A 286,738-nucleotide genomic window follows, 5' to 3' on the forward strand; every position below is an offset into this window, starting at 1 on the left:
ACTGGGATATTTTTGATTTTGAGGCAGGTGGCTGAGGCAAGATAATCCCTAAAATTAGAGAAATGTGTAAGATATATTCTTTAGACTCTGGAGGAAGACTTCCTGCCCGAGACAGGCACATCCCTGCATCCCTCAGCCCGCAGCCAGCCTGGAAACGCCCCCCCACTCCCGCCCCAGGGCGTCCTAACGAGTTCCAGGGCAGCAAATACCCATCTTTTGTAGGTGGTTCAAAAGCTAGGATAATGCAAAGACCCCTTCAGGTTCAAAAGGGGTTGAATGACAGGTCCAACCCGTATAGGAAGGGACCAGAAGATCCAGAGAAAGGCTGTCACAACCCAGAGAGGGGAGGGATGAAATCAGAGAAAAAATGGCTGTATTTGTTAAGAAGCACTGATCAAAATTAAAGTGAGAAAACTGGTTACAGAAAATACGGGGAGAGGGAAATAAGTTAAAGACACCATAAGGAAGCAGCCGGACAAATCCAGCTGGTGGGTGTGTCTGCAGGGGGCCTGACCTGGTGTCCTCCACAAGTCTGTCCCTTAATGGGGACTTGACTGAGGTAATAGGGACCCAGGGACATAGCAATATTCCCTGGGTGGTCCTCCATCAAGTTCTGCTTTGAACGAGCCAGCTCCAGAGAACACTGTTGGGTCAATCCGGGAAATGAGAATAAGGTCTGGGGACTAGATGGTATAAGAAATGTTCCCAAGCCAACAGCAAAGTAGAGATTAGTTACTGAAAACAATTGGATTATAAAACACGACGTGCAGAATGATCTCATTTGGGTGAAGTAAAAAAGGAAGGGTATGTACTGAGGTGTTAGGGGTGGAAAGCTCTGTGTGGTAGGAATGTGATAACTTTTCATTTTTACTTTTGCTTGACTGCATTTCCCCTTTTCCATTATGCACATGCAGGGATCCTGGCCCAGTCTCTCCAACAAGTCTGTTACTTTGCTAAGTAACAGGGACCTAGAGACAAAATGATATGCCCCGAGTGGTCCTGCAAAACTTCTGAAACAATGAAAGATTCGTTTAGAAGCCAAACGGTTTGGGCAGTATTTCTAAGCATGGCAGACAAAGGGTTAATGACCCCTTGGACTGGTTAGAATATACCACAGGGAAAATGGAGACTGGGGGCCCAGGACACAAATAGAAAATCCACAAACAAGGAAATGTAAATGACAGAGCATTTGAAAAGGTTCAGCCTTGGGGCGCCTGGGTGGCTCAGTAGGCTTGACTCAGGTCATGATCTCACGGTCCTTGAGTTTGAGCCCCGCATCGGGTTCTGTGCTGACAGCTCAGAGCCTGGAGCCTGTTCGGATTCTGTGTCTCCTTCGCTCTCTGCCCCTCCCCCGCTCGCGCTCTGCCTCTCTCTCTCTCTCTCTCTCTCTCTCTCTCTCTCTCTCAAAAATAAATAAACATTAAAAAAAAAGAAAATGTTCAGCCTCATTAGTAATCAAGGAAATGCAAACTAGAGCCATGAACCAAATCTCTCTCCATCACATTACTAAGAAAAATAGAAAGAAAAAGAATAACCCAGTTGAGGCTCTGAGAGAAGAGGGGCTGGTGTGCGCGCCCCCTTGTTGCCTCCATCATGAGAGTAATTTGACCGTAAACTTCAGGATCCTTGAAGTTGTCTGCGTTAATGAACTCCATGGGTAAGGAGATTTCTTTGAAAAAGAATCATAATATGAAAAAACGGGATGCTTGTTACATCTGAATAATTAAAACTCCCATCGTCTGGCGTGTGAAGGATGCTCAGGTGGACAATGACAATTCAATCGACAACCCGAGGACGTTGATATGTGAGACAGTCGTTAGAATATCAAGTAAAAAGGGCAATTGACTACTTCATTCTCATCAAGAAAATCGAAAGAGCAACAAGACGCCTAGGAAAGGCTGATGAAGAAATGCCCAGGAACGTTTCCATCTCTGCCTGGAGGAGGGAGGTGTGTGGTCAGCTCTTTCCTTATTTCCAAATGTGGATGTATGCCTCTTCCTTCCATCGTGAGGAGCTAGAGAAAAAGAAAAAAGTCAATCGTGAAGGTTTGTTGTTTGTTTGGTTTTTTTCCAGTAAAGTTGAGAAAGCTCTCACTGTAGGAAAATCAACCCAACCAGAGGCACGGATGACAGCTGCCAACCTGCTGGTCAGCTCTTCAGATGCCTGGGAGCCTCGGGGGCCTCCACATCCAGGATGGGCTCCTGTGCAACCAAGGGAAAGGACATGGGGTCAAGGGGCTCCCGTGCAACCAAGGGAAAGGACATGGGGTCAAGGGAAGCCCAGGACATGGATGTCCCGCAGAGGCATAGGAGCAGGCCTTGCGGAGGTGACTGTGGTCAGCCCCATGCCAGAGCAAAGCCACCGTGGGCAGAGGGGTGCCGAGGAGATTCCACCCCCTTGTCCACAGGACACCAGGGCTTCCAGAGCACCCGCCATGGTGGCCTGGAAGGCAGGACCGAATCGCATGGTTGCATCCCCTGTGGCCTGCTCCAGGCTCTGAGTACCGGCCCCAGCCCCCCTCACATGCTGCTGCCTCTGTCACCTTCTGGTGGGTGGCACTGGGCAAGGCGTGTTTTCTCCTCTATAAAGTGGTGCATTCACTCCTTAGGACTATCCTAACCAATCACCAGGCATTTATTCTCTCACAGGTCCGGAGGCCAGAAATTTAAATTCAAGGCCAGAAACGTTGATAGGGCTGTGCTACCTCCAGAGGTTCAGATTCAGATCCCTCCTTGTCTCCTCCAGCTTCTGATAGTCTCCTGTGGTCCTTGGTGTCCTTGGCTTGTGGCAGCATCACTGCAAACCTGTGCTTGTATTTCTACATGGCTGTCTTTCCTCCATGTCTGTGCGTCTGTGCCCCAGACTTCCTTCTTCTTATGAGGATAGCAGACATTAGATTGGGGGCTCACCCTAATCCAGTATGACCTCATCTTGACTGATTAGCCCTGCCAAGGCCCTATTTCCAGATAAGGTCACAGTCTGAGGTGCAGGGTGGGCATGAATTTGAGGGGGGGGAAACTCTATTCAACCCTGTGTGGGTGGAGACACTAGTCACACCTACCTTATGCAGTTGTTTGAGCTTTAAATGAGTTAGTACAGATAAAAGTGCTTAGAACAATGCCTGACATGTAGAACGCACCATCTAAGCGATGATTATGCTTCAGCTGAAGTCTGAAGCTGCCTTCTGGAAGTTTCCCTTCTCATAGGGACATATTCAAAGACGCAAAACAGCAGGATGGGGTGCATGGTGGCTACCCAGGAGCCTCTGTAGTCCTCGGGTCTGCACTGGGCCACCCACACCTCTGTGGGGGTGTGGCCCAGCTTCTTGGGTCACCCTTATTGCTTTTTTGTAAGGTTTATTTATTTATTTCGAGAAAGAGAGAGAGAATGCGTGCACACAAGTGGGGGAAGGAACAGAGAGAGGGAAAGAGAGAGAGAGTCCCAAGCAGGCTCCATGCCATCAGTGCAGAGCCTGATGCAGGGCTCGAACTCATGAACTGTGAGATCATAACCTGAGCTGCGATCAAGAGTCAGACGCTTAACCAGCTGTGCCACCCAGGCGCCCCATCACCTTTCTTGCTTCTCAAAATGCTGTCACTCCCTGTTGGCAGCCACACCCTGCCTGTACAGGTTGAGGGGCTCAACCACACCAGGTGTCCACAAAAAAAACCAGGGTCACACTGTTACACCTCCTGCTCCCTTCAAAAGGGAAACTTAGTGCCCTCTTCATCCTGCCATGGCCATGCCCCACAGGCTGCAGTGGACCCCATTGGAAAACCACCTCGGACTGATCTGCTTTCAGCTAAACTGGGGGCAAATGTATTTGACACTCTGGAATTTGCTCTCAGCTCCCAGAAGAACTCTCATTGGTCATCTTGTCCTCCTCACAAGTATGCAGCTCAAAGACGACAACTGATGGGCACTGCTTTCTGACTTACAGCTAATCTGTCTTCTCCAACAGCATTCCTGACATAAGACGGTGGTGCTCACAGCTCGGGCGTGAGTGCCAGACCCAGCTGGGCCATTCAGGGCCCTTCCCTTGGATTTGTTCATGCCCAACGGCCAGAAAGGACTGGGTTCCCTTGGGAGGTAGTGGATGACATGTGAGGCTTATAGCTCTTCACTCATCACATTGTCTACCAGACAAATGAAACCAGCACAGAGAAAAGAGCTGACATGGAGAGAGGCAGGGGGCAGATGGAGACAGAAGGCGGAGGATGGTGCAGGGTTCCCGGGGTTGCTTACAGGGGTCTGTGAGGTGCAGATACTCCCCAAACCGAGGTTAGGTGGCACCCCAGTTTCTTTCCAATAAATCTCTTCTTTTGCCAAACGAGTTCACATCAGGTTCCTGTCCATGAAAACACAACACTTTTCCTAAAATAACCAGCTATATGCTTGGGACTTGGGGTGTAGTGCCTGTTCTCTTGGGACAGATTTTTTTTTTGAGGAAAAAGAGAAAATTGAATAAATGATTCCATCTGTGACCAGAACTATGAAAAAGAAACTTCAGGGACCGTGAGGTTTGATGCTACTGCCTTGGGTTTTAATGTAGGCTCTCCTGTTGCTACGGGAAAGAAAACAAAGAAAGAAGCATGTGTGTGTGTGTGTGTGTGTGTGTGTGTGTGTGTGTATGATCAAACACAAACAAAGACAGCATCCTGTCAGCCCTTGCTGAACGTTCAGAAATAGCCAAACAATCTTCAAGAACAACAATGTGCTAAGTCGTCCAGGGTTTTGTTTCTCAGGTGTTGATGGTGACAGGTGTTTGCTAAATTCAGCCCTCGTCAGCTCTTCAGGGCGTATCGAACTGTATTTCACACAAAGACTGGTATGATGAACAAAAATAGAAGCCCTCCCAGCTAGGGATGGGGAGAGGCGAGGGGGTCCTCTTCTGATCAGAGGGGGCACTGCCACATGACCCATTGCCCACACACCCGAACCTTGTGTCGACAGGTGGCCTCATTCCAACAGGATCAGTATCTACTGGGGCCGTCTGTGTGTGGCTACTGGCATCCAGCACCTTAACTCTGAGGCAAGGCTGAAGAGTAACAAGTGTGGTCTTTCCACCTGAGATACTGCAGACTCCCCACAGCTGCAGGTGCTCTCACAGTGCATGTGCATAAACTGTGCCTTCCACCTTAGCAGGCACCTACTATGGGCACATATCAGCCTCGAGGGCCAGGATTATAGCACCTTTATCTCATGCCTTCAGTGAGGTCAAGGGACCCTCTGTACTGTGCCGAAGGGAAGAATGAACGCACCCTTGCCACATGGGAAAGTGAATGGAATTGCTTTATAATGACTTCTTAGAATTAGCTTATGAACACAGAGCTGATGCCCTAAATAATCAATGAAAACTGTGAACTTCTCAAGAGACAAACAAACACTCTTACAGGGCAAGACTTTCTATAGGATTAATCCCAAAGCCCCACACCCTGAGGAACCCCACCCCAGCCTACTTGTATGAGCTCAATCCCTTCCACAAGAAAAGAATCTCTTGATTTCCCAATGGATTCGTACAGTAAGCCTTATCAAAAACCCAACCAAACTTGGGGAGCCAGGGCCCTGGGTCTTGACCCAAGTACCGTGTGACTCAACGTTAGGGCTTTGGCCCTGCTGGGTTCCCATAGTTGGAAGCTGCAGTGATAGGGTAGGAGACAGCCCAGGGCAGTTTTGCAGGATTTCAGGACCATCAGACTGGCCTGCAATTCTGTTGTGGGCAGCGTACCCACTGATGGAGAGGATGCAATATCTGAAACCACTGCCAAGTCCACCTGGACACAACTGACCTGAGCCTGGGTAGAGCGAGTGGAAAGCTTCTGGAAGTTGTGGGAGGAACTGGCCAGCGGCCGTGAGCCTGCTCTCCTGAATTCACAGCTGACTGTTCCCGTTCCCTCTTTTAGTCGACAAAAGAGGTGGCCCAGCCTAGAGGCCACTTGGCAAAGGATATGGGCTTTGGAGCTAAATAGACCCCGGTCCTAATGTTGGACCTGCCAATTCTTATTGCAGAACTTGGACCAGTTCTCCCAAACTCCATCTGTGAAATGGGGATAATAATGTGCTGTGAAGTAGAATGACAAAATAGCATGGAATCACCTAGTATGGGAGTTGGGGAATCTGGGTGCTGGGCGTGTAACAGATGGGAAGGAGAGAGGGTCTTGCAAGGGACAGAAGGAGGTTGGTATCCACAAGAAGCCAGGAACTTGTCTCAAGGCCAATTTTCCTGGGCTGCAGCCAGATGAGCTCTTCTCAGGGCCTGGGACCATCTCAGCCAGGACAATATCACTTCCTGATTGCCTCCAGGGTCCCATTGAGGGACCAGGCCCTTCTGGCCTGTGTCCACAGACACATGGTCCATTCCTAAAAGAGTCCTTCATTGCTGCTAATACACCCTGAAGCAAACCACCCAGGAGGACAGGGACTCAAAAGGAAGAGAAGACTCACCTGGAGCCCAAGTGCTTTCTGGCCAACCTTCTCCCTCTTCATCCATCAGTGTTGGCCCCTGATGGTCCCTGTTTGTGAGACTTCTCATTGGCAGCTGCTTTGATGCATATCTCACTATCTCAGCATTACTAAGGGTGTTCTTTTTGAAGGCAAGTAAGTTACACTCTCTTCATGGGAAATGTAGCTCTTAACCCGAATCTCTCAGGAGCTATGGGACTAGGATAGGGGGATCAATTCACTTCATGTCTTGTCTTTTCTTTTATAAAATGGAAGTAAAAAGAGAGCCATTGATGCCGGGGGGTGGGGGTGGGGAGACTAGATTCTACGTCCCAGTGCAACCCTCACTAGTCTCATAATTTCCATCTGTAAAATTTGGAGGCTGCTGTAGATTATTCTCAGGGTCATATTAGCTTTCTATGGCCATGGCTCTCACGATATGGGCTTGCCTCATGAAGGACTTAGCTTTGAGTCACCTGAAGGGGAGGAGGCCGGAGATGCCTCGGGGCACCAGATCATTCAAAATCCAGACTTCACCTCCCCAGCAATTTGGGCATGGAACTATGAGACCATGCGCTCAAGGAAAGACCGTGGGTTGCCAACAATAACCAGAAGGCTCTTGCTACACGCAACCCCAACAAAAGTGTTTTGCTAAAAAAACAAACAAAAAAAGGTTTTATTGACAAAATAGAAAGCTTCAGTTGGAGCTTTGTGCTGGCTTGGCCAGAACAATCAGTGTTTCCAAAGGCATGCAAGTCTTCTCTCAAAGCGTGGAAGGGCTTTGCCAAGAACCCTGCTCTTTCCTGAGGCCCACTTCTCCGTGAGGCTCCCCGCTCCAAACCTGGCCAATACATTGCATTCTCCTAGGTCAGCTGTTGCTGGTGGTACATTAGATCAAACCCTCTCAGGGGATGATGCTGACAGGGTGGGAAGAGCAGATAAAGGTTCAAATCCCAGCTCATCTGTAAAATGGGGATAATAATACCAACCTGTCTTTTGCTAGGCAATCAAGGTGAAAGCAATGCTTGCCAATGGGATTAGTAATACTTAATTTAATAAGATCCCTAATCTTATTAGAGAATGCAAGCACTAGAAGGTCAGTATGTGGCAAGTCTTCTGAGTGTGATGTAGGAGGAATCCCTGAGAGCCTGTGTGTGGCCCACTTGCCTCTTTACCCAGCAGGTGAGCTTAGTCCTGAGCCTTTCTTCTGGGGTCCAGGAGCTGCTTAGCAATACGAAGTCCAAATTATCTCAGCCTGGCATGAAGGATGCTTGTCCCTGGCTGCTGTGTTTGGCCCCCAAGCTCTTCTCTTTCATGCTTGATTTTATACTATTATGGTGGTCCTCTCTGGTCAGTGCAGCCTGGCTCCCTTACACTGTGGCGTCAGGCGTGGGGACAGACAACTTTCTGTCACCAGTTTTCATAGAGGGCTTGGCCTGGCAATGAAGTGTGTGTGGTGAGGTGGACCAGCATTTCCCAACCACAAGTTCTAGGAAGACTCTAACCTTGCTGCTTTCTTCCCTACTGCCTCTCCCATCTAGGCTGCCTCTCTCCAACATTCTCATGGATCACTGGGAGGGGCTCATGAAATGACATTTGCAAAGCACCTGAAACATCTTCTTTCTATTAAACAAATTGAATCCACACTTTAAAACCTTCCAACAAAAAAACAAATAAGTAATACTAAGTCTATGCAATATCTTTCAGAAATTAGAAGAGAAGGAGCACTTCCCAACTGATTTTCCTTTTTTTAGTGTTTATTTATTTTGAAAGAGAGAGAGAAGGCGCATGTGTGTGAGTGGGGTAAGGGCAGACAGAGGGAGAAAGAATGCCAAGCAGGCTCCAAGAGATCAGCACAGAGCCTGACACGGAGCTGGATCTCAGGAACTATGAGATCATAACCTGAGCCGAAATCAAGAGTCAGCTGCTCAACTGACGGAGCCACCCAGGTGTCCCCACAACTGATTTTTCTGAGGCTAGTATTACCCTGATATCAAAACTGGGCAAAGATATTACAAGGGAAAAAAAGTAGACTAATGTCCTTCATGAATATAGATGTAAAAATCCCCAACAAAATACAAGCAAAAGGAATTCAGCAATATATGAGGAATAGCATATCAAGACCAAATATTTTTCCCTAGTAAAGTAAGGCTGATTCAACATTTAAAATCAATGTAATTCACTATATTGAGATTAAAAGAAAAAAAATATATGATCATCTCCATAGATGCAAGATAAGACTTGACAAAATTCAACATCCATTCATGATCCATACCACTGGTAAATTAGAAACATAAAGGAACCCTCTTAGCCTGAGATAGGGCATCTACAAATCACTTACAGGTAAACACAATGGATGGTGAAAGACTAAATGTTTCCACCTCAGACTGGGAACAAGGTGAGTGTGCTCACTCCAAACCAGTGAGATATGACAACCAAAAAGAAATAAAAAGAATGCATGTTATGGACGGTAAGAGTGCTTACATAGGAGGAAATGCCATGGAATCTGCAGAAAATCTTCTGGAAACCATAAAGGAACTTAGGAAGTTCTCAAAGTCAACATACAAAATCAATTCTATCATCTATCTATTTACCCATCTATCTACCTATCTAGCCTATCCATCTAAAAGCAAGGAACAATATGAAATTAACATAGCAACGTGGCATAACTTAAATAGTGTCAAAATATGAACTCACGCATAAATGAATTTAGGTATAAATATAACAAAATATTTTCGGGACCTGTATCTGGAAACTCGATAGCATTAATGAAGGAAATCAGAGAAAATCTAAGTAGAGAGATATATTGTGTTTATGGATTAGAAACCTCCATGTTGATAAGATATTTATTCTTCTTGAATGTTCTACAAATTCAACACATTCCCAATCAAATCTGAATATGATTGTTTTGTAGATATCAACAAGCGAATTCCAAAATCTGTATGGGAAGAAGCAAACAGATTAGTCTAAATAATCTTGAGAAGCAAGAACAGCAAAGCGGAGTCACAATAGTTTATTTCAAGACTTATGATAGGAATTGAGATGTGATATTAGTGAAAGCGTACGTGTATCAGTGAAATAAAATAGGGCATCCAAAATAAGACCCACAAATCAATGAAAATATATTGAATCGCAAAGACAATTCAACGAAGAAAGGATGGTGTTCTGAACATGTGGGTGCTTGGGCAATTGGATATACATATGCAAAAGAATGAATCTTGACTTAGCCCTCACACCTCATAAAAAATCAAACTGACTGGGTGGCTCAGTCAGTTAAGTATCTGACTTCGGCTCAGGTCATGATCTCACGGTTCATGAGTTTGAGCCCCATGTCAGACTCTGCACTCACGCAGCGAAGCATGCTTGGGATTCTCTCTCTCCCTCTCTCTCTGCCCCACCCTGCTCATTTTCTCTCTCTCTCTCAAAATAAATAAATAAACATGAAAAAAAGTTTACAACTTTACAACATGTGAGAAAAATCTCTGTGACTCGGGATTAGACAAAGAGTTCTTAGAACAACAAATGTACTATCCATAAAAGAAAAAAAAATGAGAAATTGTACTTTATCAAAGTTAAATATGTTTGCTCTGTGAAATACATTGCTAAAAGACAAGCCACAGATCCTGAGAAAATACTTGTAAGTCACATATCTAGCAAGGAACTTGTATGTGGAATTTACAAAATAGTCTCAAAACTCAACAATCCGAAGACAAAACATCCAATTTAAAAAGAGTGAAATCTGAACACACACTTTACCAAAGGTAAATAAGGAATGAAAAGATGGTCAATATAATTACTCAATGTAGAAATGCAAATTAAAACCACAGTGAGATGCCTCTCTATACACTACTAGATTGGATACTTTTTGAAACCAACCATACCCAGGGCTCAGAAGCATGCAGGGAAACTCGAGCTCTCATATATTTTAGATGACAATGTAAAAATGTCATAACCACTTTGAAAAACAGTATGACAGCTTTTTATAAAGGGAGCATTTCACAAGTCTTTCCATGGGGAAGCACAACCCTGATAACAAAACCAGACAAAGCCAGCAGAGGAAAATAAAACTGTTGGCTAATATTCCTCAAAAACATAGATGCAAAAAACTTTGAAATCTTAGGAAAAAGAAAGGCCAACTGGGAATACAGAGGTGGTTTATCGTTAGAAAGTTAATTTTTTTCACTAGATTAACATTATGAAGGAGAAAATACAGAAGGTGACATTCTTCCCAAACTAATCTTTGGTTTCACTGCCATCCCCATCAAAGTCCAGCATGTTTAAAAAAAAAATTGGCAAACAAATTCTAAAATTTTTATGTCATCAAAGGACACCATTATGAAAAGGAATAGACAACCTGCAGATGAGGAGAGTCACTGCAATAGATAAGTCTAATAAGTGTCTTATATCCAAAATAGATTTTAGAACTCCTACGACTCAATAAGAAAAAGACAAATAGCCTATTTTAATGTTGGTTGTTGCACTGCAAAATTGTACAGACACTTTGCCAAACTGTTTGGCACTTTCTCATAAAAGTTAAATATAAATGTAGGTATTTACTAAAGAGAACTAAAACATATGTATACTAAAAAAAAAGCAACAGACCCCCCCCCCAAAACTAGTACAGGAATGTCCATAGTAGTTTTATTGAGAATATTCCCCCAATTGTATATAAAACAAATGCCCATTGATAGGACCATGTCTAGACAAACTGTTATACATTCATATAATCCATTTCTACCCAACAACAGAAAGGAATGAACTACTTAAATACACGACAGCATGGGTCAACCTAAAAAATAGTATACTGAATGAAATGAGACAAAATAAGACAAGAAGATTGATATAAAAGAGCACAACATATGGTTTCATGCAGACGAAGTTCTAACTCTTTGAAAAAGTAATCTATTATGATAGAAAGCAGGGCAGGAGTTAGCTGGGGTCAGGGGAGGATTGGAAAGGGGCATGAAGGAACTTTCTAAGGCAATAGAAACATTCTGAATTTAGTGTGTGGATTTCATGGATGATGCGTTTATCAGAACTCATCAGTAGTATGATTTGTATCCTTCACTATGTAGATAAAATCTTGGTCAGAAAAAAAAAAGAATCTACACAGGAACAAAGAAGCTTCCAAAATCAGAGTCACAGCACATGAGCAGAATGACTCCAGCAATCTGCTTGGCTACAGAGCTGCCTCACCAATGCAGGAGGCTGAAGAGGGGGCAAAGCCTTCCACTCCCATCTGGGTTGGCCAGGCCAGTATGACACCTTTTGGTAGGATCCCTAAGTGCCAAAACTATGACATCTGGTTGGGAGAGTGACTTCTGGTGCTAACAAGTGGTAATTGAGAGGGTATGATCAGCCTTGGGTGTGAGAGAGGCACATTCCTTTCTGTAACATCCCCTTCCCTATTTCTCCACCAGGAGCAAATGGTTTGGTTTCCCATGAAGTGCCCTTCAGTAACCACGCAAAATAAATAATGTTTTTCCTGATTTCTAAATCTTGCTAAGCCCCCAAAAGAGTTGAGTCATTTAAGAAGAGATTTATGCTTGCCTCAGTTTCCCTTGTTCTCAAACCATAAGAAAAGATTATTTTCACGTCTTTAGCCAGTCTGACTCATTCTCTCTCTCTCTCCAACTCCCTCTCTCTCTTTCTCTCCCTCCTTCCCTCTCTCTCTGTCTCACCCCCCTCCCCGCTATCCCCACCAACACACACACACACAGCCTTTGTCCCACTCACAGGGAGGCTCTCTTCCTGAACCATATACAGAACAGCACCTGATATGCATACACAGTCCCCTTAGGTGTGGTGAGGGCAGAGAGATGAGCCCCGTGATTGTTCTGACCAGTGCACAGTCAAAGGGGAGTGAATCTTCCTCCCCACACCCGCCCACACAGACCTCTTAAACTAAAGTGGTGCATGGGCTTCTGATGCCACTGCAGGGGAAGAGATTGAATTCCAGCCAGGTGGGGAAGGAAAGCCCCACGATGCCTGTCTCTGCACCCCCTTCTCTGCTCCTTCTCCCCTTATTAAATCCCTGGTGTGGCATCTTCAAGCAGCCTAAATTCACAAGTGAGATTGCCTCATCCACCCACTCCATTTCACAGATGGGGAATCTGAGCCACAGGAGGCGAAAGAACTGCCCAACGGCATATGGTCAGTTAGGGCAGTGACTAGACTAGAATCCTGAACTCCTGTCTTCCAGTGCAAGGTACTGTCTGCTGTATGATACTGTCAGCCCAAGGTCTTTTTTCCATCAGAGAGATGGGCTCATTCCCACTGGGAATTACTGGAAAGTGGTACTTAGACCAGGGTTTCCTGCCATGGTTTGCTGAGGGTATCATGCAACTGTGGCCCCAGACTTGGGGTAGGCACAATCCTGGAAGGCCTTCAGAATCACCAGTAAAGGATGTCTCCCTTTCAGGCCACAGGGAACATACCCACAGAGGTACAGGTCATGGGAACAGCCCTCAGGAAACCTGGTGGAGTCAGATCAAATCAGGCCACACATAGGACAGGGAGCAGTCTGGTATGTGTTCAGGGTTGTATATGTTACAGGAGCTGCTGATGGGCAGAGAAAGCGGAAGACATGGTTTCCAAACAGACCACCTTCCAAAATGATAGAGCAGTATAGTTCAGTGATTAAAAGCATGAGCTTTGGAATCCAACAGGCTGAAATGTTGCCTCTCACGAAATGTGTGGCCATAGCCTCGGTTTCTGAGTCTACTAAGTGGAAGAAAATAGCCTAGAATCTGCTCTGCTCAACAAATGGTAGTTGAATACGTCTTGTTTTAAAGACCTGGTATTGGAACTCAAAAGACACAGCACCAGGAGGCCAGCTCTGGGTTTCCACCGCCAGTGTTTCTTGAAAGGGATCAGACAGCAGGAGAGGAGCTGTCCACTGTCTCAGTGCTGATCGGTCCAGAACTCAATGCTGGGCAAGAGCCCAGAGCCTTCCAACCGCTCAGGACCCCTGGTAAACCTCCAGTCAGCAATTGTGGGGGAGTAAGGACAGAAGTGGGACAAGAAACTGGGAGAAATAGCTCTTGCTGAATATTCTAGTCCTGGGGATATAAGACAAGCTCCACTGCTCCACTGCAGCTCAGAGACAGGAAATGAACAGAAGCCAGACATCCTTAGAAGTCAGTCCAAACTCCAAGAAGCCATTGTTCATGGACCGGTTCAATGCCTCACAGTCTAACACTCAGGAAGATCAATCACACACTTCTGTCCTCCTGGAGCCAGTATGGGTTGCAAATAAAGAAGTTGCTGCTGCCATGGGCAGGTTTCATGGATTTTCAAGGCAAAGTGCAAACCTCACAGGCTGGCTGTGTAGGCACAGTGAGTTCAGAGGAGAGGAAAGGCTCCATATTTTGGATGGGCAGACTAGCTAGCTGGACTATGGCTGTTTCTATCTTCCCAGGTGTGGGGGCAACTGTGATGTAGATAGCAGAGCCCTGGGCTGGGGTGGGGGCGGGGATTGGCGCTGCAATCTCAGATCTACTGCGGCTATCTGGGAGACCTCGGGTAAGCTACTTAGCTGCAAGACTGTGTCATCTCATGCACAAGTGGGATGACGATTATTTCTGTCCTATGAGCTGTTAGGTTGGGAAATGAACATAAAGTGCTCAGCAGAGCTCCTGACCCACAAGGAGCTCTCAAGTTTACTTGTTTCACACACTGACTTTCTACGCCACCCAGCTGACATTCACCCCAAGGGTCCAGCTTGGGAAGGAAAGGTAGAGGAGGGAAGAATGGGAGGGATGGTTGATGAACATCATTGGAAGAGACCAAATCTGGGCAGCAGAACAGAATCGCAGTGATTACATACAAAGGGCCTACTTCCCTTCCCTCATTAACTGACACCTGGGGCACACTGCTTAACTTTTTAAACCTCGATTTCCTCATCTGTATTATGGCAGTAACTATAGCCTCTCATACAGGGTCGCTGTGAAGATCAAATGAGATTAGGTAGGCAGAGGGTCTGGATCATCGCCAACCTCTGATACATGTTTTATCATCATGAGTCCCCTCAGACAGAGGTCAACTCATCTCTCCCTGGAGATCACCAGCTAAGACTGCCAGGCAGCAGCCTTCCTCTTCTCTCTGCTGGGCCCACATCCTTTTATACCTGGCCTGTGGGGCCTGGGACACCCATGGAGATTCATGAGTGGCAAAAACTCTGTCCAGACAGCCAATTCCTGTCTTCCCTACTAATAGGAAAGTAAGCCAGAGGCCTGATGGTGTTGTTGGAAAAACTTGGTTCGGTTGCTTCTGCTTGCCCAGCTTGGAGGCTGGGCCATGGGGTATGCATAAACATCCTTCCAGGAGAGGTACCACCACAGAGGTAGTACCCGCTCTGGGAGTGGGCAGAGGTCAGCAGCAGAGAGGCTGGAATTAGCAGCGTGTAAGTGCTTTGAAAATGGAGACCTGCTGGTGGGCTCAGCTGGTGGAGAGCTGGCAGAGATGTATATCCAGGATGGCTGGATGCTCCAGGTCCTAGAAGTCATCATCTGAAAGGGACTGACCTTTCTGTCCTCAGCCTGGCAGTTACGACTTGCCACGCCCTTTCTTTCTGTCCCACCTTCTCTTCACAACCACAAACATGCACCAGACGTTGGCCTCTAGGCATTTGCTAATGGGCCTCCCTCCCCCCAGCTCCTAGGCCCTCCTCTGCTTGCAAAAATCCAGAATCCTCCAATTCCCTGAAGGGACGTGCTGTCTGTGGCTATGGCGCTTCAGCGAGACCCCTCTCAGGGCATTGGTGATGTTCCAGGTTCTGTGCAGCTTATATAAATCTTTCACATCTTTTTAAAGATAGCTATGGAAAGGACCACCTCTCATTGTGAATATGTGTGTTGTACGTGCGTGTCACCTGTGTGACAAATTGTGTGTGATAAATATAGTGTCCCAGTGAAAAGAACATGAGTTTTAATGTCCGATAGATAAGGATTCTAATCATGGTTCTGCCATCTTAATTCATTCTGCCCTATCTATTGATGCCTACCTGGAGTGACCTTGAACAAATTGTGGGTCTTTCTGGGTCTTGGATCCTTCACTAGTTGAGATGAAATCATGATATTTACGTTGAACGGTTTTGGCAACAATTCCCAACCACGTGTGCAGGTGTTTGCCTCTACGTAGAACTGTATTCAACCATCTAAAGGGATGAGACTCAGTTCTGTTTTTGAGCATGCCCTCCGGGCCCAGTTACACTATTTAATGGCTCACGTTAATGTTGTCACAAACATCCCGTCACTTCTGTCCAGCTCAGAGAAGCATGCAGACACACAAACCTGGCCACAGTGTGGCCCCCAGAGGACATACTCCAAGCCCTGACACCTCGTGTCCCCTGATCAGATGTGCCAGATGCTTGAGTCCCCTCACAAGGGGCAAGGGGGATCCAGCATCCAGGCCTGGAGAGGGACAGGCCTCTCCCTTCCTTGGTGACTATGACCATACTGTTGGTGTCTGGGGCTATGTCACGCCCTGTGTCTGGTGAGGTCCAGCCTGGATGAAGCCACGGGGGCTGGGGACTTGGTCACCATGGAGGTCAGCCCTCCCTGAGCCCCACTAGAAGCAGGAAATATTGTTCACATCCAGAAGAAAATCAACTCTGTTCTTCAGGAAATAGAGTTAAAATATCCAGAGTATCTTTCTGGCATTTTAACCTTTCAATGTTGCCTTTAAGAATTCAGAAAGCAAATGATCTTCAAAATGATGTGTGTGTGTGTGTGTGCACATGTGTGTACATATATGTGCACGTTCACTGACTTATTGCTCTTAGACCGGGTTACCTGGTCACTGACATCATTTGAATGTTAAGTTCTTTCAAGTTCCAGACCAAGGACACCTGCTTAGGAAGGTGACTGAGAAACTTTTGGAGTATGCAGAAGGAGCAAATCTATGAAGCTAATGGTGCTGGTTTCTGTCCGTACCAACTCTCTCACTTCTTTTAGCTTCAGTGTCCTTTTCTTGTCATTGTTGGAGGGATGAAATACAGTGTGATAATGTACAGATGTGTTCTGTAAATGCCAACGTGCTATGAGGGTATTCGTTAACACCTGACATTGTGCTTCCTGCACATACTGATGACCCTTCAGCGAGCGCCTCCAGGCCAGAATATCAGGCCTTTGTTGGAGGATGTGCCCAGAGGATGTGCAGACATCCAGCTGGCCCGCTGGCCCAGTCCTCAGAGAACGTGCCCCTAAGCATACTCATAGACCACCCTCACCGGAGTTACTTAAGGAGCCCGCTAACACTGCAGAGCCCCAGACCTGCTGATTCGGAAACCCCGAGCATGACCCAGGGATATCAATCTATAACCAGCACCCCAAGTTTAGCAGGTGAGTCTGATAAACACCAAAGTGTGAGAATCGTGGACCCAATGGTGCCCCCAGAAACATATTCCTTGGTTCATTTACTCTACAGCAGTACATGGGCACCTGTCTCACGCCACGGGCTATTTACGGGGACAGTCTTTGGGAGCAGGGGAGCTGCACAGGTGAACCCCTCACTCTGATGTCACCCACCAAGTATGTAACGAACACACGTATCCAACTCTGGATTCGGTGGGCCACGCGAGGGGGCCAAGCGATGAGGGGGCTGCTGGCATTTGGTTCTGTTTCTCCCTCTGGAAGGCCGAGCTCTGCACACATCGTGCGTGGTTACTGCTCACCAGAGCTCTGAAAGGTAAAGAAGGAAACTGAGGCTCAGCCGGCTTCCGTGACTTGCCCAGTGTCCTAGGACGGCAGTGGTGTGTCGGTAAGTGTTCAAGCAGGCTCTCAGGGTGGGGGAAGGAAGCCCTGACCCCCACACCTTCCCCACAGGGTCTTGGTAAAAGGAGGCAAGGCTATCATCTCTGTGCACTTTCCTGAGGGTGGGCTTAGACCCCTGCGCGCCCAGAGTCCCCCAGGCTGCCACCATACCACGCCACCCACCATCCTCCCCTTTCTCTGAAGAGCTCTGGCACGTTGTGCTGTCCAGGTCCTTCGCAAACTGGAACTTGCTGTCTCACCAGACCCAGGGCAGACGGTGTGTGGTTGACAGACGGCAGCAGCTGGAACTCGGGCAGGGAATGCTGAGCCACACCGTGGCTCTGCTGAGGCTGGCTGTGGACAGACAGGCCGGCCCAGTTGTGAGCGCTCAGGGTCAAATAAAGCGCTCATCCTGGCTGAGGGGACGCCCAGAGGATGTCACAGTGAGTCTCAGCCTCCCTGCAGCAGACTTGAGAAGCTCTGGCTGCAAGGTGATAGAAAGAGGCCCCGGCAAACCGAGCGCCCCCAGGAGTTTAGCAGCTGCCCTGGAGCTGGGCCCTTGGTCATGCAGGCCGGAGGAACACGGGTTCCTTCCGCCCCCAGCAAAGGAGCCTACCCCTACCGAGTCCCCCCAGCACAGCCTGGAGAGGGAGGGCCTCAGCCCTGGGAAGCTCAGCCGGCGCAGGGAGGTGGGACCTCCACGTCAAGGTCTGGCTGGGCCGGTGCCCAGGCCGGGGCAGGTGGCACTGAGGCGTGAAGGTGCCCAGGCATCCGTCCCTTTTCTCAGACAGACTTCCTTGACTCAGCCTGTCTTCGAGACACACACACACACACACACACACACACACACACGCCAGAGGGCTGGAGGGGCGGGGGGGGGGGGGGGGGGAGCCACGAGGAGGAGCCAATCACCCTGCACCGGAGCCTTCAGGGCCGGTTCCCTCGGCGGCGCGGCGTGTGAGAGAGTGTGTGCGCATCAGCGGGGATTTCTGTGATAGAGGCAGCCAGGTTCCAGAGAGGGAGAGCAGAGGAGGGGGAAGAACGAGAGGGGAGGAGAAAATTGGGGGTGGGAGAGACAGACGGAGAGAACAGCAGTGGGAGAGAGGGAAGAGAAGCGCCGCCAGGAGAGAGGGGGAGAGGGCGGGAGGGAGAGAGCCGGCGGAGGGGAGAGAAGAAAGGGAGAGCGAGCAGGGAGAGCGCAGGACGCGAGAGCCGCGGAGCCGGCGGGGCGCGCGCGGAGAGGGATGGGGTGAGGGCCGGGGGGCGCCTGCCGGCCAGCTCGGGGCGCGGGCGCGGGGGGGAGGGCATGGGGGCGGGGGCCGGGGGGGCGCGGGGCGGGGGCGGCGCCGCGGGGCCGAGCGGCGGCGGGGGCGCCATGGCGGCGCCGGGTTGCGGGCCCTGAGCGCCGCGGCGGCGGGGCGCGCACCATGAACTCGTGGGACGCGGGCCTGGCGGGGCTGCTGGTGGGCACGATGGGCGTCTCGCTGCTGGCCAACGCGCTGGTGCTGCTCTGCCTCCTGCACAGCGCCGACATCCGGCGCCAGGCGCCCGCGCTCTTCACCCTGAACCTCACGTGCGGCAACCTGCTGTGCACCGTGCTCAACATGCCGCTCACGCTGGCCGGCGTCGTGGCGCAGCGGCAGCCGGCCGGCGACCGCCTGTGCCGCCTGGCCGCCTTCCTCGACACCTTCCTGGCCACCAACTCCATGCTCAGCATGGCCGCGCTCAGCATCGACCGCTGGGTGGCCGTGGTCTTCCCCCTGAGCTACCGCGCCAAGATGCGCCTCCGCGACGCCGCGCTCATGGTGGCCTACACGTGGCTGCACGCGCTCGCCTTCCCCGCCGCCGCGCTCGCCCTGTCCTGGCTCGGCTTCCACCAGCTGTACGCGTCGTGCACGCTGTGCAGCCGGCGGCCGGACGAGCGCCTGCGCTTCGCCGTCTTCACGGGCGCCTTCCACGCGCTCAGCTTCCTGCTGTCCTTCGTCGTGCTCTGCTGCACGTACCTCAAGGTGCTCAAGGTGGCTCGCTTCCACTGCAAGCGCATCGACGTGATCACCATGCAGACGCTCGTGCTGCTCGTGGACATCCACCCCAGGTGAGGGGGGGGGCGGGGAGGGCCGTGGGGAGGGCCGTGGGGAACTCGGTTCCGGGAGGGCTCGTGGCAGGAGGAAAGGGGGTCCCTGTGTTTCCCAGCACCCCCCCCCCGCCATGCCCCAGGGTGCGACCTCGCGCAGGCCCCCTTGCCACGGTGCCTCCCTTCTTTCTTGGAAAAACTGAGGTGGGGGGAGGGCCCAATGCTGCCAGTCTTGAGACAGGTGCCTAGAACGTCCACCAAGCAGGGCCACCAAAAGCAGGGGTGGCACAGTGTGTGCAGTTTTTGAAGCATCGGGGTAGAAAGCACAGAGTCAGCACTTCGGCGGGCTTCGGAGAGTCCTGCGTGTGTTTGTCGTTTTCACTTTAGAAAGCCTGCGGAGAGGGCAGTGATCTCTATTCACTGCTTGAATAGGTTCTAATCAGGCCCCAAGAGTGTGGCCTAGTCGCTTGAGGAGCCCCTCTAGAGCTCTTCCAGCAAGGAAGTGCTGCTCTTCTGGGTCTTTCTTCTCCCTGGGGTCGGGGGCGGCCGCTGTCTCCAGATCCCCTGTTGTGTGAGTCCTCAGGCTGCACCTTCCTCTGTGGGACCTTAAAGGAGCATCTGAAGGGCTCTAAGGGGACTGGAGGGGGGATCTTGCTCTTCCCGGACAGCACTGTCCCGTGTCTCCCAGACTTGGAGCCCGGAGGTCCCTGCAGAGGGAGAGCGTCACCCACGAGGCTCCTGAGACAAAACCTGTCCACACCGCCTCCACCGTCACCTGCCGCTGTCTCAGAAAGGCAGATCAGGGTGGGTGGCTCAGGTGCGGCTACGCCCTGGGAGCTCCTGCCATCCTTGGGAGCATCTCAGGGAGGGAAGGAGGAGACTCTCAGCTGAGGTGTCCTGAGCTCACCTTGGTTTTTATTATGAGAGTAGGAAACCAAGGAAGGAAACGGCTGGTGGTGTCTCTGATTTCTCTGCTGTTTTAGATCCCATCGTCCCAGGGAAGGGCGGGCGCCCCCTCTGTCGCCCGGGTCCTAAGTAAGGGGGCTGTGGCTTCCAGATGGTGCAGAAAGTGAGGTAGACAGAGAGCTCCTAAGGGGGAGGGTTGCTGGGGGCAGTGAGGGAGCTCCGTCCTCAGGGTGTGAATGCCCCTCCCCATCCAAGGGGAAGCAGGCTCGTGACTGAGAGGGGCCAGACTGGAAGTGTCAGTCTAAGCGAGGGTTCCTTCAGTGTGAGTTGTTTCTGCCCGTTGAGCCATAGAAAGAAAAGTCCTTAAACTTCACTGTGTCCGCACATACACAGGCATGCGTGTATGTATCCATTGCTCCCCCCCCCCCCCAGAATGGCCCTTCCGCATTACACGCTGGGCCAAAGCTTCTAGCCACAGAATCTTCCTTATGGAATCATTCACAGTATGTACATGTGAATGACCAATAGCACAGACACCAGGGCATATGAACCCATGTGTGCAAATGTGTGAGCTTCACTTACCCAATCGCATGTGGTCATGTGTAAACCGCGTGTCGAGCAGACAGGTCACCACATGTGCACATGTCCCAGGGGACATACGTGCACACTGACCTGGGCTGACTCACTGCCTGTGTCTATTCATGGTTCAGTGTCGCTTAAGGAAATATTCTGCAGCCATAATTGCAGAGCTGTTCCCGTTCTGATCTCCTGGGGTGTGAGGACCTTGCTGTGGAAGGTGCCTCTCTAGGGGACGCCTGGGTGACTCAGTCGGTGAAGCATCTGACTCTTGATTTGGGCTCAGGTCATGATCTCAGGGTCTGTGGGATTGAGCCCTGTGTCGGGCTCTGCATGGAGCCTGCTTCGGATTCTCTCTCCCTCTCTCTCTGCCCTTCCCCATGTCTCTTAAATAAATAAAGAAAGAAATAAATCTTAATAAATAAAACTTAATTAAAAAAAAAAAAAACAGGTGCATCCTTAGGACTTGACCAGGGCTGTTTTAGATTCTGTAGGCAATGTTGTTGAACAATATAGATTCCCATAGCAGGGTCCCTAACCATGAGTCTAAGTAGAGGAGGGTTTGAGCCAGGAGAGGAATCTGTCCTTATTCAGACCAGTACAAATCCCATCCCTCCTGTCCCTCCATGTTCCAGAACAGGAGGGGCTGTGGCTCCTTTTTAGCCCTTGTAGGATATAGGGCCATCTCCACTCTTGCAAACATTGCAAATCTGTCACTGACTCCAGGCTGCTGCTCTGCTCGCCTCCGGTCCCCTATGCTCTCTCTGATCACCTCAAGGAGAACCTTGAACTCTTCTAAGCTCCAGGATGCTTTCAGAAGCTCCTACTTCTGATGCCATGGGGCCTGCAGGGCCAGCATTAATCCGCACTGGGGAAAGGAAGGGCTTCTGGGACAGGAATTGCCTTTGGCCAGTTCAGACAGGCCCCACTGGCTGAGGGCTGGCAAGAGGTTATGGCAGAGTGGGCAGATATGATGGCACTGTCCCTTCAATGAACCCAGTCTGCCTTCTGTTCCCAGGTTCCCAGAGCAAGAGGGTAGGCAATGGGCCACAGAGGAGGGCAACAGCTTCCTGACAGCTTATCCACAGCCTTCTTTCTTGGCATCTCCAAACTCTTCCTCGCCACAAATGAGAAACTGTGCAGCTAGCGTGGTCTGATGGAGAAGGCTGCATCTAGAACCTCCAGGTCCTAGGCGCAAAGCCTCCAGAAATATCAGCCAAGCCTCCTGGGCTGGTTTAGTGCTGACAGCCAGGACACCTGGGGATCAGCAGAACCCGGGTTTCCTTATCTGGACGGCCAGGGCGGCAGGTGGAGGCTCCGCTCGCTGGAGGTTTTACTTAACAGCCACCACACTAATGGCCTCCTGGGACTTAATTAGAAGGGACCCATTTTCAATTCCCTGAGGCCCGGGTGACGTTTGTCAGGAAGCTCCCCAGGGGTGCCTGTTCTTCCCACAGAGTGTTTAACGTAGCAGCAAGTGGCAGTCCGGACTCCTTTGTTTCGATACCGTCAAAAGATCGGGGACCCTCTGTCTTAAATTAAATCTGTCCCAAGAGACATTTCCCACTCCTGTCTTTCTACCGTGGTGTCTCAAGTTGTGACATTCATAAAGCAATTAGGAATTCCTAATATTTATTACCTACCTGGTCCCCTGATTGCTCAGTCTGTGTGGTTCTGTTCTCCCAGACCATAGCTCTGGACTAGTTGTAGCCGGTCCTGTCCCCCGTGCTGCCAGAGCCTTGGGCTGTCCTCTGACGTGGGACATAGGTGGGGGCTGGGGCACCGAGGCTGGATCCCTGCATCTCCCTGTGCAGCTGAGGGCTGCCACTCGGTTGGCACAGGTCAGTGATTTCACAGAGCAGAATGTTGGTGAAGCATACTTATCCTCGTGGTCAGGGTGGGCCAATGGTCGGCTAAGTGCCAACCCTGGAGGGCGTCGGAGCTGGGGCATAAGACTGGCAAGGGCCTGCAGAGATAACCCCCACTGTGCCCTTGATTTTATAGGTGAGGAAATTGGGAGACCCAGGGAAGGAAGGTAGGGCACTTCCTAATCGAACAGATCTAGAACGTGGCTCAAGTCCAAACTTGTGCCCAGTTCTGCCCCTGAGATTTATGGGTGGGACAAAGGTGCCCACAGAGGCTCACAAACCATCTATATAAATATTTAGAGGTTCTAAATTAAGCTTACAAACTGTTAAATGAAATATGTTCTATCCTCCTACCTTGACAAGTGTACATTTATAACACTTTGCAAGCCTGGGTTCAAATTTAGAATTCTCGAGCTCCTTGGAGTTCAGCCTCGTACATGGCGGGGAGAGCTGGGCGGGCTCCGAGCACACAGCCCCTGCCTCTCCTCCCCACCCCTAGCCAGTACCGCAGGGAGCCTCCACTCCTCAGGCCCCGAGCCGGGCACGCATCTGGCATCGTCCACCGTCCACGCATGAATGGGCCTGGGGAGGAATGCTGGCACACATTCTGGACGCAGGATCAGGGCATCTGGGCAGGGAGTTCTGTGTTCCAGGTACGTGGGGTCCGGGTTCCAGGTACTTGGTCTAGAATGGATGCTGTGGGCTCTGGGTGGGCACATGAAGTCTTCATTTCATGAGAGGGGCGTCGTCCCTTCAATGTCCAGGACCCAGGAGAGCCCCTTCGTGTGAGGTCTGAGGACACGACTTTTCGCACTAGTGTGCTGACCCCAGCCTCAAGGTCTGCTCCACCGTGGCTCAGCCTGTCCCCTTGCCTATTTTTTATTCTGAAAGCCCAGAAAACAAATCTGGATCACCCCGGGAGTACTCGGAGCGTGTGCTCAGGACCGACTCCAGTCATCTGGGGACCACCGAAGGCCCAGACCATTGTGCTGGGCATGGAGGTGTCTGGGACTGGAAGATTTCGGCCGTGACTTCCTCATTTACTCACTTTTCAGACATTACCTGGCTTCTCCATTCCCTTTGCCGTTTATTGAAGCCTCCTGGGAAGCAGCTCCCCGGCTCCACATGTCACAATGCTGGAGAGCCCATCTCTCTGTCACAAGGAAGCCCTGTGTCCTGTCGCAGCCCTCAGGAACCCCCACACTGATGTACATGCTCGGACTCTGGGTGAATGCTCCTGGCCAGGGGAATCTGGGGCCCCTCAGAATCTGGAGATTCTGCCCACGAGTCTGAGGACTCCAGCCACTACCCCCGTGCCCAGGAATATCCGGAGAAGGCGTTAGTGTGGCGAGACACAGCTTGCTTCTTGCTCTGTGATCCGGTGGGGGTGCAGTGGGATCTGGGGGAGACACCCCAGGTCCTGGAGTCAGGAGGGCTGGAATGAGTCCCCATTATTTCTGTCCCAAACTCGCTGTGGGATCCTGGGCAGGGCATAAACCCTTCTGGCCCTCCGTGTCCTCATCTGCAAATAAATAAAACAATAGCTCACAGGGCTATGAGATTTCAGGGCACCCAGTTTTGCAAAGCTATGGTGGGGAAAAAAATGAGAGGGAGAGAAGAATGATCTTATTATGTTGTTCTGGGTGGGCTGCTCTCCTACTGCGCTTAACGGTAATGATAAGCAAGAGGGTTGCCCTGCTGCCCTGCCCTCCTTCTCCTGCGATCCCCCGTCCTTCCCCAGAAATCGGGGAGCTCCGAGCAGGGAGGATGGGTCTGTCCCCTTGCAGGGGCTCAGGGAAGCAGCCGTGTGGTTCCTGGCCAGGAGCGCCAGATTTTACAGTGAACGGGAGTGACATTGATCATTCTAGCCTGTACAGTGTCCATTTTATTCCTCTGGGTCACTGCGATGCGTCCGTTTGTCCTTCTGAAGGCCTCCAAAGCTTTGCCAACATCTGCTTTTAAGTGTTCCTCATGGGGTTAAGGCAGGATTATCTGGTGCCGCAGGGAGAGGGGAGACCGTCGTCGGGGTCCTCAGCCCTGCAGCAGCGACCTCGTTTCCTCTGGGGGAGTACTGGAGGAAGCGCCTCACTCCTCCAGGGCTTGGTAGCTGGTGAGTCATTTCCGTCCCTGATCAATGGTGGCTCTGCTTACAGCTATTATGAGATTCCCCTTGGATAAATGAGGAACCAGGTTCAGAGAGATCGAGTGACTTCCCCAAGGCCACACAGCAGTGAGGGCGGAGCTGGGACTAGGACATCCAACCCACAGCTCTTTCGTTCACTGGGGTTATTCCAAAGCATCTGCGAAATGGACAGCATCGTCAGGGCCACAGATGGGCGGAGGGCCCAGCCCCGGTGCCACCCTCATTTATATGAACTTGGCGCTCGTTTTTTAGGGGATGCCCAGAATGCTCTGCTTCTCTCGTGGGGCGAGTATACCATGATGGCTCAGGACATCCGGCTCAGGTCTCAAATCTCCAACGGTTCTCGAGTCAATTACGTGAACGTCTGGAGGGCAATACCTTAATATTGAAACAAACAGGCCTGTGTTATGGAGACTGGGCCAAGCACATTGTTCCCTAGGGCCACCCTTGTCCCGGTTTGCCGAGTACTGACCGGGCTCTCCTAGGATGCAGGGCTTTGGGTGTTAGAATCAGGACATCCCAGACAGACCAAGATGAGTCGGTTACCTCATTGCACCCAGGCCTCCTGGATAGGGACCTACGCTTTCTCTCCACACCCACCCGTATCACGCACGTGTCACAGGAGCCAGAGGACATTGGTAGGGGAATCTGCAGAGACCCACGTATAAATGGAAAGCGAGGTGATTAAGACTGACTGTTGCTCCGTGGCCTCAGGCAAAGTCCCCCCAGTCTTCCTGCCCCATGAGCTGTATTCTTCAGATTTTTCTGGATGAGATGATGCCCTGGGGCCTCCCTAGGGGTATGTGATGACCCTAACTACTTGGGAGGTGACACTCAAGGCTCCAGAGTCAGATGGCCTGAGCTCAGATCCTGCCATCCCCTAGGACGACCGACTGTCCTGGTTTGTCCTAGATGGTGTTGCGGGGGGGGGGGGGGGGGTCCTCAGACATGGTACTTTCCGTCTTAAAACTAGGACAGTCCAGGGGCACCCGGGTGGCTCAGTCGGTTGAGCATCTGACTCCGGATTTCAGCTCAGGTCATAATCCTGGGGTCGTGGGATCGAGCCCTGTGTCAGGCTCTGTGCTGAGTGTGGAGCCTGCTTGGGATTCTCTCTCCCTCTGCCCCTCCCCCACACTCATGCCCATGATTGCACGCTCTCTCTCTCTCTCTCTCTCCAATTTAATCAATCAATCAATCAATTTAAAAAAACTGGGACAGTCCCGATTACCCAGGACAAGCTGGTCACCCTACCACCACTACTCACCAGCTGTATGATGTTGAGCAAGTTACTTATCTTCTCTGTGCCTCATTTCCTTATCCGACAAGAAGGCTACCATTGTACTAGTCCTCCATTTCTAGAGACATCGTGAGCATCAAACACACTCAAGCACCTGAGCCTCCCTCACAGTGTCTGCAAAGGGCACGAATTAAAGACGCAAGGAACGTGGGTTGTTACTAACGTTGGTTGTTAGAAATGAGTAACGTGACTTAACAGTAATCATTTTTCAGCCAGTGTGAAACCTGTACGTACCAAGCCAAACTCCAGTTCCCAGCTCCACATTCTGAGCCGAGGGGAAACAATCCTGCAAGAATTTCAAGGGCCTTCAATCCAGTCTAATGTGGAATTGCCCACCTGTGATCAGAAACAGGGCGAACAAGGGTTTTGATTCCGTGTTAAAATGATAGTCCTGGGGGGGAGGGTGCAGGGGAGGGTGCCCCGGCGTTAATGCTGCTGGGAACCTGGCTCGTGCACCTTCTCTCCGCACCTTGCTTTCCTTGAACACACTTGGCCTCGTTGTGGAGCCAGGTCACTGCAGCACGGGCCTGGATTTGCCAGGTTATCTCCACTTCCTGGGCAACTCTGTCCACGGTCTTCCTCCTTGCTCATTTTTGGAGTGATGTGATTTATTTCAAAAAGAAACGGTAGGAACACGTGCCCACGTGGAGTGCCAGGGGATGGGGCTGGGAAACCCTGTGGCTGGCCTTGCCTTTCTGGCTCTCTGACGGCGGTAATGGACAGCTCGCTGTTGCTCATGAATTACCCCGTGGCGGCAGGAAAGGGGTTACGCAAACCACTTCTCTCAGCTGGCGTGAGGTGTCAGTTCTCGAAAGGTCCTAGCGCAAGTGGAGTCAGGACCAGGGTGTGGTTGGAAGCATAGACAGCAGGCTCCTGATTCCATCCTCAACGCCGTGTCCCTTGCAGGGACAGTCTCTTGGCTTCACTGAAGGAATCAAGTGACTTCTCCTTCAGTGACCCCAGAACGTAGTGTCTGTGGCTCCAGGCAAGGCTGAGGCTCTTGATGGAAGACGCAGGGCTGAAGACATGGCAGAAAGGAAGCCCCATGCCACACTGCATGCCCAGAGTCCAGGCCACCCCGGGGCGAAAGGACCAGCTTTGAGAAACATGGGCGAGGGTTCAAGTCACGTCTCCACTTACCAGCTGAGCAAATCGTTGGGCTTCTCTGCTCTTCCTTGTAAAACAGGGCAGGTAAAACACATCTGGAAGGATCTATGTTGGTAAAGACAAGAGTTAGAGATATTAATGGGGCGCCTGGGAGGCTCGGTCAGTTAAGCATCTGACTTCGGCTCAGGTCACGATCTCTCGGCTTGTGGGTTGGGGCCCCGCATCGGGCTCTGTGCTGACAGCTCGGAGCCTGGAGCCTGCTTCGGGTTCTGTGTCTCCCTCTCTCTTTGCCCCTCCCCCAGTTGCTCTCCCTCTCTCTCTCTCTCTCTCTCTCTCTCTCTCTCTCTCTCTCTCTCAAAAATAAATAAACATTAAAAAATTTTAAAAAAAGAATTAAGGATATAACTTAGAGAATACGGACGCTGGTGCTGGCATATTGCAGGTGATCGGTGAAATTTCATGAGGAATAAGGATGAGTTTATTTGCACGTGGGCACTGTGCTAATTGCTTTCTGTGCTTTCTGTGTTGAACGCCTTCATGCATCTGTGTGCTTTTTTGCATTCAAGTCTCAAAAGAGCCCTTGGTGGCATTCTATTATATTACTATGCACATTTTACAGACGATGACCCTGAAGGCTTGGCAAGGTCACGCCCGTGTCCAAGGTCACGCGCCTAGGGCCAGGACTTGACCTCGGGTCTGTCTGGCTCCTGTCTGAGTCCCTGCACGCAGCGCCCGGCCTGTGTTCGCTAACGGCAGGTCCTCTCGCCCCCTCTCGCGTGCAGTGTGCGGGAACGCTGTCTGGAGGAGCAGAAGAGGCGACGGCAGCGCGCCACCAAGAAGATCAGCACCTTCATAGGGACCTTCCTCGTGTGCTTTGCGCCCTACGTGATTACCAGGTGAGCCTGACCTGCGGGCCTCTCGCTTTGGAGGGCAAAGCAGCATCCGCGCGACCTGGAGCAGGCACCCGCCTCTCTCGGACTCGCGTTTCCAGAGAGTGTGTTGGGGGCGACACACGGGACGGGTTTGGTGAAAAGGAGGGCACGCGCTTTGCCTCTTCAGCCTCCAGTTGGGGACGGTGACTCAGAACCAAAGGGGATGGTGAAAGAGTCTCCCCCTGATTCCCAGCTCACATCATCTAACCCTTTGGCCTCGGCTCCGGCCCCAAGAGGCAGGAAAGGAAAGGAGAGGAGAGGACAGGGGAGGGGAGGGGAGGGGAGGGGAGGGGAGGGGAGAATGGAAGGAGGAAAACACCCTGCCCGGGTTGGGTTCCCGCTGCCCACTGAGCACAGTGCGGCCCAGCCCCCAGGCATCCTCAGCCAGGACACCCTGGTCAACAGCAGGGGCCACATGCCGTCTGCTCTGCCACACCGGGGGTGTCCTGCTTCTGGTAAGGGTGTTGTGAGCTGGTGACCTTCTCTTCCATTCACCGACCCCCCCCCCCCCCCCATCCCACTGCTGCCGGGGCGCGACACGCTGGCCTCAGGGCTGTGTGTACCTAAAGCCAGCCTGCTCTAGCTGCAGAATTTCCTTCCCGTGGTCTGGCCAGGGGGAGGAAAAAAAAAAAAAAGTATCATCCAATCAATTTTGCACACTGGAGGGGGGAAAAAAAAGCCCCAGGACTCTGTATCCAAAATGTCTTAACTATTTGAGAAGCTGACAATAAAAAAAGGGATTTTGATGTTTGAGTAGGAAGCGGATGTTGAGCCTGGGAAGTAGGATCTGTGCAGGTGTGTATGTGGGTGTGTGTGTGTGTGTGTGCGCGAGAGAGATTGGAAGAGAACACGGGCTAGCATCCCGGCATCCCCAGCTGGCAGGGACCTGAAAGGGACTCCCGGCCTCGCTGGCCCCCAGAGTGGGCTTGCCCACAATAGCCAGGTCTCCCCATTTCTCCTGTCCATACTTATACTGAGCTGATATCTGGTTCCCTGTGGTGCTGTCCGCTTTCTTTGGCCCAGGGGAGCATCTGTCCCCTCCTCTTAGGGGTCTTGCCGCCCCCCCCCCCTCCCGACCACGGCAGCCCCACCCTGTCTTCTCTTGGAGCGTCTTTCACTGCCTTTTCACAGATGCTTCCTCTGGGCGAAATCTCACTTTGAACGAAGGACCTAGGACCGTCTGCAGGTCTCTGGATAGGTCTGATCTAGGCAGAGCAGAGCCATCAATTCTTCCTTCTAGAACCGTCCACTAGACCGCAAGACTACTGACATCTTGTGTGGAGCTCCCTTTGTGGGGGGGCCGCTCTGTGCATCGTAGGGTGTTAAGGGCACCATGTCCCCTACTCACCCACTACTTCCCTCCTGCTCCCCAGTTTTAACAACTAGAAATGTCTTCAGACACGGCCCCGGGGATCAGCCTCCACCTGGTGGAGAACCCTTGGTCTAGACACTCCACATCCAGCCAGGACGCCAGAGCTTGCGTAGATCAGGTTTTCCAGGGGACACGAAACCCAGGCTGAAACAGAGGTGAGAAGGTTTCTGTTGCTGTCCAAGGGCGGGGCCACAGCACGGTTCCCAGCATGGGCTCTGGAACGTGCCCACTGGGTTCAAACCATAGCTCCCCTCTTTCCTGCTGTGTGACCTTGGGCCAGTGATATCGCCTCTCTTTGCCTCCAGTCCCATCCAAGTGAGCAGTGCCTGCCTCTTAGGGTTGTTTTGAGGACTGATGGGATTTGAGCGTGAGCAGCACAGACCTGGCACGGTTGGTTGGCGCTCCCTCCCTCGTCCTTGGAGCCCCCCGCCCAACCCCCGGGCCGACCTGGGAGTGGCTGGTGCGTGCAGTGAGGGCATCAAACCCACTGTGGAGAGAGGCACCGGGAGGGGAGGGCAGGCAGGCGCCCCTCCTCTTAGATCCCACAGGAAAGGGGACCTGTGGGCTAATGACGGGAACTTGAACCCTCAGAGGAGAATAGGTAATGCGGCTCCAACTTTAAACTATTGGATTTTTCTCTGGCTTAATCTCATTTCCCAACAAAATTTTCCTTTTTTCTGATTATAGCTCGGTTGCTCTAATGGTGCCCAGAAAATAACGTTTCAGTAAAATTAATGGTAGGTTCGCAATGCAATATGCTCCCTCCAAATGGATTTGATGCATTTGGGATTTTTAAAAATACTCACAGAACCGTTCATCCTTGATGGGGATGAATGGCAACGTACGAAGGAGAAAAAGCTATGCCAAGAAAACCTCACAGATACAAAATAGGGCTCTGGTGAAACTACCCTCGGCCCCACTACCACCATCTCCCCAGCTGTTGCCTTTCTTTCTTTTTTGGGGAGGTGGCCAATTTTGAATTTTATTTGTTTGTTGAGTTATAAGTAACATACCGTGCTGTGTTAGTTTCACGTGTATAATGATTCAACAATTGCGTACATTACTCAGTACTCATCACGACAAGTGAACTCTTTTTTTTTTAAATTTTTTTTAATGTTTTTACTTATTTTTGAGACAGAGACAGACAGAGCGTGAGCGGGGGAGGGGCAGAGAGAGAGGGAGACACAGCATCCGAAGCAGGCTCCGGGCTCCGAGCGGTCGGCACAGAGCCCGACGCGGGGCTCAAACCCACAGACTGTGAGATCATGACCTGAGCGGAAGTCGGACGCTTCACCGACTGAGCCACCCAGGCGCCCCACGACAAATGAACTCTTGATCCCCTTTATCTGTTTCATCCGTCCCCCCACCTGCCTTCCCTCTGGCCACCACCACTTTGTTCTCTGTACCTACGAGTTGTTTTTTTTTGGTCTGTCTCTTTTTCCCTTGGTTTCTCCTTTTGTTTCTTAAATTCCACACATCAGTGAAATCGTGTAGTACTTTTCTCTCACTGACTTATTTCACCTAGCACAATGCCCTCTAGATCCATCCACGTTGTTGCTAATGGCAAGATTTCATTCTGTTTTATGCCTCAGTGATATTCCATTGTGCGTATATATCGCCTCTTTCTCCATTCGTCGATCGGTGGACACTTGGGCTGCTTCCTTATCTTGACTGTGGAACCTATAACGCTGCTGTGAACAGGTATTCATATACCTTTTCCAATTAGTGTTCTCATTTTCTTTGGGTAAATACCCAGTGGTGAGATAACTTGATCAAATGGTACTTCTCTTTTCATATTTTGAGGAACCTCCACGGTGGCTGCACCAGTTCAGTGCACGAGGGTTCCTTTTTCTCCACATCCTCGCCAACACTTGTTGTTTCTGGTCACTTTGAGTTTAGCCATTCCGACAGGGGTGGGGTGATTCCTCATTGTGGGTTTGATTTGCATTTCCCTGATGATGGGTGATGTTGCGCATTTTCTCACGTGTCTATTGGCCATCCGTGTATCTTCTTTGAAAAAAAAAAAATGTCAAGTCAGGTCCTCCGCTCGTCTTTTTATTAGGTTAATTGTTCTTTGTGTGTTGAGCTATAGAAGTTCTTTATATACTTTGAATGTTACCCCTTTTCAGATATGCCATTTCCAGACATCTTCTCCCGTTCCCTAGTTGCCTTGTCATTTTGTTGATGGTTTCCTTTGCCGTGCAGAAGCTTTTTATTTTGGTGTGGCTCCAAGAGCTTAATTTTCCTTTGGTTTCCCTTGCCAGAGGAGACAGATGTAGAAAAGCGTTTCCGTGGCTGATGTCAGAGACATTACTGCCCGTGTTTTCTTTTAGAAGTTTTATGGTTTGAGGTCTGACATTTAGGTCTTTAATCCATTTTGAGTTTATTTTGGGGTATGGTGTAAGGAAGTGGTCCGGGTTCATTCTTTTGCACGTGGCTGCCCAACTTTCCCAGGACTGTTCGTTGCAGGCACTATCTTTCCCCCGCTGTCACCACCCTATCCGGCTCCTGTCTTGGCTTTCTTATAGGCACAAAGGAGCCATCCTAAGCAAACCTCATCCAATATGCAAACATAGCCTCATTTCATTTTGACACACATTTTTTCCGGCACCTTCTCTGTGCGCAGCGTATAAAAGGCCCTGCAGAGGAGGCATGGGTTGGTGCGGTCCTGCAAGAGATGTCCTCTGAGGGGACATTGACCCTGTAGACATGGCCCTCATACCCAAACAGAACACCGTGTCATGTCATCTGATAGGGACAGGGTCCAGTGGCTCTCCTGGAGGGAGCTTCCTGGACCAGGCTTGTGAAGTGGGCTCGGCTATGCAGGAGGGACAATCCAAGCAGAAGGGACAGCATGAGGCAGTTAGAGCCCTGTGTAGGGTCCACCGGTCACAGGTCCTTTTAGAGCACTTGAATGTGGCCTGTCTGAATTGAGATGTACCGTAGGTGTAAATGCATATTGAGTTTCGTGGCTTGGCATGAGCATACATATGCTTTTTTGTACTGATTCCATAGTGAAATGGTGATATCTGGGATAAAATATACAGTTAAAATTAATTTTACCTGCGTCTTTTCCCACCTGTGGCTTGCCTTCTCTTCCTATTGAACAGCACTGGTCTGTATTCAGGGAGGTCTGGGGTATGAGGTGTGTCGATGACCTTCCTCCCAGCACCCTCTTTCCCTTGACCTCTGGCTGCTCTTATCATTCATCCTTCACTGACCAGGAACCCCCTGGGATCTCCATTCCTGATGCCCTGCAAGAGTGCTCAGAACTCCCTGCCTCCCTTCCCTCCACGGTCAATGTCCTTCTCAATATCAGAGTTTATCTAGGAGCATATACAGAGTGGCCACATCACTGTGACCCTCCACCAGGACAGGTGCACTGAGGCAGGGGCTCTTGGAGGGCCTGAATGAGGGGACATATATGACCCCAACCAGGGGTGTCAGGGGAGTTTGTGGCTGGCAGATCCTCATGGTTAGTCCCCCTGAAGTTACACCCCTCTTGGAACCACCTACCCCCTCCTCACCCCTCCCCTACATCCCTTCTGTGACTGAGGGGAGAAGAGATTCTGATGAGATGCATTGTGTTGATGGTCCCTGGAGGTCCCAGGCACACCCCAGGGGGATGGACATATGCCAATGTGCTCATCACACGTAGGGAGCTCTCTGGGCTCTAGGCATGTGCCGGGCATGGCCAGGGTCCCATCAGAACTACATTTCCACTGTCAGATGTCCACACGACCACACGGGGTGCGGTGGGGTCGGAGTGGGGCAGGATTCACTCTCATGCTCACTCCCAGAGAACCTGCCCCAAAGTGTCCCATGTTACTGAGGGTCTGGGCTGAGAACCACACGTGGATTGCCTGCAGAACTCAATCGCTGGTAGGGAATACGTCAGATAACCCATGCAGGGAACGCAGCACGGGTCTATCCCCACCAACACTGGCATGGAGATTTGCTAGCGCTTCTGGGGGCGATTGATTCTTCTGTTCTTCGCAAGCTGGTTTCCAAGTGTAGACTCGAGCCCCCGTCTCAGAAGAAGCTGAAGACGGGCCCTGCTCTGGAAATGTAGTTGAGAATTTAACTTCTCGCAGGAAATGATTCCTTACGGAGAACCTAGAGCCGTGGGTACTGGAAGTGGAAGGTCCCTTCGTGGGCGTCTCATCCAGGGAGCGTAAGCCGGTGGCACCTTGCAGGCCAGCTGGGACCAAGCGTCGGTGGCCAGCCTGAGCATGTGTTGAGAGGCACCGTGAAGCCGGGCTGGGAGTGGCGGGGGCGCGCAGTGAAGGAAGGTCTCCCCTGCCTGAGGAGGTGAGACACAGGCTGTGCCGTCTTCAGTTCCTAATCTGGCACGGTGGTTTGCCAACTTGGAGATTAGAATCGCCAGGTGTGGCTCCTGGCATTGGTGGTTTCAAAATCTCCTAGAAGATTCCAGTCATGAGTGGTATTGAGAACCACAGCTCCAGTTCTCTCTCTCTCTCTCTCTCTCTCTCTCTCTCATTCACACACACACACACACACACACACACACACACACATTTCACCCAGGAGGAAACCGAGGACAGGTTTGCAGGGGGGCAGTTGCATTGCCTAGAGTCTCACACTGAGTCAGTGGTGGGGCCGGGCTTCCAACCTCAGTGGGCTGTCTACCAGCTCTTCAAGCTCTCAGAAAGGTCCTCCCCTGCTTCTCACTCACGTCTGTGGCTGTGGCAGAGAAGTGCCTGGCACGCAGACATGGCTCCGTGAGCCCCTGCCCCAGAACCCTCTTACCCACCAGGGGTAGATTACCAAGGCTTGTCAATGACTGTGTTGTATAAGGACCCTCCAGACAAACAGACAAGTAGAATAGATGATAGATAGGTAGATAGATAGATAGATAGATAGATAATAAGATAATAGCTAAATAATAGATAGATAGATAGATAGATAGATAGATAATGATAGATAGATAATAGATAAATAATATATATAGATAGATAGATAGATAATAGATAATAGGTAGATAGATAATAGATGATAGATAGATAGATAGATAGATCATAGATAGATAGATAGATAAGAGAGAGAGAGAGAGAGAGAGAGAGAGAGGGACAGAGACAGAGACAGAGAAAGAAAGAGTCTGAGAAGTCCCACAATCTGCCCTCTGTAAGCCGGAAACTCGGGAAAGCTGGTGTGTGTAGCTCAGCTTGAATCTGAAGGCCCAGCCAACTGGGAAAGCTGATGGTATAAGTCCTGGTCCAAGGGCTGGACCAGGTCCAAGGGCTGGAGAAGCTGAGCTAAGACATCTCAAGTCAACCCGTGGGGCAGGGGGAAACAAGGGGCGAATTCCTCTTCCCTCTGATGCTGGCTCTATTCAAGTCGTCAACGGAATGGCTGACGACCACCCAGTTGGGGAGGGCAATCTGCTTAGATGTCTCCTGGATTATGCTCTGCGTCCCTCCTGTGCATGGAAAGAACAGTCAAAACCACTGAGGCAGTAACTGGCTGACCGTGTGGAATCCAGAGGAAAAGAACCAGCCCCGTGTCTCTGAGAATAATCCCGTTAAGTCCCTGCTCTGTGCCTGGGGCTGTGCCATCCTTTGTGCCTTGATAACCTCCTCATTTCAAGATGAGGCTACTGAGGCTCAGACGGGAACTAGCCTTGCCTGGCAATGGACCCGGCCAGGGTTCCAGCTGGGGTCTGCCTGAAACCAAAGCCTGTGCAAAGCCTCTCGCCGCACTGATCTGCTTCTCTTCTGGGAACATGGTGGGTCCCACTCTGCTCCCATAAGGCTGTAGGAAGGCACTCTGTGCCTTGACCCACTCAGAACCATAATGGTGCAGTTTTGGAGATGACTGGGAGCAAGCTGTTCGAGTGTCACTTAAACCCGACGTTGAGCTGCTAGCTGAGACACTAATATTTCCCACCACTGCAGTGACTGTCCCGGTGGCCTGTCTTGCTACTTTCACCCATTCCAGCCTTACAAGTGAGGACACGGGCAAGAGTTCAGGTCAACATCAGGACCCCTGTGGTGAACCCCGGAAGCTGGCAGAATTGGAACACTGGAGAAGAGAGGGGACTTCTGCTGTGACCTCTGCCACCTTTTTGAGCTGATCAAGATCTGGTGGGCTGGGAGGGGGTCCTTCTCTTTGTCCCCAGTTAGTCACACCCGCCTGATAACTTTCTCAGGTAAGAAAGCGTCAGTCTCGAGTCAAGAACCATTCGGGTCTTCAAATAGGTTCTCAGGCTTCCCTTCTTGGAGAACACAAAGTCTTTATAACTGCACCTGTCACCTGTCATTGGACACCTGTAATGCACCTAGGAGGTACCAATGCCTACCTGGTTGCACCTAGTACAGCTCTCCTGCAAGGTAAGCACTAGAATCCTTACCTTGCAGAGGTTCAGAGAGGTGAGATGAGTTATCTATGGTCACAAGAGTAGCCACTGGCAGAATCAAGGGTTAAAGGTCAGTGTCGAGCCTATTGGCAATAATTTAGCCTCTCAGCCATGCTACATGTCCAGAGCCTGGGGACCAGGCAACTGGAAATACAGAGATGCCCATTTGCAGGGTGGATACCCATCTAACTTCCTGTGCCCAAGCACTTCGGTGTGAACCCAGCGTAGCACCTACAGCACCCATAGGTGAAGACAGGTAGGCATGTGAGGCCTTTCACTAGAAGAAGTGGTGGGTTTGCATGGAGTCACCTCTGACCTCCCACACGGCTGACGGCAGCTTGGGTAGACCTAGACTAGGACCCAGAGGCCATCAGCTCTGGCAGCTGGAGCCATCAGTAGACTTGGTTGGCACAGTGCCGGCTGTGCAGCAAATACCTTTCAGAAAGACAGGTCCCTGAACTGTACCAACCGAAGAGCCACTTGCACCTGTACCTTGGGGCATGTCGGATGACCGTGGAAAACACTTGGAAATCTCCACCTTCACTCTAAATAAGAGTCACTACCTTCTTTTTTCTTTTTAATTTTTTTTAACGTTTATTTATTTTTGAGACAGAGAGAGACAGAGCATGAATGGGTGATGGTTAGAGAGAGAGGGAGACACAGAATCTGAAACAGGCTGTCAGCACAGAGCCCGACGCGGGGCTTGAACTCACGGACCAAGAGATCATGACCTGAGCCGAAGTCGGACGCCCAACCGACTGAGCCACCCAAGTGGCCCCACTACCTTCTATTACAGACACTGGCTCTTGTGTCCCTCGAAGCCCTGCTAGGTCACATTTGACTTTTTCCAAGTGTTTGAGCAGAGTCTGAAGATCTGCAACAGATTCTCGTCCAAAAGCTCTAATTAAATTTTTCTGAATTAAAATTCACATGTCTAGAAGCATTTGTAAGGCTATTATCTTTGCAGCAACATGTGCTTAGAAACAATTACGGTTGTCCCAAATCACCAGAGTGGGGCTTTGAAGCATTAGTGGATCTGACAGCACCATTGTTGTGGCTTTTCAAAGTCATGGAATTATGTAGATGGCAGAGGGGTTTAATATGCAGTTGGTTGTCCAGTGTTAATACTCTTTTAATAAAATGCCTTCCGTTCTCATGTCTCACGAAAATGTAAAGTGTCAGCTTATTACTTACAGGTCTTCAAGTACACAAACCAAGTTCTCCAGACCTGAGGCTGGCTTCCCAAAGAATGTTCTGAGGCCCGTGTTGCTTTTGGTGCCCAGTGTGCCTGTGTGTGTATACACGTGTGCGTGTGCACACAGCAGTGGGGGCAGGAGAGAGAGGGTGCCAATTTACCACTTCTTTCATTTTTTATGTCCAATGATATTTTATTTCTGTTTTTGTTTTTTAATTTTATTTAAATCCAAGTTAGTTAGCGTATAGCAGAATAATGGTTTCAGGAATAGAATTTAGTGATCCATCACTTACATACAACACTCAGTGCTCGTCCCAACCAGTGCCCTCCTTAATGCCCATCACCCATTTAGCCCATCCCCTCAACCACCTGCCCTCGGGAACCCCCAGCTAGTTCTCTGTATTTAAGAAACTGGTAGAACTGATACGTGAATTCAACAAAGTCTCAGGATATAAAATCAACATACAGAAATCAGTTGCATTTCTACACACCAACAACGAAGCAGCAGCAGAAGAAATCAAAGAATGGGTCCCATGTACAATTGCACCCAAACCCATAAAACACCTAAGAGTAAACCTAACCAAAGAGGTGCAAGATCTATATGCTTAAAACTGTAGAAAGCTTATGAGAGAAATTGAAGAAGCCACAAAGAAATGGAAAAACATTCCATGCTTATGGATTGGAAGAGAAAATGTCTGTACTACCCAAAGCAATCTAGCAACACCAGCATTCTTCACAGAGCTATAACAAACAATTCTAAAATTTGTATGGAACAGAAAAGACCCCGAATGGCCAAAGCCAAGTTGAAAAAGAAAACCAGCGCCAGAGGCGTCACCATTCCGGACTTCAAGCTGCATGGCAAAGCTGTCATCATCAAGACAGTATGGTGCTGGCACAAAAACAGACACTTAGATCAGTGGAACAGAATAGAGAACCCAGAAATGGGCCCCCAAATGTATGGTCAGCCAATCTCTGACAAAGCAGGAAAGAATATTCAGTGGAATAAAGACGGTCTCTTCAGCAAGTGGTGCTGGGAAAACTGGACAGCGACAGGCAGAGGAATGAACCTGGACCACTTTCTTACACCCTACACAAAATAAGCTCAAAATGGACGAAAGAGCCAAGTTACCACGTGAAGCGTGAGAGTTGAAGGTAAAGGTCTTTGACGGTACCCTGGAACGGGGTCCAGGGGGTGGGAGGGGCAGCCTGGCACCAGGCAGGCACCTGGTCCCTGCCGCCCACAGCCCCGGCTTCAAATCCTGGTGTTTCCACGTCCAGGCCATGCGGACTGGCGCATCACTTTGCCGTGGCTCCTCCTCTGTACCGTAGGGGGAGCACTCTCAAGGGCTTGAGGCAGTGTTTGTGAAGTGGCTATCGAAGCACTGAGCCCCGGGGGACCCAGAAGTGTTGCCGGGCCTACAGCTGCCCGTATTACTACTGTTCCTATCCTCACCCCAGAACTTGGTTTCTTTGGGGACTCTCATTGATGAGCAGAATTGAGACATTGGTCTCTCTGGGCGTCCGGAGAATGGAGTTCTGGCAAATGTACCCCCCTCCTCCTTCCAGAGGCGGGGACTGGCCCGGACGCTGGGTGGGGGTGGGGCCTGCAGGGGAGGGATGAGAGGGGAGGGCTTCCAGCCCTCGGCTGCGACAGCCAGGACAGAGACCTGCCTGATCTGTGACCCAGATCAGAGGGTTTGTTGCCAAGAGAGAAGAGCGTGGCTCCCAGGAAGAATCCCTCACCCCCTGCAACAAATGCAGAACAAAGGGCTGTAGGAGGGGGACCGGGCACATTGGACCGGTGGAGGGGGGGGATCTGCGGGCATCTGCTCTGCAGCGCCCTGAGTCAGAAAAATACACATCTCTGTGCTGTGCTTCCGCGTTGTGAACGGCCCACACCCTGTAGCATTTCACACCTCCCACCATCCTGGCAGTGCTGGGACGCCCCCAGGGGCTCACAGAGCAACTCTGACCCGACCTGCCTCAGAGTCGCCTGGAACCCTTGGAAAAGCAGCTTCCTGGCCCCCTTCCCCTCTCCTCCCCCCGCCCTGCTGATGAGAGTGTGGGCTCTCACCCCAGGGGACATGCACAAGGAACTGTGGGGGGGGGGGGGGCGGGGGGCTCTGGGAGCAGGCCTGGGTGCATTTGGAGCAGAGAAGCATAATTGTCTCCCCCTGCACAGGGCCTGCTGGCAGAGGTCTTTCTGGTTCACATCCCAGACAGTAAGTACGTGGAGAGTCACTTCGGTGCTTAACGGAAGGTCAGGGGCTGGGGGCAGGAGGCTCAGAGAAGAGGCAGTACCCTCACGGTTCTGTAACCCCGGCGTCCACCTTGCTGCACACGGGGCTCTAGGACCGGGGTGGGGGCTCGGTGCCACGTTGTGCTGTTAAAGGCAACAACAACCGGTCCTGCCTAACAGCCTCCTACATACCCATGGGCTTCCTCAGGCTACCGTTAACCGAGTGGCTTAAACGATAGAAGTGCATCGTGTCAGCTCCAGAGGTTAGAAGTTCAAGATCGAGGTGATGGCAAGGTTGGCGCCTTCTGAGGCCAGGGATGAGGGGGAGTTTGTTCCAGGGCTCTCCCCTGGCTTCTGGGGGTCTGCTGTCAGTCTCTGGCGTTCCTTGGCCTGGAGAAGCATCACACAATCTCTGCCATCGTCCTCACATGGCCTTCTCGCCGTGTGCATCTGTGTCCAAATTTCCCCCTTTTATAGGGACACCAGGCGCACTGGGTTAGGGGCCTACCTGACTCCAGTCTGACCGCATCTCAACTGATTACATCTGCAACAACCCCATTTCCAAATAAGGTCACATTCTGAGGTATTGGGGGTTAGGACTTCAACATATGAATTTGGGGGAGATAATTCAACCCAGGAGGTGATATAACAAAGGAAAACAAAGGACTGCTTTGCCCCTAAGCCCAATAACCCCTAAACTCAGGGCTCGTGGGTCAGAGCTGTCGGTAGGGGCAGGAGAGGGAGTTCGGTAATCCACCACGTGGATTTTTCTTTCACTAAAGAGAGAAGAGGCAGAGCATGGCAGGAACCTTCTAGCACGCAGTGACCTTGCCCACGAGGAGAATACGACTGATCAGAACTGGCAATCTCCCTCTCCTGGAGGGGAGGGCGCTCGGAGGGGGTGAGCAGAGCTAAACTTGGTGTAAGATGGGCTGGAGGATTCCCTCTGTAAAAGGTCAGCTGGAGGGAACCACGTGCTATCTCTGCCCAGATCTAGAATTAGAAAGAAGCAGTTGTGGCAATGTGGAAATCCTTGCCCCTTCTCGGTCCCCTCAAACAAACGGAGACTTGGAACTGTCAGAGCTAGGTCCGAGCAAAGCTAGCCACAGCAGGTGCACAGCGTGGGGCGGGGGGTCCCATGTGCATAGGAAAGGCAGGAAGTGGGTCAGCCAGCCACGCCCGAATACGGAAGGGGTATCCCCACGTCAGGCTGGCCCAGCAGCCACACCAGTGTCCAGGCCTGTGCTGATCCAAGGCATCTCTTTGCCCGGAGGCCCTGACAAGGGCCACACACTGGCTTTTCGGAACGGGAGTCATTGTGTGTACTGTGGACGGGGGCAAGTGACAAGGTTCTGGGGAGCGCGTAACCGTGGAGAAGCGGTCCCGGGGCTGGGAGAGATGCAGAGCTCATCGGGTCCAGTCTGCGGGGCTGGATCTGAATCCCAGCGTGGCCTTTAGTCAGGACTTGGGCAGCCGTAGAGTGGAACCGGGTTTCGCTGGCTCTCTGAGCCTTGATTTCCTTGTCTGTAAAATGGGATTAATGATAACCTCCTACAGGACACAGGATACAGGATAATTGTAAGAGGAGAGATTGTGCACATCAGTTGTTTTGCTCAAAGTAGACCCTCAGCTGGCAACGATTATTACTGAACCAGGCAGAGGGTTCAGACTTCACATAAAATCTCCGAGAAGCGATTGAAGTAGATTTTATCTCTTAATTATCCAGTGGTGAAATCTTACATTGCCCTGAATAGTTTTAGCCTGTGAAATCTACAAAGCCTGCAAATAATAATGTTGCCGATCTTGCCGGATGGCTTAATGATACTTGGCTCTTTCAAGAATCCTCTCGGGAGGGCCAGGGATGCAAAGAACTGAATTCAGCGACACAGAGAAGAGCAGACATTTTGGAAAGGCCATTTGGCATTGTGTAGCGACAATGTGTTGGCATTCAGCTATTCCATTGTCATTATTAGGTGTGAATTCTAAATTCAGGGTTTTTGTCCCCTTCAAGTCCTCACTTCCCAAAATAGGTTTCTTAAAGTACAGCTTTCCCAAATGCTAACAGCTCCATTTCCCCATTCGGGCTAACAAGGACATGAGCAGAAACGAGGCCACGTCCCCCCACGAGGTCTGAGGGCAAGGGTAGCCAATGGCGCCGGAAACAGGAGGCCAAATGGGGGGCTTCAGACGGGCTCGTTAAGGGGCTGTTCAAAAAAGGCGCATTGCGCAGGAGGCTCAAATCCCGCCGGCTTTCTCCTCCTTCTCTTCGTGAGCTTGTCCCCACAGCCTCGGCCCGAAGCCAGGAAAAGCACGCAGGTTGGCCGCACAGAGTGACAGCCCAAGCTCAGTCCTCTCTGAAGCCGGGGCCTCACCTGGGCGGCCTGCCACACTGAGAACCGCTGCTGCCCGTCATCCTGCACACACCCCCTCCCCCCGGAGAATACAGGTGCCAGATCCCAGGGCACAGACGCTGGACCTTCCTCTCTCACAATCTGCTGTGTGACGCTGGGCAGCCCCGTCTCCTCTCTGGGCCTCAATTTCCTCGTTTGACAGCGGACAGAGGGTAACTTATGATCTTCAGTCTGTGGCCTTTTCTACCTTGTGCCAATGATGCATAATGTCCAAATATGGCCAACGGTGCTGGACACAGTGGAGAAAGGAGAGTAAGGGACTTGACTGGGGGGGGGGGTTCCATTACACAGAGGAAGGCCTTTATTTCCCCACAGTCTCGCATTAGTACCATTAAATGGAGTTGTTCAATGGGCACTGGGCGACCTACAGAAAAATACCCCTTTGAGACATGGGCTGTGTCTCCCCTTGTCCCCTCCCAAAGAATGAGGGCCACTTTAGGGTACCTGACTGCTGCTGTTGCCAAGGGCCCCCCCGAATCCCAGCCCTAGGAAGAGGCCTTCCTCATCTGTAGATTCTTCCTGATGCAAGATGCACTGGGAACTGGCAGAATGGTTGCAAAATTATTCGCAGACCTCCCTCCCAGGCCACCTTCTCAGGAGGGCAGAGCTGGACTCGAAGCAGAGAATCGGCCTCTTACAGTTCCAATGATTCTAGAGATGGTCTTAATTAACTGCCTCGGTTTTCATCTAAAACCTCCGGGCCCAAGGAAGGGAAGCGACTCGCCCAGGGTCACACAGCAGGACAGCAGGAGAGTGGGAGCCTGCGGCCAGGACACTATTAGCCACTAGCCTATTTCTCAGGTAAGCTTATGCTCCAGAGTCAGACAGACCTGGGTTCAAATCCTGCCTTTACAATGTGCTGGCCGTGAGACCTTAGGCAAATCACTTAACCTCCTTGGACATCTGTTTCCTCACTTGTAAAACAGAGATCGTCACATCTCTGGCCAGGGGTGGTGTTGGTGGGCGGGGGGAGGGTGTCCAAGAAGTCACGTGTGTAAAGTATACAGTGAGTCCGGTAGCCGGAACAAACTAAGTGCCTGGCGAATGTCCACCGTCCGTTACTGTTACCGTTGTAAATCGCAGTTGCCATCGTTGTTGTTGAGGACGCAGTCCCGGGAAGCTGAGGCTCGCCCGGAGGCTGTGCTCTCAGTAACGGCCTCCCCGTGTCTCCGCAGGCTGGTGGAGCTGTCCTCCTCGGTGCCCATCGGCTCCCACTGGGGGGTGCTGTCCAAGTGCTTGGCCTACAGCAAGGCCGCGTCTGACCCCTTTGTGTACTCCCTGCTGCGACACCAGTACCGCAAAAGCTGCAAAGACATCCTGAACCGGATCCTCCACCGTCGCTCCCTCCACTCCTCGGGCCTCACCGGCGACTCCCACAGCCAGCACATTCTGCCGGTCTCTGAGTGAAGGCCGCCGCTCCTGCTGGAGAGTGAGGAAGGAGACAGCTGGTGAGGAGCGGGGAGGGGGGGCTCGGGGTCCTGGGTGGGCACCCCCAGCTGCCACCCACCTGGCCGGCCCAGCGATCCCGGTTCCCTGGCTTGTAGGGGCTCTGAAGCCTGCTTCCTGGTTCCGCAGGGGCAGAGGCTGGACTGTCCCTATTTTGCACCAAAGGATGACTGTGGCTGCTTCCTCTGGCTTTTCTTTCTGAGAAGCTCCTTTGAGGGCCTGGGCTCCCCAGAGGCTCCCCAGGAGTGACACTGAGTCCAGTCATGATCAAGGACACGCAGTGCTGGTGGCAGGTGGGAAAGCATGGCGTCCACCTGCTTCCTAACCAGTAGGCATTGGGCTCCATGCTGAAGAAAAGAGGTGGTCTCCATGGGACATCGGTCATGCTGCAAGTAAGGTTGGAAGTGGCCGTTTGGCCTTACGTCTAGCATGGCTGCTGTTCTCCACATGGTCGTGGTGGCTGCTTTGACCCAAATATTATCCAGCTGGTACTCACTCAGTTGTGCTCAGCCGGGACTCTTGGGACCCTGAGCCCAAGGGGAAAATGTTTAGCAACTAGCGGCTACCCAACTGTGGCCAAGCAGTAGTCTGAGACACGGTTATATTGGATTAAACTCTGGTCCCTCTCTTCCCCCCAAAAGCTGACGTTTGTGTGTGTAGACAATCTTAGCATGAAAATGGCTTAAATAGGCAGGCAATACATGTAATAACGTTCTTGGAGGTCTGACCTTGAAGTCACCTTCTTCTGATTCACATGTCATAACTGTTGGAGCCAAGGAGAGGCAGGAGGAAGGCAGCTGCTTGATGCCCCCACCCCTGGTCGTGACCTGAATTTGCAGGAAGCGTTTCACCTCGTGTCGCACATCTTGTCCGGCACATCCTGTGTGATGCACCCCCAAGAACTGGCCTGAGCAGGGTTTTAGCATTGATTCTAAGGCACTGGATTCCATCATCCTATGGGTTCCATTCCTATTCTCTTTGAGTCTATCAACAGAAAGTAGAGGCTGTCCCAGGTGATCGAGAAAGTGCCCTGTGCTGATGAAGGGAGGGTGACATTTTCATTGAAAACTGTCACTTCAATAACTATGCCAATCCATTCGCAGCCCCTTCTTGATTGACTAAAAGCCAAGGTGTGTGGGCCATGCTTTCGGCCCATCCATCTTTGTTTACCATTTCAGATGACCTGTGGAGGCTAAGAACAGTTACTTCTCAGCGCTCCCTTCTGATGCCTCCAGGGTGGAATGGATGGGGAGCAATAGATTCCGATGGCTCCTTCTCTCTTTCCAGCCCTGTGTGTTCTGACCTTGGAAGTACAGAGGGGAGGACACGGTCCAACAGGGACCAACTGGGAAGAGCCCGACGCTTTTTACTGCCAGGTGGCCCCCGTATGGAAAGACAGGGAAATGTTGTGTGAATCTATTTGCAAAGATGTCTTATTCACCTCAGCCCCCCTTTTTGATAGACAGAGAGCTGATCCCGGCCTCGTCTTGCCTACTTTCAAGGTTTTCATGCAGGTTAGGATGGGAACAGACGTAGCCTCTGATGCCTTGGCACCGTTCGGTTATAGTTGGAGGTGTGCTCACACCTGCCTGGGGGAGCCAGTGGGGCACGTCCCTTCCCAATTCCATGTTCAGGGATCTCACGTTGGTAGCTTGAAATCAGCCGTGGTGAGAATATTTACACCAAGAAAATTCACAAAGGCTACAAGGAAGGACTTCTGCCCTGAGAGCTGGTTGTGGAAGCGTCTACCAGCACACCACTGCCCAGACGTGACTTTGTGTGTTACTGGAAACTTGCCCTGATACAGGGCACGTTGGGCGGCACGCGTAGACGTTCATTTTTGTGGCTCTTTCCTAGTGACAGGTAGCTGTTCACCCCCGCCTTGTCCCAACGCCAAACAAGTACCAATGAGGCCGAAAACAAGTAAGGAGCCAGGAAAATATGCACAATTGACTCCGCCTAGTTCCCTTTTCACACAAATATCCTCAAACTTGGCCAACAGAGCAGTAGCGACCTAGTGGATGAGGTTAGTAGACAGTCAAGTTCAAGCAGCAAAACGTGTTTTCATCAATGTCACTTCCTCTTCCTGCTTATTCCATGTGGGCAACATATTAAGCTCCTGGAAGCAACTGGATCTCTTTTAGCTCTTCTTGAGCTAAGAAACAAAAGACGTGTCACCCACACCCGTGTGTATCTTAAAGATACATGTCATAACTTTTGCCAGTCCCCTGGGACTGCTAAAAAAACAAACAACAACAACCCCATAATAAAACCAGTTATATTGGCATCATGGAGACAAAAGGCCAGATAAGCTGAGAGGGTGTTTTCATTACCATTTAGACAGGCATTAAAAGCCAAGGAGAAGTAAGGAGAAAATCACCACATTGACGGGCAGCACCAACCAACTCTGTTATAATTACCCTTACCTGGATGTTGGTATTCATCTATACGCAGTCTATAAAATCTTCCCCTGGCTTCATTTTTCCCAGGCGAATTATCTACCTCATTTGGTGATTTAATTTATCAAAAGTAACATGGGTTTCTCAGGTAAAACACTCAGAAACAGCGAGAGCAGGGGGCCTAGGATTACTTACTTGACTTTAGTCTAGCATGAGGCTCAAGGTTCAAGGCCCAGACTCGGGGGGACAGCCGGACCAGGTGGGAGAACATGCCAGGAAGCTTGGAAATCAAGCCTGGCCTGGAGGGGCCATCCGATTCCTAACCCCACACTTAAGGGCTCCGTTTCTAGCCCGACATGATCGGAAATATAGGTTTAATCCCAGCCCCTGGTGGCTTTTTCAGTCACTCTGCAACTATTCCAGCTTTTTCTTACACTTCTGGAAGGAGGTAATTTCCGAGCCCTAAGGCCCACTAAAGGAACTGTAAGCTCAGGTGAGGGTCGTGGCTTCTGGGGTCTGTATATCACATGCTCGGCTGACCTCCCAAAGATGTTTCACTAAGAGCCAACCTGTTTTTACTTAGAAATGGGCCGGGTCTTGAGGGAAGTTGACTTCAGCCACCTGATACCAATGGAACATTCCTTGTGGGACTCCACTCAGCCTTCTTTTTCTTAAAAAAATGCTTTTTAAACATTTATTCAATTTTTGAGAGTCAGAGAGACAGAGCATGAGCAGAAGAGGGGCAGTGAGAGAGGGAGACACAGAATCCGCAGCAGGCTCCAGGCTCCGAGCTGTCAGCACAGAGCCCGACGCGGGGCTCGAACTCACGGACCGTGAGATCGTGACCTGAGCTCAAGTCGGACGCTTAGCTGACTGCGCCACCCAGGCGCCCCTCAGCTCAGCCTTCTATCACCCTGAGCAGTAAACCTCTCTGCTCACGTTTGTGAGATTAGTTTTCTTTCGCATGGTGCCTTTCTCTCTGAGAGGAGACAGAAAGAACAGACCGTGCCCATGGTCTGGTTGCCACCTTTTTACACACGTGGGAGCAGGTAGCCAGTGCTGTGGTGTGGCCTGTGGCTGTGCATTTCTAGAATTTAATCCAAATGCAGGATAACCAGCTTGCCTATGGTTTTAATGAGGATATTTTATCAGGTGCCAGATATTCCCTGCATCAGCTCATATCCTTTGGACCACGAGCACCACAGGCAAGAGTGAGGTCCTGGATACATTTGTGGCGCCCACCACCTTTGTGCAAGGTCTAAAGCACCTGGAACAGAGCCTTTGGCTCTTGAACTTCATTATCCACAAGCATCACCAAGGGAGCCTGTTCAAAATGCAGATTCCTGTACTCCCTCCTCGGACATCTGTCCAAGAAGGTCTGGGAAGGACCCGGGATTCTGCATTTTCAAACATCAGTGCCCAGGGGACTGCTGCGGGCGGCCTCCCCACTATTCCCTGAGAAAGATGATCTTGTCTTCGGAAGACTCTGAGGGACCAACACAAGCTGCCACCCTCCCCTCCGAAGGTATTTCCGAAGCAGCTTCTTCCCATCTGGTGACGCTGTGTTCAGGTCGTGAACACAGACGTACGAGGCTGTTGGTAGAGGATGTCAGCCCTGGCTGGCTCGGGGCCAGGACGCTCTGTTCGAGAGAAGGAAGCCGGTACTCAGAGGGCCCCACGGGGACGCTTGCTCGGGTCCCGACTCCCCCTCTGCCCCCGGCAGCCTGGCTCTGGGAGCCGATGGCATCTGGCCCCTCGGCCGCTAACCACACTTAGCCCGACACCCTTCCCACCCCGCCTCATACCCCGGGAGTGGAGCCAGGCTGGGGCAGAGCCAGAGAGGGACAGCGCTGAATGCCAAGCTCTGGGGGTGGGTCTGCTTTGGGTTCCCCGCTTCCTCCGGCAAGGCTGACCCTGCCGGGTCCCCCGGGAGCAGCTCCTGGCAATGACAGTGGTCCATAGTCCTCTAACAGCTGGTGCGTCCTACAGAGTACGTACCAGGCCCCATGCTGAGTGTTTTGGGGTGGTGTTTCCATTAACCCTCATAATAATCCTAGGATGCAGGTACTCTTAGTGTGTCCTTTTCAGACATCTGGGACAATCTGTAAGTCCCGGGGCAGCAGGTAGAGACTCTTGAGGGGCAGCACAAAACAGGGGCCATGGTCTCCAGGAGGGTAGGTTGGTGCCAATGGGGAGTCTCCAAATGCACCCAACTCGGGGCAGCTGCGGGCACAGCGGGCATCTGTCCATCAGCAGCACAGAACACCCTTGCCTTCCAGCTTCTGTGCTAAACACCCACACCCACCAGCTGGGCCCTGGGGCCCGTCCCATCGTCCGGGCACCACTTGCTTGGAAAGGACTCCCGCAGACTCCTCTCTCTCTGTACCTGTTTCTAGGGAAATGTTTCAGTGGGGGCTGGTACTGAGCAGCATCTTCTGTACCCGGAATTTATGGCTCACGGGCCCTTTTCAGCCACAAGAAGCCTACCTGACTCGGTGTTTCAGGTGTCTGAGGGGCTCACCGCCAACCTGAATTTTCCTGAAAGCCTGAGCCAAGAGCCTTTATGACATTAATAGAGCGCAGCACTGTCCCGCCACCAAAGTCAGCCTCTTCGTGCCCTGAAGTCAGAAGGGTTTTCACGGAACACCCCGGTGTTGGCCTAGGACCCCGGGCCGAGCCGGCCACGAGGAGAGGATGGGCGCAGGCGGTGTCCTTGGTTTGCTGTTAGGGGTTCAGAGGAGGAACTTGGCCGGGAGCAGTGTGGTTTGTAAGCTTCTTCACATCTCCAGCGGGCTCCCACTTTCTCTCCAGGCCAAGTGGCCTGTTAGCCCGGAAAGAGCCGGTCCACCCCTTAGCCAGCTGCCCTCGCTGCGTTGTTGGCCGAAGCCCCGGCCCGGAAGACACGCGGGGGCCTCGGGCCTGCTGCTGCCTCTGCAGGGCGGACGCAGCCACGAAGTCAAAGCCCTCCTCATGCCTCCTTCCGTAAATACTGGACCCTTCTGGAGGTCGGCTCTCTAGGAAAGAGAAGTCCACGGCATGGGATTGCCCATCTTTCCAGGGAATGTGTATCGGGGGAGGGACGTGGTGAGAGCCCAGGGTTTTGTGCAGCCTGACCCAGACATCACTGAGCAGAAGCAGTGATCTTCGGGAAGCGGGGGAGTCCCAGAAATCAGAGTCCTGGAGCCGTTCAGGGAGTGGCACGTGGCAACGGCAGAAATACTTGCCTGTCACTCCTCACACATTTATGGAGCACCTTCTGTGTGCCCAGCCCTGTGCTGTGTCAGCCTCTGGCGGAGACAAGAAATTATAGTGTAAGACGGGGCTGCCCCGGGGGGGGGGTGTGCACCCTGCTGGGGGGTGCAGAGGAGGGCTGAAGCTCTTGGCCAGTGGGAAGGGCAGGTCCCAGAAGGATTTTTAGAGGTAATGACCTCGGCCCAGAACTTGCAGTCGGCAAGAACATATGACAAGACACAGAGGGGACGTGAACATGCCTGGTAAGGAGTCTGATGGGCTTAGAGCTTCGTGTGTGCCCGGGAATGATACCGGGTGAGCGCCGAGGACAGAAAGTGTCTCCCGAGAGAATGAATGTGATCTGTGGCCCATGGGAGATGATGCAAGTCTTGAAGTTAGGGAGTACCAAAATCAGGTCCCTTAGAAAGAGAAAACGTGGGGGAAACCCACATGCATTTAGCTACAGAAAAGAAAAGGAAGAGAAGGAAGGAAGGGAGAAAGGAAGGAAGGAAGGACCAAAATGCATTGCATTTATTTTGAGGGGCATCTCCATTTACAGTGACTAGGTGGGGGACATAATTCATTCTTCAGAAACCGCCCACGTTTGGCCAGGGCACATCCCCCGACAACATACCTGAGTAGGAAGAAAGGTACATCTTCGGCGGTGCGCGTCCACGTTCCGTGTCAGTGCAAGGTCCTCACGGGCTCTGCTACATACCCCCGGGGACAACTGGAAGGATTCACACGACAGAAACAGCCATATTTGCAAAAGTTGTCCTCGGGTTGCATAGCAATGCAGCCACACTCCCAGCACACCCACACCGTCTCCGGGCTTTGTACAGTTGGCTCGTGCAGTGCGTCATGTAACTATGTCTCTGGCATTTAAAGGTCAAACATTTTGAATCCAATCAATCTTAGCAGTGCTGTCGTTCACCGCATTTGCCAATATTTAAGGATTTTTTAAATAATTGAGATTTTCGACTCCAAAGACTAGGCGTGCGCCTTTGGGAATGCGTGTGCTCTTAAGAACACAGGCTCGTGGTACTTCCTGTGTCCCTTCTCCCGTGGGCCCGTGACTCTGTAGCCAGTATCTTCCTTATCCGCTGGTGCAGAAGAGTTGTTGCACCACATTTAACAGAACCTACAGTCCATGTTCCGATAGTTTCAAAGAACCTAAAATCTGTATTTGGACACAGAAGCCCACTCTGGGTTCTGAGAGTCAGATTGTCACCATCAAGGCCCTGCCTTCAGTAACACCCTATCCTGTCCGTAGGGAATGTGTTTGGGAGAGCAGCAAATGCCATCACAATGGCACACCATTGACTGGTTGACCAGAGCCGGTCCATTTCCTAATGACCAGAGCAAAGCGAGGGCTCATGCCTGGCTAAGATACCAACCACTCAGCCCCTAAAGGCTCAGCTCACCGTTGCCTTGCGTTCAAGTCGTTTAATACCAAATCTTTGCTTGAATTACTTGTAACCAAATCCCATGCTCTAAAAACCTCCTAATGCCAAGTTCCCCTGAAAACTGATATCTTTCCAAACCTCAAAAATCCTGTTTTACAACAAGCATATAAATATAATCTCTTCTGGAACATTTGAGGGACGTTTAATGCGGATGGTGTCTCACCAAGCCCAGCAAGATTTCCCCCAGGGGAAACCTGCTTAACCGCAGGTCACAAACAGCTTTGGAAGTCTGGTGACATGTCGTAAAGGTGCCTTGCCTTCCCCTCATTACCACATGGGGCATTTTTCTAAATATTGGAACAGGCCATCTTTACTTCTGTAGGCTCATTTGGGAGAAGAGATTCAAATCCTTGCCATTTGGATGTGCATTATCCATTTTGGTGAGACAGTTTGTGGGGGGACATGAGTCTATCCCTCTGTTGTGGTGTCGTATGGAGGTCAGCCCCACCCTGTTCATCCTCCCTGATGGGACATGCCTGCCTCCCACACAGAGGCTTTACCCTGCTCAGTGCCCAATGGGGGAATCATCACTTCTCTTAAGCGAGAGGAGACTAGTTCAATTTTATCCTGAGAACTCTTGGAAGCTCCACATAATGAGAACAGCAAAGTCAAATTCTTTGCATTGCTTGAGTTTCATAGATTGCATTACTTTCTGGTGTCTGTGCAAAGTGGGGTAGGGGACTTACACCGTCCATGGCTTGGGGCATCCCGAGGACAGACCCGTAGATGACACAAGGGGGCCTACGTGAAAGAAACCTAAGGCATGTGCCACTTAGATTAGCATTCCACACGGAAGTGTACTTTATATTTGGACACTTGAAAAATACTTTCGGAGACCAGGATTTAGACAAAGAAGAGATATTTCTTTCCTGGAGACAAAGCGATCTGCAAACGACTGGCTCCTGTACAATGTTCTATCCCTAATGTCAGACCCATAGGAAGATGGGTGTGTTTATGTTGGAGCAAATGTGCCCATAAACCTGTGCGCCCGTGATTCTGTGTGCCCATTAGCATCCTCTGTTTGTTAACATTGTAGCTTTAACTTTATTTTCTCCTAATTTGTTAAATGGAAATATAGCTCCATTAAAACACACACACACACACACACACACACACACACACACAGATTATTCCAAGCCCTCGCAATATGGCAACAATTGCCTTTCATGTAATACACTTGTCAGCACTAGTGTTCTGTTGCAACGGGACTCAAGATTTTTGAATCCAAGGCCAACGTCGCCTGCTCTGTTTACAATGGCTTGTGTTTTGTGAATACACATCAAATGTTGTAATATATTTTTATGATAGAATCGATAGTTAATACAGGGAAAAGTATATATTGTGATTCTGTCCAATAAAGCCTCCGGTTCTAAAATCTCGTCCACGGTGTGATGACCTCGTGGTGAATACGTTTTTATTATGTACAAGTTAATTATCAGAAATGCTGGCTTTCCGTAACTTTAGGCTGGGCCGTAAGTTTACACAGCTTTTCTCTCCTGTCTTCCTGTATCGTTTTCTCTTTTCTCTCCCTTCTCTGCTCCCCAGATGCCCCCGGCCCTCATGCAGCCTTCTGAGGGGTAGGTCTTCATCCTTTGGGGACACCTCTTGCCTTCCCAAGCCCACAGCAGCCACCCCCTCCCAAATACACCTGGCTAGAAACTGACACCATGTGACTTTGCCACTTGGGGCCAGTTCATTAGGCTTTGCTAGATGAGTAATTGCTGACAGCAACCAGGTATCCTGGGGTGTTCAGTCTCCCCAGCACCCCCTCAAGAGCCCACAGTCCCTGCCCTGCCCTCGCCGTGACTCCAGAGGCCTCAAGAACGGCCACAAGGCACTCACGAGGCTATGATTGGGCCTTTTCCTGCCCTGTGGGGCTGAGCTGAACACCCACCTGTCTCGAGGCGGGCTGGGGTGGCCTCAGGGGTGTGGAGTGTGGGTCATAGCCCAGCCCCCAGGGGAACAAGGAAGAAAGAGGAAGGAATTGGGATGTCCCAGCCAACTACAGCCTCGTCGCCACCAGGGGACATCTCTGGGATCGGCTCCGGGAGGAAACACCCTTATGCTGACTGCGGGTATGAAGAACTTCAGATTCCTGAGTACCTACTGTGTTCCAGATCCTGTGGTAGATATTTGCAAAGCATCACCTTCTTCCATTCCCTAATACTCCAAGGAGGTTGGTTTTACTCTTATAACTATTCTACAGTTGAAGAATTGTGATGGTTATTAACTTCCTGTGTCACTGTGACCAGATCACGGGGTGCCCAGGTATGAACCTTATCTCTGGGTGTGCCTGTGAGGGTTTTTCTGGAGGAAATTAGCATTTGAATCGGTGGGGCTCCGTAAAGCAATTCATCCTCCCAGTGAGGGTGGGCCTCACCCAGTCCCTCCAGATTCCGGATAGAACAAGAAGGAGGAGGAGGGAAGAATTTGTCCCTTCCTTCCCGATTGAGCTGGGATATTGATCTTCTCCTGACCTTGGCTGCCTGGTTCTCAGGTCTTTGGACTTGGAGAGAATTACACTGCTGGCTTATCTGGGTGTCCAGCTTGCAGAGGGCAGATCCTAAGACTTAAGCTTCTCAGCCTCCATAATTGCATGAGCCAATTCCTATAAGTGTGTGTGTGTGTGTGTGTGTGTGTGTGTGTGTGTATCTCCATCTTGTCGGGTCTGTTTCTCAGAGAACCCTGACTACAGGGTTGGAGTCCCTCATGCAAGGTCTCACAGCTGCCACATGAGGAACCATCTCCAGCTCCACTGGCCTCTGATTCTGCAGGGACCCCACAGTCAGGCTGGTGGGCTCCCGGGGAAGCATTGTCCTTCTGTATCAGTTTCCACACTATTTTTTTTTCAACATTTATTTATTTTTGGGACAGAGAGAGACAGAGCATGAACGGGGGAGGGGCAGAGAGAGAGGGAGACACAGAATCGGAAACAAGCTCCAGGCTCTGAGCCATCAGCCCAGAGCCCGACGCGGGACTTGAACTCACGGACCGCGAGATCGTGACCTGGCTGAAGTCGGACGCTTAACCGACTGCGCCACCCAGGCGCCCCAGTGTGGAAACACTATTTACTATTTCCCTCTTTGTTGCCTTCTGACAAGAGTTAAAGATGAATATGGACAAGAGGCACATTCCATCCCAAACCTCTTTCCTCTCTTGGCTCCAGATTTCTCATCTTCAAAAATAGGGGCACCTGGGTGGCTCAGTCGGTTAAGTGTGCAACTTCGGCCCAGGTTCTGATCTCACATCACAGTTCATGGGTTCGAGCCCCACATCAGACTCTGTGCTGACAGTGCAGAGCCTGCTTGGGATCCTCTCCCTCTCTCTCTTCCCCTTTCCCACTCACACTTTGTCCTCTCTGTCTCTCTCAAAATAAATAACCTTAAAAAAATAAAGCTGTCGTGTAAATCAGGCATATAAACTGTAAGAAATCAGCCCACTGACCCAATCAAAGGAGGGATGCAGAGATTCGGAGGACAGTGAAGTGAGGCATCAATCAATGTTCTTGCAAGACTGGGTGTCTGACGGACAGGCACACTTGGAGCAGTTACAGCAGACAATTTATCTCCTAGCATGCAGGTCCCTCCCCTGGTCCCTCACTGGCTGAGCGCTACAGAGGCAAGTCCCTCCCCTGGTCCCTCACTGGCTGAGTGCTACAGAGGCTACTGCCTTGACTGGACATCTGTGCCCACATAAAACCAAAAGTAGTCTGACTGGAACAAATGTACATTCCCTGGGGTGATGCAGAGACTTCCCTGTTCTTGGGCACATGCTCACTGCAAAGCCGGCAAACATAAGCGTGTGATTCAGAGAGGAGAAGAACCAGGAAGTGAAGTGTCTAAGGGTTTGGGATTCCATTGGGGGGGGGGGGGCTTGTTCGTACATATTTCCAATAGGTTGTAACACAGCACAGCTTTTATTTGGTATTTCTTTTTCTCATTTTTTTATGTTTATTTTTGAGAGAGAGGGAGGGAGGAAGGAGAGAGAGAGATAAACGGAGAGAGAGAGCGTGAGCAGGGGAGGGTCAGCGAGAGAGGGAGACACAGAATCCAAAGCAGGCTCCAGGCTCTGAGCTGTCAGCACAGAGCCAATGTGGGGCTTGAACCCACGGACCAGGAGATCACTACCTGAGCTGAAGTTGGATCCTTAACCAACTGAGCCACCCGGGCGCCCTTTGTTTGGTATATCTGAAAATGAACCTTCTTACTTCTCACATAAATCAATGGAAAAGAACGGAGAGTCCAGAAACAGACCCACGTGTATATGGTCGGTTAATTCTGACAAAGGTGCTAAACCATTCAGTGGGAGAAAGGAAAGTCTTCCATCAGTACTGGAGTGTCTGGGGTATGCACAGAAAGAAATAATGAACCCTCACCCACCACCCACCCCGTGCACGAGCTCAACTTGAAACGAATCATACACCCAAATATTGTAAAGAGTAAAAAAACCATGCAGCTTCCAGAAGAAAACAGAGGAGAGAATCCTCGCTACTCTGGGGCAGGCCAAGACATCTTGGATGTCAAACGCATGACTGCGAAAGAATTGAACCACACCTCACCAAAAAAATTTCTTTTAAATACCATTAAGAAAATGACAAGCTCCAGAACGGGGGAAATATTTGCAGCACGTGTGTCTGGCAAAAGAATTGTACCCAGAATAGATGAGAAGAAAACCCAGTACCAAGGGGCAAACGCTTCAGACAGACGCTTCCAAAGAAGATAAGCACACGGCCGACACGCACACAGAAAGGGGCTCAACATCACGAGCCTTCAGGAAAGTGCAAATTAAAACCACCGTGAGCTACCACCGCCCGGGGCAATACCAAATGTCGGGAAGAATGTGGAACAACAGAAACCCCCATACACTCCTGGCGGGAATGCAAAATGACATAACCACTCGGGAAAGCAGTTTGGCAGTTGCTTATAAAGGTAAACTCACACGTACCGCCGGGTCCAGGCATTCCACACCCAGGTATTTCCCGGGAGAAAGGAAAGCACGTCTGTAGAAAGACCTGTACGTGAGTGTTCATAGAACCTTCAGGGTCATAGTACTCCAAAACAACTCAAACATCCATCAGCATATGAGTAAAAAATTGTGGTTATATTCCGTAGGCTTCCGTTGCTATGAATTGGTTAAAAAAAAAAAAAAAGGCTAGTCTATAGTAGCAAATGTTGATTGGTTGTTGGTTGGGTGGTGGGGTGCCTGGGTGGCTCAGCCAGTTGAGTGTCTGACTTCAGCTCAGGGCATGACCTCAAGGGTTGTGGGTTCGAGCCCCGCGTCGGGCTCTGTGCAGACAGCTCAGAGCCTGGAGCCTGCTTGGGATTCTGTGTCTTCCTCTCTCTCTGCCCCTCCCCCACTCAACGTGTCTCTCTCTCTCTCTCTCTCTCTCTCTCTCCCTCTCTCAAAAATAAATAAAAACATTTAAAACATTTAACGTAGGATGTAAAATTACATCTTCATTTCCACTAACCTCCAACTGAAATTCAGCATTGCCTTCAATTATAAATAGGTGTTCCCCTGCCTATGACTTTGCCACCAATAGAAATCACTTTATAGTTGTTGCAGATATTTGAAATATTGTTTAGGCTCATCTTTTAAAATGATGGCGATTCTGAGACTATCACTAGATCTCATCATTAAATATATTAATAACAAAGCACATACATTATTATACTGCAAACAGATTTTAAAATATTTTGGCAACTGCATTTTAATACATTGGTTTACTTTGAAATCTTATGTATTTTACTTCATCCTTTTTTTTTTTATTTGAGACAGAGAGAGTGCACATGAGTGGGGGAGAGGGGCAAAGGGAGAGAGAGAGAATCTCAAGCAGGCTCCACACTCAGCACGGAGCCCGGCGCGGGGCTCGAACCCGCAAGCCACGGGATCATGACCTGAGCCAAAGTTGGACGCTTAACCGACGGAGCCACCCAGGCGCCCCAAAACCTCTCACCTCCTTTACGTAGCCCTTCAGAAGTGGGGCACAAGGAGGAGCATTTCGTGGGTTCAGCCAAGGTCTGGGGCACTCGCCCAAAAGCTGGGGGACGGGTGGGTTGGATGAGTCAGGAGTGGGCATGAGCTCCTGTCGGACAGTCCCCGACCTGTGAGCAGCTCAGCTCTCCCGGGGCCGGCTGGACACAGGGCAGACCTGGTCTCCACAGCTCCCGCCCCAGGCAGGCCACGTGCTGAGGGCAGAGTCCACCAGTCAGCTGTCTGACCCCCTGGTTCCCCCCGCTTCCACCCAGAGCCCCAGGCTTTGCCTTCAGGGTGCTCTGCCGTCCGCCCTGCAGAAGTCTCCCCCTCCCCCCCACACCCGAGGGAAAAAAAAAATACAAAGGGTGGTTTCCTGCTGACACTTGTCACAGATTTACCCTGCACTGAGGCCAGAGAGGGGAAGGGATCCAGCTTACGTCACCCGGGAAGCAGGTGGAGGGGCTGGGAGCGGCAGGCCCACCCTCGCCTGCTCCTCCTCCCCAGACGGCTCTGAGAGGCCTCCCCGGGCATGCGAGGGAAGGACAGCATCGTGGGTGGGTACCCAGGTCCCCGCCTTGCGGACACACAGGAGCCTGGAGGCGGAGCGGGGACCAGCAGCTAGAGGTGGCAAAACCATCCTTCGGGCCCTAGATTAGTGTTTCCTAAACCCGACGGCGTGTCGGAACTGCCTGGACCGATCATTCCAAACACAACCCACGGGACCAGCCTCAAACCTGCACAATCAGAGCCTCTGCTGAAGATCTGGCCTCTGTACCATCCAGGAGCAACCCAGACGGTTCCAGTGTGTGGCCAGTTTGGGGACTGTGGCACTGAGCCTTTCAGGAGTGCCTTAGGAGGAGGTGGGATCGAACCCCAAGAGCCCCTGCACTGGGTTCTAGCTGTGGGAAGGGGACCAGGAGAGCATCACTCTCGGGGATGAAGAATGGACCCGAAATAGGTGTTGGTTCAAGAAAAATCTAAGCCTTGATCTACTCCTTTCTTTTTGTTGGCTCAGTCTGAACCTAAGGAGGATGGTTAGGGGCATTCATTACACACACCATTATTTTATTTATTTAGTTAGTTATTTAGTTATTTTAGAGAGAGAGATTGGTAGAAGGGCAGAGGGAGAGAGAGAGAATATTTTTATTAAGTTGATTTATTTATTTTGAAAAAGAGAGAGGGACTAGGGGAGGGAGGGGCAGAGAGAGTCGGAGAGAGAGAGTCCCAAGTGGGCTCCACTCTGTCAGCATAGAGCCCAATGCGGGGCTCAATTCCACAAACTGTGAGATTATGACCTGAGCTGAAATAGAGAGTCAGAACGCTTAACTGACTGAGCCACCCAGGCACCCCAAGAAAGAGAATCTTAAGCAGGCTCCTCAGCACGGAGCCCAGTGTGGGGCTCGATCCCACAACGCTGGGATCACGACCTGAGTCAAAATCAAGAATGGGACGTTCCACCAAGCAAGCCGCCCAGGTGCCTCCACCATTATTTAAATTCTCCAATTCTCTCCATTAGATTTAAAGACAGAGGCTACATCTTACTCATGTCTGCATAGGAAGTGCTCAGCCGAGAGCCAGGTACACAGCAGGCACTAGATAAATGCCTCTGTAACTGAATTCCCATTATTAGCTACACTGCATGAGGGGCACTTTCATGACTTTCATGACTGAGTTTTCTGCCGCCTCTTGAGTTTCTGCAGGCATCCGGGGTTGCTGAGAAGACTGTATTCCAAGTCAAAATTTTCATCATGACACATGCTCCTTGAAATTTCCACAGTCCCAGCCATCACCCCATGATGTGCTTGGGCAGGAAAACTAACCTCTCCTGGAAAGGCAGCCATGTAGTTGCTGAGAAACTTAACAGAAGGCCCTGGGGGAGGGGAAGGGGGAAAGAAAGTTACAGAGAGGGGAGAAGGCAAACCATAAGAGACTCTTCAAAACTGAGAATAAACTGAGGGTTGATGGGGGTGGGTGATGGGCATGGAGGAGGGCACCTGTTGGGATGAGCACTGGGTGTTGTATGGAAACCAGTTTGACAATAAATTTCATATAAATAAATAAATAAATAAATAAAACATTGGAAAATGGAAGGAGGACTTGGGGACCGCCTATGGCCCCTCCGTAAGTCATGAGAAAACAAAAAAAGCCGCGAATCCACTTTCCCGGCCGATTTTCAGCTTCTTCAAAACTCCCCCGACATGGCCTATAACATTCGAGGAAACGTCTTATTATTTATCCAACAGTTGTACTCTCGAAGTGACTTTCTCCACGACATGTTAGCAAGCAGGCGCCTTTTCAATGACAAACAGTCGGGGAGCTGATAAAATGCTCCCTCCCACACTCCGTTCTTATGGTGCATTTAACAAGACTAAATTGGTCCAGCGCGCTCGCTTGTCGGTTTTTTCCTTCCTTCTTTTAATGTCAATGATCAGCAGCTCGAACGGATGTTCCTTGAGGGCTGCACTTCTATTTTCACAGCGGAAGTGACTTGCTCAGAGACACCCACGCGGCCACCTCTGAGAGCTGCTCTTTGTCCCAACGGAAGACGGCCAGAGGGAATGGAATCATTCTCCATGGGAAGAGGGCCTAGAAGCAAAGTGGTTTACCTGTTCTGTCTGGAAATATTTCGACGGTAGCACCAATGTGATGGGCTGAGGCATTAGCTCAGGTGTGAGAGGAGGAGGGACCCAAGTTGCAGGATTCCAGGGCTTCCACCCAAGGGCAAGGAGAAGGACAGAGCTTCCACCAACTTGACGTGATGAGAACAGGTTGGGTGAGGCGAGGGCAGAGGCTCGACTTGTTGAGTGTAGGATCACTAAGCAGCGTCTAAGTGGGGTGTCCAGTGATTTGGGACTCACCGAGGTAGGGAGGTGGGGTCCCACCTTCTTCTCCCCTTCTCTGCTCTCTCTCCTCTTCGAAGAGCTCTTCCCCGGTTTGCCGACTGACAAGTGCCGCCTTGTTTGGGAACAAGTCACGCCCTGGGTCACAGGTCACGCCCCGGGTGAGGCGAACTTTAGGGGGCTGCAAGTATCCGGAAACAGAGTCAGTCGAGGTTAGGAAAAGGTGTGCGGAGGGGGGAGGGTATTGTCGGCTTGTGTCACCGAACCAGAGGCGGGAGGGGAGGGGCAGGCGGGGATGGCAGATCACAGGGCCATCAACTCCAACAGGAGTGGGGTCCCTAAGAAGGTGTACCCTGGGCGGTTAGAAGGCACCAGCCTCAGCAGCAAGGCAGCTAACAGGTCTCTGCAAACGGGGGTCCCCAGGGGCACGGTGGTGGCTCCGTTCTTGGGCTCTCCAGCCAAGCAACAGGTGCTCACTCGAAGTCGGGCCAAGAGAAAACCGACCCAGGTGCCTACGTGGGGCACATGTGCCAGAGACACGCAGATACCTCCTCGTCTCCACCTCTTCTCCCAAACCACACGCTCCCTGCGACAGCGAGAAACCCGGGCTCCAAGAGACCGAAGTCACAGCTCCCACCTTCGCCGCTGCAGCAGACCGCGTGCAGGCACCCAAGCCAGTACATTGAGAGCACTGCAACTAAGATGCAGCCTGACCTCTGATCTTAAAGGTTACCAAGGTGCCAAGTAGCCGGACTTCAGCACGGAGGCCCCGTTAGGAAGAGGGTTGGTGGTCGGCCAGCCTAGAGATTCCTTACATCATCCAGGACATGAGTGACGGCTCTTCGCTGGGATTTCCAGGAGTACTTTGTCTTTCTTTTTTTTAAAAAAATTTTTTTAACATTTATTTATTTTTGAGACAGAGAGAGACAGAGCATGAACGGGGGAGGGGCAGAGAGAGAGAGGGAGACACAGAATCAGAAGCAGGCTCCAAGCTCTGAGCCATCAGCCCAGAACCCGACGTGGGGCTCGAACTCACGGACCGCGAGATCGTGACCTGAGCTGAAGTCGGACGCTTAACCGACTGAGCCACCTAGGCGCCCCAGTATTTTATCTTTCATAAGCGAGGACCCTCTGTGCACATGTGGATATGTAAGACCAAGCCTCTAGCATACACACATTTGTGCGTGCGCGCGCACACACACACACACACACATCTCATGACCTGTCCCCGATCTTGCAGAAGAGTCTCCAGGACTGCTGGGCTCCTGGCTGCACGAGAAGGTGTCAGAGCTTCCGAAGCTACCTCTGTCTCCATCCCGGTCTCCATGGAAACCTCGAAACCAGACAGGACTAGGCCAGGCTGAGTTATTTGTCTCCTAAATGAGGAGCTACCGCAGAGTCCAGTCCCTGGGGCGGAGAGTTAATAAGACAACAACTTTTCAAATAGACAAGCACAACACTTCTCTGCCTCCGAATACTGGGGCCACGTAGCCTAGGGACGGTCCTTCAAACAGAGCCAAATATACTTCTATGTAAATATGGCCAGCGCTGGGACCAAATATGGGCTAATGTCTGCAGTGGAAGGGTTCTTTTAATAATCTATAACTACAGTTTCGTGATAAGAACAAATATAAAAAAAAGTAACAGCCAGCAATTGTTGAGCACTTACTATGTGCCCGACACTGGGTAAAATGCTTTACCTAAAATTATCTCTTGTGATCTGCTGAAAGATTGATCTTCCTGTAGTTATGTCAACCCTCTCAGATCCCCAAATGCTTTCATTTCCTCCCTCTGTCGGGAGTCCTCTGTGGCTCAGTCATAGCGGGCTGTTGCTTATACCGAACTGGCTTAAAGCAACAGCCGTGTCGTTATCTCTCACAATTTTGTGGTTTGCCTGGGATCAGAGGGCAGGTTCTTCTTCCCCCTGTCATGATGGTTGGCCTGCAGCCATCCAGGGGTTCTACGGGGCCGGAACGTCCAAGATGGCAGGTGATGCTGGCTGTTGGCTGAGAGCTCTGCTGGGGCTGCTGACCAGTGCGTCTCTGCTATCCTCCATATGGCTGCTCCATGTGGTTCAGGCTTCACAGTGTCACGAATGAACTCCGAGAACAAGCGTTCTAACGGGAGAAAGCCCCAGTGTGCAAGTGTCTATCCTGCCCTGCTTGTCATTTCGTGATTGGTGTAGAAGATCATAGAGTATGTGACTCTTTGAGCTTTTTTTTCACTCACATAATGACCTTGAGGTTCACCCAGTCCGTTGTGTGTTACCAAGAGTTTGTTCCTTTTCATTACTAAGTAGTATTCCACGGCATGGATATACCACAGTCTTTTTTATCCATTCACTTGTTGATGGGCATTTAGGTTGTGTCCAGTTTGGAGCTATTACAAACCAAGCTATGATGAATAGTTATGGACCCATCTTCATGTGAACATATGCTTTTGTTTCTCCTGGGTAAATAACCATGAGTGGAATTGCTGGATTAGTTAGTAACTCTATGTAACTTCTCGAGGAACAACCAAATGGTTTCCAAAGTAATTGTACCATTTTCCATTCCCGCGAGCAGCAGGTGAGAGTTCCAGGTCCTCCACGTCCTCACTGATATTCAATATGGCTGTTTTTTTATGTTGGTCTTTCTCATAGGTGGGTTGTGGTTTCTCATGGTGGTTTCAATTTGCATTTCTCTACTACCTAATGAGGTTGATTATATTTTCATGTGCTGATTTGCCCTCCCTATATCTTCTTTAATAAAGCTCGCTCAACTTTTTGCCTATTTCTTTAATTCGGCTGTATGGGTCTTTTTCTGGTTGAGTTTAGAGCGTTCTTTATATATTTGGAAAACGTGTTCTTTGCCAGAGACTTTGCAAAGATTTTTCTCCAAGGAATGGATCACAGACCTAAATGTAAAACCTAAAACCATAAGATTTGTAGGAGAAGAAGAATAGGAAAATATTTGTGAGCTCAGGTTTTCGATGTGAAATCAAAGGCACGACCCAGAAAATGACAAATGGATAAACTGGACTTCATAAAATTAAGAACTGCTCTCCAGAAGGTAAGTCTAAGAGAAAAAAAGGTCGAAGCTGTTTTTATTAGATTTTATAAGCGAGTATATTGAGTCTCATGAAGATTAAGTGATTTGCCTAAGGTTACTCCTTGGGATGTGAGGATCCAGACCTGAACCCGAGTGTGGGTCATTCCAAACTGCATAGTCTCTTAAATGGTATTCCTCTAATATTTCCTTAGAATGTACTGTGCCCCAGTTATTCCTTTAATAAGTGGGATCATGGGGCCCCTGGGTGGCTCAGTTGATTGAGTGTCCGACTTTGGCTCAGGTCATGATCTCACGGTTTGTGGGTTTAAACCCTGCATCAGGCTCTGTGCTGGCAGCTCGGAGCCTGGATCCTGCTTCAGATTCTGTGTCTCCCTCTCTCTCTGCCCCTCCCCCGCTCATGCTCTGTGTCTCTCTCTCTCTCTCAAAAGTAAATAAACATTCAAAAAAAATAGTAAGTGGGATCAACCACTTTAAAGCACTCAGAGAGGATGAAACTCTCCAAAACATTTTCAAAATCCAAAAAGAGAAGAAAAAAGAAGATATACATGTTTGGGGGGAGAAAAATCAAGAACTCCGCCAACAGACTCAATGTTCTATCCTCTGGAACCTGTGACAGGATAACTCTTTCAGCCCCTTAGCAGGAAATGGTGAGGTTTGCTTTAGAAAAATGGTTTCCAGCCGAGACCCCACAGGTGGTCCCTCCTTCGCAGGTGCAAGGCATTCTCACGTGTCGGCCGATGGGGAAGACCAGATCTTTAAGTGGAGGCCGTGAGAGTTGCCACATCAGACTTGGCTGGGACACGGATGGTGGCACAGCGAGACTCGCGGGGCTGCCATTAGAAGGAACCAGCCCCTCCCCCTCTCCCTCTCCTTTTCATCCTCAGAATGGAGGCGACCTGACCTCTCTCGGATCACCCGCTGGGTCCGCCAGGGTCGGGCCCACAGGGATGAAGGTCGAGAGAAATACAACAAATCTCGGTGTGCACCCACCCAAGCCTTCCCCACATGGTTCCTATGGATTAGAACCAAGCTTAAAATAAGCACCAAGGCCATCCTGAGAGGACAAAAGAGAACTCAGGTGGAGCCCTCGAGGAAGGGGCTGATGGGAGGGACGGAACCAGTGGGCAGTTCCCTTAGTCTGGAAACATCAGGAGGTGTTGTGGATAAACACGACAGGAGGCGAAGGGGGTGAGGGGCCATCATTCACAAGTGCTGCTGCTTTTGTAAACACCAGTGTTTTAATCAGAATGACACCAACATCGATGGATTTTCATAGGCAAATTTTCTTGGAGAAGAACCCACAGTCCCGAAGAACTATCTTCCATGTGTCAAGCACTTTATAAACATCGTTATATTTACCTGGCAGTGTTGGTGTTGTGATCCGCGTTTAAAAGACGACAACAGTTCAGGGGCACCTGGGTTGGCTCAGTCGGTTGAATGCCCAACCTCAGCTAGGGTCATGGTCTCACAGTTCGTGGGTTCCAGCCCCACATCGGGCTTTGCACTGACGGTATGGAGCCTGCTTTGGATTCTCACTCTCTCTCTCTCTCTCTCTGCCTCTTCCCCCCTCACACTCTCTGTCTCTCAAAAATAAATAAACAGCAAAAAAAATATATGAAAATAGTTCATCCCGGAGAGGTTAGGGTCTCAGACTTACTAAGTGGTGAATCCAGAGTCAAACACAGCCGTTCCAGTGGGTCTCAGGGAGGTCTGTGCCACAAATGGGATAAAAGACATTGGTATAAACCGAGTGAGTCCTTGGGGTCATGCTGACACGGCCCTGATTAGCACCGAAGCCGCGGTGGCAGGAGCGGGAAGGCAGGAGTGGAGGGAGCAGGTGGGGGAGGCCGAGGGGAGGGAGGGGCTTCTGCAGGAAAAGGGAAGCACAGGCTTCTCAAGTCTGTGGTAACTCTGCCCACACCTGCCCTGCTTGGGCGTGAAGGGCGGGCGACAGTGTGATATCGTACAGGGCCTGCTCTCTCCTGCGGCCATTCCAAGCCAGCCGACGGCACGGCAGGAAGCGGGTGACCTCTGGGTCCTCACGTGCGCTCAGATTCCCACACGGGGACCCCAGGTTAGGCCCATTTGCTCCTGGGAACTCTGGCCCAGCGTGCGGTCTCTGCCGGTATGCTCCCCCCAGTCTTCCCGGCCTTGGCCTTTTGTGGAGAACAAACATGGTGCCCAGACTGTCCTCAGGAACCCAAAACTGCATGAGTCCCAGGCCCCCCTGGGGATCGGCTGGTTCCAAAGCAGAGACGACGCCCGATCTCCCCGCCCTAGATTATCTGACTCCAGGCATCCCTTAACGCCACTGAGACATTTCCACCAGGATTGTTCAAAGCCGTGTCCCCAGTTCCTAGGCCCGACCCCACCCTTGGTCAGGTCCAGGGAGATGAGAAGAGAAATCAGCAGGTGGATGCAGGAGGACAGGATGACCCACCCCGCCACGCAGGACTGTGCTTTGATCCCTTACTAGACCTTCAAATGAAGTCCTTGTTCAGGCCCTTCTACAGCCCAACGCAGAGTCAGTCATCGTGCCATGGCAAAGTGCACTTGTAGACAGAAATTCTGTGTTAAAAAAGGAAGCCCGTGGCCCGAGTTTTGATGGCAGAAACGCACTACTACAGGTTCAAGGGTTTCTTCTCGTTTTCTCAAACGCAGACTCGGGAAGGACATCCCACCAGCGAGGCAAAGGCTCATGAAGAGATCGATGGGATTTGGAAAATGCAAACAAAGAAAGGCATCTGCGAATTGAAGTTGCGAGCGGGACCCGAGCCAAAGAAACCTGCCATCTGTGTCTGCTCCCTTCACATCCAAGAGACTCACGGCCCTGCTGCCTCTCCCACACCACGGCATGTCCTCTAGGGTCACTAAATGCCAAAGGGAAAGGGCCTTCCCCAGTTCTCAGCAGGGCAAGCAGGGAGAAAATGGGGTGCAGGTGCTATCTGCCCGCGGGTGCTCTTTCTGTAGACCCCACGCGGGGGGTAGTCTACTTTAGAGACGGGCGTGGGCTACACCCAGCAGGGAGGGAGACAAATTTCCCGGTGAGGCTTGTGGATCTTTATTAATCAGACTCAGAGACAATCTAGTGCTTGAAGGGAACGGAGAGGCCTGGTTACGTGAGATCACTTACAGGTATTTGCAGCGAGGAACCGATCACGGTGCTCCTGCTGCTCCCCAGTCCAGTGCCTGCAGCAGAGTGGACATGTGGCCCCAGTGACACAGTGGTCAACAGAACATCAAGAGTCCCTGTCTTCACGGAGCTAATGTGGTGCTTTTGCAGCCTGGCAATCCCTCTTTTCTGGGGACAGCACCCCGGTTTTCCTCCGCAGAAGCGCCCGCTCCCCCATTCTCCCACACCACGTTCTTAGGATAGGCACGATCCCCCTTCCCAGCCCCGGATGGGGACGCGTGAGCCAGGCCTGGCCCCTCAGACTACTGCGTCCCCTGTGCCAAAGGAATTGGGTCAGAGATGGGCATGCGATCTGGGAGATAATAAGAACCAAACAACGTGGATGGATCTGGAGGGTATTCTGCTAAGTGAAATAAGTCAGAGAAAGACACCATCTGATTTCACTTATAATGTGGAATCTGAAAAACCAGAACCAACAACCAAAGAAACAAACAAAAACACAGGCTCTTAAGCACAGAGAACAAACTGGTGGTTGCCAGAGGGAAGGTGGGGGGGCGGGTGGTGGATGGGGGAGACAGAGATACAGACTTCCAGTTACGAACTAAACGAGTCACGAAGATGAGAAGGATCGCATGAGGGATACAGCGAATAACTGTAAGGATGTTGTTCAGTGACAGATGGTGACGCCATTTCCCACGTGAGCACCGAGGAATGTATAGAATCGTCGCATTGCTATGTTGACACCTGAAAACACTGGTTGTTAATTACACGTCAGTGAATAAAGATTAAAGATTTAAAAAAAAAAACAAAACATCTATTTTGGTATCTGCCCTCAGTTCCTGCTAATATTTGGTTTTTAACTCCAGATCCTAAATCCCTTAGAGCTTCCTGGGTGATAGAGTGTCTTTTGTCTGGGGGGCGCCTGGGAGGCTCAGCCAGTTAAGCGACCGTCTCCTGATCTTGGCTCAGGTCACAATCTGACAGCTCGTGGGTTCGAGCCCCATGTCGGGCTCTGTACTGACAGCACGGAGCCTGCCTGGCGTTCTCTCTCTCCTTCTCTCTCTGCCCCTCCCCCACTCGCGCTCTAAATAAAGAAACAAATAAATAAACATGAAAAAAAATGTTTTATTGCTTCTCAGCCTTTTGGCTAAGATCAAGTGTAAAAAGAATGTTTTTTGTTTGAATAAAGTGACCAAGGGTGATAGGGCTTTTCACAAAAAGGCCAAGCCTTGATTCAAAGCTTAGAATTTCCAGTCCCACCTGTCATTCTTCAGAGGGGCAGGAGGGGCTGGAAATTGAGTTAATAATTGGTCGTATCGTCTTGTTGAAGCTTCCACAAAAATCCCTACAGAACAGGTTCCGGGGGCTTCCGGGGGGGTGGGGGGGATGGTGAACATGTTCGAGTACCGGGAGGGGAGGGTGCCGCACCAGCTCTACGGGGACAGAAGTTCCTGCCTCGGGACCCTGCCGGGCCTCTCCCTCTGTGTCTCTTCATCTGGAAGCCTATCTGCACCCTTTATCGTATCCTTCATTGTGTCATAAGCCAGTAAATGTAAGCAAGTGTTTCTCTGAGTTCTGCCAGCCATTGTGGCGACACATCAGACCCCAAGGAGGAAGTCATGGGAACCTCGATTTATAGCCAGTTGGTCAGAAGTGCAGTTGGCGACCTGGGACTTGGAACTGGCATCCAAAGTGAGGCCGTCTTGTGGGCTTGGGACTTTAATTTGTTGTATCTAACACTAAACTCCATTAACGGGTGGACGTCCATCTAACAGATAGATGGTGCCAGAACCGGATTGGATTGTAGGATACCCCGCTGGTGTTGGAGAACTGGTTGGTGTGGACAAAACCCACGCATCTGGTTTCAGAAGTATTTAGTGTGAGGGTAAAAGAAAACTGCATTTTTCCTAGACACAACCCAAGTTCAGAGAATCCTGGTCAATCTGAAGACCTGCCTGGAATTATTAGGGAAGAGGAGTTTTCCTCTCCTGCTGTTGTCAAGCTGGGAGAATGGAAGTCCGGCCCTACGAAGATTTACCTCTAATAACACATGTTGAGGACCCTCTCGCCATGAAGCAACTTTAGAGGAAATCAGACACAAGAGATAGCAGAGAGAGGGGCTGCGTGGTATCATCTGGGTCCAGATCCAGCCATGCCTGATGTCCACATACTCCCAAAGTTTCATTTGCATTAGTCAATGAATTCCCTGCATCTAGAGCCCATTTCAGTTGCGTTTCTATCAATTGCAACGAAAGAGCCCTAACCTGTGTGATAAAGATGACCCTCTGTACTCACTGCAGGAAGAACTACTCTTGACGAGCCAAGTCAAGGGACAAATCAAATCTCTTCCCCTCCCTGTACCTGTTTTCGGCTTACTCAGACCGCTCCCAGTCATTAGTTCTCTCCTCTTCTCCACTCCCCCAAACCAGCACTACCCCCCTCCCCGACGCGTACCCCACCTTCACTCCCAATACCCCAGATCTTTCTACGTTGCCGGCCCATGTGGGGTAGCCACCTGGCCCCCATCCCATTCCTTCAGAATCATTTTCGGTGCCAGGAACCACAGTTCTAGGAGAGGCTTCTCTCCTACTTCCTTTCCTGGCCCCAGGGGACCCCCTTTCTTACCTGCTTCCCTGTCTTCCTGCCAGGAGAGGAGATCAGACAGAAGCAACATGTAGCATCTTACTGAGCTTTTCGAGGTCAGACAAGGCCAAAAAAAAAAAAAAAAAATCCCAAGAAATGCAGAATACGGCTTTTCCCATTAAGAATCGGCAGACAGCAGGGGTTACAAACAAGTTTGAACACAGAAGATCCTTTATTTGAATTGCTTGGAGACCAATGGGACTTGTTCCCCTAACAGTTAATAAAAATCACCCCAGGGGTACTGGATGGCTCAGTCGGTTGAGCATCTGACTCTTGATTTTGGCTCAAGTCATAATCTCACGGTTCGTGAGATAGAGCCCTGGGGGGAGCCTGCTTGGGATTCTCTCTCTCTCTTCCTCTCACTCCGCCCCTCCCCCCCTCAAAAATAAATGAACTTTAGAAAAGGAGAAACATTAAAAAAAATCACCCCAGGGGCGCCTGGGTGGCTCAGTTGGTAAGGCACCCAACTTCGGCTCAGGTCATGATCTCATAGCTTGTGAGCTCGAGCCCCACATCGGGCTCTGTGCTGACAGCTCAGAGCCTGGAGCCTGCTTCGGATTCTGTGTCCCTCTCTTGCTCTGCCCCTCCCCTGCGCGTGCTCTGTCTCTGTCTGTCTCTCAAGAATAAATCAAACATTAAGAAAAAATTTTTTAAGTCACCCCAAAAGTGATCTTAGTAACCTCATGTTCTCTTAGAGTTTGTATCTCCAGCAACAATGTCTTGGGGACTGGCTTAAGCTGTCCTTGAGTTAAATGCTTTGTTTACAAAGCATTAGATCAGATCCCGTAAGTTCAAATAGAGATGGCCTTGTTTCCTAGAGCTCTTGGTATGATTTTAGAGCCTTAGGTCACAAGCACTGATTCTCCGGGTGTGGGCCAGGGAGGCGGAAAGAAAAGAAAGGGAAACATTAACAGAGTGGTTTCGAATTAGAAGTCACAAACTTGGGCCCACAAACCAAATCTCGTTTCAGACATTATTTTTATTTGAATTAGTGACCACAGACTGGTTCCACAGAAGCCCTGAGTTCTTGCTTTTCTTCAGAAGTCAGCAGATCTGGTAATGCTGAGCCGCCTTTCGATGCGGTGCTCCGTAATTCTGGGCTGGGCGAGCCCGCTGCACAGCTACCTGCTCCTGGCCTGGCCCGCTCGACCGCCGCTCGCGTCCTGAGTCTCAGCTTGAACGACAGCAGCTTGGTTTTTCCTCGCACAAACCAGTCACCTGGCCCAGGAACCTGCTGGGCAAACAGGTGACTCACCTTTTAGGGAGAGCATGGGGATTTGTGGAAACCACTCCCACTAACGCCTAGTCGTCCAGGAGGTTTGGGCTCTGGGGTTTGGGCTCTGGGAGGGCAACCCCTCACGACATGGAGGCTGGGAGTTGGCAAGGATGCCAACAGAAGGGTACCCCTAGAAAGAACCTCATGCTCTCCTGCTTCCTTTCCTGGCCCCAGGGGACCCCCTTTCTTTAATATTTCTTTAATATTTACAGTTATTTTTTTAAGTTTATTTTTATTTACTTGGAGAGAGAGAGACAGCGCGCAGGGGAGGGGCAGAGAGAGAGGAAGACAGAATCTCAGGCTGTCCGCGCAGCGCCCGACTCAGGGCTCGAACTCACAAACCGTGAGATCATGACCTGCGCCGAAGTCGAGAGTCAGACACTTAACTGCCTGAGCCACCCAGGCGCCCCTCGCCTACAATTGTTTCTCAATCACCCGATCAAATGCTAAATCCAGAACTCACGTCAGGAACGAGCCCGTCAATCAGCCTCTGGCATTTAAGCTGAGTGGGATGATTGGTAGCTGGTCACTGGAATGTGGGAGCTGATCCCCGCTAATCTTTCGGGAGCCTGACGCATCCCTGGAAAACACATCGTTTCTTTGTAGGACACGGCTACTGTCGGTGGTGTTTTCCTTCCCACAGAAGGTGCGTTTCTTTTTCAGAAGGATATCAGTTGTTTTGTGCGGGAAACATTACGTGACACACGGATACCGAGATACTTGAATAGGCAAGGACTAGAAAAACGCATTCTCGTCGATTATACCGCCCAGAACAGGTCCACCGTACTGGGATGGTCCACGAGGGCCTGACTGATCCTGAGCCCTTGAAGAGTCAGGGCCTTGGACTCTGTCCTATCTGATGGGGGGCAGGGCAGAGCGATCGGCTTGGAAACACCAGGGGCCAGGCCTAGCTTCAACATTTTTAAGGACTGACAGGGTGACTTAGACGCGTTGGACTGGACACCCGGTGTTTCCATTGGAGCCCGAAGCATAGAATCCCTCTGAGCAAACTCTACGATGTCTGAGATGTTGTGTTCCTACCCCCCGCGGCTGCTGCCCTGCTCCAGACCTTTGTCACCTCTCACAGGGCTTGGTACAGCAGCTTCCAATTGGGTCCCCATTCCCCCAGTCTTCTCCTCCCAGTGCCTTCCTTCCTTCCTGCTGCCATCAAAACTTTCTTCCTAAAACACAGAATGCAAGAACTGGAGAAAGACCACTCATCCTTGGCTCAGCCACATGAACGCTGAACCCCACCAACTTAGCACCGGTTTAACACCACACTTCAGTTCACTTGCTTCCCTCCAGTTACCAGGGGTTTGGGATGCCTTGAAACCAGCTGTGTCACAGGGAGATGAGGGGACAGAGATGACTGGGGTCTCCACCCCTCCGGGGCACAGAGGGGTGAATTCAGAGCGTCTTCCGCTCAGTCATCACGTGTGGGGGGCAGTTTCCTGGACCCACTTCTCCGCCATGACTTTCTGGGGTTGCAGGAGCATTTAATGGCTCATGCCAATGCCTCCACGCGCACCTGTCACTGAGCTTTACCCTGGCCTCCTGCTGGAAGTGTCCCCTTCCAGGCTCTGCGCCGCTTGCTTCTCACCCTCGGGCCCTCCTCTGACACCCAGGAGCCCATCAGGCATCCTGTCAGCCCCAGCTTCCGTCTCTCAGGCGGACCCTAGCAGGAAGCATTCAGATTTTTCTCAAGATCCCTGGGGGCATCCACCGTTGTCTACAGCAGTGGCCTCCTCTTGGCTTCCTCCCACACTCACTTTCCTGCCCCCTTTACTCCTGCTTCCTGGGCTCACCCCACCCCCAAGTGAACTCCCTGCACCCAAGTTTTCATCCCAGACTTCACCTCCACAGAACCCCAGACCAAGGCAGACAGCTCGACAAAATGTCCCACGGTGGACACTTTCTGCCCCAAATCCCCATATTGCAAACCGTCTTGCAATTATCTTTTTACCAAATGCTATCTTTGCAAAATTACTGCTTTTTGATAAACCGAAAAGAGCTTAGGCAAGTTCCTGACCATTCTCAGGACTCATTTCCCCATCGATAAAAGGGAAAGAATCCCATCCACCCTCCCCAATTTCACCGCTGTCCTGGGAGACAGCACTGGACACACTAACGTGTGAGAAGCGGTTGCAAAGGGACCAAGATGCGCCAAATTTGGGTTTGCAATTAAATCCTGCAGTTTCGTGATTTAAAAAAAAAAAAAAGCCTCCTTGTCCTTCTTTCTTCAGAACTGAACAATTTTTCCATTGCACGTATTAAAAGAAAGGTTTCCGCCATGGGTATTTTTAGCCTGAAGTAACCACTCACCGAAATGGCCCTGTTATTTCTCAGCAAGAAGCTGCGCTCCTGCTCGCTTGCATTTCTTAGAATTGGGCATATACCCTTTGCTGAGTTCTCCATGGGCACCCACAGTGCCCTGCGTAAAACCTGATCCAGCACCTGAGGCCTGGCACGAACCTGCCCTTACTCTCCTCTTGGCCGTCATCGGATTTTTTTCCCCTCCCTAATGTGCCCCTCCCTTACAAAGCCTCACCTATAATGCGACACGCGTGTCCTGGTGCCACTGCACAGACAGTCCCCTCGCCCCGGAGAGGTCCGCTCTTCCCTCTCCTAGTCTGCCAGGCGATGTCTGGTTTATCTTCCAACCACAGCTACAGGTCACCTGTCCTGCCCGGCATCACCCCAGGTCGTCAGAGAGAAGTGGCCAGTCTCTAGAACGGCCATCAAAGTGCCGGTTGGCCGGGTTTTGCCTGTGTTCCAACATCCACCCCGCGTCCCAAGGGCCTCTCAGGATGGGCCCACAGCAGACACTCAGTAAATGCTCTTGATGACAAAGCTCATCTTATGACAAACCTTCATTTCGAGGGAATCCGCGAAGGGCAAGACACAGGAGTTTCTTCATAGAAGAAGGTAAGATAAGCCACGTGGTGGTTGGAGTGGCTGGGTTCCATTTCCGTGTAGGATGACTTTACATTAAAAATATATATATAACGTTTATTTTTAAGGGAGAGAGAGAGAGACAGAGAGAGACAGAGACAGATTGTGAGCAGGGGAGGGGCAGAGAGAGGGGGAGACACAGAATGTGAAGCAGGCTCCAGGCTCCGAGCTGTCAGCACAGAGTCCGACGCGGGGCTCGAACCCACAAACCGCGAGATCATGACCCGAGCCGAAGTCGGACGCTTAACCGACTGAGCCACCCAGGGGCTCCGGATGCCTTTACATTTTAACTATAAAGCATCCTGGGAGGTACAGCGGATATTTTGGTCTCTTCCAGTTCAAAGTCTGCCCCAAACTTCCCCTATGTTCCTCTGTCACTCCTGAGGGCTGAGCTCATTGTCGCTTGGCCAGAACCCATGACAACCACAGGTCTGTGTTTTCACACTGGGTGGGGTTATGCATTCAAAGGGGAGAACCTCTATTCTCTCACCCTCTTGAGCCCCAGCTCAGACCTAGGCGGGGCTTCACTCGGATTCCCTCTTCATTGTGCAGGGCCGTGGGCCCGGCTGAAATCACTGGTCCAGCACTGCCATTGGTGGGGGACAGGGCTTGGTTTGTGACCAAAGAAGCCATCGCTGGCTCAGATCTTAATAAAGTGGCCTTGACGCCTGTAGCAAGAGGTGATTTACAGGGAAGGACTTGGACATCTCTACAACTCTGGCCTTCCAGTCCTCAGGAGCACCAGCATCCCATTTTGATCTCGGATGATCCCTGATGCGTGGATAACAGGGCGTCAGCACGACAGACCAGAATGAACTAGAGAGTGGCCCCAAGAACCGACCCAAGGGCTGCACGTGGGCAAAACCCAGCAGTTGGCAGCACATCGGAAGGCTGTAAATCCTCAACACGTACTCCCAGGTGCTAAGCAAACACATTTGGTTTAACCGCTCCAGCCTCACTTCCCCAGCTGCATCACGGGGCCGACTAGAAACCAGGGGCTCGCCGAGAGGGACAAATAAAATACTGGATGTGCAAAACCTCTGTAAACTGGAAAAAAAAATATTTACCCAGTGTTCCTTAAAAAAGAAAAGAAAGAAAAAGAGGGAGAAGAGAAAGAAAAGAAAAGAAAAAGAAAAAAAAAGAAAAGAAAAGAAAAGAAAAGAAAAGAAAAGAAAAGAAAAAAAGTCTAAAAGTAACAATCGATTTTTTAGGAAGTGACTGGAGTAATGCAGAAGGATTCCTCATTTCCTACATGCTTCTTCTGTGTCTACACCAGGCAGCATGATTTATTTTACCGTCTCCTTCCAGATCATCAGAGATGCTGTGGTCACCTTTGCTGGCCCGTGTCGCAGGTGAGAACACTGAGTCTGAGCAAGGTCATGTGACTTGCCTGGAGTCACAAAGGCAGGGAGCGGCAGAGTCTGAAGTCAAGTCCATTTCTTTCCCCTTCCAGTGGCTGAACTCCCTCCCGCAGAATACGTGAAGACCACCTAACAAGGGATGCTTATTCAGAGCTTGTTAGAGCAGGGGGTCTGCAACTGTCTCTTGCATTTTGGCAGTGACTGGAAAGCAGGCAGAAAGGTGGGAAAGCTTCATAGCAGGAAAAGGGAAGGTCAGGTAAGCCCTGATTGGAGGCTGTTGGCCTGGGGAAGCTGGAGGCTGGCTAACAAAACGTAGGGTACCCCACATGGTTGGCTAGGGGAGCATATTGGACTTTTCGCTGGTAGGTCCTAACTTGGAAGCAGGGACAGAAATCCGGGAAGGGGTCGGTTACTGATCACGTCCTGGCCACTTGGGGCTGATTGCTTCAAGGTTTAACGTTTGACTTCCTCACTAGACGAGATAGGAGTCTAACCTCCTCCAAGTCTGACTTGTAGACGGCAGGCTGGTTTCCCGGGCTGGATTCCGCAGACTGTGGGTCAGATTTCTACTTTTATCTCTGGTCTGGCTGTCGTCCATTTGCACATTCGGTTTCTCACTCCCCTCCACCACCTGACTCGAAACTTACACCCGCTGAAACAGGACACATTTCTTTAGTGGGGGTTTAAGAGAACACAGGTTAACTTGATCCCTAATGGGGCAGCTGAATCAGCAAAGCAAACACCCGTGGCGGCTCATTACCTTTCTGTTAACCCAAAGAAGTATCTTGAGACGTTCTTATCGGTCAGCCAGAAGGTGTGAGGCAAAGTTTGGAAACATCATGCTCATATTCTCTGCAGGTGCACAATTACCCGGGGTCACTGAGGAAGATTCCCCGGGCTGAAGGTCCCCACTCAAATGTGTGAACTCAGTGGCGTTCACAGCTCCAACGAGGTCAGCGCACTGACGCGTCTTATTCTTGCTTTATAATCCGTAACAGAGGCTGCTGAGTGAGGAGGCAGTACCCAGCGACGGCTTGAGAAACATTAGAAAATAGCAGGTGAGGATGCTCATAAGGGACCTCAGTGCATAACGGAACATCTGAGAACTGAGGCTGAAAATACCCCCACGACACGGTTCTTCTTTTGAGTCCCAGTTTAGCATGTCGGCTTTGGGTTTCTGGAGTTCTGAGGCAGATTAAATTAGAAAAATAGATGCAAAAATGTTCCTGAGTTCAGCATGGCTTATGGGTTGGAGATGCTAAGTTCTGCATCGGAGAGACCTGAATCTGAGCCTTGCGTCAGTTAGGATAAAGACCTGCTGGAGAGAACTTAAAATCTCCTCTCGGGGCGCCTGGGGGGCGCAGTCGGTTGAGCGTCCGACTTCGGCTCAGGTCACGATCTCGCGGTCGGTGAGTTCGAGCCCCGCGTCGGGCTCTGGGCTGATGGCTCAGAGCCTGGAGCCTGCTTCTGATTCTGTCTCTCTCTCTCTCTCTGCCCCTCCCCCGTTCATGCTCTGTCTCTCTCTGTCTCAAAAATAAATAAACATTAAAAAAAAATTATAAAATCTCCTCTCGCCGTGGCGGAAGCGATTAAGGTTGGAAACATCTAGAGGGAGACAGCAGAGAGCTGATATGGTGGCACTTCGGTATCTGCAAGCCCCAGGCTCTGCCATCCTCGATGCTTGGTCTCCATCGTCAAGGTCAATATCAAAGATGGCTGCTGGGGTGCCAGCCTTCATGTCTCTGTTCCAGGCTGACGGAGAACAAAGAAAAGACATGCCTGCCTTTTCTTCTCACTTCTTAGAATTTTCATATCTCGTTATCCAGAACTTCTTTATAGCCTGCTGCCACCCCTGCCCCTATTTCTATGTTTAGAAATGTAGCCTTTTTCTTGTCCACATAAAATAACCCCCGAATATACCCAGGGTTCGGCTACTAAACGTGAAGCCGAGATTAGGTAGACCCTAGGGGTGGGCTCTCTGGATGCAGCTTCTGAGGAAAGGATTCATATAGAAGGGAGACTTATTGGGAAGTGAGTCCAGGAAAACTTGGGAGGGGCATGGAGACCTTGGATCAGGAAAAGGATCTAAGGTAGGACGTGATTGGGTTTTTTTTTTTTTTTAATGTTTATTTTTTGAGAGACAGAGGGAGAGACACAGCGTGAACAGGACAGGGGCAGAGAGGGAGACACAGAATCCGAAGCAGGGTCCAGGCTCGGAGCTGTCAGCACAGAGCCCGTCGCGGGGCTCGAACCCACGAACCACGAGATCGTGACCTGAGCCGAAGTCGGACGCTTAACCGACCGAGCCACCCAGGCGCCCCTCAGATGTGATGTTAGGTTAAGCCCATTCCCACCAAGGGCAACCTTGACCCGTCCCACCGAGAGCTTTGGGACAGCGTCGGTGCAACTCATAAAAGTCCTGCTCAGAATCAAAGGAACCAGACTATTTACACACGCTCACCCCTCACTCACTGAGGAGGGAGTGCTCCAGGGGAGATGGGTTCCCAGACTCTCTGGCTTTGCAAACACAAGCAAGGCAAACGCTGAAATTTGAGGGCAGCCTTGTACCTAGAAAGGCCATGGCTGGCTGTTGAAAGGAACAGGTCACCTACAAGTGGTCTTTGTCCATTTGTCTATTTTCAGGTCACGTCAGCTAAGAATGGTGTGCCTACCTGTAAAGAAAACAGAAATACCTTTGCTATTTGGACCTGGGAGTTCTTGTCAATGGTGGCAACGGTGGTTAAAAGGTAGAGTCACAGCTATAGATCCTCTAGGGACGTCTATGTCCGTGCGTCTGTAATTAAGAAAGAATTCTATCGTCCGTTATACATTTGATGTTTGCCTCTCTCCAGAGGGCATTAATAAATTAAGTTACAAAGTCTCTTAAACTAAAGGAATGTGGATCTGTTTGGCTTACGGAGATAAACACTTGTAGAAATCGTTTCCTATAATTGCCCGAAAATAAGAACATTATTCTAATCTCCTAATACTTTATGTGACTCTAACTTAGAAGCATTTTAAGAACCCATATAATTAAGGTAACTCTTTGGCAAATGAGACTAGTTTAATCATTTTAATTTAAAAAAAATAGCTAGGTCTTCTCTACTTTATTAATGCCATATGTCACACGAGCTACACTTTATCCTACCAGGTATGTTTTTTTCCCTGGACTTACTCCCTTCGGCTGATCAAAGAAGCTGACATCTTTCCTAGCTAATGTTTAAGGCGATGAAAAATGTAAAGCTGTGTTCCACTCAACTGCATCTTTCTGAAAAACTCTATTTCAACAGTAATTGTGTTTTGTAGTGTGTCAGCGCGAAGTTACTTAGGCACCAGTGATCAAGAAATACAACTGTACACACGCTTCTAGTTTTTCAAGCAAAACACTGGTTTTGTCCTGAAGCAACATTTCTCAGATTTCTTTTGGTCCCAGATGCCTTTACCTCATAGAACTTAGGGAAGACCCCCGAAGAGCTATCGATTTTAGGGTTAGAACCATGAATGTTTTCTGTATTGGAAATGGGAACGGAGAATTTTTTAAATGCTTGTTTACGGACGCATTTAGAGGCAGCACCAGCAGGGGAGAGGGGTAGAGGGAGAGAGAGGGAATCCCAAGCAGACTCCACATTTAGCACAGCGCCCAACACGGGGCTTGATGCCACGACCCTGGCATCATGACCTGAGCCAAAATCAAGAGTCAGGGATGGGACGCCCAACTGACTGAGCCACCTAGGTGCCCTTGGCTTGGTTTCTAAAACCTGAATTCAGAAACTCTGAGTCTCCCTACTTTGCATGGTCGTGTAATTGTTTGTACAGGTTCAGTAGGAACCTGTCCTGTTTTTACTAGGATATGATTGGAAAAGATTGGTTATGCAACAAAGTTCTTACCTAGAATGTCACATTTGAAGATGATGCTTATTGATTTGGTACGGCCATGGTTTTTGAAAAAAGAGCTTTAATGAGACATGATCCGTAGCAGACAATTCAGTTAAAGGATACAACTAATTCGGTGGTTGTTCAGAGTTGTGCACAGTGAGTTTTAGAACATTGTTGTCACCCCGAAAAGAAACCCCGTGCTCCTTAGCCACTACCCCACCCTAGTCTCCCTCTTCCCCCAAATCCTAGGTACCCACTGTCTGTCCCTATGATTTGCCTACTTGGGGACAGTTTGAGTAAAATGGAACCATACAACATGCGGTCTTTTGTGATCAACGTTTTTCACTTCGCCTAATGTTTTCCAACTTCAACCACGTTGTAATATCCTCAGTCCTTTTTATGGCTGAATAATATTCCATTGTGTGGACAGTGTTTCGTGTATCCACCGGTAAGTAGATGGACGTTTGGATTGTCTTTACCTTTTGGCTAAATGAATGGCGCTGCGTTGAACATTCCGGTACAAATTCTGCATGGACACATGTTTTCATTTCTCTTGCGTGCGGACCCAGGAGTAGAATGGCTGGGTCATGCGGTCCCACGATGTTGAACATTTTGGGAAACTGCCAGACCGTTTTCTGAAGTGGCTGTACTTTTCTCTAAAAACAGCCCGTTTTCATTTCTACATCTTTTCGATGCTGATGCTTCCGAGCGTTTTAAATTTATTAGCATTGATTATACCTCCACAACAGCGCTGAGAGGCAGGGATTATTAAATCCATCGTAGAGATGAGGCTGTTTGTTCAACATCACTCGGATAGTGAGAGGCAGGCCTGGGATCAAGCTTAAGCCCGTTCGGTCCCAAAGCTCCGTCCCCTCCCCCTCCCCCGCCCACCCCGCTCCGGAGGCTCTGGATCCCACTGCCCCCCCGGGAGGTGCAGCGATTGGTGGGCTCTCTCCTCCCTCCATGGGCCTAGGGATGCCATGGAAACTTCCTCCATGGGCTTCCCGGGTCTCCCTCCTCTTCTTGCCCCCACAAATCCCCCAGGCCCCGTGCAGGGTGTTTTAGATGAACTGGCAGAAAGTGCAGAGCCGCATCCTGACGTCCTAGAGGCTCTCCACTTGCCTGAGCTGGAAGGAGACAATACCCAGAGAATAGTGGCCTTTGCTGTGTCCCCCCTGGCCCGTCTGGGCTGGCGGGGTGGTGGGGGGGAGGGTCTGTCAGCAAGAGCACACGCCTAGGGAGGACGAGGCAGGGGCGGCCAGGAGGTCTCTCCTGTAGCTCTGGGGTCGCCTGTGCCCTCGGCTCACCTCCTACTGCCTCAGTGGTGGCTCACCTGACCCAGGTTTTGAGAGCCGCCGAAGGAGTGGCTCGGGTAGCTTCCAGATTCGTGATTGGTTAAAAAAAAAAATCAAAGCAGATGGTCTGTGCCTGCCCTAAGCCTCAGCTGCCTCATTTGAAAAATACACGACAGGCACCTCTCACGCAGCCGTGGGGACGAGACGCCGTGTCCCCGGAGCCGGGAACGCAGTACCGGGAGACAAACACCCGGCTTCTCCTCTGCATCTGGGTGCTGGCGGTGTGCCGGGTGCCGGCCTCGCTGCTCACAGCGGAGGTCCCCGTCGTGTGGGAAGCCCGCTACGGTGCCCGCTCCGTGGATGGGAAGACGGAGGCGCGAGGTTACAAGGCCGCACGGAGGGTCAAGAGGCAGGGCTGGGACTACAGCTCGGCCCCCCTCCCCGGACCCCAAAGACGAGGCTCTTGCACACCTTGCTCTGAGACAACCTGGAGGAGGCTGGGCTGGAGCCGACCCCCGCGAACGGACGGACGGACGGCTCGGCTCCTCCGCACCCCAGCCTTGCTCCCGAGACGGGCCGGGGGGAGGCTCGAAGGGGCCTCCCTCCTGCTCTGGGGACAGAGCGCACCAGCTGAGCCGCCAATGAGCGTGCGTGGAGTCACTGTCCCCTTCCTCCATCGCACTTGTTCTGGCAACAGACCACAAGAAACGCCGAGCGGTGCTGACCTCCTGCAGCTCAGAAAGCCGGCCAGGCCTCCAAGGACACGCAAGCGGCACCTCTGATGAATGTCACCAACCGAACATCGAACGGGCCCCGGGGAGTGGGGACGTCGCCTAGGCGTTAGGTCGTCTGAAGCAGGCGCCGAGCTGTGATGCACATCGTGTGCAGAAGCAGGCGGGGGACGGGGAGGGGCGCACACCCGGGACGTAGCGCTCAGCTCCTGGGCCAGCTGATCAAATGAGGATTCCCAATCCCCTGTCATCTGACTCCGGAAAGGCACCCGTGCCTCCCAAGGCTTCCGTCACCGCCTGGGGGCGCTTGATCTGCTCCTCAGAAAGTCAGCCAAGGGGCGCCTGGGGGGCTCAGTCGGGTGAGCGTCTGACTCTTGATTTCCGCTCAGGTCGTGGCCTCATGGTTCATGGGATCGAGCCCCACGTGAGGCTCTGTGCTGACAGTGCAAAGCCTACTTGGGATTTTCTCTCTCCCTTTCCCTCGGCCCCTCTCCCCCCCTACTCTCTCTGAAAATAAATAAACAGACACTTAAAAAACGTCCTGGGCAGCTGCTCCAGCACCGAATTACACCGCTCTACTGGGACGGAGGAAGGAGGCTTCTCCCTGGGCCTCAGTTTTCCCATCTCTAAACCCAGGGGGATCGGGCTAGTCTGGGGATGGAAACGCATCCAGAGACGTTGCCCCATCTTATCCCACTGAGCCAGGACTCTGTCTCAGAATCCTTAACACACCGCTTCAGGCAACTACCACCGATAAATCAGAGCTGGCTTGCAGGAGGAAACCCGTCTGCCGTCCCTGGACGCATTTGTCTAGAAACATCCCTCAGCTCTAAAGACCGGTCGTTCTCCTCTGTACCCCACGTGCTTCACCCCTCATTCCCTTTGTCTAAGTTCCCCTGGACTCCTGGTGCGGTGGCTGGGAAGCTGGGGCTGTGTTGATGCAGCAGGTGTAGACGGGCAGGAGAAAGAGTGCCCGCGGCCCCAGGAGAGGTTCTCCCGGGGCTCAGAGCGCGGCTGCAGAATCAGGCTGTGGGAGACCAGCCTCTGCAGCTTTCTGGCCGGTCCCGCTGAGGGGGGCTTTGAGGGTGGCGGCTCCCCCCACCCATCAAGGCCTTGGGTTGACTTGGCAGGAACGGATGAGGGAGCAGGGAGCTTGCCAAGTCCAAGGCCACGCAGCAGGGGTGGCGCGGCCCAGAGCCCACAGAGCCCACGCCCGCAAGCCCCAGGCTGCTGTTAGTGGGCCAGGGCTGACGGCAGGCCTGCAGACGGCAGAGAATGTCACAGACACGCAAGCTGCGTACCGCAGCCCGAAGGGTACGGAGCTAGTCACTGGCAGGAAGACTGACTCATCTCAGCGCCAAGTGCAGGCACCTGACAAACCCAGTCTGCTGAGCTGATGCGCTTGCCGTGGTTAGTCCTTCCGCACTGCCGTGCTGGCTTCTCGTCTCAAAGGCTTTATTCCTATCACCACCCACCCCATCTAAGGCCGCCAATTTTTCCGACCAGTGGCTCGGTGGAGAGCGACACGGGCTAGTGTGGCAATTAAAAGTGAAACTTAAATGACCGGAAAGTATTTAGCGCTAGAAATTCTGGCCCTAAGTGGCACAAACCACATTTCAAGTGCCCACGGGTCACATGCGTCTAAGTGACTGCTGTGTGAGATGGCACGGAATAGAACATTCCCGTCATCCCAGAAAGTTCTATCGCACAGCCCTGGCTTGGAGCCAGGGCCAGCTAGCTGTGCCCCGGCTTGAGGGTTCAAATCCAACTACCATGCGTTTTGATAAATCAAGTTTTGTTTGAGAGAGAGAGAGAGCATGTGCAGGTGACAGAGGGGGGCAGAGGGAGAGAGAGCCCACGAGAGAGAGACTCTTAAGCAGGCTCCACATTCAGAGTGGAGTCTGATGTGGGGCTCAGTCCCACCACCCTGGGATCATGACCTGAGCCGAAAGCAAGAGTCGGGCGCTCAACCGACTGAGCCCCCCAGGCTTTACCAAGTTTTACTGAAACACACCCATGCCTGTCCCTTTGTGTTTTATGCACGTCTGCTTCTGTGCCACCATAGCAGGGTTAAGTACGTGTGACAGAAACTGGCCGCCGAGCCTGAAATGATTACTATCTGATCCTTTAGAAGGCAAGTTTGCAATCCCTGGTGTAGACTGTCAGAAAGTCGCATCCGGATCGTTTCCGGAAAGAGGCTCCCTGACATCCCCAGCAGTCACTAGTAGGTCCCAGGTGTCAGGGCGCTTTTACCTAGGCGCACGGCTCTCCTGGGGAGGGGGCAGGGAACACACGGCTGTCCGCACCCGCTACCAAACTTGGTAGGCCCACGGGATACCCCTCCCCGGGCAGGCTCTTCTCTGGGGGTGCCTGACCTCTGGGAGAGGCAGTGGGGCGAGCCCCTGGGGTGGGCGCGGGTCTGCTCAGGAAAACCACACGCCGGAAAGATGTCACCATTTGCTTGCTTTATTTTTCTTTCTTCCCAGGTCAGTGAGGCAGCAATATCAAGAAAAAGTAGACAGGCTGTGTTCTTGGATGGTCATCCGACAACCCCTCCCAAACCAATAATCCACAGATAATTCTAGGAGCTTTTCATCACTCGTGGCCTAATTCGAAGGTCTGGCATCCGACACATCAAAAATAACTCCCTTGGTGATGTTAAGCCAACTGCGTGCGCCCATTTCCCTGAAAGGGGGCACATCTGAGGCAGTGAGAGGGCTGCTGGTGATCTGCCTCCTGGCCCTTCTCAAGTCCCCGCAGATCAAAGAGGGGACCGGGCTAGATGCCGGAGCTCCCTCCCGCGCCGCCCCCAGGGCTGCTGGACCAGCAAGGGGCCCGGGGGGTTCTCTGTGGACCCTGCAGATGAGCCCCACTGGCGGCTGCCGACCAATCACTGGTGGACTAGCTCAGCCTTTCTCTCCTTTTAGAAACACTGTCCTTTGTTGAAAGGGAGACCGAATGGATTCTAGAGGCTCACCGCTGCTCACTTGGTAATGTCTCCATTGTCCACAGAGGGCAGAATCAATCTGCAGCAGCTTGGAATGCCCCGGGGCCAGAGAGGGTGGATTCTCTCAGAGGGCCCAGAAGCGTCTCAAATGGTAACTTCTGGGACAGCAGGGCCCCAGGACGCTGCGATTGGAGCCCAGCAAAATGCAAATGCGTGAGGGGCTCTTGCTGGCATGCCAGCAGGGGAAGCCTTGGCTTCCCTTCCTATGCAGCCAGGAGACCCTGAGCGGGCAAGGCCCCCTCTCTGTCTCCGATTCCCAGGCTGAGCTGCTGAAATCTCACTCCTACCAGCCTTTCTGTGCTGATCTGTCCAAGTTATTTGGAAAAATGGAACAAAGAAAAAAAAAATTATCCTAAGCTTTCAGCCCTCCCCTCGGGGCCAGGCTTGCAATGCACGCATTCTCCCAGGCCTTCGTGAATTACAGAGAAAAACAGCAGGGAGTCCTCTATGGAGCTACGACTGGGGGTGGTTTAATTTGCAAGGGTCCGGGACAGGCCTCAAGTGTTGGCACGTCCCCCGCGCTGCCGTCTCTTCCGCCCGCGCAGCTTCAGCCGCCTGGCTGGCAGGCTGACGGGCTGCTTCCCAAACTTTTCCATGATCTCCCTGATCCTGGCCAGGTTGGTTTTGCTGAGAGTGAAGTCACACCGTGTGGCCCCCATGTCGTAGCCGACCATGCAGTTCTTGGTGGACGAGGTGAACCCTTCCGCCTTGGCCGTGACCACGTACTCCCCGGGGTTCAGGAGGCGCCAGTAGTCCCCATCGCTGGCTGTGAAAAGAAAGCAGGGAATTCAGAGGTTCTCTTCTGACACAGCTACACCACCAGTCCTGTTACTCCGGGACCAGCCTCCCGGCCGGAGAGAGACTCAGACGCAGGCGGTGTGGAATCCGAGCCCCCGCCGATGCAAATTCTTAATGCATTTTGGGAGCTGAGATGTTTTCCTCTTTGGAAGCCACCTTAATGGTTTTACCAGGCAGGGGTTCGAGGTGAAGGCTCCCCGTGGTGTTAATACTCGTGAGTGGAGATGGAGAAATGATCACTCCACACTCCTTCCTCTGTGACAATATACGCCATTCATTACCAAGCTGGGCTTCCAAGTGGTGTGCCCTCGCCACAAAATGCCATCTTGAAAAGCCATCAGTGCCTGGCTTCCTGGCCTCCCTTAGCACGGCTATAAATACAGAATAGGAATTCTTTCAAGGGGTGGGACTCTTCACTTTTGAAAAGAGAAATAAAGGACCACAGGGGGCCAGGGCCAAATGATCTGGGAGGAGGCGTGGTATCTGCACCCCATTCCATGGCCCTCATTCTTGGCCCGGGGGCCAAGAGAAGCCTGAAGCTTTAGGGGCAGTGACGTACCAATGCTGCAAGCCTGAGCTCCTGTCTCCCCAGGGACACTGCTGGTCAGTCACCCCATAAGCACGTAACGGGACCCGTGTCCTAGCTCTAGGCTAGATCTCTGTTGCATAGACGGGTTCCAGGCCAAGGCTCTCCTCCCCAGGAGCCTGCAGCCTGCCGAGGACACGCAGACCCCCGACGTTAAAGAGACTTCAGGGCATGGGTAACCAGTGACCCCGCAGAGGACGTGGTACCCGGAAGGTCAAGGCAGGCACTGATCCATTGAGTCTCCAAGCAAGCCTTTAACACACGTTGTATGATTACTCCCTTTTCTACCTGAGTAATCTGATGCCCAGGGAGGCATAAAGTCCTGCATAAGGTCGCACAGCCAGTAATCAGCAGGTTAGGCTCTCTCTCTTATGGCAATCTGAGTGTCCCAGCTGCCCTAAAGCTTTGGGGCCAGGAGAGGACGAGGAAAGGGGCTAAGGAGGCCCTGGGCAAGGCTCACGTGTCTACACAAGCCCTGAAGTCTTCCAAGGGACGGGAGAAAACTCTGTGTGCGTGTGTGAATATGCATCTCCCACAAACACATGACACTTTGAAGCATCGGGTGTAGAGGATAATCTTTATTCATCTCAGACACACGGATGCAATTAAGTGCTCACGAGAACACCAAATGCCGTAAAAAACGAACTATGCAGGTAGTTTGGCCTGCTAACTGGTAAACAGGACTCAGGGTGAGAGGTCGGGGTGCACACAACGCACGTGGCTGGCTCCCTGGCTTTCTCAGCGCTGCGCCCACCCTATGTCTTCCTTGGGTGACAATGCAAGCTTTTCAACCAAATAAAAGGCCATCTCATGCTTTTCAGGAGGCAAGAGCCCATCAGGGGTTCCCTGAGCGTCACAATGCCACTCACCCTTTGAGACCTCCCTCTGGGGTCCCGCGGCCCCCTGGGCAAACCTGAACGCGCCACCTCCTCCACGCATGTCACCTGTCCTACCAGACCGCGCGTCCTCGAGTGTGAGGCTAGGCCCTGTGCTAAGCTGTCGGCTCCTTGAGAGCCTGTGTCTCACTCCTCAACACTTCTAGTGTGTTTCGTACGGTGTGCCCTCTGTGAATGCCTGGGGGATTGACTGTGGTAAAGAGAAGCACACACATGGAACCCAATGTCTTATTAACACGTGAACTTGAACTTACTAAGTCCTAACTCCTGTGGATGCTTTTTCCCCTGCGAACACCAGACGGATGTGTTAAGGCCAAGAGCCGGCCGCCCGGAAAGGCTGTCTGAGCGGCTAGAGGCCTCTGGAGGCGAGACCTCGCAGAGTGCACCATCTCGAGAGTACTTTGGGTCATTTTGAAACACCCCAGGGAAGGGGACAGGGTCCTCACCAAGGGAGGTGCTCACTGAGCAGAGAAGGGGGGAAAAAACCCATAATTAATAAATGCTGATGGGCACCGCTAAGTATATAAGGAGATTTGTAAGAAGGGGTTCTTCTTCCTCCAAAGCAGAAGGCTCCCTCCTCCACATGGTGGGGACCTCCTTCTTCTCAAGTCACGCTGCCCTGTCCTTGAACCTGGCTTTTGAGCACGGTCACACGGGCAGCCCACATTGCTGCATCCCAGGCACTCAGAACACCTCCCACTGGTTCCCGGAATGGGCCACACACCTTACACCTCAGGGCCTTTACATGTGCTGTTCCCCCAACTCCTGTGCTCTTTTATCCCTGAGATGTTTTTAAATGCCTAGAGTTTGTTTCTTAATGATAAAGCCAACTTTTTGTAATTCAAAAGCAATGAATTCTGTTCCATGCTTCTAGGGGATGAGTCTTCTAAGAAAATCCCCACTGGGTTTGGGGCGCCTGGGTGGCGCAGTCGGTTAAGCGACCGACTTCAGCCAGGTCACGATCTCGCGGTCCGTGAGTTCGAGCCCCGCGTCTGGCTCTGGGCTGATGGCTCGGAGCCTGGAGCCTGTTTCCGATTCTGTGTCTCCCTCTCTCTCTGCCCCTCCCCCGTTCATGCTCTGTCTCTCTCTGTCCCAAAAATAAGTAAAAACGTTGAAAAAAAAATGAGAAAATCCCCACTGGGTCCTTGCGGGCCACTCCCCCTTGCCCCCCACCCCCTCCAGCCACAAACAAACCCCACGAGTTTGGTCTTTAACTCTTGATTCTAAACCTCTGTAATTACGGTTTCTTCCAACCGAAATACTGTTCCCTGTTCTTCCAAAGACCAGCTTGTGCTCATCCCTTCAGGGAGGGAACCTTCTTTGGCTTTCCCACCAGTTTCTGTATATCCTCCAAATTCTTTCTGGGCTATCATCATAGTCTGCAATTACCTTTTAAATTTTCCTTGGCAACTACTTATATGTCTCCCCCCACTAGAATGTATACTGTTTGAGGTGAGGGGCATATCTGTCTCGTTTACCACAGTATCTCTAGGCCAGCATACAGGAGGTGCTCCACAGGATACGTTAAAAACGAAACCATGGCAGGGGTGCCTGGGTGGCTCAGTGGGTTCAGCGTCCAACTGTGGCTCAGGCCATGATCTCACGAGTCGTGGGCTCGAGCCCCACATCAGGCTCTGGGCTGACAGCTCAGGGCCTGGAGTCTGCTTCAGATTCTGTGTCTCCTTCTCTCTCTCTGCTCCTCCCCCCACTCGCACTCTGACTCTCCCTCTCTCTCAAAAATAAACATTAAAAAATCCCCCCCCCAAAAAAAATGAAACCATCAGGAATTTGTTTCGATCCACGGAATCAGAACGAGGTGGGCCAGCTCTATAATCTATAAGGTTCCATTTCAGAAACATGGAAGAGGCCTGATTCTCTCATCTGCCTGGCAATGCACCCTCTCCCCTGGAAGTTCTTGCGTCGGCTTTCCCCACGCTTACCCCCAGGGCTCTTGTTATGTGCTTCCAGCCCCAACCCCTGGTAAAGTCTAGAACCATCTACCTGGTGAAACTCAGGGATCAGCGTGTTAGGTCACTACTCCTATCACTGGGTGAGCAGGTCTGTGTTCAAGGGTGAATGTTCTGCGGAATTATGGGGCGGGGGGCACTTCCACAGCTGGCATCGCTCAGCACGGTGGACAGAAGGAACAACCCAGGCGCTAACAAATGTCCACTTGTTAGCAGGTCAGGTCAGTGCCCACCAGACAGAGGACGCTCATGGGGCTTTCTGAGCCAGGTGTTTGGCCAACATACTTATTACGTGCGTCTAGAAAGCATTCGTACTCACTTCTCTCTCTGTGAAATTCAATTCCCCTGTTTAGTTTCTGCAAAATCCCTCCGGAAACAAAACTTGTCAGGTCACAGAAGCTCAGAGGGAAATCAAGGCAAATGCAGGGCTTAAGTCGAGAGGCTGAAACCCATATAGTAAAGAGCCATGTGTGAAGTATGGAGTTTATGTATCATGAGAATACACTGGGAAATTATTTTCGGGGGGAAATAAAGGGAGACGGGCAGGCGGCTCCCATCGGCTCATCGAAACCGCCTCTGTGATCACAGGGGCTTGAGGTTCAGAGCTCAGTAGGCATAGCACTCTCTTCGGGCTTGTGGGATCCCTGGGACTCTTTCTCTCCAATTCCATTTAAAACCCTCATGTTTTCTCACATTGTGTACAAAGCACGAATTGTCCCAAGAATGTTCTAGGCTCTTTTATGAATCATTCTTTCACAGGAGCTTGTTGGCAACGTTTAAATACAGTCCCTTCTGTTCCTAACGATCTCCAGCACCTTGCGTAACACCCGGCCCATCGCAAGTCTGGAATCTGCGCACTGAATGCATGAATGAGTAAGTGAATGAACGAAGGAACCAGCGGCTGCCCGGGAGGGGCCTCGATGTACGAAATGCCAAGCCGCACAATGTGAAGCCTCCCCGGCAGGGGCTGTAAGGTCCTCAAGCATGAGCAGGAGGGAGTTTCAGAAAACAGGAAGGCGAGTCATGGCATCACACCGCGTGACATTTCAGCTCCATTTCACCCACTGAAACAATAATTGGCTTGGGGCGCCTGGGTGGCTCCATCGGTTAAGCCTCCAACTTCGGCTCAGGTTGTGATCTCGTGGTTTACGGGTTCGAGCCCTGCATCGGGCTCTGGGCTGACGGCTCGGAGCCCGGAGCCTGCTTCGGATTCTGTGTCTCCCTCTCTCTCTGCCCCTCCCCCCTCACGCTCTGTCTCTCTCCCTCCTTCAAAAATAAATAAACATCAAAAAAAAATTGATCCAATAACTGGCTTTCTGTAGCAGGCACGTCGGCAGACGGCCCGTCACTGAGCAGCTCGTGTGTGCAGCCTGAATCCCAGCCTACTCCGTCCTAAGGCCCCAGAGGCTTCGGTTCCTCACAGGTCAAATGGGATCGTTTGTGGGAAGGACCGGGTCTGTTAATGCACGTGAAGGGTTTGTGGAGAAAAGGGGCAGGGGCACTGCATTCACAGTCTCAAGCCCCTGGCTCGAATCCCAGCTCTGCTATTCTCTGTGCACTCCCGGAAACACCATGCCATGTCCATTCATTCGTTCAAACTCATCCCTTCATCCGTTCATTCAACAAATATTTATTAAGCACCTACTGAGTGCAGCCTGCACTTCACCGAGGCACGAAAGAGTCAAGGATGCCTGGTCTGGAGCAAGCGGGGGAGAAGCAGGAACAAAACAGGCGCCAGAGGTACGGGCTTGGCCTGCAGGGTGTCAGAGGCCGGCGGTGGAGACGCTACGGGAGGAGAAAGCTGGAGGCTGAGACGAAGCAGCAGGTGGTAGGGGCAGGCGGACGGGGTTAGAAAACGTGGCCACCATGGTGGGCCTCGTTGACACGGTGACATCTGCGCAGCGACCCGAAGGGGACGAGGAAGGAACCGAGGGGTTCTCGAGGGAAGGAGGTTCGGGCAGTAGGAGGGGCTGGAGCGAGGACCCCAAGGTGTGGCCTGAGTCCTCGAGGAAGGAGCCGGCGGGGACTACCGAGGACAGCAAGCACAGGGCAGTGACTGTTCCTGTTTGACCGAAACGGAGACTCAACGATTTTCACTTTTAAATGGGGACAGTCCTGGGCAAACCAAGCAAGATAGCCGGTCAGCCCAGGAGAGGTTTGAGAGGTAACCAGCAGCCTAATCCTGTATGGCCCTGCGCGTGCCCTGAGGACTTTGGGGTGCCCCTGTGGGGTTCAATAAAAGGGTGATATGACCCAGTTAGCTGATAACAAGCTTGCCCTGGCTGCGGGGCTACGAGGGCAGACATAGGAGAAGCCTGCCCGGGGTACCACGGTGAGCCTGGCAGGTGCCACGGGTCGGACCGGCTGGCAGCTAAGGAGGAGGTGAGCGGGCATAGATTCTGTATCTATGCGCTGACAGAGCGGGGGTTGTAGGGCAGAACCAAGGCGGAGCATCTGTTCCGTATGGGCACCTTGTGTATCATCCCAACTCTCATCGGCTTTACAGGCGATAGCACACGGGGGACACAGGAGGACAATGAACTCGACCCGGTTTCCCTGGGATTGTCCCCCATTTTAAATCTGAAGTCACACATCCTGGGAACCACCCCCAGTCCCTGGCAAACCCAGATCGCTGGCCGACCCAGCACAGCGTAAGCCCCTGAGCCAAGAGGTACGGGTCAGGCCACACCAAACACCTGCTGAGCTGGCCTCATATCCTGTCTCTCCCAGTTGTTCAAGTGTGTCCGAGGGCTGAACAGGTCTTTCTCACGGCAATCACGATTTCCCTCCTCCTACTGCTGACTCTGTTCTCTGTGCCCAGGTGGCACCTGTAGTAGGTTGAATGATGGCCCCCAGAAGGGTCCACATCCTACTACCTAGACCCTAATCCAGACCCTGCGAATGTGACCTTGTTTGGGAAAAGGATCTTTGCAGGTATAACTAAGGATCTCAAGATGAGACCATCCTGGATGGCCTAGGTAGGCCCTAAATCCAATGACAGGTGTCCTTATCCGAGAGAGAGGAGACACAGGGGGAGGCCATGGAAGATGGAGGCAGAGACTGGAGTGATGGGGCCAAGGAAGCTCAGGGGCACGTACAGCCACCAGAAGCCGCAAGAGCCAAGGAAGTTTCCTCCCCAGGGGCTCCAGAGGGAGGATGGCCCCGCTGACACCTTCAGCTGCCATAGAAGTGAGGGAATAAATTTCTAATTCTTTAAGTTTGTGGTCAGTTGTCTCCCCCCACCCCCACCCCCCCCCCCACCGCGGAAAGAAACACAGGGCCTGGTCCCAATGCCTCGCTCACTACAGCTGACACCAAAGCAAAGCGCATCCGCCTACACTATGACGCACGCAGCGCTCCCCAGAGTGTCCCCGGCGGACGAAAACCTCTGTGTGCAGACGCACCGTCTCCACCAGAGCCCCTGCACACAAGCAGATTTAGGCGTCTCGCCAATTCTGTTCCCGGTGCACCTGCCACGACATCATGCTGCCCACACTACCCGTCAAAGTCAAGGTCAGTGTTTTCTCATATCCCGCCGAACACACTGAGCGCCACCCCAGGTGACGACGGCCCTGGGCACAAGGGAGAGACTTCGTGGGTTTCACAGCAGCACGAAAGCCCTGAGTGAGCAGGGACATGCCTGGGGCTGGGCGTCAGACAACTGAACCCAGGCCCCACCCGCCAGTGGGTCCTTTAACCACCCCTCCTCCCCCCCCCGAGCATCTGGTTTTCACACGAATGAGGGAGACACCAGAAAGCACAGGCTGAGTGCCTTGCTTGCCAGGGTCTCCACGGTTAAGTTTGAGGCAGGAGACAATCGTTCAGCTCTCCGTACGAAGTTTCTGGCATGCAACATGTGGTGTTGACCCAAGAAAAATGCTTCAAGGAAACAGATATTTCCTACGGAGAGACAGCTCATCTACACTCACGGTTACCTGTTCGGATGTCGTGGTTAACACCTTCCACGGAGATGATGGCATTGGGAATTCCTTTTCCGTGGGCGTCCCTCACCATGCCTTTGATGCCACGATGGACCTGCTCAGAAACACGACAGGAAACGGTGAGCTCACGACTCGCTCAACCCAACACGCACAGTGAAGACGGCTGTAAGCCGAATGCCAGCCCAGTGCCCCCAGGAAGCCTCTCAAAGCCGTATCTAGCTCGAAAGCTCCCTGGCTGTGCCTGGATTTGGTGTGCAAATTTCTGTATTCCTTTTGGGTCCATGTACTGGGAAGTCTTCCCCTGAAGTTCAATTATCCCAGAGGCTTAAAAAATTTTAGGATCTTAGATGGTTCATAAAAACCACACGCGGTAAAAATGGAATTTAATTTTTTAGAGGCACGTTTATTTGGGCTTCCCTAATCGATAATGACTTAATACGTAGACCCAACGACGTAAGAGTCAGAGAGGAAAGAAGAGAGTCAAAGGCATTCCTATAATGACATTGACATTCCTACATGACATTCCTATAATTTCATATGTCCACAGGGCCCTTCTGCAGATTAGCTGTGTCACACGACATGTGTCACTCTGAAACTTGTACCTCAGTTTCCCCATCCGTAGAATGATGTGACAACCCAAGCCGGCATACCATCGTTTCCAATGACACTCTTTATATGTATTATTGTGCCTGTGCCTTTTATCCACAGCAGGCACCTTGGCTACACAGGATTACTTCAGAATAACCAGAACCTTCTCTCCTTTCACGGATGAAACGAGAAAGAGCCTTCCCTCACAAAATGCCAGGGCACAGAGAGCGTTCACAGCTTTGCAAGACAGAACAGGCTCACACCCCCTGTGCCAGGCACTAGGGGCTGCACAGAGTCTCTGGGGACCCTGGTGGGGCAGACTGGGACGCTAGCCCTGCCTGAAAGTTTCTTCCCCCTCACCTACAACAACCCACAGGAAGGGCGGCCTCCGTGTGCAATCCTGCAAGCCTCAGGACCGTCCTTCCAAATGGATGGGGATCACGGTACAGTCACAGAACTGAGGCCCAGTGTTCGTTTTTGTTTATTCCTCTGGTTTCCGGTCAGTCTGTTCCTCAGTGGGGCGTGGATGTTAGTGGATTAGTTGTAGCACCAAACGAGAACTGGTTTACTCAGAGCTGCAAGAGGGGCGTGTCCCTGAGAGCAGGAGGAAAGGAAGGCGTGTGAGGTTCCCAGCGTGCACAGCGGGGCTTCCTCACCAGCCACAAGCAGAACCCTGGCAGGTGCCTGTGACACCTGCTCCCAGGGAGCACCCCGTCACCTGCAGCACGTGCGAGGGGCACAACTGTGTCCCCCCAAATTCCTGGTGAAGTCCTTATTCGCAGGAACTTAGAATGTGACTGTATTTGGAGACAGCGTCTTTGAAGATGTGATGACACTAAGGTGAGGTCACTAGGGTGGCTCTGACCTTCCCTTATAAGAAGAGGAAATGTGGACACAGAGACCCCAGGAGTGTGTGTACACAGACACCCCAGGAGTCTGTGTGCACAGAGGAAAGACCACGTGAGGACCCAGGGAGAAGACGGCCACCTGCCAGCCAAGGAGAGTCCTCGGAATGAAACCAACCTGCTGACACCCTGATCTTGGACTTGCCTACTCTAGAACTGTAATTTCTGTTGCGTAAGCTCCCTGTGCGTCTATGCTTTTATGCGGCCCCACCAGACGAACACGAGGGGTCCGGGCACGCTGGCTCGGACACGTGTCACCCCTCCCTACAGGGCAGCATCCGGTCGCACTCGCTATGGCCCAGTGCGGGCAATCGACATGGCCTTCACAGCTCACCTCGTGGGGCTGAATCAAGTGCAGACAGACGATGGTTCCCGCCAGCGCTGTTTGTGGCCGGCCCAGCATGACAGCCATCGTCCGAGGCGTGAACTCGGTCTCGGGCTTTCAGCCCCCTAACCGACCCCCGTCCTGAGCCGGCCCCCAGCACCGCGCGTCTCAGGCCATCCGTACCTGCTCCATGAACACGATTAAGGATTCCCGATTGTTCTCCCACTCCTCGGGCAGCTCGCTCTCGTGCGGATACTTGTCACAGCCCACGTAGATGGACAGCTCGAAGCAGTTTGTGTGAAGGTAGCTGAAGTCATTGAGACCTGCCGAGCCAACCGACACCATGGTCACTGAACGGTGCTCAGAGTGGCAGGAGGGAGACAGCAAGAACGTTCAAGAATGGGGCTCAGAAGACTCCGTTTGAACAGGGACGTATCAAGCCCCTACTACAGACCACAGATGACAGCAAACGCGAGGGGAGGGGGTGGAGGTAGAGGGGAGGACACGGCCGGGATGGTTTGTGGGGAAGACAGGCATATACAGGAACATCTCTGACAAGAGGACTCAGATTCTGTTTATTAAACTCAGAAAGGGGCGCCTGGGTGGTGCCGTCGGTTAAGCGTCCGACTTCAGCCAGGTCACGATCTCGCGGTCCGTGAGTTCACCATCTCGCGAGATCTCGCGTGATCTCGCGTGAGTTCGAGCCCCGTGTCGGGCTCTGGGCTGATGGCTCGGAGCCTGGAGCCTGTTTCCGATGCTGTGTCTCCCTCTCTCTCTGCCCCTCCCCCGTTCATGCTCTGTCTCTCTCTGTCCCAAAAATAAATAACCGTTGAAAAAAAAAAATTAAACTCAGAAGTAGCTTAAGATACGATTTTTATGTTTTTTAAGTGTTTTTATTTTGAGACAGAGAGAGAGCGCTCACACACGGGCACGCATACACACATGCTGATGGGGAGAGAAAGGGAGAGAGAGGAGGGAGAGGGAGAGAGAGAGGGGTGGGGGAGAGAGAGAGAGAGAGAGAGAGAGAGAGAGAGAGAGAGAATCCCAAGCAGGCTCCACACTCAGCACAGAGCCCAATGCGGGGCTTCATCTCACGACTGTGAGATCATGACCTGAGCTGAAATCAAGAGTCGGGACGCTTAACCGAGCCCCCCAGTCGGTTTTAGAATAATATATAGTTTTAGAATATATATAATTGTAGAATAAAGTGACATGAGTTAACAGTATGGGTTCTAAGCATTTACGTTTCTCTCTACAGTTAGGCTGCCCCGAGCTGCCCGTTTTCCTCTGTAATCCACACCAACAGCTATCCCTACAACCCTTTGCTGAGTGCCACCCGTAAGGCCAGGACCTGTGGTCAGCACTCTGTATCCGCTGACCACAAGCCCGGCAGAGAGGGAGGCAGCACAGCACAATTCTACAGACAAGAAAAATGAGGGAGAGAACAGCTACGAAATGTATGCAGGACCAGGTCTTGGAAAAGAGCCAGGGTCAGGCTTTGAACCAAGAACTTGCTCTGAACGTGACTGTATTTGAAACAAGCATCTCTAAAGACGCGATGAAGTTAAGATGCAGCCATTAGACCTCCAGAGCTTGGCCGGAGGGGGCTGGAGGACAGACACCCCCACCCACTGAGCCCGACGGCAGATGCACCTTGCGCATCCTGACGCCATCGCAACGGGACGGGAAGCGCCCAGCCCGGCACGGAGTCAGTCTCTGCACTGGGGTCCTGGGGCTGCTGTGACAAATGACCACAAACTGGGGGGCTTAACACAGCACAAATGTATCCTCCCATACTTCTAGAGGCTGGAAGTCCAAAATCCAGGAGAGGGGTGGCAGGGCTGTGCTCCCTCCCAAGTCTCTAAGGGAGGAAACTCTCTTGCCTCCTCTAGCTTCTGGTGGCCCCCGGCTTGTGGCTACGTCACCCCAACCTCTGCCTCTGTCTTCACATGGCCTTCTCTGCTATGCCTTATCTTCTGTCCCTTACGAGGACATTTGTCAATGATTTTAGGGCCCATCCAGGTAACCCAAGATGACCCCACCTTGAGACCTCTAACTTAATTACACCAGCAAAGACCCAGTCTTCAAAGAGGTCACAGTCACAGGTTCCAGAGGCTAGGAAGCAGGGATATATTACTTTCGGGGTGGGGGAGGAGGGCTCACCATTCAACCCACTACAGCACCCAATATTTGCAAAGTGAACAAATGAATGTTAGGGGACATTAAGCTCTTTCCAACATTTTCGTCTTGGGGGAACAGGGCGATCAGGAAGGACACGGTGCAGCCATGACCTGTGTGACCCCAGGCGGCACATGCCCAGCAGGAGGCCCCTGCACGAGCTCCCCTCGTGGGTTCTGAGGGCCAGGACTAAGAGATCAGAGGTCGGGTGCACTGGGTTTCCCTACAGCGACTGAGCAAAGGAGCGGGTCCCGCTTGTCAACCAGCCTCGGTGCTCGCCACGCGTCTTCCCTCCCTCCCTCCCGCCTCCTCCCGCCGTCACGCTCAGTGGGAAGACCGGATTAAAAGTCGGGGCCCTGGGTATGTTATCAATCTGCTGCCTAATCGATTGCTCAAGTCGCAGCCAAATCGTATCTTTATGTGCTTTTTATTCTGTGTAGGGCAAAACGGCACTCAGCAGACAGCCACTCTCTCCGGCGGGTTCTAGACGTGAACCGGTCACGTGTCACCAGATTGGCCCCTGACCACATTCATGATAAAGCAAGGACAGGGGCAGAGAGCTGCGGTACGGAAGGAGTGGGCCCGTGCCACATTAACGGAACACCCTTCGCGGGGGCCTGCTCTGGTTGGAGAGGGTTGGTCAAAACGCCCCATCGACTCATTCACTCGAACCCGAAGTGCGGAGTTACAAGAGGGCACAGCAGGCCCGACGAATGCCATGTTCCCTGGTTAGCACGGGGAGGACACGCTGAGATGGCCGAATGCCGCTGTGCACGTAACATTTTCATTACCCCCTATCTTTGAGGCCTTGTTGGTACGGAAATGAATCGGCGCCACGTACGAAACCCTGGGGCGGGTCTGCCACCTTGCCATGTGCCTTCGAAGCACTCTAGGTGCCAGCAGAGTCGGTGAGATGCTGAACGGCCAGGAGAAGGGTGCAAAAGCTTGAACCCGGCCACCTCTGCTGCTGACTTCTGGCCCGTGAGCTGAGAATACTCCTTGAGGAATGGCTTCGAAAGCAGAACATGTGGGCAGGGAGCTGGGGCATGACCCACACAGTCCCCACAAACCCCGTGTCCCTGCCGGGTGGGCGAGACGTTCCTCTCTTCGCCTAGAACCCAATGTCACGGCTTCTCCGTGGAGCACGGAGCCATGCGTCCTGTAAGGCCCGTGTGCCTGTCGCCAACTCCACCCGTCCCTCATCGTGGGGCAGGGGAGGCAAGATGGCAGCCCAGGAACAAAGGGGCTCTGACATCGCTCTGGACTGGAAACACACACACACACGACAAGCCATGTGTGTTCCGAGCTTCCCCGAAGCCTGCTCTCCAACCCCCCATCTCCGTCAACTAATGCCTGTCAGTCACCGCTAATGAGTGAACAAGATCCGAACAAAAAGATGGAGTGGAGGTGGAGGGGGAGGGAAGGAAATTAGAAGTCACATTTCATTAATCTACAGCGAGATGAATCGGCACACTTCCCCACACCGCCGGGAGGAAACGGGATGAAGGCTCGAGCCGCCGTGGCTCTGCACACAAGTCCCTGAAATAATGGAAAATATAACTGATAGGGAAAAAGCAAATGCTGCCTTCGTGGTTGTGTGGTGGCCAGCTTTTCGAAACGTGACTATTGACCTGGCGCGACAAATCCGGCCGGGTCCGGGCCGGATTTAGACACCGCAGCCATGAAAAATAAACAGATACTTCGCGTAAAGGTGGCTGTGGGTTTCCGGGGCTAGAATTGGAAAAAGCAAGAATGGTTTGTGGCCGCGAGAAGGTTATCGTGCTCGACAGGGATCTGCCTTTATGTGCTTTTTATTCTGTGTAGGGCAAAACTACGATGGGGATAAACAAAATAGCTCTGTGGGGTAGGTGACCAAGAAAGAAATGGCAAGATTTCTGTACCTGTTAAAAAGTGGCCACAGGAACAAATCTATTTACTACTTGGAAATTTTTCTTTTCCCAAGCACGGACACGTACCTGAGAAGTACGCGAAGGCGGATACGGGCAAGAGTCACGGCTGCGTGCTTCTGATCGGTTACACAGAGAACACACCCGCACCCACACTCGCACCAGCCCCCACGCGAGCCTCACAACAGCCCCAAAGGGCCCATCACCTTCATCGTTCGCCGTGCCCGTTTCACAAATGGGAAATATGGGGGTCAGAGAGGGAAAGTAACTTGCCCAGGGTCACGCAGCATCTGAGTGATGAAATGGAATTTGAATCCAGGTCCACTTGACATGGAGTATTTTTCAAATTCATCGCAGGGTCGAGCACCCCCCCCCCCCAGAGTCAAGGAAATAGGCAATGACCATTCTGCTTGGGGTCCTGCCATCCCAAAGCTGAGGGACCTTAGGGAATGTGACATCCTTATCCTTCCACATTTGGGAGCCCTGGGCCGGGGCAGCCTGGACACAGCAAAGAAAACTTATCCTGAAACTGGGACTATGGCGTCCTCTGGGGCTGATGTGAAGGAATTCCCAAAGTCCCTTCTGGAAGCTTCTCTGGTCCTGTGCGGATGCCAGAAGCGATACCACCTATTCCCTGCATCGTATGCAGTCGGGCTTCGACCAAAGGCTCTGTTGTGCCTGGGAGGCCGGTCTACTGACCTCCAGAAGACAGGAGATTTGTGAAACAGCGATCACACCATGTCAGGCCTCAGGAAACACCTGCAGCGTGGAGTCGCTTCACCCCTGAGTATGGGATCAACGCCCGGCCCCTCCGGGTACCTACCGCAGGGGACGTCCCACTAATGGGAACGGCTCCGGGTGAAAACACCCTGGCTCCGGTGCCAACACCAGCGTGCTGTCTGTCCCTTGGCCGGGTGTGCCTTTTGGTCCGATCCTTCATCCAAGTGTACGTTTGCTCATCTCTGACCCCCTACAGAATCCGAATAGCTCAGGAGCTACGAGCGGGCCACAGGGCCAAACAGAGAGATCCCTCGTAGTCACCAGGCCCCGGCTGTCTCATTCATAAAGTGGGGAGTAGCCACAGCCCCCCAAGACCAGTGGAAGGATTAAGGAGCAGTTGATGTAGAGTGCTGGCACCCTGTAGATGGCGGACCACGGTCGCTATTATACCCGTGACAAGTGACAAGGGAGGGCTGGGAGGGGATGGCCCGTGGGTCCCTCCCTGTCCGGCTCCATGACGACAGCAGGGCCGCCAGAGACTTACTTCCAGCCACGGTGTGCCAGGAGGCCCCGTTGACGGTCCCGTCCTCTTTCTGGAAGTCTTCCGTGTGGCACACCCTCCTCCTGGCGTCGGTCATGAGGCGGTGCGTGGAGGCATAGGAGTAGGCCAGCCAGCGGAACACGTGGTCGTCAGGCGTGGGGCTGTGCTCCTGCGTCTTCCACAGGGACCGCACCATGTCGTAGGGGTATGCCACCACCAGCTCGCCGCCCTGCAGGTTCCCACCCAGCACGAAGGGGATCTTCTCCATCCAGGCTATGACGGCCCTGGTCTCCACCGCCACCTGTGAACAGGGCGAATTTACACGGGGCGAAAATGAGACGGGGACTGCTTTCTCTCCCTACCTCCCAAACGGGGGACACAGTGGAAAGAGCAACCGTTTCGCGGAACACTTTTAGCAAAACGTAGAATTTCAAAAATCCGTCCGGGGAAGACCGGGTTTTGTGGAAATCGTGGATTACACAAAAAAGATAAATCGAGGGAAGTTCTCTTTTGGTAGGGATATTCCAGTTGATGCACGGAGGGAAAGACAGAGTTAGATTGTCAATACTCGGCAAGTCCCATGAGTTAAGGGGCCAGGGATGTTCATCCATGGCCGCAAAGCACAGAGAAAGAGAAAGCCAATACAGTCTGTCCCTCGAGGGAAGAAACACCTAAGAGAGAACATCAACCCGGAATATGACCAAGCCTCCCATCCAGGGGCCGGCAGCCTATTCCTGTAAAGGACCATATGGGAAATGCTTTAGGTTTGGAGGGCTCTGTGGTCTCTTTCCCAACTACTCAACTCTGTCCTTGTAGCCAGAAGCACCAGAGACGATAGGCAGATGAACGTGGCTGTGTTCCAATAAAACACCACTTACACAAACAAGCCTGGGCAGCAAGAGGCCCACCTACGGGCTGTAGTTCGCCAACCCCTGTTCTGTGGAGCCTAGTCTGGTCTCGATCTCTCTGCCAGTTTACAGAAAGCAGAAGAAGAGGTTACGTGACATGGCAGGTATTCAGTCGGCAGCACCCAGGCAGTGGGAAAGGCTACAAGATGATGGATGTAATCTGCTTGCTTATAACTTAGTTGTTAGGAGAGAAGCAGCGACGCGGGCAAGAGGATAAAAGACCACAAGCGAAACGGCAGAAACCTACAGGGAGGGGAGACTTGAAAGACGCAGCCCTCAATCACGATGAGGGCCCTTTAGTTGGCTCCTGATTTAAACCAACTATGAGAGAGAGAGCGATGGAGAATGATAATAGGGAAAACGTGAACACTGACTGGATATGTTATAATACCAAGAAATAACTTATTTTGATATGATAATGGGAATCATTTATTGGTTTTAAAAGAGACCTGAAGCTTTTAGAGATACTTACTGAGAGGTATTTGCAAATGAAATGATACCACACCTGGGATTCGCCCCAGTAATTCTGGAGAGGGGGAGAAAGTGGGTACAGATGTAGATGGAAGGTGAATCGACAGGCACTGAAGTTGAGATGCACATGGGGACCCTTAGAGCTTTCTAATTTTCTATGAATGGCATTTTTTATGACAAAAAGTTGAAGGAAGGGAAGAAGGAAGGGAGAGAGGGTTAAGAGGAGGGGAAGCGACGAGAAGGAAGGAAAGAAGGGAGGGAGAGAAAGAAAGAAAGAAAGAAAGGAAGGAAGAGAAAGGAAGGAAGGAAGGAAGGAAGGAAGGAAGGAAGGAAGGAAAGAAAAAGAACTGACAACATTAGATGCAAAAATTAGGTTGACAGGGTCAAATACTGCTCATGAATCTATTTACCCTAAGTTACTGACTCCTATGAAGATAGTCCCAGCAAAATAAAGTCTGATAATGGAAAAGAAATAAACACTGGAAATGGCTTAACTGTGCAGCACAGAAAGTTGATTAAGGAATGAAATTGACTTGATAGGATTCATTAAGTTTTGTTTTTGTTCCTGAACACATCAGGAGCCCTGGAATGGACTAATCATAGAACTTAGCTCAATACACCATATCATCATTGGTCCACACTTGTCCTTCTCTGTATTTTAATATAATAAACACCCGTGAACCCACCATCCATGCCCCAAACCAGATCTTATAGACAATTTCTATGTAATATGTGATTCCGTCCCTCCCTTCCTCCTGCTTCCCACTCAGAGGCAACCACTGTATCCTCAATGATATACGATTCTTATTCTTTCTGTTTTGTTTTATCCTGTATGTGTATACCTAAAAATAGATTATGTGGTTTTACTTGCTTTCAATCTTAAAAAAGAGGGGGTAGCCACACTGTTGTCTTCTGCAATTTTTTTTTTAAATTAATGTTTGTTTATCTGGAGACAGAGAGAGAGAGAGAGGAAGGGGCGGAGAGAGAGAGAGGGAGACAGAGAATCGGAAGCAGGCTCCAGGCTCTGAGCTGTCAGCACAGAGCCTGACGCGGGGCTCAAACCCACGAACTGTGAGACCACGATCTGAGCCGAAGTCAGAGGTTTAACCGACCGAGCCACCCGGGTGTCCCTGTCTTCTGCAATTTTTTCATCTCAATGCATGTTTTGCGATGCACCTGCACTGTAGCATAAAGCTACATACAGCTCAGTATTCTCCACTTCGGTGCTAAGATCTCATCATTGCTCTGTCCTTGTGATGATGGGCATACAGGTAACTTTCAATTTTTTGCTGTACTGGACAGTGTTGCTTCGAACTTTGTTCTGGCATACACGTGCTGAAATGTATCTTGCATAAATCAGCAGAAGCGGAACCGCAGAGTCCTAGCATATACACATGTTCCACCTTACAAGATAACCAAATTATTTTCCAAAGTCACTGTGCTAATTTAGACTTGCACCCACAACGCATAAGAGATCCACTGGCCCCAAGTCCTCTCCAACGCTCAGCTACTGTCAGACTTCTTAATTTGCCAACCAGTGGGTGTAAAATGTTCTCTTTTTTGCATTCCTTAGTACTAGTAAGGCTGAACATATTTTCATGTTTATTAACCATGTTTCCTCTGCCCCAAATTGCCTCTTCATATCTCTTACCCCTTTTTCTATTGAGCAGTTTATATTTTTCTCATCTGTTATTCTTTATGTCTCTTGAATTTTTAATTCTTTTCCGGTTATTTAATTTGCAAATAATTTCTCTCAGTTTTTAGCTTCCCTCTTACAGTTTTTAAATTTTTGATGAGCAAGCTTTCTTATTTCGATGTAGTTGAGTTTATTAATCTTTTATTTTATGATTAATGTCATTTGGAATAGCTTTCTTCACTCTGAAACTAGCTATCTATATGACAAAGTTTCACTGAGAGATTTTACCGAGAGTGATTATTAAATCTTACCAAATGATTCTTTCTGCAGACAAATCACTTCATATTTTTTTCTTGTTTTTCTATCATTTCATTGATTCTGCTCTTATGTTTTGATCACAATCTTTATACATTGTGTGTGTGTGGGGGGGTGGTTCTTCTGTTATTTGTTCGCTAGTTTCTTTAGCTCATTTTTAGCCTCTCTTCTTTGGAATATAATCATGAAAAGATACAAAACTCCAAAAAACACAGGAGGGTTTTGCAGCTTTCCACAGATTTTGATATGTAATATTTTCATTATCTCTGTGTTCTAATTATTTTTTAGTTGCTGGTATAATCTTTTTCTTTGACCCATTATTTAGAAGTTTTGGGTTTTTTTTTTAATTTTCTAAATACATGCTGATATTTTCATTAACCTTATTACTGTCTTCTAGTTGAACTATATGATGGTGAGAGCATCACGGTCTGACTTCTATTCTCCGAAACTGGTTGAGATTTCCTTTACAGCCCAGAGCATCATCTGTTTTTGAAAATGCTCCAGGGATTACTAAGGAGAATATGCATTCTCTAACGGGGGTGTAGGATTCTTTCAGGTCCCTGTGTCAAGCCTGTCGACTGCTATTCAAGTCTTTACTTTGCTGACTTCTTATCCAACATAGCCACAACTGAAAAAAGGTGTTAGCGGTGGCAGATCTACGTAATTCTCCCTGTGTTTCCAAAACACAACAAGCTCAAAAAGCAAAATTCTAGTCTTAAAGCAAAGACTGAAATCCCAGGGTTTCTAGGAGTGGGCTGAACTTGTTCCTGGTCGCTCATGGCCACAGGGCCAAGGACGCTGGCAACCATATTCCAATTCTGGTCCAAGAGTTCCAAAATTATAACATCATTTGAATTCCCAGCTTTACCCGACATCATTAGTATGCTAGTTTAAAAAAAACGGGGGGTGGGGGATGGGAGGAGGGGATTGTGCAGGATGGAATTAGGAAATAGGAGAGAGAAGGCAGAAGACTCAGAAGCCCTGAATCCTTTACCCCCAGTAAGCTGCCCCTGGGCATCCGAATTACCCCACAGGGCATCGCCACGGTCTGTCCACACCGCTTGACTGGTTGCTTCTTGAAGGTCTAGATAACACCACCCTGTGCATCCCTAAGTGAGGCAACCATGCTGGTCTTCTTCCGCTGTGGGCTGGAGCCCCGAGGCAGAACAGGGGGGCTGCCTTCTATCCACTCATCATTTCTCTTTGGATTCCTCAGGAAGAGAAGCCAGTGCTTGGTGTCTGTATTTTCTTTTTTACCTTGCAAAGTGCTGCCTAAAACACAGCATTTTCCAGCCTTCCTCATGATAGGTTGATAACATGTTTTGACTAAATTCTGGCCAATGAGATCAAGACATAAGTATTATGTAGAAATTCTGAGAATGCCTCTTAAAATTAATCAATGAGTCTGAAAGGAGGATCTTTACTGGTTTGTTTTTTTCTTAACTCTTTCTCTCCTCTTCCTTCACAGACACGACAGCTGGAGTACCGACTGCCATCTTAGATGATGACCTTGAGAATGAAAGTCACACGCTAACATGGTGGAGACAGACAGAGGAGCCCTTGGTTCCTGATGATCATGGGGCTTCCGTTTGGCTGCTTGGCTTCTGTCATCTACCTTTAGGGTCTTTCTATGTGAAACACAAACAAACACCAAAAAAACGCCAAAATGTCTATCTCATTAAGCTATCGTCATTTTGGGTTTTCTGTCGTTCCCACTGAACTTACCCCTAACGCAAGGCAGATCTCTTGAAGGACACACACACTCAGAGGTCAGGGGTGGAGGGGTAGATTACTATGGGCAGGGCAGGCAATAAAAGGCACGCGAAATTTTGTGCAAAGTCTTTCTTCTACAACACGCTCTTTGTGAAAGAACACCTGAAAATTCGAGGAACGCCTTTCTCATTCAATGCATTTTTCCTTCCGAAGAAGCACAACATGAAATAATCCACGAAGACTTATGAAAATAAAAATAAGGTATCTCAAGCAATCAGGAAGGACTGCGGCCAATTCCAAAGCAACTCCATGGCACCACCAGAGCTCAGGGCAACGAGGACGGTAATGAACGCGCACGATGCAGGGGAAGGGTGCGGGACGCTCTTTGCTGTCGGAGCCCTGTGTGGTTGTCAAGAAACACGATTCGACGATTTCTCTTTTATGAAGAAGAGCTGAAAACACCAACGTTAAAGGTAGCTGCTCTCTAGCACACTTCCCCACTTTTGGAGAAAATATGATAGGAAAACTGGCATTGTCTTGTTCCTAAATGTCAGATCCTCTCCCAAAGCCAGTGGGTGTTCACCATGGCCTTCCTAGGCTCTGCCCGTGGGGTATTTTACTCACCGTGGCATTTTCAGACAGAAACCACTCAGGGATCGCAATGTAGTGATTGGGAACTTTCCTCGGGAGATTCTGTCGGTCCTCTGCCTCCCAGAGCAATGTGTTCAGGTCAGGAAAGTTGTTGTTGATGTCGATGCCATCGTGGGTCCAGCGCCCCAGGGACCAGCCGCCCAGCTCTGAGCCCTGGGAGACAATTCCGAACATGAGGGACCCACAGGGCTTCTGGACTCTTCTCACACAAGATGTCTCTATCTCTATGTCCGCTACCCATCCCCATCTGGGTGGATCTCTAAGCCTCTACACATCGTCTGGCCCAAAGATGGAGCCCAGAAGGGAACACTGAAGCATCTTCTATTACGACTTGGTGGGTGGTGAGCAATACAGCCAAATCCCTCCAAGAGGGAGGGCATCACTCCTGCCACATGGCCGAGCTCAAGAAGTATTACGCCCCTTCCTCCTCCTTCCCTCCCATGAAAGCTTCTAGAATGGTCAGATGAGGAACTCTGAGGAGGGATGACTCTAAGAGTCTGGCGTTGCAAAATCAACCACCACCACCGCGTCAACGGATTCTCTCTGCCATGCCCACGAGTCCGGCTCACAAACCCCTAACCACCCGGCCTTGGCAAATCTGGGACTGAGAACCCCTCACCAGCTCTGCACCAATAAACGCAACCCAAAGTCTGTACTGTAAACGTTCACGGGACGGGTACCCAGTACCGTTTCCCATTTTATTCCCAGATAATACGAACAATCCTGTACATATAATCCTACAGTATGTATAGTCGGTGACCTACCACATTCTACGTCACAGTCAGAGCCTGAAATATAAACCACGGATCAGAATCACACACACAACTCTCCTCGGAGCACTGGCAAACAGGCAATGATAGAAGTGAGGGCCTGCCCTGATGCTGTGCTCGAACTGTGCTCAGTGTTCTTTTTATTCTAGTCTACTGCTGTTAGTGAAAACGTGCCAAATGCCATGCTTCACGTTCACTTTCCCCACTCGTTGGCGGGTCTCAGATCCCCACGATCCTCAATCCCTGCTTTGCGTCTTTCATACACCCGCCGGGTTCCCCTGGCTCAGCAGGGAGACGCCCAAAGGAAAGCTAATGACGCGTGAGTGAGATCGGCGCTCTGCCGGCGGGGGCCTCGCCGCTGCCCTGGGCACGCGGGGCGGCATCATTACCCCTTCGTAGGCCTTCTCGTAGCCATCGGGGTTGAGGGAGGGGAGGATGTGGATCCGGGTCTCCTCCACCAGGTGGACGATGCGGGGGTTCCCGGCCAAGTACTCCTGACACAGGAACTGCAGCAGCAAGAGCATCAGCTCGCGGCCCAGCACCTCGTTGCCGTGGGCGCCCGCCATGTAGTGGAACTCTGGCTCGCCTTTACTCCGAGACGGGAAAAAACACAGGTTCATATGGATGCTTCTAGCAAAACAGCCCTTACCATTTAGGGTAAAAAAAAAAAAAATCCCTGACAAATACTTACAATTTTACCCTATCTCTTCTTACAAATACCCCCGCCCCAGGGCGCCTGGGTGGCTCCGTCGGTTGAGCAACCGACTTCGGCTCAGGTCATGATCTCACGGCTCGTGAGTTCGAGCCCCGCGTCGGGGTCTGCGCTGACAGCTCGGAGCCTGGAGCCGGCTTCGGATTCTGTGTCTCCCTCTCTCTCTGCCCCTCCCCCGTTCATGCTCTGTCTCTCTCTGTCCCAAGAATAAATAAACGTTGAAAAAAACCCAAATTTTTAATTTACAAATTAAACACAAGCCAGAGCAATTATTTTTCTCTTTGGGGAGGCAATCGTTCTTCTTAAGAGAAGTTCCTATTAAGTCTTACAAGGACACAAAGATGAATGAATAGAAGCGGAAAACAGTTCAGCAGGGGAAACGGGCACTGACACAATTCTACAAGGGGGCTGCCTTTGAGTTTTTCCCTTTTAACAGCTCAGCTTTCCCGGTGTTGTGTTTATCAGTGCCGGGCATAAGCTGACAATGTTTCTCCTTCTCTCATCGACAAAGCTACTGCTTTTGAGGAAATGTGATTTTACCCGCAGATAAAGCCCTCACCCTTTCAAAGAAACTTCTAGGAGGAACTCCTGAAATAATGATGAATTTAGAGCTGAATGAAGCAGACCGGTCCCAGACTTAAATATCGGTGGGTTTCTAAAGGACAAGCGGATTTACCAAGAAGAAAACCCAGAGAAGTCCCTCTGACCCAGAGGAGAATCCGGGTTCGGGAAAAGGCTGAAAATAGGAAATGTGTGAAAACAGAATTGAGATTTGCAAAGACATTTAGGGGACCTCCTCTCACTTGAGCCCTTAATGACCAGGGAGTCCAGAATTTTCTTCGATAAAAGGGTTCTGTCCTGTCTCTGGCCACTGTTTTCTTTGGTTAGTGTGACTGGTCTCAGAGCTGGAGGGCGGAATTAAATGTGGTTCATTTGGAGAAAAGAAAGGTATCTCTTGCCTAGATGAGCCAACAGCCCATATCACAAGGTAAGAGGTTCACAGAACCAAAATTTGCAGAATCTGCCTATGTGAGGGCGGTGCATGGACAGCTCCTGGCCTATTTCATGAATGTTCTCGCAGGGGTGAACCATCTCCTTGCTCTTTAAGAAGGCACCAGACAGGGAGGGACAGGTGCATCACAGAGGGGCCACCTCACCGACTTCGTGCTCCCCAGGGTGGTCGGAGACCTCCACGGCATACAGCTTCAGGCCCTGGTGGCTCTTGCCAATGTTGTAAATTCTGGTGATGTTGGGGCACATTTCATTCACGACCTTCATCAACTGAAAAGCAAAATGCAGTTAAGGCTCTGAGCAACGATGGCTATGCATTCATGGCGAAGGGCTCCCAAGACGGCCACCTGCCATTCCCCTCCCACGGCCTCCTGCGTGCCCTCCCCGCCCCCCAACACCAGCGCTATCCCTTCTGCCTGGAATGTTCTCCTCCAGTTGTGATTATCACCTCCCTTGAGGACGGTATTACCATTTTTACTGTGGTTTCCTGTGTTCTTGTTGTTTCCTCGCTAGACTACAGATCCTTTAAGGGACACCCTGTGCCTTGTATCTCCCTATCCCTGCCTAAATAAATATTTATTACTGAATATCAATTTTTCTCATAACTTAATGAGCATCTTTGATGTCAGGCTGAGGAAAGGGACAGCGCTCTCACCCCCCTGGAGCTCACGGTGCAGCAACAGAGGGTAGTCATTTGATGACCCAATTCACGGGTGCCAAATGAAGGGGTCCAGAGAAGCCATGATAATGGGGGTCATGTGGTTACAAGGGGGAGGAAAGCGGGCCTTGACAAGGAAATGCAAGGACATGAAATAGATATGCGTTATTCCCTGGATTTTACTTTTTTAATTGTTTCTAAAAGATTTTAATTTTTTTGAGCGAGACAGAGACAGAGACAGAGAATCCCAAGCAGGCTCCACACTCAGTGCAGAGCCCGGCACAGGGCTCGATCCCACGACCCTGGCATCATGACCTGAGCCAAAATCAAGAGCCGGATGCTCAACAGACTGAGCCCCCCAGGCACTCCTGAATTCTACTTCTGAAGTCAAGGTCATTAGATGAACGGCCTCAGCGGGAGGGGGTGAGGGGTGCACCAAGCTGCCAAAGGAGGTAAGGAGGGCTTGTCTGCTGATCACAGGAGCACAGGCTGCCCTGATGAGAAAGGAGAAGCTGATTATAAAGGACCGTTGTCCGCAACAAGGCCAAAGCAGAAACTCACCATCAGTGGAGGACCAGCATGCAAGGGACCCATAGCTTCTACCCTCATCACCATGAGGGACACATACATCGTGCAGGGCTGACGTGGAACCACATGCGTCGCACCCTGCCTTCCCCAGAAGCACAGTAATAATATCACTAATAATGTCAACGATTCTATTCGTCACGCATCTGTGTCCTCACTGAATTTCACGATCACGACCGCCAGGGGAAGTAGGTAAGGCAGAGGTGATTGTTCCCCCCCCTTACAGATACGGAGACTGAGGCTCAAGAGAGACACTGAGCGATCTGCCCGGGGTCGCCCAGCCGGTACCAGATGTGGCCAGGGCTCTGGACTCCGAGGGCTCTTCTCTGTCCTTGAAGGCGGAGCAAAGCAATCGACACCGGCACATCTCTGCGGCCCGTTTGGTCAGCGGCACACCACGACCAGGCTGAAGACGGCCGCGGCACAGCCACCATCCGAGTCGGGGCCCCACGCGCCAGTCCCTGCAGACTGTAGTCCCCCTCAGCTACCATCATCGTCCTCGGCAAATCCTGATCGGCACGTGATCCACTGGCTTGGTTCAGATCAATGACTGTTTCTGCACTCGGGTCATCCTTAACTAGGCAACAAATGCCGCCATCCAGCACAGAGCCTGGCTGTCGTTTAGGGCTTACCCTCCTCCCCCGTTCAATCAGAGACAGAAGCAATGTGCCACCTGTGTTAGAGATCATGACCTTGACGCCGGAGAAGAAGAACCTCCACCTTCCGCTGAATGCACACTTCGCCATGGAGACATCGCGCCGTAGGGCACGGCCTCGGCCAGGACTCAACAGTCACCTCTTCACACCCCGCCCATCACAGTGTTTTCGTACTGGCCACACTCCCTCCTCGTGTTGTGGTGTCACGGGCACCCCCTTCTACACACGGCAAAGAGGACACGGGCATGTAAAGAATCTCCTTCATGAAGGTTCTTTACAATTCCCTCTGCACAGAGAGAAATTCTCTCTGAAATGCCAGGGAGGTGCCACCAGCGGCCACCAGCCCCGTTAAAGACCTGGCAGGGGGTCCACCTTGCTTATTCCTGAAAAGGGTCAAGGATGTCTTACTGGAGTTGGAGTCTTTTTTTTTTTTTTTTTGAGAGAGAGAGAGGGCACCAGGGAGGGAGGGGCAGAAAGAGAGAAGCAGGGCTCACCCTATATGGGACTCAAAATCACAAACAATGAGATCATGACCTGAGCCAAAGTCAGGTGCTTAACCAACTGAGCCATCCAGGCACCTGGAGCCTTGATGGTTAATGTGACAATAAGGACTAGAATTTCTTCCTGGCCTGAGAGCATGCATTCTTAGCAGGGGTGACATCACCCCCCCCCCCGCCCCCCGGAGGTGAAAACTGGTCGTCAGGGGCTAAACATCTTCCAGATCACGATGCTTTGTGGCTCTCCAGAGCTCAGCACTACCCAACAAAGTCTTACTCATCAGTATTTCATATAATGGGTGGAGGATAATTGAGACGGTGTCTAAAAAGCCTCTTGGGGTGGGGGGTGACGATGAAACCAGGCTGAGAACGATCAGCTAGAGAGCGCCTAGCTTTGCAGAGTCCTAGCTTCATCAAGACTCTGCCTCCTCACCCCAGATGGGAATACGCTTTGCCCCAACCTCGTATCTACTGAATCCTAGGTTCTGCTGCTTCCCTCCTCTGCAGGAAGCAGAACTCGAGGCCCCTCCTCCAGAAATTCAGTTTCCAACAATATACAAGAAGGGGCTTCTGCATAAAGGATGGGACAGTGACATGCTCGGTGGCACTTGCTGTGATGCTGCAGCCTTTCCCCGGGGGCACAAAGCTGGGAGATGTCCAAGCGCTCCAGGGCAGGAAGACTGAGCATGCCGTTCCCACTCCCTGGAACGTTCCACACCAGCATAAGTACAACTATGAGGACCCCATGGAAAATGGCCCGTGATCCAATATTCACTGAGGAAAGCAGGGCCAGATTACAGCCACCCTCTGATCAAAATCGTAGGAATTCTGCGAGCACAGAAGCTGAAGCGCTGGACGGGGACGGGGGAAAGATACAACTGGCTGATTCTTTAGGGTGTGGGTTCAAGGAGGACTGACCTTGGGCCTTGGGGTTTGCATTTGGTGCTGATGCAAAATGGCTCCTCCAATGAATTAAAACGGTTTTGAAAAGGGCGGGGGGAGAAGAGAAAAAGCCCTCTTCCACCGGCTTTCTTCATTTGCCTGAGAAACAGACACCGCATCTGGTCCCCCGGAGAAGGAACCCAGAGGGAGGGGGAGGGACAGAATGGCAGTAGGAGCATCCCACGGGTGAGGAGGTGGGCTCGTCCGGATCTGCAGGCCGTCACCCACCGTCACCCACCCCCAGGGTAGGCTCGGCCGCTGTCCCACGGCCTCGTGCCCCTGCCCCACCGTCGCTGCCCTGGAAATCAATGCCACTAGCTGGCCACCTTCCAACCCATGTCTCTGTATCACAGCCCACTTACGGTCAGCCTATTCAAACTTCCTGTGCATCGAGACCTGGCTGCACCGCATCCAAAACCCAAGTCAGATCATCAACCGTTGCCTCCAAACCACTTACTTTCTCCCTTTGTGGATGGTTCCCCACCCTCTTTGGAGGCACGTCAGACCCCGCCTCTCCCCAACTCATTCCAGCACGTGACCTAGGACTAGCCAGTCCTGCTCAGAGAAGCCTCTGTCTCATTCTTCTTCAGGCCCAGCGGCCTCTCTCCTGGGGACTGCGGCCATCCCTGCCAGTCTGCTCCCCACGTGACTTCCAGGCTAATCTCCCCGAAACACTACTCGGCCACGTGAAAACTTCCTCTGATTCTCAGACTCAGTGCAAAAGCTTCTCCCAGCAGACTGTTCCAGAAACATGCCATTCGCTCCTACCCCCATACCTTTGCTCTCGCTGCCTGGGATGCCCGCCCTTCTGTCTTCACCTGCCCAAGGCTGGCCAGCGATGATAACCGACCCCATCTGCAACCAAATCCCTTCCCAACCAGGCCAATGGACCAGTCGCTTCTCCCTCCTATTCCCCAAATATCTCCCCTGGAAAGACCTCCAACGTACATATTTATCTGGTACACGTGACGAGTTTATGACAAAGTGGCAGGGTTTCTGCCCTTATGGTCCCAGATGAAGGAGGCTCATACAAACATGTAACTCAACAATTAGGAACCGTGACTCGTGCTGTGAAGGCAGTAGCATTCCTGGAAGGGTGAGCTCACTCACGACACCAGGGACGTGCAACCTGCTCTCTGCTCTCCCTTTCCCTCCCCGTCCCACCCTCCGGCGCTCCCCCTGTGGGAGAACAGTGCCTCGTAAGTCAGTGCTCTAGAAATATTTCCTGCACACATTCTCAGCATTTCCCCCTTCCAATGCAATATGTTTTTCTATTTTCTCTTCTCTCGTCCTGCTCCACTGCTGTTTCTCTTTTTTTGTGTTTGTTTGTTGGAAATGTTGTTCTCATTACTAGGATAAACTAACATTTTTTTTCCCCTGAAGTCGAGAGATTTCTATAGTAACCTCGCAGACTCCATACGGGGAATTGCTAAAAATGCTGGCTTCTTTTTCATCCCCAGGAGCCAGGAATGCAAATGGCAAATCACTTCCGGCTTGAACGCTCTTCAGGATTGATAGATGCTCCCCTGAATAGCTTCCAGTGGAGCGCTGCGGGGCCCTGGGGTCACCCAACACCACCTGCAGGGGCTGCATTCACCACTCCCCGACTCTTCTTGGCTCTACATCACCACGATGATGGTAAGCAGAATCACCCAGGGTAACAAAGCACACTCCACTAGCTCCGCTTTTCTGGAAGGGCCCCGATCTTCCACACAGAACAACTGTTTAAAGACACCAGCATGGCGCCCGGGGGGCTCAGTCGGTTGAGCGTCCGACTTCAGCTCAGGTCATGATCTCGCGGTCTGTGAGTTCGAGCCCCGCGTCCGGCTCTGTGCTGACAGCTCAGAGCCTGGAGCCGGCTTCGGATTCTGTGTCTCCCTCTCTCGCTGACCCTCCCCCGTTCATGCTCTCTCTCTGTCTCAAAAATAAATAAACATTAAAAAATTAAAAAAAAAAATAAAGACACCAGCTACCCAGACTCTGTGCAATAGCTCATTTTAAGTGCATTTAGATTCACTGCTTTTGACGTTAATTGCACCAACTGAGTTGATATTTGCCTAGTTTCTGGGCTTGCAAAGATGTCCAGGGAGCGAAGCTGAGTTAACACGCAAGTGCTCTGTAGAACAGAATGGTGACCAGAGTCCTCGTATAAATGCCGGAGAATGCAGAGCAGCAGGGATGATGCACAGACCTCAAGTCCAAACACATCCTGATTTCTGAAGAACAAGGCAGCAAGACCACCTCTTTAGCAAGCGCCACCTCTAAGTCTGTGCTGACAGGTGTCCAGAAGCTGTGTGTGAGGGTCTCAAATTAAAGGACATTGAGATGAACTGGGGTTTCTGGGTTCCCTGGGATGAGGCGGGGAGCCCTCTCAGCTCAGCCTAATTACTCCGACCTCAGGAATGTCCCCTGCACTGTCCCTGGGTGGCTGGCTCCTTCTCTCAGCACCCAGGGCCCCTTGCTTTGAGCCACCATATGTGCCCTCGGTCAATCCTTGTTCTGTAAATGTATTCATGAGGCTATCTGACTGTTCAGTCTCTTCAAACAGATTCTTAGGTATCCAAGGGTTTCTCATTCATCAGCACCCCCTGAGTTTTCTAGCACCATGCTGGGGGCAAAGGCGGAACAGGATTTCACACGCCGAGCACTCAGCATTCAGGCTGCTCTTTTAGCCTGTCCCAATCAATGGCTGGACGCTTCCTCCTTCCAGGCCCAGTATGCAAATATTCTCCGCAGCTCAGAATTACTTGGTTTCTGTAACTAAATCTGGGGACAGTCTCAGCTGGGACTGACTTTTGCTCCTAACGGCACGAAAGGGCTAAGAGCTATAAAGGCATCAACCAGTAGTTCTCAAGCCTGGCCGTACATTAGAACCCCAAGGAGAGCTTTTCAAAACTTAGACCCTCCAGACCCTTCTCCCAAGGGTTCTGCTTTAAAAAGTGGCCCAAGGTAGGGTTCAAGTACAAGTATTTTTCCAAATTTCCCCACGTGATTCTGTTAATACAACCCAAATGGAGGATCAGGGAGTCTGAATACCAAGGGGTAGTGTTATATGTTTCCTTGGTAACTGGGTTTCCCCATCGGTAAGGGAAGGATAACAGTCCCTGCCCTCCGGGGGTGGTGAGGAGACTGACCATGTTAATACAGGTAAATTGCTAATGTAGTAAATTGATGTAGGTCCTGCAATTACTATTATCAGTGTATTCTAGATCCTTTGCCTTCTTCAACTGCCTATGACCAACATCCACAAATCAGTGTTATCCCTTAAATGCACAGTGAGTCTTTTTTTTTATGAGAGAGAGAGAGAGAATGTGAGCAGGGAAGAGGGGCAGAGAGAGAGAGAGAGAGAAGGCAGTCTCCACACTCATCACAGAGCCTGATGAGGGGCTCGATCCCATGACCCTGGGATCACCACCTGAGCCAAAATCAAGAGTCGGACGCTCAACTGACTGAGCCGCCCAGGTGCCCCAAACACACAGTGATTCTTAAGAACCCCTGTGTTAAATCAGAAAAGTCTGGCTTCAAATTCTGTTTCAACTATTTGCTGCAGGGGGAGCCTGCCTCTGGTCACTGGAACCCCCAACAAGGCATTCTCAAGCTACAAACTACAAGCATTTAGCGTGGCTTCAGAAAACCAAAATGATCCTTCAGATGCCTACCCCAAACACATCATTTTACTTTCCAGAAGGAAACACACACACACGCACACACACACACACAAGCAACTATGTCACAAGCATATGATACAATGCTCTTTGAGAAATCTGGACCTCACCTGGCGCATTTCCTTGTAGTTGTGGTGTCTGAAATCCAGGTCGTCGGTGGTGGTCATCTCATTCCGTCGGTGATAATAGTTATTTGGATCTGGGGACAGAAATACGGTTTTAAATTCACTCACATCGTCCTGTTCCTTGTGGTGGTTCTGTTAGTGGCCTGATTCGTGTGGAGACACAAGCTAATCTCTAGCTTCAGAACATACGCACAGAGGGGAGAGAGCCAACATTTGAGAAGCAGCTCAGGAGTTGGAGTTAGCCAGTGGTGGGAAGTGCGGACTTAGACCCAGAATGCCTGGTTCAAATCTCCACTCTTCTGCTTAAGTGCTGTGTGATCTTGGCTAAGTCACTGGAGCAGTTTCTGCCTTAGTCTCTTCACCCCTAAACAGGGAAGAAAGGTCCTTCTCTCGTTGGTGTTTCCTTGCTTAATATTAACTGGGATCACTGATGTGCCTGGCAAACTCTCAGCACTGAATGAATGAATAAGTGAATGAATATCACCGCTATACACATGAATGGAAACTTCTGGAAGTGTGGTGCACACTATTAGTTACTCGCCCACCATCTAGTCCCCTTCCACCCTTCCTAACAGGAACCCAGTGCAGTTTGGGAATCACCCCAACACTTCTAGGAAATACACCTCATATCCCAGCTCAGGGGGCCAGGGTGACTGGTCTCAGCCAATCAGAGCACAGCATCTCCTGGCCTCTCGTCCTGGTCCAGATTGAAGGGAAGGACTTTAATGGTGCAGAGCAGGAGTGAGTGAGAATCTCTCCGCGGTAGAGGACAGAGAGAACCCCACGAGCATCAGGAGCCATCGAGTGACGCTACATCGGATCCCAACCAATCTCCCCTGGCACTCCCAACCGCATGAGATATCCAATTCCCTTACCCACTAAGCCGGGCACGGGGTGGGGGGGTGGGTGCGGGTGCTGGGGTTTCTGTTGTTGCAGCTGGAACACCCCAACAGGCATGATCAGGCTGTATTAACGCCGGTGACCCATGGAGACTGGGATTCGGAGGTCTGGGGAGAGATGTCTGCTCTTAACTTGATTCTCTACCCCATATAAATCGACTCTTTTCTTCAATCCACATAAGCCGTGTTGTTCACATAATTATGAGAACAAAGGACCCTCAGAAGAAAGGACAGGCTGGGGAAGAAGAGGAGTCAGGAGGAGGATAAGGGGGAGGGGCGCTCAGTGGGCCTGGAGGTCTTTCTCTGGACGTGACCTACAGCCAGCCCCACGGCGTCTCCAACTGGAGGATGAAGCTGGAAATCCTGGACGGCTCCCAATGTAGAGAGAACACATTGCTTTAGTCAGGTCGCTCTCCTACCCCAGATGCCAGTGGGCAAGGCTGGAGCCACAGCAGCTGTGGTTTGATCCAAGTGGCTCAAGGGGTGACTCCAGAGGCAGTGGCCGTGGCCGTGGCGGGTGACAGAGGGATGGGCTCCGAGCAGTACCAGAGCAGTGGATCCTGATTTGTGCCACCAAATGTGGTCCTCCGACCAGCACTCGGGCTGCCTGTCAGACCCAGCCCACACCTACTGAATCAGAATCCACACGTAAAAACAATCCCAGCTGATTCTACAGATCGGAAGTCTGAGGAACACTGTGTTAAAGTACCAAGCACCCCGCCAGCAGGGACAAGGCACTCGATACACATGGCACACAGCTGCCGTCAACTGAACCAGCTGCACGATGTCTGCGTCCCCAGAACCACAGGTCGTGACGGCCATAACCGACCTTGCCAGGGTTCACTAACCATTGGCTTCACGCTAGAGAACCCACTGGCTTCACGCTGGAGAACTGAGGCTACATGCAATGAGGTGAAAATCCCATATAGACCCAAACACCAAAAAACCCAGATTTTAATCAAGGTTTGCCCATAACACTAGTAGAAACAAGGACCGCCACTGAAAGGGAATTAGAACCAGGGCGAGCTGGCATGCTGTCCAGGAAAGAAAGCAAAAGCAGATCTGATCGGGTTTAGCACAGGCTCCCCAGTTAGTTTCAAGCACTCGGCTTCCAGGAGCGTGGGTTGACCACACCCTCACGTGAGCTGCCTCCCCTTGGATTTCCAAGCCTGTGTGTCTCAAAGCAAAAGGTAAGCATATTTTCCACGTTAATTTGCACTTTATTTACCCGTAGGATGCTCCCTAAGAGCGACTCCACACTCCCCAAGTCCCAGGGGCCTCTTTCCAAAACTCTTTAAAGCCACTTGGTCTTCAAACTCAAGTTAGGCCTTGAAGGTTCTTCAAAAGGATTGAAGAAAAACTCAGGACTCTAAGTGCAGACGAGCTCCACGTTTGGCAACGTCATGCCCTCCTTAAGACTAATCAATTTGCCTAGGGACAAGGGTACAAGTTCCAAAAACTGTCTCAAAACCACAGGTCGGTATTTTTCACAACTTTCTACCTCCCACATTTTGAGCAAAGAATTCTTTATTTGCCCACTTACTCCGACTGGAAAAAGTTTTATTGAGAACCTACGAGGAGCTCAGTACTGTAGGTAAAGAGATGGGTAAGAACCAAGCCAAGCCCTCTGGGGGCCCAGGGTCTGCAGACAAAGCCAACTGGTCAAAGCCACGGTCCCCTTCTTCTTTCTGTGGACAAACCCTTCTGCCCGCGGGGAATGTATTCCAGATGGCTTGGATAAAATTGCCTTGCCCAGCATGCAGAGGCATGAGTATGTGGCCAAGGTCCAGCCATGAAACATGTGTCCCTGTACCCACAGTCACTGGCTCAGAGGGGATCCCAAGATCCTAGGGTCCAAGCTGGGCCAATGAGATGACTTTCCTCCCAGACATGGGAGGACAAGACTCTCCTTCTGTAGGAGTTGCTCACATTGTGGGATGGGTTTGGGGGTGTTGGTCTCCCTGTCCGTGAGATGGAGAGAAGGGGAGCCCTGACATAGTAGAACTACTCTTGCCTGAAGCCAGAGTCGGAGTCAGATCCACCCCTGGAGTTTTCGTGTATGTGAGCCAAAACTGTCCTCCCCTACCCCACAAGCTAATTAGAATAGGGCTTCTGGCATTTGAAACACAAGTCCTGATTCAGTCTGCAAGGCCTTTATCCCCACAGATGGAGCTTTGGAAAAATCAGTCTCCTTGCTTCCCTTGGCTTGTTTGGTTGCACACGTCATATGTGCTGAAAACCAGTCGATTCCTTCCAGAACACCTTAGTTATGGGGACAAACTCCCAGAGGGGCATGTGGAGCATGCCATCTCCCTGACTGTTCTTCTCTTATTCAGCTACTCAAAATCCTCCTCTGCCTGAACCTGTCTACTGATTATACCTTTTGGGGGTTGAATTATGTCCCCCCCGCCAACCCAAAAAGATATGTCAGAGTCCTAACCCCCAGTACTTTAGAACGTGACCTTATTTGGAGCAAGGGTTTTACAGAGGTCAGCAAGTTAAAATGTGGTCATTACAGGGGCACCTGGGTGGCTCAGTCGGTTAAGCATCCGACTCCGGCTCAGGTCACGATCTCACAGTTCGTGACTTTGAGCCCCGTGTCAGGCTCTATGCTGACAGCTCGGAGCCTGGAGCCTGCTTGGGATTCTGTGTCTGCCTCTCTCTCTGTCCCTCCTCTGCTTGCTCTCTGTCTCTGTCTCTCAAAAATAAATAGACATTAAAAAAAGAAAATGAGGTGACGAGAGTGGGCCCTGATGCATCATGCCTGGTGTCCCCAGCAAGGGGGATGCAGACACAGAGGTAAGCAGGCAGGGAGGAGTCTCGGTGGAGGGGAGGGCACAGGTGTGGCGATGCATCTACAAGACCCAGAACCACCGACTGCCAGCAGGCCCCCAGAAGTGGGGCAGAGGCACGGGGAAGATTCTCCGCCACAGCCTGAGGAAGAGCCAGCCCTGCTGACGTCTTGACCTAGGGCTTCTGGCCTCCAGAACAGAGACAATAGCTTCGTGTTACCATCACCTCCCAGGTTCTGGTACTCTTCATGGCAGCCCCAGGAGACTGCCTGCGCACCTGGGACATCCCTGCCTCCTCACGGCCCGGACACCCGCTCTTCCTGTCCCCAAACGCACACCAGCTCACCACACAGGGCTCTTTTTACAAGAACAGTGAGGACTCGAGACCAAACCCCATCCCCGGAAATCCGGGGGGGAGCCGAGGTTCTCGAACTGATGTGCTTCACTGTCTCTGCTACTTTGGGGATCTCGCTTGACTGGGGGTGGGCGTTCAGCGGGGAGAGGAGAGGCTGCCTTTGCTGGAAAGGAGGCTCACGTGCAATCAAGAACCGCTGGGCTCACGATTCCTTCGACATGCTCTATCCAGAGCAGGCAACCCGCAGGGGTAGAGGTTAGAGGTCATGGGGACGGCGGGGCAGGAAGGTGAGGAAGTGATTACTCAACGGACCCAGGGTGTGTCTATGGGTCATGATGAAATTCAGAAACTAGACAAAGCCAGTGCTTGCACACCTTGGGAATGTGCTAAGTACCATGAACCGTATCTTTAAAATGGTTCGTTGAAGGGGACCTGGGTGGCTCAGTCGGTTAAGCTTCTGACTCGGGCTCAGGTCGTGATCTCACGGTTTGTGAGTTCAAGCCACGAGCCAGGCTCTGTGCTGACAGCTCGGAGCCTGGATCCTGCTTTGGACTCTGTGTCTCCCTCTCTTTCTTCCCCTCCCCTGCTCGCACTCTGTCTCTCCCTCTCGCAAAAATAAATAAACATGAAAAAAATTCAAAATGGTTAATTGTACATTATGTGAGTTTCACTTCTTTTTTTTTTAATGTTTATTTTTGAGAGAGGGAGAGAGAGAGAGGAGAGAGAGAGGAGGGGCAGAGAGAGGAGGGGAGACACAGCATCTGAAGCAGGCTCCAGGCTCCGAGGTGTCAGCACAGAGCCCGATGCGGGGCTCGAACCCACGAACTGTGACATCATGACCTGAGCCAAAGTCGGACGCTTAACCAACTGAGCCACCCAGGTGCCCCTTCACTTCTTTTTTTTAAGAAAAGGACTCCCCGGCCTCTCCCCAAGGAAATGCCCGCCACTGTGGCCCAAAGCCCCGACTCCTGAGTGCAGATAACCTGGCACCAGATGTAAGCTGAGCACCAAAGAGCCAGCCCCCTGATGAAAAGAGGTCACAGGTGTCCAGGCCCCACCTGACTGTTATGACAAGGTCCCTCCAAGAGGAGGAAGGGGAAGAGCTGGAGCCCCTGACAGAGGCCGTTTTCATGCCAGGTCATTACTGTCCGTGGAAGCATCAAACCCTGCTACGAGGGGCTGCAAAGGCGGAGCATATGGTGATGCCCATTTCTTTTCGCCCCTTTTCACGTAGCCCTACTGCATGATGGCTCCGCTGTGCAGCGCACAGGAGCCCAGGAACCCCTCCGATCTGACGTTGTTTCTCCAGACCGTCCTGGGGCCAATCTGCAGCCTGACAGGAGGAACTCTCAGAAAAGACAGTTGTTAGGAGTGCTGAAGTTTTTACAGTTTCCCAATAATCAACATGGGGCAGGTGCACCAGGAAGAGAAACCACAGGTTTATTGAAACTCAGTAAGGGTAAGTTCTTTACAGGAAAGACAGGCTACAGCCAGCAAGGCCGGACCGCCCTGAATGGAGAGTGGTTTCCCTGGGGGAAAGGATGCCCGGCACAGTTCCCTTGTTATATTGTGAGAGAGCTCTTGGGAGGGGGGGCGGGGGGGTCAGCAGAAGTGTCCACCTCCTCTCGGAATCCCTGGGCCCTGCCCCAGGACAGGCACATCCTACGTGTCTCATGTACAAACGCACGAGTGAGGGATGAATGAGTGGGTGGGTGGATGGATACACATCCCAATCCAGTTATTTAGGAAAGACTGTTTATGAAGAGGATAACACGTTCTGGGGCCAGGAGACCTCTGAGAAGGAGCCCACTATATGCTCAGCTGCTATTCCTCATCGCCGTGTCAGAACGAAGACTAGAAGGCAGGGCAGAGGGGGTGGCGAATGACAATCACATCCTGGGGATTCAGGACAATTAGGGAACCCTACACCACCCCTGGGTCCCTTAGTGCACTAGCTTTCTAGGGCCTACCGTAACAGAGTACCATAACCTAGGTAGCCTGGAACAAATTTACCATCTCACAGCTATGAACGATAGAGATCTGAAATCAGCTCAAGGCTCTAGGGGAGCGTCCTTCCTTGCCCCTTCCTAGCTTCTGGCAGTTGCTGTCAACCCGCGGCTTGTAGCCACGTCACGCAATCTCTGCCCCCGTCACCCCATGGCCTTCTCTCTGTGTGTCTGTTTTCTCTTCCTAAGGACACCAGTCATTGGATTCAGGGCCCACCCTAATCTTCGCCAGTCACACCCGCAAAGACCCTACTTCCCAATAAGATCACATTCCAAGGTTCCGGATGGACATGAATGTGGGGGGATGCTATTCAACCCAACGCACTCAGTCACGGCATGCCTTACAAGGCAACGGCCACTAGGGGAGGACCGCCCCCCTTCCTGAACTGAGCTGCTTCGGTACAGTAAGAGGTAGGCTTCTTGCTGTGTTACTGATCCCGGGGAAGGAGGGAAATCTGTGGTTCCCCACGTGACCTGCTCTCTCATCCCCACATCTCAGAGTCCTCTGCACAAGCGGGAGACAGGAGAGGGAGGCGTTCTGGTTTCTGGAAAAGGAGAGGTTGATGCCCGTCAGCGGGTCATAAGAGCAGCCAGTAGCCTACACCCTACGTAACAGGGGACAAAACAAAAGCACGACACGAAGAAACGAAACACCTTCTCTCTCGTCCTCCCGTCATCCGTGGGGTCTGGTGACCTGAGAAATGAGGTCACAGAACCAGACTGTCCAGCCAAGGGCAGTAAAAGAAGGAGGAGGAAGTGGGGGAAGATGATAATTGTTCTGCGCTGAGCACAAGGGCACTCTACAAACGGCTCTCGTCTAGTCGTCCTGGCGTCTGTGCATCGGGGATGGAAGGGCAGTGAACGGTGACGATGAAGATGGAGGGCAGCCTGCGTGCATTCCAGGGGAGCAGCTGAGTCCTTCTCGCGAACTCGTGGTTTTGAAAGGCAAGGCTCCAACGAGCCAGGATGGGAGGAAGGACAGGAAGGGCATTCGTGGTCCTTATCTAAAAAAGAAAGAGCTAGGGGGCGCCCCGGCGGCTCAGTTGGTTAAGCATCCGACTTTGGCTCTGGTCACCATCTCGCGGTCCGTGAGTTCGAGCCCCACGTCGGGCTCTGTGCGGACAGCTCGGAGCCTGGAGCCTGCTTCCGATCGTGTGTCTCCCTCTCTCTCTCTCTGCCCTCCTCTGCTCACTCTCTGTCTCTCAAAAATGAATAGAGACGTTGAAAAAAAATCTAAAGGAAAAGAGGCTGAGAAAACATCACCCTCAGCAAAGGAAGATAAAATAAAGGCCACAGCAACTTTGTGTGTGGATTCCTGTCTTTGCAAAGCCCAGGCCTGGGCCCCAAATAATGACCGGTTCCACGGGATAAGTGAGTATTCCAGCTGTGGCCTTTGTGAAGAAAAGTGAAAGGCAGCAAAGCAAATAAACTTCCAAGGTCGTTGCTGCCACGCTGACCCAGGGGAGCCCCTTCCTTCCCCAGTTTACCCATATTGATGATGGCGGGGGGCGCTGGCGGAAACATTCCAGGTCAGCAACATGGGCGGTGGTCTTGCAAAAGAACTATTTTCTCAGTGCTTTATGACTGGGAGGGTCTGTGTATCAGGAGGAAGGAAGGGTCTCCCCTGGGAGGGACTCTGAGGGTCCGAGCCCACTCGCAGGAATAGACACGGGGCATCACCCCTTAGCAGCTCCCCCCACGCTTGACAGGAAACGAGCTCCTATCCCCAGACCCGTGCACAGCTCCCCGTGAGGTCCTGAGTCGAATCCGAGAACCCCAGACACGTCAGCACGGTGTGCAGAGGGAGGGCAGTCACTCAGACCTGGTGGCCGGGAAGACGAGGGGGGAGGAGTGGCGACTTTCCCCAGGGATCAGACACTCACAGTAGGAGCCGCCGAGCAGCACCGGGGCCCAAGCATCGCCATCCCCAGCCCTGAAAGTCACTTCCCGGCATCCTGGCCACGGTCCTGTTGCCCTGCGGTAAATCGTGTGCAGAGCGATGGGGCCCTTTTCAGAAACAGATTCTACACATGACAGTATTGTTTGCAGTAACGAAATAGCTGAACATCACCAACACTGATTTTTATTTTCTTTTTTTGAGAGAGAGAGAGCACAAGGGGGGCAGGGGAAGAGAGAGAGAGGGAGAGAATCCCAAGCAGGCTCTGCACTGTCAGCACAGAGCCTGATGAGGGGCTCGATCTCACAAAAGCACAAGATCATGACTCCCAGGTGCCCCCACACTGATCTTGGAGTCAACCAGCATGTGCCTTTTTTTTTTTATGTTTATTTTTCAGAGAGAGAGACAGAGTGTGAGTGATGGAGGGGCAGAGAGAGAGACAGAGAGAGACACAGAATCCGAAGCGGGCTCCAGGCTCTGAGCTGTCAGCACGGAGCCTGACGTGGGGCTCGAACTCACGAACTGTGAGATCATGACCTGGGCCGAAGTCGGACGCTTAACTGACGGAGCCAACCAGGTGCCCCAGCCAGAGCGTGTCTTAACCTGAAACATTCACGGTTAAAAATGTATCTTCCTAGGCTCTCCCCAGCTTCCGGCATGCACAGATCTTTATAATGTCACATTGTGTGTCAACTATGCTCAAATAAAAATAAAAAAGAATACGGGCACCTGGGTGGCTCAGTTGGTTAAGCGTCTGACTTTGGCTCAGGTCATGATCTCGCCCGTGTGTGGGTTCAAGCCCCGCATCGGGCTCTCTGCTGTCAGCATGGAGCCCACTTCAGATCCTCTGTCCCTCTCTCTCTCTCTGCCCCTTCTCCACTCATGCTCTCTCTCTCTCTCTCTCTCTCTCAAAAAATAAACTTAAAAAAAATAAAGAAATAAAAAAGAATAAAATATTTTTTACAGTAAAAAAATTTAATTGTGGTAAAAGACTTACATAATTCACCATCCTGAGCGTTTTTAAGGGCACATTTGAGTCGTGTTAAATATACCTGCATTGTTGTAAGACAGATCTCTAGAACCTTCTCATCTTGCAAAACTGAAACTGTAACCATAAACAACTCCCTCCATTTTCTTTTAGTTCTGAGCTTTAAAAATCCTATTAATAGACTATGGCATGCGGTAATTCATTTTCCAGTGCAAAAGTTTCTGGAAACATTACTCATGATGGACTTGAAAAGAATCACCACCTTCCTCTGCCCCGACCTGAGGGTTCACAGGAGGACGGTAAGAACAGAACAAAGAGAGCAGAAGCAAAGGTAAATGAATTTTTCATAAATAAGAGTTCCAGGAAAAACAGGCTCCGGGCGGTGGCATTCAGACCGCAAAGTCACCTTAGGTCTGAGCGGCTGAGTTGGTTCGGTAATCTCTGCCTTTGGCCTCGTGAACTTGCACAAAGGGACCGTGCCAACCCCAGGGCAGTGAGCAAGGTTCACTTGCCCACGTGGACTTGGGGGCCCCTGTGCGGCCCCAGTCCCTCAGATGGGACCACCACCACGTGGCGTCACAAAGGCCAGCTCCCCTCTGGGCAGACTGCTAAGTAGCTGTGAGAAGAAAGATGGCCCTAAATATTTGGGGTGGGAAAAGAGAGCCATTCCAAGTCTGCACTTGAAACCCACCTGGAATTCACACTGTTAACTCTGTCTTTGTGTTTAAGTTGCCCCATGGACCTATCTTCAAACACACACACATCCCAAGAATAGCTTCACAGGGAAATGTTTATTTCATGAGACTCTCACAGGATGCCCTTTGCCCCTTACCAACAGCGGATGAATTCCTGCCCACAGACAGACACCGGGACCTTCTCTTTAAAGCAAGCAGACTGAAGCTGTGCTGAGCGACACAGGAGCACACAGGACCGCTCACATACCCTCCTGCACCTGGGTCTCCAGTCTACGCATTCCAGAAAGCCTAGAGGCCCTGGGCCGCAGCACACAGGACGTGTGATTGCAACTCCAGCACAAACCAGCCCCATAGGAGGCCCAGGTCCCAAACCAGGCTGGCCTCGAACATTCTCTCTGGATCAGCCTTGAAAACGCACACGCCCTTGGAGCCAGCGATCCTGTTTACTGTAACCTAATGTTAAACGCCAATCCTATAAATTGAATGATCCTGTAATTTAGACAGTAATCGTGGAAGCACACAAGGGCCCAGAAACAAAGACATTCCTTGTGCGGTTCTTTATGGAACCAAAACACTGGGAACAACTGAACCACCCCACTGCAAGGCAGACTAAAAACAGGACGTGGTCAACAGACTAGATGACGCATTCACAAGACAGATGGTCTCTAATGGTCTTAATGACATAAAAAAGGTTTCACGATCCAGTAAGTACAAATAGATAACAAAGAATCTGTCTGGTCCAAGTGTGAGTAGGGAGGTAGAGAGGCCCATCTCTCTCACCAATGCAGAGTTTGTATTCTACACATTCATCCTTGGCGAAGCAAGAACGTGGATATTATGCGATTGAGAGAAAGGGAGTAAGTGACATTAAACATGCTTTGAAAACACAACAAATGTGTGGGGGGCTGGATGGTGACAGAAATGGCCTGATGGACACTGTAACACCTGAGAACATCAGAGCTGGTGGTTCACTTCCTCCAAGTAGGGGAACCCCAGAAGTGGCAAGCCCTCACTCTCTTATTGGGCGAGAATGGTAAGGAAAGCTACAACCCAAAGCTGAACACCTTGCACCCTAGGGACCGACTGCAGGTGGACAGGGATGTGGAAATTCCTACAGGCCCTGATGAAGAGCCTTAGGAACGTTCTAGGAGCCCACTTCCTTCCCTGGAGATGTCCAGTCGGGATGAAGGGGCTGCCATCCACAAGGCTTCCCATGGGCACAAACTCACAAGTCCTGAAAGGCCAGACGGAGCCGGTCATGAGCCAGACCAGATCAGCCTGTCCAGAGCAGGTACCAGCAAGGATCCAGGCGACATGTGTGAATTCAAGCCCGCCTCTTCCTGCCACCCTGAGGTCACACCCAGATGCCACTGTGTGAAAACAGGCCACGGGGAATACAACGACCTCAAGGGACAAGCGTTTACCCCAAGACACAGGCACCCAAGCAAAGCGACTTCAACCGAAAAGAGGCAACGTACACGGACACACGTACCCACCCACGGTCTGGGTAGAGGAAGAGTAGCGGGAACACTCTACCCAGAGTAGCGGGAACACTCAAAGACAAGGAAACATGCCACCGGAAATTCGCTCTAGTTTTTTTCTTTTGCTTGCTTCTGAGTGGTGGTGTTGAGTGAATTTTCGACCTTGAAACACGCATCATCTTAAAATCCCAGTCGGCAAAACCATAGCTGGTACATCCATTTGCTACTGCCCCCCAAATATCCGTGGTGTTTCCGAGGAGGGTCATGGGAGATTTTTATTTACTTCCTTTCTGCTTCGCTCTGTTTTCTAAACATTCTGCAATAGATGTGGTATATATATATATATATATATATATATATATATATATATATATTTTTTTTTTTTTTTACACGAGAAAAAGATTGCTTGGCACGTCTGTAGTCACCTTGGCCAGGCACCCGTTCTCCACCAGCACCCCACCTGCAGCAAACACGGAAAAGCAAGCCCACCTGGCAGGGGACAGCCCAGGATCTCCATCCTCATACAGATGCTCCCGTTGTCGAACCAGGACCGTGGATTTATGCGGATGTAGCGGGCCACCATGGGGACGGGCAGCTCGTTGAGAACAGGGATCTCTTTTTCACTGTTTCCTTCAAATATCTATTTAGGCATGAGGGGGAAAAGGGAGGATCTTTCAGAGCCTGATTGCCAAGGGATAAAAGGGTCGGTAAACTATTCACTCCATAAGACTTTACTGAGAAACGCCCAATATGCGCTGGGCATTGAGGGGAGAAGAGAAATGAATCAGGCGTAGACCCTGCCCTCAGGACGCCCCCAATCTCCTGGGGCAGCGGGGAGAAAAGGAGGAGGTAATAGATAATCCGGGCGAAAGCTCTTAGTGCCATGACAGAGGGACAGCCACGGAGCTCTGGGATTTCAGAAGAAGGGAAGACCAGATAGAGGTTCAGGGAGCAGGTGGCGTGTGAACTGGCCTCGAAGGCAAACCATTTAGATCTGTAGGGACGGCAGGGATTCTAGAGAAAAGCAGCAGCAATGACTGGAGAAGCCCAGAGGTGGGATTCAGAAAGAGCAGAGTAGCTAGCTCACTGCGACTGGAACACAGAAGGAGCGCGTGCAGGGGGTAAGAACGAGAAAGAAGGTTGAAACCGGAGGCTGCCGTCAGATTGTCCGAGACTCTGGACACCACGTTAGGAAGGACGCGCCTGAGAACCGGAGGAAGAGGGTGGCGGGGTCAGAACCGGCGGATCTGGAGCGGATCACGGAGCGCAAAGATGGGGGTCACTGAAGAGGCTGGGGAACTGCTGTCACTGAGCCGCTGTGAGGGACCCCAGCATACTGCACGTGCCACCAGTCTCCCAAGGCTGACCTGGGAGCTGTGCAAGACACTGCGTCCCAAGAGCTGGGAGCGCACATTAGCTCTAAATGGGCCACCTGGCACTGAGCTTCGGGGCACGGCCGAGAGGGGCGCTGCCCGTCATCGGCGTGAGTGGACACGGAACCTGCAGTGAGGGGGCACGCACGGCCTCTCTCCGCACACACCCGCACAGCCGGACACCAAGGGCATGCACAGAGGGAAGAGGAAACTCACCATGTCTCCCGATCCATTCTTAACAGTGACCCACGTGTGGCTGTCATTGCTCACCATGACCTTGTAGGAGGTCACCCAGTCGCTCCTAAGAGAAAATAAAACGTCACTGGGACTACACGTTGTAAAAGGTCCACCTATTCCCCGTAGAGGCGCAGCAATGAGGGAAGTGCCGTTAGCCCCCGAACAACACGGTTATGAACGGCACGGGTACACTTCTATGCGGATTTTTTTCAATCCAGTTCAGTACTATAAGTGTATGTTCTCTTCTTAGATTTTCTAAGAGCATTTTCTTTTCTCTAGCTTATTTTATTGTAAGAATACAGCATATAATACGTGTATCATACAAAATATGTGTTAATTGACTATTTATGTTAACAGTAAGGCTTCCTTCTGGTCAACAGTAAGCTGTTGTTTTTTGTTTTGTTTTGTTTTGTTTTCATTTTTAAGTGTTTATTTGAGAGAGAGAGAGTAGGGGAAGGCGAGAGAGAGAAGGAGACAGAGAATCCCAAGCAAGTTCTGTGCTGTCAGCTCGGGGCTCAAACTCACAAACCACGAGATCATGACCTGAGCTGAAATCAAGAGTCGGACGCCTCACCGACTGAGCCACCCAGATGCCCCAGCGGTTAAGTTTTTAGAGAGTCAGAAGTTATAGCCAGATTTTTGACTGCACAGGGTGTCGGCACCCCTAACCCCTGCAGGGTTCGAGGGCCAACAGCAGGTCCCAGAGGTGGAAGACGCTGTTTCACACCCTGGCCCCACTGCTCATGCTCCCTGTGGCCTCAGCCAGCTAACCGACCCGTCTGTGCCACTGTTGACTCATCTGTAAAAAGAGGGTCTTATAAGCACCAAGCGTAAAGGATGAACGTGAGCCTTCGATGGTTTAATACTCCTTAAACACTTAGGAGAGTGCCTGGTCTCTGCTCAGCTCTATCTGTTGATCACACATAAAGACACAAGCGTTTACGTATTTGTTGATTCTGCACATTACATCACACACAACAGTCGAGTTCCACGTGGAAAAACAACCTCGGTAAAAACTGCCAAGTCCCTCTAGAAATTTCTTTTGGAAAATGACTTGGGAACATAACACACTAGATGCCACGAACCACAAACCTAACAGTCTGACTAAGAGACGCTGGGCTTCTCCTTGGCTGTCACAGCCACTGAGACAATCCCTCCACCCCCAGCAATGATCCAGTGACAGCCGGGCCCAAAGCCAGACCCGCCATCACCCCCCCCCCCCACCACTGCACAGAGATCACGGAGGTGACAACAGCCATGAATGGACTTCCCACAGTGGGGGTCAACCCGATAGGCCATGCGAAACAACCACCTTCGCGAGGAAAACACATCTTTTTCCCTCGAGCCTCAGTCGTTTATAACATTCGTTGTTAATCGATATGGAATATTCTTTCTGAGCACCGTACTTTTTAATTTTTAAAATACTGGAACTAAACACCAGTGTAGTGATCCTCTGGAACATTCCGCCAGGTGAAGCCCTCGGAGCCCTTCTTTTCCTCCTGTGAAATCCGCCTGGACTCAGGATCCAGGTATATCCCGCTACGGTTCTGAGTTTCTGAATCAGTGCTGCCTAGTAAAGTTCACGCAGAAAGATGCGCTGCGTCTATTCATTGTGGCTCATCTGACTTGTGAAAATCATTCCTAGGTGCTTTTATTCGTGCTTGGAAACGAACCCTCCCCTCCAGCCTTCTCTCTCCCCTTCTGTCCTCCTCACCAGCTGCGTCTGAATGCCTGCCGGAAGCCAGAAGCTGTCCAACAACCTGTCCCCCACCCCCGGGAGGGTGAAGGCTGAGCCCACGCCTGCAGATTTAGACGCACCAGGCATGATTTCTGAAAGGCACCTCGGCACAGCTCAGGTCTTTTGCGCTGGAAAATAGCCTTGCCCCCAAACAGCAACCCGTTTCCCACATTCAAATAACCTCCGAAGGCCTTGCAACTGCAGCCCCTTTTGTTATCTGTCTGTCTGTCTGCTAGTAACACCCCCACAGTGACACGGCAAGGCAGCCCGCAGGGGTGAAGGGCGCATCCCATCTACAGAGACGGAGGTGGTGGCCTTAGGAAGCCTCTGAGTCAAAAGAAACACACAAGGGACGCCTGGGTGGCTCAGCCGGTGAAGCATTCGACTCCTGATTTCAGCTCCGGTCATGATCTCATAGTTCATGGGATCAAGCCCCATGTCGGGCTCTGTGCTGACAGCGTGGAGCCTGCTTGGTTGAGATTCTCTTTCTCCCTCCCCCGCCCCTCTCTCTCTGCTTCTCCGCTTGCATGCACACTCTCTCAAAACAAATAAACATTTAATTTAAAAAAAAGACATACAAATGAGAGAGGGGCAGAAAGAAAAATTAAAAAGCTCTGCAAACAAAAGGGGAGAAAGAAACAAATGAAAACCAAATAACAATTTCTCATGGGGCACCTGGGTGGCGCAGTCGGTTAAGCATCCGACTTCACCCAGGTCACGATCTCGCAGTCTGTGAGTTCGAGCCCCGCGTCAGGCTCTGGGCTGATGGCTCAGAGCCTGGAGCCTGCTTCCGATTCTGTGTTCCCCTCTCTCTCTGCCCCTCCCCCGTTCATGCTCTGTCTCTCTCTGTCCCAAAAATAAATAAACGTTGAAAAAAAAATTAAAAAAAAAAAAAAGAAAACCAAGTAACAATTTCTCAAACTTGAAACAAATGTGGACAAATCCGCTAGTTATGTTTGAAGGGCAATTAATTGTTTACGTGGCTCTGACCTCTCCTCTGGACCGCAGACCTCCATCATTTGTTCTGTCTGACCTCTCTCCACTTCTCATGCCCCACCTGAAATTGACCTCGCCCCAACCAACTGATACATGTCTCCGCTCTGAGCCCCAACCTGGGCCAGACCGAGCCTCTGCCTTAGAAAAGGTACTGGTATCCCCGCAGGGGAACAAAATCCCTGGGTCCTCTGTGACACCCCACTCTCTCTCCCCCACCTGCCCACCTCCACTCAGACCATCACCAAGTCCTGCCAGTTTCACCTCCCGGGTTGTTTTCTAGAATCTCTCCAACCCTCTCCAACCTCACTGCCACCACCCCAGCCCATTCTCTCTGGCCAGGACCGTTGCATTTCCCTCCAACTGGTCTCTTGGCATTTAAACTGCCTCCCCATCTATCCTGCAGTCAGAGACTGGCTTTTCTAATGAAATAGTATCATGTCACCACCTGCTTCAAATACCACTCGCTGGTGGTAAAGTCCCAATCCTCATGATGTTCTAGAAGCCTCTTGCTTACCTTTTGCTTTGTGTGCTCTTTCTTTCAATTCCTGATAGCGACTACACCCTCTCTTGCCTCAGGGCCTTTGCACATACTGTTTTCGTCTTCTTCCCCTACCATCCTGTCTGCCTCTAAATTATTCAGACTTCAAACCATATCAGATAAGCCAGCCCTCATCCTGCAATCTAGCCAATTTCTTTCCTTGTATGTTCCTTTCTTTCATAGTTTAATTCCACTTCTAATTGTATATCCCTTTCTAGAATTTCCTGACGGTGTCTTTACCTCCCACTGGAGTATAAGCATCTCAGAGATGGAGGAAGAAGAGACTGGCGCTTCAGAGGATGCAAAAGGAAGCCGATGTTCCTGGAGGGCAGAGTGAGAAGCAGGGCGGGACAGCTGGGACTGGGTGGGCTTTGCGGGCCACTTGATGGGGGTGCACCTTCCTCTGCCAAGCAGTAGGGAGCCAGCCCCCTTGCTGTCCATCAAGAATGGTCAAAAGCACCTCGAGACCAATTAGAAAGTCTTGCAAAACTTCCACCTTATTAACAGCACACTTGGAAATCAGAGACTACCTTAGCGTCTCTTGTTTCCTCTATGAAACTGGCTCTCCTTCCTACCCCCCTTTGAACTCCCGCTGAAACAGAAGTGATGGCAGAGGTCCCCCTGCCACAGGTTTATGAATAAACAGCCTTCCATTCTATCTTGGGCTTAGCACGGCCTTTGACAATTCATACTACTGCCCATATTATGATTTTTTTCATTCTCACTGCTGTCTAGTATTCCACTCAGAGGACGGGCACTTTGTCCATTTTATTGCTAGAGAGCATCTGAGTAGTTTCCACTTTGGGACACGACGAACGGTGGTTCTGTAAATATTCTTGCATGTATCTTTGGTGAATTTATACAAAGTTCTGCTTGGTGTATAATTAGAAATGGGATTGCTGGATCGCAGGGTCCCAGGGCATAGATATGTTCAGCAGTAGTAGTTTTCCAAATTAGCTCTCTATTTATACGCCAACCAGCAAAGTATGAGAGTTCTGGTTGCTCTGCATTCTTGTCAGCACTTGGTATTACCTTTCTTTTTCATTTTAGCCATTCTGAAGGGTATGTCCTGTTACTTCATTGTGGTTTTTATTTTAATTTCCTGGATGACTAATGAACTTCGACATGTTGTATGTTTATTGGGCATCTGAATATCACTTTCCGCGAAATGCTTATTCAATTATTCCCCCCTTTTTAATTAAGCTCCTTCTCATTTTGATTGGTAAGAGCTCTTTATGTATTCTTTGTTGTTGTTTTTTTTTTAATGTAGCTTCACATCCAGCATGGAGCCCAATACAGGGCTCAAACTCACAACCCTGAGACCAAGAGACCAAGACCTGAGCTGGAATCACGAACTGGACACTTAACCAATTGAGCCCCTGTTTCTATATCCTAGATGGGAGTTTTTTGTTGAACCTATGGATTGCTACTATCTTCTACAGCTTGTATTCTCTTTTGCACTCTCTTTGTGGTAGCTTTTGGTAGAGTTTCTTAATCTTTACATAGTCAAATTAATCTTTCTTCTTTCTTTACTGTTTCCAGTATTTGTGCCTTTTTCAATAAATTTTTGCCTACTCCAACATCATAAAGATTGTCTCCTACGCTTTCTTCCAAAAGCTTCATTGCTTTACCTCTTACATTTAGATCTGCACGCCATACAGAGATGACTGTTTGGTGTGAGGTAGGGGTCAAGATAGACTTTTTTTTTTTCTATCAGGGCTTCCAGCTTACTTAGAACCACTTATATGATTATTTTCCTACCATGCCTCGGTGACACATTTGCTATAGATCATGAAATAGTATATGGGTGGGTGTGTTTCTTGATACTCTATTCTGTTCCATTGGCCTATTTCCTATCTGGTACTAAACCCATCCTGTCTTGATTTATATAACTTTATAGTAAGCCTTTATATCTGGTAGTGTACATTTTCCCACTCTGTTTTTACTTTTTACAGTTCCCTTGACTATTCTTAGCCCTCTGTGCTCTCATATATAAATTCTAGAATCACCTTAGAATTTCCAAAACAAAGACCTTTGGATTTTAATTGGGATGGCACTAAATACATAGGTCAGTTTTGAGGGAATCAACATTTCTCAGTGTTAAATCTTCTAATCCATAAACATGGTAATTCCCTCTATTTATTTAGGTCTTGCTTTACTTATCTTTCATTGGACTTACCCCTAGGTAGTTGATGTTTTCCATAATTTTATAAATGATATTACCTTAAATTCTATTTTCTCCTTGTTTGTTGCTAATAGGTAGAGGTACAAATGCTTCTTGTGTATTGATTTTGTACCCAGTTACTTTGCTAATTCATTCATTCAAATAGTCTAATAGGGATTCCTTTGGGTGTGTGTGTGTGTGTGTATACACACTTCACACTCAGCCTGGAGCCCAATGCAGGGCTTGAACTCATAACCCTGAGGTCAAGACCCAAGCTGAAATCGAGAATCAGACGTTTGCTGACTCTCGATTTTGGCTCAGGTCCATGCTGTCAGTGCAGAGCCTACTTGGGATTCTCTCTCTCCTCTCTCTCTGCCCCTCCCCTGCCCGCCCTCCCTCTCTAAATAAATAAATAAATAAATACATAAATACATAAACATTAAAAAAATCAGGGGGGCCTGGGTAGCCCAGTCAGTTAAGTGTCCGACTTCAGGTCAGGTCATGGTCTCGTGGTCTCTAAGTTCCAGCCCCACGTCGGGCTCTGTGCTGACAGCTCGGAGCCTGGAGCCTGCTTCAGATTCTGTGTCTCCCTCTCTCTCTGCCCCTCCCCTGTTTGCCCTCTGCCCATGTCTCTCAAAAATGAATAAATGTTTTTAAAAAAATAGGGGCGCCTGGGTGGCTCAGTCAGTTGGGTGTCTGACTTGGGCTCGGGTCACGATCTCACGGTTCGCGGGTTCGAGCCCCGCGTCGGGCTCTGTGCTGACGGCTCTGAGCCCAGAGCCTGCTTCAGATTCTGTGTCTCCCTCTTTCTCTGCCCCTCCCCCACTCATGCTCTGTCTCTGTCTCTCTCTCAAAAATAAATAACATCAATTTTTTTTTAATTAAAAGAAAAAAAAAAAAACAAAACAGGCGCTTAACCAATGGAGCTGCCCAGGTGCCATCTCCTTTGGATGCTTTTAAGGACATGATCATGTCTTCTGAACATCATGACAGCTCTGCTTCTTTATTTCCCACTGTCAGGCCGATTATTCTTTTTCTTTCCTTATTTATTTCACTGGCTATGACCTCCAGTTCAATGCCAAAAGAAGTGGTGCTAATAGATGACCCTGTCTCATTCCTGAGACTGAAGAAAGGTTTAGGTGTTTCACCGCTGAGTAAGATGTTTCCTGTAAGCTTCTTCCTGTGTTTGTTTGTTTCTTATTTTAACCAAGTAGGAGTTCGTGATTTTGCAAATAACAAGAAAGTCTGAACGTCTGCAGCTTCGGGCACTTACTCAGCTGGTCGGCTGTGTCAGGGTCAACATCAACGGACGTTCATGTTTCATACTTGCTCTCTCAGGGTTCTCAGAGAACGCTGCAAGAGGGCTCAGTCTACATTCACTTTTCAATATTCGTTGTTTGAGGTCTAAGGAGGTGTTTTTCGTACTTGCCTCGGGGTTCTAAGAAAACATCAAGATACACTCATTTTTCACACTTACTGCCTTTGGGTTGGAAGCTAGTTGCTGCGGCCGCATAACATATCCGTGTTCAGAAAATATTGCATAGTATCTTTCAGTTTCTATCAAATCACTTTCTAAGGTTGTAACGGGACAGTGTGCAATTCCTGTTGTTTGGGCTTTTTTTTTTTCCATATTAGAAAAACTATAGTTCTTGAAATGAGTTAGCACACACAAGCTTTAGACTCACTGCAGAAGCTCCAGGTAGATTCCACAGTATGTGCCCTGGAGCCCTTCACTGCAAGGGGCTTGACTGCACTGTACCATAGGTCTTTCTAGAGATGTTATTTTTTCAGACTAAGACAGCTCTTATTTATTCCTCGTTTAAAACGAAGCCTCTTTTTCTTGCTTTTAAACACAAATGGCTATAAAATTTTTCAGACGCCTTTTCTTTATTTATCAGAGTGATCATATTATTTTTCTCCTTAGTTCTGTTTATGTGGTGAATTATAGTGTTTGGTTACAACTGTGGCTAAACTACGCATATATACCTAGAATAAATCCCACTTGGTGGTGACGTACGATCCTTTTTACGTACCGCTGAATTCAAGTTAGTAATATACTGCTTGACATTTTTTCTATCCATGCTCATGAAAAAAAAATTGTTGCATAATTTTGCTTTTTGTAATGTCCTCATCAGATTTTGATAACAAGGTTTATGCAAACTCATACTTAGGAAATGCTACACTGTTTTCATTCTCTATATTTCTTTAAGTGCCCTTTCTTTCTTAAGTGTTTGGAAGAATTCAATCGAACTTTCTGAAATGGAGAGTTTTTTGGGTTTTTTTTTTTTGTGGGACGATATTTAACAATGAACTGATATTTTTAGTAGATATTGGACTACTCTGATATTCTATTTCTTCTTCCGTCAGTTTTAATAACTTGTGCTTTTTGAGGAATTGCTGTATTTTGGCTATTTTCAATGGTATTGGCATAAACTTGTTCTTAGTATTATTTTCTTGTCTCTCTAACGTCCATAACATTTTTAGCGATGCTCCCCTTTGCAATTTTGATATCGGCCATTAATTTTTTCCCTCTTTTCCTAATCAGCCATGAGTTTATTAAATTTTTTTTTAATTTTTTTTTTCAATGTTTATTTATTTTTGGGGGCAGAGAGAGACAGAGCATGAACGGGGGAGGGGCAGAGAGAGAGGGAGACACAGAATCGGAAACAGGCTCCAGGTTCTGAGCCATCAGCCCAGAGCCTGACGTGGGGCTCGAACTCATGGACCGCGAGATCGTGACCTGGCTGAAGTCGGACGCTTAACCGACTGCGCCACCCAGGCGCCCCAATTTTATTAATCTTTACAAACAATCAACTTTTGATTTCGTTTACCCTATTATTTGTTTCCTACTAAGAACCATATAAAACCATGTGTTAGGAACCATATGACCAAGACTGAAATGGTTAATTATCAGCAATTTCCTAAGGGCAAACTAATATCTTATTAATTTCTACTCTTATCTTTATTGTTTTCTTCTTGGTGCATTCTTTAGGTTTGATGTGCTGTTCTTTTTGTACAGTTTCTTGAGATCATTAATTTTCAGTCTTTCTTCAATCCTAATATATGCATTTAAGGTTATAAAGTTCCTTCTGAGCACTGCTTTAGCTACATGCCATAATTTTTATATGTCATATCTTCCTTATCATTTAGTCAAAATATTAATTCCAGTTGTCATTTCTCCTTTAATCATGGACCGTTTAGGAGTATAGTTTTGTATTTTTATTATTATTTTGTTTTGTTTTGTTTTGAGAGAGAGAGCACATAAGAGTGAGGGAGAGGGGCAGAGGGAGAGAGAATCTCAAGCAGGCTCGACACTCAGTGCAGAGTCCGACACAGGGCTCGATCCCACAATCCTGGGATCGTGACCTAAGCCAAAATCAAGAATCATCCAGGCACCCTTAGGAGTACAACTTTAAATTTCCAGGTGTGGGGGATTTCCCAGTTATCTTTTTATTACTGATTTCTAGTTTAACTCCACAATGGACAGAGAACAAACTTTGAATCACGTCAATCCTTTCACATTTGTTGAGACGTCCTTCATGGCTCAGTATATGGTCAATTTGGGCTAATGCTCTATGAGCACTTGAAACCAATGTCAGTTCTGTACTTATTACGTGCAGTGTTCCGCATACAAAATTCTGATCAAATGTACTGTGTTATTCAGATCTTCTGTATACTTAAGGATTTTGTGCCTGCTTATTCTATCAGTTATAGAAAGAGGTGTGTAAAAGAATATCAACCTGATGGTGAATTTATCTGTTTCTCCTTCTCCTTCTCTAAACCTTGGAGTGCATACAGATCTAAGACTCTCACATAGTACTGGCAGATTGACTTTTATGATTAAAAATGCCCCTTTTTTATTTCTATCAAAGCTTCTTGCCTTAAAGTCAACTATGCCTGACATTAAGGTATCTAATTTTGTTTTATTTTGGTTAGGATTTTTTTATTTCTTTCGATTCGTTTACTTTAAAAATTTTTTTTTCAATGTTTATTTACGTTTTGGGGACAGAGAGAGACAGAGCATGAAAGGGGGAGGGGCAGAGAGAGAGGGAGACACAGAACCAGAAACAGGCTCCAGGCTCTGAGCCATCAGCCCAGAGCCCGACGCGGGGCTCGAACTCCCGGACCGCGAGATCGTGACCTGGCTGAAGTCGGACGCTTCACCGACTGCGCCACCCAGGCGCCCCATCGATTCGCTTACTTTTAAAATCTTCTGTCTCCTTAAACATAAACTCTGTCTCCTGTAAACAGCATATGATTCAGTTTTATGAGGTTTTTTTCTCCTTAAGTACAACATGATCATATTATTTTTCTCTTGGAGGATGTATAGTTCATTTCAATGTAATGCAACTAATGTTGTATTTGGATTTATATCTATCATCTTACTATTTGTTTTCTATTTGACCCATTGGTTTCATTTCCCCTTTATTTTTTTTGCATTTTTTATTTGATAAATCAAATATCCTTGTTATTCTATTTTCTCTTTATTAACTGACTAGTTATATACTCACATTATTCTTTTCATAATTACCTTAAGTATTTCAATATGTATCCTTAAGTCACTAGTCTTTTTTTTTCAATACATGAAATTTATTGTCACAGTGGTTTCCATACAACACCCAGTGCACATCCCAAAAGGTGCCCTCCTCCATGCCCATCACCTGCCCTTCCCTCCCTCCCACCCCCTTAAGTTACTAGTCTTATTCAAATTATAATTTCTGCTGCTTCCATGATCATACTACGACCATCCAACAGTTCAAGCCCACGTACCCTTCCAGCTTTTGCATTCTTTTGGAACACAATTTTAATTTTTTTTTTAATTTTTTTCAACGTTTATTTATTTTTGGGACAGAGAGATACAGAGCATGAACGGGCGAGGGGCAGAGAGAGAGGGAGACACAGAATCGGAAACAGGCTCCAGGCTCTGAGCCATCAGCCCAGAGCCCGACGTGGGGCTCAAACTCACGGACCGCGAGATCGTGACCTGGCTGAAGTCGGACGCTTAACCGACTGCGTCACCCAGGCGCCCCTTAATTTTTAATCCTATTTATTGTCAATGTTATATTTATATATGTGTACTAAAGATGCACTAAATATTTATATTTAATACTTAATTCATCTTAGTCTATATATTTTTTGAATCTCCTAATAAATTTCCACTGTTTCCTATTACTAATACGAATAAGAGTTACGAACCTACTCATTGACCCTTTCTGGTTCTTCTTCATTTATTTTTGCATTTCCATGTTTCCGTCCGGTCATTTTTTTCTGCTTGAAGAGCTCCCTCAGATACTGATGTTAAATCAGGTATGCTGGGGGGCGCCTGGGTGGCGCAGTCAGTGAAGCGTCCGACTTCAGCCAGGTCACGATCTCGCGGTCCGTGAGTTCGAGCCCCGCGTCGGGCTCTTGGGCTGATGGCTCGGAGCCTGGAGCCTGTTTCCGATTCTGTGTCTCCCTCTCTCTCTGCCCCTCCCCCGTTCATGCTCTGCTCTCTCTCTGTCCCCAAAATAAAAAAACGTTGAAAAAAAAAAATCAAAAAAAAAATCAGGTATGCTGGCAATAAATGTTTTCAGCTTTTATTGTCTGCACGTGGCTTTATTGCATCTCCAGGTATGAATGATATTTTTGCTGGCAGTTCTAGGTTGACATTATTTCCGCGCAGCACTTACAAAATTTGATTTTGTTGGCTTCCGAGGCGTTGTTTTCTCCATACACACAATCTGCAGCTACCGTCACGGCATTTAGTGAATGTACAGTCAGAATACGAGTAGGAAAACGAGTACAAAGCCCTTCAGCTCAGATCCCGCTTTGTCATTCACTAACTATATAAACTTGACACGCTGGCAAACCTTTCCGAAAATAGTAAGGATAGCTACAAGGAGGTTGAACGTTAACTTAAAGAGTGAGAGACGGGGGTGCCTGGGTGGCGCAGTCGGTTAAGCGTCCGACTTCAGCCAGGTCATGATCTCGCGGTCCGTGAGTTCACGATCCCGCGAGATCTCGCGTGATCTCGCGTGAGTTCGAGCCCCGCATCGGGCTCTGGGCTGATGGCTCGGAGCCCGGAGCCTGTTTCCGATTCTGTGTCTCCCTCTCTCTCTGCCCCTCCCCCGTTCATGCTCTGTCTCTCTCTGTCCCAAAAATAAATTAAAAAAAAAAAAAAAAAAAAGAGTGAGAGACGTTTTGGTACAGTGCTTAAGACCTCAGGCTCTGAGGGTCAAGGAGTCCAAACTAAAATCCTACTTTGTGCACCCATGAGCCATGACATGTATGAGAGTCATGTGACCTCCGAGCTCCAGCGGTGAAACAAGGTAGCAACTCTATGTCTTTGCACAAAGAATGCAGAGTTGAATGAGGTAATAAGGCACGTAGGGTCTGAGCACAGGGCCTGGGACATAGTAAATGATCCATAAAACTCAGCTCTTAAGAATGACACTATCGTGAATTAATACGCTGTCCAATGCCGTACGACAGGACTGCAGCTGCACTTTAAACATAATTCCGATGCTCCCCCAGACACTTCTAGAAAGTGACTCCTCCTCAAGCTTACCCCTTTGCACCCCAGTAAGGGGAACAAATCTGACAAAGCCATAAAGAAATTAAGAATTAATTAATTAAATCTTCGTTAAGATTACGGAGGTTGATGATCCAGGATGCCAGAAGAGGTTATTTGCCAATCCATAATGCTGTGGTAGGATTGAATCTCGCCTGAAAGTTAACACTGGTAACACTGTAGAATGTGTTAAGCCCCGCCCCTCCTGCACCTACTGTGTCACAGATATGGTGTCAGCCTCAGGGAAAGAAAAAAAAAAAAACACAAAAAAACCAAAGTAAATTATACATGATCTCTTCACTCGAGGGTTTTAGAGCTTAATGAGGAAGACAGGGAGGAATGCTGGAAATCGGAAAAGAATGTGATTAAGTATTGCCATGAGGCGGTGGTGGCAGGTCCATTGTGATGACGGAGCCAGCTTCGGAGATCTCAGAACTATAATGTCTGTGTTTCCTGGCCTCTTAATCCTTGGGGGAAGGTTTGCAAATTCACAGCACTTTGTGGCTTTCTTCCACTTGCCTCAGAGAGATTTTTCCACATCCCCAAACCACCTTGACATTTCATTCTCTGTGACTGCAGGTTTCAACGCAAAGCCACGCAGCCCAAGTAAAGAAATATCGGTGTCAAAGACTTTCCGACCACAGGAAGAGAGAGGGGACTCTCCTCTGGGCTCCAGCCAGCTCCCTCCCTTAAAACAGAAATCATAATCAAAACAAAACAAAAAGTAAGTAACAGGCCTAACCTTGTAGGAGATTTGCCACACTCTCTCCTGGTCCCGCTCAAACAAATGAATGTTTTTAACCATAAGTGGGCTTGCCACTGAGTAAATGGAAATCTCCAAGGGAAAGAAAAGAGCTGTGCACTGGGAGAAAAGGGCAGAGCTGCCTCGGGGAACAATGCACCTAACGGTGCCGGGATCAAATCACAAAGCCCAGGACAACAGAAGCTAGAGAAGTTGAACCCGGGATTTCTCCCTGGACCCTCGAAGGGAACCAAAATGATCTCAGAACAGTAGTGCCCGCTTGGCTCCCAAAAGAAGCACGCACAAATCCTCTCTGAGGAAGAGTCTTCAGTATAAGCTCTCGAGGTTTGGCCAAATTCAATCACATGGGAGTTTGCGATTTTTAAAAACCACGCACACACACGAACACGCTTTCGGTGAGAAAGAAACAGCAGCAAATTTAAATCCCGAAGAACTTAATTGTCTGCAAAGAAACAATTCAAAAGAAACTAGAAAAAGTATTATACTTGCTAAGATAGTTCAGCAAGGTGACTAGACGTAAGACCACGATACAAAACTAATTACAGTTCTATACAGCAGCAGCCAAAAATAAGGGACTTAGAGATGAAATGAACAAAAGATGTGTAAGAAATTTATGGTGAAAACTTTATTATTAAAAGACGCTTTAAAAGATATAAATAAATGGGGCGCCTGGGTGGCTCAGTCGGTTGAGCGGCCGACTTCAGCTCAGGTCATGATCTCGCGGTCCGTGAGTTCGATCCCCGCGTCAGGCTCTGTGCTGATAGCTCAGAGCCTGGAGCCTGTTTCAGATTCTGTGTCTCCCTCTCTCTGACCCTCCCCCATTCATGCTCTGTCTCTCTCTGTCTCAAAAATAAATAAACGTTAAAAAAAATTTTTTTTAAATAAAAATAAAATAAAAAGATATAAATAAATGGAAATCTATAACATGTTTGTGGATAGAAAAATCGGGGCACCTGGATGGCTCAGTCGGTTGAGCGTCCGCCTCTTGATTTCAGGTCACATTTCATGATTCATGGGATTGAGTCCCACGTTGGGCTCTGCACTGGCAGCTCGGAGCCTGCTTGGGATTCTCTCTCTCCCTCTCTCTCTCTCTCTCAAAATAAATAAATAAAATAAACATTTTTTCCAAAAAGAAACATTATAAACATGTCAATTCTTACCAAAAATCCCACAACATATTAAAGAAACTTGACAAACTGATTCTAAAATTTACATGGAAGAAAATCATCAAGATACTTTACAAAAAGAAGAAACAGTGGAGGGAACTGTCCTATCAAGACATTAGAAGTTACGGGGCTCCTGGGCGGCTCAGTCGGTTAAGCGACCGACTTTGGCTCCGGTCATGATCCCAGGGTTCATGAGTTCGAGCCCCGCGTCGGGCTCTGTGCCGACAGCTCAGAGCCTGGAGCCTGCTTCGGATCCTCTCTCTCTCTCTCTCTCTCTCTCTCTCTCTCTCACTCATGCTATTTCTCAATCTCTATCAAAAATAAATAAAACGGTAAGAAAAAAGATTTTAGAAGTTATTTTAAGGAGCTTTAGTAATTAAGACACTGATAATGATGGGTATATAGACAACTTTATAAATGGAGGAAAACTAAGAGCCCAGAAACAGACCCATGCACACACATAAACTTGAGATAGATGTCTTTCATATCAGTGGAAAATAAATGAACTGTTAAATAAATGGTCTCAAGGCAACTGGATACTAATATTAACAGAAATTGAAATTGGGGGCCTTATGTTTCACATCTTTCACAAAAATCATTACTGAATGGATAAACTACTTTAAAAACTTAAAACTTAAAAAAAAAACCCTAAAGAATATATAGGAGAATTTCCTCATAACTAAGAGGTATGGAAGGATTTTATACATAAGACAAGCAGTTTAGCCATAAAAGACAAATGAACTGAGCTCCATTCAAATTAAAAACTTTTACTTTTCAAAAGACATCATAAAGAAACCAGTGAGATAAACTTGAAGCTGGGAGAAAATATTTTGAGCACATTTAGCTAACATAAGGATGAATATGTAGACTATATTTTTTAAAGTCTTTGTTTTTTAATTTTTTTAATGCTTATTTATTTTTGAGAAAGAGACAGAGAGTGGAGGAGGGGCAGAGGGAGAGGGAGACACCGAATCCCAAGCAGGCTCCAGGCTCTGAGCTGGTGGCACAGAGCCCGACGCGGGGCTCGAACCCACGAACTGCGAGATCGTGACCTGAGCTGAAGTCGGATGCTTAGCCAACTGAGCCACCCAGGCGCCCCTGGTTTTTAAATTCTATAAACCAATGAGACAAAGAAAAAAAACCATACACTGTAAAGATGGAGAAACATGACAGGTATTTCATGGTAAAGGTACCAGAAACGGCAAGTAAACACAGGGGAAGTCCAACCCTATTTGTGGTAGGGGATGCAGGTCATGATGAAAGCTACAGATTGATGATACCCTTTCTATTGACAATCAAGGCAAAAGTCAATACCAATTGTTGGTGAGGGTGTAGAGAATCTCTAAAACACTATCGAAGAAAGAGCAGATACTCGGGTAACCGCTCTGGAACACGACGTGTCATTTTTCTCTTAAACTCCACCTTTGCATACTTTCCAACTCAGATACTGCACTCCTCAGTATAGAACCCGGAGGTTTCCTTGCACACGTGCTCCAGGAGACAGAAGAGCGACACTATTTTTAAGAGCGAAAAGATAATAACAAAATAAAATAATGAAAAGTCAGAAAGGGAGCGATCCCGTCTACCTTAAGGAAGAGTGGTACCACTCACCGTGTCACAGATCCAGTGACACTACAGGTAACAACGTGGCTGATCGTTGAGGCAGGACGTTGAGTGGAAAAAGACGAGTTCCTAACGCTCCCTCAGGTATAAGGTCATTTTTGTAAAGTTCGAAGCAAGAAAGAGAATCGTTTTGCACGTGTGATCCACGGCGATAAGACGGTTTTTAAAAGGCAAAGGGGGATACACCCTCAGAAGGAGAATGGTCCCACTTCTGGGAGGAAGCACGTGTGGGATCAGGAAATAGCGCATAAATAATCCCAGCATTACTGGCACAAGTGGGTTCATGAGTGTTGGTTTCGTTGTAATGCTTAGTACCTTACGTATATTACATCGTTCCTTTGTATCCATTAAATATCACATAATGAAACAGCTAAAATACTTATTTGAATGTTGTATACATAATAGGCTTCTGCTTCCTGTCTCTCCACAGTGGGATGTTCCCGCCTCCCAAACATCAGTCTCTGCCCTACTCCTCTCATCCGTAGGCTCCAACCTCCAGGATTTCAGTATCCCCAGATGAATCACCAAACGTTTGGGGGTATTTAAACAAGTTCTCTGGAACCGTACATTGTGCACAGTAATTGCTCTCAGTCGCAAACGCTTACACATCTCAAGCCCATGATCAGCATTCCTCAGTCGCTTGCAAATAATCTCACTTTGTACAAACACCAACCCAGGCTGATGCGCAGTCACTAACACAACTCTCAAAACTTAAGAAATCGAATCTTAAAAACATTAACTAAACGTGAAATCTATACCTTAAGCTTTCCTTATTTATTTATTTATTTATTTATTTATTTATTTATTTATTGAGAGAGAGACAGAGAGCATGAGTAGGGGAGGATGAGAGAGAGAGACAGAGACAGAGACAGAGACAGAGAGACAGAGAGAGAGAGAGAGACAGAGAGAGAGAGAAAATCCGAAGCAGGCTCCATCTCAGTGCAGAGCCCGACGCAGGGCTTGAACCTCAGAACCGTGAGATCATGACCTGAGCTGAAATCAAGAGTCAGACCTCAGACAACTGGAGCCCCTCAGGCACCCCACCTTAACCTCTTCTAATGAGTATTATGTAATATCAGCTGTTCTCGATAAGCAGAGATGAGACTCTCAAATATTTGAAGGTGTTCCAAAAAATAGCAGCAGACTAATAGATATCATTATAACTATCGATACACATTATTTTGTGTATTCATCCCTATCGTTTTCAAGAGGTACCTTTTCGGGGCGCCTGGGGGACTCAGTCGGTTAAGCGTCCGACTTTGGCCCAGGTCATGATCTCGCGGTTCGTGAGTTCGAGCCCCGCATCGGGCTCTGTGCCGCCAGCTCGGAGCCCGGAGCCTGCTTCGGATTCTGTGTCTCCCTCTCTCTCTGCCCCTCCCCAACTCATGCTCACACTCTGTCTCTGTCAAAAATAAATAAACTTAGGGGCGCCTGGGTGGCGCAGTCGGTTAAGCGTCCGACTTCAGCCAGGTCACGATCTCGCTGTTGGTGAGTTCGAGCCCCGCGTCGGGCTCTGGGCTGATGGCTCAGAGCCTGGAGCCTGTTTCCGATTCTGTGTCTCCCTCTCTCTCTGCCCCTGCCCCGTTCATGCTCTGTCTCTCTCTGTCCCAAAAATAAATAAACGTTGAAAAAAAAATTAAAGGGGCGCCTGGGTGGCGCAGTCAGCTAAGCGTCCGACTTCAGCCAGGTCACGATCTCGCGGTCCGTGAGTTCGAGCCCCGCGTCGGGCTCTGGGCTAATGGCTCAGAGCCTGGAGCCTGTTTCCAATTCTGTGTCTCCCTCTCTCTCTGCCCCTCCCCCGTTCATGCTCTGTCTCTCTCTGTCCCCAAAATAAATAAACGTTGAAAAAAAAAATTTAAAAAAAAAAAAAAAAAAGAAAAAAAATTAAAAAAAAAAAAAATAAATAAATAAATAAACTCAAAAAAAAAAAAGAGGTACCTCTTCACCAATATCCCTCTACACGATTCCCTCTGGAGCAGATGTTTGAGGCAGCATGACTCAGCACCTTGGCCACAGCTGAACAGCCCAACGGCGGGTACTAGGCCAATCACCGTACCTTGACAACGTGCCCAGAGCTGATTTCCCTACGTGTGACACTTGACCCAAGTAGGGCCAATACATTCTTCCGTGGGATTTCGGATTTGAGATCAAGACATAGCTGTGGTTGTAAGTTGTAAACCATGGGTGCTGATGGCAGTCCCATTCCCCATCGTGTAACTGGGGAAGCAGAGGCCAGTCTACAGAGAGAGAACAGTGAGCCAGACACACAGAGAAGCTCAAAACCAGGACCCTTGGAGAGAGTCCCAACAGTGCTTGGACCCCGGGTTCAAGCCTGAGCTCATAACCCCCACTCCTGCTCTTAAGCTCCCCAACACACACAGTGTGTCTCAAGGGATAGGACTTGGTGATTTTCACCCCATGAAGTCCTACTCAAAAAACCAGCCAAGGGTTCAGTGATCCTCAAATGCGCGGCTTTTGCTACGTCTGAGGGAGGCCGAGAGTATAAACCCAGGCTGGGAAGCTGGCAATCATTCCTCAGGAGCCAAGCAGTTAAGCTGTTCCCAGCTGTGTTTTGTGACTCCATAGGTCCGTGTGAGCCCATAGGTCCAATGGGGCTAGGACAGCAAAGCAAAGATTAGGACGCTGGAGTGGCTGGGGCGCCTGGGTGGCGCAGTCGGTTAGGCGTCCGACTTCAGCCAGGTCACGATCTCGCGGTCCGTGAGTTCAAGCCCCGCGTCGGGCTCTGGGCTGATGGCTCGGAGCCTGGAGCCTGTTTCCGATTCTGTGTCTCCCTCTCTCTCTGCCCCTCCCCCGTTCATGCTCTGTCTCTCTCTGTCCCAAAAATAAAATAAAAAACGTTGAAAAAAAAAAAAGGATGCTGGAGTGGGTTAGCTATATCTTGCGACTTCAATCACGTATCTGTCACAGGGGAGACGACCTCCAGTCCAGACTGATGTACCCGGAAACAGGCGAGGAGCAGCAAGCACGTCAAGGGCAAGTGTGGTCAGAAAGCCCTACTGGCCCCACCAAGCAACCCGAGCCTGGTGAGGGCAGACAATTAAGTGCCCAGCCAGCCAGCCGCCAAAGTCCCCAGTGCAGCTTGAGGAAAGCAGGAAACAGAGATCGCTACCATCACAACAGGGATATTTGAGAAGAGCCAACAGAAACAAGAGCAGCCCGGTCTCCCAAATCCCACACTTTTCCTTGTGCTTTCCAGCAAAACTGAGTGCGGAGAGAAGGCACACCAGCATTATCCCTACACTCTAACATCTTCCATCTGTGAAGAGTAAATGAGCTCCTATATAAACACGCGTCAACTCTGGTACTCAGAAACGTAGGAGGTGGACTACAAACATAATTCCGGCCTCTTGCAAACCTCCCGATAAAAATGCTAGGACCAGACAAGGAATATGTAAGCACTAAATTGGGATAGATATTTGTGCGGATGGTGGTGCTGTAAGTACTTGGATGTAAGGCCTTCCAAGTAAGCTGGGATGCGGGCTTCTGCTCACGGTAGGCTATGTCTCCCTTCTGCATGGCTCTATACCCTGGCCGGTGCAAACGTGCGCACACACACGCGTGCACACACGCAAACACGCACACCCTAGCAGGCCAAGGGTTACCACGTGCTTGCTCCAGGATGCCTGTTCCTAAGAGCCCTGCTTTGGGCTTCATGGATTCCTGTTTTGACCTCCGAAGACTCTGAGAGCTATATAAATTTCCTATGGCTGCTGGAACAAATTCCCACAAATTTAGTGGCCTAAAACAACATGCGTGTATTATCTCACAGTTCTGTGGGATGGAAGTCTCACTGGGCTAAGGTTAAGGTGTCAGCAGGGCTGGTCTGGAGGCTCTACGCGGAGAGAATCTGTTTCTCTGCCTCTTCCAGCTTCTGGAGACCACCCACAGAGTTCAGGCTCCTCTCTCCATCTCAAAGTCATTAACTTCATCTCAACTGCAGAGTCCCTTCCGCCATCTAAGGTAACACACTCGCAGGTTCCAGGGATCAGAACGTGGACCTCTTGTGGGAAGACGTCTGCCCACCACAGGAACCCCACTCAGACTCTAGTTCCACTCTTAGACTCATTCCAGACCCCTTCTCTCCTTCCCCAGGCTTGTGGGTCCAGACACGTCCTACCACCTCGGTCCCAGCAGGATAAAACAATGGTTGCCTAATTCTGTGCGGTGAGTGGGAAGCTTAGGGCTAGGCCAGAAAACCGCAGCCACAGAAATCTAAGTCACCGCCCCCCTCAACACACCCGTCTCTCTCCCAAAGTGGACAGCCGAGTTCAAAAAGACACGCAGGAAATCCCTTCCGATCGAACGAATCAACGTTCGACGTCGCGGTCCACTTACCATAGTTTCAGTTACCTGGTGTCTCTCAAACCATTTGGCTTCTTCCACACAATGTCAGAAGCGCTTCCAGAAAGAGCTTCTCACTTTGTTTTTTACCCACCGTGAGCCCAACTGGCCAAAACAAATGGGTCATCGTACCGGCCATGGGAGCCTTCCGAAAACTCTTCCAAATCCAGCCCAACATTCGATGTGCTCTTCTGAGCCCTCCACCAACCACTGAACGTCTCCCCTATACTGGGGGATGCCCACTGGCCCTGGCTAGTATCACCGGGTGTATCTGTCTATGAAAAGCCCCCATGTCTGCGTGTACAACAGTGTGTCTGAACGAGGGGGGATTTTGCCCCCCAGGGGACACATGGCAACGTCTAGAGACATTATTGATTGTTATGACGGGGGGGTCAGGGTACCAAGTAGGGTGCCACCAGCGGGGTCCTCTAGTGGGTGGAGTCCAGGAATGCCACAGAACATTCTAAAATGTCTGCCCAGGACAGACTCCCTAGCAAAGAGGTATCCAGACCCAGGTGCCATCAGTACTGCTGTTTAGAAACCCCAATCGGACAACTCGAAAACAACAGGGTGACGCTCCATTCGCTTTGTTCAAACCCATCCTGAGAAAGGGCTAAGTGTCACTGGCAATTCATTGGCGAGGCAACCGACACAGAGTTTTCAAGGGCTTGTCACCTTTTACCCATCAGGATGGCTGTTCTGAAATACCAGCTCCCTCAACGTGTTCCTGTTTACTTGCCAAGATAATGGGAAGGGCTCAGAAACAAACGCATGACCCACGAAGAGGGTGGGCACGGAAGCAACTTTGCAGAACACCGTTCAGCTGCCTGACGGCCACATGTGACGAACAGACACCGGTGTTTTTCCAAACGCTCTGGACAGGCCCCGGACAGAAGAAACGTCGTTTTTCTGCTGCCAAAACTTGTCTTTATAAACTGTGCCCGTCTCAGCGCAAACCTGGCCCTTGGCCTCGGACAGCTTAGTCTAGAGGGGAAGACAGGGATTGCATAAGTAACTATACAATCAATTACTGAACTGTAACTGTGACATTATTCAAAGAGGAAACACAGAAAGCTTATAAATGGAAGGGGAGGGGGAGGGGTGGGCTGACTTTTCTAGAGCTGGACAGGGGAAGTGTTCCTGGGGAGGTGGTACATAAGCTAAAATACGGAGGGTGAAAGGACGTATCACGGTGAAGATTGGTTGGCATTTAAGCCGGAAGGAAAAAAGTCAATGCAAGAGATTCAACATGCAAATAATAATCGCTTCAAAAAGGTTGGCAGGAAAAAATGGAGAGAAGGAAAAGAAGACGAAGATGAGAAGGAGGAAGAGAAGGGTGAGGAGGAGGAGGAGGGGGGGAGGAAGAAGAGGAGGAAGAAGAAAAATTAGAATTTCCCAAAACTGGGGCGCCTGGGTGGCTCAGTCGGGTAAGCATCCGACTCGATTCTGGCTCAGGTCATGACCTCACTCTTTGTGAGATCGAGCCCCACGTCGCCTCCACGTGCTCAGCATGGATTCTCTAGGGATTCTCTCTCTCCCTCTCCCTCTCTCTCCGCCCCTTCTGCCTGCCCCCTCTCAAAATAAATACATGAACGTTAAAAATCTAAAAACGGAATTTCCCCAAACTAAAAAATACGATTTCCACATTTCAAGGTCACGTCAAGTGCCAGCTACCAGGCACACACTGGGTAGTTTTTAGCACAAGGAATACAGAAAAAAAACCCTAAAACTTTATTGAGGAAAAACAGTCCAAATATTTATAAGTATAAATATCCTCCCATCTCTATATTACAACACTAAAGGTAAAGAGGCAATGGAAAAATGTTTCCAAAGTGTGAGGGTTAACAAGTATGAAGTTTCTTTTCAGGATAAAGATCCTCCATAACTGATCGTTGTGATGAGACCATGATTCCGCGAATTTATTATATGGGTGGGATATATAGTATGGGAATGATCATCTCAACAAAGTTGTTAAAACTTATCAGGGAAAGTTATTTCCAAACTACCGATCAAGGGTAAGGTCAACAAAAATGCCTATCCCAACAGTCAAGGAATCCAAAATTTTACCTCCCAAGCACCATTCCCAGAAGATATGAACCACCAAAATCCATGGGAAAACAGAGAGACATGGGATCTAAGAAACACAGAAGAGAACTCAGAAGGGAGGTGAAGAGAATTCCAGAAGGAACAGTGAAGGGGCTCTGCCATAGGCCCGGAGATCAAATTCAGATGCCAACAGAGGCCAGAAGACCCCAGGTGGGTGATCTCCGGGAAGAAAAGACCAGACTGAATTGTTGATATTACAGATGTATTCAGGGGAGATTTTCAGGCCTATCAGGAAGCTTTGGAATGAATTGGTAATAGGTACCTAGAAAACCTAGAAAACCATTAAAAAGAAGGGATTATCACCTCCAGGAAAAGCAAAAAAGCTGGAGGAAAGGAAATATAACTATAGTATATCAGGTGACCCAGCTGTAAATAATAGTTCAACAATGACCATGATGCAAACGCTGAATACTGAGTTAGCTAAAATTGATACTCCTTTGGGAGGATGGGAGGAGAAAGAGACACAGAGACAGAGAAAATACACACGCACTGGAGACAGGTCAGTAAAGGTAGGTCGATAAGAGACATCCTTAGCTTTCACAGTAGAAAGTGGACAGATAGACAATAAGTAATGTAAAACAATCATGAAAAAGTACTAAAAGCCTTTGTTCAGAAATACAGGTATTAAGATAAATAAAATAGAAGAGACAGCTAAAGGGTTTCCAATAGCAGTTGCCTGGGGACATCAGGAAATTGGGATGAAGGGTTTGGGATAGAGGCTACTATTTTATTTTTTTAGTTTATTTAGTTATTTCTGAGAAAGAGAGGGAGAGTGTGTGCACGCGCACACACACACACACACACACACACGCACGTGAGGGGGAGGGACGGAGAGAGAGAGAGAGAGAGAGAGGGAGAGAGAATTCCAAGCAGTTCTCATGCTGTCAGTGCACAGCCTGACATGGGGCTCGATCTCATGAACCACAGCATCATGATCTGAGCCAAAATCAACAGTCGGACACTTAACCGACTGAGCCACCCAGGTGCCCCTTGCGTTACGATCTTTAACTAGAAGTAATGCTCTTTGATGTTTAAAAGTACACACGTGATTTTTTTCATTAAAAAGTCAATGCCCACGCGTCTCTCTTTCTCATCTCTGCTACACTCTGGCACTTTCTCAATTTCTCCACCCAGTTTAGGTTCATTTTCGTCAACCATGCAAGAATCGAGGCCAATTTACATCTCAGTTACAAACTCAAAGCACGATTAAAAAACAAGGCTTCTTTTTTATTTTTCTTTCAAGAGTTCACATTTTACTATGGTACTCTGGAGAGAAAGTCAGTGGAATTTTATATGAGTAAAATTGGAAAGCCCTTTGCTTTTAACTTCCTATGGCCCTCCTTGTGTTCTAAATGTATTGCCAACTGGCTGGTCTGTTGGCCGTGCTAATGTTGGTTTTTTTTTTTTTTAATAAACTTTAAAGAAAAACTGGGGATCAGAAGGTTGTTTAAAAAGAAGAAAAATAATGACTTTGGGAAACTTAGCAAAGATTTTAACTTTTTAAAAATGTTTAGAGAGCTCACGGGCTCAACCGCTCCCTCCACCTGGACTGAAGCGTTAGCACATCGTGAAAAGTCTCCCCTCCCAGAAAGAGAGAGAGGTCTTGGTAGAAAATAGAAACCTTCCTACCAGGCATGAAAGATGGTGTCAAGCGAGCAAAATCCACACCAGGAGAGTTTTACGTTCCCGAGCCCAGCTTGGAGCGTCAAGGGGAAGCAGGCAGAGAGCTGCCGACAATTCCTGCTGGGAGGGCGTCCTGGAAACGGGCCACAGAACTGGGCTCAGAGACTCACTCTGCCAGGTACCAGCCTCTGCTGCCTCTGGCACCTGTAGTTCTGGGTAAGCGTGAATTGTTAAATTCTAACTTCCAGGAGCACAGTAAGGAACGAAGTTAGCACACACACAATGCACTTACTCCTGAAGGAGCTCAACATGTGGTAGTTATTTTCATCACGACTGTTCTGGAATGAAACTTGACATCTTCTTGCGCCGAATGACACCCAGGCGCTCCCCCAGCTGCGACCTTGCCAATACGAGTGGAAGAGGCCAAGCCAATGCCGGAGAACATGCACCCCGAGGAATCGTGTCTCTTCCTATTTGAAGGTCTCCTTTCCCCCAAATCAAAGTTACCAAACATGGTTTGGAAATTTCTGCTGAGATGGCTGGACACCCACCAGAAATTCCGGGAAGACCAGAAGCTTCTGGGTAGAGGACTATGAGGGGAAAACATTCATTTTCTGGACTTGAACTGTGCCTTGACCACAACTCAGAACGGACTTCAGAAAAAAATACAGAGAATCCACTGGCTAGACTTCACAGAGGCTCTCCCACCATGTACTATACAGATTGTGATTGTGTGTGTGTGTGTGTGTGTGTGTGTGTACATACTCATCAGAGAAGACAGAGAGGAACAATGCCAGTAGGAGGCAGAATCCACTGTGGTCCACACACAGCAGTTTCCCAGCATGTTACCCTTCGTACCACGGAGCCACAGCAGCCAAATGGAAGATGCCACGGTACCTAGCTGAACACAGCTGGCCACGACGATCCCAACACATGGTGCCCGCTCCCCTTCTTCCTCTCTGCTCGGTGTGGCCACATGCTCTGACTTGGAAGTGTTCCCTGAACAGTTATTCCCTATCTTTATGCAAAAGAAACAAGCAAAAGATAATAAGCCGGAGTTCTTTCGTCTCTGTCCGCCCAACATCTGGCCAGAGTCTGCAGCTGCTGACCTCCGCCCTCCCTTCTGACGATGATGTCCGTCTATCCCTGTCTCTCAAGCAGCAGCCTCGACCCTTCCAAGCTACCTTCACCTTCTTTTGTGAAAAGGAGTGCCCTTCACTTGATCTTGCTCTTGTACTTGGACACAGGACGTAACACGCTGACGCTGGTATTTTTATCAGGATTGTTGTCCGTTTTAGTAGTGCTCTGGTGCCACGTTGCTTGGGGTTTGTGAGGTCTGCCCACAGAAGCTCCGTAATTTCGAGGGCACGGTCCCTGCCGCAGAAAGGGCTCTCCGGGGTGATGCAGGCCCCTACAGCCTTCAGACGTATCTAGTGCAGACACGTCTCTGATGCCCACTTTCCACCACCAGCTTCATCTAGTTCCGCTAACCAGGATCATCGGGTGTAATCTGGAACACCCACTGGACGGGCACTATGCACCAGGCACCGTTGGAGCTATGCTACTTATTTTGTTGCGTTGAATTGACACTGCGGCCTGAGTACTATCATTATTCCAGTTGGACAGATAAGGAAACAGAAGCACACGAAGTCCAGGTGTTTGCCTGGGGTCCCACATTAGAGGGACAGTTCGCTGCCAGTCCCGCGCATAGAACGCAGCACCTGTAGGATTATGGTCTCTTCCATGAGACGGTGCTACTGAGCACAGGAAGTTCAAGAGGCCACCCCAGAGGGGGGATGAGACCCCAAACCCGGGTATCCTGGTTGTTTTAATCTGTTCTTAATAGCTGGTGGAGGAGAAGTGCAGTTAAAAGATATTAGTAACTTAAGTAGGGAAGGTCTAGGCACACTTCCCGCGCAGAGGTAAACGGTAAGCAAGGTTGCGAGTCAGCTACAGTCAGAAGGAGCAGAGAGAGAGGGGGAGAATGACATAACTGTATTCATTTGTTCATAATAGCGTGTTAATCGGTACTGTCTGAAGAAATACTGCGTTACAGGCGTCGCAGAAATTTGCAGTCAGAGAAAGAGCCAGGAGAACCGCATTACAGACCTTCCTCATCATCAGAGGAAATACGACTCTGTGGATATACACGAGAAACACACAAAGTGACTCAGAAACGTTGAAACAGAAATCTGGGCACACGGATATCGGCAAATGCAAATATAGAGAAGGCCGAGATTACAATTGTAAAATCTACCCGCTGAATTCAGGGAAAAGAGAGCACTAAGCCGGACAAAGAAGGGCCCTGCATGATTCCAAAGGGTACAGCTCACAATAAGGCATTAAGCAGTTGTGAATATCTATGTGCTAAAGCATAGCACCAACATTAATGAAACAAATTACAGGAGACACAAGGAGGGAGGGAGACAGTCTCTCTCGGCCATGATGGACTGTCAGCATAAAAGAGACGTAACACCAGTAATTAAGAAGGTAAATCTAACGGCTATACGTGTGTGGGGCGCCTGGGTGGCTCAGCTGGTTAAGCGTCCAACTTCGGCTCAGGTCATGATCTCACGGTTTGTGGGTTCGAGCCCCACGTCGGGCTCTGTGCTGACAGCTCAGAGCCTGGAGGCTGCTTCAGATTCTGTGCCTCCCTCTCTCTCTCTCTGCCCCTCCCCTGCTCGCATTCTGTCTCTCTCTCTCTCTCTCTCTCTCTCAAAAATAAATAAACATAAAAAAAAAAACCTGAGTTTAATGGCTACACATGTGTTCTGTTGCCCTAAAACAAAAATAGTCTTTCTACTCCATCACTCATGGAGCTTTCACAAAAAAAAAAAAAAAAAAAAAAAAAAAAAAAAAAAAAAAAAAAAAACTGTCCTTATTTTAGGCCTCAAAAGAAACTTCTAAAACATCAACAAATTAGAAAGTAGAAACAATATTCTCTGATACAATGAGAAATGTATAAAATTAAAATCCTGGGGTGCCTGGGTGGCTCAGCCAGTTGAGCGTCCAACTCTTGATTCTGGCTCAAATCATGATCCTAGGGTCATGGGACCGAGCCTTGCATGAGGCTCTGTGCTGACAGTGGAGCCTGCTTGAGATTCTCCCTCTCTCCCTCTGCCCCTCTCCCCTGCTCACTCGCTCTAAAATAGATTAAATGATTTTTTTTTTAAATTAAAAATCCAGGGGCACCAGGTGGCTCAGTCAATTTTAAGCGTCCGACCTAAGCCAGGTCATGATCTCACAGTCTCGAAGTTCCAGCCCCGCATCGGGCTCTGTGCTGACAGCTCAGAGCCTGGAGCCTGCTTCAGATTCTGTGTCTCCCTCTCTCTCTGCTCCTCCCCCACTTTCACTCTGTCCCTGTCTCTGTCTCTCTCTCAAAAATAAACATTAAAAAAATTTTTTTAATGAAAATAAAAAATTCCAAGCCCTCTTGCCCCAGGAAATGTAAATCAGTCTCCCAAATAATCTTTGATCAGAGAGAAAATAAAAATCAAAAGTAAAGAACATCTAGAAAACAACAGTAATAAAACTTCATATGTCAGCAACTGCCCGGACAGAGTTAAGCAGTACTGAGCAGAAGTTTCTAGTCCTACAAGCAGACATCACTAAATAAGAGGGAGAAAAAGAAATGAATGAATGAAGAGTCCAACCCAGAGGGTTAATTGAATAATAAAATCTGAATAAAGCAAAAGGAAGGAATCTAAACAAATTATTGAATTCAAAAACAGAAAAATAGCAGAACTGATCAGTAATTCCAAGGAATGCTTGTTCTTTTTTTAAATTTAAATTTTAGTTAACACACAGCGCAATATTGGTGTTAGTATAATTCAGTGATTCATCACTTACATACAAGCGCTCTCCGTAATGCCCATCACCCATCTAGCCCATCTCCCGCCCACCTCCCTCCATCAACCCTCAGTTTGTTCTCTATCATCAGGAGTCTCTTGTCATCTGTTTCCCTCTCTTCTCCCCACCCCCCTTCCCATATGTTCATCTGTTTGGTCTCTTAAATTCCACGTATGAGTGAAATCCTATGGTACTTGTCTTTCTCTGATTGGCTTATTTTGCTTAGCATAATACGTTCTAGCTCCATCCACGTTATTGCAAATGGCAAGATTTCATTCTTTTGATGGCTCACTAATATTCCACCGTATATTATATCACATCTTCTTTTTCTATTCATCAAGTGATGGATAGCTTGGCTATTGTTGATAATGCTGCTATAAACATCAGGGTGCATGTATCCCTTCGAATCGGTATTTTTGTATCCTGTGGTTAAATACCTAACAGTATAATTGCTGAATTGTGAGATAGTTCTATTTTTAGTGTTTTTTTTGTGTTTTTTTTGTTTTTTGAGGAACCTCCATACTGTTTTCCAGGGTGGCTGCACCAGTTTGCATTCCCAGCAGCAGTGCAAAAGGGTTCCTCCTTCCCCGGCATCCTCGCCAACACCTGTTGTTTCTTGTGTTGTTAAGTGTAGCCATTCTGACAGGTGTGGGGTGGTATCTCAGTGTGGTTTTGATTTGTATTTCCCTGAGGATGAGTGACGTTGAGCATTTTTTCATGTGTCGGTTGGCCATCTGGATGTCTTCTTTGGAGGAGTGTCTGTTCATGTCTTCTGTTCATTTCTTAACTGGGTTATTTGTTGTTTTGGATGTTGAGTTTGATAAGTTCTTAGATTTGGGATACTAACCCTTTATCAGATATCATTTGCAAGCATCTCTCATTCCGTAGGCTGCCTTTCAGTTTTGTCGATTGCTTCTTTCACTGGCAGAAGCTTTTTATCTCGATGAAGTCCCAATAGTTCACGTTTACTTTTGTTTCCCTTGCATAATTGTTTAAAGGTTCATTTCTTCTGATCAGTGATTATTCTCATTATTTTGAAGTATTTGTCCATTTCCTTTTTTTTCTTCATTAAAATATCTAATGCCTCCCTTAAAAAGGAGGAGAAAATGGTAAGATAGACAATGCACTGGGGCACCTGGGTGGCTCAGTCGGTTAAGCATCCAACTTTGGCTCAGGTCATGATCTTGTGGTTCATGAGTTTGAACCAGAGCCTGCTTAGGATTCTATGTCTCGCTCTCTGCCCCTCCCCCACTCATGCTCGCTCTCTCTCTCTCTCTCTCTCTCTCAAAAATAAATAAACATTAAAAAAAAAGATAGACAATTCATTAAATACTCTAGTGAAGAAAAAAAAAAGGAAATGCACAAATATTTCGAAATAATGAGAAAATAATCACTGACCAGAAGAAACGAATCCTTAAACAACTGTGCTGAATCAAATATGAATATATTTCTAAACACAAGATTTCTAGGACAACAGAATTTATCAAAACTGAGCAAAGAGACAGAAAATTTAAACAGCCGGAGCACTGGTGCAGAAAGAAAGGTAGTCATCAAAGCGCTCCCCACAAGCCCCTCTGAATGCTCGTGCCTGGATGTACTCAAAGCTGGGAAAGCAAGAAAATCTTCCCTCACTTGGAAGATTCGATACCGAAAATCAACAAAGACTGCTCACACAGGGGCGCCTGGGTGGCGCAGTCGGTTAAGCGTCCGACTTCAGCCAGGTCACGATCTCGCGGTCCGGGAGTTCGAGCCCCGTGTCGGGCTCTGGGCTGATGATGGCTCGGAGCCTGGAGCCTGTTTCCGATTCTGTGTCTCCCTCTCTCTCTGCCCCTCCCCCGTTCATGCTCTGTCTCTCTCTCTGTCCCAAAAATAAATAAACGTTGAAAAAAAAAATTAAAAAAAAAAAAAAGACTGCTCACACAGAGGAAACTTTAACCTAATGCCACATATGAATATTGACGCAAAAATCCTAAATAAAATAGTTGTAAACCACACCATTCGCATCTGCTTAAAAGACATGAGATTCTCAGGTATAAATCTGATAAAACACGTACTGAACGTGCAAGCGTAAAAAAAAAAAACCATAAAACACTGACAAAGGGAATCAAAGAAGTCTAATTAAATGAGAAAACATTCCCTGTTTGCGGACGAGAGGCTTTGGTAGAGCAAAGCTGCTCTCCAAGTTAATAGACAAGATTCACTACAATTCCTGTTGAATCCCATTTAGACTTTTTTATGGTATAAACAGTATTATTCTTGGGGCGCCTGGGTGGCGCAGTCGGTTAAGCGTCCGACTTCAGCCAGGTCACGATCTCGCGGTCCGGGAGTTCGAGCCCCGCGTCGGGCTCTGGGCTGATCGCTCGGAGCCTGGAGCCTGTTTCCGATTCTGTGTCTCCCTCTCTCTCTGCCCCTCCCCCGTTCATGCTCTGTCTCTCTCTGTCCCAAAAATAAATTTAAAAAAAAGTTGAAAAAAAAATTTTAAACAGTATTATTCTAAAATGATTATGGAAAGGCGAAGAAACTAGAATCGCTAAGACGATTCTGAAAAAGAATAAAGCAAGAGGAATCCATCTACCCTGTTCTAAGACATTGTACAGCTACAATACGATGGACGAGGAACAGACACACGGATCTGTGGAACAGAACAGAGAATCCAGAAATAAACCCACACAAATATGGCCAACGGACTTTGAACAAAGGCGCAAGAGGAATTTCATGGTGGAGGGGACAGTCTTTTCAACATTTGGCACAGAAGCAATTATGTGTCTATGTGCAGTTACACACAATGAGGTTTAATGAGATAGATCATTAAACCCCACAAAACCTAACACTTTATATAAGAATTAACTCAAAACGGGTCACAGATTTAAAGGTAAAACGTAACACTATGAAACTTCAGAAGATAATACATGAGTAAGTCTTTGGGGTCTAGAGCTTAGTAAAGAGATCTTCGACCTGACCTCAAAAGCACAATCCATAAAGGAAAAAAAACAAAAAAAATCAATAGCGTATACTTGGCTGAAATTAAAACCTTGCTCTCTGAGAGCTTAACATGAAGCCAGGGTGAAAGGATTAAAAAATAAGCTGCGGACTGGGAGAAAATATTCGCAAACCGTTGATCTGACGAAAGACATAGCTGGAATTTACAAAGCCCACGACAGACAGGAATTTAGAACGTCAAGCTGGAGGCCCTTCAGCTGGTATCTTAGTCCCCGTGGGCTGTTAGAACCAAACACCACGGACTGGGTGGCTTATAAATAACAGAGATTTATTACTCCCAGTTCTGGAAGCTGGGACGTCTGAGACCAGCCCCGGGTGCCAGTTGGTCACAGATTCTCCTTACACCCTCCCATGGAAGAAGGGGCTGGGGAGCTTGGTGGGGCCTCTTTTATAAGGGCACTAATCCCAAGCATGGAGGCTCCCCCTCATGACTTAATCGATTCCCAAGGGCTCCACCCACAAATACTATCACATCACATGTTAGGATTTAGCATATACATTTCGAGAGGCATACCAACATCCAGGCCGTAGCAGCTGGGGAAAGTATGGAAAAGAAATAATGCGGGGACATTATTTCTAGTGGCCACTGGAGAATGAGTCTGATCAGTTACACCTATGCCAAAACACAGTCCAAAATACAATGACTCCAAGATTTCAACGTAGAAATCGAAACCATAAACGTGCTCAAAGAAAACATGGGGGCAATCACGCACGTTCTCAGAAGGGCGATGCCTTTACAAGGAGGACATAAACCTTAAGACACTGATTATATTAACCACGTACAAATTCAAAGTTTTTGTACACCAGAGGGGGCCAAGTGACAAGGAAGGGAGTGACTGGGGACAACAGGAGTGGCTCAAATCACAGTCAAATAACTAGTTTTGGGAGGCCACAGGGTAAGATCCAAGGCACCCCCGGGGGGTCTACCACAGTGGGCCTTCACGACAATCGGCCTTGCCGGTCAGATTCTTCTCTCTTTCCACCTCACAAGAGAGAGAATCTCCCCACATCCTCACCAACAAGCACGACCCGCCCCAGCAAACAGCACTGGATATGGCAAATGAGTGAAGTCAGTCGGGAAAGGGACCATTAATAACCCACAACCCCAGCTGTAAGGAGCACTGAGTGTCGTCCACTTTCTCAGACAAGTAGAGAGAGCCCCGTGAAATCCCTTTTCAGTCAGAGAAGGAAGGGCCCAACAATCTCTCAGTTTTTAGGCCAATTTTCTGCTAGAACCGTGGGGGGGTGGGGGTGGGCTGTCCATCACCTCCTTGACAGAGCTTCGCAGGCTCAAATCCAAGCTGCGGCCAACCTATAACTCTGGGCAAGACCACCGCTCCCCCGAGGTCTAAACTTGTCTTTTGTAGCATCTTGAAAATAAAAGGGGGGGGGGGGGGGAAGCGTTGCCTTTTCTCTACAATAGGCATCTGTCTACTCCCAGGACTCAAGAACACAGACACGGCTTTCTTGTTCTCTCCCTCCTTCCGGAACCACAGTGACGCAGTTAAATGGTGTGCTACTGGGGGCGCCTGGGTGGCTCAGTCGGTGAAGTAACCAACTCTGACTCAGGTCATGATCTCGCGGTTCACGAGTTCGAGCCCTGTACTGGGCTCCGTGCCGACAGCTCAGAGCCTGGAGCCTGCTTCAGATTCTGTGTCTCCTTCGCTCTCTGCCCCTCCCCGACTCATGCTCTGTCTCTGTCTCTCTCTCTGTCTCTCAGAAATAAAACATTAAAAACATTTAAACGGTGTTATATGCTCAGCACAGACAAACGCTCGATGCTGAAAAATCAGCCCACTGATTTATTAGATTTTTTTCAGTTGGGACCAGTTACCATGGCCTTTTGCAAACGCAGAGCACAGGAGAGAGTGTTATAAACTTAGAAATAGTACCTAGTTTTCCATTACCTCCGGCAAAAAATGTCTACCAGGATGAGAGAGGGAAAATACCACTCTGGAGGCCAAGCCCAATCGAGTTGGGTAGAGGACGAGGCAGTTCCTAGCTAAGAAACTCCACGGCAGAAAACTGAAAGTAAAAAGAAAATATTTAAAGTCCTTTAAATCTGAGTCACTCAAGAGACCAGGAGAAAAAGGAACCAAAGAAATAGCTCACAAGAATCCTCAAAATTAGAAGATGGGCACCTGGGTGGCTCAGTCGGTTAAGCATCCAACTTCGGCTCAGGTCGTGATCTCGTGGTCTGTGAGTTCAAGCCCCACGTCGGGCTCTGTGCCGACAGCTCGGAGCCTGGAGCCTGCTTCGGATTCCGTGTCTCCCTCTCTCTCTGCCCCTCCCCTGCTCGTGTTCTGTCTCTCTCTGTCTCTCCGTTTCTGTCTCTGTCTCTCTCAGAAATAAAAATGTTGAAAATAATTTAAAAAAAAATTAGAAGAGAGTTGGCTTCCAACCCCGCTCCGCGAGAACGTGTGTCGAGCCCGGAGCTTCCTGGCCGGCTCTGCCTGGCACTGACCTCACGTCAGAGGGCAAAGCCGTGGGGTGGCCAGGCCCCATGAGGGCTTGCGGGGGCCCGAGAAACTTTTGCCTCCATGGGTGCTATTGGTTTTCCACTGCAGACTTAGCGGTTTCAGCTACGCCTTTAGTATCTTACGGCTCGGGAGGGCAGAATTTCTGAGATCAGGGTGTCGGGCAAGGGCCGGGTATCTCCTGGAGGCTCCAGGGAGGAATCTGTTCCCTTGCATTTCCAACTTGTAGAGGCCACCCCCACTCCCTGCTCGGGGCCCCTTCCTCCACCCGCAGAGCCAGCCCCAGCTGCTGCGCCACTCGCTGTGTCTTGTGCCTCCCCCTTCCGCTGTCAAGGACCACCGCATCTGCACCGGGCCCGCCCAGGCAACCCAGGGTCACGTCTCTATTTGCGGGTCAGCCGATCAGCAACCTCAAGTCCATGTGCAACCCTGAGGCCCGTGTGCCTGGGAACCTCGCACCTTCTCAGATTCTTGGGACTCGACGTAAACATCTGCACCGGCTACTCTCCTGCTGACCACAGGCCACTTGCTTCCTCCATAAAAACAATTTTCAAGCCATGTTTTTTTTGACTGCATTGGTACAGAGGTGAACACAGTAACATGATATATTTGAATGTCTTCTTTGACCTCAACGTTCCTTTCTTTTTTTTCCAGGTTGTACAAGAGGTCAAACACGTTCACGGGCCCCTAAAGGTCACAAGGCCCCTGGCACCGTGTCTGACAGGTAAGTGGGCCCTGGGTGTGGCCAGCAACGCCCTCTGGCCCCCGGCGTCCACAAGTGCTCAGAAGCACACAGGAGCCCATTCACGGGGCTTGAGGCCTCAGGGTGCAGGAGAAAATCGTGAGTAATAGCGGGGAGGAGGAGGGGGAGGGCAGAAAGCACAGGTATGTTCACGACGAGGCAGAGAGAGATAATCAAGCTGTGTGTGCTCTCCAAGCCTCAGTGTTCTCATCCACACAATGGGGACAAGAAAGGGACCCTCCCGGCAGGTACCGAGAGGCACCCAGTACGGTGATGCCAAGTGCTCTGCAGCCCCGGCACAGGGAAGCGATGTCATTTTATTTCAAGAAATTTCCTGCCGGCCAAATCCATTTCTACAAAATACAGACGTGTCAGAGGAGTATTTTCACAAAATGCCAGGCTCTGCTTAGCTGCAACGTGGCTGATCCAGTTCTAACGTCTTTCCTGGGTGCCCTCCGGGGACACGGGAGGTCCAAGCTATGAATGGCTAGGGGAGGGGGCTCCCAGGAAGGGGCAGTGAGATGTTGACTTCGTAAATAACAGCAGCCACGGCCCACTGTGCCTCCGCTGTGTCCCGAATGTGCCGGTCCATTCTGAGACCATCTGCGTCTCACTGAACATACACAACAAGCTGAGAGGGAGTTGTCACCTCTCCTTACAAGACCAGGAGGGTTGGAATCGCCAGGAGCCCACCTGGACCACCCACCCACCTACTCTGGGCTGGGGGTGGCCATCCAGCCTCTGGATGGGAGAGAATCAGGATGTGATCTGAGCAGTTTCGAATGATGCAGCAGGAGGGGCGGTCACTGAGACCTTCCCTCCGTTGGCTGGTACAACCTAGCACTTGGGGGCTCAGTGGCAAACAACAGCCAGGTCCTGCCTGCTGCCCGGGAGTGACATCAGTGCAAGTGACAACAAATAAATAGGTAATCAAATGAAGCCAAGTGGGGGCACAGAGCTACTGAGAGTGCGTTTCAAAAGAATGATCAGGAAAAAAAAAAAAGCCTCTGATGCAAGAGGGTTGAACTTTCAGACAGAGAGAATGGTACGTGCAAAGGCCCTGAGGCAGGAGCATGCTTGCTTCATCTGTGGAACAGAGGAGGCTCCTGCTAGGAGTGCAGTCAGACAGACAGTGCGAGCCAATCCACAAAGGCTGTGTGGGTCCAGGGGTAGAAGCATTATGTGAGCTAAGCAGGGGTGGGGCCCCCTCTACCAGGAAACAGATGAGAAAAAAGATGAGATGTACCCAACAGCCTTCTGGAGGGTTTCATGGGGGGGGGGGGTCACAGCTAGGGACCGAGGACCCCTGAGTAAAGCAGGGTGGAAGTTCCAGCCCCAGGAAGGAGCTCGAGAGTTGTTTCCATTTCAAAGCTGTTACCTTCCAAGAGCCTGTTTCTGAGTCATCGGCACCCAGAAAACCTAGTACGGCCATGCAACCGTTAAGTGAGAGTTGCGTTTGATTTCAAACAACCCTCCCTGCGTGGTGGAAACAGAACATGAAATGAAGAAATGATTGCATGCCAGGCCCTCTATCTGAACTTGTTGAGGTTTTCATTAAAACCCCTCCATCTCGTGCCAAACTCAGCAATTCAAAGACTGTCAGTTTCCAAAGAAGTTAGAAAGGTGTTCAGAAACTTGTGCCTTCCCAGCCCTCCCCCCCCCCAACCCCCGGAAGGTGCCAGACATTTCATGTGACCAGGAAGTGAGGAAGGAGGCCCGGTACCGCACATTCTGAAAACACACACTCTCTCTCCCCCAAGAAGCCAGGAGGTGATTGATGGAGGGCTGGCCAGCCTCCCCTCAAGCTCTGTGCCAGGGGCCGCCGGGTGCCCCTCCGCGCCCCTGGCCCCAGCCCCCTGTGCTGCGTCGCTCTGCACCCTGGTGGCCCGGACCCCAACCCCGGGGGACGAGGGAAGCATGAAGGCCGAGGTCGGTCCTCTGGGAGCAGAAAACAAGATGAACTGAAGATTAAGGGAGGGGCTGGGTGGACACTTCCCGCTGGGAGCCGGGGGGTCCAGCCGCTGGGCAGATCCCGGGCCAGGCAGGTGTTGGAGCTGTTCCCTCTCCACCCCCGTCTCCGGATGCACACCCTCCAGCGGCGTCTCTCCTTAGCTCTGCCTCTTCTCGCGCTCACTTTTGCTTCTCGCCAGACCCCACCATCTCCTCACCTCTCCTGAGCTCGGGTCCAGCACATCCCAGACATTCTCCCAACAGGGACGGCAGTGGGGGCCAGCCTGCAGGCTCGAGACTTCCAGACGCCCACTCGTCTCCGACCCCCGGCTCGCTCACACCGCCCCCTCCGACCCCTGGGCCCCAGCTGATCACCTCCACTGCCCCTGTGGACTTTTCAGATGACCAGTCTTCCCGGCCAAGCTCGCGTCCACTTCTGAAGCCTCATTTCCCCTAGTGGCTCCTTGAACTTGCTCTGAACTTCCAGGGAATCAGCCCTCTGCCTCTTCCCCCGCCAGCCCTGGCGCTGACCCTCACACCCCTCCTTCCAAATGCGCTCTGTGCCCTGCCAGCTCCCGAAATGCCCTGGTCCCTGCACCTCCTCCAGCGGCTCGGCCATCGACTCTATCGCCCCCTAGTGGAGAAAGTGCCAGCCGTGCCAGGTGGGACGGGTCCAAGCCTATGAGCTCCAGACACCCGCTGAGCCCTCTGAGGGCCCTCCCTGTCCTCTTGTGGCCAACCCCTAGAGCCGCCACACTCACTGTCTGCAGAGGACCCCGCCGATCTGCCCCACCGGCCACCAGCCCCTCCTGCGAACACAGCTCTTCCCAGGGCAGAAAGGGGGAACGGGCCTTTCCCTGGCCTTGCCTTCCTCCTGGGTTGGGCACCTACTTCAGCTGCTCCTCTCCTTCACCATCAGAACTGTCCAGAACCATCCGCGGAGGCCCACATTCAGAACCTTTGCTACAGCTTTCCACGGACAAACAGAAAGCCAGCCCCTTAGGCTGGGGCTGTGTCTCCACCTTCTTTGTGTCCTTGGTCACAAGCCTGGCTCCCAGCCTGGCTCTGTTCATCTGGCTCTGATTAGCCTGACTGCTGTTTAAAAATTCAGCCGCCCAGTCAAACCCTCCCAGCCGTCACCTTACAAACTCATCAGTCAGACTGCTACCTCACTTTGAGGACACAGTCACAGACTCTCCAGAGAATGAGAATCGTTTTGTTGGTTAAGCAAGTAAAACTTAAAACCTTCGGCTATTTTTAAACTGCCTGTATTTCGCCCATGTCGTTACAGCAGCTATCCACCTCCGGCAGAATAATTAACTTTCCAGCCATCACACTGGTTGTGATTGTAGCACCCATAGGTCTAATATACTTTCTGAGATTAGGGAAATTAAAGATTAGCTTTTTTAAAAAAATTTTTTAATGTATACTTATTTTTGAGACAGAGTGAGAGAATTCATGAGCAGGGGAGAGGCAGAGAGAGGGAGACACAGAATTTGAAGCAGGCTCCAGGCTCCGAGCTGTCAGCACAGAGCCCAACGCGGGGCTCGAACTCACAGACCGTGAGATCATGACCTGAGCCGAAGTCGGACGCTTAACCGACGGAGCCACCCAGGCGCCCCAAAGATTAGCTTTTATTAGTATGGAGACGCTTCACTAAATTGCAGGGTGGTGGAGAAGGATAATTTCTACTGGTGAAACATACAAATGATTCAGTATCATAAAAACAGTTATATTTTATTACTTTCAAATAGCCCAAATAATTTGAAAAATTATGAAACCGAGAATCACAGCTTTTCGTCCACCGGATTATGAACTGGTTGCAGACCACGACCTAAAGCCTTGCGACCTGCCATATCATCCTTCACATCTGTGTCATGCATCTGATAACAGCTCTCCCATCCCCCACCCCTCATCAACAGGCATGTTGTGGACGCCAGTGGACCCGTTCACATACGGGATTTTTCCACCAGACTGAAAGCTCCCTGCAGGCAGGCCACTTTCTGCTCACCTCATATCCCTAGTGCTTAGCACAGAATGCTCAAAACAGATGAATCCATGAACACACAAAGAGAATGTCAGAAACATATAAGATTATGGATGCTCACTTAAAAATACCAATCAAGAAGGTCCTCCCGATGGAAAGCATGAATAGCATTCTTAAGTATACACATATTGTAACTCCAAAGTGCTCCTATGTTATTTCAACAACCAGACAGAAGCCATTTCTAAACAGCAGGATCCATCTGGCCCCGACCTCAAGGAGTCTGCAACTCCTTGCCCTTCCATTTCTAAAACACTCCCAACCAAAATGTGATGGATGCTCTGAGATTAGGGGATGTTCTGCAGGCTCAACTAGAAAACTCAAGTTCTAATTCCAACGCTGCCTTTGTTTGTCTTGGTTTGAATTCCACATCTCCCGTCCACCCGGCCAGATTCAGGAAGTGGCCACGAGCCTTTCAAGAAGCTGGCCCAGTTGTAACCTGCACAGAAGCACCCTCGGGCTGTCCGGGATTCTTGCTGCCAGAGATACTTGGATGAAGGCATCCTCCAGGGCTGCTCCGACAAGGGGCGAGGGGAGGGCCAGGCAGGCACCGCTCCCCTCCACCCCCCCAGATTCACACAGAGCAGCCTCACCTCTCTCTATTTGCTAAATGTTTCTCTAGCTAAAAATAAAGCTTGAAAGCCACTCTCCTAAATAAAACCCAAAGAGGTGCGGAGGGAAGAAAGTAAAGTTTACCGAGCTCTTAGTATGTGCAGGGTGATTTTTTTTTTTAAGGTTTATTCATTTTTCAGAGACAGAGAGACAGAGCGTGAGCAGGGGAGGGGCGGAGAGAGAGGGAGACGGAATCCGAAGCAGGCTCCAGGCTCTGAGCTGTCAGCACAGAGCCCGACTCGGGGCCCGAACTCACAGACGGTGAGATCATGACCTGGGCTGAAGTCGGACGCTCACCAGACTGAGCTGCCCAGGCGCCCTGATGTGCAGGGTAATTTTAAAACAGCGTAACAATTTATCTGACTTCCATGCATCTTTATCAGTGGGAGAACAGGTCCCTTCTTTCAGGCAGCAGACTGAAGCTCGGAGAAGAGAAAATTCATAGCCGACAAGAGTCAAGAGCTGTGACGAGACTCCAAAGCCACCCTGTTGGGGGTGCCATCCTCTCTAGAAATCGTCACTCCTCAATCTCCCGCGTCCCCTTCCCTCTCCCTAGTCCCATTTCCAAACTTGCTCTCAGTCACTGACACTCCCAGATGAATGACCTCATTACTGTGCCCTGTGAACGAACCTTTGTCCATTTGTTACCTCCTAACAATATTCGTTCATTAAAAAATCATTACTCGAGCATCTAAGAGAAGCCTGGGACTGGGCACAATGACCAGGTATGACCTCTAGCATCCAGGTGCTTCCAGACTAGCAGGGAGAAACACAGAAGCCCGTAAAGAGAAATATTAAAAATGGCACCAGAGACGCCTGTGTTGGGAACAGTGTGCGGGGAGAGGGAAAAAGGGACACCTGCTGTCTTCTTCACTGTTCATATTTGATGGTTCCTCTTGCCGACATGTTTTCTGGTCATACTGGGACACATCCCAGTGCTTCCAGCATTATTCATTAACAAAACGAATGAGTTTCGGGGCGCCTGGGTGGCGCAGTTGGTTAAGCGTCTGACTTCAGCCAGGTCACGATCTCGCGGTCCGTGAGTTCGAGCCCCGCGTCGGGCTCTGGGCTGATGGCTCGGAGCCTGGAGCCTGTTTCCGATTCTGTGTCTCCCTCTCTCTCTGCCCCTCCCCCGTTCATGCTCTGTCTCTCTCTGTCCCAAAAATAAAATAAACGTTGAAAAAAAAATTAAAAAAAAAAAAACAAAAAAAAAACGAATGAGTTTCATTCATCCTCCTGGGGAGGAGGGGGCAAGCTTCAGACACCAGAACATATCTTTGTCCCACTTCTTCTTCAGTCTTTGGTGCAGACCATCCTGTTCTGGGTGGTAAGGCAAAGTGAAACCCATCGCATTTCTTTCCGTTGTCCTTGAAGAACAATTTGACTTGAAATACATTTAGACATTTAAAAAGAAAAAGACTCTTAAAAGCAATTCTATCCCTTGTCTTAGCCCTCTAAGATGTTCCCGTCCTAGGCTAAGCCAAAGAAAGATCTTGTTCTATGGCCGTTTCTTGTTCACCCCAAATGCTCTTGTGTCCTTGATGCGATGGAATGTGAGTGTTATTCCTATCCTGCTCTGTCCTTCCAATCCAATAATACATCAACTACAGGATTTCTAATGACAGCGGTTAGACAGGTTAATATCCAAGCATTAAGGTAAAATCCCTTCCCTGATCCCTATGCATAATCTCAGATCAGTCTTTCTCTCCAAGTTTCTGTTCCGAGTTGAGCCATTCAACATTCCCTTCCCCCAAATTCTCGCCTTTCAGAATCTGAGCAGTGAAAACAATTGTCATGGTAATAAGCTGATGACAGCCCAATGTGCCCCACAGAGCAAAAATCATCATTACCAGCATACACACAAGCACTGCTAAAAAGCAAAGCGGGGGGGGGGGGGGGGGAACAAAATGCGCTACACAAAACAGCACAAACACACGACCGACTGCTGTCAAAATGCACAGATTATCCCAGCTCTGGAAATGTGTTTGAAGGAAATAATTGGAAGGAAGAAAAAAGTATGAAAATTCTTTCTTGCAAAATGGTATGGGATACCAGAACACTGAGAAGGTGACAGAGGCAGGGCTGGGTAAATTACAGGCTGTGAAAATGATCATGGTGACGTCGGAGGAACAGTGGGGAAAAATGCTTGGATATGTTTTTAAGTTAAAATAACATAATTGCATATGTAGTAGGGTTACACATGTGTAAAAAAAAAAAAACTATGTCTAAGGGTGGTGGAATCGTGGGTAATGTTTTAAAACGATGCTAGATGTAATAATACCGTCTTTACAATAAAAAAAAAAAGCTCAGAGGGAAAACAGATGATGAGTCATTGCCTGATCATTGTCACCATGTAAGAAAGTCCCCTCTACAGTGACCATGACAGGCAGTTAAATGTGAGCACAGATGCCAGGCTCCCCTCTCTTATCCTGGTTTATTTATTCCTGTTGACCTTTCCGGGGATTAAAAATTAATCTAATCAACGAATTACAGACACCTTGTACGTGACCGCCAAGAGGTACCTAGCAAACACTGAAATGAAATCCGAGAGTGTGGTACAGACAGGGAAGTTGAAGCGGGTAGGGTGGGAGGGGTCTTAGCTGATGAGACCAGTTTCCTAATGTCACGGCGCGAGGCATTCGTGCCCTTGGCTTCTCAGTTGTAGGCGGATGTTAGAGGCACTTGAAAACTCTTGCTTGCATTCAGAAAGCACTCAAGATCCCGTGGACCCTGCTTTGCCCGGCCCAGCCCCCAGTCTCCGTGTGCCTGCTGTCTACACGGCTGGAGACACAGGACAGCCCCAGAGATGCAGCCCCGCTTTGGTCTCTACGACCAGCCCTGGGTTGAGGCAGGGACGTTGTTTCATATTTTCATTACCGTAGTAAAAATACATAACAAAATGGATCATTTCAACCGTTTTTTAAGTGTACAATTCAGGGGCATCGCTGTGCAACGGCCACCTCCATCCACCTCCAGAACTTTTCAGCACCCCAAACTGAAACTCAGTACCCACTTAGACAATAACACCCCGTTTCCCCTCCCCCAGACCCTGGCCTCCACCATCCCACTTCCGGCTCTGCGAAGCTGACTACTTAGGAATCTCGCGAAACCGCAATCACATTTGCCCTTTCGTGACTGGCTTATCCCACTTGGCATCACGTCCTCAAGATTCAGCCATGGTATAGCAGGTGTCAGAACGTCCTCTCTTTTCTGGGGCGCCTGGGTGGGTCAGTCAGTTAAGCGTCCGGCTTTGGCTCAGGTCATGATCTCACAGTTCCTGGGTTCCAGCCCCGCATCGGGCTCTGTGCTGACAGCTTGGAGCCTGGAGCCTCCTTCGGATTCGGTGTCTCCCTCTTGCTCTCTGTCCCTTCCCCACTAGTGCTCTCTCTCTGTCTTCCAAAAATAAACAGATGTTAAAAAAAAATTAAAAAAACAAAAAGAACGCCCTCCCTTTTTAGGGATGAGTAATATCCCACCGTATGTATGTACCACAGGACAGAGAGCCTACCTCTCTTGGGATCCCCATCAGATCAACTCGTTGTTGACCCAGCCTTGGGCCCAAGCTCAAATGGGCTCCATCTCGTCCTCAGGCCTCACCCCGGCTGCTCCTTCACGTCCACTGCTTCCCCAGTAGTTCCTCTATTTGGGAACCTCCCTAGGCTTCCAGTCCTTCTCAGACTCTGAAGGGTTCACGCCTTCTACTCCCAAACAGTGGCTTGGACCTGTTACCTATAACTCACTTCTTGTTCAGAGTTCCCACCTCGGGCTGTCAGGGTACGAATAACCCGTCACAGATCCAAGATGGCAGCCGCCTGCCTAAGCTGCACTGTTTTAACGATACCTTGGTCAACTCAGCGTAACCTGCTGGGTGGGTCCCTCCCTCTGTTCTTGTACGGGGGACAATGTCATTTCCAGAGATGCTTGTGTCCACAGCAAGCCCAGCATCCTGTCCACATTCTGATTTTCTTCCTTTCTCTTGCTTATCGTCAGGTACTTCTCTGCGTCTTCCTGTCTCTGTCCAAACCCTAGAATATTAGACCCAAGGCATGGAGTCTACAAAAGCACAGGCCCATCCACACTTACAGCCAAAGTGAGTTCCTTCCTTGAGTGATGACACCAGTGAATTTGGTCAGACGTCTAGCATCGACTTCAATCCACTGATGGAGGTCATTCCTTCCTGCACACCACGCCCCATCATAAAAATCATTTTCGTTAATACCTGCCTGGAAAGAAAGAGAGATGTTCTTCAGAAAGACCCAGAATCAATGAATATGTTCATGAGATTTGGGGGGGGGGGGGTTGATGGGCAGAAAAGAATGAGCAGGGGATAAAGAAACAAAAATACTATGCCCTGAACACTCCTTATTCTAAATCATAAAATGGGATTGCTTATTATTAACAAGTTGGAAATATTTCAATACGATACGTCCTCTTCTTGCCCAGTGTGGAAGAGGAAATTTAATGAGCTCGCCTATTACTCATGCACCCACCAGGCACAGACTGCCTCCTACGAACCAGCCTACACATGCCAGGTGCTGGGAATACAAAGGTGAATCGTCGCCTCCCAGAACCTCACCATCCAGGCAGGAAGAAAGACATGAAAACAGATGAATTAGAACACAATGGGGAATGTGTTATTTCAGGAAGCAGAGCAAACTGCTACAGCAGCATTTAAGGATAATGACTAACTTGGTCTGGTGGAGACCAGGATAGAGGTGATAACTGAGTTGGGTGTTGAAGGGTAAGTGTATCTAGTGAATGTGTATGCATTGGCATTTAAGCCACTTGATGCGTTGAGTTTTAGCTCCTATGGCTACCAAAGATTCTTTTCATCTGAATCTACAAGGTAGGTGACGTTTCTGCTCTGGAATTTCCCCCATATTATTACCATTTCAAGAGAGAATTCTCTGACAAGAAAGAAAGAAAGAAAGAAAGAAAGAAAGAAAGAAAGAAAGAAAGAAAGAAAGAAAGAAAGAAAGAAAAGGAAGGAATAGGGAGGGAGGGAAGGAAGGAAAAGGGAGGGAAGGAAGGAAGGAAACGAAATAGAACATCTGAACTAAGTGAGGCTTCCTAATTTACTAAGACCCTTTCAATATGAACCCCATGGCTTTTTCTATAGCTATTACACAAATATGTACTCAGATGAGAAAAAAAGTCTAAATGGGATTTAAAAGATAGGCCAGCCCATCTTTCCCATCGGAGCACTTTTCAGCCCGAATTCCGGGGCAGCTTACTTCTAATGGGCATCAGTGATGTGAAACTCACAGTCCAGCTACAGCACAGGAACAACGTGGCCAAGGGGTCCGCAAGTGGAACCCTACCATCACTGCGCTGGCTAACATCGGTCTCGTATCAGGAGCGAACCACATGTGTGCACTCTCACCCCCTCCTCAAACAATCCTGAAAGAGCTTTGAGGGCAAATGTCAGAATACTCGCCTCTCGTGGCCTCCCCAAAGCACCACGATCTCAAATGAAGGTGAACGGAAACACCCATCAGTCCACGCTCTCCAGAAACCCAAGCTCTCAATCAACCGGCACCTCGGGGCTGATGGCATATGGGGCGTTTGTGCCAAGGACCTGGAGGTGCCGCCACGTTCTGCCTTCCAGAACCCCAGGGAACGGCTAAATCTTGCAAGTGTGTGTTATGCGCTTCGGCCGGCCTTGCTGAAGTCACAGGGTGTGAATGTCTGAAGCTCTCCTTTCCCAGAGGTGCTAGCCAACCAGGGGGCCACCGCCCCAGGAAACGTAATGAGCTCCCCTATAATGGGGCTCTCAGGACACAGTCCCCCCACTTCTTCACTCAAGGCAGGTATCCTGTCTAGACCGAGACCTGGAGCACGTCAATACCTACAATACTGCCATGTAGCTTCCTTCAGGAAACCGTAACACTTAGTTGGTATCGGGCTCCTCTCTTCTCGTAAACAGCCCACGAGACTGGCGTTGATTTCATTTCCTTTTTTTTTTTTAATGTTTATTCATTTTTGAGAGACACAGCATGAGCAGGGAGGGACAGAGAGAGGGAGAGGGAGACACAGAATCCGAAACAAGCTCCAGGCTCTGAGCTGTCAGAGCCCGACACGGGGCTCGAACTCACGGACCGCGAGATCATGACCTGAGCTGAAGTCGGACGCTCTACTGACTGAGCCACCCAGGCGCCCCTGATTTCATTTCTCCACATTCACCTTCACTGTGTCTCTACTACCTGGCCCGGGGGACGGGAATGTAAAGGGGGAAGACATGTGCAGCCCTGCCCTCTTGGTGCTCAGAACGGGCAGACGGGCTGAAGTCCACACACGCGGCTCGCGTTCTGGTCCTGGCATCTCCAAGCCAACCACCGCACAAAGTGCGGGTGAGGGGCTCGTGCTCTAAAGTCCCCCTGCCGGGTGGGAATCCCAGCTCTGCCATTTGCACCCTGTATACACCCCAGCAATGCGCCTAAAAGCCCCGTGCCTCAGTTTCCCCATCTGCTACAACGGGAGCAATTATCCTTACTCCCTGAGGGTGCCGACGGTGATTACAAGAGGCCCTGGCATGCCGTGTGGGCTTGATAAATGTTACCTCACATAAGGGAGCCCTCAACAAATGTCATCAGTACAAAGCAAGGACTGTCTGGCACATTACGGAAATACGGGTGCTTTACGAATCGCTTCACACTTTGTGAAATTACGAGGAATTACAACGCTCTTCTGGGCACTTGCGGTCACACTTTCTACACCGTCGAACGTCCCGAATAGGGTCAGAAAATCTGAAGAAAGAGAAGACTCAGAGTCTGAGGTTCTCAAAAGGAATCCACGTTGCCACTGCCCCCCCCCCCCCCCCCCGCCCAGGGGTTTTTGGCAATGTCTGCGACTATTTTTGGCTGTCACCACTGGGAGAGGTGGGAGCCACTGATGACTAATGGACAGAGGCCAGGGATGCCGCTGACCACCCTGCAATGCGCAAGACAGCCCCCGCCACAAAGAAGCGCCTCGGCCCAAATGTCACTGGTGCCAAGACAGGGGACACCCGGTCGTGGGCTGAGCGGACAAGAACAGAGCTGCTACGGAACCTGGGATTTTCACCCCGAGAGAATCACGGAAATTTGGGGGAGCTCTCCCTGCGCTATCCGACCAAAGCCTACTTGGCAGATAGTTGGCATTCGATTTTAGGCTCCTGGCTTTGCCAGCCTGGATATTCTGCCTCTGCTGCTGATCTCAGTTCTTCCTGAGCATACCGGACAGTCCGCTAAATGCAGTAACGGTGTCAGGGGACTGGAGGGCCCTTTCTGACTCGCTGACTCATACGGAAGTGACAGCCCCCTCTGCAAAGTCGATGACGAATTTATGAAGCAAGCTCCTGGCAGAATTCAGCGAGAGAGGAGGTGCCAGCCCGAGAAGCGTCACCAAAACACAGCACAGCGCAACCCGGGATATCAGCATGAGGTCAGAGAAACCACCAGAAGGCTATATTCGTCCTTTTCTGTTTAAAAACGCAAGAAAGGGATGTCCGGGTGGCTCAGTCGGTTGAGCGTCTGACTTCAGCCCAGGTCATGATCTCGTGCTCGTGGGTTCAAGCCCCACGTCGGGCTCTGTGCTGACAGCTCGGAGCCTGGAGCCTGGATTCCGTGTCTCCCTCTCTCTCTGCCCCTCCCCCCACTTGCCTTCTGCCTCTCTTTGTCTCTCAAAAAATAAAATAAAATGTTAAAAAAAATTTTTTTTAGGGGCGCCTGGGTGGCGCAGTCGGCTAAGCGTCCGACTTCAGCCAGGTCACGATCTCGCAGGTCTGTGAGTTCGAGCCCCGCGTCAGGCTCTGGGCTGATGGCTCAGAGCCTGGAGCCTGTTTCCGATTCTGTGTCTCCCTCTCTCTCTGCCACTTCCCCGTTCATGCTCTGTCTCTCTCTGTCCCAAAAATAAATAAACGTTGAAAAAAAAAATTTTTTTTTAGATAAAAATGCAGGCAATCCCTCATAAATTTTGGAGGCATTTCTATCAGAAGTTGTTGAAATAAAAAGTGGGTTTCCTTAAAGTATAAGCTAGTCTTGAAAACACCATTAAGATGGAATGATAATTTGTACTACAGGGCCAAATAAGTTAAGAACTAATGTAATTTTCTCTAGGCAATTAGGTCATACACGTCATTTATTTACCTTAAAAAAAAAAAACCACCATTGCATCTAATAGACTAAGTTTTGCTTACGATGAATGTCAACATTATTAAATCCGTATCAAAGAGAAAACCTGATATCACCCATTTAAGATCCAATGGGAATTTTCTGTTTCAAGATGATAGAAATGTGGATTTTATTGTGTTCTTTTCTCAAAAGTTCCCCCAAGGAAAACAAGATAAAGACAAGCTTGATCTCTGACAAAATGAGAAGACATTTATAATCTCCTAATTACAATATATGAAGACGGAAATCAGATGTAAGAATCCTGAAATGACTTAGCAAGACAGGGAGATGTGAGCTTACAAGGGGAACACCCGTGAGAACCAAGCCACCCAGGACTTTAAAAAGCTCAGAATCTAGACTCCTAAGTAGCTCGGAAGGTGAGGCAGGGCTGAAAATGGAGAACTGATTCAAAATATGTATAAAAAAAATAGATTCCCACCTCCCCATTCCCATCCCACAGAAGATGTGAAATTTTTCTTTAAAGAAAGAAAAATAACCAACAACAATCCCAGAGGCTCTGAATTTGGAGATTCCAGACCAGAGGATGGCAGGTGTGATGTGATAAAAACAGAGAACTCAGTGGCTATCAGCAGACTGAAGAGTGAGACGCCCCAGCTCCCCTCCCGCCTCGGCTCTAGGACACAAGGCAGCCTGGCTTAGACCAAACAAAAGTTAAATAAACTAAAAATATAATGGAGAACAGAAGAAAATCTCAAAGAAATTGTAATGAATATCCCTTGAAACAGAAGATCTTGCTTGCATAAAACAAAAGAGGGATATTCTTAGAGTGGAAAAAGCATTGTCCTAGGTCAAGCGCTCGCCACGTGAAAATTCCAGTAACAATGGGCAATAAGAGAAACTAAAAAGAGCAGAGAAAGAAATTACAAATACTCTAAGTTAATAATGTCCCAGACCTGTAAGCTTTAAGTCTCCAAAACACTAAGAATCTAGTATAATGAAGAAGCCCCGCACCAAGGCGTATCTTGGTAAAACTTCAAAATATCGCAAATGAAAAGAAGATCCAAGAAGCGTCCCAAGAGGAAACAAAAAAGGGAACTACATAAAACAAAGCCAAAGGAATCAGAAAGGTACCAGAATTCTCAGTAGCAACATCTGACGTTCGAAGAATGGGGCGGGGGGGGGGGGGGGGGGGGGGCGGGATGAAGACGTCAAAATTCCGGAGAAACAGATTTTTCACCCTAGAATTTTACATTCGGCCAAACTAGCGCTCACTGGTGATGGTAAAATAAAGACATTTCCAGATTCACACATCCTCAAGAAATTCTCATGTACCAATTGCATAAAGCTGTAAAATGAATGTGCTCCACAACGATGAGGCAGAAAACCAAAAAGAGGATACAAGATCCAGAAATCAAGGATGCTAACACAGGAGAGCATTCTCAGAATGATGGAGCAGGCAGTCCCAGGAGAGCTGCTGTATAAAGACTGGAAAGAACCCCATTCAGAACACAGCAGGTCAGGGCACCTGGGTGGTTCGGTCGGTTAAGCGTCCGACTTCAGCTCAGGTCACGATCTCGCGGTCCGTGAGTTCGAGCCCCGCGTCGGGCTCTGGGCTGATGGCTCGGAGCCTGGAGCCTGCTTCTGATTCTGTGTCTCCCTCTCTCTCTGCCCCTTCCCTGCTCATACTCTGTCTCTCTCTCGAAAACAAATAAACATTAAAAAAAAGAACACATGGGGCGCCTGGGTGGCGCAGTCGGTTAAGCGTCCGACTTCAGCCAGGTCACGATCTCGCGGTCTGTGAGTTTGAGCCCCGCATCAGGCTCTGGGCTGATGGCTCAGAGCCTGGAGCCTGTTTCTGATTCTGTGTCTCCCTCTCTCTCTGCCCCTCCCCCGTTCATGCTCTGTGTCTCTCTGTCCCAAAAATAAATAAACGTTGAAAAAAAAAAAATTAAAAAAAAAAAAAAGAACACAGTAAGTCAAGGCTTCTGGAGGAAATGTCTTACAGAAATATAAAAAACAACTATGAGACTAAAAAATCATTGAACAAGGCTTGACCTTATAGAAAATTATATCAAAGGATATTTTATAGACCCAGACCTATTGCAGGGCATGGGAGATGTTTCAAAAAATAAAAGCAGATCTAGAAAAAACAAAAGGTTGTCAAGAAATGATACAAAGTGCATGATCTCCTGGCTCAAAACTACCCTATTTCTTGGCTCGGTAGTAAGCACTATTTACACAGTCGTAATAATCAAAACCTTGAATGTAGGTTTACCCAAAACTTGAGATCTAATTTTACTGAAAGGATTAGAGAGGTTAAGGTAAAGAGATAATAAAAACGAGCTGAAATTTTCATTTTTCAATAATATGAATTCAGACTATACACTTAAAAATGTACAAACCAGTACATATCAATTTGTGTGTAATACTTAGAAAAAAAGACTTAAATTCCCAAAGAAACAATGAAAAGGAGTTTGGAGGAGTTGCCTTGTTCATAGCGTGGGACGCATTAGGAGGTGGGTGGGGGTGGGTGCACTGGCAAGGCACCTTCCTTTTGGTTTTCTTTTTTTTAGTTTTATTGAAGAGTAATTGACAAATATAATTGTATGTATTTAATATATTTATATTTAATATATTACATAAATATATCAGACATAAATATCTTCTCTATTTAAAGGGTACAATGTACTGGAGTGCCTGGGTGGCTCAGTGGGTTGAGCATCCAACTCTTGATCTCATGGTCATGGGATCTAGCACTGAGTTGGGCTCCAAGGAGCCTGCTTGGGATTTTCTGTCTCTCTCTCTCTCTCCACCCCTCTCCCCCACTCATGCACTCTCTCTCTCTCTCTCTCTCTCTCTCTCTAAAATAAAAAAAATAATAATAATGATAAAGTGTAGGGGCGCCTGGGTGGCTCAGTCAGTTAAGTGTCCGACTTCAGCTCTGGTCATGATCTCACACTTCGTGAGTCAGAGCCCCGCATCGAGCTCTGTGCTGACAGCTCAGAGCCTGGAGCTCGCTTCGGATTCTGTGTCTCCTCCTCTCCCTGCCCCTCACCTGCTCATGCTCTGTCTCTCTCTGTCTCTTGATAATAAATAAACATTAATAAAAAAAATTTTTTTAAAGCAAAGGGAAAGGCATACATGAATATAGAGGGTGACTGGTGTAAAGCCTGCTTGGTTGACTCTTTCACTTTCCAGGTGTCTACAGAACTCCTACTACATGCTAGGCATTATGAAAAGCACCCTGCCCTACGGTATATGTAGAAAACGGTGAATCTCAAAATCACTATGCTGTTCTGAAGTCACTGATCTGCACTGTAATTCATAATCATGGGCTGCCTCTTTACAGAAACATCTGGAAGCAAATGAAAAAGTTATATCCAAGTGAATCTAACTATTGTAGCAATTCCAGGATAATTGACTTACAGCTGCCACTGTGCAGACATAACAGGGCTATTTGGACAAAAATAGAATAATGTGATAGTTATTTTAAAATATCTCTCAGCAGAGCCAAAGCATACGAGACTCTTAAAAACTGAGAACAAACTGAGGGTTGATGGGGGGGGTGGGGAGGGAGGGAAGGTGATGGGCATTGAAGAGGGCATCTTTTGGGATGGGCACTGGGTGTTGTATGGCTCCGTGCTGAGCGTGGAGACTGCTTGGAGTTCCCTCACTCCCTCTCTCTTTCTGCCCCTCCCCTGTTTGCACAGGGGCGCGCTCTCTCTCTCCCTCTCTCTCTCAAAATAAATAGGGGTGTCTGGGCGGCTCAGTCAGTTGAGCATCCAACTTCAGCTCAGGTCATGATCTCATGGTTCGTGGGTTTGAGCCCCGCATCAGGCTTTCTGCTGTCAGCAGGGAGCCCACTTTGAATCCTGTGTCCCCCTATCTCTCTGCGCCTCCCCTGCATGTGCTCTGTGTCTCTTTCACTCTCTCAAAAATTGACATTAAAGAAATCTTTCATCAAAAAAGAAACTTTAATAAATAAATAACAATAAATAAAACCCCAAAACCATGTCTTAAGGAGTTCCTTGCACCGGCCCAGGAAAACAATAACTCTCTAGTGTTTGAAATTAAAAACATTTTGAAATAAAATCGACTAACTACATGGTAAGTTGCGTATTAATTGTTAAAAAAGAAAAAAAAAGGAAAGACAGGGAAAGGAGTGTACTAATTGAAAAAGAGTACAGGATTTCCACACCCACATTCTAATTCAATTCTACTAAAACCTGGGAAACGTTCTGGTCACTATAATCGCCCATCAACGGAATAACTAGTTTTAATTCTCAAACGAGGATTTATTCACCCATCGGCGATCCACATAAAGACAGACCGTGTGCTCCAACCAGCTGAGGGGACGGCACAGCAGCAACTGCCTGTGGGGTCCCATGTGGGCTAAGTTCAAGTCCTGGCTCTACAGCTCGTGATCTGGATACCACCATTAGGATAGAATTTACCCAATAGGAGCACATAGCGAGGACTGCACAAATCTGCTGGGAAGTGTCACAGTGCCTGGCACGCGGCACTTACTCCACAGAGGGAGCCACCGTGGGTACAAGCATGACTCACTTTGTTTTGGGTGGGTTTCTGCTGACACCTGTGGTTGAATTCGCTTAAACAGGAAACCTAAGGGGCGCCTGGGTGGCTCAGTCGGTGAAGCGTCCGACTTTAGCTCAGGTCACGATCTCGCGGTCCGTGAGTTCAAGCCCCGCATCAGGCTCTGAGCTGACAGCCCTACTTGGGATTCTCTCTCTCTCTCTCTCTCTCTCTCTCTCTCTCTCTCTGCATAGACACGCATACATGTACACATTCTGCCTGTCTCTGTCTCTCTCTTAAAATAAATAAAGTTAAAAAAATAAAAAATAAATAAATTTTATACAGATGAAACTCACCATAACTACTCTCCCTTGTGCCTGGCTTCTTTTGCTCCATAGGATATCTGTGAGAATTAATTCACGTTATTGCAAATAGCAATAACATACTCTTTTTCACTGTTGCATAGTATTCCATCACGCACACATAGAATGACTTATTCATTGTATGTTGATGGACACGGGGGTTGTTATCATGAATAATGATGCTCTGAACCCACCTGTACCTGTCTTACCATGTGCATATGAATGCATGTCTATTAGGCATAAGACTGAATTTCTTAGGTGAGCAGGTAGGAGAATGCTGAGCTTTAGCAGATACCCCAAAAAGATTTCCGAAGCTCTGCCGTTTTATATTTTCAGCACTGTGTAAAATTGTCTATTGCTCCACATCTTTGGCCATACTTGATACTGTCCCTTTTCTTTAAAGCCATTCTGGTGCCCATGTGTCATATCTCATGGTGGTTTTAATTTGTATTTACTCAGGGACTAATTTGTATTTACTCAGGCCTGTTCTTCGGTTCACCGGCCATGACGTTGCTCTGTAACTATAGCTCAGCTCCAGCCACACGGTTCTTGCTTCAGCCTCTCAAATAGGTCACATTCCCTATAACCACAGGGCCTTTGCACACACCATTCCCTTCAACCTGGAACCCTCTTCTTCCCCTTCTGCCCACCCTGTGTCTGATAACCTCTCCACTGTCCATCCTGCTTCAAATCTTAGCCCACGTACCCATCCCCAGGAAAGTCTCCTCCATCCGCAGTCTGAGACAGGTTTACGAAGCGCAGGGAACCACGGTGGTATGGGTTATGACGTCCTCCAAAAAGATATGTGCAAGTCCTAGCCCCTGAAAGTTCAGAGTGTGACCTGATTCGGGAATAGGGTCGTTGCAGATGAAATGAGTTAAGTGAATATGAGGTCAGGCTGGAGTCAGGTGGGCTCTAAAGCCGATGACTGGTGTCCTTACAAGAAGGAGAAATTGGGACACAGAGGGAAGATGGCGTAGGGGCACACGGGAGGCCACCGTGTGACCCTGGAGGCGGAAACTCAAGTGGTGCAGCTATAAGGCCAGGAACACCATGGGATGCCCGGGCTACCAGAAGCCGGGGAAGCAAAGAAGGAGTCTTGCCTGGTCCCCAGGGGTTCTGGAGGGAGAACAGGCCTGCTAACCCCTCGAATGCAGACTTGCAGCCTCGAGAACTGGAGAGAATAGATCCTCGTTGCGGTAAACCACCCAGTCTGTGCTGTGTTTACCGTCGCCCAAGGAAGCTAATACACGGTGCTTCCTTGTGAGTACTCATCAAAGGCTATTTTGGGGCTTCTGCTGGTGATAGATCTCTTTAATGGCTTCGTTTCCCCATTAGATGATCGGAGTTATAGGCCAAAACACACTGGCGGCATCCCTGTCTCCTCTTGGTCTCTCTCACACCCCTCATCCAGGCGCCTTCCACCCTCACCCGAAAATCCTGCTTTCAAACTGTCCAAAATACCTCCGCTTCTCACCGCCTCCGCTACTCCTGTCACAGCCCAGCCAGTGCCATCTCTTGTCTGGGGAGCTGGAGTCACACCCCGACAGGCCTCCCGCTTCCACGCTGCTCCCCGAAGTCAACGCACAACTGGGTCAGTCCTTCGCAGAAATCACAGCATGTCACTCCTGCACCCAAAACACCTGCCACGGCTCTCCCGGTTGACTTAAGGACAAAAGCCAAAGCCAAAGTCCTCCCAGTGTTATTTCTGGGCCTGCACCTCCTCCCCTGCGTGGTCACTCTGCTCCAGCCACACCAGCCTTCTGCTGCTCCTTGGTGGTTGCGCACACAGTCACCGCAGGACATTTGCACAAGCCATCCCCATCGCCCCGAATGCCGCTCCCACAGCTACCTGAGTCCCTGATGATCTCCTCCAAGCCCGCTCGGTCCAAACACCCCCACCTCAATGAAGCCAATCTTGCTCACCTTTAACTACAGTCCGCCCCCTCCCCAGAGCCTCCCTCCTGACCCCCGCTGCCAGCTATGTTTGTTTGGTTTTTCTTCTCTCTCCATAGCACTCACCAGCTTCGGACATATTAGAAAAGTTGTATTTTATTACATTTCTTGCTTTTCTGTGCCTCCCCCACTAGAATAGAAGCTTTCAAAAAAAAAATTTTAATGGTTTTTTTTTTAAATTGTTTTTAATGTTTATTTATTTTTGATAGAGAGACAGACTGTGAGAGGGAGGAGGGGCAGAGAGGCAGGAAGACACAGAATCCGAAGCAGGCTCCAGGCTCTGAGCTGTCAGCACAGAGCCCGACGCGGGGCTCGAACCCACGGACCGTGAGATCATGACCTGAGCCGAAGTCGGACGCCCAACTGACCGAGCCACCCAGGCGCCCCATAGAATAGAAGCTTTCAGACGGCAAGGATCTTTGTCTGTTTGGCCCCTGAAGTATCCCAAGCACCGAGACAAGCACATAGCAGATCGTCCCTGGATGTCTGCTGAAATATCAGGACTATTTCTAGTCTCACTCATCACTGCTACCCCAGGACTGGAAGTGGGTTTGTGTTAAGGAAACCAATCAATCAATCGATCGATAAAAGGGGCCCCAAGGTCTTCTCTTCTCCTCTCCCTGTCTCTCTCCTCCATCCCCTCCTCACACAGGCTTCTCCACCTAGTGCGGTCTGTTGTGCCCACGGAAGCCCTATCCAAAGTGACCAGCACACGTCCAGGAGACAGCCTGGCTGGGCTGCCCGTGGCGAAGCAGACAGCCCAGACGGCTGAATGGATGCGAGGCGCATGCCTGTGACTGCTGACACCCGTCAGGCTTCTCTGGGCCCTGCCAGGATGGGGCTGGAAGGTACTGGGGGACGCTCAAGCCAGCGGGCAGGGAGGTGAGTCACGAGACAGGATGCCAGCCAAGGCCAGAAGCTAGGGAACATACTGAACCTTCTTGTGGGTACCGGAGATACCAAAGGGCTAAAATGCAGCCAGAAACCTTGAATTTGAGTCTCAGCTCAGCACTGACTAGCTGTGGGGTCGGGAGCAGGTCGTTCGACCTCTGACTTCAATTTCCATATCTCTGAAACAGTTTCCCTTCGGCTATGTGGAAGAGGAAATGAAGTATTAATTTAATGAGATTTAATGAAACAGTAAAGAAAATTCACATAGCGAGTGGCATAGAATCCGCATCTGAACCAGAAAGCCCTGTGGTTTCTTAATAACCTGTGGTTCAGGGGCGCCTGGGGGGTGCAGCTGGTTGACCGTCCCACTCTGACTCAGGTCACGATCTCACAGTTTGTGGGTTCGAGGCCCGCATCGGGCTCACTGCTGTCAGGGCAGAGCCTGCTTTGGATCCTCTGTCCCCTTCTCTCTCTGCCCCTCCCCTGCTCTCACTCTCTCTCTCAAAAGTAAACATTTTTTTAAAAAATCTGACCTGCTTAAAAAAAAAAAAAATCTGTGGTTCACAGGCCAGGGAGCTTTTGCTACCTTGGGGCCCCTTCCTTTTGTCTTACTGTTTGCCCTTCTGCTCGTGTGTGCATGACGCAAGCTGCTGGAGAATATAGACAGCAATGCATTATCATCATTGTGATAAGTTCTCCTTTTCAATTTTCCAAGAGACTCGTGATTTAGAATATTTGGTTCTGTTATTCCCATAAAAATCCAAACATCCAAAATTCCAGCATTTTGGCATCCAAACACTGTCTCCCAGACTGTTTCTTAAAACCAGATACAGAACAAAATCCCTTTATCGGAGCAAGCAGGACATTCCTTGGTTTGGAAGCCATACCCCCACTGTGATTATTTTTGCCTCCGCAGCAACTAGCACATTTACAGCCCCCGGTAAGGACCTGCAGAGTTACACAGCCAGGTTCCGTGCAGCCAGAAACAGACCGGAGGCTGAGCACCCAGAGAATCGGGATGGTCTGATGGAACAGACAGGCTGTGGTCAGAGGACGCTGGGAGCAGGTAATGCCATCGGGGAGGCAGGAGCGGGGCACGCAGACAGGGATGCCTGTGAAAATAGTGCCGCCCCAGGCGGTCCCCACATTTGCACAAGGTGGGGCACCAGGAGTGCCAAAGGAGACAGGGGGACGAAAGATGGGGTGTGCCCACACACGCCAACTTTGACACCCGGATAAAACCTGGTTCCGTGCTCTGTGACCGACTTCGTGTCTTCCTGCCGGGGACGTCCCGAGCCACAGGGCTCGGTCTTCTTCACGGCTGACACCTCATTTCAGGTAAAAAGATCATCAGGACGTTGGAAGTGGACTCTCACATCAGCATCCAGGTGCTCCAGAGACTCCTTTACTGGAATTACTAACAAGAGGCATTCTGGCTGATTTCAGGCTCAGACAGATGCTCTCACTATAACCAGACGTTTCCTCGTGAAAGCGGCACAAGAGGTGAACTCCTCTCAGGGGTCAAACTCTGGATGATACCCAGCACGTGCGAGACAAGACCTGGGCCACAGAATGGCACATGACTGCGAACAGGCGCCACAAAGACACCTGGCGATGTTAAGGCGGTGTGCCGAGTTTTTTCCTGTGACCTCAAAATGTCAACCCTTTCTTCCAGAGTCGGATCTGAGCACCAACCGTCTTGTGTTCCCAGGTCTAGGCAGGAATTGTGGTGATATCCTGGGTTCCAGCCATGCTCTGGGGATTTCATTTCTTCTGATCACAGGTCAGGCTCCTACTTACCATAGTTTTAGAGTCTTAAGAATGAAATTGAAACCCAGCCCTTTGAAGTGGTTCAAGTGCTGCTGTAATTTGCTCGAGGAATTACAGCAAAGAAAGCATCTGGGGGCGGCGGGGGGGGTTGGCGCCTGAGTGGCTCAGTCGGTTAGGTGTCCGACTTCGGCTCAGGTCATGATCTCGTGGTTCGTGAGTTCGAGCCCCGCGTTAGGTGTCCCACTTCGGATCAGGTCATGACCTCACGGTTTGTGGGTTCGAGCCCCGCGTCAGACTCTGTGCTGACAGCTCAGAGCCTGCTTCAGATTCTGTGTCTTCCAATCTCTCTCTGCCCCTACCCTGTTCACATTCTGTCTCTCCCTCGAAAGGAAGGCAGGCAGGCAGGCAAGCGTCTGATGTAACAATGGTGGCGGGGGGGGTGGGGGATAAATCACTCAGGGAATAGTGAGGTCTCAGACCCCACCTTGCTTTGAGGAGCCATGGAAAATCTCTTGGGTTCCTCAGAGGATTCTGCAGGGACAGGACAGGTGATGAGCTGCCATTCCATGACCCACCTGAGTACGAAGCCGCCTCCTAAGACCAACTAGAGGCCAACGACGACCCAAAAGTGATTTTAGAGCTCAATGCCGAAACGTTCTCTCGAGACCTGGAGTGTTACTTTCTGCCTGTGGCTGTTCCTGGAGCAGAAGAATAGGTGATTGTCTCCAAGTGAGATCACATCCTCCGAGGGGGTCAGTGCTGGAGAATCTTGGGCTGGAAGAAGACCGACTGGTGAAGAGGACAAATCTGGGCCATCCTGCTGAACAAGGTCACTTTGAATTCTTGGAAGGTCTATCCTTGCCTCAATATGAAGAACTGTGCATTTGGGGGCTTTTTCCTAAGTCTGGACTATTAAATCAACATTAGCAAAATGCCACTTGCGGGGGAAAAAAAGAGGTTTTAAGTGGAGTCATCGGTGGTTTTACTCTTCCAAAGTCTTCTGCTTAAAGTGAGGACCAAGAGTGCCATAGACTGTGTGCGTCTCCTGAAAGTTCGTCTGTTGCAAAGAGTCCTTAAAGTGATTGGTGTTGGGAGGTGGGGCCTTAAGGAAGTGACGGGTTGTGAGGGTGGAGGCTTTGTGGGTGGGATTAGTGCCCTCCAGAGCCCCCAGCTTCGTCCACCACACGAGCACGCAGATGAAGGCGGCCACCTACGAACCAGGAAGAGAGTCCCCACTGAACACCCAGTCTGCCAGCATCTTGACCTTGGACTTCCCAGCCGCCAGAACTGTGAGAAATAAGTTTGCGTAGTTTACAAGCCCCTGGAGATACGATATCGTCATAGCAGCTCAAAAGGACGAAGACAAAGACAAGTGTTTCTGCTATCAGGCGGCAGGTGCCATTCAGCCAAAGCCCACGGTCTGCAAAATCTGCACTCTGGAAACTGAGGTCACAGGAAAAATAGAGTCCTAGCCAGACTATTCAAAACCTACATTGGGGCGCCTGGGTGGCTCAGTCGGTTGAGCGTCCAACTTCGGCTCAGGTCATGAGCCGTCGCTAGGAGCGAGTCTCCAATAGCAAAACAGCAGCAGACCGGCCAGCACCGCCCCCTCCAGGACTTCTTCACGGCAGCCACGGTACCCCCCCCCCCCCCCCCGCATGGTGGCGACCATCCAGGAACATCTGTGGAGCACACTGGGATGCGCGGACGCTGCTGACACCGCGGGGGAACGAATACCCAGGAAAGCAAGACTCCCATCACCGGCAAATCGTTGGGTGAGGGTGACAGACGACTAAATCGGCGTGAGATAACGGTCAGAAAGGAGAGGGGTGCTCGGTCTCACCATCGTCCCAGACGCACCGAGAACACTGCCACCTGCTGACCTGGGGGCAGTTCTGTGGAGCCGTTCCGGGCAATGACTCCAGGTTTACAGTAGCTTCGATTCACACACCGCCTCTCCCGGGGACGCTTAACCCAGTGACTCTCACGATGCATGCGTCTGTCTTCTATAAGGCGGAGGTAATAATAATAAAAATAGTACTTGTCTCCTGCCGAGGGCGAAAGGAAATACCGGGCAGAAAGCGCTCGGCACGGCGCCAACACCTGCCGGAGCCAATTCCGCTCTCCCTCTGCATTTGGGGACAGGCGGGACACGGGCATCTCTGCCCGCTCAGGCTACAGCACACAGTTCCTGGCACTCCGCGGGGTCAGCGGAGCGAGCGAATTCCGACGGGCGCGAATACGGCATCTGAAAACTGCCGAGGACGATTCTCTGTCTTCATTTTGTCCGATCCTCACATTCTGACGAGGTGGCAGTGCCGGTGGCCGGGCTCCGTCCGCTGATGACGACACCAAGCCTTGGACGAGGCAGCGTGTGGCCTGGAGCCACTCGGCCCATCGGCAGGTGCACCGGGACGCCCGGCCAGCCCGCCAGCCCCGTGCGCTCTGGGGGGACCCCACCCACGCCTGCGGAGGCTGGGCCGGCAAAGGGCTGGGCAACCCCGTCCACATGCTGGACGACGGCGTGTGGACTTCGGACCCCTGACACCTTGGTGTTTCTCGCACAAAACTCCCATCAGCTTGGCGTACCTGCAAAAAACTCCTAAGTGAGACAAGGCGGAATTTTTAAACTGCATTTCAGACCGTCCGTGTGGGAGGACGCATTTTAGAGCACCTGTGGCGATGACATCAGGCTTCGTGGGACACTGATTCTGGAAGGTTAAGAACCCCGAAAGGGATTCCCACCGAGTCATCGTTTGCCCACAGAGGGTTGTGTCGAAGGCCCTCACACGTGCCGTAGGCAACGCTCCGCCTTCCGTGTTTAACACCACATAATCCACGGGGGTGGGGGCTCCGGAAGGCTCGGGGGCGGCTGGCCTGGGACTCCCTGTTAAAGCAGCAACGTCACATCCTAAGAGCAGGTGCAGAGATGTTCTAGTCGGAGGGCGTTTGGGGAAATGACAGACCATTGAAGAAAACGATACCTCCCCCCAGGATAAACAGCACTGATTATGGTGGTTTTCAGCGACTGTCCTATTTCATGTCGACTGAAGGAGGACAGGAGGGTGGGTCTGTCCACACTTCCAGCCCAGGAAACCTGCCTTCTCCCTGGATGAAGGATGAGGTAGCCAGGAAAGATGACGAGGACACAGGACAGCCCAGCCAGCTGCTCCCTGCCGGATGAGCGTCCCCCCGGGGGACCTGCCGTGGGGCCCAGCAAAGGCAGGGCGGCGAACGCCCACCATCTCCCCTTCAGCCAGGCCTTCACCTGACACCTTCTGTATACGTCCTGTGTGCCAGGCGGTGTTCTGGGCTGGGGGGAAGGGAGAGGACGAGAGACCAAGCCCCTTCTAACCTGGGGCTCCTACTCAAGGAGGGTCAGGTATCACCCCGAAACAAGCCACCAACATGCAGGGAGGGGCAGCACCACACAGGATTAAGAGGGGCCAGTCACACAGGGCCAGCCAGGAGTTTCCAGGAGCACCTGGAAGCTACTAGAAGCTGCAAGCAGAGAAGTGAAATGATCCAGCAAATTTTAAAATTATAAATCACCTGATTTCATTGCTCAACAAATCCCCTGACTCCCTCTTCTCTGCTGAGGCACCTGAGGCTCGGAGCCATGAGATAATGGTTCTGAGGGTCCCCAAATCTAGAAGTGTCAAGGCCAAGGTCTGAACTCTGCACGCCTAGGACCCCTGCACTATGACCCCCCACGTTCCACCTGTCCACTGTGGTCGTAGAATCCCCAACTGGAACAACATTACTCACAGCCCCTACCCCCACCAATAAACTCAGGACTAATGGAGACGTTCAATGTTTGTCTGAAAGCCTGTATAAATGGCAACGCTTCCTCTTTAAAAAAGGGTAACTTCATTTACAGAGAGAGCATTCGGGCATTAGGTGACCACTCCTCTAATGATGAACGAAACAGCCATACACCCATTTGAATCTGGCCCCGCTCACCCTGACCTTATTTCTGAGGAAGCCTGGAGCCCGTTCAAGGTGCTGCAGGCACTCACATTATTCATGGTCACTCTTGTGAAACTTGGAGAAATCACCCTCTTGGAAAACACAGTGTCTCAATTGTGCACATCCAAATGTTTCTTATCAGCTGTTATTAAAAAACAATAATCCTGGGCGCCTGGGTGGCTCAGTCCGTTAAGCGTCCAGCTCTCGATTTCGGCTCTGGTCATGATCCCGCAGTTCCTGAGTTCAAGTTCCGCTGTCCCACACTGACAACTCAGAGCCTGCTTGGGATTCTCTGTCTCCCTCGCTCTCTGCCTCTCCCCACTCACGATCTCTTTCTTTCTCAAAAATTAATACACATTTAAAAAAAAAAACACACTTATAAACCAACCTTTGGTTTTCATTAAAGTCAGGTCTGGAAATATTCTATTGGAATTCTGAGGTTGAGTGGTCTGAAAGTCTGTGTGGTGTGGCAGTGTTGAGGGAGGAGGGAGGGGCAGACACTCAGAGTCGGAGCTCTGCTCAGACACCCCAGAGCCCGGGTGCCCCTGGGAGGGACCTTGTCCACTCTTGTCCAGTTCCCAGCACAGCAGCTGCCCGCCGTATGTTCACGGCGGCCCACGCGAGCAGATGTTGACGCTGGTACTCAGCAGCGGTTACCCTTGATGGCCCCACATCTCGGCGGTGGGGGAGGGTGGGGTGGAGAGAGAACCACCCCCCTCCCAGGAGGCTAGATGGGATGATGCGTGCACAGAAAGGGTTTAGAAAACACACACAGTGATGGAGCAGCTGGGGGAAAGACAACTAGAGACCCACACAGGACAGCGCACGACCAAATGCTGAGCTGGGTAGGGACAGACCAGCAGGAGCTGGAGGAAAAAGGCTTCGGGATGGGCTGGTGGAAGAACGCCCCCTCCCCAACCGAGATGCCAACGTGCTGATCCTGGAGCCCGGGAACAGTCGGGGCCAGAGAGTAAAAGGAAATGAAGTCTGCAGGTACAATTAAGGTTGCTTGAGTTAGGGAGATGATCCTGGGTCATCCAGGAGGGCCCGATGTCCCTACAAGCCTCCTTAAAAGTGGAAGGGGGAAGCAGAAGAAGAGCCCAGAGGCTTAGAAGGAGAGGACCACACGCAGGGAATGTAGGCACCTCTGGAAGCTGGAAAAGGAGAACTGGGCTCTCCCCTCCAGCTCCAGCAGGAACGCGGCCCTGCCCACACCTTGCCTTAGCCCGATGGGGCTTCTGTCCTCCAGAACCGGAAGAGAAGACGTTCGCGTGGCCTACGTGGCTGCATTTATGAGAAGCTGTGTGGGCCGCACAAGGAAATGAACACCACGGACGCCACAGGATGTACACTGACCGGCAGGGGGGGAGGGCAAGGGCTCGCGGGCCGGGGAACCTGCCTGAGAAAAGGCAAGAGGTCAAGAACCGCGCAGGGTATAAAACCCGCGTGCAGGAGTGGATTTTTACTCCTTCCTGGAGTAGGACCTTGACAGTAATGAGCGACAAAGTTACACGACCCGCGAGCCTCAGAGAAGGAGGCCAGACGTGATGTGCTGGGGCCCAGGTGAGCCACCGAGGGTCTGACCTGGGGGGAGCCGCAGAAAAGCCTGGAAGAGGTGTGGGTGGTGGTAAGAGTGGCAGGGGAAAGAGGACAAATGTCATTGGCTGCCCGCGTCCCCCGGAGTTCAGCGCCCTCCTCCTGCCTGGTCCAGACAGAGGGGAAGAGCTCAAGAGGTGTAGAAGACACGAACCCGGAGTCTCAGGACCCTCTCCGTGAGACAGAGGATTGGAGGCAACCCCCCTCCTGGTGGGAGAAGTGGAGCTAATGCATTTTTTTTAAGTTTTTATTTATTTATTTAGTTTGAGAGAGAGACAGAGAGAGAGACAGAGAGAGCCAGAGAGAGTCCCAAGCAGGCTCCAGGCTATCAGTGCAGAGCCCAACTTGGGGCTCGATCTCCCGAACAGTGAGATCATAACCTGAGCCAACACCAAGAGTCAGATGCTTAACCGACTGAGCCACCCAGGTGCCCCGAAGCTCATGCATTTATAAATGCCATGCATGGTATCGACCCACGGTCAACAAACCACTGCTGCGTCTATCGCCAGAGCAGCGCGCCACGCGAGCAGGGTCCTTCCGGCCCCGCTGGTACCTGGATGTTGAGTCTCCCTCGATGCGCCCCCAGCCCGTAGCGCTTCGAAGTGGATGCGTGAAGCTGGAAGTCTGTGATTTTTAAGGTTTCCAGACCAAGAGGTGGGCAACCTAGAAAGGATAACGCTTGTTAAAACAACGACAGATGTTCAAAGGCAAGTTTGTGGTTTCCCAAATCTGGCCTCCCACTTTCCTGTCCCCCCTCCCCCCCGCCGAAGCCCTGCCCGTCGGGGAAGCCCACCCCCCTGCCTGTCCAGTGTCTCCGGACAGATGCTGTCGACTCGGCCGTCAACAGTGCCCCAACTGCCTTTCTTGTCGGCGCTTCCTTTCCGGCTGTTTGTGCTCTGATAGCCCTTCTCTCTGTTGCTGTCCGTGCTACTGTCTGAGGCTGTTTCCAATTAAGGAACCTTCCACGATGTGACTCAGCCAGGGAGCCCTACGGGTTAGAAATTTCAGAGCAATCCCGGGGTTGAGCTCTGCAAATGAATCAGAACTTGTTGATTTTGCTTCAGCAACTCTGGCCTTTGCATTGTGCATGCTAATGAGCAAGGCAATATAAATAGAAAAAAAATCTACTGTTCCCTGTTCTTGGCAAAACTGATTAAGTGTTGAGAACAGCTACCAAACCCAGTTTGGTCCAAGCTGCCCCTGGGATAAGACGCTGCCACTTGGGCAGACCCTTGGCGATCCTCCTGGTCCAGACCATCGTCCCTGAGGGGAAGAGCTTTAACGGCAGTGCTGGGGCTGGAACCCAGGCCTCCCGACACCCCGACTTCTCTCCTCGCCTTGGGGCTAGAAGTCTCCAAGATATATGTTATCCGTATCCTCAAATCTGACCCTGGAGGAAGCAAACAAAAACTCGGGAGGAGAAGTAAAATCTATTTCTACTGGTACGAGAAATCCCTAACGTCAGAGGCATGTTTAAAAAGCTGTGTGGGTCACCGCTGAGATGGGACCCCAGGGCACCTGAGGATGTGCGGGCGTCTGTGCACCCACGAAAAACGCCCGTGGGGAGAAAGCCCCTCTGGCCTCAGGATGCTGGAGGGGGTCTGCGGGCAGCTGGGTATGAGAGTCTGCCTTACGGCTGCTGCCAGAGAGATTTAGACCCTCCAGGCCCCAAGACGCATCTAGGCCTGCCCTTGAGTGCTCACAGAGGAAGCTGAGGCCCCGAGACTCAAGGTGAGCCATCCAAAGTATCTCTGCCAGCAGCAAAGCTGGATTTTCAGATCCTGGCCTCCAGATTCTCAGCTCCAGGCTGTCAAACGCCGCCACACTGCTTCCCTGGCCCTGTCCGCACCTGCCAGGTGGCTGCCTGGATCGGTACATATGCATCAGCCATCGGTGCTGGGGACGGAGGTACTGGTGCCCGGCACGGCGAGGAGCACCAAGAGGGGGGTAACGGTGACCCTGCCACGCACCGGACACCGCAGGAGGACCCAGGAGGCTCCAGGTGGCACCTTAAGCGATGGTGCTCCAGCCGGGTGCCGCCAGAGGGGGCCGTGCAGCAAGCGTCCCTGGCCACCCAAGGCTGACCTCACAGAGGGTCCTCTAGTTACCATAACGCTCTTCCCCCACTAGGGTTTGCTCTGAGCACTTTCCATGCCTGGAGGACCCACATGGGAGGCATTTCCTCGGGTCCAGGGTCAAAAGCATATTCTCCATCATGCCTACAGGAAACTGACCAAGTGTCTGATGACTGAGCCAAATATTTCTTACATACACTCAGAAATCCCTGCTGCCTGCCTCCACCAGCCATGCCTAGTCGTGGAACCTGCTCATGCTAACGTGAAAGCAGCCACACCTGCCCCTCCACAGCTCAGGCCCTGGGCCCAGGATGCAAGACGGCAGGAGCCCGGCCCCCCACGCCCCCCACCCTGTCCCGCTGTCCCGCTTCTCTCTCTGCTGCTCTCCTCTCTGGGCCATATCCCTCCAGCGTCTCAGACCCCGGTGGTCCCTGGTCCAGACGCGGGGCAAGGACCGAAGATAAGATCACTTCTCGTCCCCTCTGGGAGGTTAGACTCCAGAATGTCCTTCAACCTGCCACTCAGCCCCGGCCCCGGCCCTGGGCTTAGAGGCTCCCTCAGCCGGAGATGCCACCCGCTGTCCCCTCTGCTCCTTGTCACTGAGTCCCAGCGCACCTTGCTTCGGGCACATCGGCATCCTCAGGAACAGCCCACATCCCGTGAGCCCTGACACCAAAGTGGCCAGTCGGCGGTTCCGCTGGACCATTCCCCGTGTCCCGGAAATGGGCTCTGCATCCCAATTCTGCCAGGCTTGCCTGCTTAAGTTTCAGAGCCTGACAGGGAACAGGGCACTGGTGTGTCCTTCCATGTCCTGGTGCTCCGTTCAGAGGCCCAGTGGTCCCACATAAGCAAGCGTCAGAAATACAAAAAGAATTTGCTGCCGTGTCGAGGAGCCTCTTCGGCAGCCGTTTCAGATGTGTTCACATCCCCAGGTCCCTCCTCCTTAGCAGAAGACACAGCAGGTGGGGAATTCTAGGCACTTCATGGAGCTAACACCTTCCACTCACAGCATTTAGACGGCCAGCCAGACAAACGGACAGAGGGATGATGCAAACGCTTATTTACTCGTGAGACAAAGGAACAACAATTGCTTTCCAGGGCATTTCTTCCAAGGAAAGGAAACCTCTCCTATGCCCATGAATATTTTAATTCAAAAAGAGAGGACCTGAAGAAACTAACATATTCATCAAAATCACTCTTGAATTGCTACGCGGAAGCCCTGCCTCCCTCTCACCGGGGCGCACAAGGGCTGAAAAGTAAATGCCCGTAAGTGGGGTGTTTACGGATCACACATCTAATAACGACTCAAGAGCTCCACGCCTGCCCTCTCGAGGGGCCCAACCACCACGTACACGAGGCAAGCGTGAGCCCCACGCAGCCAACACCACCGTCAGCTGCCACATCCAGTGTCCACGCTTGCCCACTCTTGAGATGACGCGACGGCGTAAGCCAGAAAAGCCACTCATTCGGTCCACAGGACAGCTGACGACGTCCTTGGTGAGGAGCCCAGACAAACACGCACACACACACCCAGCCTGCGTGCAAACGCAGTCTTCCCTGAGTCCTAATAAGGCTGGTTTTTCCTTATCAGAAGACACTATCTTCAGAGAATTTTGTTTTGTTTGGGAGTCATCTCCGTCAGTCACGCCATGACGAAAGACGCTAGAGATCCACACTGAGGAAGTGCAAAGCCCTCGCCAGGCCACGGCCAAGTCACTGATGCACGGAGGTCACTGAGGCGTCTCCAGTTGTTAGACAACAAGGATGGTTGGGAATGCCAGCTGGGGCAGCCACTCTGGAAAACAGCACGGAGGTTCCTCAAAAAACTAAAAACAGAAGTACCCTGCGACCCAGCAAGTGCACTACTAGGCATTTATCCAAGGGATACAGGTGTGCTGTTTCGAAGGGACACATGCACCCCCATGTCTATAGCAGCACTATCGACAATAGCCAAAGGATGGAAAGAGTCCAAATGTCCATCGGTGGATGAATGGATAAAGGAGATGTGGTATATATATATATATATGTGTGTGTGTGTGTGTGTGTGTGTACACACACACATACATACATACGGTGGAGTATTGCTCGGCAATCAGAAAGAATGAAATCGTGCCATTTGCAACTACGTGGATGGAACTGAAGGGTATTATGCTAAGCGAAATTAGAGAAAGACAAAAATCGTATGACTTCACTCCTATGAGGACTTTAAGAGACAAAACGGACGAACATAAGGGAAGGGAAACAAAAAGAATATAAAACCAGGGAGGGGGACAAAACAGAAGAGACTCTTAAATACGGAGAACAAACAGAGGGTGACTGGAGGGGGGGGGAGAAGGGGGAGGGGCTACATGGGTCAGGGGCATTAAGGAATCTACTCCGGAAATCATTGTTGCACGATATGCTAACTAGTTTGGATGTTAATTTTTAAAAAGTCAAATTAGGGGCGCCTGGGTGGCTCAGTCGGTTGAGCGTCCGACTTCGGCTCAGGTCACGATCTCACGGTCTGTGAGTTCGAGCCCCGCGTCAGGCCCTGGGCTGACGGCTCAGAGCCTGGAGCCTGCTTCCGATTCTGTGTCTCCCTCTCTCTCTGCCCCTCCCCCATTCATGCTCTGTCTCTCTCTGTCCCAAAAATAAATAAACGTTAAAAAAAAATTTTTTTTAAATAAAAAGTCAAATTAAAAAAAAAAAAGAAAGAAACCAACGATGGTTAACTTAAGCGGGAATGGGGATCACTAGAGGACTGGCAGAAGGCTCCCAGGGACGTGGGACAGGTGCAGGGTGGAGCCCTCCTCACCAGCAGAAACCACAAATTGTGTGCTGCCAGAGAATCGGACGGACCCCGACAGCAGTTCCAGCCACACCGTACCCCCTGAGGGTCCGCCCCCCACCTCACATCAGTCGCCCCAGAGAGGGCCTGGCCCGTCACATCACCAGTCTGCCCACTGAAGTCAGGTGTTGTCAGCAGGGTCAATGGATGCAGGTCTCCAGTTCCCACCTGCAGGCGCATGGGACAGGTGTAGGGAGCGCCGTGTGCAGCCCGGCAGGCAAGTCCCGCCCTACGCAGCCCTGCACAGCGCGGTGTGATGGGTTCTGCAGTCACCCGCCCTCGCTGCCCGGCCCCGAGTCCCCTCCCTCTCCGCCCATCCCTTTCTTGATCTTGCATTCCACACTCTGGTTTCTGTCCCCAGGCACGGCGGCCCTCCTCGTTCGAGGGCCCCAAGAGCAGACCTGAGTCCGCCCCCTCTTGGCTATTCCTGCCCCATGGTTTTCATAATGGGACTATCTTAGTGGGTTCGGGCTGCTGTAACAAAACCCCCGGACAGGTGGCTTATAAACAGAAGTTTATGGCTCACGTGCCTGGAGGCTGGAAAGCCCAAGGTCAAGGCACGAGCACGGTGGCCCCGTGCTGAGGGCCCCCCGCCTGGGTCACGGCCGCCCCTTCTCACCAGATCCTCACCTGGCAGAAGAGGCAAGGGGCCTCTTGAACAAGGGCACGAATCCGAGGGCTCCACCCTCGGGACGTCAGTACCTCCCAAAGCCCCTGCCTCCTCATGGCGTCACCCTAGGGGGTAGGATTTCCACACACGGGTTCTGGGGCGGGTGGGGGGGAGCACAAACATTCAGGCCACAGCAGTGATGTTTCCGTTACTCCCCCTCCGTCTTCCCTGTTGAAGGAGCCCTTTCCTCTCCCTCAGCTGAGGTTTGCAAGCCTCCGACCCCTGGAGGTCTTCCTTCCTCCTCCCCTTAACAATCTGCATGGGCCACGGTTGCATCCACAAGATGACACATGCTATCTATGCCAGCAGGAGTCAAGTCACCCGTCCGAGGAGGTTTCAAGCCAGGACCTCTCCCCTGAGTGTATCTGGAGACCAGACAGAGGCCCTGGTGGCTCTGGTCAGCGGTGGATGCGAATATTATCGCTGAGATGTCCCAACTGTCTTCCCCACGCTGAAGACGCTCTCCACGGCTCTAGTGACCTTCTCGTCCTCCGCAGGGGTCCCGGACACGCAGCACCAGTGAGGTCCTCACCCTTGAAGTTCCCCTATCTTGCACTACCACTCTCTCTCCTCCTTTGAGGACCTTCGCTCCTTTCCTGCCACCACACGTCTGTTTTCCACGGGCTTTCGCTCGGTTCCCAGAACTATCCATGCAACTCAGCTCAACGCACATGTCCCGCGTCCCGCCGACACGGCATCGGTAGTTCTGGGAATCGAGCCACGCTCCGCAACGCGGTCCCACCTGCTGGGCTCGGCTGAACCTACGTGCTACGCCCGCTGGGAGTTCCCCGCCTTCCCAAAATCACATTTTCGAACTTGTTTTAATTAACAGAAAATTTAAACGTAAAGTCGTTTAGCACAAACCCTCTATCCCACATCCCTTTATGCAAGGGTCGGTGAGGCAAAAATCCCAGGTCAAAAGTCATGCTGTTCTGCACCAAAAGTTCTTAGGCCTCTCGTAACGGTTTACACTGGAAGTCTGACACAGGAATCTCCACGTTTAGAAAAATGAAGGGGTTTCTTATACTGGAGGACGGGAAAATAAAGGACAGGGCAATGATCTTCTGATTTAGAGATTCTCCATGACTTCAAAATGCAGAGGACTGCAACATTAAATACTTGACTCTGATGAATTTCAGTGTATTTCCACCTGATTCATTTTTCTCCTCTTCCTTCTAGCCTGGGAACATCACCCTCAAGATTTTAGGCAGGTCTCCCCCAAGCCCACGGTGAGCAAAATGAGCCTTGAGTTCACCTGCAAAAGGGAACACTACCCCATTGGAAAGAAAATGGCAGAGGACAATTCAGAAACCACTGCAAAGGGCACTCGGCCGCTCCAGAGAAAGGTGCAGAGAGGAAATCGAGAACACACAGAATAGTCCTCAGGTCTCAGATGCCCCAAGGCCAGGTGTGTGCTCCCTGCTGGAGCAGTGACACCACCGAAGGCCCTCAAGTGTGCAGAGGCCTACAGAGGGGGACGGGGACCACCCTCCCTCCAGCTGCACCCTGAGCTATCAAAGACCCAAGCGCAATACAAAGAAAAAAAGCAGGAAGGGGCAGGCTGACCACATCTGGCCACCAGGCCCCACCACCCTCAGGCCACCCTCAGGCTCGGGGCCACTTCCTACTCCTCGAGGGGACATCCGCAAAACTTCAGTCGCTCAGCTGCTCCCTGGTTTGGGACACAACAGGAGACACTAACGTTACAACCGCAGGGACAGAAAGCAGCCGAGCAAAATCCGCAGAATGAATTAGCCTCCACGTCTTCAAAAACCAGAATTCTAGGGGCACCTGGGTGGCTCAGTCAGTTAAGCGTCTGACTTCTTGACTTCGGCTCAGGTCACGATCTCACACAGTTCGTGGGATCCAGCCCCACGTCAGGCTCACCCCCGACAGCAAAGGGCCTGCTTGGGAGTCTCTCTCTGCCCCTCCGCCTGCTGGCATGCGTGCACTCTCTCTCTCACTCAAAATCAATAAACATTAAAAAACAAATAAGCAAAAAACCCCAGAATTCCAGGAGGGCAGAGAGGGTAGAAAGGAGCCATAAGTACCAGCCCAACAACAGTCGCTGCCTTTCCTTTGACCGCTGGAAGCTGTCAAGGCAGTGATAATCAGTCCAGCACGAGACTTCTCAATGGCCATCCCAGGGCTCAAGAAAAGCAAATTCGAATCTCGAACCCACTACCCGTCGGCAGAGGACAGCAGGGCTGCCCCGACGAGCGAGTAAAACAGAGAAGAAACAAGTGCTTCGGAGCTTGATATAAATGCTCCACAATCAGAGAGTAAAAAGACCAGAAGCTGGAACTAATAGGCTTGCATTTCTCCCACGACTGTAATGTCAACTGAGGAGACCGCTCTCTGGTTTACAGCCTGCTGGGAATCAGTGGGGAACCTCAGCTCCCCCCCCCCCACCGCCAAACCTGGCCAGCCAGGCAGCACAGAACCCCCAAGGCGCTGCTCCCCGTTCCTCCTACAAAACAAACAAACAAAAATCTTTGGTCATCAAGCCAAGCTTTTGTTGTTTCTAAGAACACAGAGACCAACCCTCGGGAGCACGTTGGGGGGAGAACAACATGAAGACGGGTGTGAAAAGGACACTTCAGGGAGACAGTAATTAGACAAGAGGGACGTGTCACAGCCCAGAGGGAAGACGGGGACAGTCATCAAAGATGACTCCGCTTTGCTCCTAAAGGCAGCATGACTCCGCGAGTGCCCTGTGCTGAGCGCGCACTGTCCACGAGGCCTGTGCTCTCTTTGCGAGCAGGGGGGGCGACGTGGGATCGTCTGCCTCCCTCTACCTCCCCCCTCTGACCCCAATCCCTCTGGGGGGGGGGGGGGAAGGTGTCGTGACAGACTGGTCATGAAAACTATTTTAAAAGAGAAATGATTTGGGGGAGCGATGGGGCGAACCTGCCATCATCACCACGAGCCAGACGCTCTGAAGACATTTGGTGATTGAATCTCCGTTAAGCACCACGAGGGAAGGGCGTCATTGTCCCCATTCTATACACACACAAACTAAGACCGAAGAAGTCTTTTTTTTTTAATTTTTAATGTTTATTTATTTTGAGAGAGAGAGTGCGAGTGAGCGCCCAAGCAGAGGAGGGGGAGAAAGAGAGGGAGACACAGAATCTGAAGGAGGTTCCAGGCTCCGAGCTGTCAGCACAGAGCCGGTCGTGGGGCTCGAACTCAAGAACCGCGAGATCGTGACCTGAGCTGAAGTCGGACGCTTACCGACTGAGCCAACCAGGCGCCCCTAAGACCGAAGGAGTCTTAAACAGAGTTAAACAGCAAAGTGAAACGCGAAGATCAGCTCTGGCATAAAAGCCCAGGCACGGTCGTAAGCCACGGCCATCTGACTTGAAAATGCAAGAGCATAAGACAAACGCGAGTTTCACGGTGGCGTTTGGGGTCACACCGGAGAAAGCTGTGAGGCTGGGACAGGCGTCACCAGCTGGCCCAAGGGAGCTCAGTGTCCCAGGCCATCGGGCCTGCTGTGATCGTCTGCTGGAAGCAGAGCAAAGAATTCTCCAAGACCTCGAGAGCGCTGCGGAGGACAGGCTCACAGCCACACTGTCGCCATAAATCAGACAGCTCTGACTTTCGACATTCCATCCTTCGCCTTTCTGAACCTGACATTCTCTTTGATGGATAGGTGTGGAGGTGGCTTCCTGCTGCCCTGGAGGACACATCTGCAGCGCTCTTTGCCGGTCTCAGATACCTCGGGCTTCCCAGAGGGGCGTGCCACGCCCAGGGTCTTTGGGGAAGGAGCTGATCTGGGTCTTATCCAGCCACCCTTCGAAAGCACCCCCCTCACCACGGGACTCCTTCCCCAATTTGTCCTCACCCTGACCTGACATCAGAATCAGAATCTCCTGGGGAGCCTTAAAAAAAAAACTGATGCCCACCGTCCTCCCCAGAGATTCTGATGGACAGGCCTGCAGAGCGGCCCTGGTCTCTAAAGCTCCCGGGGGATCTTCTGAGCCCCTCAGAACCTGGCTGGTGTCTCTTCCTTTGAAGCTGCACAAGCTCAGAGCTCCCCTTGTGCAGGTCCCGCCGATCAGGCAGAGGAAACCCTCTAGGAGCAGTATGGACCGCGGGCTAATGCGTCTCACGCCCAGAACCCGCCCAGAGCACCCGCATCCCAGAGGCTCTGACTGCCGCCCGCTGATGGCTGATGGGTGGCTGCCTCGCTTGAAAAGCATCCAAGGCTTCCTCCCTGACACTCAACCCTCTCATCCTACCCCCCCACCCCTGCCTAACAAAGGTACAAAGCACACTGCTTCCATCACAGGGCAGCAACTAGGACTTTCCATCGCTGAATCCCCAAAGGCCAATCAATATTTCCCAAGTAAATGAATGAATGTGTATTATGATCCAACAGAACGGATAATCATTATGCCTGCACCAGCTGCGGCAAGTTAGTATTTTGTTCTCTGTACATTGCTTATTAAGCCGAAAAAGGAGTAATTATTGTTTCAAAATTGCATTTCTCAAACTTCGATCACCTGCTTATTATCTTCATGAATTTTTCCATACCCATGTAGCACCTGCACTATTACCGTATATTCTTATTAAAATCAAGAGTTTTAATGGAAGTAACTTGATGTAAAAGGAAGCCTCATTCTAGAAGGCAACACAGGAAAATAGCTTTGTGATCTTGCAGTAGGCAAAAAAAAAAAGAAGAAGAAGAAGAAGAATTTAAACATGCAACAAACAGCACTAAAGGAAAATATTGATGATCGTTCTATACTAAATTTAAGAACATACGGTATTCAAAAGATAGCCCTGAGGCACCTGGGTGGCTCAGTCGGTTATGTGTCTCACTCTTGATTTCGGCTCAGGTCTCGATCTCACGGTTCGTGAGTTCGAGCCCCACGTCGGGCTCTGTGCTCACAGCTCAGAGCCTGGAGCCTGCTTCAGATTCTGTGCCTCCCTTCTCTGTCTGCCCCTCCTCTGCTGTGTGCGCTCTCTCTCGCTCGCTCTCTCTCAAAAATAAACGTTAAAAAAATTAAAAAATTAAAAATTCACAAAAGATAGCATGACTTATGTGCAGAGGTAAGATAAGGGGTGTGAAAAGATATTACTGTGCATACCTCTGCCAAAGGACTCCTATCCACAGTATTTTTCAGAAAGGCAAACGTATGATAAACCATCCTATAAATCAATAAGAAAAACCATGAACAAAAGAACTGAGCAGGCGTTCACAAAGGAAGATATTCTGACAGTGAATGAGCAGAAGTCATTTGTCTTCAGGAAAACACCAATGAAGGCCACTAGGAGATGGGAGTACACACACACCCATATGGATACAGTCAAAAAGACGTATATCAAAAGTTGCAAGGAAGCAAAACAACAATGCTGGTAGAGAAGTGTTGATGGGTACAACTGATCCAGAAAACCCTCCAGGAGAATTTACTAAAAATGTAAAGACCCATGCCCTGTGACCCAGCGATCCTACCCCGGTGATATACCCAACAGAAACATGCTCACACACACTCCTGAAGACTTTTACGCGCACCATTCGTGATAGCCAAGAACTCAGAACAACCCAGATGCCCATTAACTTGAGAATGAATAAATAGATCTGGTACAGCCACGCCACATCAATGAAAATACACGAACCGTAAGTATACACAACGACATGTAGGAATCTCATAAACATAACATTAAGTGACACAAACCAGACACAATGTGCGATTCCATGAATATTAAGTTCAAAAACAGGCAAGAGGAATCTCTGATGGTGATTCTCTTTGAGAGAGAACAGGACTAGTGACTAACTGGAGTGGGAGGGAGGCCTCATTGGTCTGGTCATCTATTTCTGATCTAAATGATAGTTTAGTGCATTTACATTAGACGTGAGTGGTGCGCGTGACAATCCAATGTGTTATGCTCTTGTGATTTCAAGAGTTTCCTGCATGTGTATTATATAAGAAGAATAAGAAGAAGGGGGAAGGAGAGGGGGAGGAGGAGAAGGGGGAGAGGGAGCAGGAGGAGGGGGAGAAGGAGGAGAGGAGGGAGAGGAGGAGGAGGAGGGGGAGGAGAAGGGGGAGAGGAAGGGAGGAGGAGGAGGAAGGGGAGAGGAGGGAGAGGAGGAGGGGGAGGAGAAGGAGGAGGAGGAGGAGAAGGGGGAGAGGAAGGGAGGAGGAAGGAGGAAGAGGGGGAGGAGGAGGGGGAGGGGGAGGAGGAGGGGGAGGGGGGAGGAGGAGGGGGAGAAGGGGGAGAGGAGGGAGAGGAGGAGGGGGAGGAGAAGGGGGAGAGGAAGGGAGGAGGAAGGGGAGGAGGGAGGAGGAAGAGGGGGAGGAGGAGGGGGAGGGGGAGGAGGAGGGGGAGGAGAAGAGGGAGAGGGGGGAAGAGGAGGGGGAGGAAGGGGAGGGGGAGGAGAGGGAGGAGGAGGAGGGGGAGGGGGAGGAGGAGGGGGGAGGGGGAGAGGAGGGAGAGGAGGAGGAGGAGGGGGAGGGGGAGAGGAAGGGAGGAGGAGGGGGAGAGGGGAGAGGAGGGGGTAGGAGGAGGAGGAGAAGGGGGAGAGGAAGGGAGGAGGAGGGCGAGGAGGAGGGGGGAGGAGGAGGAGGAGGGGGAGGAGAAGGGGGAGAGGAAGGGAGGGGGAGGGGAAGGAGGGGGAGGGGGAGGAGAAGAAGACTTTGTTTTTCCCTACAGCGACATCATACGAATGCCAACCAAGTCTACTTGTCCGGTTCAGAAAGAGGAAAAGAGAATTATGCTGAGAGAAAAGAGCCAGTCTCAAAGTTACGCACCGTATGATTTAATCCATCTAACATTCTTGAAAACACAGGACTATAAAGATGGAGACCAGCTTAGCGGCCGCCAGGAGTCAGGGACTCTGAGGGGGATGGTGGCTACGAAGCAATGGCACGAGGAAGAGCCACCATAAAGGGACGGCCCAGTACCTCTGTGTTGGTGGTATTTCCACGAAACAGCACATGCAGTTCAAGGACACAGGACTATGTGCACATACACACACACACACGTATAATGGGTAGAATGCGAATATGGTCTCTAAATGTTGTTACTGTGCCACAATTATGCAAAATGTCAGCACTGAAGGAGGCAGAGTGAAGGGTGCATGGCACCCATTTGTTCACAACTTCCTGTGACTCTGTAATTGTTTCAAAATAAAGAGCTGTTTGCTTTTTAAGATCTCTTTTATATTTATTTTTTTTTTCAACGTTTTTTATTTATTTTTGGGACAGAGAGAGACAGAGCGTGAACGGGGGAGGGGCAGAGAGAGAGGGAGACACAGAATCGGAAACAGGCTCCAGGCTCCGAGCCATCCGCCCGGAGCCCGACGCGGGGCTCGAACTCACAGACTGCGAGATCGTGACCCGAGCCGAAGTCAGACGCTTAACCGACTGCGCCACCCAGGCGCCCCTTGAAGATCTCTTTAAAAAGACTTTCTCACAACGTATTCAGGGTTATTTGACATATCTCATAAACTCACCAGTTGTAGGGAAGCATCACAGACTTCAGGGAATTCTAGCTTAAATTTCTGCGACCTCTCCGAAACACATCCTAAAAACCTACAAAGGCTCTCCAAAGGAAAAATTCTCAACAATGCTTCGACCTAGTGCCAGATGTGCGAGAATGTTCCCCACAGCTGAGTCAGACAGAGACAGCTGGGGGAAAACTGGAGACAACCAGAGGAGGGGCAGGAAACCCTTCATCCCCCTTGGTGCCTCTGTTTTGAAGTTCAGGGTCTGCAGCAATTAGAAAACTGGACGCCACCTCTAAAGCTCAGATGTGGCTGAGGCGGCCAGGTGCTCACCGCTCCTCCCCAACCCCCATCAAGTTGCCACACTGTTCGGTTCGGAAACCTTCAGAAAACAACAGGACAGGAAGGAGGGACACTTGTCACACAGAATGACAGTGTGGCACAAAGACAAGGACACTGATGACAGCATAGGAAGGTCATTACAGTTCTCCCGTGTGTCCCATCAGACCAAAGTGTCTAAGAACTGCAGCCAGGAAGAAGTCGGCGCCTCGGGGAAGCAAAATTATGTCGCTGACGAAGGGCTGCTTGAAGTGGAAACTGTACCGGGGGTTTGCGTGCTGACCGGGTCAACATCTATAGACCTAAGAAAGGGCTGCAACTGCCCCCCAGTGGAGGAAATCTGGCTGCATTTTGCCTCATTAAAAGATAGCGAAGAATGGGGGCGCCTGGGTGGCGCAGTCGGTTAAGCGTCCGACTTCAGCCAGGTCACGATCTCGCGGTCCGGGAGTTCGAGCCCCGCGTCGGGCTCTGGGCTGATGGCTCGGAGCCTGGAGCCTGTTTCCGATTCTGTGTCTCCCTCTCTCTCTACCCCTCCCCCGTTCATGCTCTGTCTCTCTCTGTCCCAAAAATAAATAAACGTTGAAAAAAAAAAAAAAGATAGCAAAGAATAAACACTGATAGGCAGTCTACGAAGGACAAAATTCCACACAAAAGAACACGAGATATATCACCCAAAAGACTCTGAGAAGGAAGGTACCTCTTAAAGTGATTTCATGTAATAAGCAGGAAAATATTTTCCCAGAAATTATTCATCCCAAGTATAGAAAAAAAATATTTAAATTAAGGCCAAATATCAAGAAAACTACAAACCCAAAGGCAGAATTAAAACCTGTAAGGAAAGACCTATTATTTTTAAGTGGGGGTCTCTGCCGATGAAGTCAAGAAAAATAAATAAGAAGTGTAAGAGATGGAAAGAAAAAAACAAAATTGTCATTATTGAGCATACATTGTGATTTTGTACCCCAATCCAAGTAAATACATAAATAGTTGTTTTGAATAAGAGTCTAGCAATGTCGCTGGATATAAATCATAGAAAACATTGACTGTCCTCCTGCATACTAGCAAGAAAGAGTGAGAAAACTGAAATTTAAAGCATCGTAAAATAGCAAATATCAAAGAATAAATCTTTTAAAGATGGGCAAGATCTGTTTATTGGGAGATATTTTAAAAGATTGACCAAGGGGGGGAGATATACCATGTTCATGGATGGTAAGACATAATGTTTTCAATATGTTAATTCTCCCCAAATTGATTTATGACATCAGTGCAACTGCCATCAAAATCCCCCAAGTTTTCAGAAAGGTATTTGAAGCACCTGACCAGGTGGTGTCAATGTGTGTGTGTGCACTCACACACATGCACGCACATGTGCACACGAGGAGTCGAGAATAACGAAAACTTTTAAAGGAGAACTAGGTCCTGCTGTACTGGGTATCAAGATTTGTTATAAAGCTATAGTAGTTAAGAGAGTAAGGTATTTCACGAGTGGGTAGAAAAATGAATTAATGATAAAGAACAGCAACCCGAAAACAAAACCATACACATATGGACTCTTAATCCCCGACAGACACTGCAAAACAGCAGGCAAACAATTATCACCCCACTTGCGTACTTCAAGGAAAAAAACAAAACTGAATTCTGACTTCCTATCATAAACAAAATCCATTCCAGGGGTTTGAAGGCCTAACAGTGCAAAATCAAAAAGGAAAAAGGAAGCTTTAGAAGACACTATAAAATATCTTTATGCTTATGGAGTAAGAAGGGGTTTCTAAAACAAGTCACAAATAGTAGCAACCAAAGGAAAAGAAATTGGCATATTTGACTACATTACAATTAAGAACTTTTGTTCATTATGACCCCACAAGAATGAAAAGCAAGCCATGAACAGAGAATGTATTTGCCACCGACACCGTAGAATCTACACTTAGAGTGAAAACATTTGTAAGAAAACAACTGAACAGAAAAGTCACCAAAAAAAAAAGATCCAAATGGCAAGTAAATACATGAAAAGATGCTGAACCTCATTAATAATTAGGAAATGTCGGGGCGCCTGGGTGGCGCTGTCGGTTGAGCGTCCGACTTCAGCCAGGTCATGATCTCGCGGTCCGGGAGTTCGAGCCCCGCGTCGGGCTCTGGGCTGATGGCTCGGAGCCTGGAGCCTGTTTCCGATTCTGTGTCTCCCTCTCTCTCTGCCCCTCCCCCGTTCATGCTCTGTCTCTCTCTGTCCCAAAAATAAATAAACGTTGAAAAAAAAATTTTTTTTTTTAAATTAGGAAATGTAGATGATATCACAATGAATCATCATGATACACCCACCAGATTGGCCACATATGAAAGTCCGATCATACAACAGTTGTTCAGAATGTGAAGTCTGGAGCTTACACAGTGTTGACCAGGAAGTCCGAATGGCATGCCCCCCCTGAGGGAAACAACTGAGCATTTGTTCAACAGGGAAGCTAAACCCAGCGATTCCAAAATGTATATATACTTGGAGAAACCTACGCCCACGGGTGCAAGAATTATGGAAAGAAAACCTACGCCCATGCGTGTACAAGAGTTTTCACGGTGGCACTTTTCATAAAATATAGAATCGGGAAATAAATCAAATATCCATCAGCACTAAAATAGGATAAAAAAAGTTGCCATGTAGTGCTATGATGGAATCCTATATAGTGATGGAATGAATGAACAAAAGAAATATAGAACATTGATAGAAAATTACAAGATATGTGGGACTGAATACACACAGTATGATTCCATTTATGTAAATTTCAAAATTAGGCCAAACTAACTTATCCAGAGATACAAACATAAGCAGTAAAACTATGAGGAAAATCTGTCAAAGCTGGAATAGAGGTCACCTCGACAGTGGAAGGGATAACGATGTGACAGGGAAGATTGACAATACTCTTACTTCTTGATTCAGGTGATGGTTACACAGGGATTAGCTTTACAAATGTTTGTTAAAAGAACATATATATTATATGTAGTTTTTCTATATGTCTGCTTTATTTCAAAATAAAAGTAGGAAATATCCTGCATGAAGCAGTAAGAGTGAAATATTATCAGTGAAATAAAGTGAAAGCAGTAACAGTGAAATATTATCAGCAGAAAATCACATCAGTGATGTGGTAACAAATTTGTACAAGTTTCAGAATGCAGGGGTGTCTGGGTGGCTCCTTCAGTCAAGCGTCTGACTGTTGATTTCAGCTCAGGTCCTGATCTCACGGTTCGTGGGACTGAGCCCCACATGGGGCTCTGGGCTTACGGCACCCAGGGCGCTGCCTCTGCCTCTCCCTCGCTCACGCTCTCTCTCTCTCTCTCTCAAAAATAAATAAACTTAAAAAAAGAAAGCAAGAAAGAAAGTTAGGGGCGCCTGGGTGGCTCAATCAGTTGAGCACCCGACTTCGGTTCAAGTCATGATCTTGTGGTTCGTGGGCTCCAGCCCCATGTTGGCGCCCGGAGCCTGCTTCGGATTCTGTGTCTCCTTCTCTCTCTGTCCCTCCCCCCTCTCAAAAATAAATAAACATTAAAAAAAATTGTTTTAAGATTTCAGAATGCATATTGAAAGGACAAAAAAAAAAGAAACAGTAATACCAATTTTTTGTTGTTGTTGGGGGGGTACTATAAAGGAGACAAAATTCCTTATAAAACTTAAAATACTCTTACCATAATATCCAGTAATTGCGTTCCCTGGGATTTGCCCAAATGAGTTGAAAACATGGCCGCACAAAAAAACCTGCCCATGAATATTTATATCAGCTTTATTCATAATTGCCAGAACTTGGAAGCAACCACAATGTCCTTCGATGGATGAGTACATTGTGGGTAGTGCACCCAGACAATGGAATATTATTCGGTGATAAAAAGAAATGAGCTATCCAGCCTTGAAAAGACAGGGAGGAACTTTAAATGCGTATTACTAAGTGAAAGAAATGAGAAACGCTACATGCTCTATGATTCCCACTAGGTGACATTGTGGAGAAGGTAACACTCTGAAGACAGTCAAAAGGTCAGCGGTTGCCAGGGGTTCAGAGGAGGGAGAGAGAAATAAGTCGCTGGAGTACCGGGGATTTTTAGGGCAGTGAAACCATTCTGTATGGTACTCTAATGGTAGCTACGTGTCGTTATACATTTGCCAAAACCCAGAGAACGTAAGACAAAGACAAAAACCGGAAGCCTTCATGTAACCTACGGGCTTCGGTTAATAAGAACGTATCAATATTCCCAACACTTGCAACAAATGTATCACGGTAGGAAAGCAGAGAAGCGGAGATACAGAGCAAATCTCTGTACTCTCCCTTCATTTTTCTAAATCGAAAATCTAAAACCTCTCGAAAAGAAATAAGCTGACAAATTAACAAAACATAAGCACACACGCTGCAAAAAGAAAATACGTCAATAGAGCGCTGATGTCTTCAAAATAAACCTTATCGAAATGACTACAAAAATAAAAACTCTGACAGATCAGTAACCATGAGAGGAAGCAGATTGATCAAAGAATGTCTTGGGTGGAAAACGCCTAGTTCAAAGGAGTTTACTATCTCGTTCTTTCAAACGTTCGAGGAACAGATCATTCTATGTTCCTGCCCTGGTCCAGGCCTTTAAAACATGCGGCAAGGGCCCTCAGGGCCCACATCAATGACTGATACAAAGCTCGTTCACTGGAACCTACTTGTCAGCCACTGTTGCAAGCGCTTTGTTCAAGTGACCTTATTAGACACTTATCCCGATCCGATGGGGATGTCCAATTATTACCCCCATGTTGTATCTGAGGAAACTGAGGCACAGAGAAGTTAAATAACACACCCGAGAGCACACAGCTAATAAACGGTGGACTGGGTTTTGAGTTCCGCTCAGTGCAATTCCTGAGTTCTTAACTACCACTGCAACATATGAACGGAGGGTCTCTTGTCCTTCACATATAAGGAGGTTTTATAAATTCACACACACACACACACACACACACACACACACACACACACACAGGCAAGAGTGAAGAGACAGACTCCAAATGCTGACTGCGGTTGTCTCTGGAAGATAAGACTGTGGATTTGTTTTATTCTCGTCTTTGTTTTCTGCATGTTTCAAAGTTTCTGCAAGGTGCGTCCACTACTCGCGTGGTCGACACGTTTCACAGGCCAGGAAAGAAACCTATTCTAGAACAACTTGCACTTTACGTGGAATTAAATTTCTGTGTCTCTTCCTAAGTTTCAGGGGGTGACGTGGCAAATTCGGTTTTCTGCTAAGCCCATCCCAGAGCCAGCGGAGCAGAATTACAGAGGAGGGTCTCATCACAGAAGCATCGGCAGGATGGGAAGAAGACAGGCAGAAGGTCACGCGAGCAAAATCCCGAGACGTGGGCTGGCCTCCGCTGCACGGGCTCAAAGGAGCTACAGTGTCTCCTCGGCAAGGTCACTAATGTGACCTTGGTGGCCCAGAACTGTACCCGGGGTCAGCTGGGTGACAGAAAGTGAGCGGAGCCCATGGTGCTCCCGACCACGTCAGAGCTCCGTCCCTCGACCCCTCGTCTGGAAGGAATTTCTCTGCCGGCAAGTCCACTGTGGCCCTGGTTCCAAACCAAGACCTCTGCAGCCTGTGGCCCCAGGCTCATCATGGCACCAATGCCACATGGCATTAACAGACACTCAGCTCACAGCGTACCGTGGGCAACGGCGAGCCCAGGACCCCTAACCCGACCCGGGGAAGGCCCTGCCACAAAACCACTGGGAGAACAAAATAAATCTCTCACGTTGCAAAGGAAGGCTGGGAAATCCTTACAAGACACGTTTCACTTCAGAGACTGAAGAATAACTTTCTTCTTTTTTAAGTTTACTTATTTTTGAGAGACAGAGAGAGAGCATAAGTGAGGGAGAGGCAGAGAGAGAGAGGGAGAGAGAGAGAATTCCACGCAGGTTCCGCGCTGTGAGTCCAGAGCCCGATGCGGGGCTCGATCCCACGCACCGTGAGATCAGGACCTGAGCTGAAACCAAGAGTCGGACGTTTAACCGACTAAGCCACCCAGGTGCCGCAAGAGACTGAAATAACTTTCTAGGCAAGTTTGAGACGGAGTTGAAAGTGGGGGGCTAGCAAAGTGTGGAGGTGTCCCAGATGCCCACATTCATCAGGTTTCCCGAGCAAGGTATGTCCGAGAGGGGTGCGACCCCATCCCAATCCTGGCCCCTGGCCGCCCCCCCTCGCTTCCAAGGGGTCTGAAATACAGACGTGACCGCGTATCACTGCCGGGACCACATCAGCCGCACCTCTTCCAGAATCGGGAGTCTCAGACTCGCTCCCCTGCCCTCAACAGCTCTGCCAGATGTCTAGGGGAGATCAGAGCTGAGCCCCAGGGAGCGTCTGACCACACAACAGTAGGGAAAGGCTCACAACAAGGGCTTGGATGAAAAACCAAACTGGGCCCACAGCAGTGAAACACTCTCATGTATCACACACACACACACACACACACACACACACACACGCACGCACAGAGTAGGTCAATCCCCAAGCAGGGTACCTGCTTAAGGCCTCCAATCTCACCCAGCCCAGGCATAAGGAAGCTCCCATTCACCGACATGCATCCCTTGGGGAACCCCATTCTACACCCACGGTGGCGGGAAATCACATTCCTTTCCTACAGATCAAAGAACACTTCCTACGGAGGCTGGCTCAGCTGTCCTGGGTCACGAAGAATCCACTTGAACACACACAGGATACGCGTTCCATAGCCCAGAATGCTAGTTCCAGCACGGGGCAGGGGCTCAGTAAACGAGTCCGCCATTCACGTCGAGCACTGGGTGTTATCCTGAGAAGAATCAGAGGACCCCGAGCTCTTGAGACTCATATCGTCACAGAAGAGAAGGGCTGCCCGTAGGAGTCACTAGGATGTGACAGAGGAGGGGACTGGACCCTGAGGAGGAGGTCTAGGAAAATGAAAGAGAGGTGATCAGGGCAGGCTTCCTGGAGGCAGCATTTGCAGAAAACTGACGTTCTAAGGCAGGGGTTGGCAAGCCTCAGCCCATGTGATGGCCAAATCCAGGCCACCACCTGTGTTTGTAGGGCCCAAGAGATAAGAATAGTTTTGTAGTTTTTAATGGTTACATTTTAAATGGTTATTTAAGTACATAATGTCCTCAATTTTGCCTCTTGGCCAACAAACCACATATTTACGGTCTGATCCTTTAAAAACGTCTGCCAACTCCTGTAACTGAGACACACGCACAAAACAAATCCCAGATAGCAAATAAAAGCCATCGCTAATGCTCGCCGAGGGCTTGCCGTGTGCTCTGCGTGTAGCATCCTTCGGACGCTATTACATAGTCACGTAGCCCCATAAAGGGATGTCCTCCCCACTCCGCAGAGGAGGAAACTGAGTCACAGAGAAGTTAGGGCCTTGCCCAGAGTCGCACAGCCAATGAGGGTAAAGCCTGATCCCAAGATGCCCTCTCCGTTACCAACTCAGACGCCTGTCCAGTTCCCTTGAGAAAACACATGACCCATGTTCTCAGGACACGACACGTGTAAAAAACAAGCCCGTGTCTGGCTGGGGTGAAAAAGGAGGCAGGGGCACCTGGGAGGGGGGGGGGCTCAGTCAGTTAAGCGTCCAACTTGTGATTTGGGCTCAGGTCATGATCTTGCAGTTTGTGGGTTTGAACCTTGCACGGGGCTCTGAGCTGATGGTGCAGAGCCTGCTTGGGATTCTCTCTCTCTCCCTTTCTGCCTTCCCCCACTTGTGTGCTCGCTCTCTCTCAAAATAAGTAAATAAACTTAAAAAAAAAAAAGGAGGCAGAGATCAGAAATGAGAGGCAAACAGAAACAAGTAAACTGTCTTAAGGCCTCAGCTCAGAACTGGCACCTTGGCATTCACCTTATTCTATTCTTGCCGGACCCGGCAAGGCACACAGACCAGCCCAAAGTCAAGGGGCTCTCGCCTGCTGTGAAGGGAACTGAAAAGTCACATGACAACTGGTGGACACGAGGAGAGCTGACGAACTAGACCAATGATGCAACCAACCGCATGGACCATCTCGGGACAGTATCTAAGATGCGCTTTGGAAACCTGCCCGAGCTGACAGTGCTCCTCAGTCACGTGTCCTCCAAGCCAGAGTCCCCAAGGGGAGAAGTCCGCATCTGACACAAGCCCTTGATGGCACCCGCTCACATAACGAGACGGGGCTGATGTCTGGACCACCCACACCTTGAAGATGAAGCGGGTGACATCTCCATCGGCCACCTTGGACACGATGCAGGTGACGTCTGTCCACCTGCCACCCGACCCCTTCATCCTGCCACCTGTCCAGCGAGATCTGGGGAGAGACGGAGAGGAGGCTGGGCACCGGGTTCTGAGAGTGCCCGGCTACGTATGTGAGGCCCCCCGTTCTGTCCAGCACCTCCCCCGGAGGCTCCTGCCTGACCCCAGGCCAGGGTTCCTAACTGCAGGGGTACCTGCCTCCGTGCACCACCTCCACGGCCAGGGCTTCTCTCTCCCTCCTATATTTGCACATCACACCCCCCCCACACGGCTCCTCTGCCCCCCTGGGTTACCCCCAATGCCTCGGTTTTGTTTTAACAGGAGGGCGATGTAAAGAAGCCCCACGCACCGAAATCCCTTGCAGCGCACTCAGTGAATCGGAGCCGTGCCGGCTGTCCTGGAGAACAGGGACCCCAGCCCACGCAGACAGCGCTCTGAGGCCGAGGCCAGGGACACAACTCTGAGCGGGCTAGAGCACACGTGCGCGTGTGTGCACGCACGTACACACATGTGTAGAGAAACGGGCCTTGAAAAATCTTCCTGCAAATGCCTCCCCAAATTTTAATAACTTCCAGTCCTGGGAATGAACAACTAAAACAATTTGAACCAACCCTGTGCCAAAGCTAAAAGAAAAGGAAAAAAAAAAAAAGATCTAGACAAAATATTTTTTCTAATGTTTAAAGTACTCAAAAATGAACAAAACAGTAAAGGCCTCCGCGGCCCGCATCTGAGGGCAGCAAGAACCCAGCCCTGGAAGGCGTTAACCAACCCTGTGATCCTGAAGGGACAGCTGGCGTTTTGATCAGCCTGCTGGGACACAGGGACGAAAGTCGTGCCCAAGGCCCGCCCGAGGTGGGCGTCTGATTACCACCCATTTCACTGCGACCCCCAAGGTCACAGGGTCCACCGGGGGGAGGAAGCAGAGACGCGGCCCCACATCACGCGTCCTCGGCTCACCTTCCTGATACGCGGCCGGATTCTCACACAGAGTCGTGACCCTGAGGCTTCTCTTTCCAGGAAGCAACTTTATTCGTGCCGGCACCGCTCAGTTGGGTTCGTACCCGAAGAACTGAGCCCCGCACGCCACGTAGAGTAGTTTTTTTTATACATTTTCTATTTCTTTGCCTCCCATTTATGGTAACACACAAACATGCAGTCTGATCAAGTGGTCTCATGTTTACAAGGTCATGAGGGTTCTTGTCACGTAGGCGCATAGTCAGGCTACCTTCACGGGTTTTTTTGTGTGTTTTTCTTTTCTCTCTGTTTTTCTCTCCTTAGGGAGGGGACCCTACCACAGACTGATGGCAATGGCAACAGTGCGTGCCTGTCTGCTTTAAAATGGGAGAGAATGGGGCGCCTGGGTGGCGCAGTCGGTTAGGCGTCCGACTTCAGCCAGGTCACGATCTCGCCGTCTGTGAGTTCGAGCCCCGCGTCAGGCTCTGGGCTGATGGCTCGGAGCCTGGAGCCTGTTTCCGATTCTGTGTCTCCCTCTCTCTCTGCCCCTCCCCCGTTCATGCTCTGTCTCTCTCTGTCCCAAAAATAAAATAAAAAACATTGAAAAAAAAATTTTTTAAAAAAATAAAAATAAAAAAAAATAAATAAAATGGGAGAGAATTCCTACTTGTTAAGTGATTACAGAAGTTTGTTGCATTTCCATTTGTACTTTAGGAGGCACTGTTGGTCATACCTATGATTTCTTAGACGGTAAGTTTTTGGTTAGAAACACAGCCCCAAACCATGACATTGCGCCTCAGGGAATGTGCAGCTCCCTTTATGACAGCCGACTCTAAAACACGTGGATGGGCTCACAGAGCAGCTGAAAACAGAGCCTGCCTCCTTAAAGGCAAAGTTGTGAAACATTGTGTGTACTTAAGCGGCTGCGCTGCTAAGCAGAAAGTCTAGACCCAAAATCTTGGGTTCCCATCTCCGTTTTGCCACTTACAGGCTGCATAACCACAAGCAAATGACACATACTACCACGTCTCATTCTCCTTATCCATAAAATATGGATAATGGTACAGGGCGCCCGGGTGGCTCAGTCGGCTGAGTGTCCGACTTCGGCTCAGGTCACGATCTCGCAGTTTGTGAGTTCGAGCCCCGCGTCGGGCTCTGTGCTGACAGCTCGGAGCCTGGAGCTGATCTGGATTCTGGGTCTCCCCCTCTCTCTGCTCCTCCCCCAGCTCGTGCTCTGTCTCCCTCTCTCTCTCTCAAAAAAATAAATAAAAACATTAAAAATAAAAAAATACATGGATAATGATAATGACGATACCGGTAATATCCACGGCACACAGAGAGACATTGAGAGATACTGCACACGAGGCCCAGTGCCTGGCCTTAAGCTACTGAAAGTTGAAATGTTTAAGAAATGGTTGCGATTAACATTAGGAGAAGTGCAATCCTAGATACCAGAGCTTAGCGTAATAGAGATACAGTAACAGTGACGGTCACAGCCGATCACGGTAACAGCGAGCGCCAGTGGGCCAGACTTGACCCAGGAGTCTAGAGCCGATGTCTTCCGCCATCCTAAGGTAAATAATTAAAAGACCAGTATTTTTGCAATGGACTAGGACCCCAAGACTAGCATCACGTGGTTTGTAAATACGAGACTCTCTCTCTGAGTCCAGAGGCCCCTGCCTCTGGCTGGGAGATAAGAAACGTACACGCAATGTACACGGGCAGCTATGAGGCCCCACCAGAAAGGAAATGAGGTTGCCTTGCGAGGGGGCCAAGGGCAGGGGGGGGGGTGCGGACAAGGCAACCCACCCTGCAGAGATTCTGCAATGACTTCAGTTGAGTCAGTGGGGGAAATGCGGCTGTGAGTGTCTGCGCCCTGCAGGAGAGAGAGTGGCTCTGAATGTTTCCCCCCGCCCCCATACGATAATGGTAAAAGAGAGGCCGCAGAGGCCAGAGAGGCCCGCAGACAGCAGGCAGCCCCAGGCAGCCCCAGGGGAGTCTGCAGCTGGTAGCTGTTCCAAGGGACTCTGCCCGCCCTGGGCCGGTGGAGGCTCTCCACAGGGCCTCGCTCACCCTCTCTGACTTCGTCACGGGCCACGGGGACGCTGTGATCATCCCTGGCAGCCTTCTCAGAGCTCTTGGTTCTCACGCCTTTTCTGCTGCTATTTTTACCTAAAAAGAAGGAGAGAGAGAAATGCCTTTACTTCCACACATGTCAGAGTCCTCCCAGGATGGTGAGAATTCAACCATCGTCGGCAGAGTAGCGCCCCCGCCCTCTGCCTCCCCTGTCCCCAGTGTCGGCACCCTGGACGCTGAGGGGCTTGTGGTCACAGGAGATGAAGTGGGTCGCTGTGAACACCCAGGGAAATTAACACTCCCCATAAAAACAGTGCATACATGCAGGCCGTCCCTATTCGAAAACTGCAAAGGGACTTTGACCCTCGGGGCGGCGGGGGGGGGGGGGGGAGGGGGGGCCCAGGCGGTGACACCACACCTAACTGATAAAACGGAGCTGGGAACTCGGGACTTCTGACCACAGCACTAGGATTTCCCACCAGGTTGGACTCCCCCTACCAGTTCTCTCCAAGGCCCTGGCTGGGGGAATGGGAGTGATGATGCTCCCACCAACTGGAAAGACTCCTTACCAGACTCGAGGAAGCCTATCTGCTCATTCCCATGGTCCTTCCAGCTTCTGCCATGCTGTACTCCCTCTCTCTGCTCCTAAAATACCAGCCTCCTTTCAGCCTTAAGTTCACGTGCTGGTCCTCCTCCTTGCATTGTTCTCTAATTAACTCCTGCTAATCTTGCACATCTCAGCTTTGGCACCTCCTCTTTTGGCTTTCCCGAACTCCCCAGCTAAATCAAGGTCTCCTCGGATGGGCTCTGATAACACCTTTCTTAGGTAGAGTTGCCTCTAAGCGGAGCCTGATGCAGGGGTTCAGTTACACATGATATATCACAGGCGGGGGGGGTGCTGAGGGGGAAGGGGGCGGGGTTCTAAAGGGAAAGGGGAGGGAGAAGAAGGACAGGGCAGAGGAAGGAGCTGAGTAAGGCTGAATTCTCTCTCAGCCAGAGGCGGATTCAGCCTGATCCCACGGGCAGCTCTGGAGCAGGAACGACCCACAGAGCATTGTCCCCACCCTGAGACTAGAAGCCACCTTTTCTGCAGTTGGTTAGCTTGGCCACACATCAACCAACTAAAGAGTGACAGATCTACGTTTCCCACCTATATTCTGGAGAAGGGGTCGGCTATGAGCCATCGCAGCCAAGACCCCAGCAGCTGGGATACGGGTGTACCTACAGGAAAAGAGGGCCCGGGCGGGGTCCCGGAGCCCCCACTACCTGTGCTGTGAAGCATCATCACATGCGTGTAACATATGTCAGTCTGTTCATGAGGGCAGGGACTGTGTCTCATTCTGTTTACTGCCGTATCTCTGGAGTCTGGTACGTAATAAGCTGTGATGAATGAATGAATGAACAAGCTAATGAGTCACTAAATGACAAACAGACGAGAATAAGAGGAAGGGCAGGTCTGCGGAGAAGGACGTTTATTTGGACTTTAAAAAGCAAGTTGAAAAATACCAAAAACATCTAGTGGACTTTGTGCCAATTAATGAATCATTTCGGACTGTTCCACAGTCACCACCCCCCCCCCAAAAAAAAGATACTCATCAAGAAAACCTTAAATCTTCAAAAAATTCAAAGGGCACATTGGGTCCAGCCAAAGCTGATGCTCTCTCCATCGTATTCTGGAGTGATGCCTGCTGGGAGTATCTTTCATTTTCCATGAAAGTGCCCCCTCAGGTCAAGAAAGCCAAAGGGCCAAAATGTTCAGAAGAGAGCTGAGCCAGAGAACCTACGAGCATCTGACATCAGCCTGATGTCACCTCAGCATCTGCCCTCTTCTGTGGGGAGGAATGTCATGGCCAGTGACCTCCAAAGATGGCCCCCTCTGAAGGGCCTGACCAGGGGTCCATAAAGATCTTGGTTGTTCACAAAACCGGTGCCATAACTTTTACGAGCGTGGAGTCTTATTGGGCAGAAAGATAGGATATTAAGGACGAAAAAAGTTTTACAAAATATGTGAGGGAAAAGCCAAAGTTCTGGAAAAGAATGTTCCATCCCAACCCTCCCCCGAAGTCGGCCACTGGTTGCAAGCCTTCTCTCTCCCAGGACAACCTCTGTGGAGCCTCCATGCCACCATGGGGGCAAGCACCAAAGAGTGGGGCCCGGTGACACCCCCAGCCTCACCTCCCGATTGCCGCACCGACGCCCATGACACAAACGTGCCCACGCAGCTCAGGGGAGCCACCGGGGGCCCAGGTGCGGGGCAGATGTCAAAGCCCTGAGAGTTGGAATCCCCAGGGGGGACCGACATGTGGGGAACACAATCCCCGAGGAGGTGGCAAAGGGGCATAGATCACAGAAGCCCTGTCACCTCCTCTGGTTATCCGGTGACACAGTTCCAGCTTATCGTAGGCCTACGGCTCGGGCCCCAGCCCCGGGCAGCCGGGTTCTGCCGCTGCCCTGCCCCACAGTGACCCACCTCACTCTCTAGGCTCCGTGCCCTCATCGACAACACAAGGAGACACGGCACCTGTCTCAGTGGAACTTAGGGGAGGAGACAAACAACGTACATCAAGCGTTCAGGGCCGTGCCTGGCCTGCCGCAACCACCAAATAAAAGACAGCGTCTCTCTCTCCGTCACCGATGCCACCCCCCAGCCCCCCAGCCCCACTCGTCACGAAGCGCCACCCCAGCCGCTAAAGGATAACCGCTCACACGTGGAGCGTGAGTCACAACCTGGGAGGCACTTTCACGTGGATCGCAACACTGGGTGTGGGCAAGGACCCAGAGAGGGCAGGACGCTGACTGTGAGTGACAGACGGGGACACTGAGGCACAGAGGCGGGAGAGAAGAGGCCCACCCACGGTCACTGACAGAGCCAGGAGGCGGGAGAGCCGGAGGCGGGCTCCAAGGTGAGGCCCTTCCCAGTCCCCTTCCTCTCTTCCAGCAAGAAAGGCAGCACGCGGTCGGCACAGAAGGAAGATGAAAGGACAGCGGAATAATGCGCAGAGAAAATCAACAACTCCATCTGGGCTGCGTGACAAAAGCGAATTCCTTAAAAGTAGCAAAATGAAGTGCGGACGAGGGCCACATGTTCTATTCTGGTCTATGGTGATAAACATCATGCTTCTTGGTTGATAGGAAACTATTTTTTCCCCACTCTATATACAAGGAGCTTCCAGTCGCAACCCACCCCCCCCTTCCAGAAACTGAAAAAAAATTCTTTGCTGCATATTTTGCATTCTCCCCAGGAAATTCCAGCCCAAGGGGGTCTGTGCTCTCTCCGGTGAAGGATTCAGCCCGGGGGCCCTAAGTTCCTCTCCTGCCTCTTGCTAAGGAACCCACGTGAGAGGAAAGGGCCTCGCCCAAGCGCACAACGGGTTCTCGGGAGCTCCCCCAAAATGCAGATGCTCAGGACAGACAGTAATTACGGTTCCACAACCACGCACGTCCGCAGAGAACCCTCACGCGTGGCAGCCGGGAAGACACGGCAGGTGAACGTGTGTGCGGGTGTTCGCGGGCCTAGGGCCATGACGTGGGGAGGGAATCAGCCTGTGTCTCCTCCAGTTATGAGAAAGTCAAGCTCCTGGTAGAGACAGGAATCCGAGGACCGAGTAGATCCCGAAAGGCAGGCTGAGTGGTTGAATGAGACACCTGCCTCCGTGAATCGGGGACCTTGAAGGTCTGGGGTGGAGGTGGGAGGCACTTAGCACAGCTCTCTAAGTACTTTTCACCAGGGCTGGACCCAAATCAACCAGTCAACCAATCAGTCAAAAGCTCCCCCCTCCCCGCTCTGCTGGGTAGTCCCTGGGAAAGTAGCAGACCACCCTCCCCTCCTCTGGGCCAGCCTCTCGTGCAGGCTTGGTCCCCAGCAGGGCCTCAGGGGCGTGAGGGCCAGCCGCTCCCGACATCTACACAGGGGCAGACACCTTCCTGACCTGCAACCACATAAGAAGCCCTTTGCTTGGAAGGATCCACCAGCAGAAAAGCAACAGATGGGGATGTGCCGGGCGCTGGCCAGGCTACCGCTGGTACTTGCCTGTCTCGGCTGGGTGCCATCTGGAAACAGCCTGAGACGCAGCCTTGGGTGCAGAAGTATATCTGGGAGGTGACTCCATGGAGTTCAAGGGAAGAACGACGCAGAGAAGGAAATACCAATAAACCTAGGCTGCGTTACTGAGCGAGACCCACCGGGACTCAGCCTGGCTGGGGACTCTGGGGGACCGGGTAGGAGGGGCCCCCATACCGAGTCTCCGGGGGCCGGGAGGCTGGAGGTTGACCCGCCACACCTCTGGAAGCATCCTGAGTCCTGTGTCACAGTGAGGAATCCGAGGCTTGGAGAAGCCACACGTGCCCCTGAGTGGCCGAACCAGATTTCGATCCCAGCCCTCTCTGAACTGCGAACTGCCAAACAACCCACACGTGCCTTCGCGTGATCGAGAATTCCATACAAATCTGTGACACTGGAGTCCTCGGTCAACATTCCGGAGGTGTTCTGTGCCCCTCCGACCATTCCGTGATGCCTGGATGAGGAGCCAACTAGGTGCCAATCAGTTCTGGGCACCAGCCATCCAAAGACACCCTAATTTCATGGGTTTCGTGATCCCAGAGTGGCACTATGGTGGCAGGGACCTCCAAAAGCCACAGAGGGCAGAGTCATTGCTGGAGATGCCAAGCCTGAGAGCCCAGGCTCCCCGGCCCCGGCGGGGACATCCAGAGGACATCCTCACCTCAACACCCAGCCTCAGAGGCCCTGGCTGTCCTTTCCCAGTACTGAAGGCACCATCTGCCATGAGATCCGGCAGCCTTGGACCCTTGAGGCGCGCAGGGAACACAAGGGCTACTTTTTAAGAACCGTGGCATCTCACCCAGCCTCCCCCTAACATGGGAGTGTCTCCCCTTCGTCACCCACGCACAGACCCTGGCTTCTGGAAGCACGGGCACAGGCTGGGGGCTTGCCAGCATGACGAGTTGACTTTGGAAAGCATTCTGGAAAGAGAGGCGGTGTCTTAGAAAGCTGCCTGCTGGCGCACATCAAACGGCCTTCTTTATAAAGCATCCTTTCCCTCAGAATTTTACAGGGAGCTTATCTGGACAAATGCTTCGGATGTCACCCTTCGAGTGAGTGTTTAACACCCTGACGTCAAGAGCTCTTGCTACGCGTTCATGCGTGCTGATGGCCCCGTGATTGCTTTTAAAATACACAGTGACGTGCTGACACGTTCTCCCGATCCCCACGCTCCAGCTCTGCCCAAGAGACGACGTGTCCAGCCGAAGGCCGAACACAGCAAGACGCGCTGAAGGGAGACGAGGCAAACCTCTGAAGCGAGGCCCCGTCCAACAACTGGCCTGCAGCACACAACAGAAGGGGCTTTGTTTACCACCACATATGCTCAAATAACGAGTCTTTGGTTATTTCCGCCCCCCACCCCCCGCCCCCGCGACGGGGGCACAACCCAGCACGGAACACAAACTCGCTGATCCCGGGCACAGACACACAAACGAACGTGGCTCGCGGCCCGCTCTGCAAATTCCACAGGCTCGGGACCGTGGGCCAGGACGGCGGGTGCCCACACCGAAAACAGCGGCGCCTTCTCGCCGGTCCCGGAAGAAAGCAACAAACAGGCCCACGAGCAGAAGCCCGAAAGGAACCCAAGGCCTCGGAGGGGGAAGAAACAACGTCTTCTATTTAGTGTCTGGCGTATCAGCCTGTTTGTTTCTCACTACCACTGGGGAGGGAAAAGGTGAGTGACGTCTATGAACTACGGTTGACTTTTCTCATTTTTTGTTAATGTTTCTCTCTCGTTGAGACACAGAGAGACACGGGTCGGGAGCAGGGGAGGGGCAGAGGGAGAGGGAGATACAGAATCGGAAGCGGGCTCCAGGCTCTGAGCGGTCAGCCCAGGGCCCGACGCGGGGCTCGAACTCACGGACCGCGAGACCGTGACCTGAGCCGAAGTCGGACGCTTAACCGACTGAGCCACCCAGGCGCCCCTATGGTTTGCTTTTCCATCCCATTTTATCTTCTACAAAAAGTATAGCCACAAACCCTTTGGAGATGACATGCAAGGTAAGGACATCCCAAATCCACACACGTGCCTAAAACGTGGTCCCCTATGGTGCCCCTCGTGCTGGGATCGTGGAAACTGGGCACCTAGACCTCCATCTCTGGACCCCAAAGCATTCCGACTGCAGGGACCTAGAAACTATTGAATGTGGCTCGGAACAGCCGAATAAATGGAACTAGAAAGAGGTGGGTAGGTCCCTACGAGAAAGAACACTCTAGCAGTCAGTACCATTCATCCAATGGACGAGGTAGGAAGAGCCCATCGGTGGAAGAGTGTGAGCGGACACTGGGCAGCCCAGCACAGGACTCTTGCGGCGAGCAAGCATTCACACGCACGACCACGCGGTTTCCTCCAAGTTCTAGAATTCTGGGATTAACCGATGTTCGCCACGAGGACCTCAGAAACCGCGCCATTGTGAGTCCCACTCAACCTCAAAAAAAGAAGTCCTCGGGTCTGTATCCTGATGGTAAGAGCGGCTGCAGGAACCCGTACCAGTGATAAAATTACAGAAAACGCACACACACACACACACACACACAAATGTGAAGTACGTAAAACAGTGAATAGTACTGTGCCGATGTCCATTTACAGCTTTGACCCTGCATAGAGCGGCGATCCTAACCCACTCGGGACATCTGGCAATGTCTAGAGACATTTCTGGCTGTCACAACGAAGAGGAGGGTGCCGCTGGTTGAGGCCAGGGAGGCTGCTGCAGCCTACAACGCCCAGGACAGTCCCCCCATCCTACCCCCACAACATATACGACTGGCACAGAACCTCAATACTGCCAAGGCAAGGAAATCCTGTAGTACAGTTCTACAAAATCTTATCATCGGGTTACGCAGGACCTCCCCATACTATTTTTACAATTGCCTGTGAGCCTATAATTATGTTAAAATGAAACCTTAAAAAAGATCCCACAACGTTCAGTACATCAGGGCTCTACTTCCCCGGGAATCCGTCAGCCACTCCTGGAAAAAAAAACGCGACGGGCTCAATTAACCAAAGGATTCAGCCGTCCCAGCCACCTCCGGGAGAACGGCAACGTGTGACTTCCGTCGCACATTTCGGTGGTGGCGTGACAGAACAGCCACGGCTCAGGGCCGAATTCACACTAAGATCAAGTCCCCAAAATCCTCGGTTCCTTAAGCAAACCCTCCTCTGGGATTAAGACAAGACTCCCTCTGGAGCCTACCACACAGAACCCCTGCCTTCCACTTCCCTCGAGCCCGACCTTTACGCAAGACAGGGCGGTCTGAAAAGGAGGTACCATCTGTAAAGACAAAGCACATGATCAACGTTTACATTAGTCACATACACATTTACCACCTTACTGCCCTCTAAATCTAGCCCCTCGCTCCCCCACCAGGCCTCCGGAGCCTGGTGTGTGCATCATGCACCATCCACCCCGTGAAGCCAGGTCGGAGAGTTCACATTACACGCCCCAGGCTGCGATACAATGTTCCTTCCTCCGCAAATGCCTCCCGACCGACATAACGACCACCCGCTTGTGAGAAAGTCCAATGAAGGAACGAATGCTTCCGTGGCATCACGAGTGGCACAGACACCGAATGGCCACTTAAACAGTGGGGGAAAACCACTTTCCCAACACAGTGTAACTGCACACAACCACCAGGGACTCCCCTGGTGGAGACATTCTTAAACCCGTCTCCTCCACTTAGAGCCCAGGGGTGGAGGGTTCCACCGGCCAAACACTCAAAAACGGGGGGGTAAAAAAAAAGAGGACCGGGGTTTTAAGTTGGTGTTAAGGTCCCACTTTGCTTGTCCTTGCTGGGAGGGAGGGGAAGAGGGCTCTTAAAAGCTCACCCAACTCATTACAAAGAACGGCAGGCTGGGGGAGGCAGCTCTCCCAGGGAGCCTCGAAGTGGGGTGTCTGGAATTTCCAAGGACCTTTTTCCAGTTTGGGGATCAGCGATCCAGCCCTCAGCACAGCCGTGATGACTTTTTCAAAGCCCCCCCCCCAACTTCCGCGCTGTCTACAGGGGCAGGGGATGTGACCCGCGCTCTCTACCCACCAGACCTTATTTAACACTTGGTGTCAAACAGGTCCTTGGTAACCACCTGAGGAATGAACGAACAACTCACAGACAGATTAGCACAACCATCCGCTGACAGACTGGAAGGTTTTGTTGAACAGCTTTTAAAACAACTGACCGAGCCGAGAGAGGTGGCAGGTTCGGGCTTCCTTTGTGGATGAGGACACCAAGAGTCAGGAAGCTGAGTGCCGAGCCCCAGACCCGGGTATGAAGTGTGGTCCTCAGAGTCCGTCCGGGGCTTCTCTCAGATTCCCCTGCCCTCCCCGCAGTGAGTCCCAGAACCCAACATACGTGTCTCCCGCCCACCATGCCCAGCCCTGCCCTAATCCCACAGCAGGTACTGAAAACCAAAAGCACCCGCAAATCCGATCCAAACTACCAAAGCAAAAAGGCCTTGGGTCCAAAAGCGCAGGAGAAGCGCTTTCAAATCTCCCAAGCCAACCAGTGGCGCCAATTTCCTAAAAGGGTCAGTGCCTCGGGTTCCTCGCCTGTAAAATAAAAATACCCACCCCTCACAGCCACTGAAAGAATTAGATGACACAGTTATACACAAAGCTCCTCACGGAGGCACAGCAGATGGTCTACAAATGTGAGCGTCTCCTCCTACCGCTGTTATCAAACCACTGTGGTTTTATGCATCTTAACTCTCCTAATTCCCCAGCAGATATTGGAATTTCTGGACGGTTCTGTTCGGGGTTACACAACTCACAGCACCGCCTGCCCATTCGCAGAGTCTGTTCACACGCTGAGGCATGGCAGGGCCCAACCCTCAGCCCTGTACATGGGCAGAGGGGCTGCCAGAGATGGGCCCACACATTTAAGAGTTCGGTGTCCCCACCCCCTCCCGTTGCCTGTCACCTCCTGCTGACTTTCTGAAGCCTTTAGCCAAGCAAAAGCAATTCCTTCCATGCCAGGAGCTGTGTGAGGGTGCCACCAGCGTGCATCTCCTTTCAAGGAAGGCCACAAGGAGGCCAGGGAATTTGGCTACAAGCCTGCTCACTCCCCAATCCTGAAATACTAGGACCACGGCCCTCTGCGGTTGAAGCAAAGAACCTTTGGAACAATTAAGAGAAAGTCCCCCCGCCCCCTTCACAAGGAGTGAAACCGCGTGGAAGTCATTTGCCAAGACAGGGCTGGCAGAGGCGGATGGATGGAAGGCTGGCCGGCAGGCTGCCAGGCGCCCCTAGGCCTTCCCGCCATCTGCAGCCCAACCTCTCCGCGGGCACAGGAGCCTCCCCAGCAGAGGCTCTGCCGTCCTGCCCCAACTGGGCAGGGCATTCACGGGACCCAGGGAGGGCGCTGAGAGGGGACAGTGGCTGGGTAAAGGCCCACTGCTGAGCTTTCTCCCAGAAGGCCGTTGTGCCAAAGCAAGCCAGCCCTTCACGTCGCCAAATCGTAAATTCACCCCCCAGAACACGCCCTGGAGGAAGACTGAAAAAAGTAGACAGAGAAGGAAGGGTGCCCAGCAGAAAGAGCCTTTGCTCCGTCAGTTTCCAACCGGGCCACCAGCTCCCCAGGCAGCCTCCCCACTGGGCGCACCTGGACCTGCGAGGGGAGCGCCAGCCGGTTGAGGCGCCCGGGAGCTCGGGGCGGCCGGCGGGAGGCGCAGGGCAGTCCCCCAGCGAGGCGGGGGCAGCGACGGGTGGGTCGCGTCCCAGACACACGGGCCTGGAAGCCGGCTGTCCCCTCGCACCAGAGGGCCACCGCTGGGAGAGGCGCGCGGCCACGGGCGCCCCCTCGGGCCGCCCAGCGCACAAAGTCACTTACCTGGCGGAGGCGCCTCGGGAGCCAGCTTCTCCCTCTTGGGAGCTTTCTTGGGCTTGGTCGCCGTCTTGGGCGGCCTGGACTCGGGCGGGCGCGGCTCCCGCTCCCCGTTCCCGGTCCCCGCGGGCAGCGGCGGCGAGAAGGGCTCGGGCTCGGGCTCCGGGCGCGCGTAGTAGGGCTCCCGGCTCCAGGTCTCCTGCACGTAGTAGTCCGGGGCCTGGAGGGCTGCGCCCTGGGCGCCCACCCGGGCCAGGGCCACCGCCAGGAGCGCGAGGGCCAGCGCCAGCGCGGCGGCCCCCCGGCGGGCCATGCCCGCTCCGCCCCGCGCGCCCTGGGCAGGGTCACGGGCGCCGGGAGCGCCGGGCGGGCGGCAGGCGCGGGCGGCGGCGCGGGGGCAGGGGCGCCGGGACGGCAGCGCGGCGCACGGGGCGCGGGAGGCTGCCGGCCTGCGGCGCGTGTGACCGGCCCGCGGGGCTGGGCCGGGCTGGGCTGGGCTGGGCTGGGCTGGGCCGGGCCGGGGGCGGGCAGGGGCGCGCCGAGGCGCGGGGCGGGCGCAGGGGGCCGGCCCCGCCCTTCCGTCTTCCCTCCCTCTCCCCGCCGGCCCCGGAGGCAGGTGTGGGAGCCCCCTTCATCCCATGACTGTCCCCAAACCTTGTCCCTCCCGCTGCCCCGACGCCGGCCGGTGAGCTGCCCTGCGGCGCGCCCGCCTCCCCAGGGTCTCAGAGGAGTTTCCGTCCAGGAGGAAGCCGGGGCCCTTCCACAGGTTGCAGAAACGTGGGCCGCCGAGGGAAAAGGCTCTCCCAGCCTCCTAAAGCCTAGCCTCCAGCTCTCCTGACCCCTGCCCCGTGCCTGGCTCCACACCAGACAAGGTTCTCCACTGGCCGTTCAAACCTTTTGCTCAACTTGACCATGATCCTATTTCAGGAACCGTGAATAAGGCATTCCTGAGCACCCCCCTCCCCCCCGGGGTCCCCAGGGTTCCTAGGAGTAAAGTTTCCATGGGGCGGGGCCTGGTGACCCTGGAGGGCCCCAGGTCCAGTCTGACACAGGTACTCTGTTGGACAATAGAGAGAGAGAGGGAGAGACGGGGAGAGAGAGAAAGAGAGAGAGTTAGTTATCCTGGGGCCTGCCATCCTGAAGGTTCCAGCGGACATTGGTTCCTCCAAAGAGCAGGCTCCTGCCTGGAGCGCCTTCTAAGGGGGCAGGCAGGGAGCTCACTAACTTAGGAGAAAGTACCTTCCGTCCTTGGACAACGTCATCACGTGGGTCCTTCCGGCTGGGATGTTGAGTGCAAAGAAGTCTGCCCTGGTTTCCCACTGCTGCTGTAACAAAGTACCAGTACCACCAATTTAGTGGTTTAAAGCAACCCGCATCTATTATCTTTAACAGCGCTTCAGGTTAGAAGTGTGAGCCCTGTCACCAGGCTAAAATCAGCAGGCGACACTGTCCCGTGGAGCGTCTGGGGGACACCCTGCTTTCAGGTTCACACCGGGTGCCGGGTGAGCTCGGTTCCTCCGGGTGGTAACACCCAGGTCCCAGGGTGCCTGCTGGCTGTCAGCACCTCCAGCCTTCCCTCCCCCTGACTGCCTGAGTTCCTTCTCATGCTTCCCATGAGGCGTTCTGGGAGCTTCTCTCTGGTCCTTGCATGTGGGCCCTGCACCTCAGAGCCAGCACTGACACGTGGAATCCCTCCCCCTGGGGCTTCAGAGCCCTCTGACTTCCCCTTCTGGGCATCTAACATGCCTCGGGCTGGAGGAAGTGCTCCTGTGACTAGATGGCCCACCCAGCTAATCCAGAAGAATCTCCCCTCTTAAAGTAGTACTCTCCATCACACCTGTTCGGTCCATTTCACCATGTAACCGATTCACAGTCCCTGGGACTCAGCTAGAGAGGACTTTGGGGGCCATTCCGCCTACCACAGGGCTGGACCGACCCTCAACCCTAAGCTGGGCTATCACCTTCCCAGCGCCTTTGGACCTGACCTTCCAGGATGCCACTGAGCTGCATCTGGCCATCCAAGCAAGGCCTCCCCATTCCCCTGGGGTCTCATTTCTGAGCCCACACAGTGGGCAGGGCTTGGGCCACGACAGCTGCCACTGGCCTCTCCATATGCCACCTCGTTTCCTCTCACTGTCCTCACACAGGCAGGCCGCCTAACCAGGTCTTTTAGGGCAGGTCTCACGGGGTCCCAGGTCACAGACCAGAGAGGATGGCCAGAGTGAGAGCAGGAGGCTACAGGATGAGGCCGGACCCCGCCCTGTCTCCAAGGGCCAGGAAGTCTTGGACCTGACTATCAACAGCCCCCACACCTGCCGAAAATTCTGGAATCCAGAGCCCGCAGAAGTCTTCAGAGTGACGGAGAAGGGCCCCCTTCCCCTCCCACCACTCTCCAAGTGGGCCTGGTCTGGGTGGATCCTTGCCCCCCCCCCCCTTGACCATGCTATATCCCCAGGGCTCATTCACTTGGGGCTCTTTTGTCTGAAGCCAAGCCCTCCGGACAACAAAGCAGGGCTTCGTGGCCAAACAGCAGCAAGCTGTACGAAGCACAGGAAAGAGAACCACCTAGAATCCTGGCCAGAAGGGGCCTAGAGACCATCCAGACAGGGTTGCACCCTGCACCACCTCCATCAGAGCCCCCTGAGCTTGCTAAACATGCAGATGCGCAGGCCCCACCCCAGACTTCCCAGAATATTTTGGGATTGAGCGCTGGCACGTCTAAGAAGCTCCTGAAATAATTCTGATACAGTTAAAACTTGAGACTGACCTCTTCTCACCCATTTTACAGAGGAGGAACCTGAGGCCCAGACTCCCCAAGGGCACATGGCAGGCTAACTACAGTCAAGACGCACCTTTCCCCAATAATTACACTAAGGCAGGCCGCATCTTGGTAACCCCAAACCCACAAGTTCTAAAAACATTTCGCTTTCCTGGCACCTCTCAGGGAAATAAATTAACACACACCTACAGTGCAGTGTCTTGTACATTCAGAGAATGCCCCCACTCCAACGTGATTCTCAACACATCCCTAGAATCAGGAAACAAATCCCACTAATCACTGTTCTCCCTAGCATGGCTTGTTTGTTTTCCCCAGAGAGACACATCATTAAAGCGAGCAGAACAAACAGAGCAAGAATTGATCGCGTCGATGCCAATGCTCCCAGCACATAGCAACCTACTGCGCGGTTCCCAGAGCTGCCTTTGTACGCCTCCGATTCCCTCTTTCTGGGACGGCTCGCCTGCAAATTTGCTGGGCACGGCCAGAGTTCATGAAGGATGGAAAGACGGGATGGCCAAGCTTCCTCGTTCTCTTCATCTCCAAGCCTCATCCTCCTTCTCAGCCCAGCCATCTGCCAGGGAGGCTGTTCTCCTTCTTCATGCCCTCCAGATGAAGGCTTTGTCCCAGTTATGCATTACCTTCTGCCCCTTCTGACACATCGGGAAGTTCTAGCAGCTTCCTAGGCACAGAGCCTTTAACTCACCTCTTCCTCGGTTCCCTCTGGCAATGGTAACAACGTTCCCACTGTTCAGAGCCCAGCCAGACTGTTGGAACATTTGCTCAGCAGGGCTCCTTGCTTCTGGCCTCCATGACTTGCTGTCCACCCAGGAGAAGCTACCGAACTTTCTCCCTAAAACGCCCGTTTATCATGTTGCTCTCCTATCGAAGTGCACAGAGTGTTTACTAACCCCACCGAATCCCTCCGCATAGGACTCCGGTTCACGTACTCACCCAAACTTAGCTCTCCCGGCTCACCAGTGGCCCAAAACAATAAAGCATACTCTTTCCCCCCGCACGGTGTGCACAAGCTCTTTATAAACTAGTGATTATTATCATGTGCTAATTTTACAACCTCCACAGAAACAATAGAAACAAGAAAGATAGAAACTTCTCCGTAAATTCTTGTTGCATGCCCAACGTTGGCTAAGGGTTTTTGGTAGCGTCACCAAAGAGTGCTTCTTTCTGAGATCTTGTTCTCAACCTAATAATTTGTTTATTTAGCTTGAGTCTGGGATTCTAACAAAGGGCCGTTAGCATCTCCCAAAAGTCTAAGTGGAGCCTGGTAAAGTGTTGGCTTTTCTTGGACACTTGCCATGCTACAAAACCAAACCCTCCAACTGGGCAGAGCAGCTGGGGCACGTTCGGAAACCAAAATGGCAGCTCAGAATCCCTCCTGATGTCTGAGTTTTTAAAATGGCATCCTTGGGGCGCCTGGGTGGCGCAGTCGGTTAAGCGTCCGACTTCAGCCAGGTCACGATCTCGCGGTCCGTGAGTTCGAGCCCCGCGTCGGGCTCTGGGCTAATGGCTCAGAGCCTGGAGCCTGTTTCCGATTCTGTGTCTCCCTCTCTCTCTGCCCCTCCCCCGTTCATGCTCTGTCTCTCTCTGTCCCAAAAATAAATAAAAAAACGTTGAAAAAAAAATTTAAAAAAATAATAAATAAAATGGCATCCTTTAAAGTCAACCCATGATTTGCTTCGGTTGGGAATCTGTTATGGGCATTTCTGTTCAGCAAGGTAATCCAATGTTTCTTCACTCATTCATTCATTCCCGGGACTCAGGATTCCGCGATGCCAACTTCTGTTACACAACATACATCTGTACTTGTCAAATAATCCTCAAACGCCTTGCAGAGTTAATAATTTTTCAAATATTTATGAGCCGCACAGAGAAGATTTATGTTAAGCTGCTTGACAAGGAACAATAGAGTGTGCAGGTCCGTAGAACATTCTGTTGAAAACAAATGTTGTCAAGGCATCAATACTTTCATAGTGTTTTTCATAACGGACTCTCACACCTGCTCATTTCCCTAATTATCCCTGAGACTTTTACACTCAGAAATGAAAATGGAATTGTGGGTTGTTTTTTTTTTTTTAAGATCAGTAATTTGAAAAATTAGCTGCTATATAAAGAAAAATACATGCTCAGGCACAGTCATTGCTAAAAATATAGTCTTGAGATAGATGCTCACAGAGAGAGATGCTAAGTTGTTATGGCAACTATGATGATAATTACGAAGCTGGAGGGTTTTTCCCGCTCATTACTCTGTTGAGATGTGGTGGTTTAAATGGCAGCGTCCTTTGTAATGTCCTCAGTCTCATTACTATGTAATTACCCCTTTCATATTTAATTTTCAACATGTTTGTTCTCACTCCTATGCTCTGTAGATTCGGCATCTTGTAATAAGCCTTATTCTGAGTTCATGGGTCCCCCTGCAACCCAGTTCCCTTCTTCGCTGTTGCCCCTACTCTGTCAGGTCACTTTTAATTTGACCTGGGGAAATGCACTTTGGCTTGAGTTATTCCATTTGTAAACACAAGATGCTCTTGTGAAACTGTTAAGACACTGTGCCCATGGACACTCCATACTGTGGAGACAAGGTATCCCTGGAGATCCGGGATTTCTTGGCCACCTACTATGTGCAAGACTACTACCAGATATGGCCACATCTAACCTTTGTGCTTCTTTTTGTCTGTCTGCACCCTGTCCAATCTCCATCCCTCTCAGCCCTCCACTCCCGGGAGCCTGACTTCTATGGGCTGTGTATCCCTGGCCTCTGGTTTCTGGTGGGGTATGGTCAGTGGGAGGTACCGGCAGCAGGAGTGGGAGGGGGGTGGCAGGGGCGGAGAGATGGGGAGATCTGGGTACTTCTTCCCTTTTCCCACAACCCTTCCCTATCCCTCCCTACTTTGGCCCCAGGGGTCCCGGTGGTGGCTGCAGCTCTGTCACTGCCCTGAAGCCTTCCTCCTCTGCTCCAGTTTTCCCAGGCCGGTGGGCAGTGTTAACCTTAAAAAATAAAACCGCCAGTTATGTCACCAGCAAAAGATGAGTTTGTTCGGGAATCGCAGAGAATTGCAATCTGGAACAAGTTATGGCAAAACCACAGGCAAGTCCGGAGAACAAAGGAGAGGAACACTCCTTTATAGAGGAAAGGTGGATGTCGGGAGGGCTGTTATAAACAAAATGTCCTTTGGAGTTTTGTAGTGATCTTGCATCGGCTGGTTCGTGGCCGCCTCTCATTGGCTGGGCTGTTGCCAGGGGAAAAGGAAAAACTTTCTTCCTCCTGCAGGGTAATAAAGTAGTATCCACCCTGCAGGGTCTCTCTCTTCCCCTTGGATTTGCACTTGAGGACAAGCGGTGGGGCGTTAGAGCTCCCCCTGCTGGCCCCTGACTTCCTTTTAGTGGCTCCCTTTATGAAGATTCACAGCAGTAATGGCTTCCTGAAGGCTTAGCCCTGATATCACTGGTCTCTGGTGCCTCAGTATCCCCTGTTTGTCCCCTCGGTCCTGCCCATGCATCCGGGCTTTATTGAAGTCATTTCATCTGTGCGTGCCTCTGTTCCTGCCGGGTGCCTGCCACAATCCTCCCCAGGCCTTGCGAAGGGAGAGCGATTCTCCCCCATTCCCACAGCCGAGGGAACCCCAAATCGCTCAAACACTTGCTGAAAGTCAGTCACTTCACAAGCGATTGAATCAGGCATTTAAGCTCCAACTGTCCAGGTCCACACCTCTGCCTCCGGTGTGACCTTCACAATCTCAGGGCAAAGGGGATTCTGGGCCACCACGTGGCCCCGGAGGTGCTCGGGCAGAGTGAGCAGAAAGGGTATGTACCACAGGCCCTGGTGCTGGTCATGAGGGGTTCTGCGGGGCGGCTCTGGCCCCCAGCAAAGGCCTAGCCCATCCTTCCGATGGGATTCCTTGGGATCTGAGTTCCCCAAATTTAGAAATTCTGGAGCTGCTCCTGTGGCCAATCAATGCATGAGGCCCAGAAGAGAAGGCACAGTAATGTCTTCATGCACATGAAGAGAAACTCAATGAGAAAGACCAAAAAGCTAAGCCTAGGGAGACACTGCCCTGGCCCCCAGCCCACCACCACCACGCTCCCGGGGCCGCCGCACTCTGGCGCAGAATCAGAAGAAAGGGTTCTGAAGGCCTCAGGCTCAAGCCCGCCCCTCTTTCTCCCCGCACCCCCCCCAGGGTGCAGGGCTGTCTAAAACACCAATGCCAAATGCAGTTGGTCCCCAAACTCGGGGAGGCCACAGGGATGGAAAAGGCACCCCACACCTGTAGCCCATGCCCAGGCAACGGAACCCAAAAGCAGGGTCTGTCGTTTCTGCAGGAGAACATGCCTGCCTCTCCCCACACCACTGAGCTTGACAGAATAGAGGCTAAAAATATAATAAGAAAGGATTATGAGCTGAACAAATTAAAAAGTGTAACAAATTCCTAGGAAAAATATATAATGTCAAAGTTGACAGCACAAGAGAGAACCCAAAGTTAAAATGGAAATCAGGGCCGCCTGGGTGGCTCAGTCGGTTAAGCTTCCGACTTCAGCTCAGGTCATGACCTCACGGTTCGTGGGTTTGAGCCCCGCGTCGGGCTCTGTGCTGACAGCTCAGAGCCTGGAGCCTGCTTGGAATTCCGTGTCTCCCTCTCTCTCTGCCCCTCCCCAACTTGCACTTCGTCTCTTTCTCTCTCTCTCAAAAATAAATAAAACATTTAAAAATTTTTCTAAAAATGGAAATCAACTAGTTTCTATAAAGAAGTTCCAATGGTTTTACAAATGAATTTACCAAACTTTTTTAAAAGCCAAAATTCCCATCTTATAAAGTTTTATTCTGGGAAACAAAAAAAAAAACCTGAAAGCTGCTTAGATCATTTTATGTGGCTAGTGTAATCTTGATTCTAAAACAAAAGAATGGCAACATAAGTCTATAAAAGGGCTCATTTCATTATGAACATAGATGCAAAAAATCCTAAGTCAGATATTAGCTAACAGAATCCAATAGTTTTTTGTTTTTAATTTTTTAATGTTTATTTACTTTTGAGAGAGAGAGAAGGAGACAGCATGAGCAGGGGAGGGGCAGAGAGAGAGGGAGACACAGAATCTGAAACAGGCTCCAGGCTCCAAGCTGTCAGCATAGAACCTGATGCAGGGCTCGAACCCATGAACCGTGAGATCATGACCTGAGCCAAAGTGGGACGCTTAACCAACTGAGCCATCCAGGTGCCCCCAATAGTTTATTTTTTTAATATGGAGTAAGGAAGACAGTCTTGTTTTAGAAATATAAGGAGAGTTCAACAACAACAAAAATCTATGTAATTCATCACATCAATAGACTAAAAGACAAAAATTACATGATTATCTGAATCAATCACTTGTAAATGAATTATCTGAATCTGGAAAGCATTTCTTAAAATTCAACACCAATTTAGGGAAGAAACTCTTAAACTACAAATAAAAGGGAACTTTCTTATCTTGATAAAGGCTATATACCAAAAATCCACAGCAAACATTATAATTAATGGAGCCTATTTAGATGCATTCTCTTTAAGACTAGAGTTAAGGCCAGATGTCCACCATCATTATAATTTTTTCATGGTCCTAAAAGCTGTAGTCAGTGCTACAGAGAAAGAAAAGGACAGAAAATGTGTAAATTTAAGAAGGAAAGAGAAAAAATCCTTTATTGTTAGAGATTCATATTCTGATCATTTATCCAGGGAAGACCATTGGAATCATCAGACGCAAGAAAGCATAGTTTTGCAAGATAGATTAACAAAAGATAAATTTTTAAAAATCAGTAACATTTCCCAACACCAATAATAACGAAGCAGAAAATATAATACAAGATATACATTCACAATAGCAGCTAATTATGGCTGGAATTACTTTGGAATTTATCTGACAAAGAATTCAGAAACCCTGCAAGGAAGCAATCTTGGAATTTAATAGAGTACATGGAAGATGTCCTGAGCTAATGGCAAGATACTCCATGTGCTTTCATGGCCAACTTAGTATCTACAAAGATTCAATTCTCCCCCCTCAACAAATGAATCTAGAAATAAAATAATCATAAAAATAAGTAAATGATAAGCAATAAAAAAACAGTTGGATTTTTTGAGAAATTCAATAAATTTATTTAAAATATATATAGAAGGGGGGCACCTGGGTGGCGCAGTCGGTTAAGCGTCCGACTTCAGCCAGGTCACGATCTCGCGGTCCGTGAGTTCAAGCCCCGCATCAGGCTCTGGGCTGATGGCTCGGAGCCTGGAGCCTGTTTCCGATTCTGTGTCTCCCTCTCTCTCTGCTCCTCCCCCGTTCATGCTCTGTCTCTCTCTGTCCCAAAAATAAATAAACGTTGGAAAAAAAAATTTTTTTAATATATATAGAAGGAAGAAGTCCTGAAAAAACTAAAAGAACTTACATTTACCCAACTAGATATTAGGACACCTTACGAAGTCGCAGCTGAAAAAAAAAAAAGAAAAGAAAAGAAAAGAGAGAGAGAGAAAGGAATAGAAATCATGATGTCGTCACAAAAACAAACCACAAACTCACGTAACAAAAGAGAGGGCTTAGGTGCAGATTTACGTGTACTACATCAGGAACAAGGCATAATAAAAAACATTACAAATCCAGGTTAGAATCCTCACCATCTGGCCTTGGGATGTTCTCTGAGTCAGAAAACTAAGCCTGGATCCTTATCTGACACCGCTCACCAAGGTCAATTCCAGACGGATTAATGAACTGACTGTGAAAAATGAGACCATAAAGATCACAGAAGAAGATACAGGGAAATGTCTTTGTGACCTACAGATGGGACAGACTTTTTCAATAAAGCCTCAGAACTACAAACCACAAGCAAAACATAAGAAGAAGAAGAATTGGTGACGTTGCTTATATTGAGATAACGAACTTATGTCCCACAAAGGACACCCTGGACAGAACGGGCAGCTAACACACTGGGAGATGACACCAGCCATGTCTAAATCTGACCAAAAAATCATATCCATGATACATAAGGAAGAAAAAAAGAGAAGCCCTAATAGAAAAACAGCAAAGAGTATGAACAGGCTACTCACAGAAGGGAAAACTAAAAAAGCTAATTAATGACATATAGAGATGCATAGTCAGTAGTAACCAGGGAAGTGAAAATTTAAATGAGGAGGTACTGGCAACCATCAGCTGAGCAGAAATGAGAAAGCTGGATAGCGTCGTGTCGGTGACGATGGGGGGGACATCATAGGCGCCCCTCAAGCACTACCAGTGGGCATGGAGATGACTGGGTGACTCCAGTCTGGAAGGCAGACTCATGCACCCTGAGGCTTTCCAAATGAACACATGTCCACCATATTTGAATGCCCATTATCTGTACAAGAGAAAATTACAAACCCAGTGAAAAAGAAAAACCTTAGCTGAGAAGCACTTTCTTTCCTGCTAGAATGCTTGTACCGATGTAGAATATTACATTGAGTCAGGATGCAAATCACAAAAACCATCTCTACATTGCCATTTGAAAACAGAAGACTTCACTGATTTTTTTTAGCCAGCTTCACGGATTTTTTTTTTCTTTTCCACTGAATTGAATAAACCAGTCGATTTTATGGTGCTACCTCCCAGAGTCAACCCCAATTAATTAATCCTTTGGTAACATGGAGGAACCTTTTTATTCGTCCTTAACTTTTCTGATTACTGCCAGAGAGTCACAGATGTTAGGCATAGGTAAGCAAATGCAGTGGCTCAGGCATAAAAGATGGGAGCTCTTGGGAGCAGCAAAGGCTTCCTTTCCCTCCACCCCAGCGCATTTTCTCCTCCATGTGCTAAGGAAGCGAAGCCGTCACATCCAGTTATACAGTCTATACTAAGAATCCGTTTCTATTTCTAAGAAGGTTAACTTCCAAGGCCGAAAATCTGATGCGTTGTGTATCCAAGCAAATTTGGCAGCCACAGAAACAACCTGGAGAAAATTCTTAAATCTTTTTTAAACCCAAGCCTGCCCAGTCCAATGGATAAAACAGAAAGTATGTTTGTTCGTGTTTCCATTCTCCATCCTGGAGGTGGGGGCGAGGCATGTTAGATATTGAAGTGTTTCAGTTGTATGTCGTGCTATATAAACAGCCTGCAGACGTGGCTTCCGAAGCAAGAAGGGTCCGTCGGGGGGCCGTATAGCCTGGACCACGAGCAGGTTACCCACCCGAGTCAGACCAACGTGGGCCGGAGGACCTCTCATCCTGACCCAACCTTTCCCTCGCTGTCAGCTGTCAAACCCTCAGTTTATGCATCTGTCAAGTGGGAGAATCCCACCCCAACCTAGCAGAGAACCATGGTGAGGCTTTAGTAATGTAATGCCTGGGCACATAGTAAGTGCTTAGCAAGGCTTAGCTGCTGTGCCTGTTATCCGTTGTTTTTTTGTTTTGTTTTGTTTTGTTTTGTTTTGTTTTGTTTTGTTTTTGCCCTATCGGAGCAAGGCTCATGCTCATTACTGCCTAAAGGAGGAAAGAGACCTCCACACCACGCACTTCATTCTCTACTCATCACCATCCCCCATGCTCCCCTCACTTTGCACATGCTGTTCCACCGCCTGGATGCTCTCTGGCCCTTCCTTTCCCGGCAAACTCCTGCTCATGCTCCAAGATCCCACTCCTGGGGAAGTCCTCCTCCCTGCACTGGGGGGGAGGTCCTCTCTCCCTGTCCCTCCTCTACAGGCTCCCGTGGCATCCCGCACGTGGCTCCCACGGCCCTCAGGATAGGTAGGCACGGCAATGATTTCCTCACGACCCAGGGAACTCCACCAAGGCCCAAAACGTTGGAAAGCGGTTGGCCTGTCTCCTGCATGCCGAAGGCGCTCAGTAAATGCTGCCTGGATGGCTGCATGAAAAGAACTTGAGAGCAGAGTCCAGAGCCTGATTTCTCTGTGCGCCCCCTCCAGGGCCTATCCCAGTGCCTGGCTCACAGTAGGTGCTCAACAAACGGTCGTGCGTTGACATTGACTTTCAAAGCCCACATCGGCTGGACTGCATTTTCCTCAGGGGGCCCCTCCCAGCCTTCCGGCCTGGACTGAAAACCTGGGACTCCCTCCGATCCTATCCCAACTGTAGTATTGCCCAGTCCTGGGGTCCCTCCCACCTCCCGCGCGGTTGAAACCCTCCGAGGGATGGGTGCACAACGCGAGGGGGAAGACTCCATTCTTCCCCTGAGACCAGGGCACCAACTTCTCCTCTCCTGGCCGTGCGACCCGGGCCAGGGGGAGGAGGGCTCCACGAAGGGAAAGCTGGAGCCGAACCAATTAATTTTTTAAACACCCCAGAGATCCAAATGAAACAAGGTTTGCCAGGCATAGCTATAGCCTGACAAAAATAGGCGATTTTCTGGGAAGCTCTCAGCTTCCGGCATGGGGCTGGCATGGGTCAGCCTGGTCAGGGCCCGCGCCTGCCCCAGTCAAACCCTGTGAGTTCACGCCACTTCAGCCAATAGACTGCTTAGCCCCCTCCTCGGAGAACAAAATAAATGAGACTTACAAGGCAAAATAAAATTGGCATACCAACAATTAAAATCGGTATGCGATATTTTCTTTTTCAAAGGAGGCCTTCCCAGGAGCTCGTTAAATCCCTTCAAATAAGAATTTTTGTTTCATTTTTTTTTAACGTTTATTTATTTTTGAGACAGAGAGAGACAGAGCATGAATGGGGGAAGGACAGAGAGAGAGGGAGACACAGAATCGGAAGCAGGCTCCAGGCTCTGAGCCATCAGCCCAGAGCCCGACGCGGGGCTCGAACTCACGGACCGCGAGATCGTGACCTGAGCTGAAGTCGGACGCTTAACCGACTGAGCCACCCAGGCGCCCCTCAAATAAGAATTTTTAAGTAAATACTATTCCCTTCATCCTTCAGGTCTCAGTTTTGTGTTTGCTTATTTGTTTTTGAGTAAACTCTACACCTATCGTGGGGCTTGAACTCGTGACCCCAAGGTCAAGAGTTGCACGCTCTACCGACTGAGCCAGCCAGGCACCCCATTCAAGGTTCAGTTTATTTATCTATAATTTATTTTTTAAAAATTTTTAATGTTTATTTTTGAGGGCGAGAGAGACAGAGTGTGAGTGGGGGAGGGGCAGAGAGGGAGACACAGAGTCCAAAGCAGGCTCCAGGCTCTGAGCTGTCAGCACAGAGCCCGACGCGGGGTTCGAACTCATGAACTGTGAGATCATGGCCTGAGCCTAGATCATGACCTGAGCCAAAGTCGGACACTCAACTGAGCCACCCAGGCGCCCCAGGGTTCAGTTTAAATGGCACTTCTTCAGAGAGCCTTTTCTGGAAGATTCTATTTCAAATAGGACTTTCCTCCTCTCCTCATTTCCTAGCTCTGTATCCTGCTTTTTCTTCACTGCACCCACCACCCTTGGTCATGGTCTCCTGATTGTTCTGCTGCTTGAATAAGAGACAGGCTGGTTCAGTGGCCAGGACAGTAGGCCCTGGAGCAGATACCTGAGTTCAAATGCTGGCTCAGCCACTCACCAGCTGTGTCCCTCAGCCCTCTGTGCCTCAGTGTCTCCTTCTGGAAAGTGGGGATAATAATAGCTGCCACCCACAGACTTGTGGACAGTGGTGAATGAGCTCATGTGGGTGCAGTGCCGAGAACAGAGCCTGGGAAGCATTAAAGGATATTATCGCCCTCCCCCCTGTTAACTTCATACGTCTTATTCACTGGGGTGTGGCGACACTGGGCACAGTTTCTGGCATGGGGTCAGGGTTCAGTAAAGGCTGGCACAGGCTCTTCCCAACTCTGGCCTTAACCTGTGTTTCCAAGCTCACTCCCGCCTCTTCAATTTTTTAAAAAATATTTATTTATTTTTGAAAGAGAGAGAGAGAGGAGCAGAGAGAGAGACACACACAGAAGTGGCAGCAGGCACCAGGCTCCGAGCCGTCAGCACAGAGCCCAACGCGGGGCTCGAACCCACGAACCGCGAGATCGTGACCTGGGCTGAAGTCAGACGCTTAACCGACTGAGCCGCCCAGGCGCCCAGAGACCACTTCGGACGGGCGCGTGCCGCGATGCAGACTTCCCACACAGGCCCAGGGGGACCCAGAGAAATGAGGAGGACACAACATAGCCTGGCAGCTGGGTCTCGCAGCCAGGTGTTTCCAGACTGACGCATGGTGTGACCTTGGTGATGAAGTCCTGGTCCCAGAGAGGGCAGTATGCGGAGAGGGCACTGGACCCAACTCACTGTGGTTCTAGGGACACCACCACTCTTTGTGCCTTAGCCTTTCAGAGCCTCGGTCACCCCATCCGCAAACACAGGGCGTTTGTCAGGTAGCCCCGGAGACCCCTCCGCCTGCAGCCCCTGACCTCGTGATGCACCGTGACTGCGTCCCTGAAGCAGTCCAGGACGAAAGACGCCAATGACCCTGAAATGGCTCAACCCACCACGTCAAGCTCCGGACCTCCCTGTGGCCCCGGAACCCAACCTGCTTCGTGCCTGCCTTGTCTGTCACGGTCAGGTCCCTCCTTCTTCCTACCCAGCCACCCCCTTCTCTGGCTCCGTGTACCCCAGCGTCAGCTCACCCAGACAGCAGAATCACAGACCCTCCTGCCAGTGATTTCTCTCACCTCCCTGCCTCCCACCCCCAAACTCGCCCCTCCATCCCGCGTCCTGCTCTGAGACTCCTCACCCTTCCCTCTGTCGGTGCACAAGCCAAACACTTGGACGCTTCCCTGCCCTCCGGAAGATGATGTCCAAACCCCTGGTCCGCATGCACCGGCCAGGCCTCACCTCCCCCGCGCTCCCCTCCGCCTCTCCCTCCCCCAGGGATGTCCAGGTAGGAACCGAGGTGCGTGGCCCCCACACACTTTTGCTCCCCCACACCCCTCTGCAGGAAGCCTCCCACTGCCTCCCATTCCAGATCCCCCATCTCTGAACTTCATTCCAGAAGTCTCCATAGACACGTGTCAGAAAGGGAGACATAGGCAGACCACGTGCTAACCTCACATTTCACCTTATTGAGCCTCGGACTCCTCATCTATAAAATGGGACACTAGGGGCGCCTGGGTGGCTCTGTCGGTGAAGCGTCCGACTTGGGCTCTGTTCACGATCCCGCGGTTCGTGGGTTCGAGCCCCGCGTTGGGCTCTGTGCTGACAGCTCGGAGCCCGGAGCCTGCTTCGGATCCTGTGTCTCCCTCTCTCTCTCTGCCCTCCCCCCTTCTCTAAAATAAATAAAACATTAAATTTTTTTTTAAATGGGACACGAATGCCCACCAAGCTCCAAAAAGAGATGGAATTAAGATGCGTCACAAACGGGAAACACCTCGGAAAGGCCGGGCTGATGCTAAGCCAAGGCTGTCTCCCTCTCCTGCCTCTGGTAGCCTCCCCAGTCCAGTCAATACATGTGGCACCCTTCTTCAGACAGCCACAGGATCCTGAGGGGTCTGCCAGATTGCCGCTCCCCAAATATCCCTGCCATAAATCATGTCAGCCCCACTCGGCTGTGTCTGAGCCTCTGGCCATGTGTGCACGATATCGGGATAAAGTTTAAATTAAATCCAGAAGCTGTAACGCTTCGTAAAAATCCCACTGCAAATTCCCTGCCGTGGCAAGGCAGACCAAAATAATAATAATAAACACATACTACATTTTTCCCCTATGGGCGCTGAATTCTCCCGAACATGGCTCCACGAGACCTGGGGGCCTTCCAAAGATAAGAAACCTGTGCAGGAAACCTCCCGCATTTCCTCGGGACCCAAGTCGTTCCCATGCATTTTCTACAAGGAGACAGAGAAGCGGGGTCCGAAGCCACGTGGGCCAGAATGATGGAAAGCAACCCCTGAATGGTGCCGGGGGACAGAGGAGGGGGATGTCTACGCGGCTTTCCATGTGGCCGCCCTCCCTGCAATGACCAGCCCCTGTCCGCTTCTACCCCTGAAATTTCCAGCTGCCCGGCAGCTGCTTGACGGATGTCTAATACCCGCGTGCAGGTCACCCCAAGGATTTGTGAGCTTCTGCCGCTGCGAGTTCAGCACAATGAGCCTCATGCTGAGAGACACCTGTGAGAAGCACCAGAAAGGGGTGTGTGTGTGCGTGTGTGTGTGTGTGTGCGCATGTCCTAAAGAGCTGTGTTTCCAGGGGGCCCCCATCAGCCTGGGGTGTTTATGAGGTTTCTGCGCGTGGTAGGGATACCTGTCCCAGCTGCCAGAAGGATTTGCTAATGTAATTAACATTCGGGCTGAAACGGCAGACGGCGGTTCAAACCACAATGACTATTTTTAGAGGCCTCCTAATCTCCTAATGGAAAACTCCTTTCCTTGCAAACCACACAGCTTTCTGTTACTAGGAGAGACCATTCTTCAAGTCCGATTTTCCCCTTTGCTCAAATGCCTGTGCTTGAAACGGTGTCATCGCGAAAATGCATTTACCCGGAACGAACCACACGCAGAGCAGGCAGCGTCGCTGAGGGAGCGCGAGCCCGAGCGGGGTCCCCACGGCGTCCGCACCGCCCCCACGCGGCAGAGGGAGGACAGTGTCGCCACCCCCCAGGCCTCTACCGCCACTCCACAGCCTGCCCTGTCCCTGCCCAGAAGCACAGCCGGTGACACAGAGCAGCCCCTGTGCACTCTTAGGAAACAGCTGAGAGTCCCTGGGAACACGCCCCCCCCCCCCCCCCCCCCCCCGGAGAATAACTTCTAATGTTTCTTCCACGATTCTCATCACAGGATCACAGAGCCCCTCCCCTAGGTTCACCGTGCGTTCGGAAATGGTCAGTGGGTGTCTCTTGGGTGCCAAGAGAGGGCCTGGGATGGAGTGCACGGATGTGCACGGGAAGCATTGCCACTGCCCCCATGGAGCTTATATTCTAGAGAGAGGGAGGTGTTTAGTGCATCGACAAACCATATAGCTTTGGGTAAGTACTTAAGAAAGAAAAAGGAAGAAAGAGGAAATGGGAGAGGACTGCCGGGAGGGGCAAGGAACGGAGGAGGGACACGGAGAGGCAGGGGAGAGGAAGGCAGGGGAGAGGGAGGCAGGGAGGCACAGAGCTGTGGCAGAGAGAAAGTGGGGTCCTCTTCGAGGTAAGGTTGGGCAGGGACGCCCTCTCTGAGAAAGTCTTAAGGGCCACCTGGCCCGTCTGATTAAGGTGCCAGGGACAGCTGCACAGGGGCCGGGCAACCAGGTGGAGTCTCCCAGAACATCTGGAGTTAGCGACATCTGTCCACACGCTCAGAGTTGAGAGTTTAAACAGCTGTGAAATCACCGACTGCCACACGGTTCCCGGGCACTTCCTGCCGTGATGAAAATGCTCCACACCCCGATCGGAGCGCCGGGTGTACATTTGTTTAAACTCGGCCGACTGTGCGTTTAATTACCTATTTCACTACATGTATATTTCACTACCCTTCCATTGTGCCTTAACTTCTTCTCGATGAAAGAGTTGGCTTGTTTTAGAGCAGTTTTCGGCTCAGGGCAAAATTTAGAGGAAGGTAGAGAGATTCTCTCATACCCGCTGCCCCTGCACACACACACACAGCCTCCCACCATCACCACCCCCAACAAAGCAGCACACTGTTACAGTGGACGAATCTACATCAACGGACCATCATCACTCACAGTCTGTAGCGTATGTCAGGGTTCAGCCCTGGTACCGTACGTTCTAAGGAGTTCGGACAAGTGTGTAAATGACTTGTATCCCGCGTTACAGTATTCGGAGTATACAATCTTAATTTTGTTTTTTTTTTTCAAAAGGGATTTAAAACGGTGAACCCCCAAAAAGCAACCAAGTTCATTTTTTAACGTTTGCTAGGTTTGACTGAACATTTTATGATCGCCCATCATACCGACTACCTTTTAAGGAGCACTTCTGGGCGCCTGGGTGGCTCAGTCGGTTAAGTACCCGACTCTTGATTTCGGTTCAGGTCATGATCTCACGGTATTGTGAGTTTGAGCCCCGCGTCGGGCTCTGTGTTGGCTGCACAGAGCCTGCTGGGGATTCTGTGTCTCCCTCTCTCTCTGCCCTTCCCCCGCTCCTGCTCACAATCTCTCTTTCTCTCAAAAAAAAAAAAAAAACAAAAAAGGCACTCCGTCCTTTGGAAGCTGTGGTTTCACGCACTCTGCTATGCTTGGGCACATCCTGCCGCCGACCTCACGCAAGGTGCTTCCTGCCAGAGAAGCTGTCACCCGACAGCAGGACCTATATATTGCCCGCATCATAAGACACTCATTTTCCATCCACTTTGAAGTTCTACGTCCAGGAAAGGCTTCCAGGGAGCATCCTGCTGACCCACGTCCCACCGGTGACCGGTGTTTGGGGCCTGCGGGTCTGACTTGCCCCAGGCAAGTCCCCTCCACCTCCCAAATTCTGCTCCTATGAATTCAGACTGCAGTCCACGCCAGGCTTAACTCTTTCCTAAGAACATCTTTTGCCAAAGTACCGAATCTGTGCTGATGACAGTAATGAACCGGTGCCATGCCCAGAAAGCAGCTACATACTTTATGCTCTGCCCGGTTACGTGTAACAGATCAAAGCCTGTGTCCCTGCCATTTGTTACCTTTTCCCCCCAGCGGGTCATTTAGCTCTAAACACCTTTGTCCAAGGCAGTGCGTTTCGGATAGTGTTTAATTGCTGGGCTATTCGACACCCCCGGCATATCTCTCTTTCCATCGCACATCGCTAAATCTCTGTTGACACATCCCCACACGCAGAGGTAGGTAGTCAGTGTTCAAAGTCGAGAGCGTGACTCAAATGGAAAGCTAGCAAAAGCTCCCCGAGGAGCAGCTTTCAACAAATCATTCTGATTTCATTTAAAAGAAGCCAGGAAAGCGAGGATGAGTGGAGAACCACACAAGCTCCTCTCCTGTCATGTTCTTTGACAATGGAGGCGGGGATTCGGAGCTTCCCCAATGTCCAGGAGAGCCATGCAAAGGCGGGTAGGCGGGACCACCACAGGCCCCCTCTGCAGACAGGCCTGGAACGCCGGGGTGAGCCTCTGATGGCCACGCCTTCTCGGAGCCCAAACCCACCTGCACCCTTGGGCCCTGCGTACCTGCCTCGCTCTCGACGCAGCCCTCTCTTCTCTCAGCTACGCCACACGGATGTCCTGCTGTATAAGGTCAGAGCCCCGGGTCACCGGGCTGAGCCCTTACTCCATCCCCCTCTCTGCACCCGTGGCCTTGGATGTGGGTCCTCCTTCAAATGAGTGACCAAGACTGTGTGTCCTACCCCGGTAGAGGACCTCCAAAGTCATATATCAGCATTTGTCACCCGCTCCCACCACCCGTAGGTTCTGGAGACGGCACCGCTGGCCCCTGCCTCCCCTCAGAGCCGGGCCTCCAGGGGGGCTGCAGGGGCGAGGTTCCCGCAGGGCCCCAGCTTCCTCCACCTCGGCGGCCCTCCCCGTAGTGCCCGCCCAGGGACGCACACTGGTGCGGCTCTGAATTGTCGATCACGAAACATTCCTGGAAATGCGCTAGACTGCTGTAGATACCGACGGACGTGTCGACAGTCTCCCAGCCCCCTGCACCTCATCTCTGGCTCGCCACTGACCTTGTAGCCGTCTCCCAGGGCCGCTGTAACAAGTAGAACCAACTGGGTGGTTTCCAAGAGCGCAGAGTCGTCCTCCCAGGGTTCTGGGGGCCAGAAGCCCAAACTCAAGGTGTCAGCAGACCTGCTCCGTCCAGAGGCTCTAGGGGAGGATCCGTCTTTCCTCTTGTAGCCCCTGCGGCCCTACATGTTCCTTGGCTTGTGGCCACATCGCTCCGATCTCTGCCGCCAGCCTTACACAGTGGTCTTCCCTCTGTCTGTCCCTTTCTGCTGTCACATGGCATTCTCCACGCGGGCCTGCGTCTGTACCCAAATCTCCTCCTTCTTATAAGGACAGCAGTTTACAGGGGTTAAGGCCACCCTAATGACCTCATCTTAACTTGATCCAATCCACAAAGAGGCTATTTCCAAATAAGGTCACATTCGTAGATACTGGGGGGGGGGGGGGTAGAGCTTCAACATATCTTTTTTGTGGGGACACGATTCAGCCCAGAACAAACCCGAATTATGTTTCCCTTGATCTATCTAGTTTGATGACTCTTTCAGTCACTAAGTCAATCGGCAAGCATTTATTGAGCACCTACTGTGTTCCAGGCCCCGTGCTAAGAGTAGGGACTCCTGGTGCAAAGCCTCATGGTCCCGGGACAAGTTTGTGGCCAACCGCAGAGCACAGCAGGGACACTCGGGGCCACAGCAGCACCTCTCCCTGGTGGGGTTCCTCTCTCAGTCTTAGAGCATCCAGGGTGCATCTCGGAGGGGAGAGGATAACAGAGCTGTGATCTGCAGCCGAATACCAGGCAGCGAGGCCCTGGGCAGAGGGAGTTCCCAGAAGCCAGAAACGAGAGGGGCGTAGAGCCTCTAGGAGATGAGTAAGTCAGCGCAGCTGAAACAGAGAGGTGGTGAGAGGCGCGCGGGGGTCAGCCCAGAAGTCACGTGGGGCACCCACCAGGTCGCCGTGAAGGCGAGGCATCCCAGAGCGCCCATGGGTCTCTGACAACAGGCACCATCGCTACCCACCCTACGGAGCCCTCTCCGGCTCCCGTAACCCCACGCAACCCTGCCAGGGAGGGTTCTCACGCCCACTGCACAGGTGAGGAAACTGAGGCCCATCTCCCCAGGTCACACGAGGGGCAGCAAAGGCTGGACTGGGGGACTCCGCTGCAAAGCTCAGGCCACAGTCCGCATCTGCAGGCTGGTGCTTCAGAGAGAGAACGGTCCTCAAGGGGGAAAAGAGAGAGGAGGCAGGCTGGCGGCCGGGGGCAGTTTGATATTTCATTTTTAGCTCCCTCTGGGGCACTCGGCCTGGGGCTCACCTCTTGAGGAAGACCTTCCAGGGCTCAGGAGCCTGACCCCGACCCCAGCTACCCCACATCCGGCCCAGTGGTGAAGGGCAATTAACTCATTTTGTGCTGGGCCTTGTAAATAGACCACTCTTGCCATTTTGAGTCTCACGACTCAGCATTTTTTTCACAAATCTTTTTTTTAAATGGTTAGTTATTTTTGAGAGGTAGGGAGCGGGGTACAGGGAGACAGGGAGACAGAGGATCCAAAGTGGGCTCTACACTGTCAGCCCAGAGCCCGATGTGGGGCTTGAGCCACGAACCGTGAGATCATGACCCGAGACCCAGCGCTTAACCAAGTGAGCCATCCAGGCGCCCCAACTTAGCATTTAAAAAAAAAACAAAACCAAGCAACATTCCCAATCCAGTTACCATGTAGTTATTTTTGTGTCTCTGCAGCCAGCTCTCAGGTTCAATTCTTTTTGTTGTTGTTTCATTTGCCAACTGGCCCCGCGGGTAGCGAGGGGACTGCCAGCCCCGGTCAGCTGTCTCCTTCGGAACCGCACCCACAGCTGACGGGGGCCAGCCCGCTCGGGGAGCTCCCCGGCGGTCCCCGGTTCCTGGGATGCTGGAAGACCGCCTACGGATGGAGAAGGCTCCCAGGCTCCGCTCTGGAGAGGTGGGGAGCCCTGGATCTGCACAGTTCTCCCTGGAGTTGGCTGTTGGGCTGGCTGCCTTGATTTGATTAATGTGGATCGACTTTGGCAGAGGCATTCTTGGAAGGACCTGGAGTGGTTGTGTGTGTACATAAAATAAAAGATGCGCTGTGGGTGTTTTTAGCTGAGCATGACTGATAGCTCTGCTTGTGAAGATAGGAGCGATCAAACCCTGGCTGTTCCGAGTTGTTCACGGGTATGCCAAAGAAGCTGTCTCGTCTAAATGCGGGTCTCGGGATAATCGAAAAGAAAATCCTGTACTCACAGTAGCAGCTGGTGAAGGGCAAGGCTGGAACGCACGTCCCTGCTCTTTATTTCCTTTCTACTCACCTTCGGGGGCAGCACTGGCCTGGTCAAAGAGCGCCAGGATCCTTGCATCAGGAACGGGCCCGCGCGTGTCGGCGGGGCTGCGCATATGTCCAAGTGAACGCGGCCATGCGTTCACCACCTTAGTCCCACAGAGGGAATTAGACGAGATCGGGCGCGTTCAGGGTGGTATGGCCGCAGACGCACAGAGGGAATTCAAGGTGGCTGACCAAGCTACACATACAAGAGTAATAAAAAAATAAATAAATAAATAAATGAGGAAATCAGGGCAAGCGAGATAGAAAAGGAAGAATAAAAATAGAAGTAGGAAAGGAGAAAAGCGAGGGGCTGTGAAGACGGGAGAGAAGGGGAGTTGGGAGGAGGTGGAGTGAGAAAGAGAAGGGGAAGTGGTGAACGGAGCTTCCGTTTCCATGGTGACCAGCAGCTCCGGGGCCCTGGGGATGAGGCTCGGGAGGACGCCTTGCACCGAGTCTAACCAGATGTGGAGGGCCTCCTTCCAAGTGTTGGTCCAGCCCGATTCCAGAAGCTGGGATCTGCCCCGACCCACACACCCCGCAACTCCCCAGCCAGGCGGCGCCTGATGGCCCCCGGGGGTGACGACCGCACACTCCCTCCCTTGGGGATCTGGGTTCCACCTGAGGGACGGACGGGCAGGGCAGTCCGTGTTGGCCGGCGTCTCATCCTGTGGATGGAGAAAGCTCAGAAGGATTCGAAGCTGCTCTGTGGCCTGAGAAGTGACTTTGGTCAAGCCGAAGGTCGATGCAGCTCCTGCCAAGGTCAGCCGTGGGCTCCCCACAGCCAAGCATGACCACGGGGGTCAAGATTCTTCCCCAGTCTCTCAGCAGCGTTGGACACTGTGGACTGTGGCTTGCTTTCCAAACACTCCCCCATCTTGGATGCTGGCTGCCTCACTTCCTTGGCTTTCTTCCCACTGCCCTGACCGGGCTTCCTCGCCTCCCCATCCTTCAGACCGTCCTGCCCTTCAGCCCGCGGTGGGGCCCTTGTTCCTACAGCTCTCCCCCTCCTCTCTGCAGGGGCTCCCGTCCTTTCCTGTGGGTTTAAATACCACACAGGCAGATGGGTCACAGGTAGACCCCAGGCCCCAGCGGCCCCCCCAAACTCCAGGTTGGTATGTCCACAGCCTCCCGGACCTCTCCACTTAGACGTTGCATCAACATCCCGGACGGCAATCCAAAGTGAATTCTCGATTGGCTCCCCTCAAACTTGTTTTCTCTTCTCAGTAAATGACACCATCCTATTCCCGGATGCTGACTTAAACCGGAAACCTGGCCCTTGGCTTCATTTCCACACCCCCGACATAGCAGCCGTCAGTGTGCCATGTTGATGCAACCTCCAGAATGAACCATGAGCCCCTTTTCTCCTCGTATCCTCTAAAATCCCAGCTCCCGTCCTAGCCACCACTGTCTCCAGCCGGAGTTTGCTCAATGGCCACCTAACCAGTCCCCATGCCCACGCTTGCTCACCTCCCCCGCCCCCAGTTTGCTCTGCATGGCAGACAGAGGGATCAGTTTACATCAAACATTGGATCGAGTCACGCCCCTGCTTTAAACCCTTTCAAGGGCCTGTGTCATGTCAAGATTCAAGAACTAACTCCTTTCTCAGGCAGGCGAAATCGGACCTGTCCCTCCAGCAGCTTCCCTGGCTCCTTCCCCATCCCTCCCCCCAACCAGCTTCTTGAATTTTCTCAAAACTGTGGGCTCTTCCCTGCCTTGGAGCCTCTGCACTCACTGTTCCTCTGTGGAGATGGTCTCTGTCCTGCCCTTCATACACCTGCTTCTTCCTGGTCTGTTTGCCCTTTAGCCCCCAGAGAGCCCTCCTCCCTCTGTCTATCCAAAATAAGCCCGCTTACTGTTCTCCATCTCAGCCAGCTGCCTGTTTTCTTTCTGCCACTTAACACCCTGGTCATTTTTTATTAGCTTCTTGCCTTGTGTCATGTCAACTTTCCTTGCTGGTCTGTGGCTCCCTGAGGACAGGGACTGTGTCTGATGTACCGTCACTGTGTCTCAGAATCTGTCCAGACCAGTCAGTACTACTTTGGAAGCTAAGCAGACTACAGGAGACTGGGAAAGGGTCCTCTAGATGGTCCAGTTCCAGCTCTGGTTCCTCTGGAGGCCGGTGAGCAGCCCCAGCCCTGGAGTTCCACTGAAGACTTCTGGAGTCTTCCAGGAAAGCCCCCTCCTGGGGGGATGAGCAGGTTTCTGCTGCCGCAGCCAGCAGCCGGGGTCCTCTCTAGCTCCCAGACCAGAGCCCCTCTCCGTGCCCTCTGGGGAACCAGCCGCCGGCTCTGGCAGCTTGTGGATTTCAGGCCACTTGGCATGAGACTTATTCCGTTCTCGGGCTCGCACTTGAGTGCAAATCCAAATTCCTGCAGGAGGGAGATTATCTCAGCCACCGCCCATTTCCAGCCCTGGAAGCCCTGTGTTGGCCGCTCTTGAGCTTGAACTGCATCCTTGGGGTAGGAGCAAAATGCCATTATTTGTGTGACGGGGTGTCTAGGGGAAGGCAGAAGAGGAGGGACCCACAGGGTGAGGGCGGGGGGGGCCTGGGGTACAGAGCCACTGACGAGCTCTAAACTGCACGAGGCTCTGAATTATTCTGGGCTTCTAAATCCAGATCCGTAAGACTGAGACAGCCAAGCGCCCAAGCTACTGAGTTCAACCCACCCCCACCCCACACACCAACCTGGTGGGACAGGGCCTGCTCCTTCCCACAGCCCCGCCGGACTTTCTATTCATTGCAGCTGGCCGTTTTTCTCGGGCGGCCTTAGCTCCCTCTGGTAAACTTTCCCGTGTGTGCCCGCGTCTGATCTCATTAACTCAGAAGTTCCTCGAGGGCAGGGACCTTGGGTCTCGACTACCGTTGGCTCGGAGCCTGGCACACAGCACGCATCAAAGTAACGTTCGTCGGTTTGCTCTGCCCGCATCATCTCAAGGGTCCCTTCCAGCTCTGGCTCGAGCTGCCTCCCACCTGCCCTCCGGTGGCTAGAGAGGGCAGGAGGGAGAAAGGAAGGAAGGGGCCAGGGGAGAAGGCCTTGCGGAAAAGTAGAAGACGGGAGGGAGCGAGGAGAGGCGGGGGCGGGGAGGGGAGGCTGAGTCTGGCCTTTGGGAAACCGAGTGAGGTGGGCTGGAGGCACAGACACTCAGAGAGAGCTTGAGGCAGAAGAGGGAGGGGACTGGGAGATGAAAATAGACCTATACGATCACCAGATGCCAAAATATTCAGTGTCATGAGTCTCCCCGGAACACCTCTCCAGAGAAGCCCATAGAAAAGATCACTTCTAATTAAGGATCCACTCTGAGGGACCCAGCCGCAGGAAGGAAAGTTACAGTGACTGACATCGTTAATGTCATGAAAATAATTAAATTACGCAGTCCTTTCTTACACCCGGCCTGGACTGTTTTCGACCCTTTCCTTCAAAACGAAACATTGCAAAGGCACTGGGGAGGCGGGGGGAGCCCGCGGACGGAACCTTCCTTTCAACCGCGGTGCTCAGCAGACGGAGGTAACGGGCTTCACAAAACTCCCTTTGGAATGTTCTTGCTATTTTGTACGCATAATAGCCATATGGCCTCAGATTTTAATTCCTTCTTAATGTTTTTACTTATTTTTGAAGGACAGAGAGAGACAGAGCATGAGCGGGGGAGGGGCAGAGAGAGAGGGAGACGCGGAATCCGAAGCGGGCTCCAGGCTCTGAGCTGTCAGCACAGAGCCCGACGCGGGGCTCGAACCCGCGAACCGTGAGATCATGACTGAGCCGAAGTCGGACGCTTCACCGACGGAGCCACCCCGGCGCCCCCAGAATGCCTCAGATTTTAACGGCCCCTTCCTACCCAGCGTCCGCACGTGCCCCCACTGACATTCTCCTCTTGTACAATGACACGGGGGGAAGGACTGGGAGCCCCGTTGGACGGAAGTAACAATTCGAGGACGGCCCACCGTAAGCACGGACGTCCCCTGAACACTCGCCGTACCCCGGGCCCTGGGCTTCTCGTACGTTGTCCTCCACACGCCCGACAGTCCTGGAGCTCTGAGTGAGCACGAGAGCCCAGGCAGGCTAAGAACACAGATGCTTAAACGCTGTGCTACGTCATCTGTTCAACAAACATTTTTTACGCATCTTCTGTGTACCAGACACGGCGCTGGGCGCCGGGGAGACCACAGCAAGGGCGACCGCCTTCTCCCTGCGCTGGAGGCGTTACAGATTACAGGGGGGACACCCAGCAGGGAAATGATGGGTGTGACAACTTCACACAGAGAAATGAGCCCGGAAGAAGTTGAAATAGTACTCTGTGATCGAGAGTATACGGCAGCTGAGGGAGGAGTCAGGGGCCTCCTGAGGAGGTGACATTTAAATTGAGAGTTGACATTAAGGAGGGCACTTGTGGGGATGAGCACTGGGTGTTGTATGGAGACCAATTTGACAATAAATTTTATTTAAAACAGAAAGAGAGAGAGAGAGAGAGTTGAGGGGCGCCTGGGGGGCTCAGTCGGTTGAGCGTCCGACTTCGGATGAGGTCACCATCTCACGGTTTGTGGGTTCGAGCCCCGCGTCAGGCTCTGTGGTGACAACTCGGAGCCTGGAGCCTGCTTCCGATTCTGCTCCTCCCCCACGGACTCTCTGTCTCTCAAAACTAACTAAACGTTAACAAAAATACATTTTTTAAAAAAGTTGAAGAAATAAAACGCGAGGGTGAGTGTCTTGGGGTCCCCGCCCATATTTTCTGGCTGAGACATGAAGGCAGTCAAATCCCAAAACCATGCAGCAGATGTGGACAAAATAAATTCCAAGAGAATTCCTCTCTTTCCGGCCAGAGAACCAGCAGGCGGCCCCTGCAGTCCAGAGCGTGGAGAGAATCCCCAGCCCTGCAAGTGCTTAAAATTCGGAGAAAACAACTTTCTCTGACTAGAGGAACCTGGAAGGGGGGTCCCTGGGGTTCGAAGAGGGAGGCAGGAAGAATGCTTGTAACTTTTTCTTTCTCTTTTTTTTTCTAGCTGCTTTGTCCCCAAGGTGGACCCAGCCATGGGGTACGTGTGCAAATACGAGGAAGCTAAAAGCCCCAGCTTTCCAGTCAAAGCACCAGGAGAGGAAGCCCTGGGAGCTGGGACACGTGGAGGAAGCAGGGGAAAGAGATCCTCGAATATGTGCATGAAGCCCCAGGCTCATCTCTGCACCGTGCATGTGTGGACACAAAGCAACAGAGACAAGTCTTCAAGAACTTCACTGCAGTATGAATGCCACCCAGACGCCAGGCTGGACCCTGTGTGGTGCAGACACAGGACAGATCTGAATGGTACCGCAAAGGCTTTGGAAAGGAGGCTGACGTTGAAACTGTAGCCCGCGGAAGGTGGGTGGGGACTTGGGGCCAACCCTAAGCAGGTTTGGTTGACCCTAAAACAAAACAAAAAAAAAAAATCAACATTTACCCGAGGCTTTTTACAGCACCCAGAATGTCACGACACAGTATTCAAACTATCCGAGATACAACCTGAAAGCATACAAAGAACCAGGTAAATCCAACAACTCTCAAGGGAAAAGACAATCAAGACAAGCCAACCAGAAGAGGGCCCAACTGGTGGCATGACCTAAAAGACTTAAAATAAACGTGACAACCGTACTCAATGAAGGAGGAAAGAACACTGTTGAAATAAATGTAAAAAACCGGGTTGCCTGGGTGGCTCAGTCAGTTAAGCGTCTGAATTCGGCTCAGGTCATGAGCTCGCAGTTTGTGAGTTAAGGCCCCGCGTCGGGCTCTGTGCTGACAACTCAGAGCCTGGAACCTGCTTCGGATTCTGTGTCTCCCTCTCTCTCTGCCCCTCCCCCGCTTGTGTGCTCTTTCTCTCTCTCTCTCTCTCTCTCTCACTCTCTCAAATATAAATAAACATTAAAAAAATTTTTTTAAAGGAAACAAAAAGTCAAAAGTTCTCAGCAAAGCAGTAGAACCAATAAGAAAGAACCACGTGGAGATTTTAAAACTGAAATTTTCTTTAAGGGGCATCTTAAAGGGGCATCTTTCTTTAAGGGGCTCAGTGGGTTGAGCGTCCAACTCAATCTTGACTCAGGTCATGATTTAGTTGTTTGTGAGATCAAACCCCATGTCAGGTTCTACACTGACAGCACAGAGCCTGTTTGGATTTCTATTTCTCCCTCTCCTTGCTCCTCCCCCACTCATGCATGCACACATGTGCTCTCTCGCTCTCTCTCTCTCTCTCTCTCTCAAAGATAAATAAATTTTTTTTAAAAAACAGCTTTGGGGCGCCTGGGTGGCGCAGTCGGTTAAGCGTCCGACTTCAGCCAGGTCATGATCTCGCGGTCCGTGAGTTCGAGCCCCGCGTCAGGCTCTGGGCTGATGGCTCAGAGCCTGGAGCCTGTTTCTGATTCTGTGTCTCCCTCTCTCTCTGCCTCTCCCCTGTTCATGCTCTGTCTCTCTCTGTCCCAAAAATAAATAACCGTTGAAAAAAAAAATTAAAAAAAAACAGCTTTTAAGAAAACAAAAATTTTTTTTCTTTGAATCACTGGAGGGACACAACAACAGAATGGATATGAGAAAGGAATGAGCCAGTTAACATAAGGACAGTGCAATAGAAATTATCCAATGACAGGGAGAAAAAAGATTGGAAAAAAAAAAAACCCAACAGTCTCAGAGTCCTTTGGGACAATATCAAAAGGCCTAGTATTCATGTCATTGGAGACCCAGAAAGAGTGTTATATTAAAAAATAATAATAGTACTCCCTCTCTCTCTGACCCTCCCCCGTTCATGCTCTGTCTCTCTGTCTAAAAAATAAATAAACGTTAAAAAAAATTAAAAGAAAAAAGAGGGGCGCCTGGGTGGCTCAGTTGGTCAAGCGTCCGACTTCGGCTCAGGTCATGATCTCGCGGTCCATGAGTTCAAGCCCCGCATCAGGCACTGTGCTGACCGCTCAGAGCCTGGAGCCTGTTTCAGATTCTGTGTCTCCCTCTCTCTCTGACCCTCCCCCGTTCAAGCTCTGTCTCTCTGTGTCTCAAAAATAAATAAACGTTAAAAAAAATTTTTTTAAATAATAATAATAAAGAAGAAAGAATGTTTTTAAATTCTCAAATTTGGTAAAAGACACAAATTCACAGATTCAAGAAACTCAGCAAAACCCAGGCAAAATAAGCTTAAAGAAAACCACATTAAGATACGTTATAATTAAAACTGCTGAAACCAGGGACGCCTGGGGGGCTCAGTCGGTGAAGCGTCCGACCTCGGCTCAGGTCATGATCTCGTGGTTTGTGAGTTCGAGCCCCGCATCGGGCTCTGTGCTGACAGCCTGGAGGCTGCTTCAGATTCTGTGTCTCCCTTTCTCTCCCTCTCCCCCTCTCTCACTCTGTCTCTCAAGGATAAATAAATGTTAAGAAAAAAAAAAAAGATTAAAAAAACAACTGCTGAAAACCAAAGATAAATTCCTGAACGCAGTCAGAAAAAAATGGTGGTTACACAGGGAAGAATGACAACTTGAATGACTGCAGATTTCTTAGCAGAAACCATGGCGACCAGAGGACAGCTGGAAATTATTTTTAAAGTTGCTCAAAGGCAAGAGCTATCAAGCCAGAAACCCTTATGTAGCAACAATATTATTTAGGGCTGAAAGAGAAGACATAAAACCACGAGAATTTATCACTAGTAGTAGGTAAATCACAAAATAAAGAAACTGAACAAGTAAGAACACTATAAAATTAGTTTACAAAGGGTTGGTAATAACCTTGAAAAGTTCCTATGACCTAATGCTTAAAAAAATCATGATACAGAATTAAACAGATATGATTCCAGTTATGTCCAACAGCATGATTGCAATATGCTGCTTCATAGACAATGGAGTAGATGCAAGGACAATAAAAGCGTTATTAGTGACTTCTTTTGGCGAAAAAACTCTTGGTAATTTCTTTTTTCCTTAACGTTTATTTATTATTGAGAGACAGAGACAGAGTGTGAGTGGGGGAGGGGCAGAGAGAGGAGGAGACACAGAATCCGAAGAGGGCTCCGGGCTCCGAGCCATCAGCCCAGAGCCCGACGCGGGGCTCGAACCCACAGACCGCGAGATCGTGACCTGAGCCGAAGTCGGACGCTCAACCGACTGAACCCCCCAAACTCTTGGTAATTTTGCTCTTCGCTGATTATGTTTTTTATTTTCCACAATTTCAGTGGATGATCAACTATTTTTATGATGTTAAAAGAATCCCTTCTAGAGCACTGGTTAGTTTGAAAAAGGCATTCGGTGTCTTGGTTTCATTATAAGAAAAATCCCATGTTTGTCAGCGATGGTTTCTTCTTAGACAGAAGGGATGGGAGAGAGTGCCCACTGGATGAAGAACATGGAAAACCAAATGCCTCTCATGTTCATGGGGTTCCAGTTACTCAAAGTAACTGAGATCAAAACAAACAAACAAACCAACAAGCAGAAACCTAGAGTTTGAAATCACTGAACATTAGAGTTTTAGCCTGCCTAAAAAGTTCTTAATTCTGTTTACATGGACAAAGAAGTCTTTATGGAAAAGACTCTCCAAGACGCTAACGGTAATCACTGCTCCACAAGTGATAACATCATCAACTGCAAGGAACAAAAAAGCCCAAGCACAACAAGACAAAACACCCAGAACAGAAACCAGCTGGCCAGCGGAAGTCCTAAGGGATGCGAAAGCTTCAGAGAGGCTGTGCACAGAACCAGCGCAGCTCATCGGTCTCAAGGGACAACCGGGCGAAAACAGCCTGCAGAAATGCGTGAGTTCAGCCTCCAGACGGTGGACACAGCGAGAGGCTCGGAGGCAAACCGAGCAAGTTCAGGGGCCCTGCAGGGTGGTCACGGGGGCGGCCCCAGGCGCCCATCATCGGCCTGAGTCAAGAAGAGAAAGACAGGCATTTGGGAAGGGAAGAAGAATCCTGACTTCTGCGTCTTCCAGGAACAGAGAGGAGAAACGGAGGCATTCTGCCAAACCGGACCCTTTGGGCCTCTTCCCTTTAAATGAGGATCTCCCGTCTCTTCGACGATTTCCCAACCTGAGCGCTGTCGACGTGGTGGTGGGGCATCCACGTCTCCATCGCGGGGTTGTCCAGGGCACGGTCGCACGGTCTGCGGTCCCCCTGGGCTGTAGCCCCTGGAGCCCAGAAGCACCCACCACCCCGGCAGTGCTGACGACCAAGAACGTCCCCAGGCGTGGCCAGACGTCCCCTGGGGAGAAAACGCAACTGCGCTTAAGAACACTTCAGAAGGGGCGCCTGGGTGGCTCGGTCGGTTGAGCGTCCGACTTCGGCTCAGGTCACGATCTCACGGTCCGTGGGTTCGAGCCCCTCGTCGGGCTCTGTGCTGACAGCTCAGAGCCTAGAGCCTGTTTCAGATTCTGTGTCTCCCTCTCTCTCTGCCCCTCCCCCGTTCATGCTCTGTCTCTCTCTGTCTCAAAAATAAACAAACGTTAAAAAAAAAAAAAAGAACACTTCAGAAACTTCATGGGCAGTGATTTCTGAAGAGCGGGCGGTGGGTCCGGTTGTCTCCACTGGAATGGTCCCGGAGACCGGCAGAGCTCGGGGGGAACAAGGGCAGTTTCAAGATTCAAGGTCAGGTTCAAGATTTGTTTTTCTAACTTGAAAGGGGTAAAAATGTTGCCTGGAAGTGATTGGCTTCCCCGTGGTAGTTTACTGCTATTCCACTGGAGCGCGTGGCATACTCGCTCCCCCACGCACACCACGGTGGTCACGCGCTGTGTTTGCAAGGCCCCTCGCGGGGAAGTGGCCGGCCTGGTGGCCAGAGATAAGTACCGGACTTTGCAGTTTATAAACCGTACTTTGCCTCGCTGGGTCTCACGATATTTCTGAGAGTTGAGGTTAATCTCCCCGAAGATATGGAGGCTCAGGGAAGGGAGAGAATTTTCCAAGGGGGTGGGTCTGGGGGCGGGGGGGGTGCCTTCTCTCTGGAATGCCCCCCAGCTCTGGCAAAAGGGAAAAAAAGAGCTCCATTTTGGACCCCCCACTCCCCTGACCCGTGCGATAATGAAGTCGGGCCCACGGAACTCGGGCTGGAATCACTGGTGAAAAGTTGTGGGGAAGCAAGATAGTCACACGGTGACAATGTGTCGTCACATGGAAGAAACTGCAAAGAGAAAGACGTGCCTCCTGTCACTGTTGCTCCCTTGACGGAGTGACGGGATCACCAGCAGGGGTTCAGCCTGCTGCTGTGGTCCTGCTGGAGCCTGCAAAGTCCCCGCCCTCAGCCTAGGACTCAGCACTTCCCCCCAAAGAAGCCAACGAAGCTCCAACGAAGCCTCCAGAACCTCCCTCCTAATTCAGAGGAGACATGGGGGCTAGAAGAACATACAAAAGCTAGGGGGTGCCTGGGTGGCTCAGTTGCTTAAGCGACTGACTCTTGGCTTCGGCTCAGGTCGTGATCTCACGGCTTTGTGGGTTCAAGCCCTGAGTCGGGATCAGCGCTGACAGTGCAGAGCCTGCTTGGGATTCTCTGTCTCCCTCTCTCTCTCTTCCCCTCCCCTGCTTGCTCACTCTCTCTCTCTCTCTCTCTCTCAAAATAAATGAATAAGCTTAAAGAAAGAAAGAAAGAACATACAGAAGCCACAAGGACATGATAAGACCAATTGAAAACGTGGGGCATTCTATAAGACAACTGGTCTGCATTCTTCAAAAAACTAATGTTGCGGAAAAGCAAAAAAAAAAAAAAAAAAGTAGAGTAATCATCCTAAATTAAAAAGAATTCGACGGGCGCCTGGGTGGCTCAGTCGGTTAAGCGTCCGACCTCGGCTCAGGTCATGATCTCATGGTTCATGGGTTTGGGCCCTGTGTCGGGCTCTGTAGTGACAGCTCAGAGCCTGGAGCCTGCTTCACATTCTATGTCTCCCTCTCTCTGTCCCTCCCCCACTCGTCTTCTCTCTCACTCTCTCTCTCTCAAAATAAGCATTAAAAACTTAAAAATAATAATAAAAATTTAAAAACTAAAAAATAGCTGTGAAACACACTCTTGGCATAGTTGAAGAAATACGGACTAAGACTGAATATTATATAGTTAAAATAATTAGTTTTAATGTAATAAAATATTGGTTGATACAAGAAAGTGTCTTGTTCTCAAGAGAGACGTACGGAAGAATTAGAATTTAGGTGTGGAATGTCATAAAAGTCAGAACTTGCTTCCAGATGATATGTGTGTGTGTGTGTGTGTGTGTGTGTGCATTACATATCTACAGTAAGATAACATGTAGATATGGTCATAGAGAGAGAGAAATCAAATATGGCAAAATGTTAAAATGAATCTGGGTGAAATGTGCATACTGTAAATTTGACAAATTTTATTAAGACTAAGGGTTCCAGTTCCCATAGCAATTCATTAACATACCCATTCAGGTATGACGGGAATTCAGGTATGTGGGTATCACCCACAGACAGGAGGGAAGAAGATGTGGCCAGTGGAACCAAATTAAGCCCCAAATCTGATGCTTTCCCCCCTGCTTCAAACATAAGGCTTTAGCAGCAAGAGATTTGGGGGTCCCGTCCACTGGCTACTTTTCTTAATTCAGGATAATCTCTACCAGGTAAAAGCTATATCACTTTAAAAAAAAAATCCAGGGGCGCCTGGGTGGCGCAGTCGGTTAAGCGTCCGACTTCAGCCAGGTCACGATCTCGAGGTCCGGGAGTTCGAGCCCCGCGTCAGGCTCTGGGCTGATGGCTCAGAGCCTGGAGCCTGTTTCCGATTCTGTGTCTCCGTCTCTCTCTGCCCCTCCCCCGTTCATGCTCTGTCTCTCTCTGTCCCAAAAATAAATAAACGTTGAAAAAAAAATTAAAAAAAAAAAAAATCCAAGAAGTCAGGCCTGAATGCTTGCCTAGTTCTTCGGCAAGTTTCCAGAGCTCATTAAAGAGTGGGGATTGTTAGAAAGAATCTCACACACACTTATTAATTTGTTTCCAGTGAATCAAAGATCATCGTTGCCAGCGTTTGTTAAACCTGCAGGACACGTCGGCATTTTGATTGCTAATTAGCGTACCGAGAGAAATAGTGGCATCGGCAACGATCTCACATCCTAGAGTGAATTTACTTGAAATGCACGAATTTAAAACACACTCTAATGCGTAAACGTCCTCCTGGAAATCCCACACCGGTGCCAAAACATTTGCAAATTGTACGCATCCAATGAAATTGGCATCTCCCAAATCTCTCTCTTGCGTGTTGCAAGGTAACACTTCTGGCTCCCGCGGGGGACACTGCGCTTCCCCACCTGCCACACCTGCCACAGTGTTTCCATCTTCTGTGTACCCGTCAGGTCCTCCTCTGGATGACAAGAGTCACCCGTTCATTCATCCATGTATTCATTCGGCCAGTCATCAAATACTTACTGACAACGCGCTAAGTGTCAAGGCTCGATTCTGGGAACCAGATATGCGGTGTTGAACAAATCTCATGGGGCTTGGAGATGCAGCCGTAAGGAGTTGCCATAAACGTAGTACGGTCAAAATTAGTCTCCAAGGTTTACGCACTAGGCAAAAATGCCCCCGATCACATGTACGTGCTTATAATGCTTTGAAAGCAGTTCTCTCTGCTCGTTCTCACTGTTGCTAAGATTGAACCCAGACACCACCGTCTCGGAGAAGCTCTCCTTGTGCTGGACGCCCCTTGATGGGCCCCCGATGACCTCAGTGTGCCTCTGTCGTCCACCGACCAGGGTTTGTTGGAATCATCCATTCGCAAGTATGTCCCTCTCCCTCAACCCGGAATGCTGTGATAGACACAACCAGTGGCCTCCCCAACACCCATTCTCCCCTCCTTCAGAACTTAGAGAACATCATCTTTGTACAGGGAGGAAAAACTACGTGCCCTGCTAGAGTCTCTTGCAATTAGCCGCCCGCCACACGGTCTGGCTCACTACAAAGCCTTCTTGAAGGAGATAGACTCAGCTGGCCTGGCTCCCTTTTGTTGTGGCCCTTTACTCTTTGCCCTTGTGTGTGTGTGTGTGTGTGTGTGTGTGTGTGTGTGTGCACGCACACACATGCTCACATAAGCGTGCACGAGTGCCCGGAACATGATGTGATGTCTGGAGATACAGCAACCAAATAGCAACCATGAGGACTGCAGCCTCATGGACTAAAACCACAAGACGTAGCAAAAAGACAGGACAAGAGTGGAGCCCCCCGGGGCTTCTGAGTTGCTACCAGCCCGGGACTGCGGGGCTCTAAACTTATTGTCATGTGAGGGAATTTCCTTGACTTCCTTAAGTCATCGCTGTTCAGGTTTCCTGAGTCCCAGCCAAGTGTATCCTAAGTAATAGAGCCTCTCAGGGAAAGGACCAGCTTACTCAGATGAAGTACAGGGCCCAGCACCTAATAAGAAGCCAGCAAAGGCTCAATGTGTGGAGGGCAGGCCTCACCAACCTCTGCCTCCTTTCTCATCATCAGCACTTGGTTTCCAGGCTCGGCCACGCTCCACATGCAGTGTCTTCCATGCCCCATGCTCTGGCTCACCCCCGGGCCTTTGCACATGTTGCTGCCTGAACGAGAAGCACTGTCTCTCCTCTCTCCTTATCTCCCTCGTGGCTCCCTTGAGGCTCCTTCTCTGGCAGCCCCCTATGCCCCACCCTCCAATGATACTAGACCCGCATAATGCCCCCTGTGCCTCAGTGTCCTCCTCTATAAAATGGGCATGCTAACAGCATCCGCCTCGAAGAGTTGTGACAAATGAACCAGCAGATTCTAGCAAACCGTCGGAAGAACAGACACTCACACAGCTGGGCAGCACTCTAACTCTGTACACACAGGAATTCCTTCACTCTTCCCTGGGACCCCACAAGTACTAATGTCATCCTCACTTTATAGATGAGGAAATTGAGGCACAGAGAGGTGAAGCACCTTGCCCAAGGTAGCACAGTCTTTGAATCTTCTCAGACATCAGAAAACAGACTTCTGTTTTCTGCTGACTTCTTTCCAGATTCCAGGCCCCCAGAATCCCGGAGCACAAAAAAGTAGTTGCTTAATGCCACTAAGTGTGGGGTGTTTTGTTACATAACAGTAACTAGGCTATGCGGCTGCCCCAGCGAGTGCCTGGGAAGCCACCAGTGGTCCTCAGTGGAGCAGGGGACACTCCTCCAGGCAGCCTGCAGCTGGGCCCTCTGCTGGACAGGAGGCTGGGCCAGAGAATCCTCAAGAAGCCAGCGGGCTTGAAGCCAGATGGCATCTTAAGGTCCTTGCCTGAGAAAGAGAGTTGTCACGGGCAATGGGGACGGGGCCGGCGGTGCCAGGACAGGCGATGGCTCAGCATACAAGCTGGACTGGAACAGCCACGGTGAGGCGTCTGAGAAGCCAACGGGCTGGGGCACCAGCAGACCGTCTCCCGGAGCGAACGAGGCTGACTCAGCCTTACGGAGCTGGGGGCTCCCTGGTTGGCCCCCTTAGTGGCTTTGTGGGCTAGAGCCTCCGGGGTCCCTGCCAAGGGAGAAATTATAGAAGAGCGGCTGCACCTGAGCAGAGAGCAGGCAAACTGAGGACCAAGCAGACAATAGGTATGGGAGGAGGAAAGCTGGGAGGCCGCCCTGGAGGAAGCCTCATTTGCCCCTGCACTAGCTCTTCCACTACCCTTTAGATCCTGGGCTGAAGCAGGTGCTCCAGCCAAAGTCACAGGCACTGCTCCTCTCCTCCCCGTCTCTACTCCTGCAGGGAGATGTTCCTCTGCCTTCTACGAGTCTCATCTTAAAATGACGACCTCCGAGTGACCAGCCACCCAGAGCTCCTGCTTTGACGACAGCCCGGAGCGGCAGGCAGCCCTCCCCAGGGGCGAGGGTACACCCCCTAGAGAGACAGCCTGCCCCCAGCCAGACCTCCCTCACGTCCAGATGCCCTACCCATAACCCCCAGCAAGGGGCAGAGCGCCAGAAACACACATTCCCAACTGCTGGGGCCGGCCTCCCTGCAGCCGGGGCCTCCTGGGTCGGCCTCGAGCTCCCGCGAAAGTGGCCTTGACATGTGTGTCCTGCACAGGCACACGATCCGCCGCCCCATCCGTGGCTCTTTCCCGGGAACCCCCCGTTCCCCTCTCCGGCGTAGCTACTGCCCCGGCCCCCGCTCACCCCCATAGACGAAACACACCGAAAGGCCTGCTCACCACTGAACACCTTGATGCCTCTGTTAACTTTCCTGGGAAAACCCGTGCCCGGTGTCACCCGGGGGGTCCTGGGAGGGAACCCCAGGCTCCTCCCCCGGAGCCCCCGGCTTGCCTCCCAGACCTGCTCTCTGTGTGCCAATCAGAGGCCCTGAGTCTGCTGTCGGCTGAGCTAGAGGCAGAGGTGCTGTCCGCAGAATAAAAACAAACCGGGTGGCGAGGCTTCCAGCAGCCCCCTGGCTCCAGCTTTAGTTTATCTGGGGCCCGAGACATTCCAAAGGCACGCAGTCCTCTCTGGGCCAGGGAGCGGCCTGGAGGGGGGCGGCCGGGCGAGCATACTCGCACTTCTCGCCGGCACCCGCACGGGATTCCCGGTGCTCGCTCGGGCCGCCCAACGCGACTCCAAAGCGGCCCGGCCCTCCGCTGCCATCAGACCCTCCAAGGGCACACGCGCCCGAAAGATAACCAGCCCCTCAGACCTCCAGTCGGCGGGGAGCTGGGATCTGAAAATTCAAAACACGCCTGAGAGCCGCATGTGCTTTTGATTTCCCTGTTACGGTAAAAGCAGAGGGGGGAAAAAAAGACAGCTGAAGACTGGTTCCCACAAGTCACTAAAAGAAAGCTCCCCAGAATAATTCACAATGGCATGTCCCGGCGTTAATTTTAATCGGATGGTTTCATGTCTGATTATCACTCTCCTTCGCGGCTGTAGAGAATGAGCGGCCCAGGAAGTCGCCAGCGCTTGGTAATGAGCTAATAAAACTTTCATCCCCGTAGCCGCAGATCCGAGTGTAGACGGCGGGGGGGGGACTTACCCACACTGGATTTGCCATAACGTCCTGGTCTATGGCCCAGGCTCCAGTGTCCAGCCACATCCGTGAGGACAACTTGACCGCAGGCAACCTCAGCACTGAGTGTGGACCACTGAGCCTCCCCGGTTGTTAAGGGCTGAATGTGGCCCACCCAACCCGGGTCGAAGCTCTACCCCTCGGTGTGATGGCGTTAGGACCTGCGGCCTTGGAAGGTAAGTGGGTTTGACGAGGTCAAGGTGGAGCCTCCGTGAATGGGATCCGTGCCCTTGTAAGAATCACGAGTGTGCCGTTCCCTCCCTGCCCCCTGCCTCCCTCGCATGGACGCAAGGGGAGCTTGGCCGTCGGCGGCCCAGAAGAGGGCCCTCGCCAGAAGCTGACTGTGCTGGCGCCCCGACGGCCGACTCAGCCTCCGACTCTGGGCCAAGTCAGTTTCGGTTGTTTATGGGCCGCCCAGTGGGCGGTACCTCGTTGGAGCAGCCCACACAGACGAAGGCACCAGGCAGGGGGGGCCCCAAAAACGTAAGGAAGGGACTGGCCGCCAGTGGGAGGGTGCGGTGACAAGAGAGGGCCTCGGATGTCTATTTGCCACGTAACGAAGGAGAAAGGGAGGCGAGAGGAACTTTGGGGGAAATGACTCCTTGAACAACCCCAAACTAATGGAACTTCCATTCCCGGAAGTCTGTGTGTAGACGTGCATGTTCACGGACACGCGTGTCCTCGGTACCGTGCGGTTAGGAATTAACCTTGGCAGAAGAGAGGTCTGGCCTTTGTCCTCGGCTCCTGGGAGATGACCTCCAAACCCTTGGAATGTCCTGCCTGGTAAGAGTCGTCTGTTTGCCTGGAGGCCCCGGGCCGCACAGCAGATAACCTAACACTGTGCTTTATGGTGGACGCTTTCTTTGGGGCCATGGGCGATCAGCTCGACCTCCAGAGAGGCTGCAGACTGAGGTCGGCCCTGAGCACCCAACCCAGTCTACACGAAACAGATCCAGTAAAAACACTGGGCACCAAGGCTCAGGAGCGCTTCCCCCGTTGGCAAAATTTTATGTGTGTGTTATCCACGTTGCTGCCGGGGAAAGTCCACGACTCTCACTGGGAGAGAACGTCTAGGTGCATCGTGCTTAGAAGTGCCTGGGCTCTGCCCCACACACCTCCTCCCTTGGCTATTTGTTTTACATTTTTTTAATGTTTGTTTATTGGGGGGGAGGGGCAGAGAGCGAGAAGACAGAATCCGAAGCAGGCTCTCGGCTCCGAGCCGTCAGCACAGAGCCCGACGCGGGGCTGGAACTCATGAACCGCGAGATCGTGACCTGAGCCGAAGTCGGACGCTCAACCGACTGAGCCACCCAGGTACTCCTTGTTGCCCTGTTTTTTAAAAGCCACTCAAGGGGCGCTTGGATGGCTCAGTCGGTTGAGCGTCCGACTTCGGCTCAGGTCACGATCTCGCGGTTCGTGAGTTCCAGCCCCACGTCGGGCTCTGTGCTGACAGCTCGGAGCCTGGAGCCTGCTTCGGATTCTGTGTCTCCCTCTCTCTCTTCCCCTCCCCTGCTCATGCTCTGTCTCTCTCTGTCTCTCAATAATAAATAAACATTTACAAAATTAAAAAATAAATAAATAGGGACACCTGGGTGGCGCAGTCGGTTAAGCATCCGACTTCAGCCAGGTCACGATCTCGCGGTCCGTGAGTTCGAGCCCCGCGTCAGGCTCTGGGCTGATGGCTCAGAGACTGGAGCCTGTTTCCGATTCTGTGTCTCCCTCTCTCTCTGACCATCCCCCGTTCATGCTCTGTCTCGCTCTGTCCCAAAAATAAATAAACGTTGAAAAAAAAAATTTTTTTAATAAATAAATAAATAATAAAAAACAGGGCAACAAGGTACGGATTAGAGCATGTGAGTCTTAGAAGAGGATTGTGTCAGCTACCTCTTAGGCAGAGATGTGGCCAGTGTGAAACCAGTCATCTTTGTCCAGGGCTTTGGCCAGACTCAGTGCATGGTTATGCAGGTGCAAAGTCAGGAGGCCAAGCTTCCCTTGTGGGGGGCAGGGGGTGGTATCCCGCTACTCTTGGGCACCCCTCCAGAGGGCTCTCAGCCCACTGCCCGCTCCACCTTTGCTGCAGCAACCAGCTCTGAGCAGGCTTTAAGCTGACCTCAGAGCCCTCGCCCTCAACTGGCTAGTTGAGGGATACCCATGGGATACCCTTGACCAATGGGGTCAGGAGCTAGCGGAGTATTTCCCACTTTGCTCCTTGGGCGTGTAGTTCTAAGACACATTTCATAGCACGCGCAGAGAGTCTGCGGGATCGGGCACCTCGCTGCCTTTTGCAGTGGCCGACTCAATAATGCAACTTTGTGCAGACTCCCTATCCTCCCGGGTACTCCCCTGACCCCCACCCTGCTCCTTGAGGTCTCATTCCCCACAATGCTAAGACAGTGTCTGCTTAAATTAGCTTCTCCCTGAATGCAAGACTCTGGGCGCCCAGTGGGCCAATTTGCAAGGAACACAAGGGCCTCTGGGGAAGGAGGGTTCAGAACGCTGATGCCTGTACCCAGAGCTCCAGTGCACCAAGCGTGGGAAATGTGGGAGTCAACTAAGAGATGCCAACGTAGAGTGATTTATAGGAAACCACTCAGATGACCAAATACATATTTCTCAGATACATTTGGCCTTCATGCACAGTTCCTGAAAACCTTTCAGAGCCATAAAGTTGAAATCGGTGATTTGTTATTACTAAAGGTGACTGCCCGAGGGCGGCGCTGATTAAAGAAAGACCAGTCTTATGATTCTAGGGTTAGAATGGTCAGTACCCCCCATCTCGAGGGAGGGGAGAAGGGAGAGGGGACTGAAGGCTGAATCAGCGAGTAGCCCATGGCTTAGCCAATCATGACTACGTAGTGAAGCTGCCATCGAAACCCAAGAGGGCAGCTTTGGCCATTTGACTTGGGAGCGGTTCCATGTTTGGGGAGCCAGTATGTTTCTCCATGCCGCCCAGCCAGGCCCAGAACTTCACAAGAACAGAATCTCCCTTGTTCCGGACCTCACCCAATATACTTCTTCATCTGGTTATTGATTCATACCCTCTGTTATGTCCTCTCATAAACTGATAAGCGGAAGCCTTTCCCCGAGTTCCGCATGCCATTCTAGCAAATCAGTCTACCATAAGGAGAGGATCATTGGAGCCTCCAATCCGTACGGGTTGGTCAGGAGCACAGGTGCCAGCCTGAGGCTTGCGCCCGGTATCTGAAGTGAAGGATGGGAAGTCTTAGAGGAACGAGCCCCTTAGCCCATGGACTCTGATGCTATACCTCCAGGTGGACAGTATGAAAATCGAGTTGAATTCTTGGACACCTGCTGGTGTCTGAGAAGGGCTTGGTGTTGGCCTTGGGTCTGAGAATGGAAAAGAGCTGGTGTCTGGGGCGCCTGGGTGACTGAGTCAGTTGAGCGTCTGACTCTTGATTTCGGCTCAGGTCACAATCTCACGGTTCGTGGGTTCGAGCCCCACATTGGGCTCTGGGCTGATGGTGTGGACCCTGCTTGGGATTCTCTCTCTCCCTCTCTCTCTGCCCCTCCCCTGCTCTTGCTCAAAAAAGAAAAGAAAAGAAAAGAAAAGAAAAGAAAAGAAAAGAAAGAATTGGTGTCAGTGAAAATGCTTTTGTAGTATGACAGGTAGTGAAATATACCAAGGGTCCCTACAGGGAGAGGCCTGGCTGGGGGTGCACAAGGCAGAGGCCGACCTGGGAGGGTTGGTTCTCTAAAGCGTCGTGAGCTGTAAAATAGGACTCCTAGAGCACAACTCTGAAATGTAGTGTACCTGTGTCCCCTGGAGCTGGGACCTACGGCAGAGACAGGAAGATCTCAGGACCAGACCTCCCTGGGAGTGTGTATTAGGGATAATCACTGACCGAGGAGTTGGAAATTAGCCCTCACCTTGCATACAGCCTTGCAACCAGGCACGGGGCCCCATTGTGGCCTGGACAAGGAGTGGGCAGTGAGGACATCACGAGGAGGGACAAGCAGGGCCAGTCTCCAACAGCAACACCACGTGCAGCCAATGGCAGCGGCCCTGCGCCGACCGCCTAATGTCCAGGTCCCTTTGTCTAGCGTTCACCCAGGACCGGTTGCCTTTGGATTAAACAAATCCCAGGTGTTCCGATCCTGCAAGGGAAGGGGATCATTCAACATGGACGGGGGAAGCAAAAATAAGAAAAAAACAAAAGAGAGAGAGACAAACCATAAGAGACTCCTAAACGCAGAGAACAAACCGAGGGGTGCTGGAGGACAGAGGTGGGTGGGGGGATGGGCTAGCTGGGGGAAGGGCGTTGAGGAGGACACTCGTCGGGATGAACACTGGGTGGCGTATGGAAGTGAGGAATCCCTAAATTCTGTTCCTGAAATCAGCATCTCACTATATGTTATCTAACTTGGATTTAAATTAAAAAAATAAAAAGAAGGGGCGCCTGGGTGGCTCAGTCGGTTGAGCATCTGACTTCAGCTCAGGTCACGATCTCGCGGTCTGTGAGTTCGAGCCCCGCGTCGGGCTCCGTGCTGACAGCTCGGAGCCCGGAGCCTGCTTCAGACTCTGTGTCTCCCTCTCCCTCTGCCCCTCCCCTGCTCACGCTCTGACTCTCTCTGTCTTTTAATAATAACTAAACGTTAAAAAGAAATTTTTTTAATAATAAAAAAATAAAAATAAATAAAGAATTCAACACGGACGAGCCACGAGAGACATCAAGAAGAAAGCCAAAAAGTGATGTCACCATATTTGGACTTGAAGAAACAAAGGACGCCGACCGAAATCTGGGCAGCAGCTGCGTGGTGGGCAGACGGCCTAGTGGCCAGCCAGTTCTGTGTTCTCCTGCCGGGCCATGGGGTCTGTGCTCACCTGCCTTCCTTACTCACTCTGCGACCAGGCCCGGGGCCGTCAGTCAGGACGCCTTGGGCTGCAAAACAGAACCCCCCCCCCCCAACTCAAATTGGCTTAAATAACAATGATGCGGCATCTTACAAAACTGAGCCCCACTCCTGCCTGTGCCGCCCCCCTCTCTTCCCCACCCCCAGGCAGGCCTTGTGAGGCCACTACCCCCTTGACAAGTGCACGGGAGGAAGAGGCCGCCTTCTTCCCTGGAGGCTCCTTGAGAGACAAAACAAACCTTTCTTCCCAGAAACCTCCCCCGGGAACCCCCTCGTGTCTTCTTGCCGCAAAGCCAGGCACAGGCAGGGACGCTGGGCGACATGACCAGGCCTGTGTAAGGGAATGGGGGCTGTCTGGGGTCAGGGCACATCACCTTCACTTCACTCACGTGGGAGCAGAGGATGGGGGTAACACCTGAGCACGGGTAAGGTTCTGTTAGCAAAAGAGAAGGGAGAAACGTCCCGGCTGATAACCTTCAGTCCCACTGCACCTGCTGAGACAGAAGTCGAGGGCGCGTTGGGAGTGTCCTAGACTCGCTGTCACAAAATACCGCAAACTGGGGGCTTAAAACAAGAGAAATATAGTCTCTCGGCCTAATGCTCAGTCCTTGGTGCTCAGTCCTGTTCATGGTGAGTAGTAAGTCTGTTGCACGGAGCGGGAACCGACAAGGCAGCCAGAGCTCACACGGGTTTGACATAAAAGCGTGGCCTGTCTCAGGGAGAGCTACGTTCTGAATGAACAAGGACTTGAGCTGGTGCCATTCCCAGCGGTCAGGGGGGCTCGAGCAGAGGCAGCAGCCCTCTGGCTGGTACCAGGAGACTGAGGGGCTAGGCCCAAACGGGGCCCCGAAGGGCGGGAACTCCCAGTCTGGACTCCAGGGGCCATCACAGCTCAGCACGGAGAGCCCAGGGCTCGACGGCATACGTCACTTGAAGCCCCGCCTCTGACGGGGTGACACTGCTGGGACAACCCTTGCCTGGCCAGAAAGGCCCGGACACTGAGGAGAGAGCCCAGGGCCAGTTTCAACAGCTCCGGCAGGGAGATAAGGGAGCCCCTCACCCCACCCCATGCCTTAACTGCTCCTCCCACTGTGGCTGGTTAAGTTCGGTGCCAGACGCTTAGAAGCTGGCATAGGGGACAGGAGTCCAGGCCTGGAACCGCCCAAGGCAGTAAGGAAGAAAAAGGGCCAAGGTGTGCAAGAGGGTCAGGGCAGGACTCTGAGCAAAGATCTGGCTAGAGAAACAGGCATCATCATTGCTGTTATCATAATCACCATCGCCACCACGGCCACTCTCATCACCAACATCATCATCATCCTCATCTACGATTATTTAACTTTTTATCAAGGATTAGGCACTGTCCTTTGCTTCTATTATTTCATCTAATCCCCCGAACAACTCTGTGAGGTCAGCTTTATCACCCCCGTCTTACTGACGAGGAAACGAAGGCCCAAAGGCAGTAAGTAAATCAACTTTCCCAAGTCACCAGGCAACGAGGAACAGTCCAGAACCTGAAGCCCGACTCCAGAGCATCTGGTCTGAACCATTATGCCTTAATGCCATCTGAAGACCCATCAGTAACTACAGGAGCAGATGGGTCAGAAACCGATGATTGCTCGAAAGATTCCAGAAGCGTCTGTGGCTCTTCTTGGCTGCACGCCGCTTCCTACAGCGGGGGGGGGGGGGGGGGGGGGGGGGGGGGGGGGGGGGGGGGGGGGGGGGGGGGGGGGGGGGGGGGGGGGGGGGGGGCTCAGGTTGGTGCAGGGGCTCTGTTTCTGGGCGACGGGCACACAGAAGAGGTAGTACACGTGCTTTCCATGTCCCCCAAGTAAAACAAGGCCACTTTGAGCCCCATCTCAGCACCACCAACGTGGACCCGAGCAAAATGGAAATGTACCTCCAAGAAGCCGCAAACAGGAATGAAGGTCTCGGTTGAATGTCTTGCCTTGAGAGGGAATGAAATGACAAGACACTCAAGATCTCTTTAAAACATTCTCTACTCTCCAGTCTCTGGCTCAGTGGCCTTTCCCGCCCCGCCCCCGCCCCGTCCTGCTCTCCACACCCCACTTCCTGGTTCCTGGGTCTGATCTTCTGTCTACCTCTGCGGTCACTCATCAGCCCCCTTCCCTTGGCTTCTTCTGCCACCTCTGGAACTTTCACCTCGTTTTCCAGGGGGAGGACCAGGAGGCAAGTGCCACAAGGCCAGGCTGCTGGCTAGAAGGTGGTGGGGAAGGTTGTGAATATCACGTCCTTCGGCATCTCCACCAGAGGAGGGAACGGAGCTCTGAGAGGTCAAGGGCGGCTCGAAGGAGCAAAGTTGGGAGCTTGGCCAAATTTGAAGCACCAGCAATGCCCCCTCTCCGGGCCTTGGCTTCCCTGAGAACACGGGGGCAGTCCAGGTGGCCTTCGAGTTCCTCTCCTGGTAACTCAGGCGTGGGGGACGGTGGTGGGGCTAACGTGGCCTTGGGTTGTGGCCCCGACTCCACACTCTGGAAAGCCCGGTTCCCTCCTGGCCTCAGACTCCTTCTGTGCGGGGGTTGGGGGAGCAGACGCTGAACTGCAAGCCGGGGTGCCTCCCTTCTCACTCTGGTACCGAGAATCTTCTCCGACGTTCTAACATTGTGGTCCCTGCCTCCCACCTCTATCAGCCAACATGCTTCTCCAGCCCTGAGCCCTGTTGGAAGGGAAAACCCAGACTCTAAAACCCTGGCATTGTGGGGACTGACTACGAGGGATTTGAGGTCTTTGTGTACGTCTTTAAGAAAGAACTCCCCTTTCCCCGTCTCCTGACGATTCCTTGAAGCTAAAATTCACACGGGAGGAGAAAGTTTTCTCCTCCGAGCCTCCTGACTGCTTGTCTGAGAAGGGAAACAAGCTTTTTAAAAGAAAAAGCCTCAGGCAACACTTTTTACTTTGCAGGGCTCTGTTTTGAACATGCAGGTTTTAATCTTTCTAAAGGTAAAGCTCAGATTTCAGAAAAGATGAGGGAAGATAGAACCCTAAGAGGGATGGGCCAAGTACAAATGTGCCCTGTGCCCACAGCCATCAGTCTTGGATCCTGGACCCGCCCGCCCCCTTGCGTTTCTGCAGCCGGATGGGGAAGGGGGGGTGCTGCTGAGGGGGTGGGGGGGACGCTTTGCCTTCCTTTTAATGGAATTAAGATTTCATTGCTCCTAGCTCAAAGAAGCGTAAACGCAAAAATACCACCAAGAAAATGAGTCTCCAGAAAAATCTCAGTTCTTATGAGAGGTTTGTATGTATCACCAATACCCACCCTCCATCATCCCCGCCGCCAGGTCTGTGTTTCTAACGCTTTTATGTACACACGAATCACTTGGAGGTCTTTTCTAAATGTATATTCTGATTCGGTAGGTCTGGGGCCGGGCCGCGGCATCTGTATTTCTAACACGCTCCTGGGGGATACCATAGGTGCAGATCTGGGATCACACTTTGAGTAGCAAGGCCTCAGACGACACCAAGTATTTCGTGGGGCGCCTGGGTGGCTCAGTCGGGAAGTACAAAACTCTTGATTCCGGCTCAGGTCATGATCTCACGGTTTGTGGGTTCGAGCCCCACATGGGGCTCGGTGCTGACTTCGTGGAGCTTGCTTGGGATTCTCTCTCACTCCCTCTCTGCCCTTTCCCGACTGGCACGCACTCACTCTCTCACTCCCTCTCCCTCTCTCTCTCTCTCGAAATACATACATAAACTTAAAAAAAAATTTTAAGTCCTTCGTCATGTCACAAAGCCAGAGACCACAAGTGGAGAGATGCAACTCAGTCGTGTCAACACGCTTGGTCAGTGTCAGCGATTCTCCTGACCCCAAGATGGCTGCAAATGGCATGCCCTCACATGAGTGATCCCCGACAGGAGGCAGAAAGGGGCTCTTTTCCAGCCTCTTTTCCTTTTACTAGGAAGGGAACAACTGCCCCCGAACAATCTGCCTCCCAGGAGGAGATGTCCCCAAATATCTCCCTGGCCAGCACTCTGTCTGGTGGCCACGCGGGCCATAGGGGAGCCTGGGAGAATGTGCATCTGGCAAAAGGGAAAGCAGTTAGCACGGCAGACGCTTCAGAAGGCAAGAAAGGGGAATCACTACTGGCTGACGGACCAGCCGTGTCTGCCATTGCCAACTTGCAAGCGATCGATGGCATCCCTCTCTTCTCTGTCTACTGGGGGCCAGTGGAAACTCAGGGGGGCTCATGCCAGATTTCAACATGGTACAGGCGGTGGCCACAGGAGGCAGCACTCATCTGGGACGTGGGTGCGACACAGCCCAGGGGACCCTCGCTGGGGGACACAGGTGGGACACAGCCCAGGTGTCCCCATAGCCCAGCCAGAGCACCAGCACGGCCAGCCCCTCTCATCAGACAGCCCGGAGCCAGTGCAGACGGCACACCCGGCTCCCTTTCTCCCTCTTCTCTGGGAGCAAACACATCATGTTTCCTGGTATCCTGGATACCACATCAGGGACATAAAGCTGAGAAGCGTATCCGCCTTGCCAACTGTGAGCGGTGCCAATCAAACTCGTCCTGCAGACCCACAGAGCACTAAGTGTTGGGAACCAAGGTGTCATGTTTTCCAGAAGCAACAGGCCGTCCCTCGGAAACAAGGGTTACCATGGCGATGCGCTCTACCTGGGCCTGCCTCGGATAAGGTCGGAAACAGGACCCACGTATTCAAGCCGAACCCAGAAAGCGGCACGGAGCAGGGCCCTGGGGGCGGAGGGCAGGCAGGTTCAGGAAGTCTCCCCTCTCGGTGGCTCGAGTGGGTTCGGACCTGCTGGGTCACACGGTAGCTCTTGGTGAGGCAAAGCAGAAGGGGCCCGGTTCCGGAGTCAGACCTGGATTCCAATCCTGCCTTGGCCAATGACCTGTGTGTAGGCTCAGACAAGTCAGCTTTTCTCCTCCACTTTGAGCATGTAAAGCCAGGGCGCCCGGGTGGCTCAGTCCATTAAACGTCCGGCTCTCGATTTCGACTCGGGTCTTGATCTCCCAGTTCATGGGATCAAGCCCCGTGTCGGGCTCTGTGCTGAGTGTGGAGCCTGCTTGGGATTCTCCCTCCCTCTCTCTCTCTCTCTCTGCCCCTCCCCTGAGCGCTCCCTCTCCCTCTCAGAATAAATAAGACTTTAAAAAAAGATGGGGGGTAGGAATTTAAGAAAAAAAAAGCCGACACAGAATTTTGGGAGGTGGGATGGGAGGCACAAGGGCACTCTGTCCAGGAGGTGAGGGCACTGTGGATGTGGAAGCCACAGTGCGGAAAAGCCTGCATTGGCCCCTGATGGGTCTATTGTCTCCGTGGTGAGCGTCTCATTCCCTGGGGGTCCCATAACGAAGTACCTCACAGTGGGGGGCTTCAACTACACATGCGCTGTGTCACGGATCCAGAGGACAGAAGTCCAGAATGGAGCGTCGGCAGGGCGGGCTCCAGCTGAAGGCTCTGGAGGAGCACCCCGTTGCCTGTTTCAGCCTCTGGTGGCTGTTGACAATTGTCCTGCCCCTCGGCTGGCAGCTGGACCCCACCGTCACACGGCATTCCCCTCCTGCCTGAGCTTCTGCGTCTCTTCCCCGCTCCTTAAAAGGACACCAGTCATATCGGATTAAGGGCCCTCCCGACTCATCAAAATATGACCTCATCGAATTGATATCTGCAACAACCTTATTTCAAATGTTGTCACATTCTGAGGTAGTAGGGGTCAGGGCCTCAACATATCTTTCTGGAAGACACATTTCAAACTGTAACTGAGTAATTTTAAGGCATCGTTTTAATGTTTAACCCAACACGGATAAATGACGGCTCACAAGGGAGACCTTCATGAGGGCGTCAGGGAAATTTGCAAGAATTTGAAATAGACCGAAAAGGTTATTGGCTCCCAGCCTAGCCCGCCCCTCCAGGGTCATCTGACTTGGGGGGGGGGGGTCTGCCCCTCTCATTGTCTTTGAGCCAGTAGGCTATGCTGTAGGTTATAGAACACCTAGAACAATGCAAATGATTCTCGTCCATAGTGAGAATGCAATTGATGATTGCCCGCGGATATTGACTAGTTTCGCATTTTCTGCATTCACTTGGGCTTTCCTGACTGCCTCTGTATTTGTGTGTTCCTTGGAGTTTCCTTTGAACTGATGTAACATACTGTTGGTTTGCTCATTAAAGGATGAGTTCAACTTGCTTGTGTCCGTTTCGTATTTTCCGAGACTCGTGATTTTAACATTTACTGAATGTTAAACAGAGTACATTATTTGACTGTACAAGTTCAATGCACAATATACAAGTGGGGCAATGTATGATCACAAACGATGACAGCAACAACGACGATATCAGCCTGTGACTCCCTGGGGATCTCTGTGGACTCAAGCATGATCTCGGAAATGATCAGCAAGAGACAAATCCTCAGGGGGCCAGCAGGCTGCAAGGAAGGCCAGACGCTCCCTTGGGCTGCATTTCACGTCTGCAAAGTGCAGAGAAAAATAACAAGCAGGATCATAAAAACGTCACCGCTGGCTGTATGGTCGGGGCACGCGTGTGCCAATGGGCTGAAGCCAGGTTGCCGAGACGCTGCTGACAGCCCCAGTGAGTGGAGGTCCTGGACCAAGGCCATGGTGGGGCTGTCAAGCGTGGTTACTCCGCCTGCACAGACAAGCACAGCCTGCCTTGGTCCTGGAGGGAGGAGGAGACAGAGTCCCTGCTGCCCCATGGAGGAGAAGAGTCTATGCCATCCGTGACTCTAAGAAAGCATTTCTGAATCCAGAGCTGAGGCCGGGGCAGGTCCTTTCTGAAATTCTATTTAAAGAAGCCCGTGATCTTGGCCACCTGCTGCTGCTTCCAAGCTGGGGCCATCCGCAACACTCCACAGCTTGGCACAGGATATGGGAGCCCTGCAAGGTTAAAATGTCAGGAACCCTTCATCCACGACGTTGTACAAAGAGCCCAGGCTTGGGCTTGAGGCAGACCTGGGTTCGAATCCCAGCTGTCTTTTCTGCCTGCTGTGTGACCTCCAGAGAGGTGCTTAATTCGATTTCTTCAGTCCATACAAGGAGAATAACAACAGTGTGTACCTAGTGAGCTGGGGGGGGGGGGGTACCTGAGCACATAGGCAGTATGCTGAAAACAGCCCCCCCGTACGGCAGTCTACCCCAAATCTGGCTCCCCTCCTCCTTCGGGTAGATGGAAACAGGAGGTCTGATGCAGGGTCTCAAGGCATGAAACAAACCCTACCGTGTTTTGCTTCCAGGTCTGACAGACTCACTCATTTCTGCTCTCCAGGTCTTTGAAATAAAGGGACTGAACCGGGTATGGATCCCAAGCATTTGGCATTGCCCCAGTGCAGGACTCGGGAAAACGGAGCCGCTTTCCTAAAACACGACAGCAAAGTTTCAGCAAAACGCTGCTCACGCTCTCTCTTCCTCTTGACCCTCTTCGGATGGATGCTTTGTGGCTGGACCAGAATTTCTGGATGGGGCAGAGCAAATCTGGGGATGACTCCTCAGAGTTATTGGCAGAATTTTCTGACCGCCCTCCCCGGCTCCCCCCCCCCCCGCCCCCCTGGAAAACAGAATCTCTGCCGCATTTCCAACATCCGGCGTCCTAAGGGAAGAAATGACAATACTTCTTTGAATCGTTAAGATGTTTGACCCTTCTCAGGCACCCGAAGCCCGAGTTGTAAGCCCTGCAGAGCCGGTGTGTGGCGATCGCAGCCCTAGAAGCAGGCCACCCGCAGGTCGGTGTAGGCAGCTGGGCTCATTATGTAAGGTGCTGGAATTCTGTGGCCTGGAAAGCTCCCTGGGTCCATGAAGGAATTAGCCTCCCGTTCTGGCCAAGTGATTAATATTAAGTGAAAAACACTGCTGAGAATCAAAGGGGGCCAGGGTCGGACGCGTCCTGAAATGACTCCCAGGCTGCCGGACCGGTAGCTTCGCCCCGCGCTTCGGGCAGCAGCATCGACTTCGGGAAGGGCCCAGGGGTGCAGTTCCTTTCCCTCCCCTACAAAGACCACGATTTTTCTGAAAGTCATTTCCCCCCCCTTGACGACTATTCCAGGAATGTAAGGAGAGTTCATATTTTCTTCTGAAAGTCCGCCTCCAGACCGGGAGCTGTGCTGATGTATATTCATCAGCAGCGACGCAGAGTCAACAAGAAGCTGCCGATGGGCAAATCCGAGAGCACAAAAGAGAGGTCTTTGAAGGGCTCCCCACCCCTCCTACGCCCCCAGAAGGTCCCGCTCAGGAACTGTGTCAAGCGCTTTTGCAATGATTCCATTAATTGCGACCCACGTGTCTCCCTGCCTCGGAGGAGCTGGCTAAGATCTGCACGGACCCTCCTCCAGGGTCCGTGGAAGTCCGTCCACGTTTCTGGCAGAGCAGGGAAGGGCTTATGCTCATGTCCCCAGGGTCACCCCTGGCCCCTGGTGTGGCTTGTGCCCCCTCTCACCTCCTCCTGCGCACCCTGTGGGTTGCTCACGGAGCCCACTCGACCCGGACTTTGCCTTTTCGACACACGCACACGGGCACACGCATGCAAATGCACACGCACACGCACATACCACTCACACCCGCCCACACATACCACTCTCGTGGGGCATCTGTGTGTATACCGGTTTTGAACACGGGAATCGGCGGCAGCGGGGGGGTCCCTGGGCAGAGCGCTCTCTGCTCAGGACAGGATGCCTTCCTTTGGGCACACGGACTACCTTTCCCGGCTTCCCTTGCGGTTGGGCTTGGCCATGTGACTTGAGTTCTAGCCAATGGGAGGGGAGCGGGGGCGGGTGGGGGGGAACCCGCCACCCTCTCTGCATATAATAGAAAAGTCCTCAGCATCAAGAAGGAACAAACTATTGACCCAGACTGTCAGGATGAGCCTCAGACGCGTTATGCGCCGTGAAAGACGCCAGACACGAGAGACCACACGTTGTATGATTTTATTCACAGCAAATGTTCAGAATAGGCAAATCCGTAGAGATGAAAAGTAAATTAGGAATTAGGTAGGGAATAGAAACAGGAAATGGGCACACAGGATCTTATGGGGGGGCGGGGGGGGGCGCTGTGATGAAAATGTTCTAAAGTTACTGAAAATTACCGAATTGTACATCTGAAATGGGCAGATTGTATGATATGTGAACTATACCTCGATTAACTTATTTAAAAATAAATAAATAAAAGAAATGAGCATGCCATTTATTTCCAGGACTGATACGGTTTTTATTCTATTTTATTTTATTTTTTATGTTGTTTAAAGATTTTCTTTCCCATCACCTACCTACTGTAGTGAATCTCCTCTTTTTAAAAAAAAAATTTTTTTTTAATTTGTTTTTGAGAGAGAGCGAGAGAGTGGGAGTGTGCAAAAGCAGGAGGGGGTGGGGGGGATGGGGGGCGGGGAGAGCAGAGAGGGGGGTGCGCGCAGAGGAGGGGAGGGGGGGCAGAGAGAAAGGGAGAGGGAGGATCTGAAGGGGCCCAGCCCCTGATCTCACAAACCACAAGATCACAAGCCACAAGATCATGACCTGAGTCGAAGGCGCCCTCCCGAGACTGACCTGTCAGAACCCCACACAGGTTCTGCTCCAGCTTCCCTCCCTTCACGCTGACGGAGGCAGGCGAGGACGGAGAGGGGCCCAGGGCCCCGAGTGACTCGGAGGCAGACAGCCAACCCCCAGGCTGTTCTGTGAGCAGGGCCTGAACGGCGCCGTGTTGAAACACGACTTGTTTGGATTTCGGTTTGTCAGCAGCCAGCTCACACGAAGTTGCTTCTGTGCAGAGTTCTATCTGAATCGCCTTCTGGGTCTTTCTCTGGCCACGCCACCGCTGGAACCATTCCTTCTCCAGAAACTCTCTCATCTCCCCCGGGTGTCACTGGGTCCTCTCTTCCCTCCCCCGATCCTTCCTCCCTCTGCCTCACCCCTGCCTCTAGGGACTCCAGAATCTCCTCTCCCTTCGTTATGCAGGGCGCAGAAGTCAGGAGACGACCAAGCAGGCCGGATTCAGCAGTGGGAGAGAGAAAGGAGGTGAGGGGATTGCAACCCTTGCGTGTTGAGGGTGGGGAGCTGAGCCACGGGGTGGGGGTCAGCCTCTAGCAAACTCTGCTGGAGGCGCCCGGCCCCGGCGGAGGCCACAGAGCCGCAAGCACCAGTCGGGGGAAGGACGGAAGCAGACGCGGGGCTGGGCGCCCGCAAGCACCCAAGTTTTTCCTCTTCTCCGGAACCAAGGCGGCGCGAGGGCTGTCGCATCAGATGCCTTCTTTAGGTCATAAAAGAGAAAAAGGCGTTGGCTCCCGGCCCGGAAGAGACGGTGAAACGCAGAAGTCCCTCGAAGGGTGCCTATGATCGGCAACCAAAAAGTAATTTTTCAAGCATCATCGAAACTGGGGAGGAGAAAATCCTGGAAAGTGTCGGTGGCGGAAGCAGTGACAATCGGAGGCTAATTTTTACAGGCCCGTAGTTACTCGCTGAAGGTGTTGACAGCGGCTGGGGCGTTTTCTGCATTGGGCGCACTGATGCTGTCCGGCTCCAAACCCTGCAGAACGCACCCCCACCTCCCCGCCCCCGACGCCCTGCACAGCGGGTGGCCCTCACCCTTCTTCCCAGCACTGCCTCGAGCAGCCCGTCACCTCGATCGCCGTGGCTTCCTCCAGCTGCTGCTCTGTTGCTCCTGCCTCCTCCCTTTCTTCCCCCAACCCCCCCGCCGCCCCGCAGCCACGTTTGTAATCATGTGGCTTTTCTGCCCACAATCCTTTGAAGACTTCCCACTGCCACCAGGATAAAGCTCCCTTCCCTTAGCAGAAGAGCAGGGTCACCCTGTTCGATTGTTCTGGTTGTGCACTGCACAGGTTTAGGGGTGCTCCGAGAATGGCGCAGTACACAACCCACACAACTGTTCCCTGTGGTCTCGAGTCTAACAATGAAGGTCTTCGGCCCCCAGATATCTCTGGCCTCCCCTGTGCCCGTCTTTGACAGGGACCTTCTGTCTAACCACTTAGAATCCCCAACCGTGAGATTGTGTGCCTCCAGGCCCTTCCGTGCTCCGTTCCTTCTGCCCAGAACCTCTCTCGGCCCCTCTTCACCCACGTATTTCCCATTCGCCCTCCAAAGCTCAGTTCGGCATCGCATCCTCCAGAAGACGGCCTCTGTCCTCCGCCCTCAGTCCTCTGTGCTCTCCGGGCCACCGGGCACTGCTGCTGTTCCCCTGATACTCAGATCAAAGCACAGACCGCCCTGCGTGGCGACCATCCTGTGAGCTCCCTGAGGACAGCGTCGGGTCAGGAGATGTGAGGTTAGGTTTGGGCTGGCCCCGGTGGAGCCAGAAGTGGAGTCATGGAAGGTCCTACCTCAGCCGGGAGAAGGGCCAAGAGGGAAAATGAGACCAGGTAGAGGGCCCTGCGACATTAAAGCCAGTGTCGCCACTGGGAACTTGGAGAAAAGACAGCAGAGATCATTGCTGAAAATACTCACTGTGCCCACCCCCTCCCTGCCACACCTCTCCTGTCCACCCAAGCCTTTACGGCCACTATCCCCCGCCCACCTCGGGGCTGGCAAGACACCTGCTAATTCAGCCTGGTGACAGTGTCCTGGGAGGGGCCAGAGGTGGCAAGAGTATTATGGGCAGGTCAATGCAAGCAGCATCACTATCAGTGGGCGATGGGACAGGCCTAGGGTGTGACCCAGTGAGGTCCTTATATTATATGACAGTACTAACGGTACCCAAAGAACCAAGGGTACGTATGCAATTTAATCCCCCTGAAATGTGATACAGAACCCATCTCAACCGGAGGCACAATACCCCCTCCTAAGACCACAGGGCGCTTGGCCCACATGCCCTGGTGATGAGCATCTCGGGGAGAGCGTCTTTGCTTACCTTGAGAGATAATAAAACTGCGTAATCACGGAGATTAAAATGCAGTCACAGAGCTCAACCGAGAGCCACCAGAATCCCAGATTCTGCTGGAATGATTAAAATTCTCCAGATGGGCCTTTGATACAAAAGTTCAGATAATTGGATTCTCTCTAAAGGGAGAGCTCTTCCTTTCTGGGTCCACACAGCAAACACCTACTTGAGCGTTCAGGCCAGGAAGGCTCTGCGGGGCAAGTGATAGCAGCCTGGGGGGTGGAGGGCGGGCCACGTGCCGAGGACAGTTTCGCCAAGATGGTCGCAAAACCTCTTCTTTCCGGAGCCAAGGGCCTCGTTTCATTTTATCTTGTTGTGCTTTGTTTTTCGATGAAGGCGATGAGTGAAGAGCTCTCGGTCCTAGACTCGGTTTCTAAACCTTGGGCTTTTTTCTTTTCTTCTCTCAATGAGAAACGGATCATAATGGAGGCATTTTGTGATGTACGTTAAACGCAGACACATCCAGAGAAAACACATGAAAAGGCAGACATAACACAAGTCTGTGCATCAGTGTTCACATGCATATGCATTAGCTCATGGTACCTTAAAATAAGCCAGCTTTGGTCTTTCATTATGCAGGAAAGGGAGTATTTTCCAAACACTTTCTCAATTAAGGGGAAATGGCTCTGGCACAGTTCTTCCCCGACAGTCCTCACTTCAGTCCCATTCCTTCCTTCCTGCTCACTGTCCTTTCTGCAGCATTGACGAGTTCTTCCCTTGGAGTATTCTGTTACTCGCCCGTTAGAAGGGAGGGAAAAAATCATTTCAACAGGCCACAAATAAGCAGAAGGATATACTAATTAAACGTAAGAGATTTGGAGCTAGAAAAGCCAGGTACAACGGGCCCCCGGGTGGCTCCGTCGGTTGAGCGTCCCCCTCTTGATTTTGGCTCAGGGCATCATCCTGGGGTTGTAGGATCGAGCCCCGCGCTGGGTTCCATGAGAAAGAAAGAGGAAGAAAGAAAGAAAGAAAGAAAGAAAGAAAGAAAGAAAGAAAGAGGAAGAAAGAAAGAAAGAAAGAAAGAAAGAAAGAAAGAGCTAGGTACAGGTGTCTCGGCCACTAACTGCTTGTAGGTGAGCACCTCTCCAGCCTCTGCGTCCCCATCTATCCATGGAAAGCAGGGAGATAAGGTTTGCATGAGATGATGCCGGTGGTGGGGGGGGGGGGGGTGAGGAGTGCCTACTCAAGCATGAGCTGTATTATCACATTTCACAAATTGCACACACACAGCGCACCGTTAGCCCAGCTTCTCGGGCTGGAAGGGGTCTCAGAGACCCTCTAGTGCGATCATCCCCTTACAGGGGAGGCTGATGCGGGTGGGCGGGGGCAGGGGGCTCACTGGCGCCAGGCGGCGGGGAGGTGGAAGCTAGTTCTTCCTGGTACCTACGATGTGCTGCGGCCCACGCTCAGCACCGTGGCCGCCACCTAGGTCCCTGCAGCCCGGTCCCCGTTTGCCTGCCCGCCAGGCTGACGCGGCCCCTGGCAACGCTCCGCGCTCCAGGCGAATGGCGTGGGCCCGAGCTTGCTTAGCTGTGTTCCCGGCCATCAGGCCCTAGAAGGCATCCATCCCCCTGGCCCCCCATCTGGGACACCAGAGCAAGTAACAGACCACCGCCGCCAAAAGGACAACGGATCCTGAAAACACAGGTTGGATTACGGACTCCAAGAACAAGGGAAAAGTCAGGCTTTGGGAAGGACCCAAAGCAGAAGAAGCCGTGCCCTTGGAGACCCAGGACATCTCCAATCTCCTGGGCGCATCTGTGCCATTGTCTCCCGGGCGCCAGGCACAGAGCAAAACGCTCTCATCACATCCTCCCGCAACCCAGGGTGGAGCCAACCCAGGGCTTGGCTCCGTTTCACGTTCAGAAACAGAGGCACAGAGCAGGTACCGGCCTGCCCAAGCTCAACCCGGCCCATCCGCCAGGGAGCTGGGATCTGAACCAAGCCATCTGGGGGCTCTGTCACTCTGATTGGGCCAAGCAGGTCAGGGCTTCCCAGCCCGGAGCAGTCAGCATGGCCTGGAGGCAAGAAGACATTGGCATCTAAGGGCAGGAGAAGCTTCCGCCAGAGCTAAGAGCCAACGTGGAAGAGACCCGACGTGATCCACTCCAGTGTCACCTTTGAGTTCCAGCAGTGAACTCAACCCTCTTCCCCGGCCCGGAGCCGCCGTCTTGCCCACTCTTAGGGCGGAGCCTGGAACAGAGCCAGGGCCACCCCCCATCTCTCCCGGGGCCCTGAGTCTTACGAGAGGGCTTCCTCAGTGGTCTCCTCACCCCAGACAGAGACACCCAGAGGCCTGAGAGCGTCACAGCATCTCCAAGTCCCCGGAGACCGTGCAAGCCCGCACGCAGGGGCCACACAGCGCACAAATGAATGGAGGAATGAACGGCGTCCCCCGGTCTCTTCCTGCCCCACGTGCACGCTCGGTTTCTCTCCACTCAAGCTCCGGCTTGGAAGGGGCACAGTTCGAGACCGGACAAAGAGGGGGCAGCAGGCAAGCTTGCTGTTCTGGGAGAGTCGGACCCCAAACCCGAGTACCCGGCCCCAGGTATAGAAGGGGGAAGAGGGGAGCCCCCAACAATCTCCTTCCGGAATGGCTTTGGGCAATTAGTTTCTTTGCCTGTCTCTCAGGGTTTGGCCCTACCAAGCAAGCCCCATCCAAAGCACAGGGTGCCCCCGCCTGCCCCCCTGCTGACCATGGACCCTTTTTCTCCGAGAGTCAGGTGCTCCCAGAGCCTCTCAGCCTGGCCCCACTCTGCAGAAAGCAGGGGGACCCCCCCCCCCCACACACACACACATACCCTTCCCAGGCTCCGGTCTGCCAGCCTTCAGCTCCTTCCCTGCCCTGGGGACGTCGAATGAGGTTAGCTGCCTTTCAAAGGCACGGAAATTCTTTGTTCTTTTGTTCTGTTTTGTTTTGAAATGAAGCAAACCAGATGGAAAAGAGAAAACTCAAAAGAAATGTTTTAAGAATAGCGGCTTTTATCTGGGGAGGGGGGGGCGGTTAAAAAAATGCTCATTAAAAAAAAAATGCAAGCCATAGAAAAAGGACCAAAAGATGTCTGTAAAATTAAGGGAGAAAAAGAGTGTAAAAACGGTTGGGACTTGGGATTATAATATTTTGAGGGCACCGTGTGTCCGAGTTGGGCTTTCTGCTGTGAAAGATGAGGGGCCCCCCCGCTCGCCCCCCCTTCCCTTCCAGTTTGATTTGCTGGCACCATGATTTACGCCTGTCCGCGCCCTAACACCTATGCTCTATTCGTGCTGTGATTCCAAGAAGGGTAGGCTCTTCATTCCCGAACAGAATAGAGTCTATCTATACTCACCACCAACCGCTTTAGGACCCTGGCTGGTTTCTGAGAGCTGTGGTTTGATTTCTCGGGGTTCTGTTCGGAACCGTCTGCCACTTCTGTATCCCAGGGACTGCGGGGTCACATTTCCCTTCCCTGCAGGCTCCGCAGACTTTGGCCACAATCCTCAGCCACTGGAATGCCGTGGGGGGTGTGGGGGGGAGGGTTGGTGCCTTGTTTCAGTTTGTTTGGCTTTGTTCTTCATAGGATTCTGCTTCTGTCGTGGTGTTCAGTGGCTAAACGTGGTTATGTCTCAGCATTAATCCCTCTGTGCCTTTTTTTTTCTGGGACACAGGATACTTTGTTGGATTCAAGATGCAAGTCCTTCCGGGGCGCCTGAGTGGCTCAGTGGGTTAAGTGTCCAGCTTCGGCTCAGGTCACGATCTCGCGGTCCGTGGGCTCAAGTTTCATTCTTGTCTTCCCTCACACGTCTTCTCTGTTCCGTCCGTTCTGGCCTCCTCTTTGGAAGCACCCTCTCATCCTTTGCTTCCGTGTGAGTCATCTCCACAATCACGTTTGCCTCTCTGTTGGTGCAAGTTTGTTTCGCACGATTTGGTCAGACTCGTGTTGATAGGTTTTTGCTTTTTTGCATGTGATTTTTGTCCCTGCCACGTTTTATTTTTCTTCTTCACCGTTTCCCCATTGCTGCCAGCTCGCCTTTCGTGTTTTCCTGCTGTCCCAGAGCCTCGTGCTGGAAACATCCACAGACCTCAGCGGAGCCCCCTTCTTCAAGACCCCTGCGTCTGTGGTTTCTGCGGGATCGCGGGCAACTCGTTTGATCTTTTCCTTTCCTTCGAGGAGCAAGCCCGCCTTAGAAGCGGCCTGCTGTTCATCTGACTTCTACTTCCATTCCTTTCCTCCTCGCTTTTTCTTCTTGCTGAAACTGCACATAGGTCTTAGGCTGGTTCCTTTCTGTCTGCCGCTCGGCTCGATGGGCTCAGCTCTCCGCTGTAAATAGTGTGGACAGGAGCAAGTGAAGTGAATCATCTAATCAAGTCAGGAGTCAGGCCCTTTCCCGGGGCCATGACTCACCCCCAGGTCCCATGCTTGGGAAGTGTGGAGTCATCACTGCCTGGCTCCCAGCAGTGCCCCCGAGTGGGGAAGATGGTCACAGAGCCCGTGGTGGCCTCCTGTCCCAGCTCCATCTCCTGGGCCCACGACCGTGCTGTCGCTGAGGTAGGACAGCATGGGAGATGTGTCTGGGAGGAAGCGTGTTAAAAGCAGGGCGTGGGGTGCAGAGCTCTCGGAGTTCTGTTTTGGCTTCAGCAGGCTTACCCTTCACCCAGACGAAGACATCGCATTGACAGATGCATTTACGAATTATTTCTTTGATCATTTTCTCCTCTCCGCTATCTTTGTGCCCTCTTTCTGGCATTCTTCTGCAGATATTAGACTTTCTAACTTGATCTTCTGATTTTCTACCTCGTCTCTCCTGTTTTCCCTTTTTCTTTCTCTCCCCAATTTCTTCTGACTCATCTAGGGTTTTGTAAATAGATGCTATTGTATTTCCAGTCTCTGAGAGTTCTCCTTGGAACTCTGCTCTGGCACATGCAGAGAGGCAAGAGCTGGCCTGGCCTCCCCACTCTCCCTTCCCATCCCTGCTTACCCTGGACCATCCCTTGTGCATACAAATGGTCACCGCCCCCAGATCCTCACAGTCTGCGCTCTGTCCCTCACCCTGCAAATAGCCCCCCTTGGCCTTGGCCACGTTGCGGGCCTAGAAGTACTCACCCAATAGCATGGTCCATCCGGGGGCGTAGGACCAAAGAAGGAAGCCAGCCCAGCCCCAGAAGGACTTTGCAGCCATTTCGACAGAGACTTTTAAGAGACTTCTTTCCATGAACTGAAGCATCGTCCAGAAAGAAGGGGGAGCGGTCTCCAGGTGGGCATGTCAACTTGACTTTTGGACTCTTTGACCCTCTGGGAATGGGCATGGCCAGAAGAAGTCCAGAGAAAGAGAGGTAACAAGCCTTGGAGAGTGGGCCAGCTCTCAGCATCTTAGGAGACCTTCTGATCTCACTTGTGTCTAGGGCAAAGGACAGAAAACTCTTCCCCATCCCAAGCCTGGCTCAAAGAAACAAACTTTCAGAAAGATTTTGTACGTTCTGATCTTTTTGAAAAATGTTTACTTATTTTGAAGAGACAGAGAGAGAGTGTGCATGTAGGGGAGGGGCAGGGAGAGAGGGACAGAGAGAGAATCCCAAGCAAGCTCCGTCCTCAATGCAGAGCCCAGCTCAGGGCTTGACCTCATGAACCATGAGATCCTGACCTGAGCTGAAACCAAGAGCGGGACACTTAGCCAACTGAGCCACCTGGGTGCCCCTGTTCTTTCTAATCTTATAGTATCACCCAACTCCCTCCCAATTTGTCCCCACCTTCCAACACCAGAGTAACGCACATCTTCCGAGAGACAAAACCAAGGAGGCAGGAGGGAAGTTTGGGGGTTTGCCTGTTACGGGCCCCGTCTTCTACGTGAACCCAGCGTGCTCTACGGCACAACCAGTTAGGGCTTGGTCCCCCACAGTCCACACGCTTCTGTCTTCTTGATGCCTAATGTCCCTACGTCCAACTCCCAAGCTACACTGACATATATTCTAGCCAGGGAGAAAGTCGGTGGTCCAATCCGTGGTCCTCAGCCTTCAGGATTTCAGGAATCCGAAATTACTCTTAACGTGAAGTTCAATCGGGGACTGATACTGGGTCGCCAGCTTAAAACAAACAAACAGAACCAAGCAGAGGCATTACAACCGCATTCTTTCACCACAATCCCATTAAAGAATGCCCATCACACAGCCACAAGGACGGGCACAGCGCACTCCCAGCATCGAGGCTATTCCTGTAAGTTGAACGAACTTAGCTTTATGAAAAACTCATTACCTTTTCTTTATTTTTCACACCTTGCCTTAGAGCCGGGAACACACGGCTCTTCCTTCATTTTCTCTGCGGAGACCACTGTTTGGAAATGACTTCTTTAAAGCAAGTAAGAGGAGAAAATTAAGAAGCCATTATGTTAACGCAGGGTCATGCCAGTTCCCAGATTCCTGGGGCAGTGACAGGAGCGGAGAGAAAAGAGAAGAGAATGCGGTCTGGAAGGTCGGCCCGTGGCCGTGGCTTGTCCCACTTCTGTTTAAATATCCGGCCTCCAACAGGCACATGAAAAGATGCTCAACGTCGCTCCTCATCAGGGAAATACAAATCAAAACCACACTGAGATACCACCTCACGCCAGTCAGAGTGGCTAAAATGAACAAATCAGGAGACTACAGATGCTGGAAGGATGCGGAGAAACGGGAACCCTCTTGCACTGTTGGTGGGAATGCAAACTGGTGCAGCCGCTCTGGAAAACAGTGTGGAGGGTCCTCAAAAAATTAAAAATAGATCTACCCTATGACCCAGCAATAGCACTGCTAGGAATCTACCCAAGGGATACAGGAGTGCTGATGCCTGGGGGCACTTGTACCCCAATGTTTATAGCAGCGCTTTCAACAATAGCCAAATTATGGAAAGAGCCTAAATAAATGTCCATCAACTGACGAATGGACAAAGAAATTGTGGTTTATATACACAATGGAATACTACGTGGCAATGAGAAAGAATGAAATCTGGGCCTTTGTAGCAACGGGGATGGAACTGGAGAGTGTGATGCTAAGTGAAAGAAGCCATACAGAGAGAGACAGATACCATATGGTTTCACTCTTATGTGGATCCTGAGAAACTTAACAGAAGACCATGGGGGAGGGGAAGGAAAAAAAAAAGGTTAGAGAGGGAGGGAGCCAAACCATAAGAGACTCTTAAAAACTGAGAACAAACTGAGGGTTGATGGGGGGTGGGAGGCACGGGAGGGTGGGTGATGGGTATTGAGGAGGGCACCTTTTGGGATGAGCACTGGGTGTTGTATGGAAACCAATTTGACAATAAGTTTCATATTAAAAATAAATAAATAAATAAATAAATAAGTAAATATCTGGCCAAGTTCATCTCTCCCAGGTAGAATCTAGACTGTAAGCTCTTTGGAAACACAAACTTTGCTTGGTTTTCCTCTTGTCTCCAAGGCCAGGACTAGGGTGGACTTTGTCCCTCATCTTGATACCCCCCAACTTGGGGCACCCGCTTCTTCCTGCCCTCCAGGCACCTGCTCACTCGGCCTCCTCGTCTCTCCCCACGCCTGCAGTGCCCTCCCTTCTGCCTTCCCATAATGCTTTGGAGCCTGGCCCGGGTCCCCTCCCCTCCCACAGGAGCTTCCCTGTCCCCTCAGCCAGCCCCCCCCCTTCCTTCTCGGCTACCTCTAGCCGTTCTCGAATGCGCCACAGGTGTGACCACTGTGCTAGTGAAGTCACACGCTGCCACGGATGTGGCACTTAGCTTCATCGAGAAGAGTAAAATGCCCCCCGGGGTTTACGGGGGCCTGGGCTCCGCTCCCTCCCTGAGAACTGGAGCAGGGCTGGGCACGATCAAGCTCTCAGACCAGAGCAAGAGACCGGGAACCTCAGAAGAGGTCAAAGCTCGGCTTCCTGGGTGTGGCGGGGCCCCCAGCTGTCCCACCTTACCCTGCCGGGAGGTGGCTCTGGACTGGGGAGACCCTGCAGGCTCTCTGGGCACACTCCGAGCTCTGCAGTTACTGTGCTGGCCAATGACCGTGCCTATAAATACGACAGTCCAGGGACGATCTTAAGGTTTTCGGAGCCTCTTTGTAAAACAGATTAAGAGATTCCGTGTGAAACTCTTCTCCTTTTTTCAAGTTCCCCCTTCCCCTCCCATCAGTCACACCAGCCCTGGCTCCAGTTGCCTTCGCTCTGTGTTTTGCAAGTTAAAATAAAAGCTTCTTTTTCAGAAACAAATGGAATCAGCTTCCCTCCCCTTCCCCTCCAGTGTTACTACTGGATTGGGTTACCAATCCCCTTTTGCCTGGCACACGGGCATCAAGGAGGCTTTCTAAATGGGGCGTCTTTCCCTCCCCAAAAGATAAGCTGTTCCAATGGGGACGTGATGGGGTGGCTAACCGGCCTGGCTCGTCCAGAACATCCCCAGCCTCAGCACTGGAGCCTCAGTCCTGAGCAAAACCACCCGGCTGGTATTAGGAGGGCTGGCTGCGGAATCGTCGAACGTTCCAGCTCTGGAGGCGAGGCTTTCCAGATGATAGGGAGCGGCAAAATCCTTACTGCAAAGGAAAACTTCTTGGCAGGGCTGTGCAGGCAGGAGCCTGCAGCCCGAGGCACCTTCACTCGGTGCTCCTGGAATAAGGCACCAGCCTGGGACTCCCGGTCTTCTCTGCCATCTTCCAGCCCCACCCAACCCCCAAGAGGATGGGGGTCCCTCGTCACCCCAAAGCATAGCCCTGGGAGAGAGTTTGCAGTGCCTGTGATGAATGACGGCAGCTGAGAAGTGGCGGCCCCAGGACAGAAGCGCCTTCCCAAGACCACACGTCTGGGGCAATAGGACTCAGGCTAGAAGCCTTCTTCCTTAATTTCCAGAAGAGGCACCGAGACGCACCAGCCCACGCTCCCTGGCAGTGCTCCCAGCGCCCTTCACGCATTTGCTTTCTAAACTTGGAACAAACCCATGTGCTCCAAACCCAGTCTCAGAAACACCACCACCTAAAATCCGCACACACACGCACACACACAAATGCATGCATGAGCACCACCTGGGCCATGGCTATTTAAGGGAGGCTGGCCGCCCCCAGTCAGGCACTCTGGGGGCGCCCGGGTGGCTCAGTCGGTTGAGCGTCTGACTCGGGCTCAGGTCATGATCTCACGGTTGACGAGTTCGAGCCCCACGTCGAGCTCTGTGCTGACAGCTCAGAGCCTGGAGCCTGCTGCGGATTCTGGGTCTCCCCCTCTCTCTCCCCCTCCCCCGCTCATGCCCCGTCTCTCTCTGTCGCAAAAATAAAAAACATTAAAAAAATTTCAATAAAAATAAATAAATAAAAAATCAGGCACTCTGACCTTCCACGGCTTGGTGTGGACAGAAGGAAATGCAGCGTGGAGGGGTGTGGTTCGCGGTCTACGCCGGCCCCTCCACACGCTGCATCGACTGGCTTCGAAAGGCCTGGGTATTTACCAGCCACTGCTCACAGCTGGTGTCCAAACCCCACATCCTCACTGCACAGAGCCTCCGGGTCGCGGTGAGTCTGTTCTCCCCCTGCTAGAAACCTCCACCCTCAGAAACTTGGGTGCCACTCCCCAGCCAGACCTGCAGACCCTCCGTAATGAGAAATGACCTGACTCATTTTGGGAGGAAGGGGCAGGTCTGCCCATCTCCGTCCTTCATTAGGCTGGAGGGGCCCTGGGGAGGGGGGGTGAGGACACCCTCAAGCTGCGAGCCACAGCTGCCCCCCACCCCCACCCGGGGCCAGAACAGGCTTTCCTGGAGTCGTGCGCCCAGGGCTGAGAACCTTCTCAGTGCCTGAACCACCTGCCTGGGCGCCCCCTCCCCATCTCCACCCGCCGGGGTTGGAGGAGGCTGATGGTGGGTCATTGTGCAAAGTGCTTAGCGGTAAAGAGATACACTGAGGCACGTTTGTTCGAGCATACGTTGATTTGAGCCCAGAGGTTCGGAACACTCCACCGACAGGAGCTGGAGGAGAGGTTTTTGTAGAGAAGACGTCGAAGCAGAGCAAGGAAATTTATTTGATTGGCTGCAGCTTAAGTGGTTGCCTTACCGGGGAAGAGCTAGTTGTCTGGGACCCATTGTTCTGAAGTTTCATTTTCTCCAGTCAAGGGCACGGACTTGGGCTTCGGTTCGAGGTGACTTACGTGGGCTACCAAGGCATCAGAGCCACCCAGTGTAACGGCCTCCTTGTTTCATTACTATAACGCTGGTGACATGGCCCATTCATTCCTCCAACCAAACCGGCAGGACCTGTGTGCGTGGGTCGTCGTAAAGTAACTCTCGGCTCCTCTTGAAGCCTTCCTGCTAGCAAAGGCTCTCGGATATTCCATGTTATCCTTACAACACTGTGAAACTAGCTGCAGCATCGCCCCCCCCTTCCGTGTGCAGACGGGGAAACTGAGGCTCTGATCTGCCCAAGGACCCGTGGCCCATCCGTGAGTGCTGCTTTCCTGGCCCCCCCTCCTGCACGAGCCACAGCGTGGCCACTCTCTGCCCAGTGCACCGGCCCCAGGGACGTCAGGGGCGCTGGGGTCCCCACTTGATGAATGACCGAAGCAGGAAAGGAAGAGCTCTGTGTCTCCTCCCCTTGTCCCACACCCGCCATCAAACAGTGGCGGGGCTTTCCAAGAAGCCTCAAGATCCTGCTGGGGCCCCCTGAGCTCATGGGTCA

General features: G+C 51.0%; 2 protein-coding genes across 5 annotated transcripts; one reads left to right on the plus strand and one right to left on the minus strand.

Annotated features, from left to right (window-relative positions):
- Positions 1–18,556: 18,556 nt before the first annotated feature.
- Positions 18,557–45,501, plus strand: GPR26 (G protein-coupled receptor 26). Its single transcript, XM_043597791.1, has 3 exons — positions 18,557–19,290; positions 27,949–28,062; positions 42,867–45,501. Exons 1-3 carry the CDS (start codon positions 18,623–18,625, stop codon positions 43,096–43,098), a joined length of 1,014 nt encoding a protein of 337 aa, XP_043453726.1. The 5' UTR covers positions 18,557–18,622; the 3' UTR covers positions 43,099–45,501.
- Positions 45,502–81,816: 36,315 nt separating this feature from the next.
- On the minus strand, positions 81,817–222,104 carry CPXM2 (carboxypeptidase X, M14 family member 2). Of its 4 annotated transcripts, none has more exons than XM_043597792.1 (14): positions 221,783–222,104; positions 211,897–211,995; positions 187,808–187,917; positions 168,150–168,289; positions 125,743–125,827; positions 124,643–124,793; positions 113,026–113,114; positions 106,059–106,182; positions 104,579–104,775; positions 103,393–103,572; positions 97,729–98,026; positions 92,563–92,702; positions 90,556–90,655; positions 81,817–83,139 (listed from the first exon to the last, which is right to left on the minus strand). In XM_043597792.1, the coding sequence occupies exons 1-14, from the start codon at positions 222,087–222,089 to the stop codon at positions 82,871–82,873; spliced, it is 2,289 nt and encodes a 762-aa protein (XP_043453727.1). In that variant the 5' UTR covers positions 222,090–222,104; the 3' UTR covers positions 81,817–82,870. The 4 variants fall into 4 exon arrangements, with proteins under 4 accessions (XP_043453727.1, XP_043453729.1, XP_043453730.1 ...); XM_043597794.1 differs by having other exon boundaries at positions 104,579–104,770; positions 106,054–106,182; XM_043597795.1 differs by lacking the exon at positions 211,897–211,995.
- Positions 222,105–286,738: the final 64,634 nt, after the last annotated feature.

Source organism: Prionailurus bengalensis, chromosome D2 (genome assembly GCF_016509475.1).
Source record: "Prionailurus bengalensis isolate Pbe53 chromosome D2, Fcat_Pben_1.1_paternal_pri, whole genome shotgun sequence".
NCBI classification, from domain to species: domain Eukaryota; kingdom Metazoa; phylum Chordata; class Mammalia; order Carnivora; family Felidae; genus Prionailurus; species Prionailurus bengalensis.

Bases quoted from the DNA above. Each gene is read 5' to 3' on its own strand.
- GPR26 (XM_043597791.1), top strand. From the start codon at position 18,623: ATGAACTCGTGGGACGCGGGCCTGGCGGGGCTGCTGGTGGGCACGATG. The intron at 19,291-27,948 runs GTGAGGGGGGGG...TCTCGCGTGCAG, and splicing joins CTCGTGGACATCCACCCCAG to TGTGCGGGAACGCTGTCTGG. The intron at 28,063-42,866 runs GTGAGCCTGACC...GTGTCTCCGCAG, and splicing joins GCGCCCTACGTGATTACCAG to GCTGGTGGAGCTGTCCTCCT.
- CPXM2 (XM_043597792.1), bottom strand. From the start codon at position 222,089: ATGGCCCGCCGGGGGGCCGCCGCGCTGGCGCTGGCCCTCGCGCTCCTG. The intron at 103,573-104,578 runs GTAATGATGCCG...ATTGTCTCCCAG, and splicing joins ACGAGAAGGCCTACGAAGGG to GGCTCAGAGCTGGGCGGCTG. The intron at 90,656-92,562 runs GTACGGATGGCC...GTTTCTGAGCAG, and splicing joins TAATCGTGTTCATGGAGCAG to GTCCATCGTGGCATCAAAGG.